The 282,572-nt window shown below is 52.2% G+C and overlaps 7 protein-coding genes across 21 annotated transcripts; 3 read left to right on the top strand and 4 right to left on the bottom strand.

The window, feature by feature from the left end:
* Positions 1 to 61,931: 61,931 nt before the first annotated feature.
* PCGF3 (polycomb group ring finger 3) lies at positions 61,932 to 118,554 on the bottom strand. Of its 3 annotated transcripts, none has more exons than XM_047094193.1 (11): positions 118,408 to 118,552; positions 102,624 to 102,664; positions 102,150 to 102,299; positions 97,706 to 97,823; positions 96,096 to 96,192; positions 92,645 to 92,700; positions 83,437 to 83,547; positions 82,410 to 82,498; positions 72,479 to 72,616; positions 66,410 to 66,490; positions 61,932 to 65,956 (listed from the first exon to the last, which is right to left on the bottom strand). In XM_047094193.1, exons 4-11 carry the CDS (start codon positions 97,812 to 97,814, stop codon positions 65,909 to 65,911), a joined length of 729 nt encoding a protein of 242 aa, XP_046950149.1. In that variant the 5' UTR covers positions 97,815 to 97,823; positions 102,150 to 102,299; positions 102,624 to 102,664; positions 118,408 to 118,552; the 3' UTR covers positions 61,932 to 65,908. The 3 variants fall into 3 exon arrangements, with proteins under 3 accessions (XP_046950149.1, XP_046950148.1, XP_046950150.1); XM_047094192.1 differs by having other exon boundaries at positions 102,150 to 102,302; XM_047094194.1 differs by lacking the exons at positions 61,932 to 65,956; positions 66,410 to 66,490 and adding an exon at positions 69,231 to 71,382 and having other exon boundaries at positions 102,150 to 102,302; positions 118,408 to 118,554.
* Positions 118,555 to 129,219: 10,665 nt separating this feature from the next.
* SLC49A3 (solute carrier family 49 member 3) lies at positions 129,220 to 139,047 on the top strand. Of its 5 annotated transcripts, none has more exons than XM_047094228.1 (10): positions 129,220 to 129,273; positions 133,414 to 133,572; positions 133,757 to 133,970; positions 134,132 to 134,208; positions 135,195 to 135,332; positions 135,470 to 135,586; positions 136,330 to 136,482; positions 136,724 to 136,881; positions 137,108 to 137,217; positions 137,770 to 139,047. In XM_047094228.1, exons 2-10 carry the CDS (start codon positions 133,444 to 133,446, stop codon positions 137,940 to 137,942), a joined length of 1,269 nt encoding a protein of 422 aa, XP_046950184.1. In that variant the 5' UTR covers positions 129,220 to 129,273; positions 133,414 to 133,443; the 3' UTR covers positions 137,943 to 139,047. The 5 variants fall into 5 exon arrangements, with proteins under 5 accessions (XP_046950184.1, XP_046950182.1, XP_046950185.1 ...); XM_047094226.1 differs by lacking the exon at positions 129,220 to 129,273 and adding an exon at positions 130,182 to 130,367 and having other exon boundaries at positions 137,810 to 139,047; XM_047094225.1 differs by lacking the exon at positions 129,220 to 129,273 and adding an exon at positions 130,184 to 130,367.
* MYL5 (myosin light chain 5) lies at positions 138,847 to 142,826 on the bottom strand. The gene is made up of 8 exons (XM_047094160.1): positions 142,699 to 142,826; positions 141,894 to 141,948; positions 141,612 to 141,719; positions 141,348 to 141,423; positions 140,458 to 140,562; positions 139,909 to 139,987; positions 139,241 to 139,289; positions 138,847 to 138,953 (listed from the first exon to the last, which is right to left on the bottom strand). Exons 1-8 carry the CDS (start codon positions 142,824 to 142,826, stop codon positions 138,852 to 138,854), a joined length of 702 nt encoding a protein of 233 aa, XP_046950116.1. The 3' UTR covers positions 138,847 to 138,851.
* Positions 142,827 to 145,759: 2,933 nt separating this feature from the next.
* ATP5ME (ATP synthase membrane subunit e) lies at positions 145,760 to 147,368 on the top strand. Of its 2 annotated transcripts, none has more exons than XM_047094262.1 (4): positions 145,760 to 145,871; positions 146,092 to 146,146; positions 146,717 to 146,815; positions 147,132 to 147,368. In XM_047094262.1, exons 1-4 carry the CDS (start codon positions 145,836 to 145,838, stop codon positions 147,209 to 147,211), a joined length of 270 nt encoding a protein of 89 aa, XP_046950218.1. In that variant the 5' UTR covers positions 145,760 to 145,835; the 3' UTR covers positions 147,212 to 147,368. The 2 variants fall into 2 exon arrangements, with proteins under 2 accessions (XP_046950218.1, XP_046950219.1); XM_047094263.1 differs by having other exon boundaries at positions 145,764 to 145,871; positions 147,296 to 147,368.
* A 1,709-nt stretch (positions 147,369 to 149,077) lies between these two features.
* On the bottom strand, positions 149,078 to 183,244 carry PDE6B (phosphodiesterase 6B). Its single transcript, XM_047094239.1, has 22 exons — positions 182,762 to 183,244; positions 178,393 to 178,545; positions 177,999 to 178,088; positions 161,224 to 161,364; positions 161,059 to 161,133; positions 160,055 to 160,119; positions 159,124 to 159,190; positions 158,898 to 158,945; positions 158,047 to 158,196; positions 157,610 to 157,753; positions 157,090 to 157,155; positions 156,544 to 156,690; positions 155,161 to 155,268; positions 154,701 to 154,810; positions 154,429 to 154,516; positions 153,982 to 154,082; positions 153,732 to 153,839; positions 153,086 to 153,149; positions 152,692 to 152,766; positions 151,469 to 151,552; positions 150,051 to 150,207; positions 149,078 to 149,139 (listed from the first exon to the last, which is right to left on the bottom strand). The coding sequence occupies exons 1-22, from the start codon at positions 183,227 to 183,229 to the stop codon at positions 149,078 to 149,080; spliced, it is 2,571 nt and encodes an 856-aa protein (XP_046950195.1). The 5' UTR covers positions 183,230 to 183,244.
* Positions 183,245 to 207,807: 24,563 nt separating this feature from the next.
* TMEM271 (transmembrane protein 271) lies at positions 207,808 to 208,944 on the top strand. Its single transcript, XM_047094199.1, has one exon. The coding sequence runs from the start codon at positions 207,808 to 207,810 to the stop codon at positions 208,942 to 208,944; it is 1,137 nt and encodes a 378-aa protein (XP_046950155.1).
* An 18,290-nt stretch (positions 208,945 to 227,234) lies between these two features.
* PIGG (phosphatidylinositol glycan anchor biosynthesis class G) lies at positions 227,235 to 270,875 on the bottom strand. Of its 8 annotated transcripts, XM_047094179.1 has the most exons (14): positions 270,656 to 270,740; positions 269,916 to 270,089; positions 269,604 to 269,809; positions 260,643 to 260,852; positions 258,681 to 258,869; positions 257,701 to 257,842; positions 247,842 to 248,054; positions 244,190 to 244,407; positions 243,562 to 243,843; positions 241,736 to 242,193; positions 239,296 to 239,487; positions 236,007 to 236,316; positions 232,043 to 232,206; positions 227,235 to 227,709 (listed from the first exon to the last, which is right to left on the bottom strand). In XM_047094179.1, the coding sequence occupies exons 3-14, from the start codon at positions 269,751 to 269,753 to the stop codon at positions 227,496 to 227,498; spliced, it is 2,742 nt and encodes a 913-aa protein (XP_046950135.1). In that variant the 5' UTR covers positions 269,754 to 269,809; positions 269,916 to 270,089; positions 270,656 to 270,740; the 3' UTR covers positions 227,235 to 227,495. The 8 variants fall into 8 exon arrangements, with proteins under 8 accessions (XP_046950135.1, XP_046950134.1, XP_046950136.1 ...); XM_047094178.1 differs by lacking the exon at positions 269,916 to 270,089 and having other exon boundaries at positions 270,656 to 270,875; XM_047094180.1 differs by lacking the exons at positions 260,643 to 260,852; positions 269,916 to 270,089 and having other exon boundaries at positions 270,656 to 270,875.
* Positions 270,876 to 282,572: the final 11,697 nt, after the last annotated feature.

The raw sequence follows: 282,572 nt of genomic DNA on the forward strand, positions 1-282,572 counted from the left end.
ACTGCACAGGCCGGGTCGCCGTGGCGTGCGGTCTTAGGGGGTGGCGCACATCAGCACGAAGCTTTGGTCAGAAGAGACTTTCCAGGCTCCCGGGGTCATCCTGCTCCTGCCGCGGCGCCCCTCCATCCAGGTCGGCACCACAGGCCTCAGAGTTTGTGTGCACCCCCTTCTTTACCTGACGTGAGTTCCGGAGTCCAGTGTGATGCTGGGTAGAATTGAGGACCGTTGCAGGACCTGTCATGGGAGGGGTGTGGACCGGAGAGGGGGCAGCCCCTGTCCCACACCCGTCTCTTGGATGGGACGTGCGAGTTGGTGTGGACTTGGCTCCCTGGTCACAAAGGCCTCCCTGTGAGCCTGTAAACACCACTGGAGGGGCCGCGTTGGGGCTGCTGGGAGCCCAGCCCCGATGTCCTCAGATAGTTGGACGCCCTGACCTGAAGCTCAGAGCCCACCTTCGACTGCCCGTGACCATGTTGTCCTAAACTGGCCACCACTGTTGTCACTGCGGCTGGGAGCCCCTGTGGGCGTGGGCGGAGCGTGGGGCCCAGGGGGCTGGGAGGGCCGGGGCTCTGAGGGTGCAGGGGGGGAGGCTCTGGCCTTCGACCCTGCAGCCAGCAGGACCTCACCAGGAGCTGTGACCCGCCCTGCCCTCTGACCCCCGGGCTCGGCCGCCGTCCGTCTGTGGAGGTGACCGTCTGCCACGGAGCATGGAGCCCTCAGTGCTGATTGACTGCTGCAGGCCTGTGCAGACAGCGTCCCAGTGTTTGGAGAATAAGGAGTCCGCCTTTGTTATGCGTTTGCTGCTATTTTCAGCTTCCGACTCCCTTAAAAAATAACGAGCGCCCTAAATAGCTTTAGAGATTTCACATCAGAGTTGCTTTGGATCCAGAGCCCCCCGCTCCCCCACCCCTCGGCCTCTGGGCTGACGCCCCCTCTGCCTTTGGCACCGGCCCTAATTTACTGTCTTGGGGTGACATGCCAGAGGTTCCCACGTGGCCTGGCCACAAAGCTCTGACCCTACAGGCCGTGGGCCCGGTGTGGGGCCTGCTCCAGTGACCCGGCGTGTCCGCTGACTGTGGGGCCACAGTGATGAGTATAGTCGGGAGCCAGACCTCTGTGGGCCCCGGGGGCGGGGCGGGGGAGCCATTCTGGCCGGTGCCGCAGGGTTCCCAGGCTGCCCCCACCTGCAAACCCAGGACCCCATCGCACTCTCCAGGGTCTACAGAGGATGCCTCCACACCCAGCATGCCTATGATGGCCTCAGTGACCAGCGTCCTCGGGGGTCATGGAGGGACATGACTGCTGGGTATGTGACCCACACAGTACATCCCCACGCTGGCCCCAGCCGCCTCGCCCCTCCCTGCCTGCTCCCTGACACCAGGCATTGCCCGTCTCTGGGGTCCTGGCCAGTGTGGCAGGTGCAGCGTCTTGAGAAAGTAGTTTCATTTCTGTGCCTCGTGACACGTCCTTGTTCCTGCCAGCACCTGCTGTATCTCTTTTGCGGTTGGTGTCTCTGCGGTTCCCAGTAGTACAGGTGGCCACGGGGCCCTTTCCAAGGCTGGGCACACCCTCTGGCAGCGTGGCCTATGTTCTTGGCCCCCAACAGCCTTAAATCCTGCCCCAGCCTGATTCCTGGCAAATGCCTATTTGTGGGAAATAAATACTCCTTTGTTCAGCGAATACTCACTGAGAGCCCACCGCTGTGTGGCCGAGTTGGGGGCCTTAACGAGGGGGGCGTCTAGCTCAGCCGCGTGCCGCCTCCAGCTTTCCCACCTGCCCTGGCCTCTCTGCCTGGGGCCCCTGAAACAAAGGCCCAGTCCAAGCCTTGTGGGGGTCGTAGGGTAGATCCCACGGGGCTTATAGGGCCCTCGAGTGACAAGGGGTCCCTGCTTTGCTGTGGATCCCCAAGGCTCAGCCTCACCTTCCTGGCCCGGCTGCCACGAGGCCAAGTCCACTCATTCTAGGGTCTCCCTCAAAGACCTTCTGAGATGCCACCCTGTCCCTGCAGCCCACAGGGTGACCGTCGGAGCCTCAGGCCTGTGTCCCTGGGTCTGTGGATGCACCCCCACCCAGGACCGTGGGCTTGAGAACCCCTTCTTGTCCTGTCACTGCTGCCAGCTTGGACCCCAGCAGGGTTGCTCTGCAGCCCCCTAACCCCAGGAACCGCCCAGACCGTGCTGCTGGTCTTGGTGACAGTGGCTGGCTAAGCTGTGACCAGTGGTCAAGTTGTCTTCCCCTGCACAAGGCAGCTTCCGGGGCAGGCAGGCTGGAAGGGGAGTACCTTGGCCACCAGGAGGGCAGAGCAAAGACGTGCACGCACAAGGGCTCTTGTACACGCGTGTCTGGTGTTGGCTCTGTTACCACGTGGTGTCCAGCCAAGCTCTGTGGCCCACGCACTCAGGCCAGGAGCATCTCCTGGGTGGTGAGTAAGGCCTGGACAGGATCCCATCCTGCTGCCTGGCACCCGCCCTGTCCACCCCTGCTGGATGGGGCCCCTTGGGGAGGAAGACTCCCCGACCCCCCCAAGCGGTGGGAGGCCTCTTTCAGCGTGGCTGGGTCAGGTGGCATGGGGACCCCAGGAGGTGGCCTGAGGTGTGGCCACAGCCCAGCTCGACCCAGCTGTGCGGAAACGCTGAGAGCCTCTGACAGCTTGTAGTTGGCGCATCGGGGCTTCTCAGCTCTCACGAGTAACTCCTTTGTTTATTGCGCGGGTCAGGGTGCAACACGGGTTTCTCCAGGTCGGACGTGGTCTTGGAGGTGGACAGACTGGACTCTCTCCGGGAGGAACCAGGTCCAGTTGTCCGGACCGAGCTCACTGGTGACCCCCAGGGCAGGGGTGCACGGCACCACCCCTCAGTGCAGGAGAAGGGGTCTTCTGGTCAGGAGGACGTCAGGCTGATCCACGTTGTAGGAGTATCAGGACTTGGCTCCTTTTTAGGGCTGATGATTCCGTTGTTTGGGCAAACACCTTTATTCATCATCAAGGGGAGTCGGGCTGCTTGGCTCTGTGGCTGTTGTGATGCCGTTGCCCCGGATGTGGGCACACGTTCACGTTTGGACACGTTTTTCAGTCTTTGGATATGTCCCTGGGAGCAGGGTTCTGGGCCCCCTGGAGTCACCCCCCCGAGGAGTCGCCAGCCTCTCTGTGGCCCGTGTACCCTGTTGGTTTGAACACGGGCTCCTTGCCAGGGTGCAGGTGGGCTCACACGTGTTCACGTGCCATCCGCCCACCCAACACGTTCTGCTGGGCACCCGCATGAGAGCGGGACAGAGGCCTTTCCTTGGGGATTGGGGCTCCTGAGGGCGCGCTCAGAGCATCTGGTGCCACTGCTCCTTGGACGGCAGGAGGGCTCTGGTGCTGAGTCCCCAGGCTCTGCCGCGCCCTTCACACATGCAGACCTTCGGGGGCACCATCGGAGCAGAGAGCTGGTCCACACGCGGACCCTCCTCCTGCTCAGGCTTGGCCCAGACACCAGCCTCGGAAACAGAGGGACTGCCCCTGCCTGCCATGGTCCCAAGGACTTTCTTCAGAAGCCCCGCCTTCCCCACCCCCCACCCCCCACCCTGCCACCCAGCTCTGGGCAAGCTGTCCTGGGCCCCAGGCTGGTGGGGAGGGGTTGTCCAGCCATGGCCAGCACAGCACTTCTGACGGCCCCACCAGCCTCTCTTGGCCTCCTTCCCTCTGGGTGGCCCGTCCACACCTTCGGCTTCAGCTGGGCTGCCTCCCTGGGGCCTCTGTCTGCTTCCCAGGCTCCACAAGCAGGGTCCCTTGGCTCTGTTGTCCCCCAGCCCTGAGCTGCACCATCAGCCCTGGTTCTGCCTGGCCCATAGCCAGGGCACAGCGCCACACCCACGTCCAGGTGGGGCTGACCCTAGTGGACACTGGTCCAGCCACGGCCCCTGTGCCGCCTGGCCTGGGGAATCGGTGAGGGCTGGCAAGGGGCCTCTAGGGTGTCGAGGGCACAGGGTCAGGACGGGGGGCCAAGTGGATGGCTGCCCATCAGCTGCCCACAAGGGCAGAGATCAGCGTCAGAGTCTGGCCCTCCATTCAGTCCTCTGCCCCGACTGCACTACGGGCTCCCTGCCCACCACACCCTGTGTGAGCCACACGCCTCCACTCCGGGCTCCCCTGCAGGGGGTTCGGGGCCAGCGCCGGCCAGGGGCCGACAGTCAGTGCAAAGTAGACGCCTGTCCTGAAGGGCAGTGGCTCTGCTGTACGAGGTTGTCACCGGCTGGAGGCTGAGCCAGGCCACCGCTCACACATTTGGCCACTTTGGTCTCAGGCCGGAAATCCAAACGGATGTCTGTGTGAAGTCTCCATCGGCTGTTCTCTGAAGAGCAAACTCCCAACTGACAGTCCCCAAGCCAGCAGGCACCTGGCCGCCCCAAGGAGATGGGGTGGGGGTTAGCCCCTTCCACAACAAGCTCACCAACACTGCAGCAAGGTGAGGCCACACACGTCCCCACCCACACCCGCCTCCTGGCCAGCGCTGGCCAGGCCTCTCTGTGCAAGCAGGCGGACCACACGTGCCTCTTGGGCACCGCTCACCCCTTCCCAGCAGCTGGAGAAGGCCTAGGGTCTGCCAGGGTGGGGAGAAGGGAGATGGGGGCAAAGACACGAGGAAGGAGCTGTTTGGGGACACAGACATGTCCACTGTTTGACCTGCTCCGGCCGACAGAGACCCAAGGGTTTCGTTAGCGGATGTCTAAGCCAGACCTCGGGGGGTATGTGGGCTTCAGGCTGAATTGATCCAGTGTCATCCTGACAGGTGCTGGGTGGGGGGCTGCATTCCCAGCAGAATGGAAATACTCCCGAGTCCAGCGTGGGGGAGGGCTGGGCGCACCAGCACACGTCCCCGCGTCCCCATACCACCCATCAGGTGCCCGGTGAGCATCTGGAAGCTGTGACTCCCTCCCTGTGCTCCAGGTGAGCGTGGTGTGGCCCAGAGAGGGAGACCCCCACACACAACCTCACAGCCCTGGCCCTAAACCTAGGGCTTCTAAGCAGACGGGCCCTGGGCAGGTCAGGATCGTGCACACTTAGGTCTACCCGTAGGCGGGAGACCCAGGGACCCGGACACCCCCTCTCCAGAAGGAGGAGGAGACTGGCAAAGCCCTGATTTCAGACCTGGGGAGGGAAGCAGTTCCAGAAATCACATCATAATTGCAGCATTGTATGCAGGAAAGAAAATGGCAGTAAAATCTGAAGGCGTCCTGAACCAAGGGGAGCAGGCTCCGCCTCCAGAGAGGAACCTGAATCAAGTAAACCATCACCCTCAGCCGCCCAGGGGCTGGTGCCTTCCCAGACCAGCGGGCAGGCCACATGGTGGGGGGGGGGGAGGGCGTATCCACTGGGACCCCGTGGAAGAGCCAACCAAGGGGTCTGCCCTGGTCCAGGTGGCACCTGGTCCAGGTGGACAGTGCCTTGCCTTAGGTGATGGGATGGCCTGGAAACCTTCGTGCCGTCCCTGCTGCTGGCGGGGGGGGGGGGGGGGGGCTCAGAACCACCGCCCTGGGCCTGGCTGAGGATCTGGAACCATCTACTCCTCCTACCATCCGGGAAGATGAGCCTACACAGGCCCTGCCCCAACCCCAAGTGGCCAGCAGACGCGAGCGTAGGTCAGGGCCTGGGGCCGGGGCAGGTGGCCCCCATAAACAGGATTCTCATCCAGTGGCCCCTTAGCTGCCCAGTGTGCCCCACCCTGTCCAAACTCTGGCTCCCCACCAGGTCATAGCCTCCCCCAGGTGAGGCTCCTACAGGCCCCCAGCCTGAGTCCTCCCCAAATCTCCTGACCTCAGCACACGGGCCCGCCCCACACTCACCCACTAGTAACGTGGCCACTGTGTGCGTCATGCTGCCCGACGGGTGCGCTGGTGCGCCCGGCCCTCCCCCACGCTGGACTCGGGAGTATTTCCATTCTGCTGGGAATGCGGCCCCCCACCCAGCTTTCCCAGCACTCGTCAGGATGACACGGGGTCAATTCAGCCCGAAGCCCACATACCCCCGGAGGCCTGGCTTAGACATCCGCTAACGAAACCCTTGGGTCTCTGTCACTTGTCTGTGTGCTGGTCTCCGCACAGCACTTGCTGCCATCTGCTGTCTCCTGGGCATCGGCTCCCTCCTGGAGCAGAAGCTGGGTGAGCACGCAGCCTTGCCTCCTTCCTCTCAGCACCTGTCGTGACGCCCAGAACCGAGGCCGGAAACAACTTCAGCTAGCGCGTGGGTGCGCAGGCAGGGCTGGCCTGCCTGGGGCTGGTCCCGTGGCTGGACGGCGGGGCAGAGGATGGCTTGGCCTCTGCCGCCGAGGGGCGGTCCTCGTCCTCATCCCCTCGCTGGCGGGTCCAAGGTTCCTGCAGGCCGTGGATATGACCCAGGCTGTCCTCTGCAAGAGCCTCTGTGTTCACTCCCAGCCCAAGCGGGAGCCCTTGGAAGCAGCGGTGAGCTGACAGGGGAGGAAAACAACAAAGGAAAGAAAGCCTGGTTTTGGCGCTCGCTGTGGTGGATGTGCTCCCAACTCAGGCTGGTTGCCAGCCGCCGACGTGAAGTTACGGAATGCCGAACCCCCGTCTTCCGTGGGGTGCACCCGCTGTGCACAGGCCTGGCTGCAGAGACCTCTGGGTGCCCTGGGGCAGGCCTCCAACCCTGGCTAAGAAGGAGCTGCCCCTGCACCCCACCCCCCAGGGCCTTGGGCCACACCCTAGAGCGGGGCCCACAGGGGCCCTGCCGGGACTGAATTAGCCACCCGACCTTCCCACCTCCTGGACCAAAGCACAGCCAGAAGGTCAAGGCCCAGGAGGCAAGGAGGACCCAGGTAAGACCTGTACCTCTCCCCAAGTGAGCCAGGAAGTGTGTCCTCGGCACGAAGCATCCCAGCAGTACCCACACAGGCCTCACCTTACTCTGGGTGTTACTGGGAAGAGGGGGACCCACTCCTGGGTGGTGACCACAGCATCTGGGCCCCTCAGTCCCTGGGCAGCCCCGCCAGTGACACAGAGCTTCCCTCTGGCACCTGAATCTCCACCCTGAAGCCCTCCTCCAAGGGTCAGCAGTGTTGTTGGCTGACTGAGTCATGGCTGGATCAGGGCCACTGTCTGAAGGGATCCAGGCCTCTCGAGCTGCCCCACCAAGACTCCAGGGGGCCCTGGGAACACCCCCGGGCCCTCTCAGCACCCCCGCGTTGTGGCTCACTCCTATGCCTGCACAGCCTGGCGTCCTGTGTCCAGGTGCTGAATCTGGCCTCAGGGCAGGGCTGGGAATGCAGTGAGGCAGAAGGTTCTGTTAAAGGGACCCGCTGGGGGGGCGCCTCGGTGGCTCAGTCAGCTAAGTACCCAACTCTTGACTTCGGCTCAGGTCATGATGTCACAATTCGTGACACAGTCCGGCTCTGCACTGACAGCGTGGAGTCTGCTTGGGATTCTCTCTTTCCCTCTCTCTCTGCTCCTCCCTAACTCTCACTGTCAAAAATAACTATTAAAAAAAGGGGGGACCCAGTGAGCTTGGTCCCCAAGGCAAGTGCAGTGGCTTCTTGGAAGGTGGAGGAGGCCACTGGGGTGGAACAGAGTGACTGAGGTGGGGAGGGGGTGGGCAGGAGCACCTGGCTGGCGGGGCGGGCGGGGGGGGGGGGGACATTCCCAGAGCAAGGATGTCTGGTCTGCAGCTCAGGGTCACATGACAGGCTCTGGGGAGTGACCATGCGCCAGAGAGAAAGTCGGGCTCCGAGCGCCGGGTGGGCACTCGCGTGGATGTTACACTACACTGCAGTGGATGTGGCCAGATGTCCCCCAAGACATAGAGATGCCCCAGGGCATTCGCCCAGCCTGGACATTCCTTTCGTTTCAGGGTCCATCTTGCTCATGACTGTGGAAGAGACCCCGGTGTGACAGGCACAGACATGCCTAACCCAGGGCCACCCGAGAGTGCCTGGGCCCAGCCCACAGGGGCCCTGCTGGAGGCCTGGGTGTCCAGAGGATAGAGCAAACCCACCCCTGCCTCATCTTCCCCCATGCCTCCCGTCCCTCACACCTGCCTGCACCCCCTCGGGGCTGTCCCAGCACCTCCGTGCCGCCGCTGCACCACAGCAGCCAGTGAGAGGCTGAAACCCCATCTCCAAGCCCGTGTATTTTTACACTGGAGCACAGAGGGGCTGCTCAAGGCAAGGAGCGGGGTGGGGGGTGCCTCACAGCCGCTGCTGACCCCTCCTTGCTTTCCCTCCGCCCCTGCACTGCCCACTTCTCTGAGCATCTCTGAAAGGCGTGCCTTCCCCTCTCTGACACGATACCCTGCAGGTGACTCAAAGTCCCCCCCACCCCAATCTGCCGGACCCCTGTGCCGGGGCTGTTGGAGTAATGGCAGGAGCCTGGAAGGGAAGGTGCTGGTCAAGGCCACATGGGCACGGAGCTGGGGAGGGAGGCAACCCCGGGCGGGGGTTGGGGCCCTGTCGGGGAAGGCGGACAGCATCAGGGGGCTGGGGTGTGAAGCGGAGCAGGGTGTAGGCAGATGGGGCAGGAGCCATCACGGTGCTCCGAGCCCAGACCCTGGGCCGACTCCTCAGGAAAGTGGGTCCCCGGTGTTCCTGGCAGGGGTCCCCCTTGTCTCTGGAACTTGAGGAGCAGCCTCTGTGGGGGTGGGGGTGGGGGTGGTGGCAGGGCCTCTGTGGAGACAGATGGTCGGGAAGAAAATGCAGTTCATCACACGACCCCGACCAGGCAAGAGTGACCAGCACGCGGGACGGAACACTGGTCTGAGGAAGAAGCGGGCACCCCGGGCTGGGCCGTACCTCAGGTTCACTCCCTGGAGCCTCCACAGGTGAGCCCGCAGCAGGCTGGGCCCTGGGGGCTGGAGTCTTCTTGCCCACGGTCACGAGGGAAGGGGTCGTGGCATTGGGGGGGCACATAAGGGTCCCCTGCGCTCACAGCCACCATGGTCCTGCCCCAGCGCTGATGGAAGACAGCCGAGAGTTTCCTTCTCACTTTGTTTCTGCTCTCCCATGCTGTCGGGGCTGGAGCAGGGCGCTGCCCTGGGGTGCCAGAGGCCCTCCGTGGGACAGATGGGATCGGCAGGTGCCAGGCCTCCCCGGAGGGAGCGAAGGGGCACCCAGTAGGGGTTTCCTGGGAGGGCCAGAGCAGGGCGGCTGTCTCCTCTGTCTGCCATCTGGAGCGACTCTGCGGGGCCACAAAGGGGACTCTGCATGGCAGGGAGTCTCAAACCCAGCATCATGTGGTCTTTGGCACAACCCTGCTTTGGATCAGGGCTTCCTGGCCTCGAGGGGCCAGTTTCTGGAGGGCACGCAGAGAGCTGAGCTAGGGGCCATACACCTGTTCTGCCAGCTGGCCCGGGTGCCACAGCCAAACACACATGTCCCGAATGCCGACCTCTCGCTGAGACGCCTCTCCCCTCATTCTGACTCCCTGGAATGCACCCCCACCACCAGTACCACCGCCATTCATTCACCTCCTCTGTGCCCTGGCCCCATCCTGGACAGCGGCCACGTCCAGGTGCCTTCTGAACTCCCTCCTGGATCTTTCTCAGCTGTGCGGAAGTTTCCTGCCAAGCTCTTGCCTCTCTGTGGCCGGCTGCAGTTCTGGGAACTGGGAGCTAGTCACCGGTACCCAGGTCCTCTTCTGGGCACTCACAGGGCCACACATCCCAGCAAGGGCAGCATTGCCCCCTCACCACGGGAGCAGAACTGGCAGGTGGGCGGTTTCCAGCTGGTTCACCTCATGGCCTCACTACCTGCCCGGAGCACTGCTCTCCCTGCCGTCCTTCTCAGGCTCCAGAGTGGGCCGGCCTCCCCCTGCCAGGATGGGACACCAGTCACTCTGATCCGGAACTGTCACCAACCTTGCCTGTTTCCCCTGGGAGAGTCTGAGTCCTGGCCGGGCCACCGATCCCCAGCTTAGGGGCTGGGCAACTGTCAGGACTGAGGGGGTCACAGCATGGTGGTGAGTGTAGGAGGGTAACAAGCAGAGAGACAGATGGAGACCCACAGAGAGGGACAGGGAGGGCAAGAGAAAGACGGAGAGAGGCTTGGAGGGTCAGGCAGCATCCTTGGACCCCTGGCTCAGGGCTGTGTGTGGAGCTCAGCCAGGCCCAGATCATGGAGTTGGTGGGGCTGTGCAGTCCCCATCCAGTTGAAGACCCTCCACCGTCCTGATGAGCTTGCAAGGCTCTGGTGCCACAAAGGCAGCGCTCTGCCCAACCTGGCTGCCCTGAGTCAATGCAGTGTCTCCCTGTAGGGGGCTCTTGAGGTTACCCAGGGTCATTGGTTGTGGGGCCTGCTCTGGACTTGGCTGAGGTCACCTATGGGATCCTGCATGGGGTTGACACAGATCGGCTGTGATTCACCCTTCAGGCCCATCTGGTGGCAGCAGAGGTGGAGGGAAGAGCCTCTCTTTCCTGGACCAGACCTCTGCCTCCAGCATCTACACCCGGGTACTGAGGACACGGGAAGGGCCAGGCTGAGCAGGACCTGAGCTGGGGCTCAAGTCAGACCCTCAAGACCTTCACGTACTGGGCTACAGGCGACCACAGAGTACACATCCCTAGAGCCGCTGAAGGCCTGGGTCTAGAATCCATTCCTGGGGGTCAGCCAGGGCACACTAGCTCAAGGGGCTCCTTGCAGCCTGGGCTTGAGTCCCATGTCCTGCCCCCAGGCTCACCCTTTGGGCAGCACACCCCCCTCCCCTTCACCTCCTGGCCCAAACCCAGCTGACAGGACCTGTTAGCAGGAGAAAGTGAGAATGTTGAGGCCAGCTCCCCAGGGCCCTGGCATCCAGAGAGGCTGCAGCCGGGTGTTTCCTGAGAAGTATGTTTTGGGACCTGTGCCTCCTCCGGGGTCACTGGCCACTGAGTAGACAGTGACCCCAGCTCCCAGGGAGTAGCGCTGGATTTCTCCACAGCCTCCCCTTGGGGCCCTACCCGGCCACTGCCCTGCACAGTATGGGCTGGAGACGGTCAGAGAGGGGTGGAAGCTGGGAGCGGAGGCGGCAAACAGATCGGGAGGACGTAAGCGTTGTGGGTCTGCACATCTTCCCGAGTTCATCTCAGCCTCACGGCTGCGGGCGGAGGAGCAGAGAGGGGCAGGTCTCCCCGGAGTGGGGCTCCAGGATCCGTCCCTTCCACCCCAGGCCCGGCACGTCCCGATGACTCTGTCGGGAAGGGACCCCGACAAGTTAATGCAGTGGCCACCAGGGTTGTCCGCCCACCAAGCAGGAGGTCAGCCCTGCGCCGGTGGCCCGAGAAACATTTTCAGCCCGGCCGCTCTTCGGGACCCTGGCCGGGGCTGAGCCGCAGCCGCTGCCCGCAGCACCGCCCACAAGGTCGGCCGGCGGGGCGGGGTCTCCCGACCCCCGGGAGGGGCGGCAGGACTGGAGGCCCAGCCTCCGACCTTGCCGCGACCCCGCTCTCCCCGCAGTGCGGCTTCTGCCGCGGGGGCAGTCCCGGAGGCCCGGGGAGGGGGCGGCCGGTGGGGGCGGGGCCGCGAGGGCAGTCGGGGCGGAGCGGCCGTCGTCTGCAGTGACCTTCACGCGTCCGCGCCCCGCAAGGGGCCGCCCGCCCTGCGCCACCGGCGCCAGCCGCGCTCTTTCCGCGTGTCCTCCCTCCCTCCCTCGCCCTCCCCTCCCCTCCCCCGCCGCCGCGCCGGCCGTACGAGGGGCGGGGGTCTCTCGCCTCTGTCCCCCTAGATTGAAACTCGGAGACGCGGTTACCCTGAAAAACAGGGCCCGGCCGCTCTGCGATTCTGTCTCCGCCAGGGTGGGTGTCCAGAGTCTGGGGTCTCCCTTTCCTGCCCGGGGCTGCGAGGGGGCCCAAGACCGGCGGAGTCGGGGTCACGGGGCAGCACTCAGGGTCACTCGTCCGGGGCGGGATCGCTGTTGCTGCCCGCGACGGAACCCCTGCCCCTGCGCGCCCCGGCGGCGTGGAATGGGGAGGGGAGCCGCGCGACCCCAACCCCCAAGGCCTCTCCACCCCCGCCTGAAAAGAAAGCTTTTGCCACTGGGGGTTCCGCAGGCGCTCACGAGGTACCCCGCACGGGCGGGGGCGTGGGGATGCGCGACCCTGTCTGTGAAGAGGGCGACCCCCGCCCGGGTCCACACCGAGGAGGTCGGATGGTGGTCGGGGGTGGGGGGCAGTGTCTGGGACTCTAAGCCGCCGTGCGGGCCGGGGTCGCAGGCGGTGGCTCGGAGATGCCCCCCCCCCCCCGAAAGCGGCGCGAGGGCAGGGCTTGCGAGAGGAGAGGGGGGCGCGTCTCCCCGCCCCCGCCCCCGCCCCCCGCGGGCGCCCGCCCAGCCGCTGCGGCCCCGCCCTCGTCGTCACGCTCGGACGCGGGCGGGGGGCGGGGAGCGCCTCCATGTGACGCGCCCTCCTCGCCGTGCCCTTCAGCCGCCGCCGCAGTTCCCGGGGCGCCACATGGAGCCGGCCCGCCGCTGACCGCCCGCCCGCCCGCCCGCCCGCTCGCCCGCAGCCCGGCCCCGGGAAGGTAACCGACGCGCCCGCGCGCAGCCTGCCCCAGGCCGCCCGCTCCCCGCCCGCTGCTCCCGGCCCCGGGCGGGCGCTGTCCGCCGGCGCGGTGCTGAAGCGGGCCCCGCCGTCCCGCCGCGCGCCCTCCCTGTCTGGCTCCTTCTCCGAGTCCCCGGCCTCCCGAGTCGCCCCTTCCCCTCCCTGGTGCCCTGGCTCTTTCTTTCCCGGCGCGCTCCCGCCTGAGGGCCGCTCAGCGGAGCCGGGCAACTCGCCCGCCCGCAAAGCCAAGGGGTGCGGCGGCAGCGGGAGCCCCGGCCCGCGCGGGGCGGCACTGGGAGCCCTGGGAGAGGCTCCAGCAGCATCCCGAGTGTCCCTGTGGCTGGACCCTGAGCTCCCCATCCCCCTCAGGAACCAGGGGAGAAGTTTGGAAGAGAATCTGCTTTGCGGCAAGGGCGCCCCTGCGCGCCAGCGCTCTGCGGGGAGGCGGGGGCACTCCCACCCAGCCAGCCCTCCCCAGGCCGCACAAACGCGGGTCTCCGTCTGCAGAGGAAAACACCGTAAAACACTGGGTCTCCAGAGGCCTGGGCTTCCCCGCCAGGAAGAGACCCCGCAGGTGGGGAGGGAGGGGGATCGCAGCCGCGGATTTTACAGGGGGCATCTCCCCACCGGAGTTCAGCTGAGCTGGACCCCGGAGCGCCCCCCCACCCCCCACGCTAATGCAGGTGGAGGGGTGGTCTGCGCTCCCCACCCCATCCCCCATTTGCATTTGTTCCCTGAAGGTTGGATTCCCTGCAGTTTCTCCCTTCCGCTCCCTCCCTCGCTGTAGTGGTGGGCACTGGAGTGTCGCCTGGATGGAGCCTGGTCTCCTGAGACCCCTCTGTCAGAAGCCAAGGGGGCCTCTCACAAGGGGCATCCACTCAGGCCCCACCCCACCCTAACCACTGGGGTGCCTGTTCCTTCCACAGACCCCAGCCCCCGTGTGGCCCAGAAGAGCCAGTCACCTTCAAACACCCCTTGGGCCCTGCCCCCACCGGGCCTGGCTCCTCTGGGCTGTGCTGCCCCAAGTCGTGAGCGCCCTGCTCCGTCCCTGCAATGGCCACCAAAAACTAATTTCAGAAACCTAGGGGCCAGGTGAGACCACTTTGCAGGTCCCGCTGGGGGCCTGGGATCTACCTGCCTTGGTCAGGGCATGTGGTAGGAACCCTCCTCCCCAGAGACCGCCCCCCCCCAGGTGTCCCTGTCAGTGTTGGGGTCCCGCCATAAGGTGTGGGGGGATTGTCAAATGATGCTCTGTCAGACCCCAGACCCACGCTCACACGACGTCAGGTGGGGATGAGGAGAAAGCTCTTCCCCGGGCCTGATCAGGGTGACCTGTGACCACTTCCTCTCCCGCAGGCAGAGAACTCCTGGCCACACCTGCATGTGAGTTCCAATCCTCGGGAGGAGCCGCTGAGGAATCAAAGCCATCGTCATGGAGTTCGTGATGAAACAAGCCCTGGGAGGTAGGAAGTAGGGGAGTGGGGGCAGGATCCGCCCAGCTGGTCGCCGGCTGGAAGCCGCTGTGGCATGCAGACATGCGGGGGCATATGGTCACCCTCAGACTTCACACATTCCTTCACTGCACATCCCCCAAAACGCACCTGCCCACTCCCTCCCTTGGGAAAGAGCCAGGGACCAAGGCGGGGGGAGGAAATACGCTGGCGTGCTGTGGTCAGGGCAGAGCCCACAAGACAGTGCTGAGAATGGGGTCAAGGGTTAAACAGCAGCACCCTCCCTGGGCCTTGGGGGGAAGGCCCGGCCCAGTGTGGATTTCACGGGCACCAACAGCCAGTCCTAACTGTCAGGGTCTGGTGGCCCCCACAGGCCCTTTGTTCTTGGTGGGCAAAGCCATGGGACGCTGCAGGGTGACTGCAGCAGGTGGGGGGGATCCCGAGCTGGATGTGCACCCTTTGGGTCTCACCCAGGGTGGGGGCAGCAGCATGTGCAGGGAGCCTGGGCCGCTGAGCTCAGGGACAAGAGAAGAGGCCAGGATCGCTGGTAGGGCCCTGGCCCCGTTCCCCGGAGGCAGTGCAGCTGTGTGTGTGTGTGTGTGTGTGTGTGTGTGTGTGTGTGTGTGTGTTGGGGGAGGGGACTGCCCTTCTACCACTGCTGACTCTTATCCGGAGGGAATCCTGTGCCCACCGGGCTCCAAAGACCATCTTTGTGGCCAGACTCCCTGGCCTAGGAGGTGGGCAGGGCAGTGAAGTCCACAATGGCACAGGTGCTTCCTGGTAGAGCAGTCTGGTTCAGCGGGGCCTGAGGGGCCCAGCTGTCCTGGTGCAGCACCAGCTCCCCAGAGCTCTCTGGGATGGGAGCCTGTGCCATTTCCGGATGTCTTCCTCTGGTGGCCTCCGTGGGCCACACCCTGACCCGGTGCCATTCACAGCCTGGCGTTGAGTCAGGTGGCGCATCTGCAGTGGTGGGAGGGATGAGGACCGTGTTTCTGGAGGAGGGGAGCCAGCGGGCTATTGTGGCAGCACTGAGGTGCGGGACGGCACAGTGCCGTGAAGCCCAGGGCAGGGCCCGTGGGTGGGCTGCCTTTCTGCTCACCACAAGTGGGCCTGGCCCGGGGCCACACTTTTTAGGATTTTGTGGTCAAGGAGAGGCTGCAGGTTGAGTCTAATTATAATGATTACATCACCGGGACACGATTCAGGGACAAGCCAGCACCCTGGCACCAGGAGCAATCCATGTTCCACCCAGCCGGTCCCAGACTGCTACAGATAATTAATTAGGTGGCTAATTCAGGCCCTGAGGTGGGTTTGTAAGAACACTGGAATATCTGATCTGGCTGTCTACATGGCTGAAATTAGCTGTGTAATTGCCAGCCTGGATTCCCTTTGTTCCGTGTCAGCCCAGAGTTTTTCCTGCAGCGGCGACGGGGCAGGCTTCTCAGGGCCAAGCGGGTGCTTGGCAGCGGGGGGCGGGGGGGGGCAGGCAGCGGAGGTGCCTCGGGGCACCCTCTTGGTGGCCACGGACAGGGTGTCCCAGCCCAGTGCTGGCTCGGTGTTCACCTTCCCTGCGGTACTGAGGTTGAGCGCCGCCTGACGTCCAGGGCGAGACCTTGTGTTCTGTTTCTGCGCTTTCTCTCCCCCGGGCAGGCATCATTTTGGTCTCTCGGGACGAGCACATTCAGACAGAGGGACAGAGACAGACGCCAGAAGTGTTCCAAGAGAGACAGACCCAGTGGGATACACCCAGGAAACCATTCAGAAAGAGGCAGACCCCAGAAATGGAGCAGGCTGGAGGGAGATGAAGGCAAGAGAGAGACAGAGGGGCACAGGCTGGAGTTCAGGCACAGCAGCCTCTTGGGGGGATGGAGAATTGGAACAGAACAGCCAAGGGGAAAAGACAGGGCACACTGAGATGAACACTGAGGAGCCCAGGGAACCGGGACGAGAGACGGGAGCGCGGGGTGCGTGGTGGAGAGAGACACAGGGACAGAGACGTGTCAGAAGCCAACTAAGGAATCGAGTCAGGGCTAGAAGCGCAGAGGCCACATCACCTGCACGTGCAGAGAGAGCCCTAGCAGGAGGGAGGAAGGAGATGAGGGTCTGGAGGGAGCCCTGTGGTGGCAGGCCACCCTCAGCCGCACTGGCTGGAGGACTGCACGAAGCCCAGTTAAGTTGTGGTCACCTGAGGCTGTCTGCAGCCTGGGCTGCTGCGTCTTCCTGACCAGGCATCTCTTGGATGGGGACAGAGGCTTCGAGGTGACTGCCTGGGAGGAATGGCAACCACAGGACTCCGGAATCTAGCGTCAGACAGACAGAGCAGCAGGGAGTTGACAGCAAGTGCACGGCTGTTTCTGTAGGGCCTTGTCCACGCTGGGGCTCAGGGTCTGATGAACTGAGTGACAGTCCAGAGTTCAGGGGCTGCTGGTCCCAAAGGACCTCGGATGCCGTTTGGACGGTGGCGAAAGCCCAGGCGACCCCGGCCTTTCCTGTAAGCCCCTGTTGACGTCTGATGCTGCCCGGTCCCTGCGGCCCAGCCCCTGTTGACGCCGAGCCCAGCCAGTGGGCTTCTGGTTCTGCTACTACAGTTGCTATGTGACCCTTGCTGGGGGCGTTCTCCTCCACTGACTGCCTGGGGCCCACGGGGCCACCTGGGAGCAGGGCACAGACCCCTGGGCACAGACCACCTGCCACAGGAAGGAAGAGAAGGGGGAGGAAGGTGGCTAGGAGTTGCTAGGGGCTGCCCTGGGCAGTGAGGGGGAGGGGGCCCGGCGGGTGGGAGTGGGGCTGTCCTTAGAACCACCGTGGGTGAGCACAAGTGTCCTGTCCTGTCGCGTCCCAGCAAAGCCATCAGCACTGACCAATGACCTCACAGACGCCTGGTGCCCAGCTCCTTCTCTGCGGGCAGGTAGACAGGTATGGACCACGGAGGAGGGGACAGTGGCTCCCAGGGCTCTAGGTTACTTCAAACTCAGACGTGGTCCCCCTGGACACTGTTCTGCTGGGGTCCACGCTGAGGCAGAGGGCTGTAGGCGCCATGGGCACGCAGGGCTGGCTGAGGAGAAGTCCCTTGGGGCCAAATTGGTGAAGAAAGTGTCCAGCTGTTGGCAAATTTGTTCTAAGAAAATATCCTGGAGGCTTTTATGTTCTTGGGCTGCCCCAAGATCCATCAAGACACCCCCCGGATTTAATGCAAAGTCTGGGGCAGCATCTCAAGTGGTGGACTGGAGATGGTGGCAAAGTGGCCTGGAACTGGGGCCAGGTGCTTGGGCCACACGTCCTCGGACCTGGCGCTCAGGACCCTCAAGGGCGTCGTTTGCAAAAACGGTTTCTCCCAAGGCCAGGAAGTGGCAAATGGCCCCGCAGCTACATTTACACGGTGGCCGAGAGCGCGGGCAGCTGTCAGTGTGGTGTGGTTGGTTGTAGACCCTCATCAGGCTAAATCAGGTACAGCATGACTATTTTGGCCCTGACAACTGGTTTTCAACGCTGGCTATCCTGTTGATCTGCCTTAGTGTGGCATATTTTGTGTCCAGAGGGTGCTCAGGTCCTTGGGGATGGTGCGGGGACAGGGGAGGGCTTCACGGAGGAGAGGACATCTGAGGTGGGATTTAAGGATGTGCAGGTGAGATGGGGACACAGCACGTGCAAAGGCCCAGGGCTGTAGGGGTTAGAACAGGTGTGGAAGACAGCAGGAGATTGGAAGGAGAATGTTACAGGACAAGAGCGACCAAGCCCCAAGGGGCGGGGTCTTCTCACCAAGCACAGCTCTGCCCTGAGCTCTCCAGTGGCCCACGGCTGCAGGGGCCTGGGGCCTGGGGCCATCCTGTGGGGGGAGAGCCCGGCCTGGGCTTGGCTGAGAGGCTGTCCAGTCTTGGTGAGTAGGAGGGCGGAGGGCCTGTGGTCTGGTGTATTGAGGAGGGTGAGGGCGAGGGAATGAACACATGTCCGAGCGCATGTCTCTCCGTCGGGCAAGACTGCGGGCGTATGGGAGGAGGATGAACCTCGGTCACCCAGCCCTCCGTGGACAGAACAGCCTCTCACAGACACATACCCCAGGGAGAACCTCGAGGGCCTCCGCACCCCGTGGGTGGTGGGCTCTTTGCTCCCTGTTGGGGCGCCCTCTTGGGGGTCTCGTGGGGATCAGTCCCCGGATCTGTCAAGCCTGCCAGGGTCAGACGCTAGAGAAAACAGGGCAGCGCCCACCTGCCTCATCGACGGCACAAGACGGGGTGGGGCTGCGGTGGGGTGAGTCTCCCTCTGGGAGCTGGGAGCCCCTCCCTCAGTGCTGGTGCCTTCCCCCGCCTCCAGGGGCGCTTTGGGGGGTCTCCTCCCTTGTTTGGCCCCTGCTTCTGTCAACCGGCCCGAGCTCCCATCTTCCACTGCTAGCTCCGTGACTCCCAGCTGAGGCCTGTGTGTGCCTGCAGCTGCTTCGGGGACACGGCGTCAGGGGGCCTGAGGTCTTTGCAGGTCAGAAATAGCTCTTTCCCAGACTCTCCTTCACCTTGCCTCCTAGGACCTCGGGTCAGAGCTGCAGAGACAGCCCTGAGATCCCAGGTGGTCCTGTCCGGACCCCCAGCACCCCCACGGGGCCCTACACTGACGGAGAGGCCAGGTATCCCCATCCTGTCCCAAACCCGGGTCCTGAGGGTAGGGCCGGTCCCATCGGCTCGCCCACCGGTCTGTCTGGTTTGGAGTTAACCCTGTCTATCGGGGGCCTCTCCCGGGCCTGGGACTGCGCTGCTGGAAGGCTACCGGGGGCGGCCAGGGCCTCCGGGAGGCTGGCGGAGCCACAGGCCAAGCGGGGCTGCAGGGGAGGAGCAGGCTGGGAGGGAAGTGCTACCTCGTTGGGGAAGACGCTTTTGACTCACAGTAGAGAAGCAGAGAGGGGCTGGCGACGACGTTTGTTTCCCTCACACAGAGAGGTGTCAGGCGGTGGCTCAGCTGCTCCGTGGTGCCATCTGGGCCCGGCTTCGGCTCCCCCTGTGCCGCTGTCAGCGGCGAGCTGCCCTGGGCTTTCGTGCTTAGCCTGCTTCTCAGGGCGCCAAGTGGCTGCCGGTGCTCCGGGTCACAGCGACGGGACGGGGCAGGAAGCAGCGGGGGGCCCAGGGAGCAAGCCCGGGTTCTGCTTGGCAGGTGTGTTTATGGGATCTGGCAGAGGGTTTGCATTTGTGCGGCACGGGCAAGAAGGGTCTGCGAAGGTGAGGCCGAGCCGGGCGCATCCCCTCCGAACAAGGCGGACGGCGCCGGGCAGGCAGCTCACGGTACCTGGCTCACATCCCCTTGGGAAGTCTTGATTTTCAGATGTAAGGCCCCCAGAGCATCGGCCCTCCGAGGGCGGGGGCGCCTCCTCCTCCGCCTCTCAGGCGGGAGCCGGGGTCTCCGCAAGCAGCCAGCAGGGGCTCAAAGATAAAATGCCAGCATCATTCACAACGGGCCTCCCAGATGCCCTGTTGAATCAAGTTACCTCCCTGTACTCGGGAGAGACACCATTCACCCCACATGTGTCAGAGGCTGGAAGGCACATCAGAGAAACGGCCTTTTCTCCCTAAAACAATGAAGGACAGTCTTTCCCTCAGGAGAATATGGTCCTGGTTGATTGAGCTACAGCTCAGTTATAAAGCTTTTGCCCCGGTGTGGGAATAAAATGGATATAAATGCACTTCAACTGGTAAAGTCATTTATTTTTTGCCTGTTGGTTGGCGAGAAATTCTGGTTGGGATTAAAGCATTTGTTTTAATAGCTCCCGTGTGACAGGGCTCACGGTGATCTTGCACTGACACCAGGGACTGCTCGGCTGGCTCCGGAACACTGCACATGTCATGCTGGGGCGTCAACCCAGCAGAAGGAGCATTAAGGCCAGGCAGACCCTAAGGCCACCCGATTTCAGAGACTCTGGCGTGGTAGACCCAAGCCCGCGTCGTAATGGATCAGGCGGGGCGGCGGGGGGGACGGGGCCATCCTGAGACTCCTGCTCTCGGCCAGCGGCCGCCCAGAGCACCCCTGCCCCATCTAGGGGGTGGTGGGGCCACTGGCTGGGGTCCGCACGCACACTCCTTCCTCCTGGCCTGTGTGTGCTTAGGCGTCGTACACATCTCTCTTTTCTGGGGTTGCTCGCACTTTTCTCACCCCCTGGACGGGGCGGTGGGGGGGACGTGGTTCTTCCCACCCTTGCAGAAATCAGTCAGGACCTCTGGCTTCCTTTTCTTAGGGACAGCCTGACAGGGTTGAGGGAGAGTCCCCATTCCACTCTTTAGGTCCCCTTTGGTCCCATGGGCCAGACTGTGAACTGTGACCTCCAGACTAAGGAGGTGGGCTGAGGTCAGGTGGCCACTTGGGGCCCAGCAGAGGGCTTGGGGTGCCAGTTCTGAGTGCTGGGTGCCATGTATTGTGTCAGGTGCTAAGTGCTATGTGCCGAGTTCTGAGGGTGCTAGGTGTTGTGTGCTCGGTGCTGAGAGTACCGAGTGCTGGGTCTGGGTGCAGAGGGTGCCGTCTGGTGGGTGCTGGGTGCTCGGTGCCGAGTGCTGGGTCTGGGTGCAGAGGGTGCCGTCTGGTGGGTGCTGGGTGCTCGGTGCCGAGTGCTGGGTCTGGGTGCAGAGGGTGCCGTCTGGTGGGTGCTGGGTGCTCGGTGCCGAGTCCCTTGCAGACTGGGACTCAGGGGGTTGAGACTCGGTCCGGCAGCCATGGGAGGGGCTCTGACAGAGCCTGCAGGCAGAGCAGTGCTCACACCTGTGCCTTCTGGCCCCGCTGGCAGCTCCTGAGATTTCCTCAGGACACGGCGGCCTCGTCCAGGCAGAAATGACGGACCCCGTGCTGAGCCTTGTTTCCTGGGCTGGGTGGTGGGCTTCTCGAGGGCAGGGTGCTGCCCACCGCATGCACCCCAAGCCGTGCTGGCCCCAGGCCTCTGCCTCCACGGTTTGGCCCCCAGTGGTTTAAAAGCAAGGACCACAGACCCAGGGAAACCCCGGGAGAGGTGGGGGGAGGGGGGAGGTGGGGGGAGGGAGGTGCAGGGGTGAGTATAGGAGGAGGGGTGGGCCTGGGGAAGCCTTAGCAGAGCTGCTGGTCTCAGGGCCACGGGACCATCCTGCACTTAGCTTCCCTTCAGAAGGAAGGTTCCAGAAACGTGGACTACCACTCCAGGCTCTGTACCTGGTCCATGGCCGTGAGAGAGAACAAGTTGCCCAGACCCAGGCTGGAGTCAGCCTCCCCCAGCGGGACCCGCCCTTCCCAGGCTGGGAGCATCGTGGGAGGTCCCTGAGACTCAAGGCCAGGAGGAGAGGGGGCCTGGGAGGCCTCCCATCCCTGGTCCTCGTCCCCTTCAGCAGATGAGGGGCCAAGGGCGGCGACCCCAGGGCCGTGGCCACAGCGTCCTGCCTCCTTGTCAGCACTGGTGAAGGGGCAGCCTTGTGAGTGGCAGAGTGGCTGAATGGAGGGGCAGATACGTGGAGATTACAACCAGCCCCGAGCCGCGGCCGTGCCATCTGTCCCGGCGCTTGGCTCTGTTTGGGCTCACTAATTGGCGTTTTCATCTCGCTTCTGTCTCTGTTTGTCCTCTCCAGAAAGCCAAGGCCGGCCTGGCGCCTGGCTCCACCGGCCCGGGGCCCCTCCCCAGGGGGCGGGAGCATCTGATGGTCCCCGAGGGGAGGGGGACTTTGCAAACAGCAGGAGGAAAATCCTCAGACCACTAATAAAGGTTTGCAAAGCCTTTGACGAAAGGAGTTGACAGGCAGAGGAGAGGTGTCTGGGGCACAAGAAGAAGAGGGGCGTCTCAGAAATTCAGGGAAGTGCGTTCTGTACAGCAGCACCGGTGACTTGGCTGGGGCAGGGCTCCGGCCTGCTTGGGGGTCTCTAGGTCACCCTCCACCCAGCACCTCACAGTGCCTGAGGCAAGGCCACCCAGCCCAGGGCGGCCGGGTGAGACAGGGCCCCCCCCCCCCCGCCCCGGGCCTTGTGCCCGGCCTCCCACCAAGGGCTTGGAGGGGTGGGGACCCCGTGCCAGCAAGGACAGTGCAGAAGCCAACTTTCTTTCACCCGGTTCATCCTTGCTTGTTATTCTGACCTTGACCAGGGGCTGAGGTGGGAGCTGGCTTTAGTTCTCCTTTGTTCCTTCACCGGGACGGCCCCTCCCCTCAGGGGGCTCTGCAGGGCTGCGTGCCCCACGGGGCGGGGCAGTGGGGGCAGGCAGCCCATGACCAGGACTTGGCTGTGGCAGGAACGTCCCTCGTTTCGTGTGCCTTGTTACAGTTGACGTGACTGACGTGGCCTCTCATCTTCACTTTCTCCTTTTTAAAGGGCTTCCTGCTGTTTTACTTATTTTAATATACGGACTTACGTTTCTTTTTAAAAACCTTCTGCGGGTTTTGGAACCTACATGCCCTTTTAGAACATTATTTCAGCTCTAATTGTCACCGTCAGGAACCACACTGTGCATTCTGAGCCCTTGCCAGTGCTGTCCGGGAGTCCTGTGGCCCAGCCTCCGTCCACACCCACCTCCCGTCCGATTTGGACCTGGGCAGTTGGTATCGCCGAATGTCCTCTTAACATATAAGAAATATTTTGATCTTTGCGTTCAACTTAAAATTCTTTTCATTGTTTTCATTTTTGAGGCGGGGGGGGGGAGGGGCAGAGAGAGAGGGAGTCACAGAATCCCAAGCAGGCTCCAGGCTCTGAGCTGTCAGCACTGAGCCCCACTGAGGGCTCGAGCTCATGAACTGTGAGATCATGACCTGAGCTGAAGTCGGACGCTTAACCGACTGAGCCACCCAGGTGCCCCGATGTTTATTTATTTTTGAGAGAGAGAGAGAGAGAGAGAGAGAGAGCAAGCAGGGGAGGGGCAGGGGCAGAGAGGGAGACACAGAATCCGAAGCAGGCTCCAGGCTCCGAGCCCCGTCGGGCTGTCAGCACAGAGCCCGACGCAGGGCTCGGACTCACAAACCGTGAGATCATGACCTGAGCCACCCAGGCGCCCCACGTTCAACTTTACAAAAGATATGTGTACATATTTCTCTAACAGGAAACTGGATGCTTATGGTAGGGAATTGAAATAATACAGAAAAATATAAAGAAGTGATACGGATAATCGAGATACGATGTTACTTTAAAATTCTGTTAGAATGTCTAATTACTTAATTTAAAAATATTTTTTCAAGGAGGGATGCCTTCAGTTCTATTTCTAATTTTAAAAGGCTCTGCAAAGTGCTCTACGCGGTGGGTTTCTTAGAACTAGTCCGGGAGGGTCAGCGGGTTAGCACCAAAGGCTGAGAGGAGAGAGCCTCTCAGGATGACTGTGGTTTAAAATAGGTTTCAGCAGGAAACACTGTAACTGTCGTTTCCTTACAACAGGCTTCGAAGCTGGACGTTTCAGGGAAGTCTGGTTCATTCGCAGACGGATTTAGACAGCAACCCGCCCTTGGCGTGATGGGCTCAGAATCAGAACAGACTTCCCTCCAAGTTCAAGGAGCTGTTTGTCAACATTTGCCAGACTTCCCCCCACCATCCTGGCAGGGGTGTGGGGGAAGATGTGATTCTGATCCACACTGAATAAGAGTTTTTCCTTGAGTCCCCCGCCCCCACCGCCCACGGGGGTCCTTGTGTGTTTCTCGGTCCTGTGCTCATTCTGACCAGCTCAGACGTTCCGGGATGGGGGGCACTGAGCTCTCGCCAGACCCCCTGCCCCACGCTCCTTACGTGGCGGTATCAGCCACTGGGGCTGGTGTCACGATGATGATGTAAGTAGTGCCCCCCGACGAGCCAAGCAGGGCAGTACAAACACTTCTTTCTTGTGATAAAGCCCTTGGCTTGCCCTGCAGCCAACATGTGTCTCGGTTTCCATTTGCCCAAGTTTCTGCGGACTGTCTCTCACGCTTCCCACGTCGGCCAGCAGCTCTTTACCGCGACCCTTCCGTGCGGTCAAAGGTTCCAGATGGAGGGTTGGCTGTTCCTCTCCTCTGGTGCAGCTGCCCCAGGACTCTGGTACGTCCCGCTCCTGTCAGCACTGGTTCTTGCCCAGGTCTTCTCTTACGGCTGGGTCCTCGGGAACGTTCTGTGGCAGGGTGCGTAGGGAGGAAGTCTCTGTGTTGCGCCTTCACACGTGACTGGCAGTTGGTTTTTAAATTGTCTCTTTAGTTTTTTGAGAGAGTGCATGTATGTGTGCACGCATGAGCAGGGGAGGAGCAGCGAGAGAGAGGGAGAGAGCGAATCGTGGGCAGGCTCCATGCCCCGTGCGGAGTCCAACTCGGGGCTCGACCCCGTGACCCTGGGATCATGGCCGAAATCAAGAGTCAGACGCGGTTCGTGGGTTCGAGCCCCGGGTCGGGCTCACTGTGGTCAGTGCAGAGCCTGCTTCAGGTCCTGTCTCCCTCTCTCTCTGCCCCTCCCCGGCTTGCTCTCTTTCTCTCTCAAAAATAATAAAGTTTAAAAAAATTGTGAGGTTATTTTTTTGTTGTCTTCCAGATTCTAAAGTTGCTGTTGAATCATCAGATGCTATTCTTATTTCCAGGGCTCTTTACATGACCTGCTTTTTATCTCCTCTCTCTCTAGAGGTTTTACTAGCATTCTGAAGTTTCAGGATTTTGTTGATTATTTATTTATTCCTTTTGAGAGAGAGAAAGAAAGAGCTCGGGAGGGGAGAGGGAGACAGGATCCCAAGCAGGCTCCGAGCTGTCGGCACAGAGCCTGATTCACGGCCTCACACACTGTGAGATCAGGACCTGAGCCAAAACCGAGAGTCGGAGGCTCACCCGACAGAGCACCCCCCAGATGCCCTTGAACTGCATTTTTAATTTCTACATTTATATTTAGCTTCCAAGAGCTCTTTTGTGTGTTCTAAACTACCCCCCCCTTTTTAAAGAGTTTCCCTGTTGGGGCGCCTGGGGGGCTCCGTCGGTTGAGCATTCGACACTTGGTCTCACAGTCCGTGGGTCTGAGGCCCGTATTGGGTTCTGCGCTGACGGTACAGAGCCTGCTCGGGATTTTCTGTCTCTCCCTCTCCCTGCCCCTACTCTTCTCCCTCTCTCTCTCTCAAGGTAAATAAATAGACTTAAACAAACAACCAAACAAACAAAAAATATATATACATATATATATAATACAAATAAAAATGAGAGTCGCCCCGCCCTCTGTACTGTCCGTGTTCTCCGGGCCCCTCTTGCCTGTGATTCGGGAGCTGTCTTCACGGCGGAGGCATTCCTGGGCTGCGCATTCAGAGTGAGGTAAGAGAGCCTGATGGGGAACTTTGCCGGGTGGGACTTTGGGCTTGCCTGTGGAATAAACACGCGGTGAACTATCTTTAGGTCTTGTTTGGGGCTGTGGTCCCACTTCTCCGAAAACGGACCCTGCGTGGCTGGATGGCAGGGTCTGCAAACAGGGCAGGGGGCGGGGGCTTGGGGAGGGGTCTTCCGTGCCCACCTAAGCCCCGTCTGCAGCTGGACTGTCGCCTCTGCCCCCAGTGCCCGAGTCTGCGGGGCTCTGGTTCGATTTCCCCAGGGAGATGACCGGCTGGGGCAGAACCTGTGCAAGGAACACGGTGCCCCTCGTGCGGCCCTCAGCCCGCCCAGCCCGTGCCCCCACATCCCCGAGGCCGGCCCCTCCGCTCCTGCTGCCGAATCCGTGTCCTGGCGGGCCTCCTCCGCTCAGTTCCGCCCCGCGACTGCCTTCCGTCTTCCCCAGACCTGACGTCTCCACTACCTGTTCTCTCCTCGCCTGTTCTGCGCGGCCTCGTGTGGTGATACTCTTACATTTCTTTCCTCCCGTCTGGAAAGGCCGTCGACAGGCACGTGTGTTCGACCCATCAGTGCGAGGGCACGTGGCTTACGGACGGTCAGAGTTCTCCTGCCCAGTGTCCGGACGCCCGGTGTGAGCTTGCACGGGTTCACCGCCATCGACCTACCCGACACAAGTGTTGTGCGTCACGGGCCCGGGGCTTTGCTCTCGTGAACCGCGATGCGTGGACATCCCCGCGCTTTCACCCCGTCGTGTCGTCGCTATTTACCGTGTTCTTGCCGTGAGCCAGACGCGGAGACGGTGTCTGTGTTGATGAAACATCTGTTCGGTGTGGGAAACGGAGGAGCACAAAGTGGGTGAAACACCGCGCCCGGCAGTGGTAGGCGCCACGCGAGAGGTGACTCGTGTGTCATCGGAGGCGCTGGCGCCACGGCTGCGGGAGGAGGGGTTTCTGGGGGAGCCGCTCGTCCCTGCCGGCACCAGCATGAGGTGGGAGGAGCAGGTGCACGGCCACACCTGTTCTGACACGCGTCCCCCCCCCCCGAGAGATCACACAAACCCTCGTCCCCGACAGCGCTCCGTGATGGACGTCACACACGCGCTCCCCACACGGGATTCTGTGAAGCTGCTTGAATGGATAGAATGCTCTCACTTCCAATTGGTCTTCGTTCAACGTCTTTCACTTACTGAACACAGCGTTCAACACGTGACTTGTAGTTGCCGTGTTCACGAATCACACGCTTTAGGTAATTTTCTCTCACTTACTAATGCTTTTCTATGCTTGTTATGTGCCACTTAACTCTGTGCTGCTCGGGATTTCTCATCATATGTGTTTACGTGGTTGGCACGTCGGGGTTTGGGGTGGTGTCTCTGTCACGAGCTGCCCTGCCCCACTTGCTGGCCTGTCTGCTGATTGTTCTCTGGGTGCCAGACCTTCTGAGTTTCACCCTGTTACATGCTAGATGTTTTTGTTTTCCTAAATGTGTTCACGAGCTTTGCTCCAGATGCGCTCAAGTTGCGGAGACACTTTGATTCTCTCTTGTCTTATTCTGGGGCTTCGTTAGGCAGGACCAGAGGAACACATAAGTCGGCGGGTAATTTTGCCCACAACCAAGGCCGTCCCTTCTCCCTGCTCTGACAGATGCGGTGGGGTTCATGGCCTTTTCTGCTGTGGCTATTGGAGCACTCTCATTAAAAGGCAGAGGTTGTCAGGGCGCCTGGGTGGCTCAGTGGGTTGTGCGTCTGACTCCGGCTCAGGTCACGATCTCACGGTCCGTGGGTTCGAGCCCCGTGTCCGGCTCTGTGCTGACAATGCGGAGTCTGCTTGGGATTCTCTCTCTCCCTCTGTTTCTCAAAATAAATAAATAAACTTAAAAAAAAAAAAAGAAAATCAAGACCCAACTTATGCTACCTAGAAGAAACTCATTTAAGATTTTTAAAAAATGTTTATTTATTTTTGACAGAGAGAGAGAGCATGAGTGGGGCAGGGGCAGAGAGAGAGGGAGACACAGAGTCAGAAGCAGGCTCCAGGCTCTGAGCCGTCAGCACAGAGCCCGACGCGGGGCTCGAACTCACAGACTTCGAGATGGTGACCTGAGCCGAAGTCGGACGCTCAACCAAACGAGCTACCCAGGCGCCCCTAGAAGAAACTCACTTTAAATATAAAAACATAATATGGTAAAAGTAAAAACATGGAAAAGATAAAGCGTGCTGATACTGATCAAAAGAAAGCTGGACTGGCCACAAAGTAGATTGCAGAGCAGAGGACGTTACCAGGGATGATGGAAACCCTCTCTTGGTGACAAAGATGCTGACAGGTTGAAAGGAGGAGATCGTCTCACCTGCTTCCACAACTCGTACGGGCTCCGAAACACATACGTGAAAACGGGCGGATAGACAGCGAAAAGGACGAACAGACCCACGAGTCGGAGTGGAGACGCCCAGCAGCTGATGGAACAGGCAGGAGAACAGCGGGGTCCACGAGACTCCCCACGTTGTCAGCGAACCTGAGCTTTCACATCTGGAGAGCACTCCCGACGATACAGGACACGGTCTTCCCAAATACACACGGGACACATACAAAGCTAGAACGTATTCTGGGCCATAAAACAAGTCTTGATGAATGTGAAAGATTCCGTTCTCTGACCATGGTGGCCACGGTGGCGTGGGACGAGAAGTAAAGGACATCTGGAAAATCCCCCCAAGTATTTGGAAACTAAACAACACACTCTGAAGTAGCCCGTGGGTCTAAAGAGAATCTAGAAGGTGTTGTGAACAGAATGGAAATGAAAAAAAAATCCATCAAAATTTGTGGGATTCACTAACGTGGTGCTTAGAGGGAAACATGTCCCTAAACACCCCTATTCAAAAAGAAGAAATGTCTCCCATGTTAGCCTCAGCTTCTGACGTCAGAACCCAGGAAAAGAACAGCAAATGAAACCCAGAGTAAGCAGAAGAAAGGAAGCAATGAAGTTCAGAGCAGAAATGAATGAAAAAGGGAAAAAGAAAACCAAAGCTAGCTCTTTAAGATCGAGAAAATTGGACTTGTATCCAAAATCCATAAAGAACTCCCGCCATTCGGTAACACCAGCAGAAGCAAGACCGGGGACCCTAATGCTCACTTCGTAAGCGGGCTGGGCCGCACTGTCGAGGTCACATCACCGTGATGGCACATGTTGGTAGCAGGTGCCCTGCAGGTGATGTGCTGAGGACACTCCCCCTCCGGGGTCTTCCTTCCCAAACCCATAACCTCAGTCCGGCCATGAGAACGAACAGCAGACAAACCCTAATTGTGAGACAGAAAATTCCTGAAAAGTCCTCAAAGCTGTCAAGGTCATTAAAAACAAAGCAAGCCTGGGAAACCGTCAGCCAAGAGAAGCCAAAGGAGACGCGACAGCTGAATGTCACATGGTGTCCCGGACACCCTGGATGCGGTGCTGGGACAGAAGGGACATCAGGCGAAAACTAAGGACGTCTGAACACAGCGTGGACCTCAGTTAATAGTATCATCACCAGCGTGGCTTGTTAATTGTGATAAATGTATCACATTAATGTAACGTGTTAACAGGGGACACTGGGTGCGGGTATGTGAGAACTCTCTGTGCTGTCTTCCTCCAACGTTTCTCTGTAAATCTAACATAAGTTTGTTTTTGAAAGTGTGCAAAGAATCTGAATAGGTATTCCACCAAAGAAGATATAAAAATAGCTATTAGGCACATAAAAATCTGCTGAACACCGTTAGCCATGAGCTGATAGCCCTCGACGGCCACCTGGACGGCTGGAATCTCAATGGACAACAGCAGACGTGGACAAGGGCACAGAGAAACGCAGGCCCTTGCTCGGCGCTGCTGGACTTTACTGTGGTGCAAGCACTTTGGAAAAGAGTTTGGCGTTTCTTCAGAAATGAACCCTAAATGTACCATACAATCGGCAGTCCCTGCTAGGATCTGCCCGAGAGAGCTGAAGGCCCACATCCACGCCCATTCAGAGCAACTTATTCACCAAAGACCCAAACTGGAAACACCCCGGATGTGCACGGGGCACGGGCAGGCGAGTGCAGAGACTGATCACGTGCATCTGTGTCACGGGCCAATTCGAGGAGCTGTTGATACGCACGGTGGCGTGAAAGTGTTAGGCGCAGTGGATGGAAACGGACCCGCCTCCCCGGTTCCGGCCTGTGGTATGACTGCACTTATCCGGAGTTCTAGGGAACACGCCCTAGTCTCTGAGGACGGAGAGGAGGTCAGCGGTCGTCTGGGCCGGTTTCGTGGGAGGAGTTGCACAGGGCCGCCTGGAACCTTGGGGGAACCGACGTGTCCGTCACCTCGGTCATGGTGATGGTTCCAGGGACGTGCACAGCTGTCAAACTGCATGACTTCTGCAATGCCGACTGGCTCCACGACTGTTTTAAAAACAGGTTGTGATACGAGGACACGTGTCTGCAGCGGTCGTGCTCGCGGACCAGAACCTAGGTCTCGGTTGGAACCGGGACGGCGGGGGGGGGGGGGGGGCAGGTGGCAGCGGACAGGCGGGGCAGGCGTCTCAGCAGCCGCGGGGACCTCCGGCTGGAGGAGAGCGAGAGGGGCAGCGCACCTGGCCCCTGGCTGCGGGGGAGGAGGGGCATGGTGGCTCCGGGCCTCCTGTAGGAGAGGAGGCAGGCCATTGCCGGAGCCTCGGAGCCCTGCTCGCTACGGCCTGTGCACGGTGGCAGCAGGGTATTCTCGCAACGTGGAACCGTCTTCGCTTCCCCAAGATGGCCCCCCTGCGAACAAATTCCGTAAGAAACGCCAGCTTCCCTTCCTGTCTCTGGTTTAGCATTTCACACTGTCACGTAGGAGCTGGCCCACCGCTCGCTCTCTGTGCCAGATTTTGGCATCGTTCTTATGCAGATTTCACAAAAATAACCTGGGGAATTTCCTTCTTTTTTCTCCTTTCCAAGAACATTTTAAATATCATCGGGATTATCTGTTTCTTGAATGTTTGAAAGACTCCATCTGTGAATTCTTAGACATAGTTCTCAGTTTTTGACAACATTCTTCAGAAAATCTGCCTCATTCACGTTTACAGACGTATTAGAATACGGTGCGCAAAATATCATTTGATCGTTTTCGTGTCCTTTCGATCTGCGGCGCCATTTCTCCCTCGTTTTCCCTAATTTTGTCATCTTTGTGCTTTCTTTCTATCTTCTCGCCCCGAGCGGCCCTACCTACCGTATGTCAAGGTCGGCCCCTGAGCCGCCAGCCTGACCCGTGTCGTCTTCCTCACGCACTCTCCTTGCTGCTGGCTGTGCCCACCCCGGCCTTCTGCTTTCCCCGGTTCTTCCTCCGGAGACGCGAAGCGGCCGTGCGATTCTCTGTGTGTGTTCTGGCCGATGCAGGCGCGGTCCGGGGTCTGCAGCACCGGCTGCCCCTGGGGTCGGGGTGCGCTCGGGCCTCCTAGCTCCAGGTCCCAGACACGCACAGTCGTGGTTTTACCCAGAGCTTCTAGCGCATTTGTCATTAGGTTTCGCGTGCACAGCGGCCCGGGGGGGGGGGTGGGGCGCGTGTTCCTGGTGCCACTGTTTATCAGGCTGTCCACTTCCAGGAGGCTGTCAGAGACATGGCCTTACTCCTGCTTTGCTGTTGCAGTGAGGTTGTCTCCGCAGCTTGACGGCTGTTTTCTCAGACGTAAGATTACACTTGTTTTAAATTTGTACTCCTCGGGCGCCTGGGTGGCTCAGTCAGTTGAGCATCTGACTCTTGGTTTCGGTTCAGGTCACGATCCCAGGGTCATGGGACCGAGCCCCACGTCGGGCTCTGTGCTGGCAGCATGGAGTCTGCTTGGGATTCTCTTTGTCTCTCCTCTCTCTCTCTCCCCTTCCCTGCTCTCTCTGCCCCTCCCCTGCTCTCTCTGCCCTTCCCCTGCTCTCTCTCTGCCCCTCCCCTGCTCTCTCTCTGCCCCTCCCCTGCTCTGTCTCTCTGTCTCTGCCCCACCCTTTTGCACTCTCTCTCTCAGAATAAATAAATAACTAAACTTCAATTGTATGCTTCTCTTTTTTTGTGATGAATATCAATAGTGTAACGTGTGCCATTTTGCCCATGTTTTGCTGGGGGCTCAGTGGCATTGAGGACAGTCACAGTGTCACGGCACCACCGCCCCTTCCATCTCGTCGTCCCAAACTGACACTCTGTCGTCATTGCTCAGTGACTCCCCACCCCCCCCTCCGGCTCTGGCCCTCACCATCCACCTTCTGTCTCTATGACTTTGCCATTTGGAGGATCTCATATAAGTGGAACCCTGCTGTATTGGTTCTTCTTTGGGGTATTTCACCCAGTGTGACATTTTGAGGGGTCATCTGTGTGGTGGCAGGTGTCAGAATTTCATTCTTGTTTCAGACTGAGTAATATTCCATTGTGTGGATGGACCACATTGTTTGTCCAGCCATCTGCTGGGGGACATTTGGGCTGTTTCCACCTGTCGGTTATTGTGAATACTGCGGTCTCCAGTCCTTTGGGGCATTTACCTAGGGGAACCCTTCCTGGGTCACAGGGGGACGCTCTGATTTTTTCACGCAGTGGCTGTACTGTTTTACGTTCCCACGGACAGCACGCAGGCTCCCGGTTTCCCCACACCCTCGCCAAGGCTTGCTTTCTGTTTTTCGTCTTTTTAAACTATTATTATTTTGTAATAGTCACGGCTGTAAAGTGGGGTCTCATCGTGATGTAGAGCAACATTTGATACATTTTGCCAACATTCCATGAGTTTGAAAAGGACTCATGCTATTTTGTTCAGGGTTTAGGTTTGTAACCTACTGATCCTTTCTTCTGTCTTTCGATAATCGGAAAACATGGGTATGTTCATACAGAGGGCTTTTGTCTGCGGGCTTTCCAAACAAGGCGTCTGTGATACTCTTGTCTGCACCTGGCTGAGCGTTTGTTTTAATGGGACTGTTGTGGAGGGATAGGGTGCGGGGTTGAAAGTCGGGGGGACTCGAGAGGAAACGTGCTGGAGAGTGTCAGGTCGCCCACACTGCTGTGACCACCCCCCCCCCCGCCCGGAGGCTGTGACAGGGCACAGCCCGGCATCCCCCCCCCCCGCCCCCACAGTGGCCATTGTCACGTTTAAAACCGCTCCGACCTGATGACCTTTGCACTGTCTGAAGCTCCCCAGACGTTTCTGGGACTCACGGCGAGGGTGCGTTTTTCCCTCTGGCCCGTGGGGCAGCTCTTCCCTGACGGTTGTACTACAACCTTGTGAATCCTGATTGGTCCAAACCCCAACGAAAGAAAGAAGAAAGAATTGTTGCAGTTTCCGTCGGAAGGACCATCCACATCACGCACGGTTATGTATCGGCGATTGATGTGTATCTGTAAGTATCTCATGTAGCCGTTCGACCACATTTTCCCTGGATGTCACGAGTCCTTTAGGTGTGTGGCCACGTCACCAGCAGAACTTGGTATGTGTATTTTCTCATGAAATTCAGCAGAACTCCTTGCAGGGAGCCCCCTGCCCCACCTGTCACTGCGGCCTGCAGGGCGGGGCGCAGCGGGACCTGGGGCAGCTCCGTCTTGGATGCTGATGAAGCCCGGTTACTCTTCTAAGGTTCAAGTCTCACTTATGTGAGAACTTCGTGGAAGTCAGGCTCACAGAGGTTGTTCTCTTATGTTTACTTCCGGTAGTTCTAGAATTTTAGCTTTTACAGTTGGGTCTGTGATTGAGCTTTGTATAGGAGTGAGGCGAGGGAAGAAACTGGCGCATTTGTTGGCCTGGGGATCCTAATGGTTTCAGTGCCGCTTGGCAGAGGGCTGTCCTTCCCTCTTGAGTTGTCCTGGCAGCTTTGTTATGGAGCAGTATTTCATCACGGACTATGACATTAGCCGAAGGGTTTGTTAAGACTTTATTTGTGGCTGAGTGCATGATACATATTTAAACAATTTTTTTAAGTTCATTATTTGCCAGGTATTTGTCGACCACCTACTATGTGCCAGATGCCGTTCTAGGTGGTGGGGGCACAGCCGCGAGTGGTCAGTCCCTGCTCTCATAGAGCTCACTTTCTATCGGCCGAGACTGACAAGAAAAAAGCTAATAAATTATCATTTCAGATAGTGGTACCTGGCTGAGGAGGGTGTCTTCTCTTTCCCGTTTTCATTTTGGGTTCATGTTCAGATCTATAATCGACAAGAATCTGTGCTGTCACACAGGAGTCCAGTGTCCTGCTTCCCCACCAAAATCTCAGTTATCCCAGCCCCATTTAGGGAAATCTGGTTCTTTCTCCAGGGTTCTGAGGCCCTTCCTCTGTCACCGCTGTCCCAGTCCCGTGTCTGTGTGTTTGTGGGTCTGCGGATGGGCTCTCCCCTCCGATCCCTTTTTTTCTGCGTTCCTCCCCTGTACCACAACCAGGCTGCTGTCTGCTGGGTCCTGTCTTCTTCCTGGCTCTTCCCTCAGCTTTCTGTCCTGACCATTAGGGGACTTTTAGCTCTTTGTATGCAAAACTCTTAGCTTGTCAAACTTCACAGAATTTCCGGTCTAACCCTTGGGGGTGTGATCGAGATCGCACCCATCCGTAACTCACTTTGGGGAGAACTGAGTGCTGAGTTACGGAGTCTCCCCAGCCATGAATGTGACAAGTGTCTTTATTTGTTTAGATATTTTTTAGTTTTTCATTAAATTTTGTAATTTTTCCTATAGAGTTACTTCAAGTTAAAAAACACTTTTCTCAGGGGCGCCTGGGTGGCGCAGTCGGTTAAGCGTCCGACTTCAGCCAGGTCACGATCTCGCGGTCCGTGAGTTCGAGCCCCGCGTCAGGCTCTGGGCTGATGGCTCGGGGCCTGGAGCCTGTTTCCGATTCTGTGTCTCCCTCTCTCTGCTCCTCCCCCGTTCATGCTCTGTCTCTCTCTGTCCCAAAAATAAATAAACTTTAAAAAAAACAAAAAAAAACAAAAAAAAAACACTTTTCTCTTTTTAAAAACTGACTTCCATCCAAATACAACACGGAATCCTGGATTGGATCCTGGAACCGGAAAGGGACAGTAGTGGAAAAAGTGGTGACATTCAAACAAAGTCTGTGGTCCACCTCACAGTGTCGTACCTGTGTCGTTATAATGGTTTTGATGAAGGTGTTATGGTTGACATTAGAAGGATCTGGTCAGGTATGTGCAGGAACCCTTTGTAGCACCTGCATGACTTCTGTAAATCGGAAACTATTTCAAAATGAAGTTTCAAAAATCAACATATGTTGATTGGCTTATGTATTATTTAAATATGCATACTTTCAATTACGTATAAGGTACCATAAATGAACCCACCATGGTAGTGAACACTGAGCAGGGTTCTGACTACAGGGGTGACTAGTGTATGCGAGGAGCCCCGGGAAAGGCTGTCTGGGAAGATACTGGGTCAGGAGTAGTGGACAAAGTTCTGGAAAACGAGCTCAAGGAAGGGCAGCAAGTGCAAAGGCCCTGAGGCAGGAACGTCAGAGCCTGTAACCCCGCCCCTGCCTCCCCAGGCCTGCAGAGAAAACTTCTGAGAGTTGAGGGGAGTGCTATTATGTTGGCAGGGGCATCGAGGGAGGAGGATCTGGCGGGTGGGGCTGTGGGCAGAGGGAATGGGCAGAACTGGGGCAGGTAGGGGCCCGGGCAGGGCCTGGCAGCTCCCACCGGCTGGGTGGGCATGCAGACCCCCTGCTCATGCTTTCTCATCACTGGCGTTCTGTGAACCTCAGTGAGTGGCCCTCTCTGGCTGTTGTTGGATTTCTGCATGCCACCCCCCCCACCGCCGCCAAGTACAGGACCCACTCCTGAGTGGAAAGATGCCCCACCTCGTCCTGAGCTGGGTCTGCGTCCCCCAACCCCAGGCACTGGTTTCTCACTTCTCACCTGGGAAACTCGGGCTCAGAGAAGAGTGACGGAAAAGATGGGGTAGACTCCACCCCCTGTCCCATGCTGATGCCCCTGGGGGCCAGCGTGGGACCCTGGCTGCGGGACCCCCAGCCTCAGATACCACCCACCTTCCACAGTCAGAGACTTTGGACCCTGAGCGTGGGGTGGAAGTGCCCCGTGCCGGTCTCCTCATCTGTAAACGTGGCTGGTGGCTCTGGAGCAGGGACCCCCTAGGCGTCACCGCCGGCAGCCCCGCCCTGGCCGAGCTAGCCTGGCCGCCCCGGCTTCTGCGCCAGGACAGCAAATGGCATGTTGGGTTTCTGTGCCAGGAACAAGCTTCCCACGGTTTCTGCCGTGGCGCCGGCTGCCCTTCGAATTCCCAGCCAGGTGGGGCTTCCGGAAGTGTGTTTGCGCAGCAGTGGAGGCCATGCAGGGGAGGGGGGGGGGCAGTGGTCCTTGCCACATGGCACCGTGGATGCTCCAAAGGGTGGTCCCATTCAGACAGTGAGTGGCTTCGCAGCCGGCCGGTGTGGCACGAATCCACACCGCTGCAGTGACCTCTGGTCCCCTTACCCTGGTCTAGGAGAGGCCATCCAGCCTCCCAGGGCCACCCTTCCGACTGAGGGACTAGCTCCTCCTTTGGCTTTCCCTAACCCTCTGGCCAAATGGACCCACCCAGAGCTCAACTAGAGGCAAGACAAGAACGCCAGGGACCCTGGGGAGCCCATGAAACTCAGAGCCAGAAGGGTCCTAGGCAAGCCTCCCCTCCCAGGCCCACACCTGGTGTAGCAGAGCTCAGCACACAGCTGGTGCCCAATAAATGCATATTTGATCACTAGGCCTATAGCCCATGTGATGCGTTGGAGAAGCGGGTTTAGAGGCCGCCAAGTAAGGGCGCCCCCGCAGCCCTCACCCCTCCCAGGAGAGGTTTACCAGTTCTGCTTTAAGACATCAGTCCTTCCTAGGAGGGAGGAAAAGCAGCTGGTCACTCTCACTTTAGTGTGAATTAGCTTGTTCAAGGGGGGAGATGTACACTGATGCCCTGGTTGGCCAACAGGCCAAAGAGGTGGGGGAAGTTGCAGCTGCTCCCTGGATTGTGGGAGTTTGTTCCTGTCCCCCACCCCCCCCCCCCGCCCCCGCCAGAGGTAGCAGCAGCGCCAGGAGGCACAGAGAATCTGCTTCGTCATCTGGGCAACTATTGGAAGAGTCAGTGACTAGACTCTATGACCTGCTTTCCCTTGAAACACTGGCTTCAAATATGCTTTACAGAATTCTGCAGATGTGCCTGAAAACTGACCCTGAGGTTTTAGTTTTCTGTTAGTCTGGGTCCGTGTCAAAATGCCTGGTACAGGAGGGCTCCCTGTCCTCACAGTGACATGGTGGCAAGTGGCCCTTAGCCTCTCCATCCCCCGAGACCCTGTGGTAGTTTCCAGCAGCTAAGAAGGCCCACGGTGTAGGTGTGGCCCAGCCTGACAAACATCTAGTTTTCGGCCCAGAACACTCAATCAAAGAGTTGTCCTATTGCCACCAATAGCTGGTGGCCTTCCAAACTTCTTCCTCTGCTCACCGGGTGGGGCGGGGGCGGGGGGGGTATCACTCCCGAGTAACAGGCAAAAGCAGCATATGGCACAGATATCTGCAGGGAGGGGACTCTCTCCAGGTTCAGCGCTACACGGACCTGTGCGGTATCACGTGAGTGCGGTAGTACAAGGACATGGAAGGAGAGGATCAGAACATGGAGTCGCTGCATGTGGAGAGAAGGGGGCAGTACGGAGCTGGGCCTCAATGCCAGTGTGGGGATGGGGGCCCTTCTGGAGAGGGGCAGTCGTGTCAGCGCCCACCTTCACAAACTTACCTGAGGGGTTCTTGTGTGTCTCCACCTCGCTGTCCACCTCACTGTTCGTGCCCAAGGCGTGGACTCGGCTAGCCCTGGGCCATGCTTGTGAGGGCTCATCACGGGACCAGAGGACAGAGGCAAGACCCTCAGGGGCCGGTGCCGGCGAGGCCGACGGAAGGGTGGGAGTGGGGCTGGGCAGTCACTGGCCCTCGCTCAGGGTCACAGGGGGTGGATGGCAGGCACAGGGGAGCCCTGGGGTAGGTGGACCCGTTATGGATGCCGCCAGTTCCCAGGAAGCCTGCAGGGGTGACGGAACGGCTGCCTCCCTCCCACTGGCCATGCGGGGGCGCCCCCACGGGCTGACCGCCCCGGGCTGAGATCGGCGCCCACCAGCCCCACCGACGGTGCCTGTGAGGGGGGGGGCCGCTCCGCTCCCAGCAGCCACCGGGGGCCAGGGCCCACTGCGGTGCCAGCCGAGCTCTGAGGCTGTAATTACGCGTCTCTGTCCTATGGGCCGAGTCACGGAGGGCGTCCGGGAAGGTGTTTTGTTGTCGCCTGTGAATCAGGAGCTCATGAGAAAAGTGGTGGCTGGTGCCGCAGAGAAATTAGGGCCTTGGTGCTACGGCACACGGCCCCCAGCCGCTCTGCCCGCCGCCCTCAGCCCCTGCTGGGAGCCTCTGCAGACACCGAACCCCCGAGCCCCCGTGCACGTGCATTCAGCCACTCCTTCCAGCACCTTCGGAAGGCTGAGCTTGTTGGACACGAGAGCCAGAGGGGATACACGCCAGGGGCTCCCGGGCCCACGCGGGCACGCGCACACGCCATACATACACATCCTCAGCTGCAAGCACACACACGCACGCACGCGTGCGTGCGTGCACACACACACACAAGTACACACACACATCCGCAGCTGCAAGGACACGCGCGCACGCACACACTTCTGCAGCTGCAAGCACACACACACACCCGCGTGCGTGCACACACACAAGCACACACACATCCGCAGCCTCAACCACACACGCTCACACATCCTCAGCTGCAACCACACGTGTGTACACGCACACACCCGCGCGCGCGGGTCCCGCCCACACACATCCTCAGCTGTAAGCGCACGCGCACACACACGCACACACATCCGCAGCTGTAAGCGCACACGCACACACCCCCGCGCGCGTGCGCGCACACGCGCGCACACACACACACGCATCCGCGGCTGCAAGCGCACGCGCACACACACGCCAGCGCCGCGGGCGCACGTCCACGCTTCCTGCCAGCGCTGACCTCCGCCCGACACTCACGCAGGCCAGGCTGCCCCTGACGGCGGGGAGCGCTCCGGAACCAGCGGAGGGGGGTGGGGCGGGCCTGGACCCTCGCTGGCCGGACTCACCGGCTTTCTGTCCCCAGGGGCCACAAAGGACATGGGGAAGATGCTCGGGGGTGACGAGGAGAAGGACCCCGATGCGGCCAAGAAGGAGGAGGAGCGCCAGGAAGCCCTGCGGCAGGAGGAGGAGGAGCGCAAAGCCAAGTACGCCAAGATGGAGGCGGAACGCGAGGCCATGCGGCAGGGCATCCGAGACAAGGTGGGCGCGGGGCCTGGGGGGCTGCCCCGCACCCTCTCCTTCGCCTGGCTCCGTGGAGCACATCTCTGGATTGCACACGCTGGAGCCCACATCAGCTACCCAGGCTCGCCAGGATGAGGGTTCACCTGTGGGCCCGCGTCTTTGCTGCTCTTACCAGTGGGGCTGTAAGGAGGGGGGCGCCCTGCTCCAACGGTGGGGCTGGCCCTGGTGTCACCTGCCCGGCCGGATCGCTTTTGCAGCTATTGCGGGATCAGGCAGGAGCAGTGAGTCAGGACCTGCCTCCAGAGGACCCACCAGCAGCCAAGAGAGGGGTGTGTTGGGGAGCAGACACCTGCTGGGGTCTGCCTGATCACCCCAAGCTGAGTGTGCCAGGTGGGGGCCTTGCCTCTGTGGCTGCAGAGCTAACTGAGACAGTGGTCGCCTGGCCAGGCATCGGTGGGGGAGCGGCGCGGGGCGGATGGGGACGATGGTGAGCCCCTCCACCCATGGGTCAGAGGCAGCTCCGGAGGGGTTCCGACGCGTTCTGTCGCTGGAGCCCCAGGCCTTCCCGGCCGCACCCCTCTAACCTCCGGAATTTGGCCCCCTCCCTCCTATGAGCCTTCAGCCCGGGAAAAATACCCACCTGCCCCAGGGTCCCCCAGAAATGGAAGAATGGGGGGTGGGGGTGGCTGTGGCTGGGGGAGATCTGGCCCCCTTGCCAGCAGCTGTACTGAGTGGTGAGGGCAGCGTGCCCACTTGGGTGTGGGGAGCACCCGGTCCCCTCTGCACCCAGCACCATTGAGTGACCCAGCCCCCGGGTCCTGCCTCTAAGAGAATCTGCCTGACTCATGTGCGCTGAGCCCTCTTCCACCTGTCCAGGTAACCCTCCCCACTTCCCTCCTGCGCCTGCCCTTCAGATGGGGCTCCCCCAGATTATTCTCGCCGGGTCCCGCCCACAGACCTTCACCCCGGCACACAAATGTGCCCGCCTTGTGCGTAGACACCCTGTGGCTTTAGGAGTCTGTTGGACTCTGTGCCCTTGGCTGGAGGGAAGCTCTCTTTGGTCTGACCTAGTTTCCGGAAGTGTTTCTCTCCCCCGCCCACGCTCCACCCCACAGGGCTCCAAGCCACATGTCCCTCCTTTCCTTTCCAAGCCCAAGGGCCACTGCCGTCCGCCGTAAGGTTGTCCCAGAATGGTGACCCAGGAAGAGGGCCTGTGCTTCTTGGGCGAGGGAGTGCCTGGTGTCCGGGCAGCTTGTGACACGCCGTGCCTTTGGCTGGCCTGGTATCAGTGCTCAGTAGGGAGGGCCCTCTGGTCAGTGTGCCCGCTGCCAAAGAGTTCTCGGGGTGCCCTCGTCGGGTCCTCATCGAGACCCTCGTAGCACTCCTGGCAGTTGTTCAGGGTACGTAGGGGCATGTGGGCTGCTCAGGGCTCCTGCTGAAGAAACCTAGATAAAGCCTTCATTCCTCTTTCCTTGATGTCTGGCAGTTGCCCAAGGGGGCCCCAGCTCTGGTCACGGCTGGGCAGAGAGCGAGGCTCCCCCCCTCTCTGATCGCTGCTGAAGGTGGCCCTTGCCTCCCCCGTGCCTGAAGCCATCTGCAGCCTCAGAGAGGAGAAGGTGCAGAGGTTTCCTTCAGTACCTTTAGCGAGCTGCGGGGGGGGGGGGGGGACATAGCAGCCCCCCCGACATCTGGAAGCAGAAGGAAGGCCCTTCTTGGAGAGCGAGGGCGTCCCCCCCTCCGCCCAAGCACCAGAAGCAGAACCCACCACTTCTGGTGGGGCTGGCGAGGACAGAGGAGTGTACAGTGGGGTGAGTCCTCCGCCTGGGCGGAAGCGTGTCCTCCCCGGGGCCCGTGATCCTGTGCTCGTGTGTCCCCCAGCAGGAATCGGAGCTTGTGGCTACTTGCCGACACCCACACGCTGCCCCAGTTTCCCCTCTTCATCCTTGTTAATGCTTCTGCTCCCGTGCATTCCCTAATGTGTGATCCGGAAGCTCAGACCCGGCCAACGGGCGCCCCTCTTTCCAGCCTGAGTGGGTCCTGAGCTCGGCCCGTCAGACAGACCACCAGCCCCCAGAAGCATGAGTCCAGCTTGCCCCCACCCGCTTCTCACCAGCCCTGAGACAGGAGGCCTCACGCTGAGCACGAGCTCCCTCCCTGTCTGAGGAGCTGGTGATGGCCTGGGGGTAAGGGGCACACATTAGTCCCTTGGAAACGAATTCTTGCAGTTCCGGAGCCCGGAAGTCCCGAGTCAGCATGTGGGCAGGACTGCCCTCCCTCTGGAACCTGCAGGAGAGAAGCCTTCCTTGCCTCTTACAGTTCTGTTGCGGTGGCTCTGGCAGTCCTTGGCGTCCTTGGCGTCCTTGGCGTCCTTGGCTCGTGTCCACTCCAGTCTTTCTCCATTTTCATATGCCTCTCTCTGTCCTTTTCTTTTCTCTTACAAGGAAACTCTTACTGGATTTAGGGCCCAGGGCGATCTCGTCTCCTTATCTTAGTTACATCTGCAGAGACCCTATTTCCAAATAAGGTCACATTTTGAGGTTCCAGGTGACAAGAGTTTTGGGGGGGCACCATTCAACCCACTAGAGACGGGAGACCTGGGTAGGAGCTGAGGGCAGAGACACACACAGGAGACCGGAAATGGAGGGCTCAGGGGTGGCCAGGAGTATGGGCTGAGGGCACGCCTAGGGGGGCTCCACTTAGGGCTGCCATTGGGCACTCGCCTCCGCTGGCTGTCCACGAGGGGCGGGCGTTGTAGCCACGTCTAGGGGGACTTGGCCAGGCATGACGGTCTGACCTCACGTCACCCGACCAGGGATCTGGGGCTGTGTGGGCCGGCCAGCCCCAGAGCAATGGGTGATCCGCCACTGCGTGCACATGTCCTGCCCGCCCCTCCCACCGCTCCTAGACCACAGCTCAGGCCGGCGGAGGACACGGCCAGCCTCCTGGGAAGGCGAGGTGGGTGGGTAGGGTGGAGAGGCCAGGGGTGGGGCGGGGTCACTGGTACCCCATAGGGACCGACCTCCCCTCCCCCCGCTTCCCCCCTCAATGCGGCCCCCCAAGCCCTGAGCCCTGGCTTCTGCTGTCGCTCCGGCATTCTCCGTGAGGGTTCCCCCCCCCCCCGCCACGGCCCCCCGGCACCAGGCACCCTCCTGGGTGGGATTTTGCCATCAGGGGTCTTGGTGGTGGTCTGTGGGGCCAGGGGCTCCCGACAGCCTTTGTCAGCCGCAGGCAATGTTCTGTCCGCCAATCCCGCGGTTGCGGGAGGGGTCCAGCCCTCCCAGTGCCGTGTGGCCCGGGCTCCAGCCTGGGGCCTGGAGACCGCTTGCCGGTCTGACCCCCGCCCCTCCCCCGCAGTACGGCATCAAGAAGAAGGAAGAGCGTGAGGCTGAGGCCCAGGCCGCCATGGAGGCCAATTCGGAGGGCAGCCTGACGCGGCCGAAGAAAGCCATCCCGCCCGGCTGTGGGGACGAGCCGGAGGAGGAGGACGAGAGCATCCTGGACACCGTCATCAAGTACCTGCCCGGGCCGCTACAGGACATGTTCAAGAAGTAACGCCCCGGCGCCGGACACAGCCCGCCTGAGCCCGGACCCCCACCCCCGCCGCCCCCCTTGCCTACCTACCCCCTGTACATGCCCTCCTCGGAGGCCCCTGAAGGGATGTCGGGAGCAGAGTGCAGTCCCCCAATGCCAATATAAGCCATAGTCCTAGACCTACCCGCCCCATGCCCCCTCGCGCCTCGGAAGCCTGCGCTCACCTCTCGCCACCAGCCCACTCCCCTCACTGCCATTGCCACCGCCTGGGGGGGAGGGGTGCCCGCCCCTCCCCAGGGCCCCCCCCCCCCCGTGGACCGGCCCACGTGCTCCTCTGGGTTGGACCCTCCTCCCCCAGAGCCTGGGACGTCCCTTACTGCTCCCGCCCTTCACACCCACCCAGCAGTGCCCGAGGCCAGGGCCACCGAAGGGCCAGCATCCCGACCAGCCGTCGGTGCGCCGTCCCTGCGTTGTTGGGCGCTTGTCCCGTCCCAAACTCAGGAGCACAGCCATAGTGGGGGGAAGGCGGGCGTGCGGGCTGGGAGGGGAGCTGCGGCAGGGGTGGGGAGCCTCCCCCACCCCCGCAGTGACACCTGGGCTGCAGGGTCTGGACCCTGCAGTCTGCAGGTTGCCCACCTCCACCTGCACCCCTCACATTGTCCATCTGTCTCAACCTGTCCTCCACCCCCCCTTCTCGGCCCACTCCTCTGGAAGGCTTTGCTTCGGACAAATACCAGGACCCGGTTCTCTTCCAAACTAAGGGAAACCAAGCAATAGGCCTGGGGGAGCTCCGACACGGCCCCCCCCGCCGCCCGGCGCAGCGTGGAACAGTGCAGCCCCTCCCGCGCCCTGCGACTCCCCGCCCCTCTGCGTCCGTCGGCCCAGCCCTCTCCCCTCCCTGGTTGGCACCTCCTATCTTCTTAGCGGAGGCCGCTCTGGGGTCGCGGGCTCCCCTGCCCTCACCCTCTGTGCGCCTGCAGCTTCCGCAAGAGCGGGGAGGAGGCTCAGGCCCTCGGATGAGCGTGGCACCTGGAGACGGTCCCTGAGGCCCTCCTCTGCCAGCCAGGTGCGGGCCCCTCGAGGTGGGGACCTGCCAGGTGGCCCCACCTCGGCGCAGGCGGAGTCTGTGGGGCGCCACCGCGGGCCTCCCTGACCCTCTGTCTCTTCATCCTTGTTTTCCTTTGCATCACGATATGTTGAATCTCAGGTAAATGAGGTCTTACGTGTTTGGGGAGTTCTATCGGGACAGAAGGCCCGTCGCCTCGGTGTCCGGGGGCCCCTTTCTGTCCGTGTCACACATTCATCGCGTCCACGTGTTGTGGGCCAGGGGCGCGGCCCCACGTAGCTCTTTAGAGAAGCCATAATAGACTGCAATACTACCTTCGGACGCCCTGCGCCCTCCGACTCCTCCCGGTCCCGTGTCTTTTTTAAATGCCTGTTTTCACACGTCCACAAGCCCGCTCCGAGCAGACAGGGCCTTGTCTCGTAGAAACCCCGCATCCCGTTCCCAGCGCATGGGGCGCCCGGAGCCGCCAAGCTTAGCGTAGACCGTGGATGTCGTCCGTCCTTCTGTCCTTGCGCCTGCCTCCTCCTGCATGTGGGGGGCTGCCGCGTGTGTTCTCTCTGGATGGAATCACAGCCAATAAACACCATAGTGAGTTCACACCGCGTGGCCCTTCTCTCCGGAGTCCTGAGGCCCTCGCGGGCGGCCGACGTGGGCAGACTGGGAGGAGGGCCCGGACCCTGTCGGATGAGCCTCGCTTGGTCCGACGTGCTGCCACATAGGAAGTCCCTTCCCCTCTTGCTGGGACGACTGCAGGGTCTCCCCACTGCCCTGACCCAGATTCACCCGTTGCCCCTAAGGCAGCCCCAGAGTAATCATCTAAAAGGCAGACCAGCGCCTCTGGGGCTCCCTGCCCCCTCCCCTTTGGGGCTCCCTGCCTCCCTCTTCCTCCCCCCTCCTTCCATGAGCCTGCCGCTTGCCCAGACCCCTTGACAGGCCTTGTCCTCCCCACAGCTATGCCAGGCCGTTGGGGGCTCAGGTCCCCACTGTGCCAGCCATACTTTAGGCATCTCCCCCCCCCCCCCCCCCCCCCACTGCACAGCCCTGCGGGTCCTGCCTCTAGTCTGTCCTTTGGTGACCGTCTCTCCTCCCCGTGTCCTCAGGGAGGCCTCTGTGCCCTGCTGGAGCTCTGGGTTCCACCCTCACCCCCTAGGGGAGCCTGCCCATCTGGGCTGGTGCTTGTGGAACTGCCAACTCTCTGGCCTGGTCGTGGGCCCCCACCGCGTCCTTCCTACGCCCAAAGCCCACCCAAGGTGCCATGATTACTTGTATCTTCAGAGAGGACTGTTTGACCTCCACTCTGAGGGCCTCACGATTTTCCTTATACTGCTGGCCAGGAGTGCTTTTGGCCCAGTCTTGGCTCCTCCCCCACTCTTGCCCCCTGCACCCTCCCCACTGGGCTGTGCCCCCAAGGCTGCTCACTCTAGAGCCACCGCTCCTCTGCCTCGGCTTCAGAGGCTGGGTGGGGTGGTGGGGGGGTCTGGGAGGACCTGCCTCTGGGGAACGTCTGGCCTTCAGCCCCAAGTACCACCCAGGGTGCCTTGTGCTTCTTGAGGCTCCTGAGGGAGCCACTGCCCACCCTCCCTCCTTGGACCCAAAACACTGACAGGTTTTGCAGCCCACTGTGTCTTTGGGCTCTGCATGCCATCCCCCGCGTGGCCAGTCTTAGAAGGGCACCCAGGGGCACCTGGGGGGCTCAGTCGGTTAGGTGTCCAACTCTTGATTTCGGCTCAGGTTCGATCTCGAGGTTCAGGAGTTTGAACCCGGGTTCGGGCTCTGTGCTGACAGTGCGGAGCCTGCTTGGGATTCTCTCTCTCTTTCTCTCAATACATAAATAGACATTAAAAAAAAAAAAAGAAAAGGAGGGTCACCGGAAACGGCATCAACCATTCAGCCTCCACTCCCCTCCCCACCTCTCCAGCCTGTCATGGGCTAGGTTCAGTCCTGAGCAGCAACGTGGATTTGCCAGGTGACCCGGCACGCCTTCCCTCTGAACGCTGGCCAGCCCTTCCGCAGTGACTGGTGGGTCAGACCCCTCAGGTGAGAGTGTCTGAGGACTCCAGGTAAAGGTATTTGTCCGCTTGATTTTTACTGAGTCCTGCGATGTGCCGAGCGGGGTGTTACGCACCAGGGATAACTGAGGTCCCTCCTCCTGGAACTCATTTTTCCAGTGGCAGGAGAGAGATGATAAAAAAGTAAATCAAGCGATTTCTTCTGCGGAGGAAACTGAGTGGGATAAGGGGGCAGGCAGGATGGTGAGGATCAATATTTCACCTCTGGGGAGGTGCAGAGAGACCCCAAGGAGAGGAAGAGGGAGCCCTGGGGGACTTCCATGGGAGAGCACTCCAGACAGAGGAACAGCCATGCCCAGGACCCTGAGGCAGGAGCTGCCCCGGGCCCTTCCGGCCGTGACTGTGACTCGGCTGACCATGGCCTTGCTCAGGATGCTTGTTTTAGGTCCACACTGACTTCAGCAGAATCCCCCCTTTCTGCATGTTAAGTCTTTAGACGAAGCAGAGCACACGGTGATACCTGGCGCCCTCCAGAGCCGCCCTCCCACTCTGCAGGCAGGCAGGCCCTGCCAGGTCCTGGCCTGGTGACCTCCTGCCCCTGGTCCCTACCGGCAGCCAGCCCCAGGCGGGTTGGGTTTCCTGTCTCCTGTCCTCTCGAGTCCTGCACTATAGGAGCTATTGACACCCACTTAAGTACACGGCGGTCAGGACAAAAGTGTAGAGGTCTGGCAGTAAGGACGCTTTGGTCCAGCCGCGCTAATCCGCAGCTAGACAAGCCCTGCTGTCCAGTCACAGCCGGCGCGGCTCAGGGAGCCCGGTCCCGGCCACCTGTCCACACAATGTGGAACCGTCTCCACCTGTCTCAGCAGGTTCCCTCAGGCCTGAAGGGCGGGGTCCTGACGCGGTGGAGCGGGGGTCCCAGGGGCGGGTGGGGGATCGGCGCTGGGCTAGGGGCGGGATTGCACTGGGGGCTGGGGGCCGAGCTGGCGCCGCCCAGGACCCCGGCCGAGGGCCACTCGAGGCCGCGCCAAGACGACGCATCTGGGAGCCACAGCCCGGCCGGTGCAGCGTAGCCTCCGCCGCCCGCAGTCCCCTCCGGTCTCTGTTCCCGCCCACCTGACCGGCCTGAGCCAATAAACGTGTGCTAGGTAGTCCGCCACTATTGGCTCCTAGAGTGTCACGTGGCGGGATACCGGCCAATCAGAGCCGGGGAGGCGCCAGTGTGCGGCTCCCGGCGATCGGGGGACGGCCTGGCGCCGGGTCCCCCCACTCTTCTCCCGAGGCCCGTGCGACCCTTCCCCCAGTGTTCCCCGAGTCCTCCGCAGGCCGCAAGGGGCGCACGGCTGGGAGGCGGCCGCGGATCCTGGGCGGGAGCAGCCGCCGGGAGGCCGGCACCGGAGAGGGGACACGTCCGGGCTGCCACGTGTGGCTCATCCTCGGACGCGACAGCACAGTCTCTGCCCTTCGCCCAGGGGCCGAAGCCAGCCCGGGTGGGGTCGTCCTTCCTGCTGCCCCCAGACCAGGGGCCAAGGCCGCCGCCTGTTGGGGGGCGAGGAGGCCCGGGAGGCCCTAGCTGGCCAAGCAGAGGTCCGTGCGGGTCTGAGGGCAGGGCCTGGGGCAAGGGGTGCAGGTGGCAGTGACCGAGGCTGGCCGCCGGGTCCACGCTGCAGCCCGAGGCGCAGCAGGTCGTTAGCGGGCACACAGGGTCCTGCGCGGTTCACACTGGAAGCGTCCTCCTGCTGGTCCCGCGTCCTGCTGGTCCCGCGTCCCCGCTTCGGGGCCCTGCCCAGGGCTGAGCCCCAGCCCCCAGGTGCCAGTGGTGCCCAAGGTGATTTCTCTCAGCCCGAGGACAAGGCGTGCGAGTTGAGGGTTAGTTGATTTTTGCAAAACAAAACCCTTATTTCTTGCACCCTTGAGTCCATGGGATTTATCCTGCATAGGGACAGAAAAGGACTTTGTGGGGAGGGAGGTGAGTGGTGTGGCCTGGTAGGGAAAGGCCTGGACGGTGGGTGTCTCCCTCTCTGTCTGCTCCTCCCCTGTTCATGCTCTGTCTCTCTCTCCTTCAAAAATAAATAACCATTTTAAAAAGTAAAAAAAAAAAAAAAAAAAAAAAAAAGAAGAAACCTTTGGTGCAGTGGCAAAGAGAGGAGGGCCTTGTGCTCTGTGTCCACTTGGCCAAAAATCTGAATTCTCTCCAAGGAGGCTTAGACTCCAGGGTCCATCAGTCAGAACTCAGCCTATGGTCACATGTTTCCACTAGGCCCTGACCTTGGGGCTCAAGCAGAGGGGGACACCCCATCACACCTAGCCCCCTCTCTCACCCACCCAGGAATGGGCCTGGCTGGAACTTCCCAGCTAAGACGGATGATTGACACTGGGCACGGGTTCTCTCTCCTGTTAATTCTTCCTACACGGAGCAGAAATAAATAGACAATCAAAATTCACCCACCAGGAGACATTCACCTATGACTGGGGCAATAAATATACACGATGGGCCTGGAGGCAGGAAATGCTAAATAAACACAAGGGTGGGACATGTCAAAGGCACAGACACAGCACCAACTGGCCGAGCTCTCGGTGACCAAAGGTGCGACACTGAACAACACAGGCAGTGTTGGGTTAGAACTCAAGTATGGAATAAATACCCATTAGTCCACACTGATACGAATGAATGAATAAACAAAGTGGGGAGAAGAGAGAAATCCGCCATGCATGATTCTAAATAGTTTACGTAGACACGGCCTTCAAGGAGATGGAGTAACCCCCTCACTGTAAGTCCTGCACAGTGACTTCCTTCCAAAGAACACAGTGTGGAAAAGGGGTGAAAAGACTAGCTTATAGGGAGAAACCTGATGAAGTCACCACCTCCAGGAGGTCAAGGTCAACATCACAGTGATAGGTCCTGTTGATAGTGTGTGCCCTTGATAGGATGGGACGAGAAGGGCACTTCAGCTCTGTGGTCTTCCTCTCCCAAACCTGTTACCCTAATCGAACCGTGAGAAAAACAGACTAACCCCAGTTGAGGGATGTTCTACAAAATAACTGACCACCAGCACTCCTTAAAAGTGTCAAGGCCAGATAACACGAGGGATGTGGGCGAAAATACCACAGCCAAGAGGAGCCCATGGAGACACGACACCTAAAAAATGCAATATCCTCAATGAGGTCTTGGAACAGAAAAAGGACACCAAGCAAAACCTAAGGACATCTGAATAAAGAATGGGCTTTACTTAATAAAAATGTGTCAAAGTTGGTTCATTCTCTGTGGCAAATGTACCGTACTTATGGAGGATGTTAATAGGAGGGAAAATGAGGTGCGGGGATATGGGAACACTCTGCATTATCTTCACAGCATTTTTTAAATGTTTTTTTTTTTTTAATTTTTATTTTTGAGACAGAGAGAGACAGAGCATGAGCAGGGGAGGGGCAGAGAGAGAGGGAGACACAGAATCCGAAACAGGCTCCAGGCTCTGGGCCATCAGCCCAGAGCCCGACGCGGGGCTCGAACTCACGGACCGCGAGATCGTGACCTGAGTTGAAGTCGGACGCTTAACTGACTGAGCCACCCAGGCACCCCATTCACAGCATTTTTTTTAAAATCTAAAACTGTTCCAAAAAGTTTACTTAAAAAATTCATCTGGAAAAGGCAGAATTCAATTCAAACACCATTAAAACCAGCAGCTGATGAAAGACCTAGAAGGAAGCGCAGGTTCACCCCCTAACCTCGGCAGCTTCGTTGCAGAGCGGCAAAGCCACATGGGGGATGGACAGTCCTGGGCTTCCTGAATGTTCTCCTGCCTCCTCACAGGCAAGGTGGGAGCCGCCGCAGGGAGGCAGGTTACGTGAAAAGAGAGAAGAGCGGGCAGGTTCCTAACGGGAAGGAGAGGTCCGAAACGGTTTCCTCCTGGGGATGTCGCCAAGTGCCTGCCTTGCTGCCCCAGTCCTGCTTGGTTGGGGTAAACCTGGCCAGGCCTCCTGACACCACCTCAGCTGAGCACGGATAAGGCTGGCTGCCCAGCCCCTGCCAAAGTCTCGGGCCAAGAGGCCTGCAGGGTCGTCAAAAGCCCCATGGCGCTCCAACGCAGAAGAAAAAGCAAGTCATTCTCAGAAATGGTGGGGAGAGTGTAAAACCTCCGCATGCTGTATCTAAGCTGAAAATCGATTCTGGGTAGGACTGTACAAGCAGAAGAAAGTGGAAAGAACCAGCAAGGCAATCAGGCACATCACAGAGAAACAAGCGAACAAGCGAATACTGACTGCCAACATGGACCAAGATCCTAACCTAGCAGGGAAAACCTCAAGAAAGAACATAGCGAGAACATGAACTCAATAAAATTCAGAGTTCTGAGGGAAAGAACCTGTGGCTCGAGATCTGATTTGAGAATAAAGCACTTACCACATCTCTTCAGTAAAGAAGCGGCTGAAAATCAGAAAAAGATACAGAGGATTTCATGCAATTAGCTAAATCTGCACTCAACTGAAAAATGCATATTCTGTTTTTAAAAAAATGTTTATGGGGGGGGGCGGGGACAGAGGATCCGAGGCGGGCTCTGCATTGACAGCGTAGAGCCCAATGCAGGGCTCGAACTCATGAACTGTGAGATCATGATCTGGGCCAAAGTCGGATGCTTAACCAACTGAGCCCCCCAGGCACCCGTGTATATTCTTTTAAAGTTCACATGAATATTTACAAAAATTACTGCTGATTAGGCCATAAGCTTGTCCCAACAAAATTCATGGGGTTGTCACAAGACAGAACATGTGGTCTAGCCTCAGGGCAACTAATCCGAAGAGCAACAACAAAGATAATTAGAAACACCCATAGGCTTGGAAATTAAACTTGTAAATTATTTTAGGCCAGAGAAGACACTGAAATGGACTGTTGTGTGTTTAGTTTGTCATTAGTGACCACTGAGAGAACATGCATGCGGAGCTCACAACCTAGTAGGGGAACAAAGGAGTGGAGAAATTGGTTAATCTAATAGGGGACAGGAATGGAGGGGGGAAAGGAAGCGAGACCAGGACAGTGGAGCACCGAGTGCCCATAAGTCCCCTTATCTAAGATGCCAGGATGGCCGTCTGCGTCCCGGGACCCGGATCGTTGGCTGCCGGTCACCGCCCAGCTGCCGGTGTCTGCTGCTCTTTCCCACAAGGCGGCTCCCCTCGTGACACAGCCAGAGGCCCCAGGGAGCAGGCACCCCGGGTCTGGCGAGAGGGGTGGGCCACCCCGGCTCCTTCCACCCTGGAACAAAGAAGGGGAACGATTCCAAGATGGGCACCGTCACGCACCGCGAGCTCCCCCACGGGAATGAACGTCATGAAGCTCAAGAGACCACGTCTTTTGTGTCTGTTACCTTCTCGCCCAAACCCACTAGAAACACCCTGTAGCGGAACAGGTTGGGCGGTCACTCGTCACACACGATGGGGACGTCTCGGTGAGAAAGGACTTCTGGGATGTGGCACCGGCTGGTGTGCGGGGAGGGCTCGGGGAAGATGCGCCAGGGATCTGGATACATCTCATCTGGGAGGGAGAGGCCTGGAGCCAGGCAAGTCCTGTGATTGGTGAAGTACGGGTGTCACTCCCGCTGGCCAGGACGGGGGTGCTGGGTCGTTTCTGCGGCTCAGACAACGTTTGTATGTTGTCTGTGTTCAGCGGGATTACGAAGTGCTCCTGTTCCTGTCTTTGTCCACCAGTGTGGCCTTGCCTGGCTCTACGGTCCTGCGAAATTGTGTCTGTTCAGTGGGGACCCCAGGGCCTTCCCGGGGGTGGTGGGCCAGCCCCTGGAAGTCACAGCTGCACTTCTCTTTCTCACTCTCTGCCTTCCCTCCCTGACCCGTGTCCTCACTTCCCACCTGCTGGTCCCTGTACCTCTAGGTGAAGGACTGAGACACTTGTCTTTGGGGTGGCTGCTAGGGGGAATACAAACGAAGACAGTCCACACCAAGAGTGGATCAAGGAAGCAGGTCCCCTGGATGGGGTTGGAAACGATTATTTGCTGCCCCTGGTGAGAGGGGACATCACTCCCTGGCATGCTGTAGCACCCAGTTACCACAGCCGCCACTGGCAGTGCACCAGGCTCCAAGGCCGTAACAGCCAGGTGGTGTGTGTGCCCTTGTGCGGCTACACAGTGACGCATGGCACCAGTCCGCCACCATCGGTTGTCCTCTTACTGATGAACCTTGAGTCGTTATCCGGTTCAGTCATGAAAATAAGCCACTACGCGGTCGTTCTACGAACATCTCTCTTAGGTAACGACCTATGGGTGGCACTGCTGGGTCACGAGTAGCTGTATTCCTAACCGGAAGAAATTGTGAAACGGTTTTCCGAAGTGGTTGTGCCAGTAATATTTGGAGAAGAAGCAACGTATTCTCGTCAGGGCGGGCCGCTAATCTCGGTCTCCATCCGTTCAGCCTGCTTGAATCAAAATCCCACGGCCTGGGGCTTAAACAACAAACGTTTCTTTCTCACAGTGCTGGAGGCCGCAAGTCTGAGATCAGGGTGCCGGCAGATTTAGGGTCTGGTGGGAGCCTCTTCCCGGTTCACAGGGGGCATCTTCTCACTACGTCCTCCGTGGCGGAAGAGGTAGGGGAGGTCTCTGGGGTCTCTTTTATAATCTCAGTCATGACCTGATCACCCCAAGCCCCACCTCCTAATGTTATCACCTTTGGGGGTTAGGAGCTCCATGTAGGAGCTTTGGGGGAGACAAACATTTAGTCTGAAACGGTCACCGAAGTTCCAATCACTCTCAGGGGTTTTTCGTGGTGTCTCATCTTGGCTCTAATTTACGTTTCCCTGATGACTAGTGGTGAGCACCTTTTCATGAGCTTGTTGGCCATTGTATGGCTTCCTTGGAGACGTCCATTTAAAAAGTTGTCTTTTTTATTTTTATTTTTTTAGTTTATTTATTTTGAGAGAGAGACAGAGACGGAGACAGAGAGAATCCCAAGCAGGCTCCGCACTTTCAGCTCAGAGCCCAACACGGGGCTCCAGTTCATGAGCTGTGAGATGATGCCCTGAGCCAAAATCAAGAGTCAGACGCTTAACTGACTGAATCACCAGGTGCCTGTAGCTCATTTTAGTGCTAAATAATATTCCACTGTCTGGACGGACCACAGGTTATTACCCATTTGCTTATTGGACATCTTGGTTATTTTCAGGCTTTGGTAATCATGAATAAAGCTGTTATAAACATTTGTGAAAACTTTGTGTGGATGTAAGTTTTCTTCTTTTTCTTCTTGTAGAATACTATTTATTTAAGTAATCTCTACACCTCATGTGGGGTTTGAGCTCACAACCCCGAGATCCACAGTCACACAGTCCTCCAAATGAGCCAGCCAGGTGCCCCTGGATGTAAGTTTTCAACTCATTTGGGTAAATACCGAGGACCGGAGCTGCTGCTTCATACGGGAAGAGTATGTTTATGGTTCTGTAAACCAACAGCCAACTGTCTTCCAAAGTGGCCGCAACAGTTTGCATTCCCACACCAGTGGGGAGCGTTTCTGGGCTCCACACCCATGCCAGCTCTTGAAGTTGTCAGCGTTCCAGGTTTTGGCCATTCTGATAGGTGTTTCCTTATTATTTTAATTTGCAATTCTCTAATTACATAGATCGCGAGCATCTTTTTATATGCTGTTTGTTATCTGCGTATCTTCTTTGATGAGGCGTCCGTTCAGGTCTTTTGCCTGTGTTTTCATTGAGTTGCTTGTTTTCATATGCTTGACTCTTGAGAGAGCGAGCAAGAGAGTGTGTGTGCGAGTGGGGGAGGGGCAGAGAGAAAGAGAGAGGGAGAGAGAATCCCAAGCAGCCTCCACACCTGCTCCAGTGCGGAGCCCGACACTAGGCTTGAGATCGTGACCTGAGCCGAACTCAAGAGTTGGATGCTTAGCCGACTGAGCCCCCAGGAGCCCGTCTTATCTTTGACTTTTAAGTGTATGTGAATTTTGGATAACAAAATTGTCAGATGTGTATTTTGCAAATATTTTATCCCAGCTTGAGGCTTGTTTTCAACGCTCTTAACAGTTTCTTTCACAGAGCACAAGTTTTAAATTTTAATGAAGTCCAACTTACCAATTTTTTCTTTCATGATTTTGGTGTTGTATCTAAGGGGTCACTGCCAAACCCAAGGTCTCCTATGTTATCTTGTATGAAGCTTATAGTTTTGCATTTTTACACTGATGCCTGTGCTCCACTTTAGGTTAATTTCTGTGAAGGGCGTAAGGTCTGTGTCTGGATGCGTTTTTTGCATGTGGACGTCCAGCTGTTCTGGCGCCATTTGTTACAGACTGTCTTTTCTCCGTTGTGTTGTCTTTCTCCTTTGTCAGGATCAGTTGACTGTATTTGTGTGGGTCTAGTTCTGGGCTGGCTGTCCTGCTCCACTGATGTATTTGTCTATTCTCTCACCAACGCCTCACTGTGATTACTGTAACTTTATGGTGAGTCTTGAAGTTGAGTAGTGTACGTTCTCCATCTTTGTTCTTCTTCAATACTGTATTGGCTGTTCTAGCTCTTTTGCCTCTCCAAATAACCGCAGAATGTATTTGTTAATATTCACAAGAAAACTTTCTGGGGGGCGCCTGGGTGGCGCAGTCGGTTAAGCGTCTGACTTCAGCCAGGTCACGATCTCATGGTCCGTGGGTTTGAGCCCCGCGTCGGGCTCTGGGCTGATGGCCCAGAGCCTGGAGCCTGTTTCCGATTCTGTGTCTCCCTCTCTCTCTGCCCCTCCCCCGTTCATGCTCTGTCTTGCTCTGTCCCAAAAAAAAAAAAAAAAAAAAAAAAAAAAAAAAAAAAAAAACGAAAAAAAAAAAAGAGGATCGTGTCATAATGATGAACTGGTACATTCATCAAAAAGACATAATAACCCTATAACAGTTCTGCATCTAATAATAAAACTTTAAAATACATGAAGCAAAACCAGGTTTTTTTTTTTTAACAAAACCCAACTGTAAATTTAAGTTGTAGATTGTAGCTGGCGATTTCAATACCCTTATCTTAATAAATGATAGAACAAGTACCAGAAAATCACCAAGGATATAGTTGAATGATACCATCAGCCAACTTGACCTAATGGACATTTGTAGAACACTTTACACAATACCAGCAAAATATACATTTTCAAGTGTATATGTGAAGAACATTTACCAAGATGGATAATATTCTGGGCTACAAAACAAGTATGTTCTGGGGCACCTGGGTGGCTCAGTCGGTTGAGTGTCCAACTTTGGCTCAGGTCATGATCTCATGGTTTCTGGGTTCAAGCCCCATGTCGGGCTCTGTGCTGACAGCTCAGAGCCTGGAGCCTGCTTTGGATTCTGTGTCTCCCTCTCTCTCTGCCCCGCCTCCCCCCCCCCCACTTCTGCTCTATCACTCTGTCTCTCAAAAATGAATAAATGTAAAAAAAAAAAAAGTTAAAAAAAGCAGACTGACAGACTTAGGCATAAATCTAACCAGATGTGTATAGGATACACGTGCTAAAAACTACAACATGCTGATAAAAAATTTAAAAAGATCTACATAAATAGAGAGATGTAGTATACTCGTGAATGGGAAGACTCAACACAGTGTATCAATCTCCCCCGACATGATCCATACAATTAACGCCATTCCAAGATCACAGCGGGATATTTTTGTAGATGCAGATAAGATGACCCTAAAATTTATATGAAAGGGCAAAGGAACTCAGATAGCTTAAGAAATTTTTGCAAAGAAGAACAAAGGTGGATGAATCACACTACCCGGTTTTAATGCTTTCCCTGAAGCAACAACAATCAAGACAGTGTGGTTTGACAAGGGGACAAGACACAGAGGTGAATGACCAGAACAGAGTTCAGGAACAGACCCAAATACATACGGCCAACTGATCTTTGACAGCAGTGCAAAAGCCACCCAGTGGAGAAAGGACAGTCTTCAACAAACGGTAATGGAAAAATTAGTCGTCCATATGCAAAAAATTGAACCTTGACCTAAACCTTATACCTTACAACCAACTCGAGATGGATCACATATAAATAGGCATAAAACTATAAAATGTTTGCAAGAAAGCAGAAAAATATATTCATGACCTGGCATCTAGCAGAGTCTTAGACATGACACCAAAAGTGTAATCCAGCAAATAACCCATAAAAGAAAAAACTGATAAATTGGGCTTCATCAAAATTAAAAACATTTGCTTTTCCAGTGATAGTGTCAGGAGAATGAAAACCCAAGCTAAAGACTGAGAGCAGTATTTGCAAACCTCAAATCCAGTGTTGGACTTAGGTCCCGAGTATGTAAAGAACTCTCAAAACTCCACAATGAGAAAAAAACCCTCCAAGTGGGTGAAAGATGCACCCAAAGTGCTGTAACGGCAGACCAGCACAAGAGACGTTCGACATTAGCAGCCACCAGGGAAAGGCAGACTCGAACCCCCTTGAGACCCTATGCACGCCTGTGGAGCGGCTAAAATCAGGGAGGACACTGACAACTCACGGGTGTGGCACACCCGGGGCTCTCAGACCTTGCGGTTAGAAATACGAACCAGGGCGGCCACTCTGGCGAGCATTGGCAGCTTCTCATACAGTTAAGTGGACAGTCAGAATGTGACCCAGCAATTCTACTTCTAGAAAAACCGAAGTCTCACATCCCCATCCACACCTGTACATGGATGCTCACAGCTGCTTTCTTCACAGTCATCAAAAAACTGAAAACACGGACGCCTGGGCGGCTCAGCCGGTTAAGCGTCTGACTCCTGATTGCGGCTCAGGTCACGATCTCGCGGTTTGTGAGTTCAAGTCCCCACATCAGGTTCTGTGCTGACAGTGTGGAGCCTACTTGGGATTCTCTCTCCCTCTCTCTCTCTCTCTGCCCCGCCCCTGCTCGCATGCTCGTGCTCTCTCTCTCTCTCTCTCTCTCAAAATAAATAAACATTAAAAAAAAAACCTGAAAACACAGAAGCTTTTCTTTGGGTGATATCCACATAGTAGAAAAAGGGAAATATTGAGCTAGGCAGCAGCTTGGGGTCTGAGGTCGTGTGCTGACAGAATTCTTGAGAAGGCAAGTGTGATACTGAAGGTCAGTGGCTGCCAGGTGTTCTAGGTGAGGAGGGTGTTAGCAATAGAGGGGAGGCACTAGGAAGGAGTTTTTTGGGGTGATGAGCCATTCTGTGTCCTGACTGGAATGGTTAATGAGTCTACAGGTGTTTGAACTTCAAAAATGAAACAAAAATTTTAATTTAAAACTTTTAACTAAAAAATAACATTTATAATTAACACACACTCCTGGGGCGCCTGTGTGGCTCAGTCGGTTAAGCCTCCGACTTCGACTCAGGTCATGATCTCACGGTTCGCGGGTTCGAGCCCCGCGTCGGGCTCTGTGCTGACAGCTCGGAGCCTGGAGCCCGCTTCGGATTCTGTGTCTCCCTCTCTGCCCCTCCCCCGCTTCCACTCTGTCTCTCTCTCAAAAATAAATAAACTTAAAAAAATAATTAGGGGCGCCTCGGTGGCTTGGTCGGTTAAGCGTCCGACTTTGGCTCAGGTCATGATCTCGCGGTTCGTGAGTTCAAGCCCCGCGTCGGGCTCTGTGCTGACAGCTCAGAGCCTGGAGCCTGTTTCAGATTCTGTGTCTCCCTCTCTCTCTGCTCCTCCCCTGTTCGTGCTCTGTCTCTCTCTGTCTCAAAAATAAATAAACGTTAAAAAAAAAAAATAATTAACACATATTCCTTCCTGATTAAAATGTTTAGTAAGCTGTAACAGAAGGCAATTCCTTGACTTAGTACAAGGGATTTATCAAAACCCCCCAACCATTATGCTTAAAAGGAGACATTAAGAATATCCCCATGGGGTGTCTGGGTGGCTCAGTTGGTTAAGCCTGTGTCCCTTGATTTGGGCTAAAGTCATGATTTCAGGGTTCATGAGCTCAAGCCCTGCAACGGGCTCCAAGCTGGTGGTGAGGACTCTGCTTCAGATTCTCTTTGCCCCTCCCCTGCTCTCTCTCTCTCTCTCTCAAAAATAAACGAACAAAAAGAATGTTCTCATCAAAGTCTCAAACCACAGCATGCTTGTCCAGAGGTCCCAGTAGGGAGAGCAAACCACAAAATAGCAAAGTAAGTAATTAAATGCTGGAAACAGGCTCTTCTGTGCGTGTGCGTGTGCATGCGTGCGTGTGACTGCGTCATTTGTGTGGACATCCAAGAAATTCCACCCTGGAACCTTCAGAACGGATTCAGCACAAACAAGCGTTTTCTCAATTCCAAAATAACCAGTTTGCAATGGGCCACGTCTCCCCCACCCCCGTACCTTCCGGAGCAAAAATACATGAAATAAACCAGACAAGGAACGTGTAAGAACTCTATGAAGAAAACGCAGAAACTCCTTTCAAAGACACACAAACATGCCACCACGATGTGGGTGTTGAAAGCCGCCCCAGAAAGTAACGGCCAGGAGGGACTTTCTGTACTAAACAAAGCTTGCGCCCTGCGATTCTGGCCCACCCTGGTGTAGCATTATGTGCCCTCTGGGAGCCGTGAGTGTAAGTGGGTCCCAATGACTAGAGTCCTTGTAGGCGCTAGCTGGTGGCACTGAGGGAGGCAGGTGGATCTGAGACCGGCCATGTTTCCCTCGGCAAGTACTTCAGCCCATCCCACCACATTCTCAGGAGGTGGGCCGAGGCACCTACGGTGACCCCTCCACTGCTCTGGCGTGTGATGTGGGAGACAGCTGAGGGGCAGGAGGAAGTGAGTCAGTGACCTCCCAGGGTAACACCTGTGGATCCAGGAGACCTCCGTCTCCTCGCCATCTCTCCAGAGCCCTGGAATCCTAAGATCCCCCCCACCAGAACCCTGGGGTCCTGGGACCACCCCAAACCCTCAACAGCCTTGGGGTGCTAGGACCACTGCCCCCATCCTTCCACAGCTCTGGGATCCCAGGACCGCCTTCCTGAGCCCTGGGGTCCCACAAAAAACAGAATGGGAAACAGTACAATCACCAGAAGCACCTCCTAGCAGGTGGGGAATGAGCTTAGGAATTCCCCGAGCCTGCACTGATGGGTTCACAAGGCATAAAGAATTAGAAAGCCACAGAACGAACACACCCAAGTTCGGGTAAACAAGATTAGGTAAATGGGGCAAAGGCTCCCAGTGTAGGACAAAAGTATAGGACAATAGCACAAAGCTGCCTTCACAGGAAGGAAGGACCACAAGAGGTAAAGAGGTAAATAGGGCTATAGACAGCTGCAGGGTGAAGTTGCCCAGAGGGGAGCTAATTAGCAAAAGAAAGGTGCCTTGTGGACCCTGAGGTAGCATGCTCTGTCTGTCTCGTCCCCTAGGCCAACCTTCCAGCCAGCACCGGAATCTTGTTGTGTTGACCCAAACTCCTGACACCGCATATCTCCAAAACCCCCTTTCCCTCACACCCGTGAGTTAATGTTGGCAGTTTCATTGTGTCTCTGTGCCTGCCCAGCACGCCTGTAAGCCTCTGATCCTAACAAAAATGGAGCAAGGACCCGTGCTATGGGCTCTTGTCTCCTCCCGGACATGAGCCTCTCTGGCGTTTTTAATCCTGCATCCGCTCTCTTGCTGGACGAGAGAGAACCCCAGACCCAGAGTCTACGACACTAGAACTCTCAGCCAAGCCCATTTTGTGCTCCCCAAGAACTTAAAGAAGTGATTTCCCACCAACAATAGTTCTTAGTCTGAACATTTTTTATACTTGGTCTATTTATGATAGAGGCCAGGTCCCTTTATCATTCACAAACTTTTTGACCAAAAATGTTCTTAGAGCAGCAAATTTGTTTTCATAGTACCCCAATAAATTAAAAAAAAAACCCGTAGGAATAAACGTAGCAGTCAAATAATTTGTTTTCCATACCAAAATCAAGTCCAGCCTCGTAAAAATAGCTGACAAGAGCGCTATTTCAGAGCGCCACTGATTAGCCTGCACATGGTTGGGACAGACTTGCCCCTCTCCTCAGGAGCTGGGAAAGCATCTCACCGTCATGTGAATCAGAGCAGAAGGTACAAATACAACCCACGTGCCAGAGGGGGTCTTCGGTCTTTGACAGAGGGCGCGGACTGCCCCCTGCAGGTGACTTGGAGAAACACCATGTATTTCAGAATAACGGGGGGGGGGGGGCGGGGGGGGGCGTATTTCAGTATAACCGGTGGGGGTTGGGGGGCGTCTTTCAGTATCGCCAGGGGAGGGGGGATTTCAGTGTAAGGGGGGGAGGGGGCGCCCAGTGAAAAGGCGCCGTACGAGGCAGTGAAGGCTGTGGAGCAGGTAGCCCCCTGCACGTCTGGCCACGGCCGCCCCCTATGGGGGTCTGGTTGCACCCACTGGGATTTCCATCCTTAAGAAGCAAAAATCCAAGGAAGACATTTATTCGCGGCCACGCAGAGGCATCTGCAGGCCTCTGGTTGTGCTGCGTGGTGTGCTCCTGAGGTACTAAGGCCAAGGCCTGGCGGGTGGGGTTTCTCTGGCGTCTGACATTTAGGACGCACAATCACTTCCGTCAGTAATAACTCTTTTTTAAAAAAGAGTTTTTTTTTTTTTTTTTTTTGACAGAGAGAGAGAGAAGACCGTGTGAGCCAGGGAGGGGCAGAGAGAGGGAGAGAGATAATCCCAAGCGGGCTCTGCACCGTCAGCGTAGAGCCTGACCTGGGGGTTGATCTCACGAACCGGGAGATCACGGCCTGAGTGGAAATCCAAGAGTCGGACGCCCAACTGACTCAGCCAGCCAGGCATCCCTGTAATTGCTCTTAGAGTTAAACCGGGACTCACATATTTCCACCCACGTGGCTTCACACCGAAGGAGTCAACCGCCAGGAAGATGTGCAGACGAGAGTGGCTGATGGTCGCACGCAACCCTTCGAGGCCTGCAGAGAGGGTCCAATCACCTTTTCGTTCTTCCTGAGTCACCTTTCTGGGGCGTCAACTGGTCTCTGGTGGAGGCAGGAGGCTGTCAGCCCCCGGGTGCCCACCGACCTCACCTGGTGGCAGCGCAGACTTCAGAATCTGCCCACGTGGACGACCAGCCGAGGGGGCCTAACCTTGAAGATGCCCGGTCCTGCCGCGCCCTGCCGCTGACCTCGGCATGCAGGTGAACGTGAACGTCTGTGTGGGGTTTTAGCTGATAACTTCTCATTCCTTAAGATAAAGGACACCATTTACCTAATCAATTAAAATAGGCAGTCAGTTTCTTACACTAAATTTTCTTTCAAGTTTACTGAAACCCATGAGAAAATACCATTTTGGTCATCATGCTCTGTTTTTTCAGCTCCCGTTTTCTCAGAGTTTCACGATTTCTGTGTTACTTAGCCTTTAAAACTTACAGTTTTGGGCATACTGCCCTTTCCCCCCGAAATCGTCTGCCATGGGTAATTGCATGTGTCCGCCTGAATGGGTCCCGGGGTGCCGGGACTGAAATGACTCTGGGAGTGTCTGGATGAGAGGAGCACCTGGTTTGGTGGGTTGAGCCCTCCAAGTGTGGGTGGGTGTCACTCAAGTCCTGGCGGGCCGGAGTAGAGCAGAAGGGTGGAGGAAGAGGGAAGGGATTCTGCTGAGTTGGGACACGGTCCCCTCCTGCCCTCGATGGCACTGCACAGGTCCTCCTGGGTCTCTCAGTCTCCATGATCCTGTGAGTAAACTCCTTATGACCAGTCTCCTTTTACACGTGTGCAGAATGACAGAGTCACTCATGTCAAGCAGTGATGCCACAGCCAAGACCGGGAAATGCATCTCCAGATGCTGACCCTTTCATGTCTGACCATATCAAAGGTAACAGCCACAGCATACTCTGCCCAAGTGATCTCTGGACAGAACAGATCCCCCACTGCCTGGACAGAACACAGATGCCCCACTGCCTGGACAGAACACAGATCCCCCAGTGCCTGGACAGAACAGATTCTCCCACCGCCTGGGCAGAACACAGATCCCCCCCTGTCTGGACAGAACACAGATCCCCCACCGCCTGGACAGAACACAGATCCCCCATTGCCTGGATAGAAGAGACCCTCTACTCCTCGGACAGAACATTTCCTCCAGTACTTGGACCGAATAAGCAGTCTGCATAGACTTGGACCGGAAGAAGTCCTCAACTCAACTCCACACTCAGACTGACTTTGCATTTGGTTTGTTAGCTTATCCCTAGTTGTATCTTGTTTTTTAATGATTTTTTATGTGCTTTGCTTTGTGTGCTGTGTATGAAGCCAAATTAAATGTGTAGTGAAATGTCCCTGAGTTTAGATGTAAACCTGCTTTAACCTTGCTCTATGACTGAACAAAGTTGACACCGTGGGGAAATCAGGACCCCTGTGTGCTCTGTAGCATGCTCGTGAACACACAGGCACACAGATATGTATACGCACGTATTTTCTACTGGTTCTGCTCCTTTGGAGAACGCCCGTTAACATCTTAACAGAGGGAAGCAAACGCTGTCACTCCACCCACAGGGATTAGCAGGTTCTTTTTTTAACGGTATTTTCATCGGCACGTGCAGCTCTAAACCAAAGTGAGTTCTTGCTGCAAGCAAATAGATGAGCAGCATGGACTTTACACACAGGTCCCGCCAAACCTCTGGTCCAAACACTGGACCAATTTCAGTGAAGTTCTGTATCCAAGATACAAGTGCCGCGTGAGTCAGAGTGAGAAGGTAGTTAATCTGTGAGGGCTAGGCATGGGGTGAGGGAGGGCACAGGTGAGGGAGGGCACGGGGCTTGGGGTGGGGGAGGGCTCGGGGCTGGGGGTGGGGGAGGGCTGGGGTGAGGGGCGGGGGAGGGCTGGGGTGAGGGGCTCCGGTGGGGGAGGGCATGGGGGGAGGGGTGTGTGCCAACAGCGCCTGCGGTAATTTTCAGTTCACTGCGGTGCCAACAGATCATCCATGTTACGCTCCTAGAAATATTTTATAAACTTCCAGCCCGAAAAAACTTTAGGTATGTTTTTCTTTTGCTTTTATTACAAGCATATAATATTAATTGGCAAAACACTGAGTACAAGCTTCACTATCATAAAATCAAAACGTTTAAGCAATATTCCAAAAAAGATTTTAGACAAAAACTAGCCACCAATAGTACAAAAATTACACACCAACACAAAGCATAAAAAATGTAAACTTTCAAATTAAACAGTCAAAAATATGTATCTGCATTTTCATCTCAACAAACCGCGACAGCGTCCATGTGGCCACGTGTGACGGTCAGGTTAGTGGCGGCTCACACCCCTGAACCCTACATCGTTTGGGGAAAAATGGTTTTCTTATACCCAATTAAGTTGTTGGAACAGACATTTGCACTAACGCTACACACGTTTTAGGGGACACTCAAACCACAGTCCCTCCTTCAGATGCGCTCGTGGACGTGGCGAACCCCACGTGATGCAGGCCAAGCGTGGGCGGGCATTCGCACAGAGCCTCCTTGATGGCCCGGAGGCTACAGCCGTGCCACCCCTGTCCCTGCCTCGCAGGGACAGAATGTGTCAAGATGACGGCTGGTTTGAATCACGGTTTTCTAATCTACTGATCTTAAACCACTAGTTGGTTTAAATCCCAAGGCAGAGAGACACTTGGCTTATGGCGCTAAGGTCACACATGATGGAGCGTAAATGATTTCCTGAGGAAACAGAAACAGGATTTGTTCTGAGCTAAGTTTATTTTCAGTGTCTTAAGAGCACATCTAACACTCGCATGTAAAGTAGAAATCAGCTGACTCGTTTCTGGAACATTCAGCCCAATGACACGTTTTAAACTGCTGTAAAATGCCATCCTGTGCATTTTGAGGAAGAAACGAAATGGATTTCTAAAGACTTCGCCACAAGGAGGCATCAGAGGCCACACGCCCTGGAGGGCTCGGGAGCCCCTGTGGAAGTAGCACCCACACATCCGTGGTCTGGTCGGCGTGGGGCAGGGCACCCAAGGGCCGCACACGGGGTCTGAAAATAGGGGACCCAGGGTGGCCGCGAGGCTGGTCCGGGACGGCCACGTGCCGCTCCACGGCGGCCTGCTGGGTCTCGTGCCCTACGATACTGCTGGCAGGTGTTCTTGCACACACACACACACACATACACACACACACACCCACACACCATCCCCCAAAACAGCATTCTCGTAACAACAGTAAAAGGAGAAACCAAATAGCTGAATGTACATATTTTGAAATTCCACCTACATTCCCTTTCAATTGAGCAGAAGAGATGCGGCATTACAATTTAAACAGATGTCTAGTAAATGCATCTTGGGACCTATTGCACAAAAGCATAAACAGTGCTCTGTATCTATATAAAAAAAAGTACAAATTAAAAGCTACTCAAAGTAAAAGAAGAAGCTTGCAAAACATGTCACAATTTCATTTTATATGCCTGTAAATAAAGCTGGACCACGGAAACCAAACAATCGGATGGGAAAATATGATAGAAGGCTTAAAATAGAATAAATAATTTTATAAAGTTAAGTTTTCTTTTTTTTTAACCCCCCAAATCTTAAATTCAATATTTATATATTCTATCTGAATTTTCTATTTTCATGAAAACTGCATTTAGCGAGACCACGTGCTGGGCAGGGAGTCCCGCTGCCGCGGACAGTGACGCGGGAAGGTAACTGAACAGCTCTTGCTTACCAGCATAAACGGTCGTGAAAACTATTCACAGTAACTCCATCTGTTAAAAAAAAAACAAACCTCGTAGGATCCAATCACTAACTGATCCTGGCTTTCATGCTGGAAGAAATTAAATTCAGCCTTTTGATGTGACACGAAAGCGTGACAGCGGGGAAGGGGCCACGGAAGCTGCCCTGGGACGCAGGCTCTGGGCTCCTGTCAGCTGAGGGGCGGGGTCCCCGGGGCCGTCCTGTAGTGAAGACAGTCTGCACGAGGAATCTTAGAAAAATAGGTACTTCTGCTGCTGAGGTTGCGTCAGGTTGACACGATTACAAAAGGGGTCACAGGAGGGCCAGCAGCCTGCCGGCCATGTCAGCACTGGCTCCGACCATCTCCACCTCTCTGTGTATTTAAGTACGTCCACTTAGCACCATAGCAAATTCAAGTGATTTCAAAGATAGCTACAAAGTTACAAATATATATTATGAGAGGATTACGGCGATACTCAGTCTAATCTGAACCGTGAGCCGATTCTGTTTGAATTTGGGTGCTTACACTGTTTCACCCTAACCCCCCCTCCACTACACAGGCAAATCCCCAAGTTCTAACGCTAACCCTAAAACCGCACTGTGGTAATGTATGGTTGTGCAGAGTGCTTCAGCAGTGATGTGTATTTTGAGGTAGACAGGTAATATTTACTCATACACATCTACTCATTAAACCTAGTAGAGCAACTCTAAAACATGATTTGGATGAGTAGCAAGCTTAGGTAACTGAACAATTCGAACAGTACTGGGAGTCCATGGGCTTAAATGAAGACGTGAATTTTGACCAATCCCTAACAATCTGTTGCTATGTTTGTAAAAGGCCTTACGTTAGAATCACTTGGACTGAGTTAATTGGGATGATTTTCTCGTCACCCAGATCAGGTCTCGTTAGTAGCTGCTCCTGACATTTACCTGCACGAAATGGGAAGCAGAAGAAACCCAACCGTAACTTTCGAAGCAAATGGAGAAAAAAATTCCAGTCAGTAAGGTGAAACAGTCCATGAACGAAGGTGGTGGATGGGGGCTGATGGACCCAGGGCCCCCAGCCTGCCTGCAGGGTGAGCGGAGGTGACGGCGGGGGGGGGGTGGGGGGCAGGAACCCAAAGCTCACTGAGGAAGCACGGTGCGGGGGGCAGAGGACAAGGACAGACACAGAACCCAGGACAACACTTTCACTGCCCCGGAAAATGGTTGCTTTCTCCTCCTTGCTTTACGTGTTCCAAGTTACTATTTTCAAGGAACAAATATTTATTCTCTAATTCCACAAAAATATTAACACTTGGGAGGAGAAAGGGGTTGACAAAATGTGTGCTGCCTGTGACCGGCACTTGAGAACATTAAGTCACTGAAAAAGCAGCCAGCAGGCTCCTCCCAGGCTCGGCTGGGAACAGCAACAGAGTGCCAGCTTTGTGCACAAGCAGGGGCGGGGGACAGCTTTCCAAGGGTGGACGTGGTGGGGACCGGAGCCTGCGCCCTGGGGCACCGGCCCTCATCTGACGGGAACGCCCCCCAGAGCCACCACCCCTCCCTTCAGCAAGATGCAGATAGGAAGAATTAAGTGGGGCCCTCAGCCCTCGGAACCCGACGCGCACCAGTGATGTTTGAGAACAAGGGCGGCTCCACCAGGCAGCGTGCGGCGGGCCTAGCCACCCCACCCTGCTGAGTGCGCCGCGTCCGGGGGCATCTGGGGGGCGGTGGGGGCCCTTCCTCGCCTCGGGGCCGCGTGGCCCTCGGAGCCCGGAGCGCCAGGCGAGGCAGAGGCGCCGTCGGCTTTTCCCGTTTCCTAATGTGGAAATTAAATACCGTGGCTAACTCATTAATGGAAACCCCTTTTGGTATGCTTTTAAATTAAACCTTTATATACCTTCTAAGTCTTCAGGAAGCTAAAGGCAACATAAATAGCGTCATTCACCATGAAAAGATATTTTCTCAATAACTTAGGAAGGGTTCAATAAACATACAAGTATTTTCGAGGCTTATCGTGAACCCTAATTCATCAACTAAACTGAAATGACCAGATTTCCAAGGCCTGGAAAGCAAGCGAAGGTCGCGTGGCCACTGTGTTTACCATCCAGTCTGTGAGAGGCGCCTCTGCGGCCACTAAGACTGTGCAGTAAAGTGTTTCGTCGTCTCGTGACCGCGGTGCTGGTAGTGTCTTGGTGAGTGTGAGTTCTCTCATACAAAAGTTATAAATACTCTGTTCAGAAATCTGGTCCCCACGACACCTGCAGGGCGGCCACAGCCCGGGTGCGGCGGGGCCGGCCCAGGGCCGAGCTCAGAGCAAGTCCATCTTGGGTCTGTAGTGCAGCAGGAGAGGCGCCTTCTGCAAGACAAAGTCAGAGCGCGGAGCGTCACCATCGCCAGCCGCGGGGGCAGGGAAGGGGGACTGGACGGGCCCCTTCCCTCCGCACAGCTGCTGCCCCACCTGATCCCGCCCTTCCTCTTGGGGTCCTACTGGCTGTCACCCCCTTCTCCGGGCTGCCCCTCAAGTCGGGGATCCTGCCATCTGCTTCCTGCTTTAGAGAGGTACCCAAAGGCTTGTGGGCGTTCTCTGACCCCCACAGCTGACTGCGGGCAGCCAGCTTGGCCAGGAGGGGCGGTGCTCGCCTGAGGGCCCCGGCCACACCGACTCTGGTGTTGATGATTCCAGAATAATCCTGTGGCTGAGTTGTTATTCCTAAGCTCTTAGTTGAAAATATGCACAGAAAAGCAGTTGTCATTTGTAGCAGATTCTGAAAATCAAATAACCCTATCTTTACAAAGTGACGGGTCTCACCTTGAATCTCCACCTCGTGACAACCACAAATTTGAGCGTGTGGTCCTTGCCCAGGATTTCCTCGTTGCATAAAATGTCCAGCTGGCGGGAGAAGAAGGCTTCAGTCAGGGTGCCTTGGGCACGGCGCTCAGCACACGTGGCCTCCGGTCTGCGCCAGCGATGCCGGTCGGGTCACACAAGTCAGTTGCCTGTGGCCGACGGGCCCCGTTTCCAGGTGGCACAGGTGGGGAGCACTCGGGAGGCCCCCCCCCAACCTATCCCAGGTCCAAGAGCACCTGGGGCTTGGGTCCACACCCACCACACGGCCCCCAGGGGGCGCTCCGCTGTTGTCACCCCAGAGCACCTGTCTCTCTCTCCACCTCAGTCCACCTCTTGGCCAAGCTTGTTCCTCTTACCTCAGTGGAGAAAGGTAATGGGCTCTTCAGATGGTCTTTCTCCTTTCTTTTTAAAAAAAGACTATTTTGAGAGCAGATCTAGGCTCACAGCAAACGTGAGGGAGGCACGGGGATGCCCCACGCCCCCTGCCCCCCCACAGCCTCCCCCGCGACCCACATCCCCGCCAGGTGGTGCACCTGCTGGAGCTGATGCGTCGTCATCGCCCCGAGTCCACGGCAGGGTCACCCTTGGTGGTGCACGTCCCGTGGGTCTGGACGAGCGCGTGATGGCAGGCGCCCACCACCCTGGCGCCACACGGAGCTGCGCCGCTGCCCTAAAAATGCCCCGGGCTCCAGCTGGTCACCCTCCTCCCCCCTCCCCTCCCGCCGTAGCCCCTGTGGTTCCGCCTTCTCCAGAATGTCCCACAGCTGGAAACAGATTGGCTTCTTCCCCTCAGTAACGTGCATTTAAGATCTGCACCCCCCCCCCACCCCGGGTCTTTTCATGGCTTCATAGCTGGCTTCTCTTTAGCATGAGTAAGATTCCGCTGTCTGGGTGGATCCCAGTTTATTATCGTCGCCTACTACGGACATCTTGGTTGTTTCTTAGTTTGGGCAACTATGAACACAGCTGCTACAAACACTGTGGGCAAGGTGCGTGCGTGTGGACGTAAGGTTTCAGTTAATTCGGGCGAACGCCAGGGAGCAGGACTGCTGGATCATGTGGTAAGAGTGTAATTCATTTTGTAGGAAACTGACAACCTGTCTTGCAAACTGGCCGCAGCATTCTGTGTTGCCACCGCCGTGAACAGGGGTCTGTTACTCCACACCCTCTCCAGCGTGTGGTGGTCAGAGGTCTGGACTTTGGTGTTCTGATAGGTGTGGAGTGTAATCTCACTGTTTTAATTTGTTTCCCTGATGACAAATGATGTGGACTCAAGTGGTCTTTTCAACTCCCTCAGGACGAGGGGAAGAAGCCCCCTACACCTGCACGAGGGCTGGGCAGGGGACACATGTGGGGCCACCTGGGGCCAACTCGGAGGAGACTGTCCCAACGCCGAACCCCACCTCCCCCAGGCGTGCCTCTGACCCACACCAACCCTCTCCTCTGGACAACCTCACCATGACCCCGGGGGCCAAATGGCACCACACACCAAGGACCCCAACCTTGACCCGGGGCCCTGACACTCACCTCCCACTTTCCCTCTCCACTGTGTGCAGGCAGTGGCCACAGCGGCCTATCTCGAGAGGCCATCCATCTGGGTGCTCATTCCCGACCCCTTCTTCCCTCTAGTAGCCCCGCCGAAAACACCAGCACATCATTTTGGCTCTCTCAGTATCAGTCTCCTGTGCCTTCCCTGAAACACCACCACTGGGGGGCTTCACACTTAATCTCCTGGACGCCAGGAGGCCACACTCCCCTGGGGTCTCTGGGGCTTTCTATCACCAGTTCATTCCTTTTTACTGTTTTTTTTTTTTTTTAAATGTGATAAAATACACATAAAATTTACCATTTTAACCGTTTTTTACGTGGGCAGCTCCGTGGCATTGGGCACATTCGCAGTGGTGAACATGCCCAGCCTCCACCTCCAGAACTCTCTCATCTTCCCAGGGGACACTCTGCTCCATGAAACACTAGCTCCCCGTCTCCCACCCCCCCCAGCCTCTGACCCCCACCATCCACTGTCTGTCTCTATGATCTGCGTCCCCCACAGGCCTCCTGTAAGTGGAATCATCCGGTGCTTGTCCCCTCGCGACCAGCTTATTTCACGGAGCACAATGTCCTCCAGGTCCATCCGTGTGGTGGCAGGCGGCAGGACTTCCTTCCCGTTCGAGGCCGAGGAACATTCCGCCGTGTGGATGGACCACGTTTTCTTACCCACGCATCTGTCGACGGACACTGGGTTCTGGCACATCTTAGCTGATGTGAACAGTGCTGCTGTGAACGTGGGGTGCACACACCTCTTCAACGTCATTCTTCTGCGTGTGGATGTGTAGTTTCCCCAGCACCATTTGTTGAGAAGACTGTCCTTTCCCCATCGAGTGGTTTTGACACCCTCGCTGGACGTCATTTGACCACATACGTGAGGGTTTATTTCTGGGCTCTTTATTCTACTCCATAGACCTAGATGTCTGTCTTTATGCCAAGATTGTTTTGGCTATTCAGGGTCCCCTGAAATTTCATACAAAATTTAGGATGGGTTTTTTAATTTCTGCAAAAAACATCATTGGGATTTTGATAGGCATTGCTTTGAGTGTAGATTGTTTAGGTAATATTAACATTTTAACAAATTTTTTCAAGTTTGTTTGTTTATTTATTTATTTTGAAAGAGAGAGAGAGTGCATGCACAAGAGGGGAAGGGGCAGAGACAGAGGGACAGAGTCCCTAGCAGGCTCCTCACTGTCAGTGCAGAGTCCAACATGGGGCTCGATCCCACAACTGCGAGATCACAACACGAGCCAAAATCAGGAGTCGGATGCTTAACCAACTGAGCTGCCCAGGTGCCCCACAATCCTTTTGATTTCTCTAGAACTATGACAATGCCTCTACTTTCATTTCAGATCTTAGTAATTTTTTTTTAGTCCGTTAGTTAGAAGTTTGTCAACTTTGTTGATCTTTTCAAAGAACTGCTGACTTTCTCTACTGTTTTTCTGTTCTCTATTCCATTTATCTCTGCTCTGATCTTTATTATTTACTTCCTTCTGCTAGCTTTGGGTTTAGTTCTTTTTCTACTTCTTCAAGTTGTAAATCTAGGTTGTTGATGAGACCTTTCTTGTTCTTAACGTAAGTATTTATAGTTGTAAATTTCCCATTGGCACTGCTTTTGCTTTACCCCAAGGGTTTTGGTAAGTTGTGTTTTCGTTTTCATTTGTCTATAGGTATTTTCCAGTTCCTCTTTGATTCATGACTTCTTTAAAAGTGAGTTGTTTAATTTCCACAATTTTGCAAACTTTCCAGTCTTCCTTCTGTTAGTGATTTCTAATGTCACGCTGCTGTGATCAGAGAAGGTGCTTTGTAAAGTATCTATCTTTTAAAATCTATTGAGGCAATGTGTGCCTGCCCTCCTCTTATAAGGACCTTTGTCACTGAATTTAGGGTCCAGCTAGATGATCTAGGATGATCTCTTCATCTCAAGATTCTTGACACATCGACAAAGGCCTTTTTTCAAATCACGTCATATTCACATGTTCTAGGGGTTAGGAAATGAACACATCTTTTAGTGGAGTCATCATTTCACCTGCGATAGACAGTCTGCCTTCTGGTCCCCGCAAGTCCACATCCATCCCACATGTAAAATATACTCACCCCATCCCAACATTCCCAAGAGTCTCAACCCATTCCAGTAGCAACTCCAAATTCCAAAATCTCCTCGGACACCATTAGCCAACAGTCCCAGACCTTCCCTTCCAAAGCATATGAATCAGGCAGAGGTGAGGCTCTGGGTATCCACCTGGGTTGAAATTCTTCTCTAGCTGTGGGTCCTATGAAACTAAAATCACATTGTCTGCTCCCCACATACAAGGTTGGGAAAAACACAGGATAGTCCTCCTCCAAAGGGTAATATATTAGAAGAATAGAGGGTTCACTGGTCCCAAGCAAGTTTGTAAACCAGGCAGAGAAACAGCACTGTGGGTTGAGTGAGATTCTGCTCTCTGGGCCCACGACGGCCTCGCCACCTGGGCCTAAGGCTCTGCCCTGCACGTCATTTCTTCTTCACGAAGCGCAGCTCTGTCAGCCTATCTCCTGCCTGCAAAACTTTGGAAGTCTGACAGCCTGTTCTTGTTTCTTCCCGTCTCTGTCCCCTTCAGGAAAAGGCGATGGTCATTCTGCTGGCACAACATTCTCAAAAATGTTGTGGGTCTCCCATACGTGTTATGGATCCAGGCCATTAGACAGGATGGTTCTCCACAGATCCATTCCTAGCTTCTGTGAGACAGCTGAGTCACACATCCAATGTCTTCAGCAAAAGGTTGTCCGGCCACACTCTCCACCTTCCCTCCGGAGCATGCTTTCCCAACAGTGAAACCCTAGTATTCCGGACTGTTTGTGGTCGGGACAGGCCTAAGTGCTGGCTCCTTTTTGCTTAGCAGTCCCTTCCCCAACTCACATCTCTCATATTTTACTGACAGCAGCAAGACGCCGGACCACACCTTCACACTTGGCTTGGAGACCTCCTGGGCCAAATACCCAAGTTCATCACCTCCACGTGGTCAGAAGGCGCAGTCCCCCTGTGCTTGCTGCCACTGTGTGATGGTGACTGCTTTTCTTCTGCGTCCTCTCTTCCTTGTCAGAAGCATATTTCATGTTCCTATTTCTACCAACATTGTGCTTGTGGTGACATGTATCCTCCTAGGTGACAGAGTGGTTTCCCTGCGCCCCTCACCTCCTTTGGGGCCACCAGAGTCACCTTAAATGACCTTATTTCCAACAGCAATCCAGCCTTTTTCATCATCTCTCAAAATTCTTCCAGCCTCCACCAGTGATTCAAGTCCAAGGCCATGTCCACATTTCTAGGTATTTGTTACAGCAGCACCCCACTTCCTGGTACCAAAATCTGTTCTGGTTTCCTGTAGCAGCTGTGACAAAGTACCCTAAACCTGGTGGTTTAAAACAACAGGACTTTACTTCCTCACAGATGTGGAGTCCAGAGCCCAAAATCAAGGCCCTGGCAAAGCTGAGCTCACTCTGGAGGCTCTAGGGGAGGATCCTTCCCGTCTCTTCCAGCTTTGGGTGGCTCAGGTGCTCCTGGGCTTGTGGCCACATCACCCCCTGTGACTCTGCCCTCACATCCCCTCCTCCTCTGTGTGTGTGTCTCAGATTCCCTCTGCTCTCTCTTGTAAGGACACTCGTCATTGGATTTAGGGTCCGCTCGGGACATTCACGGGTTATCTCATCTCATGATTCTTATCTTAATTATAGATCCTTACTCAATTTAGAAAAAAATACTTTTCCCCCAAAAGGTCACATTTACAGATTCTGGGGTATGTGGACATATTTGGGGGGCTACTGCTCAACCTACTACTCCCTCTGAAACATTCCTCAAGTTTGTCCAATTCTGCCGTCTGCAGTGCACCACCCTGGTCCGCCTCCCCTGGACTCTTGCCACTGATGCCCCTGCTGGCCTCTCCTGTTTCCGTTTCTGGGCCCCAGTGACCCATTTTCCTCACGGCCTGAGGACTATTTTAAAGCTATACCTCTTGCCGCCTTCTCCTTGCACTTAATTACGCACAACTGACTCCTACTGACGACTCACATCCCAGCGTAAGTGCTCGCCCAGCCCTCCGTCCACCAGCCCCGCGCACACCCGCCGCCCGTCATCCCCACAAGATCTTGACCTGCCCACCTGTTCACTGCCACCCAGCAGGCAGTCAGCCCTCCATTTGTGAAAGAACAGAGTCTCTCTGAGATGAAACCCCCCAGCACGGTCACACTGTCCCCACCGCCCGCCAGCACGCTCTCCCGTTGTAGGGGCTCCCCACACTCCATCTGGCCTTCCCTCCACTCTCGTCATCACCATGTCCCATGTCACGCTGTCTGGGGGTACGCAAAACAAACTGAGAGTTTTGTTTTCTGACTTAAAATCTCTAAACAGAGATGTCAAAACAACAAAAAACCCACAAAGAACCGTAGAAGTATCGCTTTTACAAATGAGAACCGGTTTGTCATAGTTTCTATTTGTGGCCTAACTATTACCTCGTTGAAAGACGAAAGGTTAAGTTTTTTGGCGATGAACTTCTTCAGGTGCAGGACGGTCGCCTGGGCCGAGCAGCGGATCCACTTTCGCTTCAAGCCCCGCAGTTTGCTGCTGTTGCACTCCAGACAGATGCTCACCTGTGGGAGGAGGACACAGCTGGGCAGCCCCGCAGACAGGGGTCCGCGGGCTGCCTCTCGGGGCCCCTGCTCCCGTGCCCACTCGTTCCGTCAGACGCGAGAATGCGGACTTCGTGAAATCAGACATCTGTCTGACCTCAACACTGTGGGAGAGGGTTTCATTTTACTCGTTTTACACACATTCTCTTAAAATCTCTGTTTACCATTTTGTGAAATGTAATCTAACAGTGTCTTGTATTCTGTCTTATAAACATACTACTTGAAAGTCAATCTGAGGGGCACCTGGGTGGCTCAGTCGGTTGAGTGTCTGACTCTTGATTTCAGCTCAGGTCTAGAGCCCAGGGTCGTGGAATCAAGCCCTCGTCAGGCTCCGCACCGAGCACGGAGCCCGCTTGAGGTTCTCTCTCTCCCTGCCCTCCCTTGATCGTGTGTGTTCTCGCTCTTTCAAATAAAAATAAACAAATAAATATTTAAAGTAAATCTGAGAATTATTTATCCGTTGTCCAGATGGCGCTGGTCTCAGAGTTTAGCTGATGCAGACGCAGCCTGTCCTGAGCTTCCCGGCTGGTGGGACACATGTGCGTCTTCCCACAGGCCCCGGGCCGAGTGTTCTGCTGGCATGAGGGGGAAGGACACACGGCCATCTGAAGCGGGTGCCCCTGCCTACGCGAGATGCACCAAAGAAGGCTTCACAAAGGAAGTAAGTGTGAAGCGTGGCCTTGAAGGAGGATGGCAGACTGACTAGAGAAAAAGTACTCTTAGCACAGGAAAAAGCACGAGCGAAGCCACAAAGTTTGAAAGTTCATAGTCCCTCCTGGATGATCAACAGGACAGGGGATCACGGTAGGTCATGTAACAAGGAACCACAAGGTAACGAAATAAAAGGGATTCTAGCCCACGGGATGCCTGGCAGATGCAATACCAAGGACCCCAGGCCACGAAGGCCACAAAGCGTTGCAGAGAAGGTCCGGCCGGACAGCGCTTCCAAAGAGTGAGTCTGCAGTAGCAGCCACAAAACAATGGCACAATCAGGGGCGCCCGGGGGGCTCAGATCACGATCTCACCATTCAGAGTTCGAGTCCCGCATCGGGCTCTGTGCTGACAGCTCGGAGCCCGGAGCCTGGAGCCTGCTTCGGATTCTGTGTCTCCCTCTCTCTCTGCCCCTCCCCCGCTCTCTCTCTCTCAAAAATAAATAAAGATTAAAAAAAATTTAAAAGCTGGCACAGACTCTCGAAAATTCAGATAAAAGAATTAACAAGGAATTAATGGAAATATGTAGGCCTAAAATCACTAGAGATACAAAAGAAGGAATTAAAAACAGAACATACTATGAATAAAGAACAGACAGGTATAAAAGAGAAGCAACTACAACTTCTAAAAATAAAAGCAGAGTCACTTAGACTAAACACTCACAGGTGGCCGAACCACAAATTAGTCTCAGCTGAAGGCAGACTAATTTCCCAGAAGACCAATATGAAGAAATTACGTAAAAGAAGTACAGAGGCCAAGGGGTCAATTAAAATAACAAAACAAAGGAAAAGTAAGAGACAGGGTAATGGACCGAGGTGTCTGACAAACTTGTAACGGGTTCTGGAGGAAGAAGGCAGAAGAAGGGAAAGGCAAAATTTAAGAAATAACGACTAAGGATCTCCCCAAAATAATGGAGGACATAAATTCTCAGATTTAGGAAGCAAAATAATAAGAAAGGAAGAAAGGAAGAAAGGAAGAAAGAAAGAAAGAAAGAAAGAAAGAAAGAAAGAAAGAAAGAAAAGGAACCCTACACCTACGCACGAGTGGGGAAGGCGCCAGGAAGGAGCAGTGGACGGCTCTCCAGATGTGGCCACGGAGCCTGGAAAGCAAGGCGCTGGCAGAAAATGCACAGAGAAATTACCACTCAAGACTTAAAATGAAACAAAGCCATCTGTAAACAAAACAGAGAACGACTAGGAGGGGGTACAGTTGAAGAAAAGAGACCCATGTCCAGGAGGAAGACATGGGAAGCCACAGAAGGGTGAGCCGGGAGGCGGGACAAGAGTCCGCGGCCGGGTTTGGGTCTGGGAAGAGAGAAAGCAGGCGGGAGGGTGGCCCCAGGCAGAGTGAGCAAGGCCCTTGTGTCATTCGGGGAAAGGGAGACTCTCGTTAACTTCAGACCTTTAAAAAATGTAAACATTCATTTTAGAATTTCACAGCCACTAAAAGAATAAAAATAGGACATATAACTTGTCAACTAGTTGCTAAGTAGAGGCAAAAAAGGGATTGAAGAAAACTTACTAATTCAATAGAAGGTAAGAATGGGGGGAACATAAAAAAACATGAATGGACAGCACAAAGAAACTCAGAGTTACTGTTAATCACGGTAAATGGAAAACGTGAAATAACTTGTCAGCTAAAGAAAGTTTCCCATTTGATTTTTAAAAAAAAACCCAGTTCTGTGTTGTGACAGGCGTCACATTTAAGAAAGTTAGGAAAAAAATGGAAATACCAAGCAAATATTAACCAAAGAAAGCTGACACAGCTACATTGATATTAGAAAAAGCAGACTTTAAGAAAGAAAGCGTAATCACAAAAAATTCCCTAAGGATGGGAAACACTTCTAAACTTGAGTGCACCTGGGAACAACCTTAAACTGAATGAAGGTTGAGGGACAGTAAAATCCTTAAGTGTGATGGGGGCCTTCTGTGTGCTTCTCTGTAAGTGCCAGACTGAATTCTGTCCCCAGCAGTGGACACCTGTCAGGACACAGGACACCTGGCCATCTGTTCCCCAAGCCCAGAGCAACAGGCATCATGCAGACCAGGGTGCGGTAAGCAGATGCAAGTTAGAGACCAACAAGAAGCCCTAAGCACCACCGCTGGGCTCTCCGTGTGCACAGGGGAAGGGGGGTAAGAAACTATTTGCTTCACTCAGGTTTGCGTGGATGTGGGGGCAGCAGGGACGGTCGCAGGGGTGCTCAGGTTATATCTTTCATATGATATGAACTCGGAAGTACATGAGTGTGTCACCTGTTTAAACACACTAAAGTATGTTTTTAACGGCCTCATTGGAGTATAATTCATACGTATGTTTTTCGTATACACTTCAATAGTATTTAGTAAACTTACAGACCTGTGCAGCCACCACCAGAATCCAGTTTTACATAATTTTCACCACCCCATAAAGACCCACATCCTGCTTTGTGCTCAACCCTTGCTCCTGCCCAGCCCCAGGCACCCAACTACCTCCTGTTTCTAAGATTGGCCTTTGGGGGACATCGTACACAAATGGAACTGTGCAACATGTAGTCTTCTGCATCTGACTTCTTTGCCTTGTAAAGTCCTTCCGAGTGTCACTGTGGTGTAGCAGGTGCTGGGGTCATTGTTTTTCACTGCTGACCAGAACGTCCCTGTATGCGTGGACCACATTTTGTCTATCTGAAGTTCGCACTGTTCCCCGGCTTGGCTATCATGAGTATGATAGCCCTGCTGTGAACATTCATGTACAAATCCTTGTGTGAATAGGTTTCCATATACACCTAGGAAAATTGCAGGGTTGTATGGTTAGCTTATGTTGAACTCCTTAGGAAACTGCCACACTGTTTTCCCAAGTGGCCACACCATTTTATGTTCCTGCCAGCACGCTACAAGGGCCCCATTCTTCCACATCCTTGCCAACACTTGCCAGTGGCTGTCTTTTTGATGGCGGCCATCCTAGTGGGTATAAAACGGGATTTCATTATAGTTTTAATTTCTATTTCCCTAAGAGGCTCATGACATTGAACGTCCTTTCACGTGATTACTAACCAGTTTTATGTCTTCTTTGGTGAAACATCTACCGAAATCTCTTATCCATTTCTTATCTGGATTATCTTCTTACTGAGTTATAACAGATATATAGTCTAGATATAAGTCCTTTATCAGAAATATGATTTGCAGAGGAGTCAAAATGGTGGAGAAGTAGAGGGATCGCAATTTCCCTCGTCCCTCAAACACAGGAGTATCGACGTCACAACACTTGGAACACCCATGAAATCAGTCTGCGGAGAGACAGAAAAATCTTCACAGGTGGACAGAGACAGCTTGGCAGGACAGAGGTGTGTGTATGCGAATCAGAAAAGATAAAACGGTCAGTGTAAGCATGGAGCGGGGAAACCCTTTAGTGGAGACAAAAGGAAGAGAAAGAGAGGCTGTGGAAGTGTGGCGTTATATTTGGACAAGAGAAAAACCTCTCCGGACCACAGACGGGGGAACGAGAAACACAGAGAGTGCCAGTTTCTACTTTGCAAACAGCCTCAGAAGCTAAAGATGGTAATTATCAGGGGTGTGTGACTTTCTCCAGACCAGAACCGGGTGCGTGGGTCTGGTGGGGAGGGAGCCTGCTTGGGCGTGATAGCGATCTCAGGGGCGCACTGGGAGAGAGCGGTCCCTCCTTTGAGTACTGTGGGAAGAAGGTGTATTGCCCTCCTCAAGGACAAAAGACCTTGCAGGTGCCAGCCAGATGCCCTTTGTCGGCTGGGCAGTGGCCTTATTCCAGAACCAGGACCGTGTAGAATGGGACTCTTTAAGACGTCAGGTTTTGAATCTCAGCTGAGTGCCCGGGAGGCACGGGAGACTGTGGAGCGAGACAAGCTGGCCTCCCACGCTGCTCTGTGAGGACCACCTGAACAGCGTGGTTTGGGACACCCAGTCCAGGGAGGAGAGACTGGGGTGTTGCCATTTTTCTCCCAATCACCAACACAGTGGGGCTTCAGGGAACAGGACAGCGGCCCCCAGTGGAGGCGGGGCCTGCTTACACCAAACCCGCCCCTCCGTGCCTGGTAACTGCGTAGCGACCAGAGTGAGATTGACACTGACCCGACCAGACGGCCCCTCCTCCAGACCAGAGCTGCCACCTGGTCCCAGGCGCCAACACGGAATCGTCCTGTGGTTTGGTACTTTTTAACATTTTAATATTATTATTTTTTTCTCTTCTCTTCTCTCTCTTTTCCCTTCTTTTTCTTTCCACTCTCCTCTTTTTTTCTCCTCCCTTGGGAATCAGCCTCATGGTTTCTGATTTGATTTTTGGTTAATTCTTATTATATATATTTTTTTCTTTTTTTTCTTTCTTTCTCTGTTCTGGTTGTTTGTTTGTTTAATCAGGCATCTTTATTCTTTTTACCTTTTCTGTATCTCTTTCTTCTTTATTTTCCTCTCTCTCTCTCTGGATTAAGCCTTATAGTTTCTTCGATTCTCTGCCTGGTCTTTTTTTTCCACACCTTTCATTTCTCTCTTTGTATGGGATAATGTTTCTCCCCCTCTCCTTTCTCCTTTTTCCAGGGTTACTTCAACAAACAAATCAAAGAACACCTGATGGAAGGCCCAAACCACCACTACAAATAGGGAGATAAAGCAACCAGAGTCACAGTAACAGAGAGCATGCAACACACTCCAAAAACACCTCCTTAAGGGTCAGGCATTGCACTCTGTATGGCTTCTTTTTAATATAGTAGTGCTTGCAGGTGCAGGGCACATAACAAGCTTTTAAAACACATAAGGGACAGAAAACTAGCCAAAATGACGAAACGGAAGAATTCTCAAAAGAAATTCTGGGAAGAAATGACACCCAGAGAATTGTTCAAAACAGATATACACCACATGTCTGAACAAGAATTTAGAATAATAGTCATAAGACATTAGCTTGGAAAAAAAAGCATAGAAGACAGCAGAGAATCTCTTGCTGCAGAGATCAAGGACCTAAGAAATAGTCACGATGAATTAAGAAATGTTGTAAATGAGGGGCAAAATAAACTAGATGTAGTGACATAAAGGATGGAATAAGCAGAGGAGAGAATAAGTGAAAGAGATGATAAAATTATGGAAAATGATGAAGCTGAGAAAAAGAGGAAATTACTAGACCACGAGGGGAGAATTAGAGAACTAAGTGATTCTATGAAACCTAATAATATCTGTATCACAGGAGTTCTAGAAGAAGAGAAAGGGAAAGAAGGTTTATTTGAACAAATTATGGCTGAGAACTTCCCTAGATTGGGGAAGGACACAGACATCCAAGTCCAGGAGCCACAGAGAATTCCCTTCAAAATCAACAAAAACAGGTCAACACCACAACATAGCATAGTGAAACTGGAAAAACACAAGGATAAAGAGAGAATTCTGAAAGCAGCTAGGGACAAATGGTCCTTAACCTACAAGGGTAGACATATAAGGGTAGTAGCAGAGCTGTGCACTGAACCTTGGCAGGCCAGAAGGGAGTGGCAGGAAATACTCAATGTGCTGAACAGGAAAAATATGCAGCCAAGAATCCTTTATCGAGCAAGGCTGTCATTCAGAATAGAAGGAGAGATAAAGCCTTTTCCAGACAAACAAAAATTAAAGGAGTTCATGGCCACTACCAGCCCTGCAGGAGATCCTAAGGGGGACTCTGAGTGGAAAGCAGCAAAGACTACAGAAGACCAGAGACATCACCGCAAGCACAACCTAAATTACTGAAGCCCAATTGTAACGTGACTTTCTCCACAAAGACGCAGCTCTGCAGACTACTGTGGAAAAGAGCGTCTTCTGCCATGTTCATTCTAACATATGTGTTCTTCCTATCCCGACTTTCTTAAGGGTTTTTATAAAGAAACGATGCTGTATTTTGTCAAATGCTTTTTCTGCACCTATTGACAGGATCATATGGTTTCTATCCTTTCTTCTACTAATGTGATATATCACGTTGATTGATCTGCAAATACTGAACCAGCTCTGCACCCCAGGAGTGAATCCCACTTGGTCATGGTGAATAATTCTTTTAATATTAAAAACATCAAAAAAGCCGTATATGAAAGGCCTACAGTTAAAAACTGAGAGCTTTCCCCCTGAGATCAGGAACACAACAGGGACGTCCACTCTCACCACTGTCATTTAACATAGTGTTGGAAGTCCTAGCCAATCAGACAACAAAATGAAATAAAATGCATCCAAATTGGCAGTTCGAAGAAGTCAAACTTTCACTTTTTGCAGATGACATGATACTGTACATGGAAAACCTAAAAGACATCACCAAAAAACTGCTAGACCTGATATGTGAACTCTGCAAAGTCACAGGATATAAAGTCAATGGACAGAAATTGGTATACACCAATAATGAGGCAACAGAAGGAGATACCAAGGAATCAATCCCGTTTAGAATTGCACCAAGAACCACAAAATACCTAGGAATGGGGCCCCTGCATGGCTCAGTCAGTTAAGCAGTCAATTTTGGCTCAGGTCATGGTCTCGTGGTTTGTTGGTTGGCCTCTCTGCTGACAGCTCAGAGCCTGGAGCCTGCCTCGGATTCTGTGTCTCCCTCTCTCTTTGCCTCTCCCTCACTTGTGCTCTGTCTCTCAAGAAGAAATAAATGCTAAAAAAAATTAAAAAAAAAAAACACAACCAAACAACCTAGGAATAAACCTAACCAAGGAGGTAAAACATCTGTATGCTGAAAACTATAGAAAGCTTATGAAGGAAATTGAAGAAGACACAAAGAAATGGAAAAACGTTCCATGCTCATGGGTTGGAAGAACAAATACTGTTAAGATGTCAATACTACCCAAAGCAATCTATCTACACATTCAATGCAATCCCAATCAAAATAGCACCAGCATTCTTCACAGAGCTAGAACAAACAATCCTAAAATGTGTATGGGATCACAAAAGACCCCAAATACCAGATGTTGAAAAAGAAAACCAAAGCTGGAGGCATCACAATCCCAGCCTTGTAGCCTGTACTACAAAGCTGTCGTCATCAAGACAGTATGGTACTGGCACAAGAACAGACACATAGATCAACGGAACAGAATAGAGAACCCAGAAATGGACCCACACACGTATGGCCAACTAATCTTTGACAAAGCAGGAAAGAATATCCAACGGAATCAAGACAGTCTCTTTAGCAAATGGTGCTGGGAAAACTGGACAGCAACATGCAGAAGAATGAACCTGGACCACTTTCTTACACCAGACACAAAAAGAAACTCAAAATGGATGAAAGACATGAATGTGAGATAGGAAACTATCAAAACCCTAGAGAAGAAAACAGGCAACAACCTCTCTGACCTCAGCTGCAGCAACTTCTTACTCGACACATCTCCAAAAGCAAGGGAATTAAAAGCAAAAATGAACTATTGGGACCTCATCAAGATAAAGAGTTTCTGCACAGTGAAGGAAACAATCAACAAAACTAGAAGGCAACTGACCGAATGGGAGAAGATATTTGCAAATGACATATCAGATAAAGGGTTAGTATCCAAAATCTAGAAAAAACTTATCAAACTTAACACCTGAAGAACAAATAATCCAGTGAAGAAAGGGGCCAAAGACATGAACAGACACTTTTCCAAAGAAGACATCCAGATGGCCAACAGACACATGAAAAGATGCTCAACATCACTTATCACCAGGGAAATACAAATCAAAACCACAGTGAGATACCACCTCACATCAGTCAGAGTGGCCAAAATTAACAACTCAGGAAACAACAGATGTTGGTGAAGATGCGGAGAGAGGGGAACCCTCTTGCACTGTTGGTGGGAATGCAAACTGGTGCAGCCACTCTGGAAAACAGTGTGGAGTTTCCTCAAAAAATTAAAAATAGAACTACCCTATGACCCAGCAATAGCACTACTAGGAATTTATCCAAGCAGGAGTGCTGATTCACAGGGGCACATGCACCCCAATGTTTACAGCAGCACTATCAATAATAGCCAAATTATGGCAAGAGCCCAAATGTCCATCAACTGATGAATGGATAAAGAAGATATGGTTTATATATACACCGGAATATTACTTGGTGACGAAAATGAACGAAATCTTGCCATTTGCAACAACGTGGATGGAACTGGAGGGTATTATACTAAGTGAAATAATTCAGTCAGAGAAAGACAGATATCATATGTTTTCATTCATATGTAGAATTTGAGAAACTTAACAGAAGACCATTGGAAAAGGGAACGGAAAAGTAAGTTATAACAGAGAGGGAGGCAAACCATAAAAGACTCCTGAATACAGAGAACAAACTGAGGGTTGATGGTGGGGGTAGAGGGGTGGGCAGGAGGGGAAAACGGGTGACGGCATCGAGGAGGGCACTTAGGATGAGCACTGGGTGTTGTATGTAAGCGATGAATCACGGGAATCTACTCCCGAAGCCAAGAGCACACTGTATACGCTGTATGTTAGCTAACGTGACAATAAATTATAATAGATACACAGATAGAAAAGACAAAAAAAAGACAAAAAATATGATTTGCAAATATTTTCTCCCACTCTGTGGCCTTTTAATTTTCTCACTGGTATAGGATGCTGTATTAAAAGCTGGGTAGGAATGGCTATAGGGCTTGATCAAATGCTCTTAACAGCATCTCTGTGATTGTTTTCTTTTTTAAATTGGTAATGCAGTAAATGACGTCTGCACAGATTTTCCTCAATGTTGCACTTTTTCTTTTCCTTTAATACATGACTGGACCGTACCTTCTTTTATATAATATGGGCACATGCACGGAAAAATGCCCGGCACCAAATTTTCCCACCTGTGGAGTGATGTGTGGAGAATGGACTTTAATGTTTTTATATTTAAGATGTTTTATAGTAAGCATATATTACTGTGGCAATTAAAAAGAAAAAAGAAAGAGAAGGAAAAACTAAGACGTTGGACGTTTTAACATGTCTACTTGGCTGTTTGGCCTTTCCTTCCTAAGTGGAGGGAGCCCCCTGCGGGACAGTCCGCAGCACCTCTCTCGCTGGGACAGGTACGAGGCACCTGCAGGGGGCGGGCGGGGCGGCCATGGAGGCAGAGCGCCACCTACCTGCTCATCGCTCCTGTGGTAGTCGTTGTCCTCCTCCTGCTTCTCCTCCGCGGCCTCTTTGTTCGAACTGTCATCTGCTTTGGTTTCACCTTTCAGCAAAAACAGAAGACACTATATTATGAAATCCAGAATGTTAAACCATTACTTTTTTAACTGTACGGTATACTCAAAATGCTATAAAAATTCACTCAAATAAGACAGTTGCACCTTTAAGAGCATATGCAACTGGGGAGAGCTGGTCTCCAAAGCACCTGCTAAAACTCCGTATTCTGTAAAGTGCAGGGGCCCCAGGAAGCTGAAGTCAGCTGTGCATGGGTCTGTGAGTGTGTGAACAAGGGCACAGCAGGGTGACAGGGACAGTGAAAGGGGCAGAGAAACCCCCCACACCCAATACTATTCAATGCTTAACACACCAACTACCCACGAGTAATGCAGGACTCCCACAATATTTATTGTTCCAACACTACTTTTAAAATGAAGACTCCGTTGTACGTAAGAAGTTGGGACAAGACCCCTGGCTTCCCCAACAGCCCCTAACTGCCTTCCTTCCGTCTCTGCAGGGCTCCACCTTTCCCAGGGGTCCCAGCCAGGACTTCTCCTTTCTTCTAAGATTATGGGAAACACACAGAGTGGTCTAGAAGCTTCTCAGGAATCCCTGTGCTCACTAGAAAAGTACCATGGCATCAAAGATTTGAATAATTTGTTACGGCACGTCGATTTAAAAATACCACTAATTTTTCAGTGAATCCAAATGGCATTTTGCCATTCTACAACAGGACAGTTGAGGGGAAGTCTCAGGAGGCCCGCCTGCACTGCACCCCACCTCCAGGTACTTTCGGGGCCCCCATGCTTCCCTCACTTCGCCTACACAGGACCCCTCTGTCCACAAGCCGTTTCTCAGCTCCGCCCCGCATTCCCATCGGCACCAGGAGTGCCGGAGGACGCTGGAGGGAGGCACAGGGCCACCTGAGAAAGGGGCTCATAATAAAGGCCGGCCTTGGCAGCAGGTGTGCAGAAGCCCACTCACCGTTCCGATGGGGATCTAGGTGCTGTTTCGCAGAACAGGTCTCCCCCTTGATGTCTCCAGGCACTTCCATGCCTAACTTGTGGTAGAATTCCCTCTGTTTTCTCATTTCCGCTATTAAAAATGAATATATACTCTTTAATCTTAAGGAGGCAACGAATTACATTAAAATGCTGTTCACAAACACCACATGAAGAAAACGACGGATCGGGATTGGGAGGTTTCGACGGCTGCCACTAATGAGAAGATAAATCTGGACCGAATCCTCGGGATCTTGGAGCGGCTGCCACCCCGCCCCGTCGATGCATAGACTCCCGGCTGCAGGACGGGGCAGCTGTGTGAAGAGACGACCCCCCCCCCGCCCCCATCCCCCCCCACCCCCAAGACCCAAGACTGCTGTTTTCAACATGTGGCGTCTGGTCAACATTCTGGGACTCCTCAGGGGCACAGCAAACACGACCCGCTGACCTCTAGGCTGCTCAGTAGGAGACTCGGGCCTTCTAGCACCTCACGCCTACGGCCACAGCTTAGAAACCAGCAGTGCCCCTGATTCGCACTGTGCTTTCACAGCTAGATGGCCACCCAGGTGTGCCCGGCGGTGTGTAAACGCTGCCCCCTGGTGTCCGTGGCCAGGCATCACAGCTCGCCGCATCCGGAGGAGGAAGCCAGAGGAAGGTTCCTTGGGGAACAGAGGCCATCCACCACGGGGCCCTGTGATCTCCTCCTCAGAAGCCATGCCAGTCAGCATTCTTGCTCCCCACAGTCAGCACTCCAGTCACTGCTGGCTACGCCGGAGGAGGCTCCCCAAACGGAGCGGGGACCGGGCCGGACAATGAGAGGGCAGGAGCGTAGGACACAAGGCAGCTACGGATGGGCTTTTAGCAACAAGTGACTCTGAAGCGAACACCCGGGGAATGAAGTAAGTAGTCACTGCTCAGGGCCGCACAGCAGCAGCAAAGAAAATTCACACCCAAGTTGCTCCAACTAATAACCTACAAATCACTCTATGAAGAACATTTCTGTGGAGCTCACTTGGTAACTGTTGCACTTTTTACCTGCACGTCTGTCTTCTATACGCCATGAGCTCAACGGAGCCAGGAATACATCTTGGTCACATCTTGGACCCACACAGACGCTTGGCGTGCCCAGTCATGTGGGAGCGCATCGATGCAGGGGGTGGGGCTCTGGCGGAAAGAGGGTGGCCCTCAGAACTGAAGGGACAGCACTGCCGGACTAGAGAGGGATGGGCTGCTGGAACCAAATACGGCAAGTGCCAAACCAAAAGGCTGGTCTGGAAAATTTGGATTAGCTTGAAAAGAAATCAAACAATCCTGTAAGAGCTGGCTCAGGAATAAAGGCGTGAGATGGTGTGGGGCTGTTCCCAGGTTCTCCAAGAAGGGTGACGGAGCCCTGCTGGTCAGTGTGAGAGAGAATTCTCTCCTCACCTGTAGAAATGGGGCAGCTCCCATTACCTTGCTTTAATTCCCATTTAAACATTTTTCACCTGTCAGAATGAAAAAAGATTGAAAATAACAATATTCTCTGCCAGGAATATGCCAGCATAGAAATGTTAACTGGGATGGTTTTCAGCAAGGTAACTTGCTATTTAAGGGGCTCCTGGTGGCTCAGTCGGTTGAGCATCAGGACTCTTGCTTTCTGCTCTGGTCATGACCCCAGGGTCATGGGATCGAGCCCCGGTTCGGGCCCTGTGCCGACAGCGCAGAGCCTGCTTGGGATTCTCTCCCTCTCCCTGTCTCTCTCTCTCTGCCCCGCCCCTGCTGGCGCACACCCTCTCTCCAAATAAATAAACCTTAAAAAGATGATACAGATCATATTTACCGATGTGGAGCCAGCACCACGATATGCTGTCATGCAAACGACAGGTTATGTGATGTCATAGGTAAAAATTCCAAGTCGTAATCCTGGTGTGACTACCATGCTGTGAGAATCCAGGGGAGCGATAACGCAATGTGACCCTGGGCACAAGCCAGTGTCCCTTCCTGACGCTCTCGGCACCTCCTCAATGACGAAGGGCACCTACGGGGCCCCATGGCCGACCTCACACTCGGGTGTGGAAGGTGGACTGCATTCCCACCCCGGCCCCACCCACGTCCACGTCCACGCTCGCCATTCGGACTCAGCGTCACAGTCAGAGCTCAGGCTGACAAACGTCTCTTAGAGGAGGGGATGTGTGAGCTTAGCAGCAAAACTGTGATATGAGGCAGGCACTTGTATAACAGGAAGAAGGGGCACTTTTATTGAAATATACACACGTCCACAAGCATAGTAAGTAATTGAGTACATTCTTGCTCCTTATCACTTTGAATAAATGGTCACCTGTCAGATTTGGAAAAACAAAAGTTCTCACTTTACCTTCACTGCTGCTCCTTCCTGTGGGTCAGAGTTTCCGACCTATACTTCCTCTGAAGAACTTCGTGGACCTGTTCTTGCAAAGCTGGTCTAGAGACAACAAACTCCCTCCATCTCTGTTTGACTGAGTCTTTACTTCTCCACGTCTGGGGAGTAATTCCTCAGGGTGCAGAATTCTTGGTGGATGCCTTCCTCTCTCAACACTAAACATTTCACCCTCCACTCTCCTTGCAGGCACAGTTTTGGAGAAGTCAGGTGAATTCTGATCTTTGTTCCTCTGCACTCTGGCTTGTTTTTGTTTCTCTGTAGCTTGAAAAGAGCATGCACAGGTGTTGTGCTTTTGGTATTTATCCTGCCTGGTGTTCTCGGAGCTTCCTGGATCCATGGTTGGGTGTCTGACATTAATTTGGGGGAAATCTCATCACTATCATTTCACTGCTGTTCCTTCTCACTCTTCTCTTCTGCTTCTCCTGTTCCCATTACACACACAACACACCTCTGGGGCCATCCCACGTCCTCAGAGATTTTGGCTTTGTTTTAGTGTGTGCTCTTTCATTTTCAGCCTCCGAGTCTCTGTTGACAGGTCCTCAACCTCGAGATTCTTCCACATGCAAGTCCTGTTACTAGGAGGCCCACCTGAGGCTTTCTTCGTTTCTGCTCCAGCACTTTTTGCTCCTTCTCAGCATTTCTATCTCTCTGCTTCCACCGTCACCTGTTCTGGCATGCAGTCCGCTTTACCAGTTAGAGCCCTTAGCATATGTATCACAGTTGTTATTTTATTTTATTTATTTTATTTAAAGATTCATTTTGGAGAGACAGACACACACCGAGTGTGAGCAGGGGAGGGTTAGAGAGCGAGAGACACAGGACCCGAAGCAGGCTCCGGGCTCCGAGCTGTCAGCACAGAGCCCGACACGGGGCTCGAACTCACAAACTGAACCACGAGATCATGACCTGAGCTGAAGCTGCCCAGGCACCCCTATCCCGGTTGTTTTAAATTCCAGTCTGACGACACCAGCATCCCTGCCATGTCTGGTTCTGATGCTTCCTCTGTCTCTAGAAACTGTGTTTTTGTCTTTTAGTGTGCCCTGTGATTTTTTCCTTGTGAGCCAGATGTGATGTGCCAGGGAAGAGAGCTGGTGTGCCCAGGCCCGCGGTGATGTGGGGCAGGGTGGGCGGGGGAAGGGCTCCGTGGGTGGTGCCTCCACACTGACCGTCACCAGAGCTTCCCAGCTGTGTTCTCTCCCTCGGCGGGGAGGGGTGAGCGGAGCTGACCGGCTCCCCTTGCTCAGGTTGGCTCTGGTTAACTAGTGTCCCCGGGGGCAGGCCTTGTTAGAAATATTTCAGAATGGCTCCTTTTCTACCCCCTGCTGGAAGCATGAGAGATTTCTCTCTGATATTTGCTGAGAGACCTCAGCCGAGCTCCTGGAGGTGACGTTCACGATACCGTGAGGCCCTGGCCATGATGACATCTCCTACAGGTTTTCCAGACTTGTCCACACGGGGCCTCCAGCAGCTCCGCAACCACAGCTCAGGTTTTCAGCCCTGAGCTGGTTCCTGCAGAGGCTTCTGCTCCGGGAAGCCGTGTCCCCAAATCCACTGTCAGTCTCTCTACTCTTGACGCAGAACTTTGCTCTGTGTCCCTCCCTCTTTATGATCCAAGAAAGCTGGCTGATTTCTCAGGCTGTTCAGCTTTTTATTTGTTAGAACAAAGTGGAGACTTCCGAGTTCCTTATATGAGGAAGTAGAAACCAGAAGTCACGAAATTCAAAAAACAGTAATTATAACTGAGTACAATTTTTGTAATATAGGCTACTGACAAGAAGAATGGGCTCCTTTTAGGGGGAATAATATTTAATTGGTGTTAAAAGTTAGTGTTCCTTATCATCAAAACTGACTACACGTGTTCATCTCAATGATATTTCACACATTTCATTTTTGGAAGTGTCTTTTCATACAGAAATGCTGACATCAGTCCACAAGCACGTGACTTTGTGTGGCTCGTGCGTCAGCGTGGGGGCGCTCAGGGAGCTCCGTCAGACTCTCCTCCCGGTGCTGGCCTTCGTGGCGCCAACCACAAGCCAGCACACCCGGCAGAGGGCGGACGAAAGCTCCTCCGTGGCACAGTTAATGGACTCTGAAATATGGAAACTGCCTTCGCATGTGTGTTGAGCTCCTGGGCCTGGAGCCAGAGCTCAGATCAGCCTGTGACAAACCTGAATGGGATCAGAGACCTCGCTCCCCCTCTTCTGAAAGCAGGATGTCTGAAGTCACGTAGCACGGACAGCACTCACTGCTGTTGAGCGACTTCACTCGCAACAGAGGTTTGCATACGAGTAGTCCTGTTGTGCCTTATGATGTTGGGCTGAATTCATCCCAACATAATGTTGGGAAACATTATCAAATCTTTAGCAAAAGCTAATTTCCATAGTCATTCCAGGTTAAAGGAACTTCTTTCCATTCCAAAAAACTTCAATTTGTCCTTAGCTCAAAATGACAACAACACACACACACACACACACACTCACCACTACTAAGCCACTATTAAAGTGCCGTCTGGGGGAGAAAGTCAGGGTGTTTAGGCTCCACTCCTGACAAATTGATCTCCCTGGTGACAGTGACATCTGAAAGAGTGAAGGAAGCCTGCCGCGGACTCCGCTGGTTCGGTGACCTATGAAAGACTCGTCTTCCACAGAGTACCTGCTCTGATGCAGAATACGATGCCCTCTGAACACCTCACACTCTTACCAGCTCGGTTAGTCTGTCCGAGTTAGCATCTTCCTGACCCCCAGACGCTTCTAGTGCCGCTGGACGGAACACGTCTTGGCAGACCCCACTTCAGGCTGCACTGAATTAGTATTTTCTCGACCCCCCGGACGACACTCTTGCCCGCAGCTGCTCTCTGCAGACTGTTCAGAGATGTTATTTCTTCAGTCACTTCGGACTCACCAAATGAACAACTGAGCAGACTGGCGACACCAAGGCCAAGGAAAACCACTCAAAACCGCCTGCCTGGTTTTCTCGTGGACCCCTGATGTTGCCTCCCAGAGGCTCCCTCCCCAAAACAAGCCCGTCTTCTCTGGACGCACTGGCTCAGCGGCTACTATCAAACGAGATCTGATTAACTTACGTTACGAAGCGGCTTTCCTCGTTTGGCTTAACAAAGGAGTCAGTCAGAAACCTACTTCGATTGTAGCCTGATATCCACATTTTATTTCCGCGATGAGGTATTCCGTTTGATATTTTCAGTTCTTTCCAAACGTCGCTTTCCTGTGCGTTGGGAGCGCCGTGTACTCGTCTGGTGATGCCTGCACACGCTCTGCCCCTCCAGCTCGGCACGGCCGCGCCTCATGGCGCAGTCGGCTCACGGGCACAAAACCGTCCACGCTTCACTGTGGCTTAAAAGGGCAACATCTGAAGTCCATACCTCCCTTCTTCCTGTTTCGACATGACGGGTACGAACTGGCAACAAGGAGAGTCGCACCAGTGGCGCACATGGCTCCTGAAACACCGTCGAGTTAGCACTGCGTTTCTGAGCTCTGCAGCGCGAGGAGCGGCCACGGCGCACATCCCGTCGGCCGCCGGTTGCTGCTCTGCGTCGTGACGTGAACACAAACGGTACAGGAGCGAGCGAGCTGTGATTTTCACATCACAAGTATTACTGACTTTTTTCTAACCATTTAAAAGTATAAAAAGCATTCCTGGCTCACAAGCCATGGAAAGAGGGGCATCAAGCCCGATCTGGCCTGCAGTTTGCCCACCCTGTTCCAGCCAGGGCGAAAAGGCAAGAGAAAGAAATAATGCAGAAGCCTTGGCCTAGCGATTGCACTTCCAGAATAAAGCCAAATACATCCACCCACATCCACACAAAATTACGCGAAAGGTGTCACCGCACCCCCTCTTCTGTTAAAGCCAAGGACGAGAACGTCCTGAGTGTCCCTCAGGAGGCATACGGGAGTGAGCAAACCCCACGCAGCCACCCTCACGACAGGGCCCAGCCCGGCGTCCCGGCCATGCCGGCAGAAGAAGCCAGCTGGGCAGTGTGAGGCAAAGAAGGGAGGGGGTGGCTCAACATAAAAAAATAATTTGATAAATTTTATAAAATGTTGCCTCTTTGGGGCACCTGCAGGGGGGCTCAGTCAGTTGAGCGTCTGACTCTTGACCTTGGTTCAGGTCATGATCTCATGGTTGGTGGAATCGAGCCCCGTGTCGGGCTGGGTGCCGACAGTGTGGAGCCTGCTTGGGGTTCTCTCCCTCCCCCTGTCTCTCTCTGTCCCTCCCCTGCTCGCGTGCATGCATGCTCTTTCTCTCAAAGTAAATAAAAACTTAAAATGCTGCCTCTAAAAGACAGGTTTTTAAAAACTATTGAAAAAGGAAACAGACCACTGAACAATGAACTCTCCGGCAGAAAGGCCTCGTCTACAAGGGAACAGAGAAACAGACTTGGTGCGGGGCCAGCAGCGGGGAGCGAACCCCGGGGAGCGGCCACTCGGGAGGCCTGGACGGCGGCACGGGCAGGCGTCCTGCTGCCCCCGGCCCTTGTCAGCTGAAGCTCGTCTGCCAGGAAGGGGCCTCCGTCTGAGAAACCGGGTTTGCGACCGTTGGCACAAGCAGACAGTGTGGAGGAAGCCCTCCCGCCGGGAAGGGTCTCCTTCTACTTAGGGGCAGCAAGCGACCGAGAGCCTGAGCAAGAGAGAAGCTGAGAGCCTGCTGGAAGAGAAACCCTGCCCGAGGGGCAAGAGGGGGCACGTCCCACATGTAGGGTCATCACACACCCGCACCATGTTCTTCACAAACAAACCCTCCACTACAACTCTGTCACCGGGCGACCCCTACTCTGAGGGCACCTGGACTCCGTGGGGAGATGGCCGGCACTGCCCGGGGCAGGAAGTCAACAGGAGGAGCCTGGGACCCGCCCGGTCACCCCAGACTCCCAGGGCAGTATCGGGAGCTGCCAACGGGGGAGGGGGGGAATGGGGGGGGGCGCGAGCTTCAGAAAGGACAAGGACCACGAAGCACTGTGAACACACGTGTACATTTACACGGCCCTGACCGGGGCCGGAGGGGCCAGAACTAAGGCAGCGTGCCGCGCGCAAAGGAAAGACAGGCTCCGATCTGCCGGTCGGTACAAAACGGGCCTCAGGAACCCCGCGGTCCACCTGGCATGCGGGCCGGGCTGGGCGCCAGGACAGGCACGGGTTGGCCACTTCTAACGAATCGTGGACTGATGCTCTGCCGGGGCAGGGCGGCTGGGGTGACACGGGAGCCAGGCCGACTGCACCCGTCCAGGCGGAATAACCCCCGGGGGTGGGCTTCCCAAAAACACGAGCCAGAATCCTGTCAGGCCTGCAGACGCCGGCGGTTCACAGGAATGGGGCCTCCTCAACAAGTCCAGACTTGGTGACAGGAGGGGCTGAGAGGGGGCAGAGCAGTCGGCCTGGGGGCTGACCTGACCTGGACCCTGATTAAAATAAACGACAACAAGGAAACTCAAAACATGTGGTGTTCACGAGGCAGCTAGAAATGCTGACGCTGAGCAGGTACTTGATCCTAAGGGATTACTATTACTTCCCTAGGTTTACGAAGTGTTGTGGTTACTCGTGTTACAAAGAGGGTATCTTCTGGGACAGGAAGACGGCTGGAAGCAGAGGATGAAACGGGCCTCTGCGTGAGCTGCAGGGGCTGGGCAATAAACACATGGGCTTCTACATGTGGTTCTGCTTGCTCTTATGTTTAAAACACCCTGTGATCATTGTTCAAGGTACTGGCATTTTATTTTGACGTATTCTTTGCCTTTTCTGAGGACTCAAAAACTTTTAGGTATCAAAAGATTGTTTCCGTCCGCATTCTACGGGAAACTTGAATTCTTCTTGTATGAGTGAATTGGTGAATGGCACAAAAAAGACCTTACCAATATTATTCTTTAAGTTCTGTACGAGGGGAGCCTGGGTAGCTCGGTCGGTTAAGCCTCCGACTTCGGCTCAGGTCGTTATCTCACGGTTCGTGAGTTTGAGCCCTGCATCGGGCTCTGTGCTGACAGCTCGGAGCCTGGAGCCTGCTTCGGATTCTGTGTCTCCCTCTCTTTCTGCCCCTCCCCCACTCACGCTCTGTCTCTGTCTCTGTCTCTCTCTCAAGGATATATAAACCGGGGGGGGGGGGGGGGAACAGTTCTATAGGAAAAGCCAGGTGTAATATCTTTCTCTTGATCTAAGGTAGTAAGCTGTATTTTAAATTTTAACCCTCTTCCGAAACATTACAATGAGAAGACACAGCCCTTGCAAGTGAATCCCTAACATATCTTATCTTTAAAAGAAAGTGTACCTGAGCTGTATCAGCCAGCACCACCACGCCCGCCCACCATCAGACCCTGAGTGGGATTCTGAGGCCAGTGTCTCCCTCCCCTCCCCCATCACCAGCCCCACAAAGAGGGGGAGCAACAGTCTCTGCGTTCGGAATTGCAGAAAAGGTTGAAAAAGAACAGCCATTTCCACCTTGAGGGTATTCACACTGCATAATGTTTCTTCTTCATTCTCAGTGAGACTTGACTTTAAATACAGTCAAACTTTATCCACACACTTGTTACCGGCTTCACGTCCGTGTGCGTGTGACTGAGGAGGCTGCCCCCGTGCCCTGCTGTGCCCCCACTGCCCCAACAAGGCAGCACGCTCGGCAAGACAGAGACAGTGGGAGAAGCCAGCCACACGGCGCTCACGAGTTCAGAGCAGGGACAAGCGAGATGGTGCTGTTCCCAAAGAGGGTACGGGGCTGGGACCCCCAGGAGCAAAGTGCTCAGGGGCTGAGCCGCAGACTCAGGGGTCCAGGTGGACGTTCTGACACTTACCTTCCTGAAGGCCTGGAACCAGTTTGTAAACAATGTCCTGCATGGTTCTGTCATGACTGGCAAAGAGAACATAACAGGTGAGGTTAGCTAGAAACGCCACTTCCACAATCCGTGCGCATTTTCCATTAACGGTATCAGACTCCACAATCGCGAATTTGAAATTTTGCTTGAGTTTTGCTTCTAGTTTGCACTTAAAAAAATGTTTGTGCTAGCAAAAGTTATAAACAACCTGAATCAATGTATCATTTAATTCAGGTTCTAGAAGTTTCAAGGAATGGCGGCACAGACAAGACCCTCTAGATGATGAGTGCCCTCTGCCTGCTGAACGTGGTCCGGACACCCAGAGATGCGGCCTCCAGGGGCCACACAGGCCCCCACCCCCACCTCTTCCACCGGTGCCTCCTGGGCCTCCACCAGACAGGAAACTTTTCTTTCATGTTCTGAATAATGTAGAGGAAAGGCCCTAAGATCAGGCCCTCCCTGTGGTCTTTAAGATCTACCTATAAAGGTTTTCTGAAAAGGCTTTATATAAGCACAGTATTTCAAATATAGTTTCTACTCCAGTTTGCTATTTTTAAACATAACTTATTAATATGTTTAAGTAACTTTTCAAATCAACGTTAATTTTCAAACATCATGCGTTAAAATGAAAACCTGTAAGTACCCAGACAAGTAGCATGTAAATAACGGACAAACGATGGGGTTCCACAAAACTTCTAGACATTTAGCTGTCAGGGCTAGTCCAGGGCCGGGCACACAGCAGCCACTCAATGGGCTCACGGTTAGGCCACAAACGGCGGGTGACCAGGGCCTGCAGAGACCCTCATTCGCCATTTCCAGGAAGAACTTTTAAGTTCTAATAGACATCAGTCTGACATCTCAGCCTGTGTTGTGGCAGACCAAAGCAGGGTTTCTCAAATTTCCGACCACGATGCACACGTGCCCACAGCGAAGATGATGGACCACAGCCGGCCCGCAGCACGCAGGACACCCCCACGGCTTTGTGGAAAGCTCCCCCCACTGCACGAGGAGAGGACGGTGGAGAGATCCCCGCCACAGAGCTTGACTCTGGGTCCTCCGAATGACCGTGCCAGGCCCTGCCTGCCTGGCCACAGACCCATAGGGCCGAGGGGAGGGGTTGGGGGGGCTCTCCTTGGAAAGGGTGCTGGCGGGCAGGACAGAACAGTACAGCGCGCTTCTCCTGGTGTCAGCCACATCCAGGCTCTTGGAGGGGGCAGCCCCTTGAAATAGGCTTTCGTGTTTACACTCTAGGCCACAGGCCACACACCCTCTCCCAGCCCTTCGCTTGTGCCGAGGTCTCTCCTGGGCCCACGTGACAAGAGCCCTTGGCTTTAAGATGAGGCCTGAAGTGTGGAGCTGCCTCAGGGATCCAACAGGCACCAGGAGCTCAGGCCCAGCACCCGCCTGCGGCCAGCACCACTCGGCATCATCCCACCTCGTAAGGCCTAAGTCACTGCCCGGGGCCCCGCACGGTGCCACCAGGCCCCGCTGCCCTGCCCTAACTGCCCTCTCCCCACACTGCCCCAGCCCCAAGCTGAAAGCCCTTCCCTTGGGGCAGCTGCACAGTGGGGGGTAGCGAATCAGAGCAGGAGGCCGGGCCAGGTGTGGCTGGAGAAGCTGTGTCAGGAACAAGGCTCTGAGCCAAGTGCAGAGTTGGCATCAGGAGGGGAGAACACGAAAACCACCCTGGGCAGAGCACAGGGAGCAAACAGCAAGGGACGGGACTGCCAGGAAAGAGCCACCCTGGAGCCCAGGGCCCACAGCAGGCCTTGGGGCTGCGCATCTTTCCCAGCTCTGCACCTCCGTCTCGCTGGCCCTGGCCCTCTGGACCCAGGCCTGCACACCTGGCCAGCTCTCTTCCCATCGGCCCCCTCCTGTGTGTTAGCAGGCTAGGCTCTGCCTGGAACACTGGGGTCTCAGATTGCTAAAGGGCTTCAGTTCTCCAGACAGCCCTGCCTGCTGTCTCCCCGGAGCACGGGGGTGGGGGTGGGGGCAGGGTCTCCACAGCTTCCCACGAGCACGAAGCCCCCACCACCACCTGCCTTCTACAGTTCATGTCAGGAAAGCAACCCCGTGCTCTGCAAGACTATGCCCCCAACGCAGGTAACGTGCACACACTGCCAACAATTAGTACCCAGAGCATATAAAGCATTTCTTCAAAGCAAACAAGTAAAATAAAGAACCCAAGAGAAAAATGAGATGTGAAGAGACATCTCCCGGCAGCCCGAGTGGCCAGGTGACATCTCAGAAAGGACCGTGCTCACTGGTAATCAGGGCGACAGGCCAAGATACCCTACGGAGCCACCATGTGGCCAGAACGCAGTCCACAGGCACCCACAGGGCACATCAAGACGGTGCACGGCCCAGCAGCCCAGCAGCGCACAGGAAGGCACGGGAGCTCCACAGCTCAGCAGCCTGCGGAGGGCTGACAGAGGGGGGACACCTGCACGGGAATGCCCAGAGCAGCACGGAGGGCCCACAGAGGACACCCTGATGTCCACCTGCACAGACCTCCCCACTAACAGAGACCAGTCTGGAGAACAGGCTGGGTCAAGGGCAAGGGCCACGAAAACACAGCTGGTTCCCCATGTAGCGAGCCGGACCACAGGAGACTAAGCTATGTTGTGTGGGGACAGCGGCCAGGGTGGGGCGGGGGCTTCTGGGCCTGGTGATTTCTACTTCTCCATCTGGGAGTGGTTTCTTGCTGTGCCGCTATAAGCCATTCATGTGTTTTTAAACGCCTTGTGCGCACACGACATACTTCACGACTTGGGAAGTGGAGAGACACACGTCCCTCTCTTCCTTCAAAACATATATTCAGCCCTACCTCTGCTGCTCCCATGTGGTGCAGGCAGCGCTTGGCTTCCTTTAGAGAGCCCCCCGCCCCCCCCCACCCCCCCGGCCAAATCTGAAGTCATTTAAAACTCTGCATAAAAGCCATAAGGCAGCACTTCCTGCCCATCATAGCCTGACCCCCAAGTCTGGTCGTGCCAACTCCCTGGCGCCTCCCTCACAAATGGTGCTGATTCCAAGGGGGTCCGATCTCCCCGAAACCAAAGGAGGTGACTCCTTGCAGCACCAGCTGCAGGGAGCAAGACGCAGGCCACACACAAAGGGCAGCCACGCGGGACCTAGGACCACTTGTCCCATGACAGGAAGGTGGACCAGGGGCTGCTATCCACTTCAGAGTAAACTTCAGCCAATTTATTGCAAGACTAGTGAAATACAGGTGTGTCCTGAGGTTCCTCAAAATACTCAATTTGAGCAAATATTCCTGGAAACTTGTGGGAACAGCCCCAGCGCTCACTGGCCTGACTCGGCTGGATCGGCTGCCGTACGTGGTCACACGTGTCCCGTGCTGGGCGGGTCCCTGACACACCGGGAGATGCCGGAAGCTGTGGCTTTGGGACCGGAACCTGGGCACACTTACCCAATGTACTGCAGCGGGTGGCTCTGGTGAATCACGATCCTACACGTGGGGCAGGTGTTGTTCTCCTCCAAATACTTGACCAGGCAGCTCCGACAGACTGCAAAAGCACACTTGTGTCAGAAAGTAACCGGGGAGGGAGATGCCAGCACCCCCTCGGGCTCGGCACACACGGGGGCTGAGGCGCAGGCCACCTCGCACGTGGCTGCTGTGATGGAGCAGCCACCTCTCAGGTCTCAGCAACGACGGAGAAGCCCCAGGCGCTCAGTCAGCGGCCTCACTCGGCAGATTTGAGGTGCAGGGATAAGAGGGGCGAAGAACCTAAGTGAATAGGTGTTCAGAGGCCAAGAGCTGAGAAATCATCAGAAAGTACTTGTCTCCCCCAAATATCTTCACCATAGGGGCCAATAATTACAGTTTTCATGTGTGTAAAAAAAGATCACAAGATTTTCTTTGTACACCAAAATTCAAGGCAATTCAATGAAAATAATAATCCAAAAACTACAGTTACCTTTAAAATGAAAGTTCTACCTAAGGGGTCAAATATTTTATTTCCTGAAGTGGAAAACACACAGTCAAAAGTCATCTGCATTACACGCACCGGCTGTATTGCAAAGACCCTATCTACACGGCGTGCCTACCACAGCCAGCGGAGACACTCCGGCCTGACTCCTCAACCACCCCAGCGGTGACTGTGCTTCGGGGTAAACAGCAGCATCTCCTGCTGAGCTGGGGCATTAAAACCGCAAGCTCAGCACAGCTAAGAGTCTTCTCAACATCAGAACACGGGCTTATTAGTCGTGAGGAGCCGAACCACATTCTTGTGTTTAAAACGTTTAAGGAATTCATTTGGAAAAATTTAAAAAGTAAGCATTTCTGTCCACTAGAAATGAATATTCTGTCATAACAGTTACTGGTTTTGCTGTTATATAGAAATAATTAAATTTTTCCTGTACTTAGCTTTCCTAAATGGTATCTCTACTGAAATTACCCACAATGTTTTTAATTTGAAGTAATTTTTCGGATTTATTTTTAAGATCTTGGGGCGCCTGGGTGGCGCAGTCGGTTAAGCGTCCGACTTCAGCCAGGTCACGATCTCGCGGTCCGGGAGTTCGAGCCCCGCGTCAGGCTCTGGGCTGATGGCTCAGAGCCTGGAGTCTGTTTCCGATTCTGTGTCTCCCTCTCTCTCTGCCCCTCCCTCGTTCATGCTCTGTCTCTCTCTGTCCCAAAAATAAATAAACGTTGAAAAAAAAAAATTAAAAAAAAAAAAAAAAAAGATCTTTATTCCTGCTTCTGTGTTTTGCTTTGTGCTTGAGCTAAAAGCTTTTGGTGGAGAAAGGAAGGAAGGAAGGAAGGAAGGAAGGAAGGAAGGAAGGAAGGAAGGAAGGAAAAATAAGAAACCACAAGTATTAAGAAAGCATAAGGCTGGAAGTTGTCAAAGGCCACGTTCTAGAACATTCCGCCATACACATATGCAGACAGTCCACACACACCTCCCACAGGTGTCAAAGGGAGGTTCTAGATCATTCCACCATACACACATGCAGATAGTTCACACACACACACACCCCCACAGCTGTCAAAGGCCACGTTCTAGAATATTCTCCACGTACACGTATGCAGACACTCGGTCACCGTGGTCGCGTCGATGAGATATCCACTGCACAGGCGGCAGGTGATGTGGGCATTTATGTCCCAGAGTTTAATCTTTCTGGTCAACATCTTTGGCTTCTAGAAGAGAAAACCAGTATCAATATCTGAAAGACTCCCATGTGTTGTCAAAGGCTCAGGCTAAATGCAAATCAAGTTACGGCACATCCTTCCAGGAGGGCACAGCATCATGTGGACAGAGGCTGCCACCTGCCACGGCAGGTCCAAGCCACAAAGGCTCCGTGGGCCGACTTCCGTCTGGAGAAGGAACTGCCAAAAGTCCTCTCACAGAGGACTGGGACCGTCCCGCCGCACACCTGATGGGCAGCACTCTGCAAACGTTACTATCCCCTTAACCACCTGTGGCACTGCCCCTCTCGGCTCCCCTGACCCCTCCTGCTCAGGACTGAGCTGAGGCCAGCTGGTGAGGCGGCAGGCAAGTGAAGGAGGATCGTGAAGGTGCAGGGAGACAGGCTGGGAGGATGAGCGGGCTGTGCTGAGTCTGGGGCAGGAGGCTGAGGGGTCACTCCTAGAGCTTCTGGCTGTTCTGTAAACCTAGGGCATGAATGACCCCAAGGGGCACCAGCAAGGGCAGCACTGGCCAAACCTGAAGGAGAAGCAAAGTCCTTCGATGAGACCCTGATACGAACAGTCACACCACGTGATTCTGACATCAGAAGGGTCAGGAAAGTCAATGTCCAGTCCCGACAAGGCCCAGGGAAGCAGGCAGCAAGAGGGGCCCAGATGTGTCCAGATGGAACAGGAGCCATCCCATTTCTAGACATTTATCGTAATAACTGGACAAGTTCAACAGATGTTTGCCGCAGGGGCACCTGGGTGGCTCAGTCGGTTAAGCATCTGACTGTGGCTCAGGTCATGATCTCACAGTTCATGAGTTTGAGTCCCACGTCGGGCTCTGTGCTGACAGCTCGGAACCTGGAGCCTGCTTCGGATTCTGTGTCTCCCTCTCTCTCTGCCCCTCCCCTGCTTGCACTCTGTCTCTCTCTGTCTCTCAAAAATGAGTAAACGTTAAAAGAAGAAAAAGGAAAAAAAAAAGATGTTCGCTGCAATTGTTTCAAATGGCAAATCACAGAAAACCGCCACCGAGGACTGGCTCGGAAAGCGATTTCATTTAGCCGGCATGAGCTCCAGACCCTCCCCCCCTTCCCTCTGCCCTGTCCAGGGAAAGCCCGACCAGCCCTCCAGGACCCCTCCCCGGGGCTCAGGAGCCTCTTGGCTCAGGAAAGCCCAGGCCCAGAAGCAGGGGGGCACACAGAAGCCCCCGCCTTGGGCCGCCTGCTGATCGCTGTCACTGTCACACAGAACGTCAGCACTGCATACAACATGGCGTCATCAAAGTCCAATCATCTGTGCACCAAAGTGCCGACATGTTGTCTCTATCTCGGGGCCCCTTCCTGCTCTGCTCCAGCTTTCTCCGTCTCCCTGGCTAGACCACAGGCTCCGCGAGGTTGGGTTCTGTCACCGCATCTCCGGAGCTGTGTCAGGAGGTGTAACTACTGTCCTACTACATGTCCTACTCCAAAATCTGCGTGTCACCTCACAAGGCAAAAAGTCCTTGAGCTGGGAGATGGTCCCAGATGACCCCACAGACCCCCTGTCATCACAGGGCCCTTAAAAGGGAGATGGGAGGGTCCGAGTCAGAGAGACTGGGAGTGGTAGGCTGCTGGCCATGAACCAAGGGTGGGGTGCCTGGAAGAGACAAAGATCCATTTTCCCCGAAGCCAGAAGGAGCCAGCCCCGCGGGCACCTTCACTATAGCCCAGTTGAGACCCTTTTGGACCCCTGACGTTTAGAACCGTCAGGTGACACATCTGTGCTGCTGTAGCCACCGAGCCTGTGGCCCTTCATTGCAGCAGCAGCAGGAAACCCACACAAAACGCTGCTCCAGAAAATACTGACAGAACGGATGTCTTCCCGGTAAGATGACTAACAGAAACAGATGCTCCGAGACATCAGAGTCAAAGGCATCACTGAGGGTGGCTGGCCGCGCCCAGTGGCCATCGCGCACACGGCTCCCAGGCCGCCAGCGAGGACATTCACTGCTCAATGCCATTTAAGGAAAATGAAAAAGAAAGCAAACCACTTGGAGGACTTCAGACCCACTTCCATTCACGTGAAGTCCGAGGGCAAATGCCCGCCACGCCCGCCACCGTGCAGCGCGGCACGGAGGCCCGGCCAGGGCTTTTGGCTGGAAGAGGCGGTGAGGGACCCGGAGGGAGCAAGGATCTGTAGGCACACTGTCACCCATCCTGAGACCCAGCGGCACCCACAAACTATCAGAGCAAACGAATGCAATCAGCAAGACCGCCCCACTAACGTCGCTGATGGAACGCGGCGGGTCTCTCGACCACAATACCGCTTTGGGCTTTCCACGGAGAGTGAGGTGGAAGCTGACACTCCTGGGCGTTCGCCCACATCTCTCCTCCCTGCACATCAGGCTGCAGCAGACACACGGTCTCCACTGGAGATGACCCTTCCTAACTCCCTGCAGCGAGGTGTGTCTGTGGGTCAGGGTTCACGGACGTGACTGGGAATCTAGTAAAGCCTGTCCTCAGCGAGTGTGCGCACTGAGGCCAGCCAGGTGACTGACCTGGGAACCCAGCACCACCGTGTGGAGCCAGGAAAAAGAAAGAAAAAAAAAAGACAGAGAACAACCCAAGAGAAGGGAAACCCAGGAATCATCCCAAGCAAAGCAGAGCAGGAAACGGGGCCCTGCCGACATGAAGGACTCTGGCGTGAGGCCCCGCGCTGGCCCCAGGGAGTGCTGCCCTCATGTCCACAGCCCTCTATAGGAGCTGTTTCCAAGCCAGCCACTGAGGATGTGACCACACGCAAATATTCCCGTCAGACAGGAATGTGCTCAGCGACAAAGTGTCTTCCCAACCCCCAGGTAACTGAACCACGAAACGAAAGCCACAACAGTGCTCGCTTCAGTAGCACACACGCTGAAATCAGAACGACGTGGAGAAGACTGGCGTGGCCCTGCATGAGGGTGACAAGCAGATTCATAAGGACAAAACAGAGGCCGCGGTCACGCCGGCACTGACAGGGCCTTTGGCCCCTTTGAGGGACCAGGGTCAGTGTGAGCTCATGCTTATGAGCAGGTGGGTAAAGAGATAAAGACGTGTGGGTGCATGTGGCTGTGGACTCCACACCCCCTCTCCAGCTCTATCCACTGAGAGGGCCTGGGAGTAAGCGCTCCTTGGCAGCCTAGGTCCCAGCTTACAGCACTACCCACCACGAGGAACCAGGGTGCGTGAGTAGGTGACTGACCCAAGGCTGGGCCCGGAAGGTAACACAACTGGAGCAGGGGGACCTGGCCCCAGCTCAAAGGGGCCCCACTAGACACCCCGGGGCAACTAGAACTTCAAGATAAGCAGTAACTATCGTTAGGTGAACAGAATGAATCAGATTATAATCGACAGAATAACCCAGAAGCTCACGAGTCCACAGGGAGACAGATGAGTAAGAAAGGAACACGTCTTTCCAGAAGAAGGTGAGCTGATCGTGTGGAGTAGGAGTCACCACCACCTTAGTAATTGCGGTGACAATTTATTCGGGAGTCACCAGTGGAGGCTTTGTTGAGGAAGAGAAGATTCAGTCTCAAAGACCCCCTACCACTTTTCAGGCAGAGTGAGAGCAGAGCCTCAGTGTGGAGACGCTGCGTAGACGTCACTTACTGAGTGACCAGGTGACAGCAGGTGGGCACCAGATGGGCGGCAGGAGAGCCTTCAAGCTGCGAAAGACACAGCATCCCTCGGAGACTCCCGCTACAAGTCTCACCGCCAGGGAACCCAGGATGAGCCCCGAGGGAGGGAGGTCACCGGGGACAAGGGAAGGTGGAGGGGCGGGCCACCCAAGCACAGCGCCTGGCTGAGGGGACGGCCCTGACAGCCCGGAAGAGGAACCCTCTGCCTGCTGACCACCGCATTCGGAGACGAGAGCGGACTTGAGGGACCCCTGCCGCCGAGTGCCCGCTCGGCCCACGCTGGGCCCCATGGCCAGCCACTGTCCTGCCCCCAGGCCCACAAGGAGTTGCACTCAGGAGGGAAATGTCCACTGTCACCGTCCCTGCACCTCCCATGCTCGGCGGCCCCTGCTCAGCACCGGACACTGGACACCAGGTGGGGGTGCAAATAGCAAAAGGGGTGCAAACCTTTCAGTCCCGCACCCTCCACAAGCTGCACCTGCCGGCAAACCCTGAGACGCCTCGCCTGGCCCGTCTCCGACCTCCCTGCAGGAGGGACACTAGGGGAGGTCGGCAGCGAATGTGAGCACACGGCCCTGTCTCAACGGTGGGCTTCTCACGGCTGTGGACTCCTCCCCACCCGACACCAGTGGCTGTGGGAACGGAGGGTTGGGGACCCTGGGGACACCGTGCCTCACCTCCTCTAGACGTCTTCGGCCCCCTCCTCCTGCCCTCGCATTGGGCGCTCAGGCCGCTGCTCTGACACTGGGGCACCTCGCCAGCGGCCGCACTCTGCCCTGCGGGTCTTCGCTTCCGTGCCTCCCCTCTGTCCCTTGCTCTCTGTCCATCTTCTGGCACAGAAACGCACGTGTTATTTCACGTCTTTTATGTCTGATGCACACAGTCCTGCCATTAAGTTCTTTCTAGAATTTTTAGGTGAGTCCCATGTAGCAAACAACACGACAGAGTCAAGCAGAAGTGTTAATGAAGAGAAAACTTGAATATATGTAAAGTAGCTGTGCCCTAATCTCCTCCAGAGCTGTCAGAGATTACGTGTGAAAGGAGTCAGAAGGAACTGACTTCTTCTATGGCTACCATAATCTCACAAAGTACAATCCAAGGTACATTTAAGCAATTCGCGTGCACTGAAAGAAAATTCAGACCGCACTTACCTGTACACGGCAGCCCGGAGCCCTCTGCTACATCTTGAAGCCTGTGGAGACACACAACCCAGGAGCGTCATCCCACACGTGCTGACCACACAGAGCCCGTGTTCCCCCCACGTCCCCAGACCAGCAGCTTTGGCTTTGCCCAGTTACACCGGTCTGTTCATTTGCTTGCTTAAAACAACCCAGAGAAAAATAAGAATTGAGACAGTGAAGAACCAGGATCGACCAAAGACACACGGGCAGATCTCAGTGGCAGTCTGGTGTCACTGAGGCCCGGGGGCTGGTGGGCTGGAAGGGCGTGGGAGACAGGGGAGTGCACGGGGAGCATGTGGGAGTTGTGGGGGCAGGCAGGGGACATCCCATGTTATGAAGCCCAAGGAGACAGGATGAAGGTCTGTGAAGCCCTACCATCTCGAGGGCAGTCCTACCAAGCATTCAAGGAGCCAAAGCAAACCTACTCAAACAAACCCACTTGGAGAATCAATAAGACAGTATTTTCCAACTCTTTTTATGAAACTAACATCCACACACACCAGACCAGAACTGGAAGGAAAATCAGACTGACCTCACTGGTGGACATTAGTGTCAGAGTCACAGCACGTGGAGTCACCTGAACCAGCAGTGTCTGAGAAGGAGGTTCGTGCCTCACAAGGTAGGTTTACCCCAGACTACAAGGGGGCTTAATATGAGAAAAAGAAGCAATTTCACAAAAGACGAAAAAGGAGAAAAACGACAAGATCTTCCCAAAGATGCAGAGAAATCATTTGATAAAATTCATTATCCATTCATGACTTTAAAAAAACTCTTAGATGCCTGGGTGGCTTGGTCGGTTGAGCGTCCAACTTTGGCTCAGGTCATGATCTCATGGTTCGTGGGTTCGAGCCCCACGTCAGGCTCTGTGCTGACAGCTCGGAGCCTGGAGCTGTTTGGATTTGTCCCCCACTCTCTCTGCCCCTCCCCTGCTTGCGGTGTCTCTCTTTCTCTCTCTCTCTCTCTCTCTCTCTCTCTCTCTCTCTCTCAAAAATAAACATTAAAAAAAAACCCATCAAAAACCTCTTCACCAATTTAGAAGCTAATAAAAATTCTCTAATTTAAAAGAGACACAAACACGAATACGCACTCAAAGGCTTATGCCTGAATGTTCAAAGCAGCTTTATTCATAACAGCCCGCACTGGAAACAGCTACAGTGCCCATCAACGGGTGGTGGGAGTCGGAAAGTGCCCCATCCACACAGCTGGTACTTCTCAGCAACCAAAATGAACAAGGGGCGAGATCTGTGCTGCAGGAAAGAAGCCAGACACGAGGACCACACAGTGCGTGTCCCAGCGCACACACGATTCTAGAAAAGGCAGATTTGGGTGCCTGTGGACCGGCCGGCGGCAGGGACCGGTGGCTGGAAGGCTGAGGGGATGAACAGTCGGGGTCGGGACTGGGGTGCGGTCACAGATGCACCAAGGGACACCAGCCACACCGAAGACTGTGGTGAGCTTCAGGCTGTGTAGACGACACCTCCACAAAAAGTGCATTTTACAATGAAGAAAACTGCCATCAACGCCATCCCCAGTCATGAAACAGGAAAACCGAAACGAAAACCAACTCTTACTACCTCGTAACAGGGATCTCCCCTACCTCACCCCCAAACGATCAACTCCAGGTGGATGAAGCCCACGTGTGAAAGCACAATTCAAAACGTGAGAAGATCCCGGGGAGGACATCATCTTGACCTCCGGGAGAAAAGGTTACCAAACAATCAGAAGGCGCTAACCACAGATGGACCGCCCTAGGAAGAGCAACTTTCTTAAAGAGAAGGGCAGCAGATAATCGAAAACCACAAGAGTGGAAGAGGCCACGGTGGACGAAAACACCCCCGTGGGTAAGACTACAGTCCAGACGGGGCTCGGCAAGGCTGGCCTGGAAACAAAGCGAGACGGGGCCTGCCGCGCCCCCTCACCTGTGTCCCGTCTGTGACCGCTTTGGGACTGAGGACTCTCGACACCAGATGACCCAAAAAGCTAAGGTGTTTGCTGCCCGGTTCTTTACACAAGACATCTGCCAACATCGGCTCCGGACCGTACAAGGAACCACGGGCACTTCACAAAAGGGGAAATCCAAACAAGCATATTTTCAAATGTTCAGCTTCACTAGTAACCCACAAAATGCAAGCTAAACTCAGTGAGGGTGTTACAGGCCCCCCACACCAGCGCACTCTTTTCCCTGGCATCTGCCACCCCCCGACTCCAGCAAACTGCTCTTGACAAGATTCCAGTGACGAGGACGCTACCAACATAACCTGTATCCAAGATCACTGGTCACTGCCCCGACCGTGGTCTGGCCAACCCCTCCAGTCTGAGACCCGAGCCTCTCCCATGTGGCTCCCTGCCGTGGTGCACGGAGGCTGGCTGCACTGGTGCCGGAGCATTCCAGAAGGGCGTGGGTGGTGTGTCAGGCACACCGCGGACCCAGAGGCAGCCATGCTTGTGTGAAGAGGTCCTGCCTCCCTGTCCACTCACCTCGACCCGCCCCTCCAACCAGCCTCCTCCACCACGGACAGTCCTTCCTGTTAGGCCAGTGCCTCCGTCCCGGCCGCTCTGCTGCACACGGCTGCGCGATCCGGAGCACGCCCTCCCTCCGAGCCCCTGGGCACTGCTCAGTGGATACTTCCCCACCCCGCCCTCCCCGTATCACACCCACATCCTGCATTACTGTCCTTTAGGTGAGTACATTGGGTTTCTTTTGCAATATGAAAGCAATACGCACATTTACTGAACGTGATTTGGAAAGTAAAGAATAATATTAAGGAAAAAAAGAACCCTACAACCCTAATCACCAAAAAGGAGCTGTCGTCCTTAGCGTGATGGTGTATTTCCCTCTGTGGGTTCACCCTTAAATACTTTTCACACGTATACACAGATCTCCATCTTTACTAAAAAGCCAACCTCGGACTACAATATGATGCGTTACAATGTGGTTTTTATAACTAGTCAACCACGGGGGGTACCTTCCCGTGCCAGCACACACAGCAAGTGGGCTCCAGAGCTCAGGCCCTCGGGCCTCAGCCGCAGCTGAGTGAGGACAGCGTCATGTGGTGTGCCCTGCCCACAGATGCGAGGCACGATGGCGGCTCCGTGACCGTGGGGTCCCCGACGGAAGCACCCCCTCCGGCTGGTCCCAACTTCCCGTGCGGCTCGAACCCTCCTTAGGCCCACCTGCCCCGGGGACCCTTCAGGAGAAGGGACCTGCATCCACCCCCTTGTGCAAACACCCAGGGGTCATCCCTTCCTTTCGTTAACCACATCTTACAAGAATCTTAAAGTTTTCCAATTATTTTTTTAAAGTATATTTATTTATTTTGCACTAGAGTGAGAACACACAAGCAGGGGAGGGCAGAGAGAGTGAGAGAGAGAATCCCAAGCAGGCTCCGAGATGTCAGCACAGGGCCGACGTGGGGCTCGATCCCACGAACCATGAGATCAGGACTTGAGCTGAAATCAAGAGTCAGATGCTCAACTGACTGAGCCCCCTAGGCGTCCCATCCACTTGCTTTTTCATTAGCTTTGCTAAGTTGTATTTTTCTAGATTATTCATCTATCTACCCCATAACCTTTATTAAACAGCTTTTAAGGAGAAATATTTGACAAAACAAACTGCACGTATTTTAAAGAGACAACTTGGTAAGTTTTGACGTTTGCCTGAAAACCACCACCACGACGGAGATGAGGACCCTCGCCCCAGAGACCCCCGGTCTGCCCAACAACTGCACCGAGGGGGCGTGTTCTGGGCACTGTGTTTGTGGGTCACACAGCACAATTGTCTCCCTCATCCTGTTTCCAGGCTCGCTCACGTTGTCACATCAACAGCTCGTTCTCCTCCTGAGCAGCGTCCACTGAAATTTTGTTGGCCCACTCACCAGCAAATGGATATTTGGGTTGTTTCCTGTGGGGCTGTGAGGACTAAGGCTGCTGTGAACACTCACGGCCACACCTCTGGGTGGACAGACACTCTGGAGTAAATGCCCACCACGGGGAGCCACACACGGCTATCTGACAACTTTCTAAGAAATCGCCAACCTGCTCCCCCCCGCCCCCCACCTCCAAGCTCCAGCTGCCCTGTGGGGGTCCTTCTGTCTTCTCTCCTTCCTCCCCACACCATCCTCTCCCCAGTGCTGCCCCTTCCTCCCTGAATGCCACGCCCTCTGAGCCCACGGCCATTCCCTGGACACTCCATGGCTCCCATCTGGATGGCAGACCCATCCAGAACAGGCCTTCCTACACCCAGTCTCATGGACAAGTTTAAGCAACATGTAGAAAAGCCAATCAGACATGTCCTTCCTGCACGAAACCCCTGAAAGGGTCCAGACTCCTGATGAGCCACGCCAGCCCCATGTACATCAGGGCTCCCATCCACACTGGCCCCGTCCACATCAGGCTCTGTCCACATCAGGGCCATCCATTATCACTGTCTGTCCAGGTCAGGCTCCATCCACGCTGGCCCCGTCCACGTCAGGCTCTGTCCACACCGGCCCCGTCCATTAACAACGTCTGTCCAGGTCAGTCTCCATCCACGGGCAGAGCCCGTCCGTGTCAGAGCGCTCGTCCGTGCCAGTGCCACCGGTGTGCACCATTCCTGCCAGCCCGGCCCTCCAACCTCAGGGCAGCAGGCTGTCAGTGAGACCCTGAGCCTCCCGGAAAGGCCCCCCAACCCCAGGTCTAAAGCCAGCTGTTGTTCTTTTTTTTCAACGTTTATTTATTTTTGGGACAGAGAGAGACAGAGCATGAACAGGGGAGGGGCAGAGAGAGAGGGAGACACAGAATCGGAAACAGGCTCCAGGCTCTGAGCCATCAGCCCAGAGCCCGACGCGGGGCTCGAACTCACGGACCGCGAGATCGTGACCTGGCTGAAGTCGGACGCTTAACCGACTGCGCCACCCAGGTGCCCCATGCCAGCTGTTGTTCTAACTCCCACGCCGTCAGCATCTTCAGAGCCGTGCCCAGGCCGCTTCCCATGGCACTGTGAACTCCCAGGCAGGCTGAGGCTGCAGCTCCCTGGGGGACGTCGTGTCCGGCAGAGTGCCCGCCCCAGAGCTGCTGCTCAGGAAGTCAACACTGAGCAACCAACGAGAGAGATTTCTATCTTCACCTAAGCACTCTAGAAGTCCTGTTTGTACTTACTTCTACACAAAAATCACCAAACTGCTGAACCTGCCCCACGTCCAACACCCTCGCCTCACAAACCAGTCTGCTACGGTCTGGGATGTTTACGTGTAAGGCCGAGGGAAGCTGCCTCCGCACGCCGTGCCCCATCTGATGGGCCTCTCTCTCCCACCGGCCAGAGGGCCCGAGTCAGCACGCAGCAGGTGCTTAAGAAAGAACCCTACTTTTTGCCACCTGGTCCACTGCAGCCTCTTGCCTGGGGCCTACCTCCCAGACCCCCGGCTCCTCACTGCTCTCCCTCCGACACCCAGCTAACTCACTCGCACACTGCTGCCCGCTCGCGGTGCAGTCCTGCTCACCAGTGGGGCCGTGGCACTGACAGCTGCCGAGCCAGCGCGCCCCGTGAGGGCGTCACCAGGTCCTCCAGCCGGGCCTGGAGGAGCCGCCAGCAGGGCTCTGCACGGGGGCCAAACACCCAGGATTTATCGCAACCTCCAGATAAACGGAACCAGATCACGAATGTTCCTCCCTGGGTCACTGAAATCAGGTCAAGATTACGAGAAAAAGGGAAACTTTAAATGTATTTCTACATGGCTACATACCACCATCAAAGCTTTTAAAAAAAGTAATGAAATAACAAAAGTGCTTTGAATTTAGACTCTCAAAAGGGTTTGTGACTCAAAGGACAGTGAAATCCCTGCTCCACCTTCTCCCCTAACTTGGACCCGACGCCCCACCTCCACCCCTGCCATCCCGTCACCCCCAGGTCACCATGGTCTCAGCCCTGCAGAAAGCTGCACGGGGCTCCCTCCCCAGGCCTCGTCCTCACTTCCCCACTCAGGGACACCGTGCCCCCCCCCCCCGGCTACTCCTCCTGCATCACTGGGTGCTCGGAGGATCACACAGTACCCCACTAACATGCGTTCGATGAATACCTGCTCAACGATACGGCAGACTGATGGTCATTTCTACTGGTGAGTTTACTCCCAATTTTTACTTCTCAAATTAAGAGTTTGTACAAGTATCTGGGTGTAACTTAGTGACCTGACATACAGTCCAGGGTGGGATCCCAGGCACATGTCTTGAGCAACACCAAGGCCCGCCCCATCAGTGACATCCACCGCAAGCGGACCGAGCTGCTCCCGGGCACCAGTCCCTGTGGCCGAGCCCACGCCAACCCTCACTTCCAGTCACGTCCCACTGGCCCCCCACCTCCGTGTTTGTGCCTCCTGTTCCTCCAGCTCGACACTCCCGGACCCCAAATTCAGACGTCAACTCCCTATGCTCCACTGGGAAGGCCGGGCATTTCCACGCGGGTGCCAGCATCTCCAAGTTTCCTCTGCGTGTCCGCCATCCCTCCTGCACCTTCTGCCCACCGCACACCCGTGTGCAAGAGACAGGGGCAGCTGTACCCCTCACACTTACCCCATTTGGCCCCGCTGTCCAGGCATACCATGCCACACTTGCCCACACGCAGCTCCCAGGGATCCCATGAAAACGCACCTGAGCAGGTGGCTGTGGCACAGACTCTCCAAAGTGTTCCAGTGGCTCCAGTGGCCAGCGATGCCCAAGCTGCCTCGCAGTCCACAGTGGCCACGGTGGACCCTGCTAGGTCTAGAACATTCTGGGTGTGCTCCTTCTTCGTGGCCCTTGCACTTACTGTAGCTGCAACATTCTCTGTCATATGGCCACACGGGGCCCCTCATCTCTGTCAAGCCTCTCCTCAGATGTTACCCCCAGCAACACTGTTAGAGACCATCTTACTTAAAACTACATGCTATGTGGGTACACACCACAAATCTAAGACACTACCCTCGAATTTATAATTTACTTATTTTGTTACTACCCATCTCCCTATACTACGATGCCAGCCACGTGACTGGCAGTATTAAAAATTCAATGGAAGGGTTATATGATAAAGCTGAGAAACTTTCTCCAAGAGCAGATAAAGACAGGAAATAGAAAAGAGCCAACATCCAAGCAACAGGTGTTTTAGAAAAAACAAAAAACCGAGATACGGAGCTTCCAAATATACTTTAATATTTTATTATTTCATGATTTGGAAAAAATTATCCAAGTATTCCCCCCGCTGGAAGAACCATGAGGCTGCAAAGGCCTGAGTGCCAGGCACAGAGAATGAAAATGACCCATGTCTAACCAAGTCCTAGAATCTCGAGACATCAAGGGTACAAGAGAGGGCCCTGAAGGTTCTGGGAGGAGAGGAGGTCCCTCCCCACGACGGACTGGGAATCAGATAGCATTTTCATCAGCAACAGTGAACCCTACCAGTAAGAAAGCGATTCTTTCAGAGCACTGAGGAAAGTGCTCAAATGCTCAGCCGAAGCATGCGTACTGAGCCAACCAGGGTGCTCACACCTTATCACAGGCCTGGTGCTCATGGAGCTCCCGTTCCAGCTGGTGACGAGACGTGACAAACTCATCAGCAAAGAGAGATGAGCACCACTGAGAAAGTAGGTCAAGGCAGCGAAGCAGAGAACAGGTGGAGGGGCTGCTTTAGAAAGTGACCAGAGGAGAGCCGGTGCAGAGGGACATCTAACCTTGGGCCTGGAGGCAGGGGCCAGAGCAGCAGACACCCCACTGACGGGGCAAGGGATCCCCCAAAGCGTACTATGACCACTTTGAAGCCGGCTGGCCCGGAGGATGAGGCATCCAGACAGGGCAGGGGGACGAGGACAGAGGAGCAAGGAGGACAAGGGCTCAGACGCAACCCTTGAGAATCTGGAACAGGAGACAGTAACGTCAGGCAATGTAAGGAAAAAGGAAGGGAGATTAGAAGTCAGCTGTGTAACAGATCATGATACAATCACATCCATTTTAACTGCCAGATCCAACCCCTGGAGAAGACAAAAAACATGCCGTGAAAGGGGCTGTGGGGCCCCAGGTTTTCTACCAACAGAGGCCGCTCAGCTACGGACACACATCCCCCTCACGAGGAAGGCTGACTCAGGGCAGAAACGGGAGCCCAGGGAGCGAAGCAGGGAGCCAGGGGGGTCACCCCGAGCTCCTGACTGGGGATCCCCCGCTGGGTTTCAGAACCGTGTTGGGCCCAGGACTTCCTGTTGTGTCCAGTTCCCACTTCTGAACTGGCCAATCTACACCTGTGGTCCCACAACCTGTCCGCTGCGTGGGGGTCGCTGGGAAGGCTAACTGTGTTGCTTGGTCCGCAAGTGCCCGGAAGCGGTACCCAGCGGGTGACCCGGGGGATGAGACTCTGGAGTTCTGGGACTCAGGCAAGGTTTGGGACTCTGAGCCGGTGCTGCAGTGGGAGGAGACCCCGGGGAACCTCAGAAGAAGGGTAGGTGTGTTTGGCATTTGGGGGGATATCAATTTGGGAGGGCCGGGACTATAGCAGGCGGAATTCCAAGGTAGCCTCGAGAAGGCCCTGGCATACACATACCTCTTGCCTTACTAGCCCAGGCACTGCTGCAAAGGGATTTTTAAGGAGCATATTAAGGTCCCAAATGAGCTGACCTTGAAACAGAGCAAGTATCTGCTGGCCAAGTAGCATGGCCTTTCAAAGCGATGTTCTTCCCAGCTGGTGGCAGAAGAGGAGGCCAGAGGGACGAGTCCTACTTGCCTGGCACAGGGCAACTGGACCCGTCAAGCACTCATGGCCCTGGGGCGAGGAGCCGTGGGCCTCCAGGAGCTGAGGGCAGTCCCCAGCCGACATCGAGCAGAACAGCAGGACCCCAGTGCCACAACCACAGGACGTGGGTTCTCCAACAGCAGGCGGGCTCAGAAGACGACCTGAGTCCCAGATGAGAGCTGCAGCCCAGCCTCCGCATTGATTTCGGCCTCTGAGGCCCTGAGCGGGGCGGGGCGGGGGGGGGGGGGTCGGGCAGCCACACTGCACGACACTTCCAACCCATGGAACTGTGACTAATGAGTTGGTGTCCTTTTAAGCCACTAATTCTGTGGCAATTTGCGATGCAGAATTACAAAATTAACGTAACGGTATTAAAAGAAACGGAATTAATAGCAGAAGACAGGGTCAGTTTCCCCAGCATGTAAAATACAGAGTGGCCACCAACCCCGGAAACATTTTCATTAGGCAACTATTCTCCCAACTGGAGCGACAAGGAACAGGTTAACAAACCAGCAGAAGAAGCTAGAGCCCCTTGGTGGGGACTGGATTGTGCCTACCCAAAATTCATGTGCTGAAACCCTAAGCCCCCATCTCCAAATACGGAGCCCATGGGGCGATTCGGGTTAGATTCCCAAGGGTGGGCCCGTGATGAGATTAGTGTCCTTACAAGAGACAGAAGAGGGCTCGCCGCCTCTCAGTCTCCACCGTGTGAGCACCCCACCCCATCTACGACGTTCTGTTGCAGCGGCTGAGCTGACTGAGCCCCTTCCTGGTTTCTGATGTCTGTCTTCTTCACCAGGCTGCCTTCAATAAAAGGCCGGGGGAAAAAAACTGCCTCTAGCCAGCCATGTCTCTACAGCAAGAAAGGCACTTGCTTTATGCAAGGGAAATGTTATTTGTCAGCAGAAGTCCTATTTCCACGAACAATTTCAAACACTTTCCACCCACTAAACCTTTTATGAAGTCTGCTAAAAAGTATGGAAGCCGACAAGTAGGACTTGCCCCTGTGTGCCTGTGAGGAAGGGTTAACAGGGCCAAGGGCACCTCCCCATCAGAGATGGATGAGGTGGCCCGGAAGGACATGCCCTATCGCAAGACAGTGGGACTCTCTGGGGCGCCTGGGTGGCTCAGTTGGTTAAGCGTGCGACTTTGGCTCAGGTCATGATCTCATAGTTCCTGAGTTCAAGTCCCGCATCGGGTTCTGTGCTGACGGCTCAGAGCCTGGAGCCTGCTTCGGATTCTGTATCTCCCTCTCTCTCTGCCCTTCCCCCACTCTCTCTCTCTCTCTCTCAAAAATAAATAAAACATTGGGGCGCCTGGGTGGCTCAGTCGGTTGAGCGGCCGACTTCGGCTCAGGTCATGATCTCACGGTCCGTGAGTTCAAGCCCCGTGTCGGGCTCTGTGCTGACAGCTCGGAGTCTGGAGCCTGTTTCAGATTCTGTGTCTCCCTCTCTCTCTGCCCCTCCCCTGCTCATGCTCTGTCTCTCTCTGTCTCAAAAATAAACGTTAAAAAAAAAAAAAAAAAAAACATTAAAAAAAATTTTTGTTTGAAGACAGCGGGACTCTCCCCTGGGTTCCTGTGCTGGGGCTCCACATCTCTCCTGGCACTGGGGACTGGGGCGCCAGAAGTATGGCCTGCAGCACGGACCCGAGTAACCACCACTTGAACACATGTCCCCAAAGTCGCGTGAAGCACTCACTCACTGCTCCTATGAAGTGATCTCCCAAATCTCGAGCCTGACTCGGCCTCTCCCTCGTTCCCTTTAGTTTACAGAGTACACAGGGACAACAGACAAAAGTGGAGGACACAAATAGTGAAGACTCAGAAAAATCCAGATGTAACAGGTGGCCTAGAAAAGTCAACCCTGTGGAGGGCAAGTGGGGAACCTGAAAAGACACCAAGGGACGTGCCACACGGGGAACCTGCCTCTGTCTGGTTCCGAAAAGGCATGACCTCCAGTGCCATGCAGGGAAGCTACCTGTCTGTTTCAGGAGGGGCATGACCTCAGTGTCACTCAGGGCACCTGCCTGTGTCTGGTTTAGGAAGGACATGACCCCCAGTGCCACTCTGGGAACCCAGTTATGTCTGGTTCAGGAGGCACGTGACCCGCTGTGCCACACCAGGAACCTGCCTGGGTCTGGTTAAGGGAAACACATGGAAGACATTCTTGAGACAAGGGGGGAGACTTGAAAATGAACAGGAAATTAGCTAGTATGTGAAGTAAGAGCCCACTTCTCGGGTGTGATAATGATGTCGTGGTTGTCCTGTGACCTGTGTGCTCTAAACTACTTAAGGAACACGGTGGGCTGTCTGTGGCTACTACTTTCAGATGATTCAATGACGATAAATATGTATTTAGAAAAAAGAGATGAGGCAAATATGGCAAAGCATGAATAACTGTTGGGTCGGAGCAGGGGTGTAAGACTGCTCAGTGCAGAATTCTTTCTGTTCTTCTCCACTGTGTTTTCTCTGAAATTAAAACTTGGGGGGGGGGGGGAAGTAAAATGAAATCACTTGAAACTTTAAAAAAAGGAAAGGCTACCCTTTCTCTGCTCCTGACTTCCTAGCTGTGACCGTGCCCTGTGCCTGCATGTTCATCAGGCAAATGGGGGGCGGGCGGGGGGATCAAACGCAGTCCTAGGATGGCTCTGAGAACTAAACAGGTTCGCACACACCGTGCCTCCGGGACGGGACCACACACACCAGCCAGGGCTCGGCTGACATTCACCACAACACCCAGTGCCTCCATGAAGCCCACAGTCAGTCAGCAGGGGCTTCAAAGAAGTATGCAGACAGCTTCCCACAGTTTGCATATTTCTTGCTAAACATCTGGAACTTGCTGTTCATGTAGCAAAGTCCAGCAAATATTGATTCATTTGCAAAATAATCCAATTAACCTCCACTCTCCAAATTCACCTAAATATTAGAAGTTCTCTTCAAAAAAACAGTCAACCCAACAGTTTTTAAGGACGGTATTTTCAAGTGAGTTTTAGTTCCTCTCAACAGACGCCGTTGCTTAATTCAACAGACAATTCTGAAAATGTGTCTAAGCAAGGCTCACACCCTAACTAACTCTCTCGTCATGTGTTAAGTGTTTCATTATAGCTCTTTGTCATTTTGGCCTTCAGATAATTCAGTTCTGTAGCGAGGAACATGCCACATCAGAAATGACAGTCCCATTATTTTTAAAGGTCTTCTTACAATTGAATTGATACACTATCACTTGTACAACAGTATCCTGTGGTTCCATTTTCTGAAGGACAAGGGATTGTGAAGCATTTTTGGACTATTAACAGCAAATACCAGAAGGGTAATAAGAAACTGTCCCCAAACCTCAACATATTTCAACAGTAAAAGAAAAATACGTTTTCAACTTCAAATTTGATTCTCACCACTAAGCAAATAGCTCCAAATGAATTAATAAATCCTGCCATTTAATAGATTAAAGAGTAACAGTATAGACCCAAACAACCCAAATAAGTCATTCCAGTCACTGGCCCAGGGCCCCGCCTTACACTGGCTGGGTGGGGCCTTGGCAGATCTAGAGAGCTGGGCACAGGTGACAGTTCCGTCCACGTAGGGCTCCTGGGACAAGTCCTGCATGGAGGCCTCCCATACGGGCCCCGGATGGTGTCCTTTCCAGCCCCATGCTACAGCCCAGCCCAGAGTGCCAGACAGAGGTACCCCAGAGCCACAGGTCCTAAGCACCGAGGACCTTGCATACAGGCTCCTGGAGCATGACTTCCTTCCAAAGGTCAAATATCCAAAACATCTCAGGATCTGACTTCTTAAAAACTTCTTACAAAGGTCAGTTTACAATTTCTGGAGCAAAATCATTGCTAGGAATAAAATGACTCTTGGGAAACATTGAAATCATTGCACTTGAAGCTATCAATGAATTCCACACCACTTCACTTAATTTGAGCGCGGGGGTGGGGGGGGAGGGGGCGGGTCACGGTTTGCTACAGGTGTGTTACATTAGAAGTTAATTCCCAACAATCTTCCCTATTTATAATTTATCTTCCCTCATGTGTAAGTTCCAGTGGTTTCAGTCATTATGGCGACAACAGAGGAACCGATACAATTAAAGAGACAGCCGGGCTGCTGCAACCTTGTACTTCAACGTGCTACCCTCTACACAAGTGTTAATTTACTTGGGTATTTCTCAGGTGCAGGCCCTAGATCAGCGGAACCCTGATGGCCACAGCGTGTGTCACCCCGCCACCCAGTACACACGTGTTTCCTCTTGAGTGAGGGCTGGGCCTAGTGACTAGGCCCTAACAAAGAGAATGTGGCCAAACGGATGGGATGTCCCCGCCAAGATTAGGTCATCAAGATTGTGGCCTCCTTGCTCGCTCTCTTCCATCACTGGCTCCCTCTGAGTTGTCCTGTGGAGAGCCCCATGTGAAAAGGAACCGACATCTTCAGCCAACAGCTGAGTGAGCAAGCCTGGAAGCAGATCCCACAGTCAAACCTTCAGATGAAACCACGGTTCCAGCCAGCGCCCTAAGTTCAGCCTTGTGAGACCCAGAGCCACAGGACTCAGCTAAGCTGCGCCCAGATTCCTGAACCACAGAAACTGTAAGATAATAGCTGATGTTGTTTAAAGGCACTATGTTTGGGGGTAATTTGTTGGACAGCAATATATAAATAATACAACCACACAGCACTATCGTACCTTTAAAAATCCCAAAATAGGAAAACAGAGCCTAACCAAACTTGAATGCCCAGTTTTGCAAGTCTTTTCCAAAACTTCACAAAACAAATTAAGTTTTTAAAAAAGTAAAGTGTGTATTAAAAAAAAAAAAAAAATCAGAAGTGTTGGGTAGGAAGGTCCCAAGTATGGATACATTTGGCAAATAAAAGTTCCTAAGCTAGACCATTCAGGGACTCCATTTGGTTAAGATTCGGTCTTATGAAATGTCAATCTGAAAATCTCAACTGCAGATCTTAGGTTTTCTCCTAAGTAACCAAGCGGCAACGTTGTGGCACAAAATGAGACGCTGAAGTGACCGATTCAGGTGCCTCCCCTAGGAGTCCACACAGCTCAGAGTTCTAGACTTGTACCTCATCCTACTGTCCAACCTGTGGATAAGTTTGCAAACTTAACACAAGTTCTAAAAGTACTCCTGCCTTTCATCCATTCATTCACGCACTCACTTCATTCAACAGTCGTGCACTGCCGGCCAGGGACTTCAGGCCAGGGAACCAGTTCTGGCAGCTGAGCTGGACGAGGCCCTTGCCCTCCTGGCTCTTCATTCTCTTAAACTCCTCCAGCACTACCTTACTGGACACGCTCTGGAGTCATTACCCAATCAAAGAGCAGCACACAGAATACCCTTCTTTTTCATCAACACTTCCAAATTAAAGGAACACACGGGCAAATTTTAGACGAAAGTCTCACCCAAAGGTTTCAAAGAAGCAAAGACCCCCATTGCTAGGTCCTTTAATATTTTCCTTTCCTGGAGTGGAGAAGGTGCCTGACCCACTCACCTGACATGTATGCTCACCTACTCCAACCTTCTTACCCTGGGCCCAGTGCCCCCCAAATATTTCCTTAAGCTTCCAACACTCCTTAAGGAACCCCACTCCTCCTGGAACTTCCTGGACACTAAAAACACACCTGGATGGAGGATACACCCACCCAACCACTTGACCTCCGGCAACGGAGGGCGGGGAAGCCAGGAGTGGTTGAAGGTGATGGACACTGACCACAAGGAAAGAAGAGCAGCCCTGCAGTAGGGGCTGGAAGAACAGGGTAGGAGACAGCTTCTTGGATCTGGGGAGTGGGCACTGGGGCATGGAGCCAGTGTGGACTAGGAGCTCCACTTGAACCCCTAGAAGGAAGAGGACGGACCCTAACCCTGCCTCACACCTGCCCCTGGGGCCCAGCCAGGCAGCATCTGCTGAAGGTCAGAAGGTCTGTGGGGCTGGCCCAGGTGCTCCTAATATCGGGGGCCTCAGGGAGGTTTGCACTTGTGGGGCTCAGGTGAGCAGGGTCCCTGATGCCCCCAAGCCTTCACAGCCGTGGGTCCAGTTGAGTAGAATGGGCACATTAAAGGCACCTCTGGATCTTGCCCCAGGGGTCCAAACCCCTGGAGGGCTGGCTTAGGGTCCCAGCCTTCCTTTCTGCTCCTGGGATCTGGGTGCATCCCACTGACTTGCTCAGGAGTTCTGGCAGGGACCGGTCTCCAAGTTCCAGCTCTTATCAGTGTCCTGGCCCTCCCTGAGAGCCTCGCTTCTTCATGGTCCCGCTCCAGCATCCAGATACCCCTAAATGACCTAGCTGGGGCCTGGTCATCCCCGGAGCCTGTCACATGGGATGAGCCCTCCTCATGGCAGATCCCAGGGTCCTGGCCTCCCACTCAGAAGGGGCTGTCTCAGGGTCTCAGAAGTGCTCACAGGACTGTTCCAGCATGCCAGCCCTCTTTGGGACCAGCCTCCGTGTCCTGGCCCTCCTTAGTGACCCAGCCTCGTGTCCCAGCCCTCCCTAGGTCCTGCCAGATCCTGGGGGCTGGCCCCCCTCAGTGACCTGTCTCAGAGTCCAGCCATCTCTGGTTCCTGTCGGGTCTCAGGGTCACAATCCCCCTTAGTGACCCGAGCTGGCGTTGGACCCTCTTGGATGACCCATCCCAGGGTTTGACTCTCCTCAGTGACCTATCTCAGGGTCTAGCACTTCCTGGTCCCTGTATGGTGGGTCTGAGGTCTGGCCCTCTTCGGTGAGCCGTTCTGGGGTCTGGCCTTCCCCGCTGACCCGTCCCGGGATCCGGTCCTCCCTGGTCCCTCCCCGATGACCCGTCCTGGGGTCCGGCCACCTTCCCCGTGACCCGCCCGGGGTCCCGACCCCGTGGGTCGCGCCCGCACCCGGGGCCTGCCCAGCGGTGTCGGGGCTCCCGCGGGCCGGGCCAACCAGGGGCGCAGGGGCGCGGGCCGGGGTTCCGAGCCTCAGGGGCCCGCACACGGGCCGAGGCCGCGGCCTGAGGAGCGGGCGCCCCGGGCCAGGCCAGGCGGGGTGCGGACTCACTGACCTGCCGTCTCGGCTGCGGGCGAGCGGGGCGCACGCGGGGGCAGCGCCGGGAGCGGGGGGGGGGCGCCGCTCCCTCCGGGTCCCCCCCAAGAGCAGGAGAAAAAAACCCGTCCGGAGTTTAAAACAAAGAGGCGGAAATGCCCGAGCGGAGCCGAGCGGCGAGTCGGGGGCGCCGCACATGGAGCATGCGCGTTGCCCTCCCGGCTCCCACCCCGCAGCCGGGAGGGGGGCGGGATCTGGAGGGGCGGAGCCCGAGGGCGGGGCCGGGGCGTGGTCATAAGACGCAGGCGCGTTCCGGCAGGGCTAGGCCGAGGGATCTGGAGAGGGGAGGGTGTCGGGGGCGGGGCCCCCGGCGGAGGCGGGGGCTCGTGAGGGCGTGGCCCGAGGGGGCGTGGACCAAGGGGGTGAGGTCTGCGGCATGAGTCTTGCTGTACACTGGACTCAGCAGGCAGCTGACGCCGACTCCGACTCCGGGACCTGACCGGGGCTTTCCTCTGGCGGAATCCGTCTCGTTCTTGCAATTCAGTCCTTCCTGGGACGTAGCAGCGAGAGCTCTCCGTGCACCAGGCAGGAGCCGGGGGCCGCACACGGACAGGGCCCTGCTTTCCGGGCCCCGGTCCAGTGGGCAGCAGGGCCGACCCTGAAACTCTGTGTGTCCACCCTTGCGCAGGCCCTGCCCTGGAGCGTGACGTCCACCCCTTCGTGCGGTCCACACCTTAGCGGGAGGGGGACAATAACAAGAAAAAGTAAATCTGATATAATGTGGGAGCCAGATAAACTGGTTGGGGGAGGCCGTGGATGTCTGGAGTGTTAGTTACAATAGGGTGGGTGGGCATGGAAGGGACAGAGGGGAAGGCGCCATAGAAGCACAGAGTAGGAACATAGAGGTAACGGCCTTGCGAGTATCGGCAGGTGGGGTTCACAGGCAAGTTGTCCTGCCAGCACCAAGCTGCACAGTGGGGAGATTGAAGAGAGCCAGCATGGAAGCCAGAGGGAATGGGGCACGAGGAGGCAGGAGATGAGGTCGGAGGGAGAGGTCCCTGGGTGTTATGAGCAGAGGGGTGACGGCATGGTGCTGGCATTGTAAGCCTCCCTCTGGCTGTGCTGTGTCTGTCTGGCAGGAGCAGAGCAGGAGGCAAGTGGTGCCCTGGAGGGGAGGAAGTGTGAACTGCTGGGGGATCAGCCTGAGAAGAGGCAGGGATGGGTGGGGAACAGCTGGAAGGGTGGGCGGCTGCTGACAGTCCGGGCAGCATGATGGAGTGCACAAGGGTGGAGTCAAGAGTGTAGTTGTAAGGTCCGTTGGCCCCCCAGTGGAGCCGCTGTGTAGTACGCGTAGGATGAGTTTGCAGTGTGTGGAGATGGGTGAGCTGGTCAAAAGAGTGAGTGAGGGTTGGGGGGCTGAGCCCCCTGCCCACGTGGAAAAATCAGCAAGTCCAGGTGAACCCAGTAAGAAAGACTGAGACTGAGCCAGCTGGAGAGAAGGAGTGATGTCTGGTCAGCTGCTGAAAGGGGCAAGGGGAGTGAGACCCTTCTGGGGCCTTGGCCTACGTACAGGTTACGTAGGGGTAAAAACTGGATTGTGGTGGGCTCAAGAGAGGAGGGTAAATACAGGCAACTTTTCCAGGTGGTTTGCTGTGGAGGAGCTTCTGGGACTAGAGGGCTGCTTCACATTTGGGCTGCAGCCTCAGTGGTACTGGTGCAGTGCAGGGGGAGGCTGGCCACGCTGGAGAGAGGGAAGGCTGCCTGAGCCCAAGTCCTCACCTGGGGCCAGGGACCAGATCTGGAGATGGGGCTGTGGCGGCCCTCACGCTGCAGGAGGCAGCCCCAATGCAGGAGGTGGGGGGTCTGTGCACCCTCTCATCCAGCTGCCTCTGTTTTCCAGTGACACGGCAGCTAAGTTGGCCCAGACGGGAGTAGAGGCCGGGATGTCAAAAATGGGGACGACAGGCCGGGATCAGCTCTGGGTGGAGGGCACAGTGACCCTAGGAAGTCATTTGAGGGCCCTCTGACACCGTAGCCATCTGTCTGCAAAGGGGGGAGAGCCAGGAGCGTGTGCATGACGCATGGCCACTGGTCTCTCTCAAAAGATGCAGACCAGACATCTGGCCTGCTTGCTCTCTCCCGAGACCTTGTCAGCAACAACATCCCAGACCTTGACCCTGAACCCTGGGCTCTTGTATTCAACTGGCTGGCCACATCTCTACTGAGATATCTTTAGGGAGCTCAGGTTCTGATATCAGAGTATCAACTCCTGATCTTCCCCCAACCTTGCTACCCACCCCAGCCCCCATTGCAGAGGAGAAGCCAAGACAGTGGGGTCTTTTCTTCCAGCCCCAAAACTGCTGTCAGCAGACCCCTCAGAATCTGGCTATGGCTCTCCGTCCCTACCCTGGCCCAAGCCCACTGATTCCTCCTGGATTAGTGCATGGCTTCCAGACTAGTCTTTCTGCTTCTTTCCTTGCCCCCCGCCCAACCTATTCTCAACACAGAATAGTAACTGCCATAACACATTAGTCAAGGTATGTCTCTCCTCTGCTCAAAAGGGGTGTCACTCAGAACAAAAGCCCAAGAGCGGGTAGATTACAGGGGACCCAAGGAAACCTGGGAAGATGGAAATGTGTGCTGTGTTGATGGTGGTGATGAGTTCATGGGTGTATCCGTGGGTCAAAACTCATCGAAGTGTACAGGTTACGTATGTGTGGTTATACCCCGATAGAGCAATAAAGAAAGAAGAAGCCAGAGACCATGGTACAAGCAGTGAGAGGAGGCTGCCCCCCAGCCCACTGCTCCCTCCTCCCTGGAAGGTGAGCTGTCCTCACTCCTATGCCACCCAGCCATCCCTGGGCACTGGCCTGTTCTGCTCACCCACCCAGCTGTCCCTCCTCACCCCCCCTCCCCCACAGGCCATCCTCTCTGTTGGGTCACTCCATTTGCTAACAAACTCAGAGTGAGGCTGTCTCCTGATGGTGTACTTCTCTGCTTATGTTCACAGCACGACTTCTCCGAAGAGCTGTCTACACTCAGCCTCTCCATTTTCCCTTTCCACGTTCTCTCTTAAACCCTCAGACTTCTGTCCTGCCCCCACTCCAACAAAATGCTCTGTCCAGACACCCAAGACTTTGTGCAGCTGTGCCAAGGGCCATTGTCATCTCCATCTCCAAGGGTCATCTCCGCGACCCCTGCGCTGCTCTCTCCTGAAACACTTTCCCTTTGCCTGGCTCTCCATTCATGCTCTGCCCCCTGACTAGCACCTTCTTGGCCCCTCTGCCATCCTCTTGTCCTCCCGGGCTCTTCCTGTCAGGCCTCCTCTCCTCTCCCTGAGGCTCCTCTCCTGGCTGGTGATCGCTCTGCCCCTGTTGGTTTTATTTTTTTTATTTTTTTTATTTTTTTTAATGTTTACCTATTTTTGAGAGAGAGACAGACAGACAGAGTGTGAGCAGGGGAGGGGCAGAGAGAGAGGGAGACACAGACTCTGAAGCAGGCTCCAGGCTCTGAGCTGTCGGCACAGAGCCCAACACGGGGCTCGAACTCGTGAACTGTGAGATCATGACCTGAGCTGAAGTCGCATGCTTAACCGACTGAGCCACCAGGCGCCCCACTCCATCCATGGTTTTAAGCTCAGTCCAGATGCTGGCTGCCCTCCAGTGTTTATGCACTATGTGTCCCTCCAGTGAACAGCAGACATCATTCCCACCAGGTTCAGGACACAACTCTGGGCCTTCCCGGGTGACCCGCTTCCCTCCATTTTCCTCTCTCATAGCCACTCTACCTTTTCTGTTACTGGGGCACAAACATTTGGACTCATTCCTGATGACTCTCTTTCTCTGTTTTCCCACATCCAATTCCTGGGGAAGTCCTGTTGGCTCTGTCTTCAAATATGCCTTCATCCAGCCATGGCTTCCACAGCTGCCGCCACGGCCTGAACCCACCTATCCTGTCTGGGTTGGTTCCACAGCCTCTGTGCCCGCCCCCAGTCTGTGCTGAACAGAGCAGCCAATAAGCTGATCCTTCAATGCCTAAGTCAGAGGGTGCCAGGCCTCTGCTTAGCAGCCCAGTGGATGCTCTGAGCCTCCAAGGTCTTGCCTTGGGCCCAAGCCCTGCCTTGACTCTGGCCCGGCCCTGGCTGCTCTCCCCAACTCACTTCTTCCAACCACATGGCTCTCCTGGACACGCTAGGCCCTCCCATCTCAAGGCCTGGCAGAGCCGTTCCTAGACCTGGATGGCCCATCCTTGGTGCCCGTGGGGCTCCTTCCTCCCTCAGGCCTATGGTCAGATATCACCTGAGGCCTCTCCTGACCAGTCTGGTGACAAAGCCTCACCATTTGATAACTCACCTTATTAAACGGTGCCAATATATAATAGCAAGACCCTCATACGTTGCTATTGGAAACCGTGGGGAGATTGACGATAACCTGCAAAACTAGGTGGGCATCTATCCTTTGGCCCAGCAATCCCCAAGTAGGAATTTATCCCAAAGATAAATTGGGAAAACTGGTAAAACACTGGCAAAAATGCAAAAAAAAAATTTTTTTTTGAAGCATGAACAAGGCTACTAATTGAGGCATAATTTGTAATAGAAAAAACGAGCCAGTCCACATGGTACCACATGTGATAATTAATAAACAATCGAGTCTGCACCCCGTGGGTCCCGGCGGCTGCAAACAGAGAGGCAGATACCCATCTATGTTGTCACGGGGTTGCCACGAGCGACGAGAGCCAGACCGCATTGTTGAGATAAGCAGTGTGGACAGAGGGTGTGCAGAGTGCTGCCACTTGCCCAGTAAATGGGGATTATTGCTTGTTTCCTATGTGCTTGCCCGTGTTAAAATCCTTGTGGGTTGCCGCCGGCTGGTGGCAGTAGCAGGACTTCTGCGTCTCTCTGAATCCCCTCATAAAACAGAGAGGGATAAAACCACAAAAGAAACGGGGCGTCTTGGTAGCTCAGTTGGCTCAACGCCCGACTTGAGCTCAGGTCATGATCTCATGGTTCGTGAGTTCGAGCCCTGTGGGTCCTGTGCTGACAGCTCGGAGCCTGGAGCTGCTTCGGATTCTGTGTCTCCTCTCTCTGCCCCATCCTCCACTCATGCTCTATCTCTGCCTCTCAAAAATGAATAAGCATTAACATTTTTTTAAAAAAACCCCAACAAAACAACAATCAGGTGGGCTGCAATGACCTCAAAGCACACACACAAATAAAGACATCACTCTACACAAACAGATACCCATTCATTTCCAATGTACATGAAAAATTTCCTAAGTATATCATACTTACACAAAATGTCATACCACATAATACACAGAAAACTGAGATACTAATTTCAACCATACAGAGAGAAAGGTTAGACACCCATCTCACAAATAAACACTCATGTCTCCCCCTTTTCTCCACCCCCCCAATACTTTCCACCTCAGAACACCGTGTTAAAAGATTCATCATGCCATATCCTCAAACAAAAAATTAGGTCCTCGTAGAGGTGTTTTTGAAGGGTAGATCCTATTGGGAGGCAGTTCTCCATGAATATCTCATGTTTCTGTTTCTGCATGGTCCAGGTCGTCAGAGCAAAGTCATTTAGAGCCTAATTAGGAATGTTTGTCTCAGAGACATTCCAATATAGCCAGGAAAAATACCCATCCTTCCCCTCCCTGGAGAAGATTTGCTCATATTCCAGTGCGAAGAGAAGGTCTCTCTCTGGAACGCAGGGTGGGGAGGGTCACAGTAGTCCTGTCTAAGATAAGAGTTTCCTATTTCAGGGTTCCTCTGAAACGTACCCCACTGCAGTGCATGCCACCTGTCTGCCCATGGAGATAAGACCCGAGGAGCCAACACAAGGCATTGCCCTTCACCTCTGACCTGGGTCCCGTGCTTCCTGCATACACACATACGTGACCTGCGGTAGGCTACCTTGTTAGCTTACAAGTAGAGCAAAATCTCAGACCCAGCACAATTTCTGATTTAACACATGCTCATTTTATGCCACACACACACACCCTTCACATAATACACACCAAAGAATTAGATGCCTGTTTTTCCCACCCATTCAGACAGAAAAAAACAGATAAGCATTTCACACCATTACGCATACGTGCGAGAGACCCATCTTGCACCGCACGTACCAAAAACCATACAGTCTTACATAACGCACCACGAACACACACTATCATACCATCCCGTACCAGACACACAAAACAGGTGCACGTCAGGCCATGCGCAACATTAGATCCTTATTTCTCTCGTATACATACTAGACGCCACTTCACACCATGCACATACAGAACAACTGGCCACCTCACAGTGTGTGCATATGCACCTGTGAGAACTCTGATCCCCCCTCTTCTTTAGCTGGCTGAACAGGTCTGAGCAGCACGAAAAAAATGGACCCCAGAGTCCTCCTTGGGAGGGGCTGGCCAGCTGGGGCGGAGGATACTTGTCATGACTTTAAGATGTAACGAGCCTCCCAGGCTGACTTCCCTGGACTGTGGCAGAGACACAGAGGGCAGATTAGGGGAGGCAACCCCAAGGGCTTTGCTGGTGAGAGCCAACTGGAGTGCAGACCACGGCGACCACGGGTGTTGTTCATTTAACTAAACAGGTACACATTCCAGTGCAGATTTGTGAACTGTTTTCAGATCGACTCCCCGATTGGCCTCCCATAAGGATAAGGACTAGGGCACGCCGTCCTTTTTGAGGCAGCCTGCGAATCCAGATTCTGATTTGCTTGCTTGCTCAGTTCCCTGCTGTGGGGCAGTGTTGGTGTGTGTGGGCTTTCAGCAGCCTTGAACTCAGGGAAAGCAGCACGGAGTGGACGAAGGTGTGGGTGCTGGGAAGGGAGGGTGTGCTTCTGGAATCAGACAGGCCAGAGGCTGTTGTCCAGGATGTGCGTTGCAGGGTGGGGTCAGGGGAGTGGGCCACCCTGTGGAGAACCTGCTAGACAGGCCAGAAGGTCACCCACCCCACACACTTCTATTTTCTCCCGCAGCTGTGTGCTGGCTGTATCCTGTTCCAGGGATTTGGGCGTGGACATACCAGCTCCTGCCCTCAAATAGTTGACATTCTCTTGAGAGGAGCAGATAAAAGACAAGTAAAGACCAAACAAACAGGATGGGCTGTGGCCATCTCGTCAGATAAGGTGAGATTTCTTCCCAGATACTGTCAGTGAAGAAGGCGTTGCCTCTACTCTATTCTTGGCAAAGGGACTGCTCTCAATCGCTTAATTGTGAACAAGACACTATTCAGGGAAGACACGGGTAGCCTGAAGAAGTCTTGACTAGTGCTAGTCTGGGTTGCTGATGGGAGTCTGTATTTGGTTAAGAAAAAAGGAGATAAAAAACTGAAACACATTTAGTCATAATTGTGTGTTGAGTGTTATTTTAAACAAGTCTTTAAAGGTCATGTCAAAAGGAAGACGCCAGGTGGAGATCACTAAAGGGCCTCTTCAAGATGCGGGGGTCCCAAAGGTGTGCGGATGTGTTCTGGGCTCAGGAAGACACTTCTGTGGATGGTGCTATACCTGGATTCAAAATCTGAAAAGCTTAGATGCTATGTTGAAGATAGTTGTCCATAATTTCAATAAAATGTGAGAGTGGAAAGAGTTGTTTCCAAACAAATGTGCTTTCCACCCTATGTGAGTTTTTATTTTATTTTATTTTTCATGTTATTTATTTGAGAGAGAGTTTGCGCGTGTGTGAGCAAGGGAGGGGCAGAGAGAGAGGGAGACAGAGGATCCGAAGCAGGCTCCGAGCTGACAGCAGAGAGCCCTATTCAGGGCTTGAACTCACAAACCGTGAAATAATGACCTGAGCCAAAGTTGGACGCTTAACCACCTGAGCCACCCAGGTGCCCTATGTGAGTTTTTAAAATTAAACCTATTTTGAGATAATTATAGATTTAAATGCAGTTGTAGGATATAATAAAGAGATTCCTTGTACCCTTTGCCCAGTTTCTCCAAAGATAACATCTTCAAAACACAACTGTATGATATCACAACCCTGATACCAACATTGATGAATCACAATCTTAGATTTCTCCAGTTCTGCTTACACTCATATGTGTGTACTTCGCTTCACGTGCTTGTTTCACACATATTGGTTCCTGTATCCACTGCCACAGCCAAGGTAGAGATTCCATCACCAGGAGGACCCTATCTCCCACTTGCCCCCTCATGCCTAAAACCACTAATCTTCTCTCCACTTCTAAAATGTTATCTTTTCAAAAATGTTAACAAATGGAATTGTGAAAATTAATAAAGGGAAAGTTCACTAAAATGGAATAGGGAGTTTCCACAAGTGAAGCTCTTAATTGCAAATCAACAGGAGGGGAGGGACCTCCTAGGTTAGTGCTAGATTGCCACTGCTTTGTTATCCCACCAGGAGGAAGGTTTCCTTCTCCCCCAGCAACAGCCCAGCCAATGAGAGATTGCCACAGCCCAGCCAATGAGAAGCCACTACACTTCCAGCTCCTAGCTGGACTTTCTGCCCTCCTGACTCTCTCTTTCCTCTCGGAAAGAGCCTCCTCTGCTTTGTCCTCCAAACTAGCCTATGGTTTTTCAGTAGGTTGCTTGCCCTGGACTGCAATTCTCTGCTGTTTCCAAATAAACACATTTTTGCTGGTAAAATAAGTGGCGGTTTTATTTTTAAAGTTAATAGATCATAAAGGATATAACCTTCTGAGTTTGGATTCTGCGCCCCTCCCCCCCAGCGTAATTGCCCTGAGATTCACCCAGACTGCTTCCTGTATGAACAGTCCATTCCCAGTGAGCCCACTCCACCGTCTGGATGCATTGCAGTTGGCTCAAACATTTCCTCACTAAAAGCCATCTGAGTCATTTCCAGTTTTTAGGTATCACAAATAAGGCTGTTGTGAACATTTGGGTACAGATTTTTGTGGAAAATAAGTTTTTATTTTCCTGGGATAAACTCTGAGAGTACAGCTGCTAGGTCATAAGATAACTGCTTATTGGTTTTATAAGACACTGCCAACCTGTTTTCCACAGTGGCTGTACCGTTTACATTCTTATCAGCAATGGATGAGTAACCGAGTTACCCACAACCTCACCAGCATTTGATGTCATTGTTTTTTATTTTAGCCATTCTGAGAAGTGTGTAGTGGTATCTCATCGTGGTTTTAAGAATTTTTTTAATATTTATTTATTTTTGAGAGAGAGAGAGAGAGAGCGCACCCCCCCCCACACACACACACACACGAGTGGGGGAAGGGCAGAGAGAGAGGGAGACACAGAATCTGAGGCACGCTCCAGGCTCTGAGCGGTCAGCACAGAACCTGACTTCGGGGCTCAAACTCATGAACCACGAGATCATGACCTGGGCCGAAAGTCGGACGCTTAACCGATTGAGCCACCCAGCCGTCCCCATTGTGTTTTTTTAATTGTGGTTTTAATTTGCATTTTCCTAATGACTAATGATGTTAGCCATTCATAATTATTTGCCATTTGTATTTCCTCTTCAGTGAAATGTCTCTTCATGTCTTTTGCTAATTGAACTTTCGCTTTGCTTTTTTACTGTTGGGTTTTGAGGGTTCTTTATATAGTCTAGATACCAGTCCTTTGTTGGATATGTGGTTTACAAATATTTTCTCCCACTCTATGTCTAAAAAACGCTTTGTTTGATTGTTTATTTATTTACTTTTCAGAGAGAGAGAGAGAGAGAGAGCGAGAGCATGCGAGAGCAAATGTGTGTGCTTGTGTGCAGGGGAGGGGCAGAGAGAAAGGGAGAGAAAGAGAATCCTAAGCAGGCTCTGCCCTTCCAGGAGCTGGAACTCATGAACTCAGGAGATCATGACCTGAGCCAAAATCAAGAAGATTCCAACGCTTACCCAACTGAATCACCCAGTTGCCCCTACAAAACTCTTTTGATAGGAATTGTATTAATCTTACGGATCAATCTGGGGAGAACTGACATTTTTACTATGTTGAGACTTCTGATCCATGAACATGGTACATCTCTCCCTTTTTTATAGGTCTTCACTGATTTCTTTCATTTGTGTTGCATAATTTTTAGCATACAAGTTCTGTGTACAGTTTGCTAAATTTATACCTTTTGACCTTAAAAATATAAGTCAATTATTTTACCAGCAAAAAAATGAGTTTACTTGAGAATAGCAAAGAATTGCAATTTGGGACAAGCAAGCTACGGCCAAAATCACAGGCTAGTCCAACAAACAAAGGAGAGGAATGTTATTTTAAAGGGAAGGAGGAAGTTGGGAGGGGTTGTTTTGAATTAAAGTCCACTGGAAAAAGACAAGAGTGTACAGTCATGACAGTTTCTCACTGGCTGAGTTGCAGGGGTGGTTAATTCCTTGCAAGAGATGCATCATGCGTATCTTTTCCTGTTGGGGCCTGTAACTGATGATTCTTTCCTGTTGACAATTCTTCTGTTAGGGTCTGTACTGGCAATTTCTGATATTGAATGGTACTGCATGAGAGCTCCCCCTTCTGGACTCCTGACTCCATTAAATTTTTTTTTTTTTTTTTGAGAGACAGTGGAGGGGCAGAGAGAGAGAGAGAGAGAGAGAGACATAGAATCTGAAGCAGGCTTCAGGATCTGTGAGCTGCCCGCACAGAGCCCCACATGGGGCTTGAACCCATGAACCAGGAGATCATAACCTGAACTGCAGTCGGATGCTTAACCAACTGAGCCACCCAGGCACCCCACTGACTCCATTTTTATTGAGGTTTCCTTTTATTAATTTTTACTGACCCGGGGGGGAGGGTCTGTAAAATTTTTTAAAGATAAAAATTTTTAATTGTCCAAAGTAATTTTAAATGGTATTGTGTCTTTAATTTTAGTTTCCACATGTCCATCGTTGGTATGAAAAAATACGACTGCGACCTTACTGAGCTGCCTACTCCACGTAAGAGCCCTAAGGATGGGAGGAGGGGCCCTCTCAAGCTGAGCAGGAGGGTCACAGAGGTGGACAGGAATAGCATCTCGTCCATTTATGTCAGCCCCACAGAGATCACGGGCGACCTTAGGAAGAGTAGTATTTGGAGAGTAGAAGGGAAGATTTCCGAGGTGGACTTCTGGGTGAGGAGGAAGCTGGAGAGGAGGCCGGCCCACCACAAGCGTGTTCTGTGGGAGAGACAGCAGACATCCCCTCCTCTCTGCCTTGCAGCTCACGGTTCTCGCCCCACTCTGCCCCAGCTGTTTCCTCAGTTGCAAACTGCAGACAATAACCGGATGCGGGAGGCTGAGTGCCCCCAGGTCCCCAGGCCCTTTCCCTGGGCAGGCCAGGCTAGCCTTGGACCCTGCCTTCCTCCTGAGCAGCACCAACTCTGCCCAGTCCCCTGCTTCCTGCTCCCAACAAGGGCCCAATCTAATGCCCCGACTGGATTCGAGGATCTTGGCAAACTGACCCCAGCCTCCTCTTCCACTGGCCTCCTGCCGCTCCCTGTAACTTGTTTGGACAGCAGCAATTGGGGTGGGGGGAAGTGTAGGGGACCCTTCCACAACCCCTTTCAGGAAATGCGGACCTCGTGCCGGGCAGAGTTACTTCATGGGTGCCCTCTCCTGTACCCACCCGCGTGGGCGTGTCCGCCTTGCGACCGCACAGAGGCCGTGACCTCCTTCGCCCCGGCGAGGGGACTTTGTCCCTGTTTTTGTGGCAGAGACTTCCATCCTGGCCGACGGAGCTGGGTCCAACTTCATGACTGGTATCTTTCCCCCTGGGCGGAGCATCGACCGCCGTCCCTCGGGGCGGGGACTGACCCCGAGCGCCCGTCCCGCCCCGCCCCGCGCGCCTGGCACCACCTTCCGGGGCGGTCCTGGCCCGGGCGCCGCGTTCCTCAACCCGCGCGGCGGGAGCGGCGGGCGATGGTCCTGCCCGCGGGGGGCCGGCCGGGGGCCGACGTGACCCAGGCCCTGGGCGCGCTGTGGGACTACCGCGTCTACGCGCGTCGCTGGGTCTTTCTGCTGGTGCTCAGCCTTCTCAGCTTCTCCAACGCCACGGTAGGGGGTCTGGGGCCGCCTCCGTCTCCAATGCCCCGGTGCGGGGGTCTGGGGTCGCCTCCGTCTCCAATGTCCCGGTGCGGGGGTCTGGGGTCGCCTCCGTCTCCAATGCCCCGGTATGGGGGCCTGGGGTCGCCTCCGGGCGGGGGCGGGCGGCCCGAGCTGGGACCCCGCCTGAGTCGGCGCGCTTCGCACCTTCCAGTGTCCCGCTGCACCCAGGGCGGGGTCGGTGTGCACTATGGGACCGCTGGGAGTGGGGGCGCCGGCGACCTCAGCGCGCGGCCGTGGGACCAGAGGCCCTTCTCCCCGCTGTGGCTGCACAGGCAGTAAAGCTGGCATCTGTCCTCCAGGCGGCCCAGCCTGGGCCCTGTGACCTGTGGTGGTTTCGAAAGAGTCCCTCCATTCCTCAGGAGGAGGTGGGGGTCACTGTCATAGCTGGAGAGGGGTCTTCCTCCGGAACACCCAACGTCTGGCTACAGGCCTTCATGATCTGGCTCTTGCCCTCCCTCTCCAAACTCCCCACCCCAGTCTGCAAGGCAGGCAGGGCTCAGCCGCCTTGCTTACCTGTGCCCTGGAGCCTTCACTGGGTTTCTGAGTCAGTATGCGGGACCCTCACAGGGGGCCTTCCTTACCTGTGTGCACAGCCTCTCCACAGTTCCCCAGCTGGGGTCCCCAGTGACCCGTTACCTGTTCTAGAATGGTTCCCACTGCTGGCAGTGACCCTGCCCTGGAAACCCACACAGAGCAGAGACCGGAGACCGGTTGAGCAGTGAGAACAGGGTTTACCACTTACAGGGGCTCAGCTCCCCAACCTGCTTCTCTCCAGCTCACCCCTGAGCCCTCAGCTGTTCTGTGCAGAGGTTTGGGCCCCTCTTTCCCTAGCCCGTCACGTACAGCGGGCTCAGTGGGGGTGAACTGAGTGTGGGCAGACACCTCAGGGAGGTGTCCAACCACTCTTGGATGTTATTCCAAACTGATCAGGGCCTTTTGCCTCTTTTCCTTGCTGACTGCGTGTGGAGAGCCAGCCCTGTGCTGGGACCAGGTGGCATCCATGGCCTGGGCTGAAGTCTGCTGTGACTCTGGAAACCTCTTTTCTCTACGGGACTCTGCACAGTGGCTTGTCGGCCAGGTGCTTCTAGCTGCTAGGAAGCCGGAGCTGGCTTTGGGCCCAGCGGTCTGAGGACACAGCCCCTAGAACTGCTCTGATGACTCTGAGAGGGGACGGGTATCATGAGTGGCCTTGAGAAGTCCCTTGGACACTGAGGCAGTATCCTGCTGCACGCTCCTTTGGTCCACAAATCGTTACGGAGCAAGCAGGACTCTCATCGGGAATTACGGTCCCTGCTCTGGTCACCACGATAAACACCGACCATGAGGCTAACCCCAGCCATGTCCCCTCGTGGACTTGTCTGCAGCCAGGTGACCACAGCTCCATGGTTCTGAGAGGGCAGTGTCAGAGGCAGGTGGAACAGTGTCTGGAGTGAGGTCTGGGTGGCCTCAGAGTGACCCAAGGAGATAGCCTCGTGGTCTGGGCAAGAGCCAGCACGTGGGGCATCTGTCAGCACACTCAAGGGATACAAGGAGGCACCCGGCAGGGCTGGAGTGGCCTGAAGGGAATTCTTGTATGCAGTGGAGATAAACTGTTGTCCCCATGTTGCCTTGCACAGTTTAGACCTGTCTCTGCCCTGCCAGCCACAAGCTTTGGGGAGGAGCAAGGAATGGGCTCGGCTCAGCAGGGCGGGTTTGGAGCACAGACCCCTCGGTTTGTCTTTGCTGGATCAGTTGGGCAGGAACAGGTCTTTTTCTGAACCTGGAAGATCTGTCCTCTGTTTTGTCCTAAAAAAGGGGGTGGAAAAGGAAGAAAAGGCAGCTGTTGCCCAAGTTCTCTGTCATGTGAGACTTTGTGGTCAATGTCTGTTTGGGTCAGCAAGCCTGGATCTCACTGGCCTCACCACGGAGGGTGTGGTCTGGGGCCAGCCCCTGCATTTCTGGGTCTCTCAGATTTGCAGTGATTGTGCACTTTGAATTGTGCTGCCCTTGTCTTTGGTCCATCCCTGGCCCATCTCCCCTCTCCCACCTGCAGTAATCCTTGGAGAGCCCCTCCTCCCCTCTTGCCTCACCCGTGCAGGGGTCTCAGCTCTGCCAGGAAGGTCAGTGGTCTTCCCCACTGACCCAGTCGAGCTTAAGGTCTTGCCTTAGGTCTGCTGGCCGAGGGTCTGTGGAGTTGAGTCCCAGCACTCGACAGCACCTACAGCTGGGAAATGTCACCTGTCAGGGAGGGCCTCGCGTCCCAAACACCTGGGTCTCCTGTAGGACAGGTGGGGCTGGCTTTGGGCAGGGCCAGCGCATAATCCAGGTGTTTCCACCTGGGACTCAATCACTGAGTTTGCAGACAAGCTAGAGATACCTTTTGGGCCCCTTTCTGCCCCCCCCCCCGCCCTCCCGTGGAAACATCCCTTCAATGGCTGCAGGCCCACCCAGCCTCCTACCCTTATCCATCTGGGTGTTCACCGCAGGCACCGAGTGTCGCCCCAGATGCGCTCCTCTGCCCAGCCAGTCTGGGCCATCTATACATCTGTGCGACTGGGATGCCAGGATCCAGACCCCCTCTTCTACCCTGCCAGGCTCCAGTGCTGTCCAGTACCTGGTCTAGGCCTCCTCATGCCCATGCACTGTGTAGAGCTCCCCTTCCCCCTTCAGACATCGGCCTCTCACTGGCAGCCCTCTGGGCTTTCTCCTTAGAGGGTCAGTCTTGGTAGGGCTTACGGTCCCACAGGCTCTGGCCGGATCTTCAGCCTCTGTCTCCCCCCCCCCCCCCCGCCGGACCGTGCCTGCAGGATGGTGCTGTTCTGCATCCCGGGCACACTGTCTGACCACCCCCCCAACCTGGTGCACTCCCTTGGAGGTGACTGGATGAAGACACTGGCCCTCACGGGATCGCCAGGCACTTTCTCTCCCTCAGACTGGCTGGCTGAGCCTGGGACAGTGGGTGGCTATGGTGTCCGTGGCACCTGCCCCATGGGCTGACGCCAGCGTGTGTCCACAGCTGTGGCTCAGCTTCGCACCCGTGGCCGACATGATTGCCCACCACTTCCTCCTCTCCACCGAGCAGATCAACTGGCTTTCGCGAGTCTACCTCGTGGCGTCCATCCCGTCCGGCGTGGTGGCCATCTGGGTTCTGGATTCTGTTGGGCTCCGCTGGGCAGTGAGTCAGACCCCACGTGAGGGTCAGCTCTTGAATGGGGCAGGGTCCTCGAGTGAGGGCTCGAGAGCCATTGCTTCCTCTCTGGGGATCTCCAGGCAGAGCCACTGGGGTGGCAGGGCGGAGGGCAGGGTGCTGGGCCGGGAGTCCGGGCTGGCCAGGCAGCGCTCCAACCCCATCCCTGCAGACCATCGTGTGCGCATGGCTGAACTTTGCCGGGAGTGTGTTCCGAACCTTGCCCTTCATGGTCGGCGGGATCCAGGACCCATTTGCCTTCCTCATGGGTGGGCAGAGCCTCTGTGCCCTGGCCCAGAGCCTGGTCGTCTTCTCTCCGGCCAAGCTGGCTGCCTTGTGGTTCCCCGAGCACCAGCGAGCCACGGCCAACATGATTGGCACCATGTGTGAGTGGCGGGGGGTGAGGCTGATGGTCTCCCGCGGCTTAGTGAGAGGGTCCTGCCACCTCTGTGCTCCCAGCTCTCAGAGAGCAAAGGGCTCTGCCTGTGGGCTGGGGACCAGGCCTGGCCACGGCTGAGCTGACATGTGTCTCCATCTGTCCATCCAGCAAACCCCCTGGGCATCCTGGTGGCCAACCTGCTGTCACCTGCCCTGGTGAAGAAGGAGGAGGACATCCCCATGATGGTGAGGGAGCTCATGAGGTACAGGCACACGCGTGTGCCTTTGTGTGCGGTGTGTGTGTGTGGGCATGATGGGCTCGCGTGTGCACACACGTGTGTACGTGAGTGTTTGTGTGGAATGTGTGCACGAGCCAGTGTGAGTATGCACCTGCCCCTCCCTGTGGCCACACCAGCAAGTGGCCCCGGTGCACGCGGGATTTCTCCACATGTGCGAGTCCTAGGCACCTTGTCAGACACAGCTCTAGGGACCAGGATGTTGGTTTCCTTGGTGGGGAGAGGCCTTTGGTGAGCTGAGGGGCTGACTGGAGCAGGAGGCAGTGTTTATGGGGCGGGCTGGAGAGGGAGACGAGGGACCAACAAAGGCCCTGAGGTGGATGTGAGGTTGAGGGGTAGGGGTTGCAGCCAGAGGCCAGCGTGTCTGCCGTGGAGGGAAGGGTCAGCCAGGTGGTAGGTGGTTGCCGTTGATGTGATGGAAACCCCGGGGGTGTCTAGGGGGAGAGCGATTCAACCTGGCCCAAAGACTCGGGGAGCCAAAGACGCGGTTGCAGCGTCCAGGCGGGGCGCTGGGACTTCGGTTGGGTGGGGCGGGGGGGGGGGTAGCTCAGGCCAGGTTGGGAGAGGCGAGGGGCTTCCAGCTGTGCAGCCAGGTAAGTGTTGGGGTCATTCACAAAGGCAGGAAGGAAGGTTCGGTTGGCAGGCGGATGGGTGAGTCTGGGGCTAAGGTTGTCATCTCTGTGTGACATTTCGAAAGCCAGGGCTCCGGATGAAGCAAAGCCGAGCAGACCCCCAGGCTTGCCTTTGTCTGCCTAGGGATGGCCGGTGGGGGTGGCTAGCAAGGGGGGCCGTGTGCCACCTGGTGCCCAGAGCGGCGGACGTGAAGCCCTCGTGTGCATGTGCACGTGTTTGCGAGGGCCTGCGCACACACACATACTCGTGTGCTCGCAGACACACTTGCACACGCACGCACACTCACGTGCACCCTCTCCCCAGCTGGGCATCTATATCATCCCTGCCGGCATCACCTGCCTGCTGGCCACCGCCTGCCTCTTGGAGAGCGTGCCCCCCACCCCACCCTCCGCCAGGGCCATCCACTCCACCTCAGAGAAGTTCCTGGATGGGCTGAAGCTGGTCGGTGCCGTGGGATCCCGGGCTGGGGTCATCGGGGTGGGGAGGAGCTGAGGAGGGAAGGGGGTCAGGACAGGCCCTGTCGGAGCCTCTGCATGTCCTGCGGGAGCTCCTGTGCTGAGCGGCGCCTTCTCCCCCAGCTCTTGTGTAACAGAGCCTATGTCGTCCTGGCCGTGTGTTTCGGGGGCGGCATCGGCATCTTCTCCAGCTTCTCGGCCCTCCTGGAGCAGGTCCTTTGTGTGAGGGGCTACTCCAACGTGAGTGCTGCCCCACCCTGACCCTTTCTCCTGCTCAAGGGTGGGGCTTGGGGGCCATTACTGTCACCCTGAAGGCCGTCTGCCTCTGCCTCCGTCAGGTGGCCCAGGACCTCCCCCAGTGCTGCATTTCCACACCTAGACAGGGTAACCTCCTGTTGTGGGTGGTATTGAGATGCCGTGTGTGAAAAGTTGTGTCAGGTGCCAAATACAGTCTGAGGATGAGTGGTGGCCCTGAGGAGGGGATGGTGGCGGTGCCCAAGTGGCCTGGGATTTTGTGTGTGCTTTCCGCTATCTTTCCCAGTGTCCCACCCAGGATGGCTTCAACCCTGAAGGGCCGAAGGGTCCTCTTCTGATATTTGGAGACTGGAAAGGCCTTGCTCTGCTCATAGCATCTCTGGCCATGCCCTCCCCCGTCTGGCATCAGCCCTGGGTGTGGGATTCAGGCCTGGCATGTTCCCAACTCATGAGGGGCCCGTGGGCACTGAAGGGTGGCCACAGCAACCAGGCCCTTGCCTTTAGCAACTGTTGAGTTCCCGGGGCATGGCGACACAGGAAAGCAGCGCCTCCAGTGGAGGACATGCTACCCCTCGCTCATAGCTGATCCTACAGCTGAGCCTTCCCTCTCACCCTGCCATGGGCCTCTTGGTGATGGTGTGTGTCTGGAAGGTGAGTGCCTCCTCCTGGGGCCCCGGTGTCACTGTGCCCCAATGATGGGGTGCCCCCCACCCCCTCTTCCCCTCCAGGAATTCATAGGCCTTTGTGGGGCTCTCTTCATTGTGTTTGGGGTCCTGGGGGCCCTGGTTCTCAGCCTGTATGTGGACCGGACCAAGCTCTTCACCGAAGCTGTCAAGATTGGCTTCTGTCTGACCTCCGTGGTCTGTGTGGCCTTTGCTCTGGTGAGAGTCCCCTCGAACCAAGACTACCCTACAGTGGTGGGAGTGGGGTGCTCTGGGGCAGGGCAGCTGGCAACTGGGTCAAAGCAGAAATTTCGACCTTCTGCCCACTGGAGTGGTCCCTGGGTGGGATGGGCTCCCCGGTCCCCTGACCCTGTCTCCCGCTCAGCTCAGACAGGGTGCTGGTACAGGGCCTGGCTGGGTCTGGGTGTCCCATCCCTCTGTGTGGCTCACTGCCCCCTAGGTGTCTCAGCTGCAGGGACAGACCCTCGCGCTGGCTGCCATCTGCTCACTGCTTGGCCTCTTTGGTTTCGCGGTGGCACCCATTGCCATGGAGCTGGCCGTTGAGTGCTCCTTCCCTGTGGGTGAGGGTGCGGCTGCGGGCCTGATCTTCGTGCTGGGGTGAGTGTCGGTCCCTCTGCCACTTCCCTGGGACCCCAGAGACCCTCCCCTCACCCCACTCCAGGCTACACAGTGGGTCACCTGCACGTTCTGAGCTGCGTGCAGTCCTAGGCTGGCTGCTGGGGTCCACGCTGACCGGAACAGCACGCTGCCCTCAGAATGACCGACGGCACTGAGAGCAGTGAGCGGTGCCTGGGGCAGGGCTGAAGGCCTCGTGGCTGTCTAGGCAGGCCGAGGGCGTGCTCATCATGGTCCTGCTGACTGCCCTGACCGTGCGCCGTGCGGAGCCGTCTGTCTCCACCTGCCAGGATGGCCAGGGCCCACTGGACTGGCAGGGTGAGTGCCCCGGCCTGCATGGGACCTCAGGGCCTAGCCCCCCCACCTCCGGCCCTGGAAACTCCCTTCCACGGGCCCCTTCCTCTCGGCACCTTTTGCTCTCCTTGGCACGTGCAGGGCACGCACAGGGCTAGGGCGGGGTAGAGTTGGAGGGCAACAAGGCCGACCTTTCCCCACCAAGGCTTAGGATGGTGGGAGCAGCCCTGAGGCCCTGATGAAAGCTCAACTTTTAAGCCCACGTGAGTTGTTTAAAAATGAGATCAGGGAAAGAGAGAGCGAGGCAAAGAGAGGAAAGAGAGAGAGAGACAGGGGTGAGGATGGCCACGTCCAGGGACCCCATGCCGTTGACCTTGGATCTCACCACACCTGGGTCTGTGAACGTGCCCTCAGGGCCCGTTGGATGCTGGGCAAGATCTGTTTCCAGGTCACTCTCTGGTCGTGGCCAGTGGGGCCCGCGGGGGCTCTGCCAGCCGTGTGGCTACTCTGGGTCCTGTGTGGGGAGCTTGGCTGCTTGGGCGAGCCTCAGAACACAGCTGGGTTGTGTCTCCCCAGTGTCCATGCTGCTGATGGCTGGCCTCTGCACCCTCTTCAGCTGCTTCCTGGTTCTCTTCTTCCACACACCATACCGGCGCCTCCAGGCTGAGGCCAGTCCGAGCTGCTCCATCCAGGAGGACATGTCCCCTGCGACCGTGGACCGCGAACCCCACCCGGCAGCCACCCCCTGAGGCATCCACACGACCTCCGGCACTGGCGCCCTAGGAAGCTCGGGGCCACTCGTCCCTAGAGCTGTTCTCCTGGCCCCGCCTTCTTGTTCCTGGGAGCCCTGAGCCCCTGGAACCCTCAGGACTTGCAGAGATGTCACAAGGGTCCCTGACGAGATCTGGAAGCTAAGAGAGCAGTTAGTGATCAAGAAGTGGTTCTGGGGACATGAAGGCGAGGCCAGGAGAGACAGGCTTTGGTCACAGGGTGACAGCTTCATGCAGGTGCCGGGGGGACTTGGGGCAAGGCAGGGTGGCCCAGAGAGGACCCTGTGGCTGTGGCAAGAACTGCTGGTGCCGTGCGACAAGCAGACACCCCAGTGGCCAGGCCAGACCCAGGGTGGCTGGTGCTGGAGCAGCGTATGGGAGTGGACCTAGCAAGAGAGACAAGAGCCGAGGGGGACGTGGAGGGATTGGGGGCCCTGGGGGCCCCTAGCATGACCGAGTCTGGAGTCGACCGTTGTGAGAAAGGCCGTGTTTGGGGGATCCCAACCCGTAGCTTTACTCAACCTCTGCTGACCACTGAGTGGCCTAACGCCCTGGGATGAGTGCTAGCACATCGTGGGGGTGGGGGGCAGGCTGGGTGGGGAGGGGAAGCAGAGGGAGGACCCCACAGGCAGATGCTCTCACCCCCGCAGGCCGTTCCCCTCCAGACTCTCCTCGTTCCAAGCAAACACTCCCACCCACAGTGGACCCTCCCCACACTCTCCCTGCCAAGGCAGACACTTCCCCCGCCCAGGCGGAAGTTCCCCACCTGCAGACTGTCCCACCCCCAGGTGGCGCGTCCTCCTCTCCCTCTGCAGACACTGGCAGGCAGGTTTGTGGGTTCATGTTTATTGAACTGGCTGCAGCCCAGCTGGGGACGGGGCCATGCCCTCACTCCTCCTTCTCCTCCCCGTGGGTGAGCACGTAGCTCAGTGCCTTGTAGTCCAGGTTGCCTGCAGCATCGATGGTGGCAAACTGGAACATCTGGTCGACCTGCAAGCCCGGGTGGCGTGGGGGCGGGTCAGGCCCAGGGAGGAGGCGAAGGAGCAAAATGGTCCGCTGAATTACAGGCAACTCACTCCAGCCAGCTCGCAGTGTTGTTTTTGCTTGTGGGGAGCCAGGGGTGGGACCAGGGCCCAGCCACTGGGTGTCCTGCCCACCCTGGTGGTGCAGCTTCTGGAGGCCCAGGGAGTATCCCCCCTGGAGCCCAGAGGGCCACACTGGAGCTGCACGGAGGGCCACGGGGGAGGGGGTGGGGTGGGGGCAGAGTGGACCGTTACCTCTTCAGCGGTCATCTTGTCTGCCTGAGACATCAACAGCCGCTTGATGCTGAGGACAAGGAGGGAGAAGCCAAATTAGGCTGCTCCGAAGAAAGGGACCATCACCAGAAGAACCGGAGGGGTGGCCCCAGGGGAGCCGCGTGACTTGGCTCTTCTGTGTGGGATGCCTCAAGGGGGGGACGCTCACCCCCTAGTCCCACCCACTCACAGTGCAGGTGTCTTTTGGAAGCCTGGCTCTAGGGGGAGTCCTAGGCACCGGGGAGTGGTCACTGGGAGTCCTTCCTGACACTCAGGGGTCACTACCCCTTGTGGGGGGCTCCACCTGCAGGGAGGAGACTGAGGAGGGATTAGAGGCGAGTGCCTGGCACACCAAATGTGCCCACTCCCAGTGCTTGGCTGATGTAGCCCTCAAAGGGGGTTGAAGACCCAGTGATCGTACAAGTGGCATGACCAGCTGGGTTACTGGGTGCCCCGGCCTTGGTGTGGGTAGGACTGGTTTTGCCCTCAGTTACCCTGAGGGACTTGGGACCTTGGGGCAGGCAGCCCAACACCTGGACCCTGGGGCGGGGTGGGGGGGGGCTTGGCGCCCCTCAGGAGAGATGCCCAGGTTGGGGGGGGGGCTTGGTGCCCCTCAGGGGAGACACCCAGGCGTTTGTGACCAAACTCACTAGTCCTTGTTGATGCTGCCTTTGCCTTCAGGATCCAGCATCTTGAAGGCATTCAGGATGGTCTCTTCGGCATCCGTACCTGCCCACAAAAGGCCTTGAACCAGGGGCTTTTAGGGCTCCAGTCCTGCTCTGGGCCATCCCAGAGCCTTCCCACCTCCAGCTCCTGAGCGCCTGGGAGACTCTGCAGCTCCCACCCTGAGGGGACTGTTCTGGGGTCCCTGGAGTTCTACCCACCCTGAGGGGACTGTTCTGGGGGTCCCTAGAGTTCTACCCAGGCCCAGAGGTGGAGCGAGTGCTCAGCGAGTGAGGGACAGAGGCTGTCGCCAGTAGGCAGATGGGAGGTAGGCTGGGCGTGTGGCCCACAGATGTGGGTACCAGAATGCTAGGCTTTTCATCAAATTGGAAAATTTGGATTTTTATGTGAAATGCCTGGGTTTGTAAGTGTTAGGAGCTAACGAAATACAGATGGCTTTGGCAGACTGGCCTGAAGGCTGCCCCTGGCCAGGGAGAAGCCTGGCTCCATGGTGCTCCCCACCCCATGGTTCTCACCCGTCAGCTTCGCCCCAAACATATTCAGGAACATGGTGAAGTTGATGGGTCCCGAGGCCTCCTTGAGCATGGCATCCAACTCATCATCCTTGACGTTGGTTTTGCCTGTCGCCAATACAAGACCGGGGACGCTGGGTAGGAATGTCACGCTCACCCTGGCTGTTCTTGTTGTTGATGTGTCTGCTGTCCCCACTGGCCTCCCAACTCCATCATTCTCCAGGTGACCCCAGAATCAAGTTGGGAGACCAGAAGGAGGGCAGTGAGCAGATGGGGGGGACACTTGGCCCAAGTGTGGTGGGGTACAGGTTCTGCACGTCGGCATAACCCCAAAACCTGAGCCCCGGGGAGATGGACTGCTGAGGAGGAGGAAGAGGCCACGCATGGGGTCCAGGGAGACTGTGATCTTACCTGGGTGTAAGGGGGCCCAGAGGAAAGAAACCTACCTGTCCTCCCCTGGGACTGCCTCAGGCTGAGAACATGGCCCCAGATGGGAAGTTGAGGGGGAAAGGGCCAGTCTTTGGCTCTTCAGAGGAGCATAAGTTGGCTCTACATTCTCTCCCGGGTCTGTTTCTGGGCTTCCTTAGCATGCCTGGGGGCAGGAGGGCAAGCCTCCCCATGCAGTGGTGTCTCTCTGGGAGGTTAGCCCTTCCCTGGAGCTTTGGTCCCAACCCCCCCCCCCATCCATGATGCCTGTGCTTGGGCATCTAGTGATGCCCTGGCCAAACCAGAGAGGGATTTCTCCCCCAGGGGAGACCCGGCCCACCTCCTCATGGCCCATGGGACGTGGGATGTCAGGTCAGGCTGTAGGGCCCAAGTGTAGAGCAAGGCTCTCCAGGGCTGGAGGACATTCTGAGGTGGGGTGTGGCGGGGTTCTGCCCCACGGCACATACCCAGGGAGGCATAGGTGTCCTTCAGATCCTCCTTGTCAATAAAGCCATCTCGGTTCTGATCCATCAGCGTGAATGCCTGAAACCAGAGCCAGGGTCGCTAGGTTGCCAGGCCAGCCACACCATGTCAGGACAGGCATCTACTCTCATTGGCTCTGGAGCGAGGCTCACATAGGGTCTTTGGGTCACCTGCCTTATGATTCCCAGGGGGCCCCTGAGTCAGGAGCTTCTGGGTGGAGGGGACCTGGGACAAGAGCAAAGCCTCACCTCCTTGAACTCCTGGATCTGGGTCTGCTCAAAGTTGGAAAAGACGTTGGATGATGCTCTCTGGGCCCGAAGGCCCCCCCCTTCCTTCTTCTTGGTCTTCCTGCTGGCCTAATGTGAGAACAGCAAGGCTGAGGGCCCTCCAGGCTGGCATTTTGGAAGGCAAGGCAGAGGACGCAGGGACTATAGCACCAGGGGCTCCGGGGGAACCCCAAGCCCGGGTCCCTGGGCTGGGATGGCTGTAGGCGCCCGGTGTGGGTGTGAGGAGCCCTGACAGCACAGCACCTGCAGCTCATCTCGAGCTTTGCCCTGCCATCCAGCCAGGAGGAACCAGCTGGGCCTGAATACCCAAGGAGCGGATGGGTTGTGCCGGTGGCCAGCAAGTGGGTGGGGCTGTTCTCGGGACCCTGCCAGGGTGAAGGCCAGGGCCCTCGTCTCTCAGCCCCAGACCTGCATGGAGACGGCCACGGAGCATAGATTTCCTCCCCACTGCACACACCCTCACACACGTAAACAGACTCAACTTGTGTGCACACACACACACACACCACATGCTTGTGCAGGTGACGCAAGTGTACATAGTCACAATCGCACACTGTGCATAAACACACACACACTCACACTCGCTCCTGCCCCAGTGGCCTGCGGGCCACACTCACCATGCCTAGGTCTGCCTGATGCGATGGTCTGTGCCCTCCCTGCCTAGGTCGCCTGTCTTAAGCTCCTACCCAGTCCCCCAGGACACTTCGGGCTCCGGCTGCCGCTCCCTACAAGGGCAGGCGCAGGGCTACCCTGGGGACTGGACAACTGCAGAGTGAGCTTTGGCAGCTGGCGGGTGACTCAGATGCCCATCCTGGCCTGCCCAGCAGGGCCCCCAGGTTTCCAGGCACCTCCCCACTGCTCCTCACCCAGAAGCTTTTGTTCTCCTGTTTTCTGTACATCTCCAGGGCCACCTACATGTGGACCAAAGACCCGGGAGCTATGGGAACTAGAGGAAGGAGCACCTTTCCCAGATTTGCACAAAGTTACTGTGAGTGGCCTTGGGGGCTGGTCACCATGCACTCCTCGAGCATGTTGTGTGCACCCTCACCTATCTGCCTCGGTGGCAGATAAGTCCCAGGGCCCCGTCCCCATGGCAGGGAACTCCTTGCCTGGAACACAGTGGGGATAGCATTTCTGGGATGAAGGGCCATCCACATGGGCTGGGCCCTGGGCCATTACTCGGGCAAGTTTCCCCCCTACATCGGGGCCCAGCAGGCAGAAGCTGGGGAGGGCACGCAGGTGCCTGTGAATGGTGCCAGGTACCAAGGTCACCGCAGAATCAGGGGCTGGATGTCCTGGTCCTGGGTTGAGGGGAGTGAAGGTCAGGGGTGGGAAAGGACGGGGGTGGGGTCTGTAGGCTGAACAGGAGGAGGGCGCTTGGTGGCCGAATGAAGTGGGCAGGCAGGATTCTGCAGCTCCACACCTGGGGAACAAGCCCTCCGAGCCCCTGTGCCTGCACCTGGTAGGGAAGCATCAGCTGCAGCCAGTCTGCAGGTGCGTCTGGGAACCACATCACATGTGAGTGCCACTGTAGCAGGGGTCGTGCCCCTTGGGGCACACACCTTCCATCACGTGACACCCCTGAGGCGATCCCAGGGGCAGCTCACTGTTGGTCTCCACTAAGTATGAGACAACAGACACTGCGCAGAACCTAGGGAGGCGTGACATGCCTGGGGGGACTTGGGGGCTTCCTGGGGTTCTGCCTGGAGGACTCCCAGAGGGACAACCTGTCACTAATGCGGGAGACCCAGGCAGGGCTGCACTCTCAGCTGGGCAGGGTCTGACCGTGATGCCTGGGGAGACCCTAGCAGGGCTGCGGAAGTGGGGACCACTGCAACGAGAAGGGAAGGCATGTAGGATCTGTGCTCAGAAGGCCCCTGATGTGAGGAAGGCCAGAAGACACTGGCAGGGACCCTGGGGAGGTTTCCTGGGCTGGTGGCACTAAAGATAGCCGTGGAGTCTGGCTCCTGGGAGAATATCGGGATTCAACATGGACAGCTGGCCCTGACAGGTGCAGGGGCATCAGCAGGCGGTCCCAGTGTTCTGAGCCAGGTGGGAGCCCCCTCAGCCTTCAGGAAGGGCCCTGGGCCAAAGGAAGTCTCCCTCAGCTTTAGGGGTCTTCCCTGGGCAGCCATGTACATAGGGCACGTGTGCCTGTGTGTGCCCTGCACTGGTCCCCTCCCCGTCTCCCCCGCCCCACTGGAAGCTACTGGTATGTGCTCCCTACCAGCACTCTGGCCTCATCTTCAGCCCAAGAGACATTTATTTTTGATTCTGGAAGCAGGAGTTGCTGAGGAGTCCTGTTTATTTTAAAATCCAGGGAAGGGAAAACACACTCATCACCCGAGGTCATCCGCCTAGCTGCTCAAGGGGGTAGGGGTGTGCACTCTGGATTGCCGCATGGCATGTTGGTGAAAGAGGGTTATTTTGTGCCTTGTGGGGTCAACATGTGCGTACAGTCTCCTCAGGGAGCAATGAGGGGGCTTGGGAAGGCCCTCCCCCCACCCCAGGCCGGGCAGAAGCACCAGTGGAGGCATCAGGCAGAGGTCTCAGAGTCCTTAGAGAAGAGCCTGGTGACCCTGTAGGATGGGCCTCCTTATTCCCACCGCCATCCCAGGAAACAGCGCAGGTGATTTTCCAATTTCTCGGCTGGAGTCCCAGAGCCAGGACTCCAGAGCAAGCTGCCGAGCCAGAAGGGCCTCCCTCCATGCAGATTTACTGAGCACCTGCTTTGTGCCCTGGAGTTTTAGCCTCTGCATTCCATTCTCTTTAGATTTATAGTTAAGCTGTCTTTGGAAACAGAAGGGTATGGAAGAGTAGGGAAAAGTGGGCTCCCTCCGTCGTATTGGGGGCCCTAGTGAGCCCCAAACTCTGGTTCTCAGGGAGCTTCTGCCTGGATCCGTGCAGGGCCCAAGGGGGTGAGTGGTCCTCCTGTCAGCCCGCCCCCACCTGATTGCCTTGGGAACCACGTATCCGCACAGCCAGCGCTGTTGGGAGGCCGGCTGGCTGGTCACCACTGCCCCATCTTTGGGCAGTCTCTGCACAGCTGCAGCTGACCTGTCACGTCTTCACCAGGACTAACCACAGAAGTGGGGGAAACCGGCTACTCTGAGGGGGACAGAGTAACTGGCAGGTTTACCCCCTACCCGTCCCACTTCAGCAGCAGAAGTGGGAGAATGAGGGCCCATCTGGGGGCTCTGTGGACCCAGGGGCCCTGATTGAGGTGGACCTTGGAGCTTCGAACTGCAGGGTCTGGAGGGCAGCAGTCAGGGAGCAGGTCTGCTAGCTCCCAGGAAGACCCCAGCCCCCTGTGCCGGAGAAGCTCCTGCTCTGCTCTGCTCTGCCAGGGGACTGGGGACTGAGACTGGGGGCGGGGGGTGGCTGGAAGGGGCTCCCAAGGCAGTGCCGTCCCAGCAGGGGGTTCTGAGGCCACCATAATCGGCGAGGCCTGAGTGCAGAGGGTCTGGCCACAGCCCCCGCCCTCCCCCCCCCCCCAAATGCGCGAGGAGCCTGGGGACCAGGGGGCCAGCGCTCAGGTCACACTTAGTAGTACCTAGACCCGGTATTCCCTGTCCAAAACCTCAAACCCCTTTCCCGGCCAAGGCCCCCTCCCAGTCGGTCCTTGAGGCTGACCTGGGACGGCCAGGGACCTGGACAGGCCTGGGCGGGGCCGCAGGCCGCACTCCAGCCGCCCGGCGTGGGTGGCGGTGGGCTCCTTCCCCGACTTTCCAGGCCCTGACGGGAGAGCCCTGGCAAAGCAGGAGGATACGGTGCAATCTATTTTACACTTTGTGACTTCGACTTGTAGTTTTCAAATATTTGGACATCTAATGGGCGGGCTCGATTGCTGCTCAACCCGGCCTGACAGCGTCCGGGGCTGCAGGAGACGTGGCGGGAGGCCAGCGCCTCACACCCGGGACAAAATCACCCGCGCCGCCCAGCCAGAACCCGCTTGCTCGGCAGTCGCGCACGCGCAGCTGGTCGCGAACAGCGCGCCTGGTGACTTCCCCGCCCCGAGCGGGCGCACGCCGTTCCACCTCCGCCCACCGGGGGGCGCAGCGGTGCCCTTGCTCGTCGCCAACGGCGCATGCGCTCGCCCTGGTACGCTTTGACGTCTCCGCGGCTCTCCGAGCCCTTGCGGCGTCCTCCTCGGATTGTGCTTCCGGCGTGAAGGTTACCGACAAGATGGTGCCGCCGGTGCAGGTCTCTCCGCTCATCAAGGTGACTAGGCTTTGCGGCCGTCGCCGCGTGCTCGGCTCCGTGTGGGCTCCGCGTGCGCGACCTCAGGGAACCCTGGACCCGCGCCCCCGCGGGTGCGACCTGCCCTCCCCCCTCCCCCCTTCCCGCGCTCCCCGGATCCCCGCCCTGCGCTTCCGACCCCGCAGCGGGCTGGGACCCCCACCGGACCCTGACCCCGCCTCTGACCGCCCTTTCCCCGCAGCTCGGCCGCTACTCCGCCCTGTTCCTCGGCGTGGCCTACGGAGCCAAGCGCTACAGTGAGTGACCGCGGGCGGCCGCGCCGCTGTCTCGGCCGACGGCAGAGGGGGCGCTGGGGCTTCTCAAAGCCTGTTGGGGCTCCCCAGGGCCGTCTGCTAAACCCCAGCGAAGGGCGAGAAGGGGGGCAGAGTGGGAGGCGCCAGAAACCCGAGCGGACGCGGCAGGTGTGTGGGTTGATTTGGGACTGGCTCAGGCGGTCAGGACCCCAAGTGCATCCTGATGCAGGGCAGCCCCCGGGGAACAGAAAAACGGTGAGTTGCAGTTGGCACGTGGTGCCAGGTGGGTGTGGGAGGAGTGCTGCGGTCTGACGCGGGGCGGCCTCTGGCGACCTAAAGGACTGGGCGAAGTACGAGCCGGGTGGCAGCGGGGACCCTGCAGCTGCCCTCTGGGTTGGGCTCTCTGCGGAGCGGGAGCGGCGGCGGCAGCGGCAGGCCTTCTACATCGAAGTAAAGGCTGGGAAGCCGGGGCATCGGCATTCCCAGTGCACCTGAAGAGACTGAAGCCCCGCTAGGCAGCGTTTCAGTGAGGAAGTTCAAGTGTCTCCCCACCTTCCCGTTTGCCTGAACCAGGCTACCTGAAACCCCGGGCGGAAGAGGAAAGGAGGATCGCCGCTGAGGAGAAGAAGCAGCAGGATGAACGGAAACGGATTGAGAGAGAGCTGGCAGAAGGTACTCGAATTACTGCATCGTACAGATTTGCCCTCCGCCGGATTTTAGACACACAGTGCTGCTTCGCGGGGCCCCACTGCGGAGGGAGAAGCCCCCTGCCTTCATCCAGCACCGGCCCTGTGGGTCCTGGGGGTGTGTGGGGGGGAGGTGGAGCAGAGGCGTGGGTGCGGGGACATGATGACGCCTTGCCTTTGGTGAGGCTCAGGCCCCTGGGCCTTAGAGGTTAGTTGTCTGGGAATGTGGCCTGGTGGTGCCACCTGAGAGGGGCCCACGGGACCGGAACCAGGCACACCCATCCCACTGACTGCTCTGGCAGGTTCCAGTGAGAACGTGCGGCACAAGGAAGACCAAGGACAAGGCTTTAAGCAGAGCGTAGTCGGGCTGCGCCGTAACTAGAGACCAGATGATGTTGAGCTGAGATGGTCTGTTGGGATCGCCTGAGGCTGTAATAACACGGATGTTTTCTTTTGAACCTTTCAGCCCAAGATGACAGCATACTAAAATGAGCCTGCCTCCCTGGAAGTGCGGATGAATAAAATTTTCTTTCTTGTTATGTGATGCTCTCCTGGACTGTCCCCGCTTGTCTCATTTCTGGACTTGGGCTTGGTTTATGTGCAGTGGGAGTGGGGAGGGGGAGGGGGAATTCAGAAGAACTGACTAGCCATCACAGACTCAGGATGCAGTGCACAAATGAGCCTGTGAAACTCCTCCACTTCTCTTGGGCATCTGGGGGGGGGGGTGGCCCAAAGGGAGCAGTTTATAGTAGCGACACAGCCAGCTTGGGTGCTGTGAGTGCTGCTTGGTCTTTGCTAAGCCCTAGGCCACCCGTTGGGTGGGCCGTGCAAGTGTCGGGATGGGACCTGGATCTCTATCCCCCTGTTGTGATCCTCTCCTCGACCCACAGGAAGGCATGTGGCCGCCCGGGGACCCGACTGGGGTGCTGCACAAGCTCGTTATCGGACTCAGGCTCTTGCCGAGCTGATAGCCGGGTCCTGCCCCTCCTGGCTGTGCCCCTTCCAACCTCTGAGGCCAGGTATTGGAATGTTACTATTTCCCAGTCACAGGACTTGAGCAGATTTCCCTAGGCTTTGAGCCCAAATTTCATTGGTAAGACGAATTCATTTGCAAATGTGAGGAGAAAATGAGAAGCAAGCATATAAACACTTTAAAGCCTTGGTTTTAGTTTTGGTGAGGTTTGAGTGAGGCCACCTCAGCTCCTCCTGAATTTGGTGGGATCTGTTCCAGTGTGGCCAGCTGGTGCTGAGTCCCTCTGGAGGAGCACCTGGCCCTAATCACAGGCGGTCACCAGGTGTCACTGCTGAGATGGAAACTACCTCCATCTGTGACTGGATGGCTTGGTGGGGGGTGCTCCCCATTCTCTCTCCCCACCTACCCCATGAGCTCTGGAGCTCTAGGAGAGGGCTTGGGTGGCATCTGAATTGGCCTTACAGCGACCAGTCTCAACCTGCAGCTGAGAGGAGGGGTTAAGTGTCTAGTGTCTGGGGAACAAATGCTTTGGAGTTCACATTATAAGGACTTCAAGTTAAAAGCCCTTAATTTCTACCAGATAATCAGTACCTGTTTCAAATGGGAGTAGTGTTCTGTTTGGGTGTGGCTATGCCAATTCATAAACATTAAGGGAATCCTCACTCGTACAGGAGTTGGGCAGACCCTAGGCATGGCAGTGTGCCCCCTGATCTCAGGGTCTGTCAGTGCACCTCTGTGCACAGGGCTGTTAAACGTATTTATGCACAGGTCACTTGTGTCTGATCACTGCCTCACTCATGGCCTTGAGCTTTCTGGCAGAATTTTCCAACAGGTCATATGTGATGTGCCTGTAATTTCTGCCGAATTAAAACAAGGGTGATGTATTTTGTTTTTTTTTTCTGAATTTCTGGTCCTATTTTCCCTTAAACCAGATAGGCAATGGTACCTATGTATCTTACTTGCCCATACACACATAAATGTGCAGTCGTGAATGTTCTCACCCGATGCTTTCAGACACAGTTCGCAGACCCTTTCCGAAGATCTCTGTGGTATTGCTATGTACCCAAAAGATGGATGAGCGTAAGGTAGGCTAAAGTGTTTAAATTATTCATCGTTGACTTTCATTTATAAAAACGCAAGCCTTAAAAAAAAATTCAAAATATTCAAAATTGTCTTCAGTCACTTCGTTGGGCTTCCTAACCTGTAGCAAAGGGTTAGAGGTGGAGTCCCAGGAGGTGTACGGGATGAAAGAGCGGTCCGAACCCCCGGAGCAGCTCACAGGATGCAGCAGGTTGAAGACTTGGGGGCGGGGCCGCCATTGCAAATCTCTGTGCCCCCTGCAAGAGAAAACAAGACGCTGAGTGAGAACCGTGTGCACTGGCCTTGCTCCTTCCCTTCCGCCCCGTGTCCTCTACCAGCCCTGCAGGATGAAGGGCAGAGTGTGGGACCTGCGGGGAGCCTAAGCCGATTAGTCTAGCCAGGGCTCAGCCTTTCTTATCTTAGCTCTGGTGACACTTTCAGTTCTGCCGCCCCCGCCCCCCCCCAACCCTGAAACAGTCTTGTTTACATTGGTTCCCTCCCCATAGCAGGAAATCGCAACAGAAGTCCCAGAGCTGAGGTGGCCAAGCACAGGCAACAACTTCGGGGATTCCATCTTGGGGGTGTGCTGACTCATTGCGACGAAGCCACATTCCCACAGCAAGGGGAGGGGCGGACAGGTAAAGAAACCTTCTGAGTCGGCACAGGGAAGGGTGTCATGCACACTTGGCTCTTTTAGCTCACTTTTTTTCTTTTAATTTTCTTTGTTCTTTTTTAAATAGCTCGCTTATTTTTTAAGGTCTTCTGTTTTGTTTCTGAGGGTAGCGTGGGAGTAGAGGTAGATTTTCTGAGTTAATTAGGAGGGAACTGCAGCCTGATGGTGGAAGAAAGACCTGTTGAGAGTTCACGACGTTTGGCTGGGATTTCCTCCCCTTTACAAGGGAAGTGACATTCAGTTACTTCATTAGGGAAAATGAGAGTTCCTGGCTAGAGACACAAGGAGACCTTCCAGTCTGGGAGTGTTGGGTGCTCTGCCTGAGCAGGGCCGATCCTGAGGGATGGCCGCCCCTGCGGTGAGGAACCAGAGCACGCCAGCCACAGTGCTGTCTGGCACCTGCCTTTTCTTGAGACTTGACTCTGGTCTTTAACTCCATCTCTTCATACACTTCAACGTGGGGACTAACCAAGTGCCCGCCCCCACAGCCCAGACCTTTCTTGACTGTTGTCCTCTCCTCCTGTTGCTGCTTCTCCTCCTCCAGGGCCTTCACTTTGGCCTCGTACTCATCAGCCAGAGCCTTCCACTCCTTCCTGTTGTTCTGTAGTCGGTCGAACATGGGCAGGATCTCCTCGTGGAAACGGGAAAACTCCTGGACAGGGAATGAAGAAGTTGCCCACACCGCCTGACTGTTCCTGGGCCGCTGGGGCAGGTGGTCTCCCCACGTCTTGGCCCTTGCTGGCACCAGCCTGTCCCCCCACCACCTTGCCCCACTCCCCCAAGAGGAGAACCTGGGAGGGGGTCTGCCTGCCACTGAGACGTCACTTTCCCAGCAAAGCCTTGGAAATGGAGAAGATAGGATGGGGAGATGTGGGGTATGAATGCTTATGGCACAGATGAGGCCCCCAAGAATAAAATAGAAAATAACAATGGCAGAAGGGGAGTCCCTTGGCAGAGGGAGTGGGAACACGGGGGCAGACAAGCAAGTCCCGAGGCTCCTTCTCTGGTCTCTTATGCACACATCACCCATGTACACATGTGTGCACACACAAACACACATACAATCTATGGAGCATGTGGATGGACTTGGGGAAGGCAGTGGGAGGGGAGCAGTGTAGTGGGGCTGTGACCTGTGACCTTCAGGACTGGGATGTACATCCTGGTCCTGCCTTCCTTCCCAGGACTTATAGCCCCAATGAGGGGGTAGCAAAGGGAGATGGTGTTTCAGTAAAGGGGAGCACAGGAGCTGTGGGGGGTCAAAGGGGGGGTGGGACTGGTCCAGTCAGGGGTGACTTTACTCAGAACCAGACAACCTCCTCCTCAGAGCGTGGGACCCTGCAGCCCCCAGGACCAGATGGAGTGGAGTCCATGGGCATGTGGGCATCACTTGCGGGGGGGGGGGGCTCTGACTGCAGAGCCCTCCCCACCCCCGCCAACATACTCCCTGGCCAGTGACGTCACAGCACATGTCTTCAGCACAGTGTCCCACTGTCACTTGTGCAACATGTGTTTGCTGGGCAAGGAATTCCCAGCTGTGACAGGTGGACCCATCCCTGTCCTCCTGGGTTCACAGGCACTGAACAAATGCACCCACAGATAAACTGCAGTTAGTGCCCTGAAAATAACACGCAGGCCACAGGTGGGGGTGCCTTAGGGTCTTGGGAAAGCACATTTGAGGTGAGACCTGATGGAGAGCAGGAGGACCCTCCAGAGGGAGGAAGCCAGTGGGTAAGCATGAAGTGCTTCTGAGGGGCTGGCTAGGTGAAGGTGGGAAGGTTCTCCTTGGGGTGACGCTGAGGATTTCAGATTTTAAGTGCAAGTCTGAGGAGATAGGGGCTATGGCAAGTCAGGCCATTGGGTGAACCCACACCAGTCCCCTCCTCCTCCTGTGAACCCAGTCAGGCCCTGCTCACCTTGTACACGAATGTGCACACAAAGTCGATGAAGCCAACTTGTAGTTTGGGGAGCTCGGCTGCCTTGTTCCGGTCCATCATTGGCTTGGTTGGGGGGGGGGGAGCAGAGACACTTTCTCTGAGCCCACAGGACTCACTCAGCCCCACCCAGCTTGGATGAACATGTCCACAGAAACACAGATTAAGCAGTGTCCATGGGATGAAGGTGAAGCCTCTGGCCTTGGGGCCTGGCCTGCCTTGATAGATGCTGGCCCTTGAAAGGAGACAGCTAGGACACCCCTGTCCCCTCTGAGCCATCTAGTAGTTCCAGGGCTAGGTCCACCATGGTGCTCCCAGTTCCCTGTCCCCTGAGCCCCTTTCTCCCAGTCCCCTGGGAGCTATCCATGGTGCTGACTCAAGACCTGACCAGAGACCCCTGGGGGGCAAAACTCAGATGCCTCTGGAGGGGCTGTCCATACTGTCTACACACTCCAGACTGCCTGAGTTGGCCCTTGCTAGTCTGTTCTTCATAGCTACCCACTGTCTGAAGCTCCATGTGGCAAGGGTGAGTCATGCAGGACCTAGAGGCCTGGCCCCCAAGGGACTTGGCTGGTTGGTCAGGATACCCTTACCTGCAGTCTGTACCTGGCCCCAAAGCCTTCTCAACCCCATAGGGTTGAGACAGCTACTCATTGACTGGAGTTGACTTTCCATTTCTTCCACATGCCTTTTGGACAACACTATGCTTTCCTCATACCCTTGGTTCCTATGCAGGTGCCATTGTAGTCTAGCAGCATATTCCTGGCCCCACATTGCTGACCCGAAGATCTCAGCATTGCCCATCTGCCATGGTGTGGGCCCCTGGGCTGCAGCCACTGGCTCCCTCTGGCACCGTACTCTTCCCAGTTGAAGGCCTTTCTGGAGCAGCTCACAGCTTGGCTGAGGTTCTGTAGAGCTTCCTAGGCCATGGAGGCTCTGGGTTACGGGCCACAGCCTGCTTCTACCAGCTTTGATAATGGCTTTCCATCTCTGCGTGGGCACCACAGCTTTATCCAAACCCTATTATTTCTATAACTTTACCCATTTCCTGAGTCACCTAATTTCACACTCATCTCATGTCACATGACCCCACAAAGTGAGACTGAGGTCCCAGGACCCCCAAATCCCTGGGAGTCCCCTGTTTCCACTAAGTGAGGCCTGAGTTTCCCAGGGACCACAATGGGGATTCTGGAATTAACACTCACAATGGGCTGCTGATCCAGAACTGTCCTTTCCAAGTCACCTTGTTCCCAGAACTCAGCCGCCACCAACAGAGCTACCTGGGAGGTATGTAAAAGGCAGTCATCCTGTGGAGCTTAGTGCTTGGTCAGAGAATGACCAAGGAGGCTCTTGCCTGGAGCCTCTGTGTCCTCAGTCTTCTCTGCCCCAGACCCTCTGGGATCCCCATTCTTCAGACTGGGCCTAATACACAGCACATTGGCACTTTCCAATATGGTGGCTGCTGGCCCATCCCCAGAGCAAAGGGGCAGCCCTCAGTGCTACTTGCAAATGAAGGCTCTGTCCGCCTATGTCAGGCTTCCCCTAGATGCAATCCCAAGAGGCACTGACAAGAGGTGGGGGCCCTGCATGACTTCTGACCTTGCTCTGGACTTCCCAGGGCTTGGTGATGGCAGACAGGTCACACGCCGTCATCATCATGGCCCTGCAGGGAGATGGAGCTCCAGGCATGCCCAGGCTGGCCTCCCTCCCTCCCCTCCACCTCCACCTCTGGGCACAGGTCCAAGCTCCAGAGTCCTTCTAGTAGTAGGCATCTTACTGTACACACACACTTCAGCCCACCCCCCTCATACTCCACCTCTCCCTCCTTCTTGCAGCTACAAACTAAAATCAACAAATATTTATCAGGCAGCCTCTAAGTGCCCGTGATTTACAGTTTGCTTTGGTGGATCTCTGGGATAGGCCTGGGGGAGGACTGTAGTTCTGAATCTCCATTTTGTACATGCATCTGTGGAGGTTCATAAAATAAGTAAAATACTGCCAAATCCACAAACTAAGGAAATGGACTGTCTGACCCCAAATCCTGTATGGTCTTCCCAGAAAAGGAGGAGCAGGTTAGATGGAGCATTTATTTTGACTTGTCAAAGTCATTTAGAGATCAGCTGTTCTTGTTGCGGGTCATGGGGGTGCGGGGTGGGGTGGGGTGGGGTGGGGTTTCCTATCTTTGTCCCGGGAGGTTTGAGGATTAAACAGGGCAGAGATGGCCCCTGTCTCCCCCGCTGCTCACATGACTATCTCCTTCCGCGTAGTCTCCAGGGACAGGTACTCCACCCAGCTCTTCCTGTCCTCGTAGTTCTTAGACTCATCCACAATCTTCTGGAACATCGTCCTCTTCCTGAACCCCAAGAACAAAGAGAGAGAGAGAATCGACCCCCAGCCCCTCACCCCACCCCTGAGCCAGGACCACCTCCTAGGGGTCCCTTGGGTCTTCCCAGAGCCCCTGACCGACGCCTCCCTGCAGGGAGGGCGGCACGCACTTGAAGTAGAGCGCCAGGTCCGTGGCGATGATGGCGATGTCCATCAGGTGGATCACGTGCTCGTGCTGCCGCCGGTTCAGGTTCTGGTAGATGTTCAGGGTCTGCGGGAAGGGGCTCAGGTGGTAGAAGCGGCCTGCCTGTCCCCTCCCCCTCCCAGGATCCGTCCGTCTGTCCCTCGCACGTTGCTGGCCTGCTCCTCTCCCTGGGTCGTGGGCACCGGACCCCGGTGGCCTGGCTCGCTGACCCCTAGCCGTGGCCCTCCCCACCTTGGCCTGAGGGCTGAGCTCACCCCGCCCTGCGGTGGGTGCTTCACCAATGACCCTCCTCCAGCCCCCCCCCCCCCGCCCCCGCGGGATACCGAGGTGGGAGGGGCCAGGGGTGCAGGCGACGGTCAGTCGGTCAGTGGGTGGAGAAACGCCCTGGGTGAGTAACTAACTGGACACGAACCTCCTCTGAGAGCAGGAACTTCCCGAACTCCAGGTGATGCCGTTCCAAAATCGAGGAGCCATGGAGCTTGGCTAAGGGATTCTGGGATCTGTTACAGAGGTTTTACTAAAATGAAACTTTGGTCAAAAGCCCCCAGAGTGGCTGGTTGCGGCTTCTAGGCTTCCTGTCCTTCCCCTCCCTGCCCCTCAGCCAGCCGTAGGCAGGCGCCTCCCGTGGGACCCCGCGACAGATTCTCCTGCTCAGCCCCCAAGGCGCCCAGGCGAGCCACCTACTTCATCTGGTACAGGTTGTTGGTGCCACGGTGGTCGATGTCGTGGCACAGGCCAGCGGTCACCATGGCGAAGGCCTCCAGGTCTGTGTAGTAGCTCTTGAGTTTCCCGGTCTGAGGAGACACGCACCTACAGTTCTGCAGCTCAGCTCTGTCAGCCCCCTCGCCCACCCTCCCTTCCCTGGGCCGGGGGCGGCGGGGGGGGGCAAGCAGGATGGGGGGGGAGCTGGGCCCTCCCCAGACTTGGTGTTCTGTACCTATTTCCGGGGCTGGGGGTGCACACCGGTGGGAGGGGCTTCCACTTCCTCTCCCCTCTGCCCTTGAAGGCCTCCACCCCCCACGCAGAGGAATCCCCACCTCCAAGCACCTGGGGCACGGCCCATGGAACCAGGAGAGGCCTTAGGACCCTGGCCAGATGGGAGGGATGACAGGGAGGCATGTCTGGCCCCTGACGGTACACGCACCATGAGTAGAGTGAACATGGTCTGGGCCACATTGAAACCATGGCGCCAGTTGTGGTAGGTGATTCTCCGGTACCCTTTGCTCACGGAAAACAGAAACCGCACCAGGACCTGCGGGAAGCCAAGAGAAACACGGGCTCTGGACACTGAACGTCAGTCCCGCCAAAGCATTCACAGACTGACAGCTTGGTGTGAAAACCCTGCTCACTCCTGTACCCGAGGCCTCCATGACCCTTTCTGTCCCAACGATTCACACTACTGGCCCCTGACGACTTTCCTGGGTGGGAGGGGCTTGCTTGTCACTGCAGGGTGCATGAGGGGTGGCAGGCAGCCTCTGGGGCACAGAGTCGAAGCTAGGAATAGCTCCAGCATTCCTGGGGCTGCCCGGGCCTCCACCTGACTTCCCAGCCCCAAATTGGGAAGAGGACCCCAGGCAAGGGCTACAGGGTGTTTTAGAAGAAAAGGTCTGTTTTGGGCATGCGTGTTTGAATGGGGCAGTATCTGTGGGTACTTGGCAAGGGTGATGCAGAAATAAAACGTGACACATTTTCTGCCGGGCGGTTATCTCTGGACAACAGAATGTGGGCCAAGGGAGCCCCTGCTGCTTCCACTGTGATTTTTAGTGTCAGAAAATGATTCTGAAGTTTAGAAATTCAGTTAATGATTTCTACACCTTTTTCCTTTGTGTTTTCTTTTAGTGTTCAGTAAAATTTCTTTTGACAATGCCAGCCTGTTGCACCTATTCTCGGGGGGTGGGGGGGCGGGCACACGAGGTGGAAGTGTGGTGGCAGAAAACTCAGGACAGCAGCAGAGCTCAGGGCAGAGCTGGGAGGGCCACCCCTCCTCCCTGGGGTGACTTCTGGGGGTCTCTGTGTTTAGGCTGAGCGGTCTGTGCTTTCTGCACAGCTGATGGGCTCCTTCTGTTTCCTCCTCTCCACCCCACGCCAAAGCCCTGCTGTTGCCCAACAAGGCACTTGATCAAATTGCCAGGAACAAGTATTTATCAGACATTCCATCCGTGTATCTATCCGTGGATACATTCATCCGGTGATGTGTTCTAGGCATACCTGCTGTGTGTATTCTGTAATGAGCATGTGGCCAAACTTCCTATAGGACCTAGGACTCCTGACCACATCTCTCCCACCTCTTGTGGGGTTTGGGGCTCCCAACCATTTCCAAATTCTACCTCCCACTCGATCTGGAACCCTTCACCACAACCCCAACCTCATAGTGGATCTGGGACCCCTGACCAGGACCCCCTACCTCACAGTGGATCTGGGACCCCCTCACCAGGACCCCCTACCTCACAGTGGATCTGGGACCCCCTCACCAGGACCCCCCACCTCATAGTGGATCTGGGACCCCCTCACCACGACTCCACCCCACCTCCTGAGGGATCTGGAACTTTCGGACCACGCCCAGCTCGTAGTACATCTGGATGCCGCATTTGACCAGCTCCAGCTCTGTGCACTCCAGATCAGAGAAGTGGAACTCATAGATGTCGAACTTGTTGGGCCCCGGAAGCACTTCCTTCTGTGGGAAGAATTGTGGGGCTGAGGGAGGCAGGCTTTTCTCTTCCTTCCCAGGACCCTCTGTCCAGCCTCAGATGCCCCAGTTGTGTGGTGACATCCCCCCTCGCGGTTGCTTTGGCCTGTGGCTGGGACACTCACATGCCCTGCGCTTCAGCCCCCACCCAAGGCCCCACAACAAGTACAGGGGTGTTGTCAGGAAAACAGATGCAAAAACACACACGTAAAGAGATCCAGGCACACACGTGATGCACAGACACACACACGGACCCAGGCACAGGGATATGCAGACAGCAGCAGACATCAGGAAGTGACATGCTCTGGTCTCCTAGGAATGAGGAAGTCTCTCCCGACCCTCAGGCCCCTCCAGTCTCCACCTGAGGGGTGGGAGTCAGGTTCTGACCAAGATTGTCCCCAGCTCATCCTCCTCACAGTCAGCAGGCTCCTTCCCCAGGCGTTCCCTCGTTGGCTAGGAGAGAAAACAAAGGCGCTGAGACAGAGAAAGTGCCAGCTATGCCCCTCACGAGCATGGGACGAGGTGACAGCACTACACCCCTCATGACTGTGAGACAAGGTGACGTCTGGCACAAGACAACAATTGCCTTGGGAAGCCACAGCTGGAGCCTCTAGCTTCAGAGGTAAGTGACAGTGCCTATGGGGTACCTCACATTTCCTGCGTGTCCCCCCCACCCCCAGCACTATTCTGTGCTGTCCACATGGACAACTGATGGAGCCCTTGCACAGCACAACCAGGAGGGCCCTGGACGCTGCTCACAGCTGAGGACACAGGGCAGGGACTGCCCCTGGCCACGCAGAGCATGTGGGACTCCAGGACCGGCTGGGCCCTCTGAGCACAGGACGTGCCCTAACTACTGGGATGTGCTGCCTGTGGAGGGGGGGCCAGGCTGTGACAGGAGCGGTACCAGGACCAGCTGGATCTCGTCCTTGTCGCATCTCACGTGGTAGAGAACCATGTCCTGCGCGATGTCCTTGCGGTTCTCCAGCTTGTTCATCTTGTCGTAGGTGTCAGTGTTCAGCACTGACCAGCCCAGGAACTGAGTGAGGGACTGCAGACAGAGAAGCAGCGTCACCACCCGCCGTGTGCCCGCTGGGTGCCAGGCCCTGTGTCCTGGCGTGTGGAGTGTCACTCTGGGGCAGTGAGTGCTTCTAATGGGGTCTCCGGGGTGAAAGGGGGTTCCAGGATGGGGCCTCAAGCTCCCCCTTGTCCCCACTCTCCTTGGGCCTCACGCTGGGTCCAAATGCTAAAGTAGGTGACGGGGGGGCGGGACTCCCCATGGCTGTGTCCCATGCCATCACACAGGTGTTACCTCTGAGAGCCGCACCTGGGACCGGTGTTTACCTCCATGAGGACTTCATCCTGTTCGTCAAAGGGCTTCCCGTCTTTCCTGTTGTAGAAGGTTGCGACCCCCACAATCTCCTCCTTTTTGTTGACGATGGGCATGGAGAGGACATTCTTGATGGCCCACCCTGAGTCGTCCAGAGGCCCTTCCTGCAGGGAGAGGCGTCCAGAGACACCTGCCACTCTGGGCCTGGCCCTGGCCCAGGCTTGTCACCCAGAGAGCGTGAACCTCTTTTCTGCTGCCCTCAAACTGCGGTGACTGGGCTGTTGTTCCTGTGTGTTCACTCCCCCCATGCACGAGCACCTCACGTCTATGGGTTTGTGTTGTGCCTTCTCCCACCAGCTAAGGATGACGCTCTTTGCCCGCCAGGGCGGCTTCGTGGTGTGAGTTCTGTGGTCACGCAGGATCCTTCTCTTGGAAGGCTCCCACGCTCATTTGAATCTCTGCTGCCATGCTCTTAAAGTTTTTCATGGCTGTCGAGCACGGGGCCTTGCATCCCACTCTGTTGGGCCCCACGAATCGTCTCACCGTCCATTGGTCATAGCCAGTGATATATGAGCAGTGGCCAGCTCCTGGGAGAGGCCTTGGAGACAAAGGCCGGTTGCACTGGCCCACTTGACTCTTGGCCCCCTCCAGAAAAGAGCGTGTTTGGGCCTTGTGTCCCCAGAGGAGGACCCAAGGGGCAGGAAACCTCACTGTGGCCTGGCCCTGCCCCACCAACCCGAGACCTGAGCACGGGAAGTACGTGTTTGCTGCTGTTAGCGCCTGAGATTTTCTTGAGGAGCGAAAACTAATACAGTCCATCATTTCCCTAAGTACGGCATACTTTCTCTAATGAATGGATAGATACCTGAAATTTGAACATTTCGTCGGCGGGGGCATTCATAATGTTACAGATCTGAAAGAGGATCAGGAAAACAATTTCACCTGAAGCAGCCAAATGTACCATATGATTCTAAACCAGACTATCCAGCCTGATGGATTCTAAGCAGGTGAAGCAGGGCAGCTGGGAGAGGTGCACGTGCTGGTGGGAAGGGCTGGGGCACCAGTTGAGGACAGAGCCTCAGCAGACTCACAAAGCCACTTTCTGCCACGTAGGTTGGAAGGCCACTGGCCAGGGCCCAGTGATCGGCTGGGGGTGTGCTGGGGGAGAGAACAGAGGGGCAGATGGTGGATGGGTTGTCCGATGTGTGCGTGTAGATTTGGCACAGTGTGTGTGTTAACGTTCATTCCCTTTTCTGAGCTCTGGGCGGGGCGGGAAGGCTAGCAGGTTGTGCCTCAGGGAGATCAGGAGGAGGCCAGGGGTTAAGTTTGGGGATGACTGTGCTGTTTTATCTCTCTTCTGCCTATGCTGAGGCCCCTTACCCTGTAGCAGCCCCCTTCACCACTGGGGGCCCCACGCTTCAACCCAGCCCCAGGGCTCAGTGTCAGTCACCTATCCTGTGGCCTCGCACCTGGATCCCAGACCCTTCGTGGGACCTGCAGGGTGGGGTCCTGACAGGCTTATGGGGTTGTAGGGTCACATGGTCATGCAGCTATAGAGCTGGCAATGGCCAACACCTCTCCCCAGTCTGTCTAGTTTGGAGCCCCTCCCTGCCCTCTGCCTAGCTGTGCCTCCACTGGGACAGACATCCCCCCTATCTTGCCCCACTGGGTGTGCCTTCTGGGGACCCCACCTGTGTGGGTGGCTGGGTGAACCAGGAATGGACTTGAGGCCTCAAAGGTCAGTTGCTGCTGCCAGGGCTACCTTTGAGCCTTTGAAAGTGCGCCCTGGACATGCTCTGTGCCTCCCTCCCCACATCCTCACTCATTTCCTCCCATATTGGTGAGTCACCCTCCCTTCCCACCCCATTTCTGCCTTGCCCTACAGCATAGGGAGCACCATGGTCTGTGCGAGGGGCCAAAGGCTGCTGAATCCATTGTGATAAATCCCTAAAGCCAACCCAGCATGGGTCTGAGGGTGCTCCCACCCTCAGGTGGTGCTTCCTTCAAAGCCCTGGCACTTACGGGATGACCTTGATGTCTTCCTTGCCATGGAGGATATAGTCGATGACTTTGTAGAAGACGATTTCCTGTGAAATGGACCACAGCAGTCGTGAGGTGCTCCCCGGGCCAGCTTCCCAGCGGGAGCCTCCCTGAGGGGTGAGAGGAGCCACCCAGGTGCCCCACCCAGACACACACATGCATGTGCATACACAGCACGTTCCACACCCAGAGTTATACACAACCCTCACGTGCACACACACGTGCAGACCATCAATGACACTTGTGCAACACACATTACACACTTATCTTCATTCTGTCTGTGTCCTACTCAAGCCCACACACAAACTGGGTCCCATACCCTTTCATACATGTGCATACAGCCACCCAGGCCTGCGTGCGTGCGCGCACACACACACACACACACAAACTGTGGCAGGTCATGGTCACAGCCCAGCCTTGTGCAGGAACTCGTCTATACACTTGACACACAACCCTGTGAGGAGGGCACAGTTAGCAGGTGGGGAGACTGAAGCATGGCCAGGCTGGGTGGTGTGTACCAGGTTGGATGCACACACGATAAGGGGCACAGGTATCTGCCCATGTTCCCATGCACTTTTCATATTGCCTCTGTCATGCACATGCACACGCGTGTGCACACACATACACATGGCCCCATTAGGGAGAAGCTACAGTGGTTTCAAGGGGCAGCGGAAGGACCACCCAATCAGGACGGATGCTGGTTATTCCAACCAGGCTGATGACACTTATTGGGAGACCAGCACCTGCCCCACCTGGCCCAAGAGCATGGGGTGGAGTCAGGCGGGACAGCAGACAAGCACTCAGAGCAGTCAGGCAGCCAGCCGGCCCCAGTGGTCTGTTCCCACCTCCCCACACCCTTCCTAAAACCCTCCCTCTCCCACCCTGGGTCAAGCTGGGACAGACCCCTTCCTGCCCTGGAACTTGAGTTGGAGTCAGGGAAACCACAGTGTGCCAAGTGGACCTGTCCCCCCTCCACCATGACTCACGCGGCCATCGGGCGTGCGTGGGCCTGAGTACGGCTGAGCTTCTCCCATCAGCACAGGCCACACATCAAAGAATTCCTGAGCCAGGAAGAGAGGGGAGAGAGTTAGTGAGTCAGTCTGGAGCAGGTCAAGCCTGGCCAGGAGGCTGGTGGGACAGCGGGGCCTCACCTTCTCCTTGGTCATGTCCAGGAGGCCCACTGAGTACCGGTCACAGTTTAGATAGGCCCGCACAGTGTAGAAGGCCTTGTGGAACTGCCTCTCGATGTCTGTCAGCTCCTCAAACACCTTGTTAGCTGACCACAGCAGCACCTGGTGGGGGGGCACACTGGTGAGCCTGTGGTGCCATGCACACACACACACACACACACACACACACACACACCTGTGTGACCACAGCAGCACCTGGGTGTGAACTGTCACACCAAACATACACAGGCACACATGCAGCTGACCACAGAGCCCCAGAGGGACACTGGTTGATGGTGCCTCTCCCAGCAGCATCTCCACAGAGTGCCATCACCCAGGATTTCATCCAAGCACAAGGCTATCTGCTCCTTGACCCAGGTGCCCTGAAACCTACTGGAAGGTAAGCCCTCCAAGCTTCGGCCACGTCGCGGACCCTCACTGTCTCGTGCTGGCCTTGGGCTGGGTCAGTGAGTGAAAGAGTGAATGCATTAGAATTGAAAGGTAAAGCTTTGACCAGCCTTCCCTTATCAGCCTTGAGAAGCTGGGTTTTGAGAACATGGGGTCATTGTGTTCTGCGTGTCACAAAGCAAGTTGAGAGCAACAGGTCACTGACATGCTCCACGAGGCCCTGGCCAGACCCTCCCCGGGACGTCGACACCCCAACTGAACCCTGGCTGCTGTCCAGGGTCACTGACCAGGCTCAGATGAACCCTGTGGGGCTCTCCCCTCTCCTGCCCAGGCGGAATTTCTCTATTTCCTCAGCCAGGGCCCAAAGGCAGGTGACTCCAGCCTGTGCCACCCACCACCGCACATGTCTTCTGGCCTGTAAGGAGTGTTGCTTGGGGCAAGCCCTTCCTGCCGCCATGCTGCTTCCCCTCCTGCCAGCCCCTCTCAGGCTTTCTGCAGCTCCCACCCTTTACTGTGATGGCAGAATGGGCTTTGGCGGCCCCACTTGCCCTGGAGCCTCTCACCAGGAGGCGCTTAACCCTAACCCTATCCCTGACATTCTCCACTGGTGCACAAGGCTCCTGGAGATCTGGTCCCACCCACCACTCTCCATTGGTGGATGAGGCTTACCTGGTGGCCTGGCCCCACCCCCTCTCTGCCCATCCCTCTCCAAGGCATTACCAAGTGCCCTCAGCACTCACTGTGACTGACCAGAGGGTCTTTGCACAAGCTCTATCCTCTGCTTTTACAGCACTCATTCCAGGGCTTCCTCATCTTTGGGTCTCAGCCTAAAGTTATCTTTGGGAGGCATGTCTGAGCACCCACCAAACCTGACCCCTCCCAACACTCCATTTTGTTCTGACCTCATGCAGGTGCAGTTTCATTGTCTCCCTACTCCACCACAAGCTCCATGAGGCCAGAAGGCATAGCTTCTTCATGGCTACACAGTACTTCACGCCTGAGTGCCTTGAAACCTGTGTGTTTCTTGATTGCACAGAAGGCTGTGAGCTTTGAAGCTCTAAGGCAGACTGTCTGAATTCCAGGTCCTGTAGCCAGCTGCTACCTGGACGACTGCACATGCATGGCAGGGGAGGGCAGGACTCTGTGGTCACCCACACCCACCATACTGTGTCTCCTTCACCTCTGAGCCGCTGGCTTAGCAACCTGGTCCTCCACGGCTAATGGCTTGGACACAGAAGCCTTCATCCTTTTCCCCCACACATGGTGGATAAGGGTGCTGATCTGCTTCCCCTCAGCTCTATGACCTCAGGAAGGTTGGCTAACTTCCAGACCTCAGCCTCCCCACCTGTAAAATGGGGATAACGATGCTGGGAAGAGGAATGATGGAGCAGGAGTCGGGCTCCGAGAAGAGTGCTTGGCTTTCGGGAGCCCATGTCTATGAGTGTGCACATGAGTGTGTTAGTCACCTGGGTGTGCATTCCACAGATACTCACCAAGCTTCCCCTGGGTACAAAGCCCTGACTAGGACCAGAACACACACCAGAGATATAAGAATTGGGGGAGTCAGGCTGGGGGAAGGCTGGGTGCTCAGAGACGTCAGGGTCAGCTGTCCCCAGTCCTGCTGGAGCACAGGGAGGGGTGTATGCCTGAGCTGCACATCCAAGTTTTGAGTCACCTGAGTACTTTGGTCCCCAAAGCCTGTCCCCCCGGAGGAGGACAGCGAGCAGAAGGACTTGTGCCTCACAGTAGAGCATCTGAGGGACACCCTCCGCGACCCCGCACCCCGTCCCATCCTGCCCTCCTTGCAGAGCGCCTCCTGTCACGCCCCGCCCCTCGGCCGCTCCAGTCAGACCAGGGGCCCGTTGCCACTTGCTGGACTCTGCTCTGAAGCAGGTTCTCCACGGCCTTGAGGAAATAGGGGCTTAGCAGGTTAGGCAACACATCCAAGTGTTCTGAAGCCAGGCGTCCTGGCTCACTGAGGGCCTCTGCATTCCCCTCTCTCCCTGTTTCCTTTTTTAACTTTCTGAGTTGAGTCTGGCACATTCAGTAGGCGAGTGCGGTGGAACACAGCTGGGTGGATTTTTATGTTGGCACACACCTGTGCAGTCAGAATTTAGAGCATTTTAGTCCCTGGTCGACATAGCACCCTCTCTGTCTCGGCAACGGTTCTTGTGACCTCCGGCCCCGGAGTGCTCTGGAACTTCAGCGAGGTGTCGCATGCGGTCCCTGTTCTGTGTCACTCTGGGGTGCTGTTCCTGAATCCCCAGTGGCTTGGGCCTCCCGGGTGCCCTCTCTGCCACCGCCTTGATTCCAACCTGGGACCATCTGAGGCTGCTCCTGCTCATCCAGTTCCCACATAGCCTCCCCCTCCCCTGACTTCAGACCAAGGAGAGTTCTGACACCCGTTGGCCGACAACGTCTATGTTGCCTGCTGGAGACCAGCAGGCCAGGACCCTCAGGGAGTAAACATAGGGTCCGTAAATGGGCCTCAGACTTTCAAGAGAAGTTAGAAACCCAGATCCTTAAGTGAAATCCAGCCTTTAAAACGTAGGAAAACTTGTGGAATCAGACTGGGGCCTTGTGTGGCTCAGGACATGTCCCACCGTTCGGGGTGCAGCTCACTTCTCGTCTTCTGGACCTCAGCTCCTTTCCAGGGAGTGGCCACCACATGTTGACCTCAAGCCTGTGGCTGCTGTCATCAGCACACCAGTGCCGCCACATGTTATGTGAACCCAGCACCAGGTGATTGAGGGACCGGGAGCCAGGATCAGCCAGGGGCTGCAGTGTTGCCCCTCATAGATTCGTGCTCCAAAATGAGAAATATGGGGGTGATGGTGAGGAGCCCAATTGGGCCCTGGCGCCCAATTGCATGTGGGGACGCACAACACAGAGGCCTGTACAGCCTCCTGGAATGGAGAGGCTGGTCTTGTGAGGCCCAACCTGGCACTCATACTCCAGGAGGGAGAGGTCAGGATGTGTGGAGGGGGGGGGGCAGACAAGAAAGGTGAGCCAGTGAGCTCTGGTCAGCCTTGGCTCCCAGGGCTCTTAGTGAGTTGTAAGCTTTTGAGAACTGGTTGCTCAGTCTTCAGAGATTGTGATGCCCAGTGGTTAGACATGGCCATTATTAAAATGAAATGATGTAAACTTCAAAAATAAGAAAAGTATATTAAAACAAATGTACCAGTGTGCAACCTTATTGCTTCCTCGTTATCCCACTGCAGTTCGCTATCACCTGTGCTCCTGAGGCTACTTATGGTGGAAGATGATCTGGAATAGGGCACATCTCCTCCCAACTGTCTGTGTGGTTTTCTGAAATTGTCTAGTCCTGGCAGGGGTCGTGCATCCTGTGGTCTTCTCAGCCAGCCAGCAGGCCATGGCACACAGGCATCCTAGAAGGTGGAGAGGCCAGAGTCCTCACCGACGAGGCAACAAGGACTGCTGGGGAGTGGGGATCACTCAGCGAAAGCGGGCCAGTCAGCTTGATGTGGTAGATCAGAGAGAGTTCCACCGTCTCTGGCCAAACCTAATGTGCACCCTGTTGGTTCTGTCACCTCTGACTAAAGAGGCCTCGGTGTTTTCAGGAAGGGACTGGCAGGGGGCCCTGGGTGGAGTCTGCAGGGAGCATAGTCAGGGTTGAGTAGTTCTTGACTGGGGGATGGAGGGCAGGTCTGAGGACCCTGAGAGCTGCTAAGGTTTGAGGAGGTGGGGGGGGGACACCCTCTTCGTGAGAACTGCTTTAATTCCCAAGTAGCTGCTCTCCTACAGCACAAGGGGGAAAGAAAGCAAGGAGCAGGTGCCAGGCTTAACTGCAAACCGTGTTGGTGCCAGTCTTCACTTACTTTAGAGTTTCTGCTCCAAAAGGGATTGTGAGGTAGAGCCCTGTGCTCTGCACAAATTAATTAGGGTTCTTAAAAACGTTGTTCATGGTATGAGGTGTCAGAAACAGCTTTTTACTAGGACTAGGTGATGTCTGAGTGGAAAATCAAAGCACCCAAATGAAACATGAATCCATTGTTGAAGCCCACAGTAGAGCTCTGACTTAAAGCATGTCTGTACACGCGTGTGGTCTGAGGAGCTGGAAACAATGCATTTCCTAAGCGTTGGCAATTCATTTGCCAGAATGATACTTACTGCTGGTTTAGGTCTAGCGTAACTGGACAACAGGACAGACCAAAATCCCTGAGTCTCAGAATCCACTTCTAAGTGGGGACAGGGGGTGCTAGAACATGAACAGAATAAACAGCCTTATGGCTTGTTGCAAGTAGATGAGTAGACAGAGGGGATACAGGAGGCAGGGTTGGGTAGGGAATGCGGGGCTCAAGTGGGGGTGCTCAGGGCAGGGGAGAGCTCTCTGCAGACGAGCCACAGGGTGTGTGGAAACAGTGTTCCTGGCAGAGGGACCTGCAGGTGTAAAGGCCCCTTTGAGGGACAATGGCTGGGGTGGAGCAAGGGTGGGGAGAGCCAGAAGGAGGGAAAGGGCAGTGCAGGGGAGCCCCTGAGGTCATCCAGTGACATGACCTAAGTTTTCAAAATATGGCTCTGACTGCTGAGTGGGAGTGGGCTGACAAGATGCAGAGGGAGAAGGACCCTGTGATGTGTCCATGACAGCGGCAGACAAGGCCCTGATTTGTGTTTATAAAGGGGAGCACTCTAGCAGGGGTAGCTGGAGAGGGAGGTAAGGGCTCAGGATATGACAGGCAGCGAACTGAAAACCTGGCTTTTCCTGTGATGCAACTTTCCTGGAGGGAACTGTGTCCCCTGCCTCTGAGGAATACCCAGTGGGGGGAAGTGTGCATGGTGGGATAGGGCCAAGAGAATGCTCCCAGACTTGCCTCTCTGAGGCACATACCTGGGAAGATGGGGTTGGATTTGAATGTTAGCCTGAGGTCACTGCTTGGGAGCAGCTGATGGTAAGAAATGGGGAAATGTCCTCACAGCAATTAAGTTAAGGGGCCTGACCAAGAGAAAGCTGCATTAACTACTCCTGGGAGAAGAGGGGACCACAGAGCAAGGGCAGAATGAGAGCCACTCAAGACACTAGCTGTGAGGGAGGTGGGCTAGACCCTACCAAGGCAGAAGGACACACAGAAATAGTGAAGAAATAATGGCTGGAAACCATCTAAGTTGGATGAAACACATGGATATTAATATCCAAGAAGCTCAACAAACTCTAAGTAAAATGAATTAAAAATATCCACACCAAGACACATTATAATCAAATTTTTGAAAGCCAAGACAAAGAGAGTCTTGAGAATGGTGAGAGAAAAGGGACTTGTCACACACAAGGGATCCTCAGTAAGGTTGTCTGCAGATTTCTTATCAGCAATTTTGGAGGTCTGAAGACAATGGGTTGGTATATTCAAAGTGCTAAAAGAAAAAAAAAAAAAACTCTGTCAACCAAGAATCCTATATCTGGCAAAACTGTCCTTAAAAATTGCGAGAGAAATTAAGACATTTCCAGGTAAACAGAAGTTGAGGACATTTATTACCACTAGATCTGCCCTGAAAGAAATATTAAAGGGAGCCCTGTAGGTGAAATGAAAGGACACAAGACAGGTACTCAGAGCTTCATGAATAAATAAAGATTTCAATAAAGGCAAATACATGGATAATTATAAAATGTAGCATTATTGTAACAATGAAAGCTAGAAAACATAGCTGAAGTAAATTAAAGAAGACATAAATAAAGAGAAAGAACTGCCTTAGTCATGAATTGGAAGAGTTAATATTGTTACAATACCAATACCTCCCAAAGTGACCTACAGATTCAATGTAATCTCTATCAAAATCTGAATAAATTCTTTTGTGGAAATTAGAAAAAATCCTAAAGTTTGTATCTCAAGGAATCTCAAGGGATCCTGAATAGCCAATCTTGAAAAAGAAGAACAAAGAGGACTCATACTTCTTGCACTTAAAACTTACTACAAAGCTTCCTTAATGCTGGCATAAAGACAGGCATATAGATCAATGGAATAGAATAGAGAGTCCAAGAATTAAGCTGGGTCTTTACCTCACATCATTTGCAAAAATTAACTAAGAATGGATCAAGGCCCTAAGCATAAGACCTAAAACTACACAACTCTTAAAAGAAAACATAGGGAAAAAGCTTCATGACATTGGATTTGGCAATGATTTCTTGGATAGGGCAGCAAAGGGCATAGTCAACAAAAGAAAAAAAACAGGCAAATTGGACTTTCTGATAATTAAAAACTTTTGTGCATCAAAGGACACTATCAACAGGTTAAAAAGGCAACCTTTAAATTGGGATAAAATATTTGTAAATCACGTATCTCATAAGGAGTAAATATGTAGAATATGTAGAGAACCCCTAAAACTCAACAACAAAAGAAAAAAAACATATTCAAAAGTGGGCAAAAGACTTGAACAGACATTCCAAAGAAGATACACAAATGGCCAATATACATGTGAAACGGTGATCAATAACTACTAATCATTAGGGGAGTGCAAACCAGAACTACAATGAAGTACCTCTTCATGCCCATTAGTATGGCTACTATGAAAAACACACAGAAAACAACAAGTATTGGTGAGGATGTGGAGAAATTTGAACCTTGTGCATTGTTGGTGGGAAAATGGAAAATGGTGTAGCCGCTGTGGAAAACAGTATGGCAATTCCCCCCAAAATTAAAAATAGAATTACCATATGAACCAGCAATTCCACTTCTGGGTATGTAATCAAAAGAATTGAAAGCAAGTTCTCAAAGAGATGTTTGTGCACCCATACCTATAACAGTATTATTCACAATAAAGTGTGGAAGCAACCCAAGTGTCCATTGATGGACAAAAGGATAGCAAAATGTGGTCTATCCAGACAATGAATATTATTCAGCCTAAAAAAGAAAGAAATTTGGATACTTCCTACAACATGGATGAACCTTGAAGACTCTATGTTAAATGAAACAAGCCAGTCACAAAAAGACAAACGCGGTGTGATCTCACTTATATAATGTACTTAGAGTAGTCAGAATCATGGAGATAGAAAGTAGAGTGATGGGTGCCAGGTGCTGGGGACAAGGGGCCTGGGGGGGGGGTGAGTATTTAGTGAGCATAGAGTTTCAATTTGGAAATGTGTAAAGAGTTCTGGATATGGATGGTGATAATGGTTACACAATATAAATGTAATTAATACCACTGAACTGTAGACTTAAAAATGGTTAAGATACCAAGTTTTATAGTGTTTCTTTTAGCACAAGAAAGATAATTAGAAAAGTAAGTAAAGAGAGGGAGAAATATATACTATGCTAACACTAATCAAAAGAAGGCTGGAGTAGCCATGTCAGTTATAGACAAAGCAGACTTCAGGAGAAGGAAAATTATCAGGTGTAAAAAGGGACATTACATTATGGTACAGGGGTCATTTCTCCAGGAAGATAACATCCTTAATGCGTATGCATCTAACAACAGAGCAGCAAATCGCAAGAAGCAAAAACCGATGGGACTTGAGAGAGCAACAGGTCGGCAACTTCAGTGCTCTTCTTTCAGTAATCGATATATCTGGCAGACAGAACATCAGTAAGAGCTGTCAAAAGAGCACCGGAGACAGCGGACACCAACACACACTCCACGCAACAATGGCAGAAAATATGTACTTCCAAGGTCACATGGAGCAGTCACCAACATCGGCCATATTCTGGGCCATAAAACCCTTCTTAACAAATGTGAAAGAATAAAAACCACAAGGAGTAATGTATTATCATACTACAGTGGAATTAAACTAAGGATCCGAAATTAAACAGAAAGTAGCTGGAAAATTACAAAATATATGAGACAAAAAACTCTTCTAAATAATACATGGGTCAAAGAAGAAGTCTCTAGAGAAATTTATAAAGCGTTTGAACTAAATAAAAACGAAAATACAGCTTATTAAAATTTGTGGGATGCAGTGAAAGTGGTGCTTAGAGGGATGCTTATGATATTAAATGCACATATTAGAAGAGAAGCAAGATCCAAAATCAATAATCTAGAAAAAGAACTAGAAAATAAACTATAAAAAGAAAACCAATTTAAGCATAAAGCAAGCAGGAAAAAAAAATACATAAATAGTAAACATTAAGAACAACACTATGCCCCAAAATGTGACAACGTAGGTAAAATGATTTTTTTAATGCCTTGAAAGACACAAACTGCCAACACCCACATAAGGTGAAATAGAATACTCTGAATAGAACTGTATGCATTTAACATTTTTTAAAGTTTATTTGTTAATTTTGAGAAAGAGAGAGAAAGTGAGAGAGAGAGTGAACAAATAGGGGAGGGGCAAAGAGGGAGGGAGAGAGAAAATACCAAACAAGCACTGAGCTGTCTGCACAGAACCCAATGTGGGGCTCAAACTCACGAACTGTGAGATCATGACCTGAGCTGAAACCAAGAGTTGGATGCTTAACTGACTGAGCCACCCAGGCATCCCCAGAACTGTACATATTAAAGACATTAGAACAATAATTCATAATCTTCCAAAAAGAAAGCACCAGTCCTTGATGAATTCATTGATGAATTCTACCAAACACAGGGAAGAAATTATGTCAAACCATGAGATCATGACCTGACACAAAATCAAGACTCAGTTGCTTAATGGACTGAGCCACCCAGTTCCCCTAGATGCAAAAATTCATAATAAAATATTAGCAAAATCAATCCAGTAATGTATAAAAATAATTATGCTCCACAACTAAGTGGTATTTTTCCCAGGGATACAAGGCTGTTTCAACATTTGAAAATCAATTAATATAATCTACCACATTAACAGGCTGAAGAAGAAAAAAACACAATCATATCAATTGATGGAGAAAAAGTATTTGACATAAATCCAACACTCATTCAGAATAAAAACTCTATGCAAAATAGAAACAGAGGGGGAGCTTCCTTAGCTAGATGAAAATTCTACAAAAACCTTTAGTGAGCATCAAACTTAATGGTGAGACAGTGGATGTTTTCTGCTAATATTGGGAGTAAAGCAAGGATGTCCCCTCTCACCACTCATATTCAACATTGTACTGGAAGTCCTAGGAAGTGCAATAAGACAAGAAAAAGAAATGCAATGCATATAGATTGGGAAGGAAGGAATAAAACTGTCTTTGTTTGCAGATGATATGATTGTTTATGTGAAAATACCAAGGAGTCAATTTAAAAAACCTTCCTGGAACTAATAAGAGATTGTTTTAAGGTCACAGGATATAAGGTTAATATGCAAAAGTCAGTTACTTTTCTTCATATCAACAATAAATAATTGGAATTTGAAATTAAGAACACAATATCACTTATATTAGCATAAAAATGGAATACTTAGGTGCAAATTAACAAAATATATGTGGAATCTATATGCAAGAACTACAAAATTCTGAAGAAACCAAAGAAAATCTAAAGAAATGGAGAAAGATTGTCTGTTCATCAACTGGAAGACCCATTATTGTTGCCAATTCTTCCCAACTTGATGTACAGATTAAACGAGGTCCCAATTAAAATACCAGCAAGGTACTTTGTGGATATAGACAAACTGATTTTAAAGTTAAAAAAATTTTTTTAAAGTTTATTTATTTTTGAGACAGAGAGAGATACAGCATGAACGGGGGAGGGTCAGAGAGAGAGGGAGACATAGAATCCGAAGCAAGCAGTGGACTCTGAGCTGTCAGCACAGAGCCCAACGCGGGGCTCGAACTCATGGACTGTGAGATCATGACCTGAGCCGAAGTCAGACACTTAACTGACTGAGCCGCCCAGGAGCCCCTGATTTTAAAGTTTAATTGGAAAGGCCCCTCCCCCCACCCATGGAATAGCCAGCATAATACTACAGAAAAAACAAGTTGGAGAATTGATGTTTCTGATTTCAAGGCTATAAAACTATAATGATAAAGACACTATGGTATTGGTGAAAAAATAGACACATAGATGAATAAGACAGAATAGAGAACCCAGAAATAGACTCAGACAACTGCAGTTAGATGAAGGAACAAAGGCAATTCAATGGAGAAAGGTTCATCTTTGCACAATTTGACATCCATATGCAAACAAGTGTGTTTAGACCCAGACCTGACACTTTTCACAAGGATTAACTCATAGACCTAACTATAAAACACAAAATTATAGGGGTGCCTGGGTGGCTCAGTCAGTTAAGCTTCTGACTTTGTTTCAGGTCATGATCTCAGTTTGTGGGTTCAAGCCCTGCCTGGAGCCTGATTCTGATTCTGTGCTCTCTGTCTCTTCCCCTCCCACTCATGCTATGTTCTCTCTCTCTCTCAAAAAATGAATAAACATTGAAAGAAATTAAAACACAAAACTATAAAACTCCTAAAAGATGATATAGAAGAAAATATGGATGACCTTGAGTTTGGTGATGAGGTGTTTTTTTTTAAGTTTTTATTTTAATTCCAGTTAGTTAACATATAGTGCTATGTTAAATCAGGTATGCAATATAGTGATTCAACAGTACCAGACATCACCCGGTGCTCATCACCACGAGTGCCCTCTGTAGTCCCCATCACCTACTTCCTCCATCCCTCCACCCACTTCCTCTATGCTAACCTTCAGTGTGTTCTCTGTAGTTAGAAGTCTGTTTCTTGGTTTGCCTTTCTCTCTCTCTCTCTTTTCCCCTTTGCTTGTTTGTTTGGTTTCTTAAATTCCACATACAAGTGAAACCATATGGTATGATTTGTCTTTCTCTGACTGACTTATTTAGCTTAGCATGATATATTCTAGCTCCATCCATATTGTTACAAATGCCAAGATTGCATTCTCTTTTATGGCTGAGTAATATTCCACTATATATATATATATATATATATATATATATATATATATATGCCTTGTCTTCTTTATCCATTCATGTATCAATTGACATGGTGATGAGTTTTGAGATACAACATCTAACTATAATTCATGAAGGAAAAATTGATAAGTTGGACTTTATTAAAATTTAAAACTTCTGTTTTTCCAAACACACTGTTAAGAGAATGAGGAGGCAAGCTATACCCTTGGAGAAAATATTTGCAAAACAGAAATCTGATAAAGGACTTGCATCCAAAATTTATAAAAACTTTAAAAATGAAAGCAGAAAACTAATTTAAAAATGGGCAAATATCTGAACAGACACTTCACCAAAGAATAAGATATAAAGATGTCAGATAGTATATGAAAAGATGCTCTGGCACAAGAACAGACATTCAAATCAATGGAATAGAATAGAGAACCCAGAAATGGACCTACAAATGTATGGCCAACTAATCTTTGACAAAGCAGGAAAGAATATCTAATGGAATAAAGACAGTCTCTTCAGCAAGTGGTGCTGGGAAAACTGGATAGCGACATGCAGAAGAATGAACCTGGACCACTTTCTTACACCAGACACAAAAAGAAACTCAAAATGGATGAAACACCTCAATGTAAGACAGGAAGCCATCAAAATCCTTGAGGAGAAAGCAGGCAAAAGCCTCTTTGATCTTGCCCACAGCAACTTCTTACTCAACACGTCTCTGGAGGCAAGGGAAACAAAAGTAAAAATGAACTACTGGGACCTCATCAAAATAAAAAGCTTCTGCACAGCGAAGGAAACAATCAGCAAAACTAAAAGGCAACTGACAGAATGGGAGAAGATATTTGCAAATGACATATCAGATAGAGGGTTAGTATCCAAAATCTACAAAGAACTTATCAAACTCAACACCCAAAAAACAAATAATCCAGTGAAGAAATGGGCAAAAGACATGAATAGACACTTCTCCAAAGAAGACATCCAGATGGCCAACCGACATATGAAAAAATGCTCATCATCACTCATCATCAGGGAAATACAAATCAAAACCACAATGAGATACCACCTTACACCTGTCAGAATGGCTAACATTAACAACTCAGGCAACAACAGATGTTGGTGAGGATGCAGAGAAAGAGGATCTCTTTTGCATTGTTGGTGGAAATGCAAGCTGGTGCAGCCACTCTGGAAAACAGTATGGAGGTTCCTCAAGAAACTAAAAATAGAACTACCCTATGACCCAGCAATTGCACTACTAGGCATTTATCCAGGGGATACAGGTGTGCCATTTTCGAATGGACACATGCACCCCCACGTTTATAGCAGCACTATCAATAATAGCCAAATTATGGAAAGAACCCACATGTCCATCGATGGATGAATGGATAAAGAAAATATGGTATACACACACACACACACACACACACACACACACACACACTGGAGTATTACTTGGCAATCAAAAAGAATGAAATCTTGCCGTTTGCAACTACGTGGATGGAACTGGAGGGTATTATGCTAGTGAAATTAGTCAGAGAAAGACAAAAATCATATGACTTCACTCACATGAGGACTTTAAGAGACAAAACAGATGAACATAAGGGAAGGGGAACAAAAATAATATAAAAACAGGGAGGGGGACAAAACAGAAGAGACTCATAAATATGGAGAACAAACAGGGTTGCTGGAGGGGTTGTGGGAGGGGGGATGGGATAAACGGGTAAGGGACACTGAGGAATCTACTCCTGGAATCATTGTTACACTATATGCTAACTAATTTGGATGTAAATTTAAAAAAATAAAAAATAAAGTTAAAAAGAAGAAAAAAGAAAAATCCAGAAAGAAAAGGAAAGAAAAGATGCTCAATAGCATTCATCATTAGGGATTGTAAATCAAAACAAAAATGAGATACACCTATTAGGATGACTAAAATCCAAGTAACTGACAATACTGAAAACTGATGATAGGAATTCTCATTCATTGTTGATAGGAATGCAAAATAGCACAGTTGCTTTTTGGCAGTTTCTCACAAAGTTAAGTACAATTAGGGGCACCTGGGAGGCTCAGCTGGTTGAACAGCTGACTTCAGCTCAGGTCATGATCTCACAGTTCGTGAGTTCCAGCCCCGCGTCGGGCTCTGTGCTGACAGCTTGGAGCCTGGAGCCTGCTTCAGATTCTGTGTCTCTCTCTCTGTCTCTCCCCAGCTCACACACACTCTCTCTCTGTCTCTCTCTCAAAAAAAAAAATTTTTTTTGAAAAAAAAATTTTAAAGAGTTAAATGTAATTATACCATGTTATTCAGCAGTTCCACTCCTCGTATATACTCAGCTGAATTGAAAACTTACATCCACACAAAAACCTGCACACAAATGTTTTTAACAATTTTGTTCACAATTGCTCCAAACTGGGAACAATCAAGATGTCTTTCCATAGGTGAATGTGGTCCATCCAGACAATGGAATGTTATTTAGCACTAAAAAGAAATGAGCTATCAAGCCATAAAAAGACTTGGAAGGATCTTAGAGTAAAAAAAAAATTAATGTTTATTTATTTTTGAGAGAGAGAGAAAGAGAGAGAGAGAGAGTGAGAGAACAAGCAGGGCAGGAGCAGAGAGAAGGGGACAGAAGATCCAAATCGGGCTCTGCGCTGACAGCAGTGAGTCCGATGTGAGGCTTGAACTCGTGAACTGAACTGCAAGATCATGACCTGAGCCAAAGTTGGATGCTCAACTGACTGACCCACCCAGGTGCCCTTAAATTTTTTTTAATGCTTATTCATTTTTTTGAGGGGGGGGGACGGGCAGAGAGAAAGGGAGACCCAGAATCTGAAGCAGGCTCCAGGCTCTGGGCTGGGAGCATAGAGCCCCACATAGGGCTCAAACTCACAAACCGTGAGATCATGACCTGAGCCTAAGTCAGACGCTTAACCAACTAAGCCCCCCAGACGGCCCAAGACGTGGAGGAATCTTAAATGCCTTTTACTAAGGGAAAGAAGCCAATCTGGAAAGCTACACACCGCATGGTTCTAACTATATGACATTCTGGAAGAGGTAAAACTGTGGAGACAGTAAAAAGATCAGTGGTTGCCAGTGGTTCAGTGGAGATGGGGAGAGAGAGGTGAACGGTGGAACACAGGGGATTTTCAGGGCAGTGAAATTATTCTTTATGATACTGTGAGAGTTTATAACTATCATGATGCATTTGTTAAGACCGGTAGAAATTTACAGCACAAAGAATGAACCTTAATGTGTGCCAATAGCACAGTCATTTAGCAGATGGGGGGGGGGGGATGAAAGAATGCAGACTCTGACAAGAAAATCAAACTGTAACACTTGAAATTACCTCACTGAAGGAGGCAGAGAAAAGGTGCTGATGGAAGTATTTTTGGAAATGAGCAGAGACTTGTAAGACTAAACACTGTCCTCTGCTTAGTAAAGTTGTATCCCATGGGTTAACAATTCTGTTCTTGCTGCGCACATGCACTAGAATTGAACAATTAAGTAAATGAGTGGTGGATGACAGAAGCCAGGTATCTCACTGTCAGAGTGGAAACTTGCTTACCAGAAAGAGGAGGAGGCCAGAACATCCTTGTGGTGTCAGGTTACATTGTGGACACCAGCAAGAACTCAAGTTTAACTTAATATGGGTTCATGGCTACATGTAGAAATATTTGTAGATGTGTCTATGCACACGCTAGTATGCACACATAGACTTCCTTACTCTGTCAGCTGACCAGACCTTGAAGCTGACACCCCAGTAGCAAGGAGCACACCCAGTGCCCAGATCTTTGTTTCTAAGACATTCCCCGATACAAGGAACCAGGGCTCCTTGAGGAATTGCTGATTTCAGGACTGGACAGGAAATATACAAATGACCCTGGAGCATCAGAAAGTAAGTGACATTCTCTCTGCTCCTCCCCCACTTGTGCTCTGTCTCTCTCTGTCTCTCAAAAATAAATAAATGTAAAAAAAAAAATTAAAAGAGAAAGAAAGTGATGTGCAAACCCTCCCCCCGCCAAACCAAGAAACCTACCCATCCACCAACCCAACAAACAAAAACACCCCAGAATAATGGGGTCAATGGGTTATGTGAGATGGCACAGGAGCTCACTGAGAGGCTCCCAGTGGCTATAGTCAGAACAGATTGAACAACAAAATCAATAAAGTTGACTAGGGTTGTAATCGAAATACTCAGGACTCCGAACTGATGAAAATAAATTATTGCATAAATTAATAAATGGGCGAGGGGAGACATATCTCCAGTGCAAACCCCTGTTCCCACAGTGTGGGGCTCACAGCGATTTCCCTCCAAAGGGCACCATCAACCTGGTGGCCTTTCTAGATGCCAGTGTCATGCCGACCTCACAGCCCTTTAAGCTGTTCCCCCGCCGGCTCTGTGCCCTGCCTGACCAGCCCCCAACTGAGCAATCATGTCCTTTAAGGCCTCAGGCCATGTTTTTCTTTCTGCCCAGGGCACCCTCTTGTCCTCACCAGAGGATCCTCCCATCACCCCCTCTGCACAGACATGCTGGAGCACCAGGATGGCCAGCCTTGTCCCCCTGGGCTTTGGCCCTAGCCCCATGTGGCCATAGCCTGTGGGAGGTCTCTCTCAGAGGCTTTTTTCTTCTCTATCAATAGGGCTGGCCTCTGGCCAAAAGATCCTCAGGGGATCCCAGACCACCTGCCTAGGCTGCTCCTTCTGTAGCTCGTGGGTCGGGAGGGGGCTCCCAGACAACCTTTCTGAGAGAAGCACAGGAACCTCTCATCATTTTAAGCAAGTTTACAGCAGGTGCCCAGGATGCACCCAGCGTTTGCAGACGGAACAGACAGTGGGGATGGCCTAGAGTGACCAGTTCATCCTCAGCATCTTCTGAGGCTCAGCCTGAAGGCCACGTCTCGTACAGCTTTCCCAGCCCAAGGCCCGGAGTGACAGGAGCTGCCTTTCTGTCCTCTTGCCAGGCCTACTCACTGTCTCCCAGGGCTCCATTGGCCCCGGGCCCAAGGCAGGAGGACACAGAGGGAACCTACCTCATGCGCCCGTGAGCTCTGCACCTCTTCCCGAAACACAAGGCCCCACCTTGCTTGCATCAGGCCCCACACCCTCCTCGCTGGGGGGAAGCAGATTCCAGCCCTGGAAGCAATTGCTATCCTGTGTAGCAAGGGCTGAACCCACCAGGAGACTCAGGCAATGAGTGGCTGTTGTCCATTCTTCTCCCGCCCCAGCTCCTGCCACAGAGGGTTTGAGGGAGCTTCTAAGGAGTGCCTGCAGCATTCACAGGCACCCATACCCACCCGGGCTGGGGGAGAGTCAGGGTGGGCAGACGGGACGAGAGACCCAACCTCTCTGGGGTCCCAGTCGCATGACGGCTTCCCAACACTGCCTCGCTGTAGCCGGCCCACTCACAGCATCACACCGCAACCACAAAAGCCATGGGAAACTCCCTGGAGCTCTCTGGAACTGGCCCAGCTTGGACACGCACTGTCTCTGTCCAGAGAGACTGACACGGGGACCTGGACACACTTGGACATCTTGGAGGGCTGGGAGGCTGGGGCGGGATGGCCCTGGCCGGGCGCACGCGCGGGTACCTGGCCTCGGCGTGTCTCACAGTTGTGCAGGTAGCTCAGGTGGTAGATCTTCAGGTTCAACGTGCCAAAATTCAGGTACTTCAGGAAAACCTGAGACGGGGATTATAACAGCACGAGTTCAAAACCCCAGTTTTCAGAAGGCGTTCAGGTGTGCAAGGGTGCAGAGACGCCCGGCTGCCCAGAGCAGGGCCCGTACGCGGCACTGATCTCAGCGCACGCAGGCCCAAGGCGTGTAGGAGACACACATGCGCGAGCTCTCAGAGCTAAGAGGAGGGGAGGTCTACACCCAGACACCAAGAGAACACACGCGCGCCCCGCCAGCACAGGACAGACCTGGGGACGGGGTGGCCTACACACGGAGGCACCCATGCCCGCAAGGGCCCCCAACACTCACGTCTTCATCTTCGCTTGTGAAGCACGGGCCGTCAAGCTTGTTCACGGCCATGATGACGGCCACGACGTCTTTGCCATTCATGATGGGTGTGGCCAGGATGTTCTTTGTCACATAATCGGTCAACTCATCAGCAAAGGAGCTGAAGTGGGGACACTGGGCAGCAAGAGGGGAGAAAAGAGAGGCAGTCAGTCTGTGGACCTGGCCCACCCTGACCCCGGGGAGGCCGGGCCTAAGCTGCACAGAGTCCACTGCCCAGGCCAGTGCTAAGACCCAGGTGCTGGCGTCGGGAGCCCAGGCAGCACAGGAAGACGTAGCCCGTGGCCTGTCCTTGTGGCTCTAGCCTGGCGCAGTCCCTATCCCTCGATTTGGAGCCAACTACCCCAGCTCTCCATCATAGACTCTGCTGAGCCCTCACAAGCCTGGATGTGGCAGGCCTGGGTCCCTCCGCACCTGCTGTCATCCGGTTAAGCAGGTCTGTTGGATACCTGTCCCAAAGCCCCTCCTAGATCAGGCCTCCCTCTCCTACCTTCACCTCCCTCTGGGCCAGCCCCCACATGCTCCTTCCCAAAAAGTGTGTGGCTGAATAAAGGGTGAGTGTGAGTCGGGGTGGAGGGTCCCCTGGGAGTCTCCTGGGGTCATGCTCCAGCCAGCAGGTGCTCCGTGGGGTCCGTTGCCCCTATGATAAGGCATGTGTCCGCGTCTGGCCCCCAGGGCAAGTCCCGCTAGCTTTAGGGTTGCTCCTCCGGGTCGCTCCTTGATTGGGAGCTGATTGACGGACTTCCCACAGGGAACAAGGGATGGAGTGTCACCAGGATGAGGTCCCCCAGGTGACTGGGGCTGTCCTTCAGAGTGGATGTGACTCCAGCTCTACCCTCATACTTCCTGGTGCTCATATTTATTTACATGAGGCCCAAGTGACCAGACACAGAGCTGCAGTGGATGGCTCAGGGTTGGGCTGCTTGGGTCAGGGCCTGGGCTTGCCACCGTGTCACCTCCAGCAAGGGTGGGACAGCCCTGGGCTGCTCTCTTCACCCGTCAGCTTGGGTTGAGCGAGGCAATCTCCGTAAACGCTCCCTACATTTGGTTATTATTACTTGTTAAAAGAGCTCTTTGGGGTTTACTCAAGGACTGTTGGTCCTGTGGCAGACAGAGGAGTCACTGACCCCATGTGACTTCCCGCGCCTTCTCTGTGGCTCCGCCCTCATGTGGCCCAAGGACGCTGCGTCCGCTGCCCAGACTCCCTTGCATGGGCAGCAGGGCCACAGTTCAGGCCAATGGGAGGTCAGAGGAAGCCTGCTGGGGACGAGGACATCCCATGTTCTCACGAAGAGGTGCATGCGTCTGGCACCAATCTTCTCAGTTCCTCTCCTGCCTGATGATTGGAGAGGTAGCTGTCACCTGCAGCCACAAAGGGAAATCAGTACTGAGCCCCGGAGGTGGCAGCAGCGTGGGGAGTGGCACCAGTGTTCCGTGACACAAAAGGGGGTGTTCCACCCCACCCCAGGCCGAGCACAGGCACGAGCTCAGGGCCCTTTTCATGCTCCCATCCTCGGTGTTTGTGAGCTCTCCAGTTACCTTCCTGGCCACACGGCTGGGTCTCTTGGCAGGCCCTCGACTCTGCCCCAGACTTTCCTTCCTGCCCTTCAGCTGTGTTCCTCTCTTCCCACCTGGGGTCCCACCAGCACCCCTGCTCCCAGGTGCCCCCCGCCATAGCAGCACCCCCACTCCCAGGTGCCCCCCTCCGTACCAACACCCCCTCTTGTTCCTGCCACACTGGGACCCTAACTCTGACGCCCGTGGCTGTAGCCTCTCCTTGTCCCTGCAGGTAGCTCGTCAGCTCCCACAACACCCTAGGTACAAGGTGAAGGGAGCCTCAGGAAGGTTCTGGCCCAGAGCTGTGCGGTCTGAGCAGAGTCACCCCAGGGCTGGAGTCACCTGCGTGCCACACCCTCGTACCCTGTGCCCAATCAGGCTCCCTGCCTGCGTCTTCTTCTCCACTGTGTCCATTCAACGCTCCCACCCCGGCTTCTCTGCTGAAGCAGACCCCACCTCACTCAGAGCCCCTACCACACTGTGGGCAGGGGGCTATGCTCAGGCTCCCAGAAGCCCTGGAACCAGAGCTTCCTGTAGCAGAGTGTGAGAGTAGGAGCAGCCCCAGCCCCACGGCATCCTAAACCTCATTCCCGAAACGTCTGCCCTCTCGTGCTCCCAGTCCAGGGGTTGGAAGCCACCCACCACCCCATGGAGGGGAACTTGGTGTCTCCTTGGCACCTCCCTCCCCCTCGGCCTCAGTGGGTCTAGGGGTCCCGTGACTGCTCGAAAGTGCCCCTAACCCTGTCCCTACTGCCCAGACCCTCTTCATTGCTCTCCTGCAGCATCTATCCATGTTCTGCACTGCCGGCCTGGTGCTGTCGCCCTCCTCCCTCTTCAGAGTTGGCCTGGCTCCTAGACCTTCCCCACAAAGCCGTGCCCCTAATGCCAGTCTAGCCTCCTTCGACCCCCCAACGGCTGGCTGCCCCAACTGGGGTCTGGATGCCTTGGCAATACGCGGGACCCTTGTGATGGACTGTTTCTGGGCCCACAGCTCTTTGGAGGGGAGTCAGAGACTGTCCCAGAACCATGTCCCTTCTGCCTGGCTGCTTGCCATGAACGCTTGGGGGTCTCAGGAGCTGCAAAGTAGTGGTGGGGTGATGTTGCAGCCCTGCGGTGTCCTCCTGCCACCACACGCTGGCTGTCCCGGCTGCCTGCAAGGGTTCCCTGCCCCGCTGGCACACACTACCCTCCGAAAACAGCTTCCATGCTTTTCTCATCCCGTGAGTAGGGTGCTGGAGCCTCGGACGGAGCAAGGCTCTGTCTCAGTATCCCCTTTGCCGACAACCTGGGTCTGGGAGCCTGACATCGGCAACGCTTAGAGCTTTGTGACACACTTAATGGAAGTGTGCTTTTTGGCTGATGTGGGCTCTGTTCTCAGTGCTACCGCGTCTGAGATAAACAAGAGCCAGCACAGCCCTGAAGACTGAGGCCAGTGCTATGCCCCTGGCCCACCGGGGGACAGATTAGGGCAGGCTGTCCTCATGGAGGCGGAAGGGTCTGAGGAAGCCGAGGGCCCAGGGATAGAGGAGGCACAGGACCCAGGATGGCCACGCCACCTGACCCAGACCCTCACCCAGCACAGGCTTGGGAGGCCAGTCGGAGGACAGGCCCCTGGGGGCTGAGGGGTCTGCCTCAGACTCAAGAAGGGAGGGGTCAAGATGTAGAGAGAGAAGGAGCAGGGGAAGCCACTCAGTGCAAGCCCCCCGCACCTTTCCCCACTGCCGAATTCCTTATTTTCCTGTTAATTCAGGCTCCTGATATTCTGATGCATGGGTGACCCATTTCTTAAACGGGAGTGGAGATGAAGCTAATCCCAGAGATTACTATATTCAGGTCGCTGGACCTGGGGTTGTTTAGAGCAGATAAGTTTAAGAGGATTGCCACCACTTCCTTCCCAAGGGACCTGGGGGGACGTGCACGTGTCTGTTCGCCTCCAGGAACTAGGGGACAGAAGCTGTTTTGAGAGAAGCCCACCCTGGTGGGCAACCCGCTCTAGATTCCTTCACTGAAAGTGGAAGAGGCTGGTCCAGCTCAGGGCTCCTGCTTGCCCCTCTCAGAGGCGAGAAAGGAGAAGAGGGGAGAAGGCAGTGGCTCCCATTCTGCCCCAGCGGCCTCTTCCTGCTCCTTCTAGGAGCTCCTCAACCCCATGCCCACATTGGAGGCCCTTGCCCCTCACACATGTCCAACAGGCACCTCCTTCCCTCAAGTGCCACCCGCCCTGGCCTCCACCCCAGGGCCCCTGTCCTCCTGCTGTGCTAGCCCCACACTCGCCCTCCTTCCCACCCAACAAGAGCCTGTCCTGTTTCTCAGCAACACGAATTCCTGCCTACCCTTCCTGCGCCGCCTGGACCAGCCCTGGTCTCCCTGCTGCTTCTCCCGAACCCCCAAACTTGCCTGTGCGAGCAAGCAGCATGGTCTCCTATGGGGTTGTGAGTTCCAGGCTCCAGGGTCAACTGGCCCTTCCTTTCTGGGCCTTTGCACAGCCCCCTGCTCTGACCCCTTCCCCCCCCCTCCCCCCCCCCCCCCCAAGCTCCTGTGCAGCAGGGGCCTATGCGTCAGGGAGGCAGCAGGGCCTGTCCGGGCCACCCTCCCAGCCACCTCAAGGCTGGCTTCCTTCCTTTCTGTGAGCTCTGGACCAAGCCACCCCACTCACCCCACTCACCCCACTGCCCCAGGCTGCCTTCCTAAAAGAAGAGGTCCCCACATGGCCCGCAGGCTGGCCGTGGGACGGGTAGGGACCTCTCGCCGACCGCACCAGTCGTGGCCCGGAACCCACCTCCGTCACGTCCTTGATGTTCACCATCTTCTTGGTCTGAGCCACGTGGCCCACCACCCCAATGTCCAGTGGGAAGACGATCTCAGAGTCGGGGGGCACCAGGCAGTCCTCTAGGACGCTGCCGGGCTGCACGCTGAAGAGGCGCGTGGCGAGCTCAGCCACGCCGTTGCGCTGGCGGTACATGAAGAGGCTGCAGCGGTCGGCATGCAGGATGGTGCAGAGGCGTCGCAGGATCTTGAAGACCACCCGCTCCATGTTCACACTCTCCTGCATGTCCTGCACCAGCTCGAAGAGGGCCGTGCTCTCCTCCACCTGGCACAGCTCGCGGAAGCTGGCACAGTCCACCGGCTGTCCGTCCTCGTGGGCGCCAGCCACATTCTCGGGGCTCAGCTTCTTCCCAAAGTACTGGTCCGCGAAACTGGGGTTCTGGTCAAGGAACTGCTGCACCTGCTCCCCGCTGAGGCTCATGGTGTCCCACTGCCCGTCCAGGAGTCGTGGCCGGTCCCCAGGCACACACAGACTCCCAGCAAACACTGTCATCAGCAAAGCCTTTCTTAGTGACGATTACTGAGGACTGGGAGGACGCCAGCTGACTCACCCACGCTTGCCCCCCTTGCCTTAGATCTTGGACTTGGTCTGATTTTCCCAGGGGTGGGTGATGATGGGAGCTCAGGGGCTTCTGCCTGTGGCAGGGGTCCTGGGAAGCTGGGGGTAGGGAGTTGGCTTCCACCGGAGCAGCCCCTCGCACCTAATCCTCCAGAGGGGTAATCCCACAAACACCGTGACCCTTTCTGCCTGGGGGATTGCCTGATAATTCTGGATGGCCCAACAGGCATCCCCACATCTCCTGGCCCTCATACCTGGGCTCAGGTGTGCTCGAGAGGTGGGGCACCAGCTCTCCCCCTCGGGGAACTGCAGCCCAGCCCCAGGCAGGGAGAGGGGGACCCTCCTATGGTGCCAGAGGTCAACAAATGCAGCTCCACGGCTCTGTCCTCATGGAAGGAAGTGAGGAGAAGGGAGGAAGATGGTCCGGCATCCAGTGTGGAGGTCGGGCCACAAGATGGGGGTTTGCAGAGACCTTCCTTTCTCTCTGATGGTGAGGAGGTGGCCTGGGCATTTGGTCTTGCAGGTGAGGGGTTTGCATGTGAGAATAGGTCACCTGGGTGCACAACAGAGCTTCTCTGTTAAGAGCTAGTGCCCTTAGAAGTCTCAGTGAACCCCCACCACACATCTTTTTCCCTGGCCCCATTCCTACTTACCGGGCAGCCTTCATTCAAACTGCCAGACCCCCTCCTCACAGAGTCCACAACCACACTGCAGGTACCGCCATGTTCTATAGACGAGATTGTTCCTGGTTGTGCCTCAAACAGTGACCAGCATGCCTGGACAGCAGGCAGAGCCTCTCTCCTTATCCACCTGCCTGGGTGCCATACAGGGATTAGCTTCTTCGTGGGCCATGACGTGACAAAAAGGTTGGATTCAAACCGGTGGCTTGTTCTGTGTCTGTCTGACTCTCCAGCCGCTGGCGTGCAATGTGTGTGCATACGCATGAGTGTGTGTGTTCACGCTGGGTGTGCACGTACAGGTGTGTTGGGCGTGCATGTGCCTGCGTGTGCATGTGGGCTGGGTGTGCACGTGCATGAGTGTGCATGCGTGTGCATGCCCAGGGACTGCTGGAAGGTTGGGGGTCGGAGCTACGTCCGCAGTGTGAACCGGCTGTGCACATCACCCAGCAGAATGTCTGTGAGGTACATCCATGAGGCATGCCAGGTGGGCACCTGGCATTCTGGACTCATCTTCTGAGGCAGCAGCCACGTTTCTGTCCGCAGAGGCAGAGGCAGAGGCAGAGGCAGAACAGTTTTGTTGGAAGAACTTTAGGCCTCTCCAAGCCAAGGACCAGGAATCACGAACCAGGGGCCTTGCCTGAGGAAAAGGCCTAAGGTTCCCTCATGTTACCTTTTAACCAGGATGCGGGATTTGTGTGTGCTTCTGCATTTCACTGCATTCAGCTGGCAAAAATGTGTTTGTGCGTGTAGGAGCATGCATATATGCACACACGTGTGAGTGTGCATGCATGTGTGATTGTGGGGCCAGGGAACTTCTTGGGCTCAGACACGTTTTCTCAGCACAAGCCTTGGTTCCGGGGGACCTTCCGCGTGGGCTCTGGGCTGGCGCCTGGCAGCTGGGCTGGCCACAATGGGCCCAGCTGGCCGAGCGCCGGCGCAGGCCCTTGTGCTATGACATTCCTGCCTGTGCTCAGTCATGCAGCAGACTCCTTTCAGGGATCTGCTCTGAGCATCCCACTTTTCCTAAAAATAGTGAGTTCTGCCTGGGGACTGGGGGAGAGCAGGGAGGCAGGTGCTGTGGATGGGGTGCTGTGGTGCTCGGATTTGGGGCCAGGGTTGGGGGTCACCTTGCCCTGAATTCAGTCCCCAGACAGCTTCCAGAGCCTTCCAGCATATTGTCTCCAGACACTCAGAGCTGCAGTCCAAATTACGCCTGATGTGAGGGCCATGCCAATGAGGCAGCCATCTGGCCGAGAGGCCCAGGGCAGCAGAGTCTTTGTGGGGGACGCTTCCCAAATCCTTGGCTCGCCCCATCCAGAGGCTCACTCAGGGCTGCACAACCCTCCCTGCCTCTGCACCCCGCTCCTTCCAGCTGGCTCCTTCCTTGCAGGGCTGAGGAAATGGGGTGTAGATGTGCAGCTTACCTGCCTGGGGCAGGGGAGGCCCTTCGGTGAGGGATGCATCTATGTCTGGCAACTGCAGGGCTGGGTCGCAGCAGTGGGAATGGCATGGCCACGGGCTCAGAGGCACGATGTACTCAGTGTTGGTGGAGCAGAGGGGGCTCCTGGCAGAACGGGTGGGGAGCAGAGGAGGGGCTGGCTGAGGAGCTCAGGGTGCTAGCCGGAAACCTGGGGTGGTGGGTTGGAGCAGAAGAGAGCCCAGAGCATAGGTGAGCCCTGCTCCAACCCTCCGTTACACAGTGTGCCCACCACACCTTCCCTGTGGTACCTGTGTCACTTCACCTGTGGGTTTCCTTGCCCCTGAGCCTGCAGTATTCGCAGGTGTGAGAGCCCAGAGACACCAGAAGTTAACGCCCCTGGAGAAGCCCTTGACCTGTGACTCACGGGGTTGTGTGTAAATACCCCAGCTGCCCACCTTGGGGGCCCCAGGACAACTGCTCAGCAACACATTCTGGGTTGGCTCCTGCCCTCCCTCGTCTCACTTTCTGACACACCCACTGATGTTACCTGGGGCCCCTGCACAGCCCTGAAAGGGTGGGCTCTTGTTTCGGTTGGAGACAGACTCACGAGACAAGCCTATGAAATGCACCTGTGAGCTCACCTGGGAGGGGCGCTTGTGCCTGAGGTACACCTGTGGGCTGTGCCAGTGAGCACACCTTCGAGATGCTCTTGCGATGAATGTCTGCGAGGTGCATCTGCGAGGTATGCCTGAAGGTGAGCCTGAGAGGTAGCCGTCAGTGACGCCTGTGACGCAACCCTGCAGAGCACACCTGAGAGGCGCACCGGTGAGGTATACCCGCGAGGCGGGCCTGTGGATACCCCTGTGATGTACACCCGTGTGCAAGGGCCCATCCGACACAACGGGTAAGCTCTCCACAAATGGACGTGGGAGATGTTCGAAGACAAACGGGCTCTCTAGGTTCCTGTTAATTTGACTTCATCATAATGTGGAATCTCAGAATTACCAAGTACACCCCGGGAGCCATTTATAACAAGGAATATGTCTTAAATAGCTATTCCATGAAGAGAACTCCAGTGTCTTGTCCCAAACCGTGGGGAGGATGCAATTTCATAAGGAGCATTATGCTCTGAGATTAAAATTAACCAGTCAAGAGGGATGGCAGGGATGTGAAAATCAGAGTTCACACTCAGAAATCTCATTACATTTCCAGTGCAGAAGTGTAATGCAGTGCAGAAATGGACATATCCACGAGGCACCTGAGTGTCCACAGGATGAGTTTTGCCGGAGGGACGACGGGAGATGTGTTACCTGGCTGGGTCGCCACTGGGAAAGGACAGATGGCAAAGTGGGGGGTGGGCTGAGCAGGGAGATGCCTCAGACTCTGACCCCAGGGTGGGGCCTGGGGCATCGTGTGAGCTGAAGGTGGGCTTGCACCCCAACCCTGGCTCTATCCTCTGCTCTCACCTGTTGCCTTACCTCAGGGCAGTGTCTCAGCTTCTCTGGGCTCCTATTTGGCTCCTGGCCAACAGGATCTTGCCATGTTTTTTGGGGGGGGGTGAGAAAGGGTGATGTAAAGCATGTGGTATGGGCATTAGCACATCCTGTTGACAGCAGGCTGCAGAGTACCCCATCCCCGCATGAGCAGGGGGAGAAGGGTGGGATGGGGTGTGGGAGATGACGGAGGCCTAAGTGGAGGGGGTACAGAGGGAGACGTGCAAAGCTGGAGGCAGTGGGAGGAGGGGCTGTTGAAGCCACCTGTCTGGGGTACGTGCTGGCCTGGGGTGGGGGGCAAACCTTGGGTAAGAACCGTGTTGGACCATCGTGAGTGAATCTTTTAATGTACTGTTAATTCAATTTGCTAGTGTCTTGTTGAGAATTTTTGCATCCAGATTCATCAGGGATATTGGCCTATAATTCTCCTTTTTACTGGTCTTTGTCTGGTTTTGGAATCAAGGTAATGCTGGCTGTTTGGAAGCTTTTCTTCCATTTCTACTTTTTGGAACAGTTTGAGAGGAATAGGTATTATCTCTGCTTTAAATGTCTGGTAGAACTCCCCTAGGAAGCCATCTGGCCCTGGACTCTTGTTTGTTGGGAGATGTTTGATAATTGATTCAATTTCTTTGCAGGTTACAGGTCTGTTCAAGTTTTCTGTTTCTTCTCGTTTAAGTTTCGGTAGTGTGTGAATTTCTAGAAATTTGTCCATTTCTTCCAGATTGCCCAGTTCGTTGGCATGTAATTTTTCATAGTATTCTCTTATAATTGCTTGAATTTCTGTGGTGTCAGTTGTGATCTCTCCTCTTTCATTCGTGATTTTGTCTACTTGGGTCCTCTCTCTTTTCTTTTTGATAAGTCTGGCTAGGGGGTTATCAATTTTGTTTATTCTTTCAAAAAACCAGCTTTTAATTTCATTGATCTGTTTACTGTTTTTTTTGTTGTTGTTTCTATATCATTTATTTCTGCTTTAATCTTTATTATTCCTCTTCTGCTGGCTTTAGACTTTATTTGCTGCTCATTTTCTAGCTTCTTCATGTGTAAGGTTAGGATGGTTGTGTATTTGGGACCTTTCTTGCTTCTTGAGATAGGCCTGAATTGCAATGTATTTTCCTCTTAGGACAGCCTTTGCTTCATCCCGAAGGGTTTGGGCCATCGTGTTTTCATTTTCATTGGCTTCCATGTATTTTATTTCTCCCTTAATCTCTTGGTTAACCTGTTCATTGTTTAGTAGGATGTTCTTTAACCTCCATATATTTGAGGACTTTCTAAATTTTTTCTTGTGGTTGACTTCAAGCTTCATAGCACTGGATCTGAAAATACTCATGGTGTGATCTTAATCTTTTTGTATGTGCTAAGGGTTGCTTTGCGAACCAGTGTGTGATTTATTCTGAAGAATGCTTCATATGCACTTGAGAAGAATGTGTATTCTGCTACTTTAACATGAAATGTTCTGAATATATCTGCTAAGTCCATCTGGTTCAGTGTGTCTTTCACAGTTGTTTCCTTGCTGATTTTCTGTTTAGATTATCTGTCCATTGTTGTAAGTGGGGTATTAAAGTCTCCTATTACTATGGTATTATTATCAATGAGTTTTTTTTATGTTTGTTATTAATTGATTTGTATATTTGGGTGCTTTCACATTTGGAGCATAAATGTTTACAATTGTTAGGCCTTCTTGATGGATAGACTCCTTAATTATGATGTAATGCTCTTCTTCATCTCTTGTTACAGTCTTTATTTTAAAATCTAGTTTGTCTGGGGTGCCTGGGTGGCTTAGTCAGTTAAGCATGCAACTCTTGGTTCTGGCTCAGGTCATGATCTCATGGTTCGTGGGACTGAACCCCGCAATGGGCTCTGTGCTGACAGTGTGGAACCTGCTTGGGATCCTCTCCCTCTGCCCCTCCCTCGCTCATGCTCTCTCTCTCTCTCTCTCTCTCTCAAAATAAATAAATTAAAAAAAATCTAGTTTGTCTGACATGGGGCTCCTGGGTGGCTCAATTGGTTAAGTGTCTGACTCTGGCTCAGGTCACGATCTCATGGCTTGTGAGTTCAAGCCCTGTATTGAGCTCTCTGCTGATGGCTCAGAGCCTGGAGCCTGTTTTGGATTCTGTGTCTTCCTCTCTCTCTGTCTCTCCCCTGCACTATCTCTCTCTCTCTCTCTCAAAAATAAGTGTTGATTTTTTTTTAAATCTAGTTTGTCTGGGGTGCCTGGGTGGCTCAGTCGGTTAAGCACGCAACTCTTGATTTCAGCTCAGCGGTTCATGGGATTAAGCCCCTCATTGGGCTCTGTGCTGACAGAGTAGAAATTGCTTGGGATCCTCTCTCTATGCCCCTCTCCCACTCACTCTCTCTCTTTCCCTTTCAAAACAAATAAACTTAAAAAGCAAAATAAAATCTAGTTTGTCTGATATAAGTATGGCTACTCTGGCTTTCTTTTGACCTCCACTAGCATGATAGATGGTTCTCCAACCCCTCACTTTCAATCTGCAAATGTGTTTAGATCTAAAATGAGTCTCTTGGGTTTCTATTCTATTCTATTCTATTCTATTCCATTGGTCTATGTGTCTGCTTTTGTGCCAATACCATGCTGTCTTGATGATTACAGCTTTGTAGTAGAGGCTAAAGTCTGGGATTGTGATGCCTCCTGCTTTGGTCTTCTTCTTCAAAATTACTTTGGCTATTCGGGGCCTTTTGTGCTTCCATACAAATTTTAGGATTCCTTGTTCTAGCTTCGAGAAGCATGCTGGTGCAATTTTGATTGGGATTGCATTGAATGTATAGATAGCTTTGGGTAGTATTGACATTTTAACAATATTTATTCTTCCAATCCATGAGCACGGAATGTTTTTCCATTTCTTTATATCTTCTTCAAGTATGGCCAACTAATCTTTGACTAAGCAGGAAAGAATATCCAATGGAAAAAAGACAGTGTCTTTAACAAATGGTGCTGGGAGAACTGGACAGCAACATGCAGAAGGATGAAACTAGACCACTTTCTTACACCATTCACAAAAACAAACTCAAAATGGATAAAGGACCTAAATGTGAGACAGGAAACCATCAAAACCCTAGAGGAGAAAGCAGGGAAAAACCTCTCTGACCTCAGCCACAGCAATTTCTTACTTGACACAGCCCCAAAGGCAAGGGAATTAAAAGCAAAAATGAACTATTGGGACCTCATGAAGATAAAAAGCTTCTGCACAGCAAAGGAAGCAATCAACAAAACTAAAATGCAACCAATGGAATGGGAAAAGATATTTGCAAATGACATATTGGACAAAGGGCTAGTATCCAAAATCTATAAAGAGCTCACCAAACTCCACACCCAAAAAACAAATAATCCAGTGAAGAAATGGGCAGAAAACATGAATAGACACTTCTCTAAAGAAGACATCCAGATGGCCAACAGGCACATGAAAAGATGCTCAATGTCGCTCCTCATCAGGGAAATACAAATCAAAACCACACTCAGATATCACCTCACACTGTCAGAGTGGCTAAAATGAACAAAACAGGAGACTATAGATGCTGGAGAAGATGTGGAGAAATGGGAACCCTCTTGCACTGTTGGTGGGAATGCAAACTGGTGCAGTCACTCTGGAAAACAGTGTGGAGTTTCCTCAAAAAATTAAAAATAGACCTACCCTATGACCCAGCAGTAGCACTGCTAGGAATTTACCCAAGGGATACAGGGTACTTGTACCCAGGCACTTGTACCCCAATGTTTATAGCAGCACTCTCAACAATAGCTAAATTATGGAAAGAGCCTAAATGTCCATCAACTGATGAATGGCTAAAGAAATTGTGGTTTATACACACAATGTAAAACTACGTGGCAATGAGAAAGAATGAAATATGGCCTTTTGTGCAACATGGACGGAACTGGAGAGTGTTATGCTAAGTGAAATAAGTCATAGAGAGAAGGACAGATTCCATATGTTTTCACTCCTATGTGGATCCTGAGAAACTTAACAGAAGACCATGGGGGAGGGGAAGAAAAAAATGGTTGGAGAGGGAGGGAGCCAAAACATAAGAGACTCCTAAAAACTGAGAACAAACTGAGGGTTTATGGGGGGGTGGGAGGGAGGGGTGGGTGGTTGATGGGTATTGAGGGCACTTTTGGGATGAGCACTGGGTGTTGTATAGAAACCAGTTTGACAATAAATTTCATAATAAAAAAAGAGTCTCTTGTAGGCAGCATAGATGGATCTTGTTTTTTTATCCGTTCTGATATCCTGTCTCTTTCGATTGGAGCATTCACCATGATCTAGCGGGATTTATTCCTGGACTGCCAGGCTGGCTCAATATTTGCAAATCAATGAATGTGATATGCGAAATTAATAAAAAAAAGGTTAAGAACCATATGATCCTTTTGATAGATGCAAAAAAAGCATTTGACAAAATGCAGCATCCTTTCTTGATAAAAACTCTCAAGAAAGTAGGGATAGAAGGAACATAACTCAAATCATAAAGGCCATATATGAAAGGCCCACAGTTAACATCATCCTCAATGGGGAAAAACTGAGAGCTTTCCCCCTAAGGTCGGGAACACGACAGGGATGGCCACTCTCATCACTGTTGCACAACACAGTGTTGGAAGTCTTAGCCTCAGCAACTAGACAACAAAAAGAAATAAAAGGCATACAAATTGGCAAAGGTAAGTCAAAGATAAATCGGGAGACATCGCTGCCTGTTTTCTCCTCTAGGATTTTAATAGTTTCCTGTCTCACATTTAGGTTTCTCATGCCATTTGAGTTTATTTTTGTGTATGGTGTAAGAAAGTGGTCTAGTTTCATTCTTCTGCATATCACACTCTTCGCAGACGACATGATACTCTACCTGGAAACCTGAAAGACTCCACCAAAAAACTGCTAGAACTGATATGTGAATTCACTAAAGTTGCAGGATATAAAATCAATGTACAGAAATCAGTTGCATTTCTATACAGCAATAATGAAACAGCAGAAAGAGAAATCAAGGAATTGATCCCATTTACAATTGCGCTAGAAACCATAAGATGTCTAGGAATAAACCTAACCAAAGAGGTAAAAGATCTGTATGCTAAAAACTATAGAAAGTTTATGAAAGAAGTTGAAGAAGACACAAAGAAATGGAAAAACATTCCATGCTCATGGATTGGAAGAATAAATAGTGTTAAAATGTCAATTAAAAGCATGGGGCGCCTGGGTGGCTCAGTCAGTTGAGCGTCCGACTTAGGCTTAGGTCATGATCTCACAGTCTGTGAGTTCAAGCCCTGCGCCGGGCTCTGTGCTGACAGCTCAGAGCCTGGAGGCTGCTTTGGATTCTGTGTCTCCCTCTCTTTCTGCCCCTCCCCTGCTCATGCTCTGTCTCTCTCTGTCTCAAAAATAAAATAAAAACATAAAAAAAATTAAAAGCAATCTACACATTCAGTGCAATCCCAATCAGAATTGCACCAGCATTCTTCTCAAAGCTAGAATAAACAGTCTTAAAATGTGTATGGAACCACAAAAGACCCAGAATAGCCAAAGTAATATTGAAGAAGAAAACCAAAGTGGGAGGCATCACAATCCCAGACTTTAGCCTTTACTACAAAGCTGTGATCATCAAGACAGTATGGTTCTGGCACAAAAACAGATGCGTAGACCAATGGAATAGAATAGAGAACCCAGAATTGGACCCACAAGTGTATGGCCAACTAATCTTTGACAAAGCAGGAAAGAGTATCCAGTGGAAAAAAGTCTCTTTAGCTAACCCTAACCCTAACCCTGATTCAAAGGGGTTCATGCACCCAATGTTTGTAGCAGCACTATCAACAATAGCCAAAGTATGGAAAGACCCCAAATGTCCACCAACTGATGAATGGATAAAGAAGAGGTGGTGTATATACACAATGGAACACTATTTGGGGATCAAAAACAATAAAATCTTGAAATTTGCAACAACATGGATGGAACAGAGTGGATTATGCTAAGCAAAGTAAGTCAGAGGAAGACAATATATGATTTCACTCATATGCGGAATTTAAGAAACAAAACAGATGAACATAAGGAAGGGAAGGAAAAATAAGATACAAACAGAGAGGGAGGCAAACCATAAGAGGCTCTTAAATACAGAGAACACACTGAGGGCAGATGTGGGGGCAGAAGGTGGAACACACATCCCTCTGATGATCTGGGCGTCCCTTGCCTCATTCCAGCAGGATCTGGAGTGCTTCAGAGAGCAACTTGGGGGCTTTGTGACTGGTTGCCCCTGGTGAGCCCACCCCCAGGGGCAGCAGGTCAGGGAGGGGAAGGGTAGAAGCTGTGGCAGCAGCTGAGGTCTCCTAGTCCAACCAGCCACGGGCTGCCTTCACCTTCCAGACTTATGAGAAAGGTCATCTTAGGCCGACTGCCCATTGACCAGACTACAATGTGACCTCTGGCAAGACTGGCAGAAAAACTGCCCAACTGAGCCCAACCCAAATGAGTGACCCACAGAACCATGAACAAATGAAATTATTTAAACCACTAAGTTTTGGGGCATACAGAAAATATAATACTCCTGGATTCTCTAGAAAATAGAGCCTGGGGCATGGATAAAGTGTGAATGCTTAAAATTAAAAAAAAAAATTTTAACGTTTATTCATTTTTGAGAGACCAAGAGAGACAGAGCACGAGCGGCGAAGGGGCAGAGAGAGAGGGAGACACAGAATCCGAAGCAGGCTCCAGGCTCTGACCTCTCAGTACAGAGCCCGACGCGGGGCTCGAACTCACAAACTGTGAGATCGTGACCTGAGCCGAAGTCAGACGCTCAACCGACAGCCACCCAGGCACCCCTAAAATTTTTTTTAATGTTTATTTAGTTTTGAAGGAGAGAGAGACACAGTGTGATCAGGGGAGAGGGAGAGAGAGAGAGAGAGAGAATCTGAAGCAAGCTGCAGGCTCTGAGTTGTCAGCACAGAGCCTGATGTGAGGCTCGAAGCCACAAACCATGAGTTCATGAGCTGAGCCGAAGTGGATGCTTAACTGACTGAACCCCCTAGGTGTCACAGTGTGAATACTTTGTAAGGGTGATTCAATCCAAGGTAGCAATGGGGGTGGGTACAAAGTGAGTTGGGGAGGATTGGGGCAAATCCACACTAGCACCCTGAGCCCTGGCTCTCGAGGACCCTAGGAGCTCAGCAGGCTTGCAGAGAAACCACACCTCAGAATAGCTGCAGAAGGAGGGGAATTTTTCTCTACTCTGTCCAGTCTCCTGCTTGGCACTGGTCAGTTTACCCATGGGGAAGGAGCTCTCCACACCTGCAGGGGGTACTCCCACCCCCTTGGGCAGCCATCCAGAAAACGAGAGGGTGGTGTTTCATCCCAGCCAGAAGCAGCAGAAGCCTGCTAAGGGGGGGAAGGTGGCCTCCCTGGGCAAGAGATTGGTCAGCACCAGGTGGGCCCAGTGGACCAGTCGGAGGTGGCTGAGGTGGACCAGAGGCGAGGGCCTGGGTGAGTCTGACACAATGTGCCCAGCATATCACCACCAAATAGGACGCAATTTTTCCTTCGAAATAGAACACGTAGAAGCCACATAGGAAAGCATGAGTCGTTGGAGAGCTAGAGATGCAGAGACAGAATCATGCCTCCACCTGCTGCGAAGAGGTCAAGGGTCTGTGGTAGGAGATGCACACCTCACTCACCAATGCCATTTCCACCCCAAGAGCTTCACGCATATTGATGGTGTCACATCTCTCCAGACTGCCCCTTCTTTGCATGCATGTCGATGTGAATCGTTCTGTGATGAAACCACAGGACACATGACGTTTCGTAGCCTGCCCATCACGAGTTTCAGTGACTGCACAGAATTCTATTATGTAGTTTCCATAGCTTATTTAATCTCCTTTCCACGGACATTTAGGATGTTTCTGTTTGTGATCTGAAGAAGAATAAGTGATGCCCTGTTCTCTGCCCCATTCTGGAACAGGCGGGAGAGTGGATGGAGGAGCCCTGAGTTCCCCCCTTGTTGCCTATGGCACTCCATGAGAACAGAGGCCTCGTGTGCTGGCCGGGTGGCCAGAGCACTTGCTCGGGCTATTACCAGATTCGCATCCAGGGGAAGAGGGCAGAAGAGGTGGAGTTTCTCAAGCCTACAGAACTTCAGTGGTTTCACTTCACCCAACCAATAGCTGTGACTGCCAGCGGCGGCCTCCTGGGATAGGTGCTCAGAGAGGAGAGGGCAGTGGGAGAGGGCGACACCTCCCTAACACAGGGGTTTGCCTTGTCTTTCCTTTTCAAAACTATAACAAAGATGGGGCACCTGGGTGGCTCAGTCGGTTGAGCGTCCGACTTCGGCTCAGGTCATGATCTCACAGCTCGTGGGTTCGAGTCCCGCATCGGGCTCTGTGCTGACAGCTCAGAGCCTGGAGCCTTCTTCGGATTCTGTGTCTCCCTCTCTCTCTCTCTCTGTCCCTCCCCCACTGGTGCTCTCTCTCTCTCTCTCTCTCTCTCTCAAAAATAAATAAAATATTAAAAAAACTACAGCAAAGGCGGCTGTGGTGAATTAACTTGTGCCTTTTGCTTTTTAACTTGGAATTTGTGAATGTGATCTTACCTGGAAATGAGGTCTTTGCAGATGTAACCAATTGAAAACAAGGCCACACTGGATTAGAGTGGGCCCCAGATCCAACCACTGGTGTCTTTATAAGAAGAGGCGTAGAGGAAAAGGCCATTTGAGGGTGGAAGCAGAGATTGGAGGGGTGGTCTAAAAGCCAAGAGACACCGGGGATTGCCTGAACCACCATAGAGGCTGGAGAGAGGCCTGGAGTGGATTCCCCTCATAGCCCCCAGTGGGAACCTGCTCTTGATCTTGGACTTCTGGTCTTGATTCAGAACTGAGAGACAACAAATGTCTGTTGTTGTAAGCTTCCACTTTGTGTACTTGGTTAAGGCAGTCCTAGATGACTCCCATAAGTGGTGGGCCAGGTTGGGCCCAAGGGCCACTGTTTGCCTGGTCTGAGCCTCAGCCTTCTGGCCAGACTGGTTGGGGACCAGCTCTGAGCCATGATGAATGTTTCCCAGCAACTGCTACAGGTGCAGAAGGGAGCTCCTGGCCCATGTTGCGGAATCACGGTTCTTTCCTTCTTCTGGACCTACCCCAACTGCAGCTGTTTTGGGGAAGGAAATTCTGAGGGTGGAGCCAAGACCAGAGGAGGGAAGAGCCTAAGAACTTGGGGGGGGGTTGGAGCTGGAACCTTCCCTCTCTTAACAATTTGTCATTCCAGCCATTTGAGCAGCTTTTCTGTAACTGCAAAGGAAAGCATTGCGAGAGATTTATTTATGTGTGCGTCAGAGTTCCGTTACTGTACTAGTCAGGGACCCCCAGAGAAACATAACCAATAGGATATGTTAGGGAGCAAGAAGGAGATTTATCTTAAGGAATTGGCTCAGGTAGTTATGGAGGCTAGGAAGTCCTACAATCTGCTGTCCACAAGTTGGAGACCCAGGGATGCAGTACAGGAGTCTGATGCCCCAGCTCAGCAGTCAGGCAGAGGAGTGAATTCTCCCTTCCTCCAGTGTTTGTCTTGTGCATGCCCTCAGTGGGTTGGACAAGGCCCACCCACATTGGAAAGGGCCATCTGCTTTACCGGGCCTACTGATTCAAATGCTAATCTGTCACAGACTCACCTAGAAATCACATTTAGCTAAATATCTACATACCCTGTGGCCCAGACAAGGTGACACATAAAATTCACCACTGCAGCTGCTTAAAGATCAGCTCTTGTGCCCTACAAAGCTGGGTTGATAACCAGTGGGACTTGGCCCTCCGAGGCCACAGTCTCCCAGCCCTACCGGATACCCCAAGCCCATGCTTGCCCCTGAAGATGGCTGCTGGGGCCGAGCCAGCCCTGATCTTAGACGTGCATTATTGTCCCTTCTGCTTCTGTCTCATGAGCTTCTGCTCATCTTCCACATGGAGGCCTCCCAGTTCCATCCAAGCACTGAGACAAGGCTTTCCCGCCCAGAGACCATTGCCAGCACCGCACATATGGGATGTGAATGCTACATGGTGCGGCCTCAGAGATGAGGCTAGAGCTGCCCTGGGGTGGGCATGGCGACCTGGGACCCAGCCATCCGGGTGCTCAATGCTGCCGTGAGGTCCTGCTCAGAGCAGCCAGGACAGTAGCGGAAACCTGCTCGAACTGCCTTAAACAGTGAGGAAATGTGCATCTCACACAACCTAAGCTCAGGAAGGTGGGTAACCAGGGGTCCCTGCAGCTCAAGTGCTGGCTTTTCTCCTCCTGCCAGCTCTGCACCCCTCAGCATCGACTGGGGGATCCCCAGCTGGTGGCGGTGGCAGTCAGGGCTACAAGTGCCCACACTGGCCAGCAAACCCCATGTGCTGACTGGCTTAGCTTGGGCCCCAACAAGTCAGAGTCTGTCAGATCCTACCTCAGAGAGGGGAGGGACCCCTGAGGGGCATGTGCTCCAGGGAGAGGTGGCTCACAACGGGCTTCACACAATAGGCTACTTGTGGGTTAGCCCATGCAACAGAGACCATGTGGCTTGCAAAGCCTAAAATGTTTACCATCTGGTTCTTTTTATTTTAATTATATATATATATTTAAGTTTTTATTTATTTTTGAAAGAGAGAGTGAGTGGGGAGGGGGTAGAGAGAGAGGGGGACAGAGGATCTGAAGTGGCTTTTGCTCTGACAGCAGAAAGCCCTATGAGGGGCTCAAACTCACAAACAGTGAGATCATGACCTGAGCCAAAGTCGGACACTTAACCTACTGAGCCACCCCAGGCACCCCTACCACCTGGCTCTTGACAGAAAATGTTTGCTATCTTCTGGCTTAGTTTGATCATAGCTCCCCGCCCCGCCCAGAGCTGATAGAGGTGTCGGAGGGGGTGATTGAGAGGACGTGACTGCTGGTTCACCCATGAGTTGGACCTGGGTAATTGGAGGCTGCTCACTCCCTCGCCTGTCCTTGGAATGTTCATTCTGCTTCACTTCTCCATTCCCAGAAGCTGTTCAAAGAACAGTCTTGAGAAAGTAATGTGTTGAGATCATCTAGATGGCATATGTGACCGAATCCTGTTAAGACCTCTATGTAAACATTTAAGATTCCGGAAGGCGGATGTGAAGATCTATTTGTCTTGTGCCCACCCAAAACAACCCTCATATGTAAGTTCCCTTGCTTCTTAAACCTGCCACTTGTCAACCTGAAGTAGATTGCCTCTTTCTTTGGTCTCTCCCTGCCCTCCATATATGGAGACCTGTTTCCGATTTCACCTGGGAAGCTCCCAAGGAGGTTGCAAACTAACAGGAGGGTCATTGTCCCTGGGCTACTTGGAAGAAGATGAATGTTTGAACAAAAATCGGGTCCCATAAACATCCAATGGCACCTGCTGGGGCAGGCTTTGGTTGAAGCACTGTTGGCACCATTGAGGACTGGAGTTTACCATAGGTTTCGTTGCCCTCCTCATCCCCTTTTCTCAGCCGGGCAAGGAGATTGGCATGTCTCAAGCCTGGAATCTCAGAGTAGGACTCACCATGAGAAGTGAGACTGAAGAGATAGATGGAGTGCATTAGAAAATAAGTACTAAGGGACAAGTTCCTCAATTCAGAGAAGATGTGTGATTACAGAGGACTGGGAGAGAGAAACTCAAGTGATGATCACAGACCCAAGGACCAAGAGGGAGACCTAAAAGCCCCTTGATGGAATAGTGTGGCTCGAAGGATCAGTTTGCCCAGAACAAACTATAGCTGCAAGCAAGGTGGCTTCAGGACTTGGAGCCAGGATAAGACACTACTGCCCAGCTGGGACCCTAAAGCAGTGGCCAACACTCCGGTAACAGGATTGAGATCCACCCCCTCCATCCTTGCAATTGACCTCAGGCAACTGACTTGTGGCACTGGCTAATGTGGGAGGAAGTGAGAAAGTCACTTCTAAATGCCCATGGGCTTATCATCTTGTGGGGGAATATCTTTCCTTGTTTTAGATTCAGTGTGTGCTCCATTGTTCTGCACAAGTGTATGTGCCATGTGGTACCTGACCCAGTCCACTGCTATATCTGTCCATGGAGCGAGGGCTGGAGTTTTCCTGCTGCAGCATAAGAAGGGTGCACGCAGGTCCTTGGCCATACATCAGCCACTGGGAGGGACTCACTGGCCGTGGAGGATTGACCCTCACCACTGAAGCTGACCTTGGTCTGTGACTTCTATTATGAGTGAACCTGTTCCATTCAGTACTTGACTGTGTTGTGGGTTTTTTTTTCTTTTTTGTGACTCCAAAGCCAAGATGTAGTGAGCAGAAGTATTTGTACTTCTCCTCCTGATAATAGGCAACAGATGCTACTTGCTTGACAATGACCAAATGGGATTTATCTGAGGAATGCAAGGTTGGTTTATTTTTTTATTTAAAAAAATTTTTTTTAATGTTTTATTTATTTTTGAGACAGAGAGAGACAGAGCATGAGCAGGGGAGGGGCAGAGAGAGAGGGAGACACAGAATCCGAAGCAGGCTCCAGGTTCTGAGCTGTCAGCACAGAGCCCGACGCGGGGCTCAAACTCACAAACTGTGAGATCATGACCCGAGCCGAAGTCGGCCGCCCAACCGACTGAGCCACCCAGGCATCCCAATGCAAGGTTGGTTTAATATTGAAACTTGACAAATGTCATTTACCAACTTAACAGACTGAAAAAGAAAGACCATACAATAATCTCAACAGATACAACAATATATAAGGGAATATTGTGGACAACTTTATGCCAACAAATCTAAAAATGTAAATATAATGGACAAATTCTTCGAAAGACACAAACTATTAGCATTCATCTAAAAAATTAACCTGAATATCCCTAAAATTGTTTTTAGAAATTTTTTGAATTTATTTGCATTTATAGTTAAAATCATCCCAGAACGAAAACTTTAACCCCAGATGGCTTCACAAGTGAATTCTACCAAACACTTAAGGAAGTGTTTTCTTAAGTATTTCTTAATGAAGAAATAATACCAATTTTATACTAACCTTTACAGAAAAGAGAAAATGAGGGAGAATGTCCCAATTCCTTTAATGAAGTTAACATCACTCTGACACTAAAACAAGACAAAAACATTACAAGAATGAAAACCATAAATAATACCCCTTATTAACACAGACTCAAAAACATTCAACAAAATAATATGCAAAAAGGATATGTGTATCCAACTATGTGTAAAAAGGATAATAGATTATGACAACAGAAAAAGCATTTGACAAAATTCATCACCTATTCATGATAAAAACTCTCAGCAAACAAGAGATTTCAACCAGGTAAAAGTTCTCTACAAAAGCCTACAGCTTCCGTCAGACTGAAGGATGAAGGACCAAATGATCTCCCTTGAGATCCGGAGGAAGGCAAGGATGTTACTCTCACCACCTCTGCTCTGCATGAGGGCCAAGCAGGTGCACCCCAGCAAGAAGAGATAAAAGGCATGTAGGTGGGAAGGGAAGCAGTAAAGCTCTTTCTACTTACTCATGATAAGATTATGCTAGAAAATCTTAAGGAACCTACAAAAATAGCTGTTAGAACTAATAAGTGGATTTAGCAAGCTTGTAGGATAAAAAGGCAATTTTAAAAAGTCAGTTGTATTTCCACATACTAGTAACAAACAGTCGGACAATGTAACATTATTTAAGGTAACATTCACAAAAGCATTAAACATATGAAATACTTATAGATAAATTTAGCAAAATGTGTGCAGGGCCTGTATACTGAAAACTGTAAGACATTGAGAGAAATTAATAAAGGCATAAATAAATACAGAGGCCACTCATGTGCGTGGGTCAGAAAATTTAACGTTGCTAACAAATCAGTTATGCCCCAACTTAAAATTTATCTGGAAATTCAAAGGGTCTAGAATGGTCAAAATGATTTTGAAAAAGAACAAAGTTGGAGGACTTGCACCACCTGATCTCCAGATTTAGTAGGAAGCAACAATAATAAACACAGTAGGGTATCGGTGTGGGACAGACGTATAGGTCACTGGGACAGAACTGGGAACATGGAGATGGACCCACAGTGTTACAGACAAATGACTTTCAGTACAAGTGCCAAGGTAGTCCAGTGGGAAAGGTGAGTATTCTCAGCAATGGTGCTGGAGCAACAAGAATAAAAGCCTCTACTATCACCCAGGCCACACATAAAAATTAGCTCAAAGTGGACCATTCCATGTATGGAAAACATGTATGTTTTAAAACTATGAAGCAGTTGAAAGACATAAAATATTTGTGACATTGGTTTTGGCAAACATTCCTAGATAAAACTCATAAAAGAAAAAGGTAATAAGTTAGACTCCATCAAATGGAAAGGTTTTGCTTTTTACAAGATACTGACGAGCAGATTAAAAGCCGAGTCCACGACAGGGAGGATATTTGCACAAGTATCTGGTAAAGAACTTGTGTCTGGAATACGCAAAGAGCTCTTACATCGCAACTAAAGGAAAACAGACCAATTTTTAAAAGCTGGCAAAAGAATCAGAAAGATATTTTAGTAAAGAAGATAAACGAAATGCCATAAGTTATTAACTTCTTAGGAGCTCATGGGAGCAGACACCTCACCAAAGAAGAAATATTAGAGGCTCAGCATCATTGGTCATCAGGATAATGCAAATTACAGCTCCAGTGAGGTACCACTGCAGACCCAGCAGCGTGGCCACCATTGTTAAGAAGACAGTGACAACATCAGGATCTGGTGAGGGTATGGAACTCTCATACACGGCCGTGGGGAATGTCAAATGTCACAGCCGCTCCGGAAAAGTCTGTCAGTTTCTTATGAAGTTAAATACAAACTCACTATACAACCTAGCAGTCCCACTCCTAGGTGTGTATGCAACAGAAATGAAAACACACGCTCACAAAAGACTTGTACGTGAATGTTAGTAGCAGCTTTACTCATAACAGCTCCAGATGGAAAAAGAACTGTAATGTCCTCCATTTTGTGAATGGGTAAACAAATTTTGGCGGAATTCTGCTCAGCAATATGAATAAATGGATAAAGACAAAGCATTATACCAGAGGCAAGAATCCAGGCACAAAAGAATATGTCTTTTATGACTCCAGGTATATGAAATTTTACCCTAAAACTATAGCACAGAACGCAGATGTGCAGGTGCACGGGAGCTAGAGTGACAGGAGGTGCTTCAGGGGGAGCTGGACTGTCCCCACATCGTGACTGTGGTGGCGACTTACACACTGTGTGCAGTTGTCTAAATTCACGGAATTGTACACTTAAAATTATTGATTGCTACTGTATGTAAATTGTATCTCAGTAAAAAAGGGCACAAAAATCTGAACATATATATGACTCATGTTCCAACAAAATGCACACCAAAGTGCATCAGTGCACACACATAAGAAAGTTCACAGCAGCTTTATTCACACTATCCCCAAGCTATAGACAATCAAATGTTCATCAGCAGTAAAATAGATAAATAAATTGTGGCATCTTCTTATAATGGCGTAGTATCTAGCAACAAAAGGGAATGAACTACAGACACATAAAACAACAGGGATAAATTTCACAGACATCAAGCTGGATGAAAGAAGACAGATATATACCAATTATGTTCTATAATTCCATTATATGAAGCTCAAAAGACACACAATGCCAGACTAAAGTGTTTAGGGTTGCATGCTAGGCGCTAAAAGAATAAATAAAGGCAAGGAAACGGTTTCAAATGAAGCGAGCAGGACCTTTCTGGGGGGAAGGCAGTGACTGGGGAGAGGCATGCTACGTACTCGAGTCCTGAAACACTGTTCCTGGACTCGGTGGCAAGTATATGGATGCTCATTTAGAAGTCACTAAGCTGCTACGTGCTATTTTATGGATTTCTCTGTGGATCTATTATACTTCACAGGATCAAAGCATTTAAATAACACTGAAGTGCATCCCTGTGTCTCCCACGACTCCCTGGCTCTGGCTTTGTGACAGTGGGCTCTTTAGATGAACCATCACCTATGCAGAGTGGGCACATGACTGCACACAACGCACCCATAAGTGAAGACCAGTATTCATTGTTCCTGGAAAAAAGGGGGCTGAGAATTAATAATAAAAGAAAAATCTGAGTGTTTAGCCAGTTAAGAAGATACAGGGTAAAACTACTGAAAACTTAGGGGTGCCTGGGTGGCTCAGTTAAACATCCAACTTCCGCTCAGGTCACGATCTCGCGGTCCGTGAGTTCGAGCCCCGCGTCGGGCTCTGTGCTGACAGCTCGGAGCCTGCAGCCTGCTTCAGATTCTGTGTCTCCCTCTCTCTCTGCCCCTCCCCTGCTTGTGCTCTGTCTCTCTCTGTTTCTCAGAAATAAATAAACATTAAAGTTTTTTTAAAAAAATACTGAAAACTTAAATGATAAACAAATTAGAAAGAAGTCATTGGAATCAGCCAAATTAACTGAAGTCGATACTCGAGGAGACTGGATTTCAAATGCTAATAAATACATAAACACTAGAATGAATTTAAAGGTGATCAAGAAAATACTCTTCACCTGATACATGATTACTGTTGTAATCAGAAAAACACACAAGGCAGTTGGAGTCATCATCTCTGGGCTCTGCTTCCCCGTCTTTAGAATCAGGCAGTGATGTGTCCCACATGGAGATGCTACACCAGTCTGTGGAAGTATGCGGCCCATGGTGGGCTCTGTGACGATTAAAGTCACTCTTCCTTCCCCAACAACCTGTCTAAAGTCATTGTTCACTGGGGCGGTGCTTCTTTCCAGAGTGGACCCCCTGCCCGACCTCTGAGCCTCCCAAATCACCCCACTGTGGACCATGGCTGCTCCCTCGAGCGGGCCCCTCTGGCTATGCTACGTGGCTGGGAGGGAAGGGGCTTTACAGGTGATTCTGGCAAGGGAACGAGGAAAGGATTCCACCAGAAAGCAACAGAATCAGCTTTCGAAATGTGCATGGGTCACTTGGTCAAGCGTCCAACTTCCGTTCAAGTCATGATCTCACGGTTCTTGAGCCCAATCCCCACATCGGGCTCTGTGCTGTCAGCACAGAGCCGGCTTTGGATCCTCTGTCCCTCCCACCCCCCACCTCCGTCCTTCCTCCACTTGCTCTCTGTCTCTCAAAAATAAATAAGCAGACAACAAAAAAAGAACATTCAAAATATGCATGGGTCATTTCAATTCATGCTCCTGGTTACAGGTGTCAGAAACCACGTCAGGTGCAGAGGCCCTCCCTGTGAGAGAGGGACTGGTACTGGGTCACCCTAAAAGGTACCTCCGTATAACAGGGACCTCAGACTGCTGTCCCTCCTCCCTGTAGACAGACGGGAAGACAGGTGACTATATGCTGAGTGCCAAACAGCAAATCGGGAAGATTGCAGTACATGTGATGGGCACCATGATGGGAGCTGGACCCTTCCGCCTGCACCCCAAGCACTCCCACCACCCCTGCATGCCTTCATCTCCTCAGCCCAGTCTGCGCCTGGAAGGGTTCCTTCCAAAACACACACCAAAGCATCCTCCTGCCCTTCTAGGGTCTCCCCACCCTCAGGATGAGTCCCAAACTGGCACAGCTCAGTACCCTTCCTGACAGGTCACCTGCTCTCTGCCCCCAACTTCTCTGGAAGTTCCAGGAGTTCCAAGAGTTCCAAGCTCCCTCCTCAGGTCTCCGCCTTTCCTCCTGCTGCCAGCTCCCTCCTCCCTTCTGGCTCCCTCCTAGAGAGCCTTCCCCTACCTGAACACATAGGTGGGCACCTCTTCTGCCTGTTGGCCTGGACGGGTCTCCTAGTGAGCAGAACCAAGCAGACGTTTAGATTTTGTCACAAGACAGAGCAACCCAAGGTTAGCAGCTGACGACCCACCCACCCATTCACTTACTCACTTACTCTCTCATTCCCCACAACCAGGGCAGGACTGAGCCCTGATGGGGAGGAGCTGGGGACAAGCTGAACATGAGCCCTGCCTGCACTGAGTTCCTAATCTGATGGGGAAGGCAGACATTTAGACCACCAGGAGATCCTACCCGTCATGGGGGACCCTCTGCCAGGGGCTGGAGGCAGGGAGGTGGGGAGGGGTCACCAGAAGAAGGGGAGGCAGGGAGAGGAGTAATGAAGGGGGAGGACAGGGAGTCAGTGGGGGGCAGGGTGGTGGGGGCAGAGAGGCAGTGGGGAGGACAGAGGTGAAGGTGTAGGGAGGTGGTGCACAGAGCCTGGGCGAACCCTGGCTCCAGAAGTCACTGACGTACTCATGGAAAGCCTCTGCGAGAATGACAGGGCTGCCTGCCTCAGGGTTTGTTGCAAGGACTGAATAAGAAAACCCAAACACTCTCGTGTTTGGAGGACAGCAGGCACCCAACAAAAGTTAGTGAGGTGAAGCTAAGATGTAAGAAATGAGAAGGCAGAAGCCAGGTGAGGATGTGGCAAGGGGAACATACAACAGAAAGACCGAGCATCATATGCAAAGGCCCTGTGGCAGGAAGAGGCAGGATGAGTGTAAGGAACAGGAAGGTGGTCGGGGGGATGGAAGTGTCTAGTGAAGGGCTGATGGCGGGGCCGGGGCGTGAAGGGGAACTGGAGGAGATGGAAGGCTAGATCTCAAAACAAATCCTAAGCCTCTGACCCAGTGGTAGCTGCCACACACAGCGCCTTCCAGCAAGGCCCCTCCCCGCTCCCCGCTGGGCCTAGGCTGACTGGGGCCTCCTTCCCAGGATGAGGGAGAGCTGAGGACCAGCCAACATCAGTTCACTTTTGCCCCCAGAGCCTCATCAGTCTGGCCACAGCGGCGTGCAAGGGGAATGCAGGGGCTGCTCCATGCTTCTCCACGGAGGTGGCTGCAAACCTCGTCTCCCTGGAAACCGGAATAATCATTGGAAGTGAGCTCATGGCAACTCCGCTCACGCGCGTGGGTGCCACGATTATTATACAAGCTGATTTACACACTGTCCTTTTCAAACCTATACGCCATGAATGTGAAAGAAGGTTCACTATCCCCACTTTTCTGGCAAGGCACCCAGCCAGAGGAGAGGACGGAACGAGGAGGTTCAGCTGATGTTCTAAAATCTGCACTCCCTGCTAAAAATACAGCGAAACGCGCTCCTCTCCTCGCAGCTACTGCGGTTCGAGTCAGTCCCACGCAGATGTCCAGAGAGCCGCAGGAAGGGGGGTTCATATCACAGTTACTGGGCAGATGGTGTCCGTGAGGTGTGGGCGAGGGACCCCTGCGAATGTGGGTGCGGCCTTCCGCAGACGCAAGGAGCCGCTGGGGTCTTGTGCTCACCAGGCACCGATGGACAGGCACTCTGTGCAGGAAGGGGTACGAAGCTGGGAGCTCGGGGGGGGGGGTGTCTCCGCAGGCCAGAACTTGCTGAGTAGGTGGCAGGAACAGAGGTGTGTTCCAGAGCACCCCTGCCTTCCCCGCCCCCTCCCCCAGCTCTTCCCCTAGCTGCGGCCACGCCTGCTTCTGGATGCAACGCGAAGTTATTTAACGCTGCAATTAGCCGGCAGAGTGAGTCATCTGCTCCCCCGGCCTCGCTGCTGCAGCAGCGGAGACGGTGTGGAAGGAACCACGGGCGCAGGCCCAGCCGCTCGGCCCGGTGGGACCTCAGAGGGCCTTCCAGAGACGTCCCATCCCAGATCGCCTTTCAGCAAGAGGATGCAGGGCCCGGAGAGGCCTGGGGGAAGGCCATCCCCCTCGCCCCGCACACCCCACGCCTTCCTTTCACCCACCTTGAGGTCCGGTGGTCAGAAAGAGGCGGTTTACCGCCCCCTCCCCCCAACCGTGGCACTCAGGCCGTGAACCGCCTTCTGATGAAATTAACTCACACTCACCCGAGCCCTGGTGAAATTCCTGCATGATCCCGGAGCAGGGCTTTTTTAGACTAACGTCCAAGGCTTCACCTCCAGTGGGGCAGCGTCCCTACCACCTCCTCGCCTCTCCCCACCCCCACCCCCACGCACAGCAGCGGGCGATTTCCAGGGTGCGCTGGAGCGTCCCAGCAGCGCCTGATCTCCTTCGCCCACCCTTTCCTGGCATCCAGACTCCCCGCACCCATCCCCCCCGCCCACCCCCACCCCCAGCACCCAGGCTCACCCCTTCCCTGGGCTCCCTTCTCCCCTCTCCTCCCCACCTGGACTCTCTCCCTTCCTCTGTCCTCCTCCCTCCCCTGTCCCGCAGACTGGCCCCCCTCCCCTTCTGCACCCAGGCTCTCCCTCCTACCCCACCAGCACCCGGGCTCCCTTCTTCCCCCTCTCCCTGCACCCCAAGCCAACTTCCTCAGGCTTCCAGGCCGCTGGTAGGCCGGTGGTGGGCGTGGAGCCTGGTCGCGGGAGAAGCGCAGCCTTAGGGGCCCGAGAGGTGGGAGGTACTGGGGAGTGGGCCCCGAGAGGAGTCCGGGGTAGAAAGACCTGGGGTGGGGGTGGGGGGCCGTGTTCCCAGAGCGGCCGGGAGAGTGGGAGGCAGGCGGAGAGGCGCGAGGGAGGAGGGGGGTCACTTCTCCTCGGGGAGGCGGCAGAGGGGAGTCCTAGGGGCTGCGGGGGTTGAGGGTGGAGAGGGGGGCGGGGGAAGGCGGCGCCTGGGCCGGGCGCACGGGGCGGCGGGTGGGGTGGGGGGAGTGGAGCGTCCAGGGAGGGGCGCCGCGGGCTGGGGAGGGGGCGCGCGCGCCCTGCGGTCCTCCGCGCCGCATCGGTTCCCGGCGCGGGGCCGCGGCGGCGGCGGCGGCGGCGGCGGCGGGAGGCGGAGGATGCGGACTCCGGCGCCGGCGGCGCGGGCCCGGGAGGACGCGGGAGGATGAGGAGGAGGCCGGCGGTCCGGCCGCGCGGCGCCGGGAGGAGGCGCAGGCGGCGGGGGCGGCGGCGGGCGGCGGCGGCGGCGGCGGGCGCGCGGGGTGCGGGCCGGCTCGGGCGCGGAGGATGAAGTGGAGCGTCCGCGGGGCCTGCGCCGCGCTCTCCTCCTGCCTCCTGCTCGCCTGCGCGCTCAGCGCCGCCGCCGTCGGCCTCAAGTGCTTCTCGCTGGGCTCGGAGCTGCGCGGGGAGCCGTTCCGGCTGGGGGCGGCCGCCGGCGCCTTCTACTCGGGGCTGCTGCTGGCCGCCGGCCTTTCGCTTCTCGGCGCCGCCCTGCTCTGCTGCGGGCCCCGGGACGCGCCGCTCGCGGGGTCGGGCCCGGGCCCGGGGCTCGGGGTCCCCGCGGCCGCGGCGGGGGCTCCCGAGGCCGCGCCGGGAGAGCCGGGGGCCGCGGCCGGGCCCTCGGGGCCGGGGAGCAGCCAGAACCTGCTGCTGCTCGGCGTCCTCGTCTTCATGCTCGGGGTCCTCAGCGCCTTCGCGGGCGCCGTGATCGACGGCGACACCGTGTCCCTCGTGGAGCGCAAGTACTCCCACTACTGCCTGCCCCCGCGCGCGCCGGCCCCCGGCCCCGCCGCCGCCGCCGCCGCCGCCGCCGCAGCCGCCGCCCCCGGCCCGGCCCCCGGCGCGCCGCGCGCCCGCAGCACCCTGGACAGCGCCACGTCGGCCAAGTGCCGCCAGCTCAAGGACTACCAGCGCGGCCTGGTGCTCTCCACCGTCTTCAACTCGCTCGAGTGCCTGCTGGGCCTGCTCAGCCTCCTGCTCGTCAAGAACTACCGCGCGTCGCAGGCGCGGCGCGGCCGGCGCGGCCGGCGGAGGGCGGCCCGGGCCCTGGCGCGGCCCCGCGGCGGCCCCGGGCTCCGCGCGCAGCCGCCAGCCTCCCGGGCGCGGCGGGGCCGGCGGGGCCGGCGCGGTCGGCGGCTGCAGCCGCGGCCGAGCGACGCTTCCATCCTGTCCCCGGAGGACTCGGACGTGGCCGCCCCGGGGGACTGCGCTGGCTTCGGGGCGCACCACGCAGTCTCCTACATCAACGTGGGCGTCTTCCACGCGCTCGACGAGGCGGGTGTGGAGGTGTGCTGCGGGGGGCACCCGTCGGTGGAGCTGCCGGGGTACGCGCCCTCGGACCCCGACCTCAACGCCTCCTACCCCTACTGCTGCCGGCAGCCCTGCGAGGCCGCGCGCCCCTGGGAGCCGAGCCGGGCCTGCTGAGCCCCGGGGCCCTCCCCGGAAGGACGGACGGACGGACGGACGGCGCGCCAGCCGGCGCGGGCCTCCCCGGCCGACCACCGCCCGCCGCCCGCGAGCGAGGACCAGGCCTGCCGTGGACATGCCGCGGAGATGCACCTTCAGGGGTGGACTGGCCTCGCGTCGCTGAGGGCCCCTCGCCGAGAGACTGGGCCTCCAGTATTACCATTTCTGTGTCTGGGAGGTTTCTCTTCTTTTCTGTGTCTGTTCGTATCCGGATTCCGTTTTAAAGTTTACAATAAATGTTTCGGGGCTGCCTCGCCCCCATCGCACTTCTCTTTGGCAAAGTCCGGTCCAGGGTGAGAGCTCAGAAAGAGAGGGTGATTTCGCGGGAGGAAGAACCCTCGCCGAGAGGACAGAAGGAGCAGAATGGCAGAAGTGAAAACGCACCCAACAAGCGACACTTTGTACACGGATGTGCCTGCTTTTGTTGATACTTTCTTACTGTAAAGCTCTCCATAAACAGTGAAAATGTTTGGTAAATTTATTGCAATTTAAAATTGGTTAGTTCCTTTATTAAATTAATTGCTATGTTATTGGAGATATTCATCAAATTGGAGTTAGAGGGTGTCGACACACAACCCGCTTTGGGGCCAGTGGTTGGACCTGGTCAGACAAACGCGGAGTTGGAGTTTTCTGCTGGGCGGTTGCCTCCATCCAACCTCTTCCTGCAGTTCACTTCCCTGTGTGTGTACCAGGTCCCAAACGTTTCTTTTTTTGGAAATTGGCGGTGGGGTTTCTACTGCAAAGCTGAGCTTATTTTTGGTTAGTATATATGAACAATCCAATCCTATTTTGGAAAATCACAGTCATAGTTTTTTTCTGGCAAAGATTATTTTCCTGTTGATTAATTCAGTGATCTGGTAATTTTTGCATATTATAGCATTTCATTTAAAATACACCCCTTAAATAGCCTTAACTGATGTGAAGGTCATACTTTTAAATCCTTAGGATGCTTACCCGCACAATATGAAATGTATTCTCGGTGACGGCAAAATACGTTTCCATCCAGTCTGGTGGCCTGGCTGGGAGCCAAGCAGGCTCAGAGTCTCGGGCAAAAGGTAGCACAACCCCACGTGCTGGGATTGTGGCGCCAGGGAGGTGTGCCGATGATTCTTAAGGTGCTTGGAGCAGAATAGTGTAGCGGAAGAGCGGAATGGCCCCACCCTGACCTGAATAGCGTGTGCCTCGAGCCAAAGGAGGTAGGGACACACCCAGTGCTCTGCCAGGGGTGAGCACCACACTTTAGGTGATAATAAACAAATAATGTGTAATGTCTTTGCAGCGTAAAGGGGTTCACTTCTGATTGTGGGAAAGTAGCCGGATTTAGGGATGGAGGTGGAGTTTCCAGGTGCCAGCTCTGGGATAAGACCTCTCCTCAGCTCCACGTTCCTTGCCCAAAGCCACAGTCTCCTGTACTTAGACAATCAAGGCCCCCACCCCAGCTTGGACCTGGCGGGGCTGCCCAGCTGCAGTGGAGGCTGCTGGAGAGAGGAGGCCCGGCTTCCATGCAGAGGCGTGGAGGGGACCTGTCGCCGGTCAGCACCTGATCCTTGCTGTGGAACATGGCGATCTCCTTGTTATGCTGACGCTGCCTGAGGAAAGAGGACGATTCACAGCCAAGTTAGTAGGTTCTGAACCACAGGCCTCTTCAGATACTGGTCCATATTCAGCCTCGGGATTCAGCCAGGCTGAGGGCATGGCTCAACTAGTCCCACCGCTGGTCCTCGCAGCCCGGCCCAGCACCTGCCCTGGTACCACCGGCCCGATGGTCATCGACCTAAGCAGGAAATGTGATAAGTGGCAGCAAAAGTGGCTTTTAAGATACTTTTCCCCACCTACCTAAGTCAAATCAAGAAGGAATTGCCAGGTGTTTCCTGCTTCCTGAGCAGGGCTGCTCTCCACTCCCGGAGCAGAGACCTCATAGGCAGCTGCAGGGCTGACCACCCAGAGCTCACCCAGTGGAGGTGGCTAGGCCACTGTGTGCTGGATAGACGGGCACACGGTGGGTTCCTGCAGAAGGCCGCCAGGCAAGGACCACCCCAGCAGAGCAAACACGTGGGCAGCATGGACACAAGACGTCAGACCTCCCAGTACCTTTCTTGTTTTCTGAAGTGTTTCATCTTCCATGGTTTGTACAGCTTAAAATGTCATATGCCTTATGAATCTTTCAAATTTGCAATCCAAATCAGTGACCTCTCTCAACTTTCAGACATTTCTTGAGATGGAACAGAAGGCAGAAGGGGGTGAGGTGGGTGGGGCCGGCACAGGAGCCCGACAGGAGCATCATGCCATCTGGGTGGTCATCTGGCCAGGGCAGCAGGGAGCATCTGGGGTGTGCAGGCAGCTGCTTTTCCCCTGGCAAACTTCTACATGCCCAACGGACTAGATGAGATTTTTAAAGATGCAAGTGTGTCTAACTCCACGGATATTGTCAACTCCACTTTATTGAGGCTGATATAATGATGTGGGATACCAGGGTTTTATTTTTTAGAGTTTATGAGAGGAAATAAAATCAAGTCTCCCCAAACTCACATTGTTCCAAAGATCAGTACTCAGGGAAATGAGTGGAGAATTAGGAAGCTACTGAACCTCCTTCCAGTTAGGAGTGACTTCCTCGGGACCACTCCTGCCCCTGCGGGGCTCCGCCTCACGGCCCTCACTTCTTATTCACGTCCATTCTACTTCCCGTAAGTTTTAGTTGTTTAAAATGGATTCTTTGTGCTCTAGAAAATAGTGCCAGTTCCTGGAACTTTCCTAAAATGGGTCTTACTCTGCCTCTCAGAATAATAAGTAACGAACGCCTGGCCTGGTGGAGGCCAGATCAAGAGTTTATGATTATGACAAAGTACCGGAATTAAACTAAACACATTTTAGCATTGTTACATGACTTAATGCTGAGTTTGTAAGTTATTATTTTAAACATAAAGATTGTTTACTTTTAAGGGAATAATTTAACTAAGATAACACAGGGGGTAGCCACCAAACAAGGCATGTTTTCTTAGATTGCTAAACAGGCCCTCCCAGGGTTTCAGGCATCTGGGTTTACAGGACTTTCTTTGGTCAGAGGGGGTGTTCTGCCCTTGGCAACACAAATCTGAACCATGCAACTGAAGTTTTGACTGAAAGTCAATTAATCATTTAATTTTAAAAACCAGTCAGATAGTGTTTGTGATGAAGATCAAACTGCTGGTGATAAAGATTTTACTCCTGGCTGGTGTCAGGACACAGTTCAGGCAGAAGCCTTGAACATGCACACACACACACACACACACACACACGTGCGGGTGCGTGAATGCACACAAAAGTACAGGCACACATGAGTGAACATACGTGCACACAAGGACAAATGCACATGCATGCATGTGTAGGAATAAGTGCCCACACGTTCCACGTGTATATGTCTGCACATGCACACACACACTGTGTGGGGCATACACACACGCACGCAAGCACACACACATACAGTGCCTCATGAGAAGTGTCTGAGGGCCAGGCCAGCAGCCCTGCCTGGGGTGTCCGGGTAGAATCTGTCTGAGTTGGAGAGGCCCGACTGTAGACTGGCGCGTCCCCTTGCAGCGTGGAGGGTAGGCACGCGGTGCAGAGATTCACGCAGGCCTGCACACTCTGTCACGTGCCGGGGAAGATAGCGGGGTGACCCCTTACCTGGATGCCTGCACAGCACAGCAAGCCACATCAGAGGTGCTCTGGCATCCGTGCGAGTGCTGTGGGGCAGGCTGACCTCCTAGGTGCCTGGATGGGTCCCTGTTTTGCAGACACTGCCACGGCTTGGTTGGTGCTGACCTCTTTGGGTCACCTTGAGGTCTACTCCCCCGCTGAGCAAGGGCTGCTACATGCCACGCTGTCCCATGGGGCCCTCAAGGTTATTATTACCCTCAAATCACTGCTTTCTCATCAAGAAAGAACATTAATAAATGATAGAGACCATAAGAAAAATGAATTCTGGCATAAAGATATGTGCGAACTTTATATATCTGTGTACCTGTTTTTTATATGAGACAGAGGCCACAGCCTAATGTCAACTGGTTTGCTTTCCAGATGATCCAATATCTGCTTAATTTGCCACTCTTTAACACAGTAACAAAACACCAACAAAATGGGAAAAAATTAACCTAGGAAAATAGTATTCATATATTGTCATGTCCCCAATCTGGGTTCTCCAAGGACTTCTTGGGGTGGCAGGAGAAAGCCTGGTGGTTCCTACCACAGAGCCGTGTTTCTAATAGTTTTCTTAAAATCTCCATGTTTTGAGGGGAATCGATTTACACATGAGAATTTCACCTAGAGAAGCCCTGATCTCTGATTTGCCTTTTCATCTGCCATCTATCCTCAACAGAATGCCAATAATATGTCTTGCCGCTTTAGGGTCAATAAAATCTGTGTGAAAGCACAACACACTCCTTTAAACGTGCCAACAATCCTTTATGCCTTGTCTCTGCATGGCTCTTGTCCTGGCCCTGAAGACTGTGCCTGAGTGTGGCCAGGTCTACCAGGAATGTGCAGAACAGGTAAGTGGGTGGACAGAGGCTGCCCCGGCTGCTGGAGGGGTGCCCCACCTCACCTGCCCCTCTCCCCAACACTCAGGCCCCAGCTTTGACCTTGTGCACCTGCTGTGGTCCTTACCCTATTCCTAAACCACCAGCCTGATTTCTTTCTTCGCCTCTACTCCTGATGCAACATTTCCCTAAAACACGGGACAGACTGTGCTGTCCTACTAAGAAACTGGCCTTCAAGAACTGCCCTGTTCCTGAAGGGAAGCAAAATCTCGTGGACCCAGCCCAGCCTGACCCCGCAGCCTTCTCTGTGAGCCATCAGGGCCTGGGGACAGTCTGACGAGGTGCTCCTATCTGGCAGGGCCCTTTGAATGAATAGTGTGGCAAACATCAGATCCTGGGTGTGCAGTGGAACAGCAGAACCAGCTGTGGTGCTGACTGGCTGAGGAAGGAGGGTGTGTCTCTGGAGCCAAGTGTGGGGCTGGTAGTGGGGGCCTGGACCACCTCAGGTACCTGGGGCTCAAATTCGTTTCCTGTGGCTTTCGTCACAAAGTACCACAAATTGGGTGGCTTCAAACAGCAAATATTTATTCTCTCATAGTCTGAGATCAAGGTGTTGGAAGGGTTGCTTCCTCCTGGATGCTCTGAGGACTAATCGATTCCAGATCTTTCTCCCGGCCTCTGGCGGATGCTGGTGTTCCTTGGTGCTCCTGGGCTTAGAGACTCATCATTCCAATCTCTGCTTCTGCCTTCCTGCAGCCCTCTCCTCTGTCTCTGGGTGCCCTTCTGTGTGTCTTACAAAGACATTCTCATTGGCTTTAGGGCCCACTCTAATCCAGCGTGACCTGCAAATAAGGCCACGCTCTGTGTGGACCAGCATTTTGGGGGACAAACCTTGAACTCAGTGCAGAGCTCATTTCAGGTTTGTGGTTTGCTCATTCTTTTCTGCAGGAAGCCTTCAAGCCTTTCTGTGCGGGTCTAGCTGCTCAGGACCTCAGAGGACAGGCACTCCCTCCCTGGGACGTGCTGCTGGGGAATAAAGCCGTTGGAGCCCTCATCAGACCATGGGTATTTACGGAGCTGAATAGATCTTCCAGATGAATATTCTAAAAAAAGCCGAAACATTAAAATTAATTGCCCAAGGGGAAATGCTTTCTGAAAATAAGTTATATTTGGTTTATTTGCAAATATTTTGAGGTAACAGCCACAGTAACTGAATTATTTTGCAAATCCAGACTGGCACATGTCATTCTCTTCTCCGTGTAGGGTTGGGGCAGGAGTGGCTTCAGTGCCTGGGAGGTGGGGAGGGGCTGCCAGTCCTTCTGGGAAACAAAGGCCTCAGGATCCCAGGCTATTCTGAAGGTGACCTTCTCCCTCTGGCAGGAATCCCTGTAGGCCCCTCTACCCCAGGGCCTTTGCAGGACATTGGGTCAGCCTCCATCTTGCTCATCTTAGGAGCTTTCTTTCTGCCTGCTCTCTCCCCTCCCAGCCTCTGTAAGAGTGCCCGTCCCCTGTCCCCCAACCCTGTGTCCTCTGGTCCTGGCTCAGCTGGGACATCACCTTTGCTGAGACCTCCCTTGATTCCCCTGCAGGACAGCGTCTGCTCTCTATTCCCCCTTCTTGTCCCCGGGGGCGTGCCCCTGAGGGTCCCTGTTGCCTATTTGGTGTAACTCAGGTTATTTTTCCCTAAGTGCGTGACTTTGGTTCTCCACCGTGGAGCCACTCCCAGCATGAGCTCTGCCCGCCACTTGCCGCCTCCCTCTCCTCTTCCGACCCCGTCCAGCCTGAGGCTGGGGGAAAGACGGCCCCGCCAGCTGCCGGAGGTCTTGTCCTCACTTGCCCAACCAACAAGCATTTATAAAGACTGCAGGCCAGCCCCCGGGATTCCAAGGGTCCGTCCATGCACACTATACAGTATTGTTTTTGGATATTTTCAAACTTCACCTGGGCACACACCATCATCTTTTCAAACTTCACCTGGGCACCACCTGATCAATGGCTAATTTGTATGGAGTGCTTGGCATGGGCCAGGCACTTTGCTTTCACTGCCTCCTTTAATCTTGAAAACGATGGTTTTACAGGTGGGAAAGCTGAGACTTGGGGAACTGGGTTCTGTGCCCAGGTTAGAGCCGGCGTGAGAACTGCCATCTGAACTCAGTCCAGCCGCAAGGCAGGACCAATTCTCTGTTTCTAAGCAGCATTTGTGGGAGTTTTATAAACCCAGGCACAGGGTGGGTAGTGTGACAATCTCCACGTCCCTTCTGACCCCTGGGTGCTTATAACCAGCCACCTGCTCACGTCCCTCTTCCAGGTCCCTGAGGACCCTGAACTCAGCTTTTGCCACAAATTTCACAGCTTCCCCTTCTTGGCTGAGTGACTCCCATCACCCACCCCCGGAATCCTGTCCTACGTGCCCTGTACACACCCACCTCTGAGCTCTTCAACTCAGCACTCTGCTAACTCACCTCATTCGGTGTTTCATTCAACAACTGTCAGCTGGGCCAGATGCTGGGGGTTCCAGAGGGTGCCCCACACTCCCTAACCTGCCACTCACCCTGATTCGAGTGCCTGTGCTTGCTCTTGGGGGAACTGGAGGGCAAAGAGATTTTACATTCTTTTTTTTTCCACGCTAAGTGCAGAAATCTGGTTGTATTTTATACATAGAGCACATCTCAGTTTGGACCAGCTGCATTTCAAATGCCCAGTAGCTGCGTGTGGAGAGTCTTAGAGCAGCCTCTCGCATGCTTCTTTTATTTTGGTTGAGGAAAATGTTAGACACAGAGCTTTGCATATAACGAACACGCACGTATCAGCATTGAGATTCAGTGTGCGCTGCTATCAAACGTCAAACTAAAACCCCAAATTTTAAGATTTTAAAGTGTTGTTTCCCATGTTCGGTCCACATTTCTCTTTTACTCTTAAATATATACAGGTAACATCTATTAACTGTAATGTATTACGGGAGCAGCCAGAGCCTCCGCCTCGTCTTTCTGGCCACACTTCACTCAAGCTGGTTACGGACCATTGCCATATTTTTGTCCTTCTACCGCAAAAGTGTGTGTCCATGCACAGGATACAGTATTGTTTTTGCATGTTTTTAAACTGTACATGATGGTATCATACTGTATTTGATCTTCCCGTAGTATGCTTTCTTGCACTCAGCATTATGTGTCTGAGATTGATCTGTGGTGCTCCTTGTGCCTGTGGCATATTTCCTCTGACACATTGTGTCCCACTGATTCCACTGTGCGGACAAATGGCAGTAAGTCACTCCTGGATCATGTCCTCTCTCACTTTCATAGTCCACAGGGCAAGGAAAATGCTTTACCTGTCTTCCTGTTTCTGTAGGTCCCACACCCATGTGTGATTGTACCGTGTGGTGTGGAGATGGGGGTTCAGAGAGTTATAGCCCCCAGCAGCACATGGCCCCAGGTCCCCATCTCAGCACCCCTTCGCTTTGTCTTCTCCTTTTTTGTTGGGAAATGGTGTCTCCGTGTCCTCACTTGCATTTCCACCCTTTACTAGAGAGGTGTCTGTACTGATTGTTCAGTGCCTTCTTCTGCGTTGTTCTTGGCCCTTTCTACATGCATATTAGATGAGACTGTCGCTTGGCATGCAGAGCCTTGCCGGGGTGCGGAACGAAACCACACTGGATTTTCATGTTAATCTGGGTGAATGCCACCCCAACAATTGAGCCCGTTCATCCATCCTTGAGTAAGTCTCTCTCTTCACTTGTTTGGGTCTTCCTATATGTTTGTCAATAAATCTCCATATTTTTGTCTGTAAATACCTTGCATGACTTGTGTCAGATTTTCCCTGAGATGCATTTCAAGTTTTGTGGTTATTGTCAATGCTGTCTTTTTGAAAACTACATTATCTACTTGTTTGGTTTAAAGACTATTACTGATCTTGTATACAGATTTTGTACCCAGCAACATTGCAAACATTTCTTTTCAGTTCTAATAACCAATTTCCAATATCATCTGTGATTATTGATGGTTTTGTTTCTTGGTCTCCAAACCCTCTGCCATGTTTTCTGGCCCGAGTGTCCCCTCTCCTCTCCCCTCCCTCTCCCTCCCTCCTCTTCCCCCCACCTCTCTCTCTCTCTTTTCTTTCTTTCTTTCTTTCTTTCTTTTCTTTTCTCTTCTTTTTTTAGAAAGAAGCTTTTTGTTGTTTATTGGGGGAGGGGTGGAGAGAGAGAAAGAAAGAGAGAGCGACAGAGAGAGAGAGACAGAGAGAATCCCAAGCAGGCTCCATGCTGTCAGCACAGAGCCTGATGTAGGGTTCAATCTCATGACTGTGAAAACATGACCTGAGCCAAAATCAAGAGCCCGATGCTTAACCACCTGAGCCTCCCAGGCGCCCCCCACCACCCAAGTGTTCTTTCTAAGATCTCCAACACAAACTTGAATAGAGGTGGGGATGACAGGACTGAAGTCATTAAGTATGGGGCTTGCCTGGGCTCTTGGTAGATATCTTTTCATATTTTAAGCATGTTTTCTTCTATTTTTAGTTTAGTTTTGTATAAATTGGTATTGAATTCCATCAGTGCTTTTCTCTCATCATCATAGTCATTTATTTTCTCGATTAATCTGTTACTGTGGTAAATTACACTCATCTATATTTCAATGTTAAATCAAACTAATAATGCATCATTTCAGTCAGTTTTACTATCGTTTTGCCCTACTACTCTGTATTTCCACCCCCATAAGCAGCCCTTTCTTTGGTAATATGCTTCTGTATTTATGGGAAACAATGAGTACACTGCTATTCTGATTATTCCCATTTTGGGTGTGATTACTGACTTCTTATTACTGAACTTTGGGATAGACTCCTGGCACTCCCAACTCAACACACGACCTTTTCTCTTCACAATGCCAATAGTTCTGGATTTTTTTTTTCCAAAACCAGTATTCTACTTTATTAAGATCATAAACATCATCCACTGGTGAAGTATACAGTGTTCCATGACCTCATTATCTTTCTTGTTTTCCTTGAAATTAACAACTGAATGACGTTTTCCATGAACCTGTGGCCAACTCATCCCCAGCTTTTGACAAAAATGAAAACATGATGTTCATGTGTCCAAACATGCCAAGTAATCCAGGATTTCTTTTCATATAGGCCTCCCTTCCCGGGTCCTCACCCTCTCCTGACATGGGCTCTGTGGGTCTCTGCACAACCAATATTAGGGATCTCACCCTGCTCCTCTAAGTTCCCTGCATGTAGCTGCACACTGTGTCCCAAGATCTTCATGGCAGGAAGTGGAGCTGAATTCTCGCTAAGTGACACTGGCCAGTTACAGATGTTTATAGCAGCTTTATTCATAATTGCCAAAACTTGGAAGCAACCAAGAGTGCTTTCAGTAGGCGAATGGATAAAGAAACTGGTGCCTCCAGACAATGGAGTATTATTCAGCACTAAAAAGAAATGAGCTAAACCATGAGAAGATATGGAGAAACTTTAAATGCATATTGCTAAGTGAAAGAAGCCAGTCTGTAAAGGCTACATACTGTATTATTCCAATTGTGTGACATTCTGGAAAAGGAAAAACTATGGAGACAGTAAAAAGATCAGTGGTTTCCAGGGTTTTGGGGAGGGAGGGATGAATGTGTGGAGCACAGTGGATTTTTAGGGCAGTAAAATTATTCTATATAATGATAAATGATATAATGGTGGATTCATGTCATTACACATTTCTCAGAACTAATAAAATATTCAAGACAAAGAGTGAACCCTAATGTAAACTGTAGACTTTAGCTAATAATAATGTATCAACACTGGCTCACCAATTATAATAAGTGTACCTCACTACTGGAAGATGTTAATAGAGGAAACTATGTGTGGGGGAGTGTAATATGAGAACTCCCTGCACTTTCCAATGAATTTTTCTGTACACTCAGAACTATTCTAAAAGATAGTGCCAGTCATTTTTTAAAAAATAAAAGACAATGGTGAAGATAAAATGTACTACTAAAAACTATGAAATTAATTCAAAGGCAAGAAAGAAATAGAATAACAGTGACAAAAAGGAAAACAAATAGAGAACTTACAGCTCTAAATCCAACCTACAAATAATTACATTCAATGTAAATGGCCTAAATATTCCAAATTAAAAGGCAGAGATTGTTAGACTGGATAGAAGAGCAGGACCTAAGTTTTGCATTTATAAGAGCCTTCAATACATTTTTAATACAGACACAGTAGATTGAAATCAAAATGGTGGAGAAGTTATATGCAAACACTAATCAAAAGAAAGTTGGCGTGGCAGTATTAATATCAGATAAAATAAACTTTAAGACAGAGTATTACCAGAGATAAAGAGGTATATTTCATAACGACATAAAGTAAATATATCAGGAAGATATAACAAATATCAATGTATACATGTCTAATAACAGGTTTAAAGTCATTTAAAATTTTTAGGGGTGCCTGTGTGGCTCAGTTGGTTAAGCCTCCGACTTCGACTCAGGTCATGATCTCACGGTTGGTGGGTTTGAGCCCCGTGTCAGGCTCTGTGCTGACAGCTCAGAGCCTGGACCCTGCTTCAGATTCTGTGTCTCCCTCTCTCTCTGTCCCTCCCCTGCTTGTTCTCTGTCAAAAGTAAATAAACATTTTAAAAATTTATTAAAAAGATAAAAGTTATTTAAAAATTTTTCTTATTGAAGTATAGCTGACATACGTTACATTAGTTTTACATGTACAAGATAGTGATTCAACAATTAATAATTATGTAATGTTCACAACAGTAAGTATCACCATCTGTCACTGGATGTTATTATATTGACTATATTCCCTATGCTGTACTTTTAATCCCCTTGACCTATTTATTTTATAACTGGGAGTTTGTACTCTTAGTCTCCTTCACTTGTTTGACACACCCCTACACCAACCCCTCCCCCACCCTGACAGCCTCCAGTTTGTTCTCTGTATTTATGAGTCTGTTTCTGTTTTTGTTGTTGTTTTGTTTTTTAGATTCTGCATATGAAGTCATATGGTATTTGTCTTCCTTTGTCTAGCTTATTTCACTTAGTAACCTGTAGGCCATAAATAACAGAATTTCATTCTTTTTATGTCTGAGTAATATTTCATTGTGTATATATACCACATCTTTTTTTTATTAATATGAAATTTATTGTCAAATTGGTTTCCATACAACACCCAGTGCTCATCCCAACAGGTGCCCTCCTCAATGCCAATCACCCACTTTCCCCTCTCCCCTACCCCCCCGTCAACCCTCAGTTTGTTCTCAGTTTTTAAGAGTCTCTTATGGTTTGCCTCCCTAACTTTTTTTTTCCTCCCCCTCCCCCATGGTCTTCTGTTAAGTTTCTCAGGATCCACATAAGAGTGAAAACATATGGAATCTGTCTTTCTCTGTATGACTTACTTCACTTAGCATAACACTCTCCAGTTCCACCCACGTTGCTACAGAAGGCCGTATTTCATTCTTTCTCATTGCCAAGTAGTATTCCATTGTGTATATAAACCACGATTTCTTTATCCATTCGTCAGTTCATGGACATTTAGGCTCTTTCCATAATTTAGATATTGTTGAGAGTGCTGCTATAAACATTGGGGTACAAGTGCCCCTAGGCATCAGCACTCCTGTATCCCTTGAGTAAATTCCTAGCAGAGCTATTGTCGGGTCACAGGGTAGATCTATTTTTAATTTTTTGAGGAACTTCCACACTGTTTTCCAGAGTGGCTGCACCAGTTTGCATTCCCACCAATAGTGCAAGAGGGTTCCCGTTTCTCCACATCCTCTCCAGCATCTATAGTCTCCTGTTTTGTTCATTTTAGCCACTCCGACTAGCATGAGGTGTATACCACATCTTCTTTATCCATTCATCTATCAACGGACATTTAGGTTGCTTCCATATCTGGGCTATTGCAAATAAACTGCAATAAACATAGGGGTGCATATATCTTTTTGAATTAGTTTTTTGTCTTTGTTGTGTAATACCCTGTAGTGGAATTACTGGATCGTACAGTATTTGCTTTTAATTTTTTGAGGAAACCCCATATTTTCCACAGTGGTTGCATCAATTATCAATCCCACCACTAGTGCATGAGAACTCCCTTTTCTCCACATCCTTGCCAACACTTGTTATTTCTTGTATTTTTGATTTTAGCCATTGTGACTGGTGTGAGGCAATATCTCACTGTGGTTTTGATTTGCATTTCCCTGATGATTAGCGATGTTGAACATCTTCTCACGTGTCTGTTGGCCATCTGTATTTGTGTTTTGCAAAAACATCTGTTCAAGCCCACTGCTCATTTTAAAACCTTTTTTTTCTTTTTTTTGGATTGAGTTGTATGATTCTTTATATCTTTTGGATGTTGATCCCTTATCAGATATATCATTTGTAAATATCTTTTCCCATTCAGTAGCTTGCCTTTTTGTTTGTTGATGGTTTACTTCGCTATGCAAAATGTTTTAGTTGGTGTAGTCCCTATAATTTATTTTTGCTTTTGTTTCTTTTGACTGAGAAGACATAACCAGAGAAAACGTTGCTACAGTTGATAAATTACTGTCAATGTTTTCATCTGGGAATTTTACGGTTTTAGGTCTCACAATCAGGTTTTAAATCCATTTTGGGTTTATTTTTGTGTATGGTGTATGGAAGTGGTCCCGTGTCATTCTTTTTTTTTTTTTTTAATTTTTTTTTCAACGTTTATTTATTTTTGGGACAGAGAGAGACAGAGAGACAGGGGCAGAGAGGGAGACACAGAATCAGAAACAGGCTCCAGGCTCTGAGCCATCAGCCCAGAGCGTGACGCGGGGCTCGAACTCACGGACCGCGAGATCGTGACCTGGCTGAAGTCGGACGCTTAACCAACTGCGCCACCCAGGCGCCCCTCCCGTGTCATTCTTTTGCATGTAGCTGTCCGGTTTTCCCAATTCCATCTATTAAGAGACTGTCTTTTCCCCATTGTATATTCTTGCCTCATTTGTGATAGATTGACCATATAAGCTTGAGTTTATTTCTGGGTTCTCTAGCCTGTTCCATTGATCTATGTGTCTGTTTCTGTGCCAGTACCATACTCTTTTGATTATTATAAATTTGTAATGTATCTGGCAATCTGGGATTGTGGTATGTCAGCTTTGGTCTTTCTTAAAATGCTTTGGCTGTTTGAGGTCCTTTGTGGTTCTTTTTTTTTTTTTAATTTTTTTAAACGTTTTTATTTATTTTTGAGAGAGAGAGAGAGACAGAGCATGAACAGGGGAGGGTCACAGAGAGAGGGAGACACAGAATCTGAAACAGGCTCCAGGCTCTGAGCTGTCAGCACAGAGCCCGACGCGGGGCTCGAACTCACGGACTGCGAGATCATGACCTTAGCCGAAGTCGGATGCTTAACGGACCAAGCCACCCAGGTGCCCCATGGTCCTTTGTGGTTCTATACACATGTGAGGATTATTCTAGTATTGTGAAAAATGCAATTGATATTTTGATAGGAATTGCATTAAATATGTAGATTTTTGGGGACAGGTAATATGAACATTTTGACAGTATTATTTTGATCCATGAGCATGGTATATCTTTTCATTTGTGTTTTTACTTTCTTTTATCAATGTCTTACAATTCTTAGAGTACAGGTCTTTCACCTCCCTTGCTGAATTTACTTGTAGGTGTTTAACTTTAAAAAAAAAATTTTTTTTTAACGTTTATTTATTTTTGAGACAGAGAGAGACAGAGCATGAACAGGGGAGGGGCAGAGAGAGGGGGAGACACAGAATCTGAAACAGGCTCCAGGCTCTGAGCTGTCAGCACAGAGCCCGACGCGGGGCTCGAACTCACGGACCATGAGATCATGACCTGAGCCGAAGTCGGACGCTTAACCGGCCAAGCCACCCAGGCGCCCCGGTGTGTAATTTTTTTTGTGTGCAGTTGGAAATGGAACTGTTTTCTTAATGTATCTTTTTTGCTACCTCATTATTATTGCATAGAAACGCAAAATACATGAAGCAAAAACTAACAGATCTAAGAGAGAAACACATAGATCCACAATCATAGTTAGAAATTGTAGCTATATGGGGCGCCTGGGTGGCGCAGTCGGTTAAGCGTCCGACTTCAGCCAGGTCACGATCTCGCGGTCCGTGAGTTTGAGCCCTGCGTCGGGCTCTGGGCTGATGGCTCAGAGCCTGGAGCCTGTTTCCGATTCTGTGTCTCCCTCTCTCTCTGCCCCTCCCCCGTTCATGCTCTGTCTCTCTCTGTCCCAAAAATAAATAAACCTTGAAAAAAAAAAAATTAAAAAAAAAAAAAAAAGAAATTGTAGCTATCCTCTCAGTAATTGAAAGAATAAGTAGACAAATCAGTAAGGATGCAGAAGGTCTGGCTGACAACTACTTCGACCTAATCAACAGGTATAAGATATCACACTAAATGATTGCTGAAACTACAGTTTTTCTTCTTTTCCTATTGTACATGGAATGTTCATCAAGATGGACCAACTACTAGGCCAAAAAGTGAAGCAGGAAATATTTCAAACTGGATGATAATAAAAATGCAGCATATGAAATTTTGTAAATACAGTGAAAATAAACCTTACAGAGAAATTTATAGCTTTAAATGTTTATTTTGGAGAGGTAAAAAGGCTTAAAATGATTTTAAGTTTTTATTTTTAAAATCTAGGAGAAAAGACACAGAGCAACTGTTGTTCGTAACCATATTAACTATTTGATGGCCAGGAACCAATTTTAAGCATCTTGTATCTTAACATGATAGCAAATGTAGACACTTTGCTATATGTAGCTACATTTTAGGAAACTGATTGGGGGCTTGAGTATGATATGAATTGCATCCTCATGGTTTTCTATTTAAAATAATGGAAAATAGATCCCCAGTTACTGTTTTAGCATGAAACAATGGATTTTCAGAATGGATTATTAAGTGGGAAATGACCTGTAACTAGAAAAAAAAATTTTAGAAAGTGATAAAAAAAATCTTAAAATATTTGTAAATTAAATATTAAGTATCTGTACATTAAGAAACACTCTCCCATCAAAAAGACAAGAAATAGGGGCACCTGGGTGGCTCAGTCAGTTAAGCAACTGACTTCAGTTCAGGTCATGATCCCTCTGTTCGTGGGTTTGAGCCCCACGTTGGGCTCTGTGCTGACAGCTCTGAGCCTGGAGCCTGCTTCGGATTCTGTGTCTCCCTCGCTCTCTGCCCCTCTCCTGCTCATGCTGTCTCTCTTCCTCTCTCTCAAAAAAATAAACATTAAAAAATTATTTAAAAGGACAAGAAATAACAAAGGCGTTCATGAGGATGTGGAGAAAAGTAGCCCTTGTGCATTGTTGGTGGGAATGTAAATTGGTGTGGCCACTATGGAAACAATATGGAGGTTCCTCAAAAAACTAAAAATAGAACAACCATATAATCCATCAATTGCACTTCTGAGTATTTATCTGAGGGAAATAAAAACACTAACTCAAAAAGATACCTGTATCTTCAGATTCATAGCAGCATTATTTACAACAGCCAAGATATGAAGACAAACTAAGTGCCCATTGATGGATGAATGGATAAAGAAAACATGGCATATATTTGTACACACACACACACACACGACAATATTGCCATATGCGACAACATAGATGGATCTTGAGGGCATTATGCTAAGTGAAATAAGTCAGAGAAAGAAAAATCCTGTGTGATCTCTCTTATATATGGGATCCCAAACAAAAAAAAAAAAACCCAAAGCTCATAGATACAGAAAGCGAATTGGGGGTTGCTAGAGGCGGGGAATGGGGGTGGATGAAGGGGGTCAAGAGGTATAAACTTTCAGTTATAAAATAAATCCTGGGGATATAACGTGCAGCGTGATGACTATAGTTTAAGATATATTTAATTTTTTAAAATGTTTATTTATTTTTGAGAGAGAGATAGAGCGTGAGCAGGGGAGGGGCAGAGAGAGAGGGAGATCAGAATCCAAAGCAGGCTCCGGGTTCTGAGCTGTCAGCACAGAGCCTGATGTGGGGCTTGAACCCACGAACTGCGAGATTGTGACCTGAGCTGAAGTCGGACACTTGACTGAGCCACCCAGGCGCCCCTAGATATTATATATTTTAAAGTTGCTATGGGAGTAGATCTTAAGAGCTCTTATCACAAGAAAAAAATTGTAACTCTGTGTGGTGATGGATGTTAACTAGATTGGTTGACCATTTTGGAATATATACAAATATCAAATCATTATGTAAGTTAAAATGCATGAGTTGGAAAACTTGTATCTGCCATTGTGAGCTTTCACTGTGTAAAGAGGTCTCTCTCTCTCTCTTTTTTTTTTAACATTTATTTATATTAGAGAGAGAGACAGAGTGTGAGTGGGGGAGGGGCACAGAAAGAGGGAGACAGAATCTGAAGCAGGTTCCAGGCTCCGAGCTGTCAGCACAGAGCCCGATGCGGGGCTCAAACCCACAAACAGTGAGATCATGACCTGAGCCAAAGTCGGTCGCTCAACCGACTGCGCCACCCAGGTGCCCCAAAGATGTTTCTTTAAAAACATTTTTTCTTTAATGTTCACTTATTTTTGAGAGTGTGCGAGAGAGACAGAGACAGAGCATGAGTGGGGAGGGGCAGAGAGAGAAAGGGAGACACAGAATCTGAAGCAGGTTCCAGGCTCTGAGCTGTCAGCACAGAGCCCGACGTGGGGAGACTCAAACTCACAAACCGTGAGATCATGACCTGAGCCAAAGTCAGATGCTTAAACAACTGAGCCACCCAGGTGCCCCTGATCAGTGAATTTTAATAAACTGGAGCAGAGAATTTCACTGACACAGTTGCAGATTCCACATTGCAACTAATCTTTAATTTTTGTAAGTTTATTTATTTTGAGAGACAGAGACAGTGCAAGTGGGGGAGGGGCGGAGAGAGAGGGAGACAGAGAGTCCCAAGCAGGTTCTGCACTGTAAGCATGGAGCCTGATGCGGGGCTTGAATTCACAAAACCATGAGATCACGAATGACCTGAGCCGAAACCGAGAATTGGACGCTTAACTGACTGAGCCACCCAGGCACTGCAATCTTTTCTTTTATAAAATAACTTTTATTTTAAAATAGTCTAAATCTCACAAGAAGTTGCAAAAATAGTACAGAAAGCTCCGCATACAGTTCACCCAGCTCCCCCAACTATCTCGTACACAGACCCAGAACTTCTCAACCAGGTAATTGCTAACTCAGGTGCAGACCTTAATAGGGCTTCACCTGTTTTACATGCACTTGCTTTTTCTCCAGTTAACCTTTAAGAAACCATTGTTTGTCGAGTTTTAATGGAGTCTGAAAAAGAACATCCACAAGGGTTAGAAAAAGAACACTCCTCCCCCCTTTCCCAACCATGTATTTGTGTGACTACTTCAACCAAACACACATATCACAACAGAATGATTGCAAAATCTAGCCACCAGACGCTACAGAGATTTGCAAAAACGTGAACCAATGCCACTCTCCTCAGTACGTATTTTTCTTTTGGAAAAAAATAGTCACTTTTCTTAAAAATACGCTATGTTAACATGGACTGAATTTACATCTTTACTTTCAATGACTAGGTTTTGAAATGTCTTCATGTTGATAGATGAAACCCACCCATGATAACCGAAGCTCCCCGAGACCTCCAGTGTCTTCTAGGGTAGTGAAGGGTCTGAGCTCTGTGAGGTAAACACCGGCAGGGGGTAAGCCTCCTCCCACAGACTTCCCGGGCTCTCTTAAGTCCACACGACGCCGCAATAACACATACATTTGAGTCAGAGGAAATTAGAAGTTCAGAAGTTTATGGAGTTACTGTCAACAAGGGAACATGATTCATATTCAAACTACTTTAAAGTGACCTTTCAAATCACTATTTGATCTAAATTCAAGTATAGCAGTGAAAGAAACTGAAGCTATTCATCAACTCTGTAGAATTCACAATACTTTTAAGAATGTTCTCGCATTTAAACAGATTTTTTTCACTACTCAAATGCATGAAGTGAATGGACTTTAGAAATATATTGTTCTCCCAGTGCCTATGACTTTGTGTTGGTTTGGTCCATGGCTGTGAAGAACACACAGATGGCAGCTGTGATGAGGATGTGCATTCCCTCATAAAGAAGTTTTGGAGAAAACACACTCCATATAAATAAATGGTAACGCAGGGATGTCACCAAAATGATATACGCAGAAACTGGAAAAGAACAGATCAGTGCGTAGCAGAAGCAAGCATGACTCAGTGCAGAACCACTGTTAATAAAAAGGGAAATATGGATTAGTACCTGCCACTTCTGCCTCATATAAGGCATGAACACAAAAGCAAACAGTATTTTTACTTTGAAAATGACCGTGGTAATTCTTGTTCCTGGCCCTCCACCCCCACCCCGCCCTCCTAGTCTGGATCTGGTCTGATGGGTAGGAACTTGCCTGAGGGGACATCAGCTGCAGGTGGCTAACCTGTCCCTCTCCAGTGTCACAATCTGCAAGAATAGTTTTGAAAAGTGCCCTCCAGCTTTTGCAGTTATGTTTAAAAATTATGTGCATGGACTACTATACAGCACAAATATTATGAAACACAATGAAAAGAAAATCCCACTGGATGAGATACAAGTTTTGAGCTCTGCTTTGTGCTGCCCAGTGAAGCATCTGGTTGGTGTGGTCTGGGGACACTGGCCTGCGAGTGTTTGCTAAGCAAATGAACCGCGAAGAACATGCCCAAACATGAAACAGCCCTCAAAGCACATGCTCAGGTGGTGATCTCACGGTCTGTGAGCTCGAGCCCCACGTTGGGCTCTGGGCTGACAGTGTGGAGCCTTCCTTGGGATTCTCTGTCTCCACCTCTCTCTCCCCCTCCCCCACTGTCTTAAAAATAAATAAACATTAAAAAAAAGAAGACAAGTTTTAGTTCTGACACCTCCCCTCAAACACTGCAATGAGCGTAAGTGGCTTTTCTGTGGTCGGTCTATGCCACACATCACCACTGCCCACTCTTCCTGAAGTGCGGCCTTCACCACACACACAGCTATCTTCACTGGGCGGGACTCACATCAGCAGTGCTTCGTATGGGGATATGGACACGGGCCTGGGATTACTGGACTTCCAGGTGGGGAGCGAGCACACCCACCAGAGCAGATGCTCTGTGTGCTGAGGGGAGTCTTGGGGTGCCATGCTCATACTGGGAAGGGTCTGGACATGAAAGGTGAGCAATGAGTTCTGTGCAAAGGCTGGGAGGCAGAGGAGTGAGTGTGTGCACATACGTGCTCCACAAAGGGGCTCCCTGGGCCTGTCGACCAGGCACAACTATCTGGCGCCATCTAAGATTCCCCCCAGTGTGCTCACTGTCCAGTGAGAGGAGCCGAACAGTCACTCAAGGGCCACAGGATGCCTGGCCCCTCATGCTCACAGTTCTTGTCCCCTTCTGTGCCCTCACCTTGCCCTTAACTGGTTCTCCGTCTTGGGCCTTGGTGCCCATCCTTCCTTCCTGCCACATTCTCCAGCTGCCCCATCATCCCCGGCAGGCAACATCCTCTCTCTGCTTCCACTTGCATGCCATCCTGTGGCCTCGTCCCTTTACGCGTGCTCCTCTCCAGCTCCCTTGACTGATCGTGACCACTTCCACCCACGTGCCCTTCTTTGGGCAGCTGTCCTGACCAACACCAGCAGACTCAGGGGCTCAGCCATTCTGGGCTCATCTCTGTGATGTGCTCAGCAAGTAACGGACCCGCCTCTCTGCTACTGCCACCAGCCCATGAGCTCCTGCACCTCGGGTCCCACTGAAGATCCAGTCCATTAGGCCGAGGACCTCCAGGGAGCTGGGCCCTGAGGCATTATCTCATTACGTCCCTCAAGGGCCACTGCACCAATACCGGTGAAACTCTTGGGAACAGCTTCCTGGATGAATACTTGTGGCCCATGGCTCTGCTACCCCTCTCCTGGGGAGTGCCATGGAGTCCGTGCTTAGCTAAGAGCCTGCGGACCTTGCTCCCTTCTTGAGCAGACAGCACGGAAGCTGGAGCTTGCCACAATTTCACACATAGTAAACATGACCTAGGTAGAAAACTCTGGCTTCTTCCTTCCATAGCAACATCCAGGGGGTCACCATTCCCACAACCTCAGCTAAGATGACGTGCACTGTAGGGAGTGAATGAAGGCCTCACAGCCTAGCTCAGCATGGCTGCCCATGCCACCAGGCTCTAGACCTGAAGCCAGCCCCTGTAGCCGAGGGTCATGAACACCCAGGGCCCAGTTTCTGAGCCACTAGCAATATTTTCTTTTTCTACTATTTTAATATAGCTCTAGTTTTCTTACTTGACTGAAACAAAACAACTCCAAAAACCAATGAGTAGAACTTGATGTAAAAGTAAAAGCTTTTAAAAAAGAAAAAGCAAAACCTTTTCTAAAATAAAAGAGAAACATTTCTTAATTAGGGAAAACGTCATGTAATACTCTCTAGTTGATTAAAATGCTTTCAGCTTACTTAAAAAAAATGCTTTGTTTTTTTTTTCTCCCCAATACAGATAGATGAAAAGTGTCAGGAAAATCAAACTGCGATCCCAGCACCAGAGAAGCTGCCCTTCACAGAAGCCTAGGCTCTCACTGTCTGGCCCTCATCCTCCCTGGCCCACCTGTTCAGCTGGTCTGCACACCAGACACGGTGTGCTTAGCAGAGCCATGTGCACTAAGGCAGTCAAGCTCTCCAAGGCAGAGGCAAGCACGTCTTGCCAACTCAAGGCCCTCTGGGTCCCCAACACATGACGGCACTGACGAGGACCGAGGCCTCCCAACCCAACCTAACCCTGGTCACAGAGACATCTAGGAGCCTGCTAGGGAGAGAACCAACAGGTCAGTAGTGGTCTCGTGGCCCACGTGGGTTCACAGGCAGCACGAGAGCCTGAAGGTTATCGCGGGCAGTGCAGCGGCCCCCACATGCCTCTGCTCCAGCCAGCAGTGCCTTGGCTTGCAGGCGCTGACCATCAGACGAGCAGTGACTATCCACAGACGGTCCCCAAGTGTGCATCTGAGGAAAACACACTGACTTGTAGGCATCTCTCCTCAGGAAACCTAGAGCGAGCTGGAGAAATGAGACTCCCACATTTGGGAAGCCAAACATCAACCGTGGCAATTCAGAGGGGCGGCCAGAAGGTCCCCGGAGCAGGAAGCCTGGTCTCCACAGGTGAAGCCTTTACTTGCTTTCTTGCTCTAAACTTTGACTTGAGGGTATCACCTCACTCACTCCTACACTCCCCTCCACCCCTTACGTGACTGTGGAATGGGAGAAGATGGTGGCCCGTGGACATGAACTTGGGGGCAGAAGTCGAGGGTCCCTGAGGCCTGAGTCTCAGGAGCTGGTCTGGGGTGAGGACGAGAGGCTTCCCATGAAGTATGTGCTGTCCTGAGAGGTGGGACCTGAGCATGTCCCGGGAAGTTCAGACATGGGTCAGCAGTCACCATAGCAGGGGCTGCACTCTAATGGGGGGGCAGAGGAGTGGGGGTCTAGAGGGGTAACAGGGACAGGAGGCCTCAACCTCCCCCAAGCGACATCCCCCTGTAGGACTGGGGACACAGCGGGACATTTGGCAGGAATATTGTCCTTCTGGGGCCTGCCCCGCATGTTCCACAGCCCACTCAGCATGTGGGGGCTGGTCTAGCAACTCAGCCAGACGTTGGCTTTCAGAGGGGAGACCACGCCTGTGGGGTGTTACTGAGTAGCTTAAGAAAGGCAACGGTGCTTTTGGGACTGGGGCACTGAGAGAGCCCCGACACACGTTGCACGGCTGCTCACACCACCTCCAGCACCCGTGGGACTCCTCACATAGGCCCCACCCCCCAGGAGGTGATACCATCACACCGTTTTACAGAAGGGAGAGTCTGGGCCTATTTGGAAAGTGCAGAATCAGGCAGGCCACATGCCCCTCAGGCTGCACTCTGCCAGGCCGGACCCAGGCGCTGAGGTTACCGTGGTACACAGACTGGGAAGCCCCTGCCTTATGAAGCCTTCTTTCTGGGAGGGCCAATGCATAAACAAATGAGGAAGCAGGGAGGAGCATGGTGGGCAGGAGGATGGGGTAGGCTGCCCCATGGGCTGGCCAGAGGGGCGGGCCACCAGGTGGAGCCCCATGGGGCCTCTCAGTGGCAGGGCAGCGCACGGCCCCAGAGTATGCACCCACTGACGGCATCCCCTCAGGCCTGTGCAGGCTCCTCTGTAGCAGGGGTCCTGGAGGTGAGAGCCAGCATGTCTTGTCTTTGTGCCCGAAGGGTGGCCAATAAGGCCACCAGCAAGCAAAGAAACCGAGAAGGGTCCCTGGAAACCATACCCTGGTATAGGCTGGAAGAGAGCAGCAGAAGCTGGCTGCCCCTGTGGCCTCCCCATCATCCCGACACAGGGCCCGGGTGGCCACAGACCTGACCTGCACCCGCCTCTGGCTCACATGCTGTGGACTGTTCATTCTTATTTGCGGAAAGGAGAATGCATGAAGACTTTTAGTCCCTTGGGGTCTGGAACCCTGTATCTGGAATAAGGTACTCTCTTTAAACGGCCGACCTGCCATCAGAGTTTGTGCTAAGAGACAAAGAACAGCTTCACCTGCTGGTTTCTGAGCTCAGGAAGCTCACTAAGTGGCTGGCCCACAGCACGGGTCCTGCGAATGTTGCAAATGCGGTCAGGAACACAGCTGGGACCTCCACGTAGGTGTCCAGGCCCACGAAGCCCGCTGAGATGTCCACCGTGGCTATGTTGTTGGAGTTTCCCTGGAACACAGGTAGAAGCAGCACTGACACAGCCACCAGCAACCGAAGAAAGCTGCATGTGGTCACAGTGACACGGACACCCAGGAGCCCCAGATGCCCGCCCACTCCTTTCCCACCTCGCCGCCAGGTGGGGAGGAACAAATAAACGTCTGCCGATGAACTACGGAAAATTCCAAACCTTCCTCAGATCTATCTACTTAAGACAGACACGCCGACCTCCCTACAACAGAGACCCTGTCTGAGGGCTGCACCTGGTCTTGGGAGGCAAGGTGGCCAAGGAGAGGCTGAAGGTGGTGTTGCCACATGGCTCTTTCAATGGGTGAATGCTGCTGCTAGGAAGAAGAGGGCACGCTGGCCACTGGGGGGTGGGGGTGGCTTGGCCTCCAGCTTACGTGTTGGATCTGAGACCCTGGTGGGTAACGAATGCATGGCTCATCTTGCACAAAAGGGTAGGGTCTACATCCAAGGGAAGGGTCTCCTAAGATTCAGTCCCTCTCTCTACTTGTAGTCTTCGTCACTGCTGGTGACCTTTTCCTTAGCTACTCAGGACATTTATAAGTTTGATCGCACAAATGTCTGTCCCAGCCCAGCAAAGATCCCTCCTGGAAACACTTATTGATGGCTGAGGACACAACTCCAGCCAGGTGTTCATGGCTTCACAGACTTGCCAGGGGAACCCCAGTGCCTCCTCCTTGGCTGCGTCATTCCAGATGGTCACCGGGTCATGTTGGCAGACCTCCCAGATACCTCAGAGACGCCCTCTTACAGCGGGCCCCTCCCCGGACAGCAACCTCTCCTGTGCAGCTTCCCCTTTGCCCACTTTGCCAGTGGCCGCCTGAGCCTTTGCGATGATGTAATTCCCATTCAGAAGCCCCTTGCGACAGACCAGGGAGACCCTGGAGCTGCTGAGCAGAGGGAGGAAGAGTCCCAAGTGCTGTGGCGAGGGAGGCATGATGAAGGACAAGTGGATCTGACTGGGAAGCTGCCGGAGATCCCACCGAGGCCGACTCACTCGTATCCAGAGAGGGTTGACTGCAATACTGTTATTGCAGCCAAGGCACAGACGGCCTGCTCTGGGGCTTTACTTCCATCGACTCATTCAGTCCTCAACAGTCCTGATGTGGTGCCATTGTGACCCTCAGTGAACAGGTGGGAACCCAGGAGGCCAGCTGGGTACCAGGAATCACGGAGCTGAGGGCAAGAAGGAGGGGCAGCAAGCCTGTAGGTCTTGTCCCGGGAAAGCTGACCATGAGGGAAGGGCTGTGGGCAGGGGAGAGGCGAGGGAGACCCACACTGCTGCTGCTCAGGATCCGACGTGCCGCAGGACTTGCTGCACAGGGTCTGTGCTGAGTTTGCGTGCGGACAGGCCCCCCAGCACACACCACAGTCTGCTGTGGGTTCCACTGCCCAAGGCAGCACCGGACGAGAACCAGTACCACGTGCGATCACCAATGCTCCTTCCTCACCACCCGGGGAAAGTGGCCGCATGCCACAGAGGAGCACACTGAACGTGAGGCCGTCTCCTTGCTCGGGGCGTGACCGTGGCTCCTCAGTCTTCCTGACACCGAGGCCTCAGTGCAGGACACTGTGCCAAGCCAGCAGCCACTTTCTCCATCTCGGCTCAGAGGGAGCCCGAGTGAGTCTCCCCACCCGTGCCGGCAGTGTCTACCGTGTGGCTAGTTCACGAGCACCATGACGTATCTGTGGATATGCCGAAATCGCTCCCGTGTGGAGTCCTGGCGGTCCACGTGCCCTTGGGGTAGGAACGTCTGGTGCCCATCAGACACGCTCACTGTGTAGCATGGCACCTGGGAGCCTGGAGAAGGGAGAGGGGCGGGCGATTTTCCGTGGCGATGGTATTCCCATTCCCCACCAGGGCACTCGCGGTCAGAGACGCAGAGACTGTCAACAGTGGAACTCCCGGACGGAGGTCACCACCAGGAACAGGCCTGTGCATGGCTTTCAGACAGAGGACCATGAGACTGACGGGCCACCTAGACATTTCTGGAATGCCCAGAAAAATGTAAAGTCCTTCTACAGCAACACATCAGTCACACTGAATGGCCAAGAGTGAAAGAGCCCTAACACAGGCGTGTCGCTGCCAACAAAGCAGAGCAAGTGCCATCCAGAGGCCGACGCCGACCCGCGCCTCTCTCTTCTGCGGCTCATGGTGCCTCAGCTGCTTGCTTCGTCCTTTCCCCCTTTCCGGCTGGTGTTCTGGAATTCCTGGGCTAACTGTATTCCCTCACTTCCACAGGGCTGTTTCTACATTTCTACCGGTAGCTAAGAAAGGCTGTGGACTTTGAAATGTGGCTGCTTGACACCACGGAGACACACACACGACGGAAAGACTGTGAGGCCCAGCCTGTGAGGGGTGGAGCTGACTGACGGGCAGCGTGGTCCTCAGCCACCAGCACCTTGTGGGATGGGCAGCGACTCCAGGGAAGTGCGGTCACTCTCCAGGTCCTACGGACTCCAATCATGCCTTCTCTGTGGGTCCTGAGGGACACGGGCAGGCAGTGAGAGCTACTATATAGGGTGCCTCCCGTTCTTCACTACTTTAACCCTTGCAGCAGCCAAGGATGAGATGAGGTGTTAGTTACTCCATTTTACAGATGAGACCAGGGCGCAGCAGGTGCCTGCCAGACGCCAAGTGGCTTAAAAGTACTGGACACCAGTGTCAGGGCTGCAGCTACCCACATTTCTGCTGGGGACAGCCACTCTGGAAGCCACCCAAGGGCTGGACTGGAGACAGAAGTATGGAGTCCCCCAGGGGAGATGGATGGCAAGGGGGGGGGGTTCTGAGGGTCAGGTCACATCCTCTAGGACTTATGGATTTCTAGAACTTCTCCCACCCCCTTGTGGCCTTCAGGGAACAGATGGAAAGCCATGATGGGGGGCTGCTCTTTGGGGGATGCCATGAGCACCAGGAAACCAGGAGAGAAATAGCAAGGTCAGGGAAGAAGCCCAGGCCCACCTATCGGGACACACAGACCACACAAGTCCCCAGGGTCTGGAAGAGGAGGGAGGAGCTGGTGCTCACAGAGGAAGTACGGATCCTCACTGTAAAGATGGGAAAACACAGCTGAGACACTCAGGGGTTTGCGCACAGTTCTTCCACCAGAGGGCACAGGGCCGACAGGGGAGGCTGGGGAGCTGTGCCCACCCTCCAGGGTCCTAGAGGCAGCAACTAGGTTGAGGGTGGGGCCCTTCGAACTGGGCAGAGAGATGTGGGAAGGCTGGGATGGAACTAAGTCCCTTTATGGCCAGGAGCTGGGCCCTCTGTCCACCTGCCCAGGCGCCGCTCCAAGCACACAGGCAGATACTGAGGTCCATCCTGGAGGCAGCTTGGACTTGCTTCTGATGGGCCCTTTAACACTGGAGAGAAGACGTGACGACCACGGGGCCCCGGGGGATTCATAACCACGTGAAGACACCCAACAGCATGGCCAGGGGAAAGGGAATAGAAACTTCAGTTATCACTTCATCAGATAAAGCAATGGAACAGTGAAGTGCCTCCCTAACCAGTCACGGTAAATAGACCTAGTGCACAACCACACACTGTCTTAAGCACTCACGGATCCACACTGAGGGGGTCGGTCTTAAGTAAGTCACTGAATTTTATCCTATCAAATACACATGAAATTTAAGCATCATTCCCCCACACCATACTGAAAGTCCCTTCACTGAACAGCCTTTTTAACTTCCCAACTTATGGTAACCTTTCTCAGAGAAAAACTAAAAGAGAAATGACATAAAAAGTTAATAGGCTTCTATTCACAATAGCAATGAAAACCTACCTGGAAATAGAAGAATGCTTGACCAAACCAATAATGCATTACAGTGATCTCAGCTGCATCATGCCTCAGGGGCTTCCAGATGAATTTAGTCATTATAGTCTGAATCAAGAGGCTAAATACTAAAACTGGAAGATTATGTGGTCTAAAAAGCAAAGCAGCCAGAAGAACTAATCCACTATATATCTCCCATAAACCCACAGTCTTGATTGTGAAGTCTGCAGCAATGACTTGAGATTTAAGCAAGTCTTTGGTGCCCGTGAACAGAATGCCCAGGACAAAGACATGAACAAAACGAGCTTCAATAAGACCCCTAAAAAAAAAAAAAAAAAAAAGCAAAAGAGTTTGATTCATTAGCACCAGCTTGAAAGACTCAAAACATATTTTTCCATGAAAACCAAGAGTCCACTTAGCTGACCAAAGAAGCCATAGTGCCCGCCCACTTGGGTGACACCATGGAAGTGGGGGTGTCTGCTTCTGCATCTCAGCCTGCAGGACTCCCCTTGCTCAGAGGCTGGCAGGCCTGTCCTCTCTCTGTGCACATCTCTGATGGAACTGACTCATGGGAATTCTGGGGAGTCCTATTCATCTGGCCCAAGGATGGCCTGGCACAAGGCCAGAGCCATCACTCGTAGGGTACCGGAAAAACTGCCCACCTGCTTCACACGGTTAACTTGAAAGACCCTTGCAACGGGATAAGGTCAAGCTCTAGCAGAAACTTCCGTTAAGTTCATAATGCTAAGATACAACTGGACGTGCTCGCAACCATAAGTACTTGCGCATGCACACGCATGCACACGTACACAATGGTGCAGAGAACACTGTGGGGCCTGCAGAAGGGCAGGGCCAGGTTCATCTGGGCTCTGCCACTTACTGGCTCTGTTGCTGGGGGAAGTTACTTAAGGCTTCTGACGCTCACTTCATTATCCCTAAAATGAAGAGAAACAGTACCTACACCTCACAAGCTCTCCTGGGAGTTAACCAAAGAACAGAGGTAAAGTGTTTGGCACGTAATAAATGTTAAGGATTATTAAGAATTATTTTAGCACTTCACTTACAATTATTTGTAAAGGATATAATTTATGACACCATACCAAAAAATTTCATCTAATGAAACACATATATCCCTAAAACATATTTTAAATAAATTCTATACATCAAGTATTTTATAAATACTAGAAAAGCTGATCACTTAAAGTAACGCTAAATAAACAAAATTTTAAGTGAAATCATTATCATAATAACGTTATGTGTTTTGAAAAACTGAATGTTCCTATCTCAGATTTTCTTCGGAAGGTTTGTGCACCTAAAAAAAAATTCCTTTTTAAAACCACAGTTAGTTTAATTTGACCGATCCAAGCACTGTCTGCTGTGTGCCTCTAGTGTGTAGACACCAGCCACAGGGCCATGCGGCAGCCAAAGAGCTAGGGTTAGGTGCAACCCCATGGCCAAGGTGTGCTAAGCAGAGAGCTGATGACAGACCCAGTAGGGTTAAAGAAGGAGAAATCAGCCAAGGTCCGAGTCATCAGAGGGGGCAGAATGCATTCTGGGTGGTGAATACGAAAGAGAACACCAGTGGGTGCCTTCAAGGGGTTCACCTCCTTGCCCCAAACCATTCAATGCTATCTAGGACAATGTCCACCTGACCTTCCACTCCAGCAAGCCTGGGCATCACAGCGGAGAAGAGGCAGGAGCTAAATGTAAGGGAGTATTTTAGAATATCTATGGACAGCAGCAGACTGAATGCAGAGAAGCAGCTGTTAGGGAAATCTAGAACCTGCACGGCTCAAGACCTGGAGTAGATCTCTTAGTGAGAGGGACCTAGAGCCAGGATAGATGGGGGTGGGGAATGGAGGCATTTCACAGGCAGAACACCAAGCAGTGAAGGGTAGTGAAAGGGTGCATTGAACTATGCGTTGAACACCAAGAAGGTACATGCTGTAGTGTCCATGAAAGGTAAGTGATCCAAGTCTTGAGATGAGTGAGGAGGAAATTAGGTGCACCGATCTGAGAGGAAGCGAGGAATGTATTCACGTATCACGCTTTGAGATTTAGACAGCCCTGTGGACATCCTCAAGTGTGACATCTAGCCTTGACATCTGCCCAGAGTCTCGGACTCCAAAATGAACAGCCTTGAGATGTCTCTACACCATCCTCCCCCTACCTGACCTCCCTGCTTCGGGTGAAGGCCTGCCACCCTGCCGTCACCTCAGCCAGGCTCTCTCTGGGTATCACTTCAACTGCCCGTACTGTTGGCAGGTCCTATTTTCAGGTGGGCCTCATGCCTCCTGGCCACTCACACAGCCTGGCCACAGCCCTCAGCTTACACCCTGACATTTTCTGAGAAGATAACATTTGCTTTCCTTTCTCTGATTAGAAAAGCAATAAAAAAAATGAAAATGCATGGAAAGGAAGATCACGAGCCACCTGTGAGTCTGTGTCCTAAATCTAATCACAACCAATTACATATTTGAGTCTTTCATACAAACATGAAAAAATACGCATCTACTTCATAAACTGGGGCCATATGATAGTTTTATAGCCTCCTGGTCCACATCTTCTCATCGTCTATGAAAACACAATACCCAGCACAGAGCTTTAACATCACTCAGAGGTTCATCCCACTACCGTCGGCCAATTATCTTGATTTGTACTCTGTGTACCTGTAAATAATTTTTCAGAGAGCGTGCCTGTGTCCTGGTTCCAGGCCTCATCTCTGGTTCTGTTCTTGAGATAAATTTCATAAGAGGGTGCCCAGGTCACAGGGTTGGATACACTCAAAGTTATTACCACGTTTTACAGCCTCCAGAACAGCCTCTGCTCACCCCACCCCACACTGCCTTTAAAAAAAGAAAAGCTGCCAGTTTTTGACACATAAAATGTGGCATTTATGCCTCAGTCAGCATGGGGGGGCCCCTCCCCACCCCAGGAATTCACCGTCAAATTACGGGAAAGTTGACTTTTCTGGTGTGCTTTGTTTCCCAACTGATAGGAAGCGACCCCTCTTTGTGATTCCTGTTACTACTTCTTGACCGAGCAAAGCCGAATCCTTTCCGTTTCTTATTTTTAGAGAACCCTTTACTGTAAAAATAACCCTCAGTGACCTAACTCCGTTATCTGTCTTTCTCCTGCCAAAGGGAAGAGACTAAAAGAATCAGTTTATTGAGGATTCCTTGTCCAGGCTCTAGTAACTGCTGAGATCACGATTCACAGAAACCGATTCCAAAGTTCTAAAGACCGCGTGGCACGTTTCAGTGTATAAAACATTAAACAGATTTGCCAGTACGCTTACTTGGAAATGTCTTTGCTGTCTCGTTGCCATGGGAACAGGACATTTCCAATGGCTGCCCGGTAGCAGTAGACACCCAGGAGGCCAAGTGCCATGGCTACTTTTGACGTCAGGGAGCACCTCCTCTGCACCAGCGCAAAAATCATGATGAGTGAGAGGGCGGCCAGAACGGAGAGCTCAGCTTTATGATCAGAACTGAAATGAAACGGAAAATCCCCAAATCGCTAGTAAGTATAGCGATCGATGTTACGGATCTACACCGAGTGGCTTTCTAGGAACTGCATTAAAAATAGCTGGTTTTTCTGAAAAGCAAAAAAGAAAAGGAAATCGTTGGTGCTTTAAATTCAAAGGTTCTTAAAATGCGACAAACGAGTTAACCTGAGCTCTCATTTCTCATCCACAAATGGTCCCTGCCACCAGGTCTGCACTGGCCAGCGCAGTGACCTGTATAGAACGCCCTCCACTGGCTCCCCTGGCAACTCCGTGTTCCCCCAACCACCGGTGAAGACATTCTGGGCAAACTGTGTATTTGCCAGCATACGTCCTGCTCACGGGAGACCAGCACGTCCTGGCGCAATCCTCTCTCATTCCCTCATTAACACAGATTGACTCACTTGAGAGTGTCTGCTCGTTCCCAGGCGAGGAGACTTTGCAGTCAGGCTCGGGGCACAAAGCTGTCATGGCAAAGCTGCGCCCCCGTCTCCGTCCGGCCCCCGCCCACCATCCTGCCACCTCAGTGAGTGCTGCGCTGGAAGGCAGGATTCTTTTGTTTCATTCATCACAGCATACGCTCATGAAGGCCAGACACTCAATAGTTGTTAAGTGGATGAGTGACTAACCCTGCCAAGGTAAACACACAGCAGTGGAAAAACTACTTGGAAAAGACTCAGAGGAAAGATATGGCCAGCGTCAGGACATGGGCCCAGGGATGGCGGGAGGTGATGGGTGTCGTGCTGGGGCCTGGCCCTGCCCTGGTGCTTGGTCTGGGAGGTGGTCACCTGGGTGTCCATTCGCTGTCGCTCTTTAAACTAGATGTTTTATGCACTCTCCTGGATTATTCATTGTAACAACTGAAAAACAGCAATAAAGAAGGTGAGTTCCGATGCCTCTCAAGAAGCCCTCCTCTGAAGGAGAAATGGGGCCACGTTGCAGCTTCTTCACGAACTGACAGGACTAATTCAGCAGCACGGGGAAAGCTGTGATGCAGGAAGGGGCACCCTCTGAGGGGAAGAGGTTGGGCCTGATGTGCCGGAGGAGGGTCCAGACTGAGGAGTGGGCACAGTGGCCCCTGGAGAGGGGGGCGGGGCATCAGGGGTGGGATCAGCACATTCTCCTGCAGTGGCTCAACTCTCCAGAAAGGTAAGTGAGGCTCCTGGGCTGTCCCAGAGCTGCCCCAACCTCACATGCTCAGGCAGAGGTCTCGAGTTGCTTCTGCTTCCTCACCTGAGGTGGGACAGGCCAGCGATCTCTCTCCAGGCCTGCTACAAAAACAAAACGAGCAGGCACGTGGCAGGACCCGGAAGAAGCTGCCTGTGGTTCCTGTGGTTGCCAGAGGTTTGCCAACAGAGATAGCACTTGGGAGAAATTTCCCACAAGAATTATTTGACCAGAGGGATGATTTTTATAGCCTGTGATGGATCTTTCCAGGTATCTTGGAGCCACGGCAGGGTGCAGTCAGGGGTCCTCTGCTGCTCGCCGGGACTGCGTTCTATCACTTCCTTTTGTGTGTCTGCTGTGAGTAAAATCACACCTCGTTGTTTGACCCTACGCTCCCTGATCACTAGGACGGTGGGCATGTCCCTCGTCTTTCTGTTGGCATTCCCTCCTTTGGGAATGTGTCTGTCACTGTCCTGAGCCCCCTTCCTGCTGGCGACTTTCATACAAGTCCTTCACAGCGACAGGAAATAAATTTTTATTCTGTTCTCTTCCTTCTCCTTTAGTTTTCTAACTCTTCACTGACAGGCAATTAGAATATATAATACAGCCAGTATTTTCTGTCCCAGTTTCCTCTCTCTACTGTGATCCTCCCCATCCACTACACTTTCGACTAGGTTGTCCAGCCATCAGCCTCAGGGTTGGGAGAGAGGGGAGGAAGGACAGAGGGAGCATGGCCCTGTCCCAGACCTGCCTTGTCGGCGAGGAGGCAGCAAGTAACAAAACTATATCCTCGCTGCAGTTGTCATTTTAAAACTCAAAGGTTTTCAAATATAAAGTTATGGTGACTCAGCAATAAAAAAACCCCAAACATGTTAGGGTAGCCTCAAATAAATCCATCTTTCAATATTAATTCCTGGCTTACGGTCTATTTTTCCATTTCTTCAGTTCTCAAATACCACTTCCGTCCTGAGTATAAAAAACAGGCCTGAATTTGGAAAAAGAACACTCTGTGGCCAGTCAGCCGTGCAAGGTCCGGCCTAAGGCTACAGCTCATACTCTCTCTCACCTGGTGAGCCAGTGCCCCAGGTCAGGCCGGTGGGCCCACTGCACACCCGTCTGGTTTAGTGACCGCAGCAGCCGGCAGCAGGTAAGTATCACCCAGGGGCTTGCCATCGCCATCCACTTCTCCCAGCCTCTGAGCGTGTTAAGGGAAGTGGGGCTCTTAGACGCTCTGTGGGGCTCTAGCTCGTCATGGCCGATGCTCCCGTCCTGTAACGCTGGTGCAGTGTTGACAAACCCCCGCTCCCCGTGCGAGCATCGCCGGGGCTCACAGTCGTCGCCCAGAAAGCAGTTTCTGTAGATTTCGTGACACAGAGCCAGACACAGGGTGTTAACGAGGAAGTACCAGGTCTGGTGCTCTTCCTCGATGAAGCTGCTTGCGCCCAGACTCAGCACGTGGCCCATGGTCCCCAACAAGATAACAACATCCAACTCTGACCATCGTGAGTTTGGATGGGCCGGATTCTGTAAAAGGAAAATGCATTCCGTGAGGGAAACACACGAAAATTACACAAATCCCACCCCAGGCACTTAAAGTTCTTGCTCACAGAGCATAACCTGCTGTGACAGGCACTTGCGGCTCCTCACGCCCCCACCCACCCCCTGCTCTGCTCTGGAGGGACTGTCACCCTGGACTGCAAGTCCTAAGCTGAGTGACAAAGAGAACAAAGATACTTGGCCGCACACCGTCTGGGCAGTGCTGCAGCTCCGAGAGCTCCCCTACTGGCTCCTGGACCCAGCCCTCCTTGTATCCTCATCCTTTCCCTCAGGGCCTAGGCCTCCAGGGGTCACAGGCAGTTCCTGCTGCTTGAAACCAAAGAACCCCCAGGATATATGCAACCAAACCAGACATTTAATTTCTCCATGAATTTTCCAGAAATCCAGAAAGCTTTAATTAAAATGGTCAATTCCCTCGAAACAACAAAGTTGGCGTCATGGCACCAACCCTTCCATATGCCGAACGCGTTGAAGATTAAAGATCAGGACTCCGTGACTGTCATTTGACAACTTCTTAATGTTTCCTCTATTGGTCGTGCACAGCTTGTGTAAGACAGAAAGAGAGATACCAGGAACCCTAATTTAGGGCCTAGAGAACGAACGAAATGGCTTGAGGGAACGCTATGTTCTAATGGGGGAACAGAAGCGTGCTATGAACGACAACACGTCAGCTCCTCAGACACAGGCACACGGGGAAGGGCCTCTGATCACTCTGGGGGCCTGGAGTGACTTCCCTGGGTCCCTTAGGCTCCGGGCACCATGGACCAACCGTGGCTGCCCACCTCTGCTTCACCACACTGCTACCGTGATCACGAATATAGGTGTCAGAGGCCAAAGACCCTAAGAAATCTACAGGAAAACATCAGTCTTGAAAAGAAAACTGCACTTTACGAGGCAGGATGGACTCCTGAGGAGGGCAGGGTGAGGACAGGGTCCCAGCCTCCTGCTGACCTTTCTGGAAGGTCTAATGAGTTGACTCCTTCCTCTCTGAAATGTTCTTCCCTTGGCTGAGCTCAAACACTTTCTGAGAGATGTCTGATTCACACTGCACCACCAGTCAACTGCCCATTCATCTGTGACCAGCAGCCCATGTTTAGAGTCACAGGAACCCTGTGTTTACAACGAAGAAATGAGGCCTGTGACCTGGCAACACAGGTCTGAGGGTCTGAAGTCAGGATACTCAGACGTTGGCCCTCCTGAAGTGTGGGCTCCTCAACTCTGTCTGGTTACACACCAAGGGGTTTAACCAGTGTCTGATGAATGAAAGATCAGCTGAGATAAGAGAAAAAGGCCGATCCAGGAAGACAGCGTCCCCTGCGCGGGAGCCAGCCTTACCTTGCTCAGGAGCTTTCCGCTGGCAAACATCTTGGCAAGAGCAGACACAACCGCACAGAGCAGTGCGGAGATCAACACCATCACTCCACCTGCCATCAGCCATGAGAGGCCACAGAAATAGCAGGAACTCTCAGCTGAGGTGCACACAATGACGTGAAGAGCAGAAAGAACCAGAAACATCAGATAAAACAGCAGAGAAAACACAGGCGACCACAGAGGAACTTCCAATTCAGCCTTGCTGCTCAGTGCTTGCGGGATGCTGAGCAGGAGCAGGGTTAGAACCTGGCAGAGAAAAACAGCAGCAGTGTCCATGACTGATGGGCTCGGAGAGAACCGCTCAGAAAAAGCCTGCCTCCTGACCTTGTGCCAGCTGCTCAAACGTTGGAAACAGAAGAAGAAAGCCCAATAAGCACGGTTTGTAAAGAGCTGCCAAGAACGCACGCATACTCGACGCCTGGCAGTACTCTGGGCACGAGGGCACACCACGAGGGAGTTCAACGAGTAAAGAAACTGGTATTTTTCCACATTTAGGAACAAAAGTGTTTTATGCACTTGAAACTACAAAATTCTGGCTGAGTTATCAAATCAGTTTAACAGCCGAGCCGTGACTCCACACAAGCAGCCGTACCTCCAGAACCATGACGGTCCCCACCAGCATCGAGTAGATGTCGTACTGAGCCACCTGTCTGCTCAGGGATAGGCTCAGAGTCCTCAGGGCATCCAAGTACTGCCTGCGAACCTTGGTTCCCAGGTTGAACAGGACTTCCGAGGTATTTTCCTCCAAGTACAGTCTGATCCAGTTCCCATGCAACCTCTCTGCCATTTTAAACTGCTCAAACCCAGGCTCTACCAAGAAGAGGACAAGGTTACATTACAAATCACAGACAAGAGGATGCACCTGTCATTTCAAAGTATTCCATTATTCACACGCATACAGTGCGAGCATAAATTCTGAGACCTAATGGAGGTGAATTATTCCTTGGGGGGTGGCCAGCAACGCCTTCAGTAAAACTAACAGCTGATGATGCTCACGAATCCTCTGACATCCTGCCAGCCCGCCACAGCCCTAGGCACAAAGCAGCACCCAATAGGGACAGAAGCATGTGCCCCCCTGTCTCTACCTTTTACACCTGGTTTTGCCTCCTCCTCTTCCTCCCCCTTCTCTCCCGATCTCTCTCCACCCTTTTCTTCTTCTTTAATGTGCAATATAAAAACAACCCAGAAATGCGTTACATTATTAGGTCCTCGGTGTTAAAAATCTTTCCAGTGCTCACACACTGTGACGACCCATCTCTGACCTGTTTCCCTCTTTGCAAGTCCTCTCTGGAAAGGGACAGCAGTCCTGACCCCTCCTGCCACGATGCCGGGCTAGATGATCCTCCCCGACGCCAAGCTAGGCCGGCAGAACAGCTGCTCGGTGAAGCCCAGCCCCCACTGCTGCTGGCTCCCCCTCTGGGATGGCAGCAGCAGGCAGCTCAGCGTCAGGAAGTTGCCTTGCTCCCTTCTGGAGTTGGACCAGACCTACCGGTGACTCAACTCATCTGCAAAAGCAAGAACTTCCTTTCTGAGACTCCGTGGTATTTAACGTGCTCCTCCGACTTCCAGCAGAGCCATTCTAAGGTGGTCTAAACCATGCCTTTCAGGATTAGGGTTAAGGCTGCTATATGACCCTGAGCACAGCCCCGCCGCTGCTGCAGGCACCAGGTGACCAAGTGCTGATGGCAGGCATGACCCTAACCCTCAGATAGGGATGACTGCCATGCCCACTGCAGAGGGGAGGCACTCGGACACCAGCCCACAGGCTGGCAGGTGTGACGGCTGGGATCTAAACTCAATTAGTCTGGGTCCAGGATGGAAACCTTAATTGTTATACCCCCCTCCCCCGCACCTTGAAGTCACAGAGATGTGGGGGCACCGGTGTCTATACCCAGAATCACAGAGGCATGGGGCATGGGGCTATGCCTGCCTGGGGCTATGATCCAGCTGGGTTCTCACACGTGCATGGAAGTGCACATTGTGAAAAATGCTATGGAGGAAAGCGGGGGAACATGGGAGACTTTTGGTAACACTGAGGAAACTGAATGAAATCTGGGGTTGAGGGTGGGGAACAGTAAGGCCTGGTATTGAAGCTGAAGTGGAAGGTGGCCCAGGAATCCACCAGGTGATCAGTGGGGAAAAGCATCCATTCTGTGAGAGTAGCACATGCACACGTCTTGAGACGAGAAAAGCCTGGCCCACTGGAGTGAAAGGGGAGCGACCGGCAAGCTGTATCAGACTGGGCTGGATGTTAGGGGAGGCCTTGAAATCAATTCTGGCATCAGATACATACCCAGTTTTGTCTCAGGAAACACTGCTGACGTAGACAAAGGGCATCCCAGGGGCGTAAGGCCCAAGAATGCTTTCCCATTCCAGGGACTGGCCTAAGTCCATCTCACGGGCCTGCTTCCCGCCACGCCCACTGCAGTGCCTAATTCTCCCTACTTGCTACTCCTGAAATAAGCAAACAACCAGCGCTGTGGTTTTGTTTGGGGTTTTGCTGGTTGTTAGTGTAGGAAAAAGGACACACATTATCAATAACAAATTTGCAAAAGCTACCAAACCAGTTATTTTTGAAAACAAAGTAACCGCTGTCTCTAGTCGGGAATGAAATGTGCACAGAGCCGGCTTCACTTTCACCCAGATTTTCACACAGTTGCTCACTGGGGGCCTCTTCACTGACAGGGGCTGGCTCTCCAGCCATTCAGGACATCTGGCTCCCCACTAGTCCCTGCAGGGCTTGTCGTCCACCAGCAGCTCAAGGCCAGTCTACGTCTCAGCGCAAACTCATCAGCATCACCATACTTCCTAGTACTCCACTATCTCAAGTAGGAAAAGCTGCCAACATCACACTGAATGTCACCTCAAACTAGGAGTTGACTTCCTCTAAGTTCCCAAACCAGCCCCAGTCCCGGCACCAAACACGCTGTCCTTAATATACCTTGATGGCCAGATAAATCATACGAAAAGATGGTCGTGGGGTGATCTGGATCATTCCCACCAGAGTATCAATACCCCTTAGTTTTTCCCAGCTTAAAACTAGAAACAATATACCCTGTGTCGGCCTCCACCCACCTCAGACAACAGCCATTTCCACGCCCCAGGTCCTTCCCTGTCCCCACTCCAGCCTGGTTTTCTCCCAGTTCTCCATACGCACTGCTCCTGACAAAGCCACCGACAACCTCACCTGCTAGATGAACGGTCCAGTCTCAGTTCCTCACTTTAGCTTGCCTTAAGTAGCGCTCAACATAGCTGCTCACTCCTCCCTTCCTGAGTTTCTTAATTTACGTGACTTCCTCAACACCAACCCCCTCACCTGGCAAGCACCCTGCTTTGCAAACTTGCTCCTCCCACACCCTTCCCCGTTTCAGTAACGGTCACTCCATTCTTCCACTGTTCTAATGAAAACCCCAAGCTGTTCCTTATGCCTCTGGTTCATCTGCACCTTATATCCAGCGCATCACCAAATCCTGCTTGCACTACCTTCAAAATATATCCAGGATACAGCCATTTGTTCTGGATTGCACTGCCACTGCCTGGGCCCTCACACCACCTCTCACTGGGGCACTGAAGCAGCCTTCGGACTCTCCTACCACACAAGGCAGAGCCTTCCACCCGGGCACCTGAGAGAGCCTTTGAGAGCCTTTGAAAATGCAGCTTGAAGATTTCAGACTCTGCACGAACGGCTGCATGGGCCCCCCATCTAGCTCATCAAGAGCTTCTCCAGGGCCTAGAAGGCCTTCCTATCCCTCTGACCTCATCTCTTTCTGCCTTGCCCCAGTTCGCCCTGCTCCAGCCACTCCGTCCCCCTGGTCCTCCCTTGAAGGTGCAGGCAGGTCCCCACTGCAGAACCCTGCATCTGCCACACATTCTCTCCCGGTGTCAAAGGCCAGGCCTGCCCCGACAGCCCTCATCCACCTGCATTCTCCATCCCTTCCCCCATACAGCCTTTTCCTAAGGCACTCCTCACCATCCTACTGCTACTTCTCCTCTGGAAGGTAAGCTCCATGAGGGCAGAGCCCTTGTGACTCCAGTGCTTGTAATAGTCCCCAGCCAAACAGGAACTTAGTGAAAAAATTCCATATTTGTTGAATGCAAGAACTTGATATAGATAACTGTATCTGTGGGTGTTGCTAATGGTGCTCATCAGGGTTCTAATAAAACAGAAGCACAAAGACTGATGACCTACACACAACAGAGGAAACACCAGGTGTAGTGGAAACATTGTCTATTAACTGAGTTACCTTTTTTGTATGATGGCACGTTCTCTTGCAACAATTTGCTGAGCTGCACTGCATTTAAATGTAAAAACCTCAACTGTTCTCTCACTGGTCTCCCTTCTATGGAGGGGAACAGGAGACTACCAACGCTGTTCTCTGGAATCGGCAGACCAAGGCCTATTGCTAAGGTTGCAGCCAAGTCAGTCTGTTGAACATGCTTTGGATGTCTGATGTCACCTAGAGAAAAGAAAACGGTTTGAGTGATGGCCTCTCAGATGTATGAGATAGTAGTCATTCCCTAAACCTTTTTTTTTTTAATTTATTTTAGAGAGAGTGAGCACATGCAGTCTTGTGTGCATCGGAGAGGGGCAGAGGGAGAGAGAGGGAGAGGGAGGGAGGGAGGGAGGAAGGGAGAGAGGGAGAGAGAGAGAGAGAGAGAGAGAGAGAGAGAGAGAATCTTAAGCAGGCTCCACACCCAGTGCGGAGCCTGACATGGGGCTCGATCTCAGAACTGAGAGATCATGACCTGAGCTGAAATCAAGAGTTGGGACACTTACCTGACTGAGCCACCCAGGCACCCCCATTCCCTTGACCTTCTACAACCGATTATCCATCTCTTTGAGCCATTCTATGCAGATTCATACAGAAAGCACTTTCCTGGTTCTTATGTCAATAAATTACTAAATACTCATCCCGTGTGGGCATGGTGCCTTCCCCAAAGTAGCGTATGATATGTAGGAGGGATACCAACACAAGAAACAGTACCGCCTGAGTTTTAGAGCCCGGGATACGCACGGAGACAGCAGGTAGCTCTGTACATGCTGAGGGATGGTCACTTTGGTGAGGTCAACAGTCAACCTCCAGAACAAGGGTGACAGCAGGATGTATGGCAGCCCTACCCTGTGGATTCAGAGAGGCCCACACAGCACTGAGATATGGACAGACTTTTCAGCAGCTCCTGAGCAGTAGAAGGCACCTGTGCTGGGGAGCTCGGAGCAAGGGTGGATTGAGCTAGGCCTAGTTCTCTAACCAGCTCCAACAAGCAAGACGTCTGCCTACTGGTGGCCTGAGCAATTGAAGAGCTTCAGGCCCCGGTAACAGCCTGCCTTGCTACTAACTTTGCAGAGGAAATGGGTGTGACATCGGGACACTGGGCTCAGGCTCCTGCTTTGCCACTATCCAGCCGACGCCTTGGGTGAGAAGTCAACACAGTCAGACTGTTCTCATCTGTAAAGAGAATACCCAGCCCCCACCCCCCAGAAACCACAATGAAGGTCTGAGGCGGACTGAGGGGGCGACCAGGGAAGTCCACCCAGGAGAGGTAGGTGGTGCTTGGTGGGAGTACCTCAGACACTGTAGTGTGGGTTTGCAGAGGTTTTACTCTCATTGTGGTACTTTTGGTTGTATAGAATTTTTCTTTTTGATTTGGTCAAATATATTAATCTTTTCTTTTTTTTTTTTTAATTTTTTTTTTCAACGTTTATTCATTTTTGGGACAGAGAGAGACAGAGCATGAACGGGGGAGGGGCAGAGAGAGAGGGAGACACAGAATCGGAAACAGGCTCCAGGCTCTGAGCCATCAGCCCAGAGCCTGACGCGGGGCTCGAACTCACGGACCGCGAGATCGTGACCTGGCTGAAGTAGGACGCTTAACCGACTGCGCCACCCAGGCGCCCCTATATTAATCTTTTCTTGACCAACCCTCCACTGATGGCTTCTGGGTTATACTTAGAAAGAACTAACTACGCCAATTTTTTCATTTGTTTTTCTTCTAGTATTTTCTTATATTAAGTGCTTTGATCTGAAGCAAAACAAAACCCAAAAGAAAAATCCCACCTTAAATTGATTTTGGTGCTGATATTGGTGGTGGTGCCAGTGCTATTCTGAGATTACTCTGGGTCATTATGTGATACTCATCTCCAGGGTCGTTGACAACCAGGATTCTAAGCTTAGGAGGAAAACAGAAAAGACGTAGGGCCTAATACTTTCATTTTACAGTAATGAATGTGAATTGCAAGTATCAATACAAACTCAAGATCATTTTTATCTTAAAAAGATTTCCTTGCTTTGTCCAGAAATGAAAAATAAGCCAGTATCCAGACAGTGGTCCTCAAAGATCCCTGTCCACTGAACAGAACTAGGGAATCCTGGAAAAGCAGCCGATTGATTCCAGGTCCAGGGAAGGAACTGTGCAATGGGAGGCTGGAACCCTTTTCAGACTGGAGAGCAACAGAACTCTCAGAGAGACTAAGGTGTTTGAGACCTCAAGGCTGGAAGGACTCAGGAGCTAATCTGAATCAGAGGCTCCTACTGGCCAAAGATGGCACAATTTGAGTATTAAAAAGAATATTACTTATAGGGAATTGAAACAAAATATGCTTAGATCCATGGGTTCACAATGCTACTAAACAACAACAACAACAACACAAAACCCTAACTGGTCACAGATGAAGTGTGCTAGTGAATCATAGTGAACTAAATCGTTGGTCTGAAACTGGTAAATAAGTGGGAAGAATAACTCATCATTAATCCCATCTCTGTTATATAAATGGTACCGGTAGGTAAGCAAAAGTAGACTGGGGAAGATTCTCCTTACAGAATGATTCAGGCTAGTTAATGAAGAATTACACAATTGAGATATCACTGTTTGCCACCTCCAGTGAATTACTGGCCCTAGTTGGTCATCAGTGGCTACTGGCTTCACAATACAGCGAACAGTCAGACGCTGTGTGCTTCCTGCTGGAAACAGCCTTATGAAAACCAGCCAACGGGATCTGAAGCTGCCTCCTGGTCAGACAGGGTTCACAGAGGATATGCTAGCAGACAGTGCAGAGAGAGACTTCCCAGGACAAATAGCCACACTTCTTCAACAAATAAACTGTGGGAAAATAAAAGAGGATGGAGCGGGGACCTATAGATGGAAGAGAGTGTAAAGGGTTACATCAACCAATCTCAGTGCGTGGATCTTACTGGTATCTCAGCTCAAACAACCAAAGAGGGAGACCGACGTTGGAGATTTGAACACTGACCATTTGATGAATTAAGGACTTAATGCTGTATTTTAAACGTGCTACATTAAGAAAGTAAGAGCACACATCTTCTAGAGACCTACTTCCAAGCAAGAAAGGAGAGGAAAGTGAGCGAGGAGGACGGAAGATGTAAGATTGGCTGTAACGGCCCGTGAACACTGAAACTGGGTGGCGGGCTTTACCTACTTTTGCAGGTCTGAAAACTCACATAATAAAGAGTGTTTCAAAAAAAGATTGAAATGTTTTGATCTGGGATTTACACAGGTTTAAAGAATGAGGTAGATTCCTAGCATAATTTTTTTTTTTTCTAGAAGGTCATGACATCACTTCTGGAATGCCTTGTCTTTTCTCCACTGCTGTGAAATGCCACTTTTGTCACTGAATGCAATGCTACTGGGGTCTACTTTTCATCTCTTGATTTTGCTCCATTGATTAGTGTGACTAGCTCTTGCCAGCAATATTTTGATAACTGCAATTCTGTAATACTAACACAAGGCGGATCACATTACAGAGTGGGTTTTATCTCATGGAAGAAGGAAACACATTTCAGAAAATCATTCTCCCCCTCCAGCAGCCAGGCCTTCTCCCACCTGCCTCATGTCCACTGGCCCCAGCAACATGCTCTGTACAGCTAAGCCACCTTGCACACATTCAGTCAGCAAATACTGACAGCCACGATGTGCCAGTATTCCAGGCTGGAGGGACAGAATATGAAAGAGCAGGCAAAGTCCCTCCCTGTCTTCATGGAGTTTACACCCTGGTAGCAGGAGGGAGACAAAACATACCTGCTCTGCCCTACATGGAAGTGAAGCACAAGCATGATCTCCTTCTGGGACCCCCTGACCCTGGATGGACCCAGATCTGTGCTTCTCTTTATTGGGAGGTTGGAACTCTGGGGGTGGACAGTAGCAGGCTGGGGGTGTATGAAATCACATGGCACACAATCCCAAAGTGCTTATCTTTCAGATCAATAAACGCCTTAAGATTTTTTTTTTTACCTTTTTTTAACGTTTATTTATTTTTAAGAGACAGAGAGAGACAGTGTGAGCAGGGGAGGGGCAGAGAAAGAGGGAGTGACAGAATCTGAAGCAGGCTCCAGGCTCCGAGCTGTCAGCACAGAGCCTGACGCGGGGCTCGAACTCACGAACCATGAGGAAGATTTTTTTTTTTTTTTTATTATTAAAACAAGCAACAAAAGTGTACATGAATTTGTAGGCTAAAAATAAGCCTGCAAAGACCTATGAGGAATGGTGGCATGGGGAGTTCTGTGGGTCAGCTTGCCAGGAGAACAAGCATAACTGGTAAAGAGCATAAAAACCACCAGCAGCACAATGACTTACAGCCTCCGGAAACCATCTGGGGGCATACGGCAAATACAGAAACCTTTGTTCAAGAAAATCTAAAGCTTGGTAAGAACGGGAGAGTGTGAGGCCCTTGAGGAACCATGACCCACTCTCTCCCTGCCCCCCCACCTGCAGCTCCGCGGGACACAGACTACTCTGAGAGGGTGCACTGAAGAACACAGGGCTCCCTCTCCCCCCGGGGCCCTGTGGAGCGCTCTGTGCTCTCCCTGCAAGGAACAGGCTGCCGGCATTACTCATCCTCCTCAGCCGTGTAGTGCACACCCTCAACAGCAGTTGAGCGGCTGGGAGCTACCTTTTCCTGCCCAGCCTCACCCAGAATTTCTATGCAAGACATAAAAGGCCAACAGCACTGGGGCCCACTCACCCTTACACCAGTCTTGCCGGGTGGAGGCTGCCCCCAGAAGAGGCTAGCAGAAAGAGCAGAGGCTACTACACAGAGCCCCCAAGAGAAGGGGACTGTCGTTACCACCCGTAACTAGCAACCGTGGCTCAGAGAAACTGCCCAGGGCAGGCCACAAAACAGAGCAAAACTCCCCACAAAAGAACTGACTTTGTTTGGAACAGAAGGTGGTGAATTCACACCTAGGAATGCTCTTTAAAACAATGGAGACTTTGGAGGTGGGCAGCTGAGAGGAGACTGGCAGCTTCGTGACCGCCACAGGCCAGCTGAGTGCTCAGAGAGAGGAGGGCCTGGGGAGAAGACAGCAAGAAGGCTCAGAACCGCCTCAGAGAATGGCCTCAGAAACAACCCTTCAAAGGGGCTCAAATGGGCGATCGGATTGTGAAGCACATTTCTCACAAACTGTTGAAAATACGGCAGTCAGCTGGCAGTGAGTGGAGCCTGACAGCTGGGTGTGACAGCAACAGAGCGCCACTGAGTCTGCGGTCACCCCAGCGCTGCTGTCCCCGCACAGGAGCAACAGCAGACTTCACGCTGTGGGAGATGACCTCACTGAAGCGGTCAAGCCACGGCACTCAGTAAATAAGCCAGGAAACGATGATGAAGACAGGCCTGGGCTGGGGGTGGGCAGGCCTGCAGCATCCAGAGGTGCCACAATATATTATTTGAGATGTTCAGTTTCATTGAAAACTGTGAGGAATTATGCAAAGAAACAGGAAAGTAAAACCCAGAAGGAAAAGCAACAGAACCTCCCAGGGAAGGGCCCAGATGCTGGAGGTAACCGACTGTCTTTTAAGTAGCCACAATAAATATGCACAAAGAGCTCCAGGAAACTACGCATAAACAAGTAAAGGAAGGTCTGACGACGATGTTGTCATCAAATAGTGATTATCAACGAAGAAACAGAAATTATACAGAAAAGAACCAAATGGAAAGTGTGAAAATGAAAAATATAGTAACTGAAACGAAAAATTCACCATAGTTGAATAGCAGATTTTGAACTGGCAGAAGAATCACCAAATTTAAAGTCAAATTGATAAAAAAATATACAATCTGAAAAACAGAAAAATTCCCAAATTTGATGAGAACTATTCATCTACACATCCAAGAGCCCCAATGAACTCCAAGTTGCATAAACACAAAACATGCATAGCATAATAAGAGTGTGGGAGGCGCTGGGTGGCTCAGTCGGTTAAGCGTTCGACTTAAGCTCAGGTCACAATCTCATGGTCTGTGAGTTCGAACCCCACATTGGGCTCTTTGCTGTCAGCATGGAGCCTGCTTTGGATCCTCTGTCTCCCTCTCTCTCTGCCCCTCCCCTGCTCGCTCTCTCTCTCTCTCTCTCCCTCCCTGCCTCAAAAATAGCTAAGCATTAAAAAAAATTAAAAAAAAAAATTCTGAAAGACGAGAAGGGAAGCCCAGGTAGACTGGGATGATGTGTCATCCAAAACTGTGGAGGCCAGAAGGCAGTGGGATAGCATATCCAAAGTACTGGAAGAGAAAAGAATGGTCAGCTAAGAGTCTTACATCCAGCAAAACTATCTTTCAAAAATGAAGGCAACATAAAGACACCCAGGGTAAAAACAACAACAACAACAACAACAACAAAAACAAAATAAAAAAGAAACTATTAATTGCTAGCAAACCTGGATTATAAGAAATACTAAAGGAAGTTCTTTAGGCTGAAAGCAAGTGACTCCATGGTTAATTTTGATCCATAAAAGAAGCAAAGAGCATCAGTAAAAGTAATTATACAATTATAGAACACATAAAAACGTATTTACCTTCTTACTAAATTAAAAAACTATTATATAAAATACATATACAGTTATGTCTTCAGTTTGTAACGTGTAAAAATATAACATATTTGACAATAACAGCACAGAGGAGGGACATAGGGGCAAAGCTGTATTGGCAAAAGAAAACAACACCATATGAAAACATCTGTGCACACAACTACTTTCCAAATGTTTACAGTAACATTATTTCTAACAGCTGAGAAGTGGAAACAACCCATGTATCTATCAGCTAATGCACGGATACACAATGTGGTCTATCCGCACAACAATGTAGCCAAACAGAGGAGTGAAGTCCTGACACCCGATACAACTGTGGAAGAACCTTGAAAACATCATGCTCAGTAATCAACAGCCACTCACACAGGGCCCGGTACTACAGGGTCCATGTACATGAATGTCCAGAAGAGGCAAATCTATACAGGTGGAAAAAAGATCAGCGGCCGTGTAAGGGCAGTGCTGGGGGCAGGGGGGCTGGACATGCACTGTCCTAAAATTAATACTGACTCTGAGCGAACTAGATACAGCGCAGTCCTGGCTCATAAAATCAGCATAATGAGACTACATTCCGGAAACAAATGTACAGATAACAAAAAGCTTGCAACCCACCCACCGCTGGCGCTGCGGTCAGTTATCAGGCATCCTGCGCATGCAGCTGCCCTGGCTGCTCCTGGCTCTGAAGACGCAGCCAGGCCTCCCAAGGAGATTCTTAAATGCCCACCTTGAAGACGAAACTTCAACGCTGTAGTTCAACAATAACCTAACAACGCACAATACAAACCACCCACTTGGTTGTCTCTCTTCCTCCCCACACTACGAGGCCCCTGAGGGTGAAGGCTGCCCACAGTGTCCGGCGCAGTGCCTGGCCCACCACAGGTACTCAGCGTACCTCCACTGGATGGATGAGTGGAAAGACTGTTTCTGGCATGGGCTCTCACTCAGGTATAGGGGAGCCACACAGGACCCTGCTTTGGGTACACAGTGTGGGAAAGTCAGGTGTAGGAAGTTGGTGCTCTGGTGAGTAGAGCCTTCACTGGAAGGCAGGCAAGACACCTAGAATGGAAAGGCCCAGGTCACAAGAGCCAAGGACTTATATTTTAGGGGTCAGATGTCCGAGGGGAGAAAGCACTATTAAAAGACAGAAGGAAGTCAGTGGAGTTCTGCTCCAACCAATCCTCAAGCAAGTGGAAGATTCATTCATTCAACAATTCTTTTTGGCACTGATCATATACCAGGCAATGTTTAGGCCCAAGGCAGGCATGTACCAATGAACAAAATAGACTAGGTCATGCCCGACTATAGCTGAAGTGCAGAGAGGAGGCAGATATTACACGCGTCACATCTAAGTCTTTAATTACAATCTAAGCAAAGAATGATGGAAGGATGCACAGAATGCTGTGAAAAATGAACAGAGGGAAGGCAATTTAGTCTCGTGGATGAGCAACTGATGTCAGATGAAACCAAGGATGACTGGATCTGATGTGGCGACAGAGTCGGGGGCATGTGGGGAAGAGCTTGTCACTTGGAGGACCCATGGGAAGGGCAGAGGCCAGGACATAGTGAATAGTGATGAATATGGCTCAGGATGAAGCTGTGAGGTAGGAAAGAAACCTCACGTAGGACTTACTTGACCCAAAGTTTAGCTACTGAAAGGTTTTATGTACGGGAGATCGGGGATGGTCTGGAATGTGGGGAGCAAGGCAGAAGGAGGGTGAAGAGAGACACCTAGGTTTCCGATTGGAAGAATCACACGAGGGTGCCATTTGCTGGCAGAGCAACATGAGAGGGCAGATTAGGATGTGAAGCTGTCGTATTTGCTCTACCTGTGGGAGACCCAAGTGGAGGTGTCAGACAGGCAGCTGAGTAGACAGTCTGGAGGCTGGAGATCAGAGAAGAAAGACAGCTGACTAGACACCAACGTGAGAGTTAGGAGGAAAACCAGACAAATGGGAGGTCCCAGAACTAGGGGTCAGAAGTGCCAAATGGTATGGAAGGATTGCGTGCAAGGAAGCCAGAGTGTTCAACTCAGAAATACCTGGTGGGCGAAGGTGAGCGTGCGGTAAAGCGAGGAGGCAGAGGCCAGCCTCAAGTGCAGGGTGAGGGAGGGCAGATGGCTGTGAAGCAGGCCGGCCCGCACGGGTCAGAGCTGCCCGTGTGTGTTTGGGGTGGAGAGTTGGGTGTCTCAATGCTGAAAGATGGGCCCTCAGGTAGTCCCGCTCTGACCCTTAATAGTTTCCAAAGATGGATAGTTTATAAAAATTTTAATTACTGGGGCGCCTGGGTGGCGCAGTCGGTTAAGCGTCCGACTTCAGCCAGGTCACGATCTCGCGGTCCGTGAGTTTGAGCCCCGCGTCGGGCTCTGGGCTGATGGCTCGGAGCCTGGAGCCTGCTTCTGATTCTGTGTCTCCCTCTCTCTCTGACCCTCCCCCTATTCATGCTCTGTCTCTCTCTGTCTCAAAAAAAATAAACGTTAAAAAAAAAAAATTGGGGGCGCCTGGGTGGCGCAGTCGGTTAAGCGTCCGACTTCAGCCAGGTCACGATCTCGCGGTCCATGAGTTCGAGCCCCGCGTCGGGCTCTGGGCTGATGGCTCAGAGCCTGGAGCCTGTTTCCGATTCTGTGTCTCCCTCTCTCTCTGCCCCTCCCCCGTTCATGCTCTGTTTCTCTCTGTCCCAAAAATAAAATAAAAAACGTTGAAAAAAATAAATAAATAAATAAATTTTAATTACTAAAGTCTCTTTCTTTTAGTTCATATATGTGTTCAGATGTCTCCAAGCTGGTGGTAATTTTTATTAACACCTCCAGATATTCAGGCAGTGACATTCATACAACAAAATTTCCACAAGAAATGTCTGCATTATAAGAATTGGGGTAAGAAATGTAAACTCCAAACCCTGGCTGCACCCTGTCCCACTACTTCTCATCTTCACATTGCTCAGGGTATTTCAAACACACCCAGCTTCCAAAAATTGATTTTTAAATTTAAAATCAGACTATAGAAAGAAGTTACGTAAAATACGGTTTTAAAACAGTAAACATTCCGGGGCGCCTGGGTGGCTCAGTCGGTTAAGTGTCCAACTTCAGCTCAGGTCATGATCTCATGGTTCATGAGTTCAAGCCCCGCACTGGGCTCTCTGCTGTCAGCATGGAGCCTGCTTGGATCTTCTGTCCTCCCCTCTCTCTACCCACCCTCCCCCGCCCCGCCTCCTCCCTCCTGCCATGCACACGTGTTCACTCTCTTAAAAATAGACATTAAAAAAAAAAAAGGAAAATAGTAAACATTCCTAAATCCTCACCAGGCTTTCTTTCAAATGCAGAACTTATTAAGATCAGGGGGGTGTTAACTTCCTCCATGGAAGAGGCCCCGTGACTTCCTGTTTCCGACATTCCATGATCACCACAAAGAACCAGCAAATTGGGTGAAAGATTCTCTCTTTCCTACAATACAAAGGAAAAATATTTCAGTTGCATTCAGACTGAGGAGAACGCATGCTCTTGTTAAGGAAAAACTTTAGATTTTAGCTGTACTTTATAAATAGTAGCTCTTTCTAAACATGTTAGACTTTTTTTTAACCTATGAGCTTACAAGATCAAAGGGTTAAAGTCAACGAGTACCATAAATAAAACAAACAGAATCACTTGGAGGTCACAGAGCCCAGGAAGGTTACATTTAGGGCCTCCGAAGGCAGAGGATTTGAGCTTGGTTTCTGTCTTTGCCATTGCCGAGCTGCGAGAGCCAAGGTGCCCTCCTTGTCAGGCCTGTCTCCTGTGTGTCAAACGGGGTTGCCCCTTAGCCCCAGCGTTCCAGCAAAGGACCTTTGCTGTTCTTGGATTTGCCCAGCAGGCTCTGCCTTACCGCTGCTGCCTCTTCACCTGGAACGCACCTTCACAGATGGCGTATCTGCCCCTCTCCCTTCAAGGCTCCGCTCACATCTCACACGTCCTGAAGGACAGCTGCTTTCATCTCACCGTTTAAAATCACAACTTCTCTCTCAGATGCTGTTCCCACCTCTTGCCCTATGCTCTCCTCTGGCACTAATCACTTTCCAGTATACTTATGTATTCATTTATTATGCCCCTTGTTTGTCCTTCCTGGCAAGAGCATAAGCTCCACAGATGCCCAGACAGGAACAATGATATAAAAGGCATTCTGGAACTAGTAGCTGCTTAAATGGCATTCACGTAGGTCCCAAGTCCACTTCAGGAACTTGGTTTCTCCTAGGAGACGCTGGCACAGTGACTCTAGCACTCCACGGCGCTCCACAGTGAGCCTCACCTCGGACAGCAGCGAGGTGTGAATCTTCATCAGGATGTTGTCCATCTCGCTGAGTTTGTGCCCGATCAGGGGGCTGCTGGGCCCGGAAATGTGGCCGATGTGGTCCAGCCCAAGGTAGTGGAGGATTAACACATCCCAATCCCCTCTTTTTAATACTTTATCCAAATGCCTTGTAACATTATCATCCACCTGTAAAGGGGGAAAAGTACGTACGAATAACTCCTCGTTTCCCTTGATCTTCACTCTCCAAGAGAAAGTGATACAGTCCTTTTAAAACCTAAGCATTTATTTTAGGTAACAGGACTAAGAGTCTGAAAAGAGCAAAAAACCCTAATAAACAAACAGAAAAAGCTGTCATTAAAAAAATAAACAAGGGGTGCCTGGGTGGCTCAGTCGGTTGAGCGTCCGACTTCGGCTCAGGTCATGATCTCACAGTTTGTGAGTTCGAGCCCCGCGTCAGGCTCTGTGCTGACAGCTCGGGGCCTGGAGCCTGCTTCGGATTCTGTGTCTCCCTCTCTCTCTGCCCCTAACCCACTCACATTCTGTCTCTGTCTCTCTCAAAAATAAATAAACATTAAAAAAATAAAAAAAATAAATATTAGCGTTAGATTAAGCTTTTACTAATACTGTTTCACATTTCTAAGTTACAGATAGAACACGTTATACAGATAATTTCAATGAGAAGTATTATTCTAAAAAAAACATTCTGCAGGATCCATGCTGGGAGTTAAGTAACACTAAGCAGATAACCAGGTCACACAGTGCCAGAGTTCAGGTGACCTCTGGGGTGAAGCTGAGTGTCCTATGAGAAGGCTGTTCTGGGAGGAAAGATACAGCTTTCGGCAACTAGTAGAGCAGCCACCGACAGAGCCGTGAGCCTGGTCAGCCCTGACCACTAAGCTGGCCCACCTCCCTCCCACTGAAAAGTCACTACAAAGGGAAGGGTCTCTAATTGATGAGACAGAAGACAAGAAAACTCAGTAACTGCTTCATCTACAGACGTCAACTTCAGGAAAGGATATCAACCTAAGCAAGACCGCAGATGCTCTACGAGGCCCAGCAAATTGAGCTGCTGTGGGTGTGCCTCTACTCTATGGGGACTCCCTCTGGAGTTGACCAGGGTCAACTGTCTTTAAATTTATTTATTTATTTATTTATTTATTTATTTATTTATTTATTTATTTATTTATTTATTTTAGAGAGAGAGAGAGAGAGAGAGCACACGAGTGGGCAGAAAGGGGCAGAGGGAGAAAGGGAGGGTGGGAGAATCTCAAGTAGGTTCCACACTCAGCACAGAGCCTGATGCGGGCTCAATCCCACCATCCTGGGACCATGACCTGAGCTGAAATAAAGAGTGAGATGCTCAACTGATTGAGACATCCAGGGTCTCAGCCAGGGTCAGCTTTCTAACTGTGGGACTAATCATGCCCTCTTTCTTGTTGGAGACTGCACTCCCAGCACAGGGAAATGCCCCTCAGGACCAGGCTCCGCCCAGTTCACCATCTGTCCTCCCACCTCCCCACAGGGGATGCCACCACACTAACAGGAGAACATCCTCAAAGATCCCAGAGAGGCGACGGAGTCCTCAGGCTCTGCCTTGTACAGATGCTGTGCCCGCCATTCTGTCCACTTGGGAAGTCCCCACTCACTTCTCAAAACTCAGCTTAAATGGCTCCTTGCTGGCCCTGATCCTCTGTACCCCCATCAACAGGCGCTTGGCTGTTCCAAGAGAATTTTGATCACAACTGCATCAGGGTTCATGTCCCTGGGCCGTAACTGATTATGTGAATGAATGGACAATTTTTACAACCTCTCCATACTACTCCCAATATACTAATAAAAGCCACATACAAAACAATGTTGCCTCTAAGAGGGTAAAAGTCACATACAAAATGATGTTGCCTCTAAGAGTATATCAGACTCCATCTATCATGACAAAATTTTCTTATTTGAAAACCTGACCTCTGTATAATCTGACACAAAAAATGAGGTTGTTCCATCATATTCCACAAAATGCTGTGGGAATAATTTCACCCATGTTTCATCTCCATAAAAGATCATTCTTTTCCCAGCTGCTTTTGCCTGTGTGATCACATTGTCTTCCAGCAGTGCAGGGGAATTGAGGTTCCTGACAACATCGATGAAGCCAGGGAGGCTCCCTGTCATCAGTGCCTGCAGGAGGAAACATTCGAGAACTTAGACCATGGAATCCAAAGCACAGCGAGGGAAGGGGTGCCAAAAATCATTTTATGGATGAAAGAGGAAAGCATAAAACTAGGGCATCCTCAACACCGGAGGGTCGGTCAGTGTTAAGACAAACGGGAAAGCTGCACATACGTTCTGGCAAAGCTAGCAAACTTGATCACAAAGACTTTGTTGTATTTCAGCCAATGGGAGGATGGAGGCGGCTGCGGGCAGCTGGATGACAGTGGTGGACAGGAAAGCCGTGAGTTACAGCAACTGAAGCAGATGGCAAAGTGTGTTATGCATCGAAAACACAAATCTGTGTACTCAACCACCTGTCAGGTCCTCACCTAAGCTTCAAATCTGCTCTGTGTGATGAGCAAACTCCATGTACTGATCTTACAACACAGCAATTCTAATGTCCACCTTGAGTGGATGAACAGCTTCTCACACACACCTGGGAGGAAAGCAGTCTCTAAGCAAAAACTCTCAGGAATTCCCATCGTTAACTGGCCCAGGTTGCTGGTGGGACACCCCTGCTCCACACACACACACACACACACACACACACACACACACACCCTACTGAAATTTCTGGGAAGAAAGGGTAGGCGAGACATATTGCCAATACCTTTCTGATGTAGAGTTATGTCAACAACCTCCCTCATTTTAGCATAGAGTCTAAGAGGCCATTGTAACAGGTCATGTGTCTCCTACGATCTGGAGTTATCCAACAACCCATGATACTGGCACCCAGGGACCTATGTACTGAAATAAACAGAAATCTGGACAGTGCCAACAGGCATACTAAGTTTTCCAGGACTTCTTTAACAGCCAAAAATGCAAATATGGATTAACCTGACTTCTGGAATGCTAGAGGAGCTTGGCATATCTCCTCCCATAAGAGCAATGATAAATGGGACCAAACTGCCAAAAGCAACCATTTCCAGACTTTGAAAGCTCATCAAGGATATAAAACAAATTGAGAAGTTCTTATCTAAGACAAACTACTGAATCTCAGGAAGAGCTGTGAGTCCCTGTGCTGTTTAACATAGCCTGCTCCCCTTCTCCTACCCCTGCGATATAGCAGTCATGGGGATCCGTCTGACCTGGAGCTGCTCAGAGAAGTCCCATGCCAGGGATATGTTGGAAGCAAGGAAGGCCAACCTTACAGCTGCCTGAGGGGTCAGGGCTGTTTCTGGTAAGAGAAAGGCCTAACATTTAAAAGTGACATCTGGGTCACAATGCTATGAAACTTGAAGTCAACCACAGGAAAAAGTTTGGAAAACCTCCAAATGCATAGAGGTTAAAGAACATCCTACTAAAGAACGAATGGGTCGGCCAGGCAATTAGAGAAGAAATTAAAAAATATACGGAAACAAATGAAAACGAACACATGACAATCCAAACCCTTTGGGATGCAGCAAAGGCAGTCCTACGAGGAAAATACATGGTAATCCAGGCCTATCTCAAGAAACAAGAAAAAATCCCCCAAACAAAATCTAATAGCACACCTAAAGGAAATAGAAGCAGAACAGCAAAGAAATCCCAAACCCAGCAGAAGAGAAATAATGAAGACCAGAGCAGAAATAAACAATATAGAATCTAAAAACAAAAACAAAAACAAAAAAACAGTAGAGTGGATCAATGAAACTAAGAGTTGTTTTTTTTGAAAAAGTAAACAAAATTGATAAACCTCTAGCCAGGCTTCTGAAAAAGAAAAAAGGACCCAAATAGATAAAATCACAAATGAAAATGGATTTATTACAACCAATCCCTCTGTAATATAAGCAATTATCAGGGCCTACTATGAAAAATTATATGCCAACAAACTGGACAACCTGGGAGAAATGGACAAATTCCTAGACACCCACACTCTTCCAAAACTCAAACGGGAAGAAATAGAAAATTTGAACAGATCCACAAGTAGTGAAGAAATTGAATCAGTTATCAAAAATCTCCCAACAAATAAGAGTCCAGGACCAGGTGGCTTCCCTGGGGAATTCAACCAGACATTTAAAGCAGAGATAATACCTATCCTTCTCAAGCTGTTCTAAAAAATAGAAAGGGAAGGAAAACTTCCGGACTCATTCTATGAAGCCAGCATTACTTTGATTCACAAACCAGACAGAGACCCAGCAAAAAAAGAGAACTACAGGCCAATATCCCTGATGAATATGGATGCAAAAATTCCCAACAAGATACTAGCAAATTGAATTCAACAGCATATAAAAAGAATTATTCACCATGATCAAGTGGGATTCATTCCTGGGCTGCAGGGCTGGTTCAACATTCACAAATCAATCAATGTGATACATCACATTGATAAAAGAAAAGATAAGAACCATATGATCCTGTCAATAGATGGAGAGAAAGCATTTGACAAAATACAGCATCTCTTCTTAGTAAAAACCCTAGAGAAAGTTGGGATAGAAGGAACATACTTAAACATCATAAAAGCCATTTATGAAAAGCCCACAGCTAATATCATCCTCAATGGGGAAAAACTGAGAGCTTTCTCCCTGAGATCAGGAACATGACAGGGATGTCCACTCTCATCACTGTTGTTTAACATAGTGTCGGCAGTTCTAGCATCAGCAACCAGACAACAAAATGAAATAAAAGGCATCAAAATTGACAAAGAAGTCCAACTTTCACTTTTCGCAGATGACATGGATACTCTACATGGAAAACCCGACAGACTCCACCAAAAGTCTGCTAGAACTGATACATGAATTCAGCAAAGTCGCAGGATACAAAATTAAGTACAGAAATCAGTTGCATTTTTGTACACCAATAATGAAGCAACAGAAAGACAAATAAAGAAACTGATCCCATTCACAATTGCACCAAGAATCATAAAATACCTAGGAATAAACCTAACCAAAGATGTAAAATCTGTATGCTGAAAACTATAGAAAGCTTATGAAGGAAACTGAAGAAGTCACAAAGAAATGGAAAAACATTCCATGCTCATGGATTGGAAGAATAAATACTGTTAAAATGTCAATACTACCCAAAGCAATCTACACATTCAATGTAATCCCAATCAAAATTGCACTGGCATTCTGCTCAAAGCTAGAACAAACAACCCTAAAATTTGTATGGAACCACAAAAGACCCCGAATAGCCAAAGTAATATTGAAGAAGAAAACCAAAGTGGGAAGCATCACAATCCCAGATTTTAGCGTCTCCTACAAAGCTGTAATCATCAAGACAGTATGGTCCTGGCACAAAAACAGACACATAGACCAATGGAATAGAATAGAGAACCCAGAATTGGACCCACAAATGTATGGCCAACTAACCTTTGACAAAGCAGGAAAGAGTATCCAATGGAAAAAAGACAGTCTCTTTAGCAAATGGTGCTGGAAGAACTGCACAGCAACATGCGGAAGAATGAAACTAGACCACTTTTTTACACCATACACAAAAATAAACCCCAAACGGATGAAAGACCTGAATGTGAGACAGGAAACCATCAAAACCCTAGAGGAGAAAACAGGCAACAACCTCTTTGACCTCAGCTGCAGTGATTTCTTACTCGACACATCTCCAAAAGCAAGGGGATTAAAAGCAAAAATGAACTATTGGGACCTCGAGATAAAAAGCTTCGGCACTGCAAAGGAAACAATCAACAAAAGGCAACTGAGGGAATGGGAAAAAATATTTGCAAATAACATATCAGGCTAGTATCCAAAATGTATAAAGGACTCACCCAACTCCCGAAAAATAATCCAGTGAAGAAATGGGCAGAAAACATGAATAGACACTTTTCCAAAGAAGACATCCAGGTGGCCAACAGACACATGAAACAATGCTCAACATCACTCATCAGGGAAATACAAATCAAAGCCACACTGAGATACCACCTCACACTGGTCAGAGTGGCTAAAATGAACAAATCAGGAGACTATAGATGCTGGCGAGGATGTGGAGAAATGAGACCCCTCTTGTACTCTCAGTGGGAATGCAAGCCAGTATAGCCGCTCTGGAAAACTGTGTGGAGGTTCTTCAAAAAATTAAAAATAGATCTACCCTATCACCCAGCAATAGCACCACTAGGAAGGGATACAGGAGTGCTGAGGCATAGGGGCACATGTACCCCAATGTTTATAGCAGTGCTTTCAACAATAGCCAAATTATGGAAAGAGCCTAAATGTCCATCAAGCAATGAATGGATAAAGACGATGTGGTTTATATATACAACGGAATACTACTTGGCAATGAGAAAGCATGAAATCCTGCCATTTGCAGCAACGTGGATGGAACTGGAGGGTACTGTGTTAAGTGAAAGAAGTCAGGCAGAGAAAGACAGATACCATGTTTTCACTCATATGTGGATCCCGAGAAACTTAACAGAAGACCAAGGGCCAGTGGAAGGGGGGTGGGGAGTTACAGAGAGGGAAGGAGGCAAACCATAAGAGACTCTTAAATACTGAGGACAAACTGAGGGTTGATGGGGAGTGGGGGAGAGGGGAAAGTGGGTGATGGGCATTGAGGAGGGCACCTGTTGGGATGAGCACTGGGTGTTGTATGGAAACCAATTTGACAAAAAATTATATATCATAGATATAATTATATATAAAAGACAGCTATAGCATATTTCTGTAAGCTCCCACATATTCCTGAAATCTGGATGCACACACGGGGCTGAGTGTGCACTCAGGAGAGATCAGACAGTGCCTAGTTACCGGTTCCTTCCAGCTGAGCAAAAGGCAGTGCTCACACAGAAAGTGAGAAGGCAGGCTTACTAGGTGCCTGAACAGTGAGAACAAACCATACACAGAGCCCTGGAAAGGGTGGAAGGCCCACTGCATAATGTATTTAAGCACAACCTCTGACCAATCATTGGCTAACCACTAACTATGCTCACCAAGGGGTAACCTTTCAGAAGACCAGCTTAAAAATAAAAAACAAGAATTTAAAACAAAAATGAGCATACCCGTTACTGTGCACTCCAGAGGAGACAGACTCTACAGGAAGAGTTTAGGCAAGTGATTACACTAACAAACCAACAAAATGACAGCAACAACCACCACTCCTGGGGTAGCGGATCAAAGTCCAGAGTGTGGTGGTGGTTGCATGGCTATACCACATTTGTTAAATCTCACCAAACTGTGCACATAAAAATGTATGCGTTGCACCGTATGAAAATTCTATCTCAATGAAATTATTTTTTAAAATGTGAGCCTCTCCCCCTCCCTGAAATCCTACTGCTTGTAGGTAACCAGTTACTCTTGGGGAGTATCATACCGTACCTTTCCCTGTATGTGTACAATCACAAAGGTACATATTTTTCTTTACCAAAATGGTAACAAACTATGTAAATAATTCCACAACTTGCTTTTGTTTTTCAAACGCTAACATATCATGAACTTCTTTCCCCAGAAAACACACAGCTGCTGCTGCTGCTTCTTTCTTAGCACCTACAAAGTAATCCAGTATTGGGACCAAGACCATTTTAGTGGACATTTATTTTTAAAAGCTTCCAATGGAAGTGCCATCTGAGATCTGAAGGCTGACATGTTGTCTAGGGGAGGGGAAGGGAGGTGAGGTGGGGCTTTCCAAGGGGGAGCACCGCAATCTGTGAAGGCCCCAAGGTTGAAGGAGGGCAGCACACTTGGGGTACGGAGAGCTATGGGGATCCTTGTGGATGAATGACACAGGAAGAGGGAAGGCAGCTCAGATGAGGGTGGACAGGTAAACAGGGACAGGACCATGTAGCCTCAAGGCCTGGGTTAGCACCAGCGCACCACGAGCTGCTTTGTTTGGACAGGCAGTGCAGGGGTTGGCTCAGTGTTGAGAGTACCTGTCCACCTCATTTCGTGTGAGGAAGAGGTCATCACCAATCTTTAAGTTTTTACAACGTGATAGACAAAAACTGGGTTTACAGATTGATTTAGTTTGCTTTGCCCTGATTACTAGTAAAGACATCTTTTCCTATGTTTACTCGCCATTTCAATGCCTTCCTTTGTGGGGTTCTTTATATCCTTTGCCACTGGATTGTTTTCCGTCAGATTCTCTTTACACATCACGGGCTTAACATCTTGCCTGTGATCTCAGCTGTAAATGATTTTTCCAAGTTTATCATTTGTCAGTTGACTTAGTTTATAGTGTCTTCCACCACATAAAGGTTTTCTGTTTCCACGTGGTCTAATCTGTCCATCTTTTTCCCAGGGGCTTTTATAAGGCACTTGCCTCCTTCTCATACTAGGCTGGGTTTCCACTGACATTTTCAAGGAGGGCAGGGACTATTTAGTACCCTTCACCCTCCTGCATGCCAGCAGGAGGCATGCAGGCAGCTGAGAGCCCTGGGAAGTCTAAGTGAGAGCCCAAGCCTGACATCACCTTGGAGGTCTTTCTGTGGTTGCTGTGGCCTTGGGAATAGTAGTTTCTTGCCTTCTGAGACTGAAGGAGGGCTCTGCAGAGACTACTGGAAGAGGATGTGGCCTGGTCACTCTATTGGGCAGCACTGCTGTGTAAACTCACTGTGACCAACAGAGGCTCTGGAGCCACACACACATAGGCTTAGGCTTGGTTTCTGATGTCACCTGTGTGGTTTTACCACTTCAAGCCTGTTTCCTCATCTGGAAAATGGAGAAGATGGCAGTACCTGCCTCCCGAAGCCTAACATGGGGCTGTTGTGACAGCACATGAGAAAATGCCTGTGCTCTGTGCTCACTGCAGTCAGTTGTTCAGTATCTGTTCCTTATTGTGACTATAAATTCCCTGAAGAAAGGAAAAGCAGTCACATATTAGTTAACACGACCAAATGCTATGAGGGGCATTAGTCTGGAGTCATTTAGGTCAGCATTTTGTGACAACTGCATCAACACTTTGAGATTACTGAAGTCCCTTCCCTAACTGAAGGCAGGGTAGGGGACACACTCCTTAGCCAACACTACCCAATCCTACCAAATTCTAGAGCTGTGTAACCCTAACTCCAGTATGGACTTCCTGTTCTAGCTCCTCCTTGATGAGGAACGAGGACCAAGAACCTGTAAAGGACTGAAGACAAAACAGACAAAATGGAACAAAACACCGGTTTCATGAAATGACACAAATGGGCTGGAGACGGGAGGCCCTAAGAACCACAGTGGCCCACATACAGGTCTGCACACCCATTTACACATTTTGTGACACACCTGCTCAGATTCCTAGTAATACTTTTCTTACCAGAACGAAGGAGGAACGGGTTCCTTCCATACTTCTGATAGAACAGATAAAGACAGTGCTCCTGATGGTAAGGAGCCTGAATGCTTTTCTTCCAGCTTTCACAAGACTGGGCTCAACAGGAGGAGTACTCTTAAGAGACCATTCCTGAGCTTCTTGACTAAAGGTGCTCCCCACCTCCCACTCCTCATCACTCCATCATGTTCTCCTCCCTGATTTCTTCCATAGCACTTATCACTTTCTGAAACTTTGATTATTTATTCGTATACTTACATATTTTCTGTCCCCTCAATCAGAAATTAAGCTCCATGAGGATAGGGCACTTGCTGTCTTGTCCCTCTTATCTAAAACTGTGTGGTACACAGAAGATGCTCAATAAGTATTGCTTAATGACGGACACACTACATCCAAAAGTGGCAGAGAGTGGGAAACTCAAGAAAAAGAGCCAATGAAAGATGTGGTTTTAATCCTTACAATCCCAGGCTGTTTTATCCATCCAGTAAACAGTTACTGAGTACCTACTAAATGCTGCCCCAAGCTTTGAATCAAGAAGTGGCTCCGTCTCATCAAATACTGACGTGTCACATGATCAGCCATAGATGTAAGGCTTAGCCAGGACTTTTATACCATGCTAGCAACATAGTCACAAACTTTGAAGCTCCTCTGTCCCTTTCTGCTGCCTCCTCTTTACTCATCCTCAGCTTAACTTGAATGTAATTTCTTCAGATAGGCTTTTCTGACCCTCAATCTAAATTGGGGCTCCTCCTAACCCACCCAGCAATGAGCATCACATCCTATTCTTTCTCATCATGCATTAATCACACTTTAAAAGTGAACTTAATTTGTCTACTCATTTGTGTAATGGCTAGGTCTCTCCTAAGTGACTAAAAGCTCCATGAAGGTAGATACTATTTTCCCCCAAATGCATACCCATTACAATACTGACACATGGTAGTTGCTTAATAAACAGTTCTTGAGCCAATCAATAAAGCTGTACTTTTTTTTTTTTTCAACTCATAGTTCTTGGGTAAAGTACCATGTGCTTTAAAGCCACACTCACTAGGCTGAATACCTGAAACAGGTATTCACTAGAAACACTAGAAACGGCCAGATCATGCAAGTTTGATCACTGTGCATACCCCAATTGTTGACGAGTCATCGAACTTATCTGAGTTTGCTTTCTCATCTATAAAGTCAAAAGAATGAACTGGATTAACCCTAAAGGCTCCTTTCTGGAATGTAGGTGACCCACTGACAATTAGAGACCAGGTTAGCAAGGAGGACACTAGCTCTTGGATCAGGCTGACCTGAATGATCTGGATCTAAATACTTTACGCTTTCCATGAAGTGTGAACTTTGGCTACTTGACAGGGGACATAAATCACAGGTCTCAGTTCTAGCCTACCTTGTGAGGCTTCTTCAGCATTTTATTGTCCCAGTCAGGTTGACAACACCAAACTAACTTCTACTTAGTAAAAATTGGGACTCCAAGTAAAAGAGTACAGCCCCTTCAAACCTCCCAAAGATCAACCCATATACAACAAAGGAAGTCAAACCATTTACCTTGATTCGAGGCATAGTAACTGTAGGTGGCTTTGCTTCAGCCACAAAACTGTGAGATGCTCCTTTTTCCACGAGATAAGTCGTGTAGGGCATAAATTTCACACCCTTTGACCCAAACACAAAATCATCTCTCAAGGCATCTATCAGCATAATAACAACTTTACTGAAGAGGGGTGGTGGGAGCTTGGTCCAGTTGGAACTGGCTCCTAAAAAGGTTTGAAAGAAAAAAGGAAATTGAACTTTAAACCGTACTTAGCATCCAAGCAGCTTGTAATCTACTTTTGCACCATATATATTGTTATATCTACCTACCTCAATCCAAAGAAAAGGACCAGTTACTGGTAGACAATGCGGGGGTGACAAATACACTGAGAGCCCCAGTATGAAGCAGTAAATTGCCCTCTGCATGGTGAATACTGGAAAAGGGGAGTCCCTTCGTGAAGGTCCTGAAAATTGGACCTTTAGGGAGACTGATTCAAAACAGTGCTGCAGGTAGGAGACAGGGAAGCATTTACAAATTGTGTTTACATGGTCAGTGGCTGGTATTGTGTGGCCCTGGTCCAAGCGGGAGAGCCTTTTGTACTGCTGGGTAGGTGAGGGCTACTGGGGAGAATAAAACAAACAAACAAAAACCAACCTCTTAGAAGAATGTCATAGAAGAAAACGCGAGGGGTCAGCAAGTATCTTACCTGTTATGTCTTATTAACCAAAAAAGGCGCCTAGAAAAGGGAGTGACCCAAAGGCCTGTCCAGGGAAGGGGGCGGGGGGTGTTAGCTGCAGGAGCAGACCCGGGGGGAGGCAAGAACCAGGGTGTGGATGGCTTTCTTTGCGGCGACCAGGGAGGAGATTCGAGGCGGGCTAGTAGCGGTGGTTGCCACAAAACGATACAGAAAGAGGCTGGGGCGGTAAAAGGGGGGCTCCTGGGTGTGGAGACCAGAATGAAAGAGACGAGCACCGGTAGCCCGAGAAGTCCAAGAGGCGAGGCTCATAAGGAGGGTTCTCTGGAGAAAGTGGGGCCAGGGGAGCGGAGACGGCCGGGGAGGGGTCCGTACCAGTGGAGGGTTCGGGCGCTGGGGGCTCTGCTTGGTGCTCCGTCCTAGAAGAGGAACGAACCGGAGCCGGGAAGAATCCCCGAAGGAAGAGCGCGACCCCGAGCACCTCGATCACTACGCAGCAGGCGGCAAAGGTCCCGGAGCCCAGCCGCATCGTGCCCACCCGCAGGGCCAGGACCCGTGCTCCCCCACCCCTCACAATTGCGAGCTCCCTCCCGAGTCTCCCTCGGCACCGGCTGCTTCCGGGAGCAGCCCCTGAACAAGCTTGAACTGGCACGCGTAACAGGCGGCGACTCGTGGCGTCATCACGTCCGCCGGCGCGCCAGAAATATGCAAAACAGACGGACGCTTCCGGGTGCCAGTAATCCCAGAGTCCTCTTGCGAGTACTTCCGGCGCGCGCGCTCGCGCCTTCCCTCCCGCCCGCGAGGCCCCGCCCCCGCTTTCCAGAACGAGGTGTCGGGTGTGTCTCCCGCGGGTAGGAAAACCTAACGTGTGCCATTCCTCCTGCCGGGAGCTTTCGCATGTGTCACCTCAGCCTCCTGAGTCTAGTGCCTTCGCTGTCAGAACCCTCACCTTTCTTGCGCAGGTCTGAGCAGCGGGCGCCTTCTCTGAGCTGGGCTTCAAGTTGGGCCGCCGTTACATCGCTAAGTGACCTAGAGAAGGTCAAGCTGACTTCCTGGACTAGGGTGTCCCTGTGCGAATTACACTCCAAGACATTGTTGAGGCGCCGTTCCAGACCCCTTACTGGACGGTGCCTCTGTCCTCGACTTCTGTGTGTGCTGGGGACCGGTAGCTCATAGCCGCCCCCTCCTCTGGGGAATCGCCCTAGGCTACTGGGAGCCGCTGAGCTCCCCATAGGGTACCGCTCCGCACACACCCGGAGCCCGTGCCTGACAGGTTGCAGTGCCAAGGTCCAGCCACTTTGCCTCAGAGGAGGTTAACTCTGGTGCAGTCTGTGCTTGCAGCTCCTGGGGTTGCATCCCTGTTGCCTTCCTCCGCTCTCCTCACACCCTAACACTTCCGAGAACTTTCCCGGATAAGTTGCATGTACCCAAACCCCATTCCCATGCCCCAGGCAGACTTCAGGTTGTGTCTCCAGGCATTACATGCGATGTCTCTAAAACAAGTCTGTCACCTCAAGCTCGGATGACTGTAGGTTTCTACCACCTTCTCACCAGTGCTCATTCACCATGAGTGTTAATAATAACTGCTAAACAACAGCTGGGGTTTATCTGGTTTATCACCTGCCATGCACTAGGTCGAGCCGTTGAAGTTATTTCATTTGATCATCCCAAGAACCCTTTAAAGTAGTTGGTCATTGTTCCTTATTGCAGACAAAGAAATGTTGAAGTAGCATGTCGAAAGTGACAAAGCTAAACAGCCACAGAGTCAAGAATTAGAGCTATCAATCTGACTCAGCCTGTGCTTTGAATCTCTACACTTTGTTGGCTTTTAAGAAAAACCAAAGAAAACAACAACAAAAAACACCTCCTCCCTTACAAGGGTCCTTGTTATGGGTTGAATTGTGTCCTTCCAAAAAATTTATATGTTGACGTCCTAACCCTTAGTACTTCAGAATGTGATTGTAGTTGAAGATAAGGCTTTTAAAGACATCAATCAAAATAAAGTGTTAACTTTAAAACTGCAAAATAGTTATTTTACCAGCCAAAATAGGTTTATTTAGAAATAGCAGAGAATTGCAATGGAAGACCAGCAAGGTAGACCAAAACACTAGAAGAGGCTCTTTTGTAGAGGAAAGGCAGGCGTTGTGAGGGGCTGTTGTAAACAGAAAGTCCATTGGAGTAAACTGGGAGCGGGAAGTGTAGTCGTTTCTCACTGGCTGAGGTGTTGCCAGGTCAGGTTGAAACATTCCTACTGCTCCTTGGGAAAGTAATAGCTAAAGGAGTATTGTAAGGCATGAGAGCTCCTCCTGCTGGCCTCCAACTCCATTCTAAATAAGGTTTCCTTTTTTTTTTTTAATATCAATTTTTTATTTACATTCTAGTTAGTTAACATAGTGTAACATTGGTTTAAGGAGTAGAATTTAGTGATTAGTCACTTACATATAACACCCAGTGTTGATCCCAACAAGTGACCTTCTTAATAACCATCACCCTTAGGGGCGCCTGGGTGGCTCAGTCGGTTGAGCGTCCGACTTCGGCTCAGGTCATGATCTCGCGGTCCGTGAGTTCGAGCCCCGCGTTGGGCTCTGTGCTGACAGCTCGGAGCCTGGAGCCTGTTTCAGATTCTGTGTCTCCTTCTCTCTCTGACCCTCCCCCATTCATGCTCTGTCTCTCTCTGTCCCAAAAATAAATAAACTTAAAAAAAATTAAAATAAATAACCATCACCCATTTAGCCCATCCTTTGCCCACCTCCTCTTCCCTCTCCTCCCCTTCATCAACCCTCAGTTTGTTGTCTATAGTTAAATGAGGTTTATTTTTTATTGATTTTCACACTTCCCCCTTTTGATCAAGATCTTTCTTTGAAAGCATTGCTGATCGGGAGTCAGGGTTTTCCATATTTAGTGGTTGTGTCCCTCAGTTCCAGGAAGGACTTTTTCTGGTTGTCATATTGTACACATCAGAGGGAAAGTGCATAGTAGTTGGAAAACACTTAAGGCCATATTTGAGTAATAAGGAAGGTCAGGAGGGAGAATGCTCAGGCACTTCCCATCTATAGTGCATATTTATCAAGATCATAAGCACTGGAAATCATCTTGAAGCGTAGAGCCAGCCATCACCTTATTTGGTACATTGTTTTTGAGAAGTTTGACAGGGTACAAAATAGAAAACTAAAAATCATTATACAAACAGAACAAGTAACATAATTCCAAATTGTATGGCAGTTCTAGACTAGGACTCTACTCTGAAAGTAGCAAACTGAAATATTTATCGGCACTTATTCTGACTTAGGGGAGAAAGGTTCTCCCTACAAAGGCAAACCCAGAGTCATGCATGCCTCCTGGACATCTCTGCTTAAAGAAGCCATGAAAGCAGAATAGTGAAGCCCGCAAGAACACACTGAAAGAATTATCCAAGTGCATTTGGGAAGATACAGTGCCAGTATAAACATGAAGTAGCTGATGAACTTTTTGCAAAAGAGCAAAACTTAAAAGTCTCATTAACAGTATTGCTATCTCAAAAGAACTGGTTAGGCCTGTTTCCGATTCTGTGTCTCCCTCTCTCTCTGCCCCTCCCCCGTTCATGCTCTGTCTCTCTCTGTCCCAAAAATAAATAAACGTTGAAAAAAAAAAAGAACTGGTTAGGGCTTGGGGTTAGGGTTAGGATTAGGGTTAGGGTCATGGGTTGGGGTCAATGTCAGGCTTGAGGTCAGGTTCAGGATCTAGGTTGGGGTCAGGGTCTGGGTCTGGGTCAGGTTCATGTTCTGCGTCAGGGCCAGGGTCAGGGTCAGGGTTTGGTTTTTGTATAAGTGACCCTCTTCCTCATCTTCTATCTCTCCTCTATCTCTGTGAACCTCTAGGATGGACAGAACTCACCTGTGGTGACATTTGCCTTAGAGTTTGAGCTAGAGCAATTCTTTTCTGCCCGTCAGTGTTAGGCTCTAAAAGAAGAGTGAAATATCTATCTGGCCACTGTATCAAATCCAACTCAACCCCAGTCAAGAGTTGTGGATGGCCTCAGAGCTTGTGTAGGTCCCTTCCACCCACCCTCCTGGGAAGGGTGCTGCTGGCCCCACTCTGCCTGGGCAGCCCCAGGTTCCAGCACAGCTCTGACTGGCAAGGGCCCTCGGTGGACATGTATGGATACACATGTCTGGTTGCAGTGGCCTATCAGCCCCCATGTGCAGCCTTCTTGGGGGTTGGTGGGGATCTCCTGGCACCAGCTGGATCCTTCATCCTATCCCACCGATCAGCAGTAGACAATCAGGTCACAGATAGACAGCCCTTGGCCTCCAATCATCCAGGCAGGCATTCTGTGGTTCTCCGGCTCAGGCCAGTCTGGGTCTCCACAACCTGCATGGCCAATTACTGAGCCGACTGTGCTCCTGGCAATTTTACAGGTCCATGGACAGTGTAGTCAGCCCTTTGAGATATTTCCATTCCCAACATCTGTGTGGTTGAGACAAGTGCCTCCTAGCCTGCCAAGAGAGGTAATGATCCTCCAAACATAGAATGTGGCCCTGGCCACAAGGACCAGCAGACTGGTCCTGCAGTCCTTTGGCCTCCTGGTTGTAATGTAAACCTTTGACATGCATACTCACTAAGAATCAAGGATATAGGAGCGACTGTGTCTCCCAGCAGGCAGTTTCTCACTGAGACTGCATGGTCTCAGAGAGCTGCATGCAAGGCCCAGGGTCTGTGGCCTTGAAAAGCCTGCCAAGTGTGGATTCTGTGCTGTGGAATAACCCTTGAGCTTCTCACTGCTTCACTGAGCAATAATTTACTTACCGTCCTTGCATTTGGTCTCTGCTCTTTGTTTTGTTTTTAATAATTTATTTATTTTTAAATTTACATCCAAGTTAGTTAGCATATAGTGCAACAATAATTCCAGGAGTAGATTTCCTAGTACCCCTTACCCATTTAGCCCATCCCCCTCCCACAACCCCTCCAGCAACCCTTTTTGTTCTCCATATTTAAGATTCTCTTATGTTTTGTCCCCCTCCATGTTTTTATGTTATTTTTGCCTCCCTTCCCTTATGTTTATCTGTTTTTATCCTAAAGTCCTCATATGAGTGAAGTCATATGATATTTGTCTTTCTCTGACTAATTTCGTTTAGCATAGTACCCTCCAGTTCCATCCAGGTAGTTGCAAATAGCAGGATTTCATTCTTTTTGATTGTTGAGTAATACTCCATTGTGTGTGTGTGTGTGTGTGTGTGTGTGTGTGTGTGTATACCACATCTTCTTTATCCATTCATCCATCGATGGACATTTGGGCTCTTTCCATACTTTGGCTATTGTCCATAGTGCTGCTATAAACATTGGGGTGCATGTGCCCCTTTAAAACAGCATACCTGTATCCATTGGATAAATACCTAGTAGTGCAATTCCTGGGTCACAGGATAGTCCTATTTTAAAATTTTTGAGGAACCTCCATACTGTTTTTCAGAGTGGCTGCACCAGTTTGCATTCCCACCAGCAGTGCAAAAGAGATCCTCTCTCTCCACATCCTTGCCAACATCTGTTGTTGCCTGAGTTGTTAATGTTAGCCATTCTGACAGGTGTGAGGTAATATCTCATTGTGGCTTTGATTTGTATTTCCCTGATGATGAGTGATGTTGAGCATTTTTTCATGTGTCAGTTGGCCATCTGGATATCTTCTTTGGAGAATTGTCTATTCATGTCTTTTGCCCATTTCTTCACTGGACTATTTTTGCTTTTGGGTGTTAAGTTTCCTAAGTTCTTTATAGATTTTGGATACTAACCCTTTATCTGGGATGTTGTTTGCAAATATCTTCTCCATTCCATTGGTTGCCTTTTAGTTTTGCTGATTGTTTCCCTCACTGTACAGAAGCTTTTTATTTTGATGAGGTCCCAATAGTTCATTTTTGCTTTTGTTTCCCTTGCCTCCAGAGACGTGTTGAGTAAGAAGTAAGAAGTTGCTGCAGCCAAGGTCAAGGAGGTTGTTGCCTGCTTTCTCCTCGAGGATTTTGAAGGCTTCCTGTTTTAGGTTTAGTTCTTTTGTCCATTTTGAGTTTATTTTTATTTATGATGTAAGAAAGTGGTCCAGGTTCATTCTTCTGCATGTCGCTGTCCAGTTTTCCCAGCACCACTTGCTGAAGAGACTGTCTTGATTCCATTGGATATTCTTTCCTGCTTTGTCAAAGATTAGTTGGCCATCCATTTGTGGGCCCATTTCTGGGTTCTCTATTCTATTCCATTGATCTGAGTGTCTGTTCTTGTGCCAGTACCATACTGTCTTGATGACTACAGCTTTGTAGCACAGGCTACAAGTCCAGGATTGTGATGCCTCCAGCTTTGGTTTTCTTTTTCAACATTACTTTGGCCATTTGGGGTCTTTTGTGATTCCATACACATTTTAGGATTGTTTTTATAGCTCTGTGAAGAATGCTGGTGCTATTTTGATTGGGATTGCATTGAATGTGTAGATAGATTGCTTTGGGAAGTATTGACATTTTAACAGTATTTGTTCTTCCTATCCAGGAGCATGGAATATTTTTCCATTTTTTTTTTGTGTCTTCTTCAATTTCTTTCAGAAGCTTTGTATAGTTTTCAGTGTATAGATTTTTCACTGCTTTGGTTAGATTTATTACTAGGTATTTAATGGTTTTTGGCGCAATTGTAAACGGGATCGATTCCTTGATTTCTCTTTCTGTTGCTTCATTATGGGTGTATAGGAATGCCACTGACATCTGTGCATTGATTTTATATCCTGCGACTTTGCTGAATTCATGGATAAGTTCTAGCAGTTTTTTGGCGGAATCTTTTGGGTTTTCCATATAGAGTATCATGTCATCTGAGAAGAGTGAAAGTTTGACCTCATTCTGGCTGATTTGGATGCCTTTTATTTCTTTGTGTTGTCTGATTGCTGAGGCTAAGACTTCCAATACTATGTTGAATAACAGTGGTGAGAGTGGACATCTCTGTCTTGTTCCTGACCTTAGGGGGAAAGCTGTCAGTTTTTCCCCATCGAGGATGATATTAGTGTTGGGTCGTTCATATATGGCTTTTGTGATCTCAAGGTATGCTCCTTCTATCCCTACTTTCTTGAGGGTTTTTATCAAAAAAGGATGCTGTATTTTGTCAAATGCTTTCTCTGCATCTATTGAGAGGATCATGTGGTTCTTGTCCTTTCTTTTATTGATGTGATGTATCACATTGATTGTTTTGTGGATATTGAACTAGCCCTGCATTCCAGGTATAAATCCCACTTGGTTGTGGTGAATAATTTTTTTTTAATGTATTGTTGGATCCGGTTGGATCCGGTTAGTATCTTGTTGAGGATTTTTGCATCCATGTTCATCAGGGAAATTGGTCTATAGTTCTCCTTTTTAGCGGGGTCTTTGTCTGGTTTTGGAATCAAGGTAATGCTGGCTTCATAGAAAGAGTTTGGAATTTTTCCTTGCATTTCTATTTTTTGGAACATCTTCAGGATAATAGGTGTTAACTATTTTTAAGTGCTTGGTAGAATTTCCCTGGAAAGCCATCTGGCCCTGGACTCTTGTTTTTTGGGAGATTTTTGATTACTAATTTGATTTCTTTACTGGTATGTGTCTGTTCGAATTTTGTCTTTCTTCCTGTTTTAGTTTTGGTAGTTTATATGTTTCTAGGAATTGTCCATTTCTTCCAGGTTGCCCATTTTAGTGGCATATAATTGCTTGTTGGTATTTGTTTGCATTTCTGCTGTATTGGTTGTGATCTCTCCTCTTTCATTCTTGATTTTATTAAATTGGATCCTTTTATTTTTGTTTTTGATTAAACTGGCTAGGGGTTTGTCAATTTTGTTAGTTCTTTCAAAGAACCAGCTTCTGGTTTCATTGATCTGTTCTACTGTTTTTTTTTGGTTTTTTGTTTTTTTTTTTTGGTTTCAATAGCATTGATTTCTGCTCTGATCTTTATTATTTCCTGTCTTCTGCTGGTTTTGGGTTTTCTTTGCTGTTCTTTTTCCAGCTCTTTAAGGTGTAAGGTTATGTTGTGTATCTGAGATCTTTCTTCCTTCTTTAGGAAGGCCTGAATTGCTATATACTCCCCTCTTATGACCACCTTTGCTGCGTTCCAGAGTTTTTCGGCTGTGATGTTATCATTTTCATTGGCTTCCATGTACTTTTTAGTTTCCTCTTTAACTACTTGGTTAGCCCATTTATTCTTTAATAGGATGGTCTTTAGTCTCCAAGTATTTGTTATCTCTCCACATTTTTTCTTGTGGTTGATTTCAAGTTTCATAGCATTGTGGCCTGAAAATATGCAAGGTATGATCTTGATCTTTTTGTACTTGTTGAGGGCTGATTTGTGTCCCAGTATGTGATTTATTCTGGAGAACGTTCCATGTGCACTGGAGAAGAATGTGTATTCAGTTGCTTTAGGATGAAATGTTCTGAATATATCTGTTAAGTCCATCCGTTCCCAAATCTTGGTTGATTTTCTCTTTAGATGATCTGTCCATTGTTGTAAATGGAGTGTTGAAGTCTCCTACTATTATGGTATTATTATCAATGAATTTGTTTATGTTCATGATTAATTGATTTATATATTTCGGTGCTTTCACATTTGGAGCATAAATGTTTACAATTGTTAGGTCTTCTTGGTGTATAGACCCCTTAATTATGATATAATGGCCTTCTTCCTCTTTTGTTACAGTCTTTATTTTAAAGTCGAGATTGACTAAGTATGGCTACTCCAGCTTTCTTTTGTCGACCATTAGCATGATAGATGGTTCTCCATCTCCTTACTTTCAATCTGAATGTGCCTTTAGGTCTAAAGTGGGTCTCTTGTAAACAGCATATAGATGGATCTTTTTTTTAAAAATCCATTCTATTACCCTATGTCTTTTGATTGAAACATTTAGTCCATTGATGTTTAGAGTGAGTACTGAAAGGTATGAATTTATTGACATTATGTTGCCTGAAGAGTTGGAGTTTCTGGTGGTGTTCTCTGCTCCTTTATAGTCTTTGTTGCTTTTGGTATTTTTTTTCCTTTTCTCCACTCAGAGAGTCCCTCTTAAAATTTATTGCAGGGCTGGTTTAGTGGTCATGAACTCTTTTAATTTTTGTTTGTCTGGGAAACTTTTTATATCTCCTTCTATTTTGAGTGACAGCCTTGCTGGATAAAGAATCTTGGCTGCATTATTTTCCAATTCAGCACATTGAATATATCCTGCCACTTCTTTCTGGCCTGCCAAGTTTCTGTGGATAAGTCTGCTGCAAACCTGATCTGTCTTCTCTTGTAGGTTAAGGACTTTACCTTGCTGCTTTCATGATTCTTTCCTTGCCTAGGTATTTTGTGATTTTGACTGTGATACACCTTATTGATGATCAGTTTTTGTTGAATCTAATGGGAGTCCTCTGTGCTTACTGGATTTTGATGTCTGTGTCTTTCCCCAGGTTAGAAAAGTTGTCTGCTGTGATTTGATCACATAACCATTCCATCCCTTTTTCTCTCTCTTCAACTTTTGGGACCCCTATGATTCTGATGTTGTTCCTTCTTAATGAATTGCTGATTTCTCTAATTCTTAAATCATGCTCTTTTGCCTTAGTCTCCTTATTTTTTTCTGCTTCATTATTCTCCATAAGTTTGTCCTCTATATCTAATTCGCCACTCTGTTTCATCCATCCTTGCTGCAGTGGCATCCATTCAAGATTGCAGCTCAGTTATAGCATTTTTAAAAATTTCATCCTGACTAGCTTTTACTTCTTTTATCTCCTCAGAAAGGGGTTCTAATCTATTTCCAACCCCAGCTAGTATTCTTGTTATCATGATTCTAAATTCTGGTTCAGACATCTCGCTTGTATCTGTGTCGATTAAGTCTCTGGCTGTCATTTCTTCCTGTTCTTTCTTTTGGGGTGAATTCCTTTGTTTCATCATTTTGAAGGAGGTAAAGGAATTAATAACGTAAAAAAATTAAATTAAAAAATTAAAAACAACACACACACACACACAAAATCAAATAAATGATGCTAGATCCTAGGTGTGTTTTGGTCTGGTTGTTGAAAGGAGCTTGCTAGATTAGAGAAAAAAGGAAAAGATAAGAAAAGAAAAAAAAGGAAAGCATTTGAAAATTTGAAAAAATGAATACAATGAAATAGAATAAAGGGATATGATGAAAGTAAAATTGAATTTGAAAAATTTATACAAAAGTAAAAATATAGTAGAAAAAATTAAGGAAAAGTATTTTTAATAAAAATTGAGAATAAGAATATTTTTCCCCTTTCTCTTTCTGTATTCAAGAATAGGAAAAGAAAAAGAAAAAAATTGAATAAATGGACGAGTGAAAAGACGGAAATACGATTGAAATTACATTGTTTTCCCCTAGCAGTCAAATTACGAAGCACTTTCTAGTCTGTAAACTAAGCAGGCAGAGAGACTTATGGTGTTTCTGAAGGGAGAGACTTATGGTGCTCCTGAAGGGCGAGGTTGGCCCATTTGGGTGGGACTTAGTGTAAGGGCTCTGTTCTCCACTACATGGCACTGCTTAGCTTACTGGGGTGGATTGTTGTGGCGCTTGTAGGTGTGTATGTGCATGCGCAGGAGGGGTGAAAATGGCATCACTCAGCTACCCAGTCTCTAGTATTGGAACTCTGTTCTCCCTGACCAGCAATCATGCACCCCTTTTGTCTCCACCTTGTGTCCGCTCCCACTTTTACATTGTCCCATGACCAAGCCATCAGGTTGCCAGGAAGCACCTCCCTCCTGAATTTTATCTCAGATGTGGCTGTGATTCCCAACCTCTCACTTCTGAGGGACTGTGGCTTTGACCCATTCTTACCTTCTGGGTGAGGGTCTCCCAGCAATGGCCGGGTGCCCGCCTGCCCCCAGGAACATTCTTGGAACCATGCTGCTGCCAATGCCCAGAGACTGTGGCTGGGTGCCAGTCCGCCCCAGAAAAAGTTCACGTGATCATGTAGCAGCAGTGTTTCAGGGATTATGGAAAATCACAACACACATCTGGCACCAGGCTTCCCACTTAATGTCCTTGTTCCAGCATCTGCAAATGTGGCTGTTCTCCTGGGGCTGCTGGGACCTTTGTCTGTGGGGTGGCCACACAGCCTCTACCAAATGTCCTCCCAGCAGGGGAACCACCTCTCCCTGAGCGGCCCGAGGACCCCTTGGACCTCGCTTTCTGCTCCTGGGGATTCACCCTTCGCACCAGAGCATTTCCAGGTATTGAGCTGTGGAGTTTCAGACTCTGCACTCCCCCTATTTATAGAGTCTTCATGGAATTTAAACCCTCTCCTTTCTCCCTTTTATTGTTCAGTCCCTTGTGTACTCTTTCTTTTCTCTCCAGTTGCTTTCAGGCAGGGAGGGATGCTTTCCCATATTCTCCTCCCATCTCTGTCCTCTCTCTGCAAGGAAAAACAACTCCCTGCCCTCCACAGCTTCTCTCTCCCCTAGTTCATCTCTCCATGCCATGTACCTGCTAAGTTCTGTGGTTCAGGTTATGCAGATTGTTGTGTTAATCCTCAAATCAGTTGTCTAGGTGTGCAGGATGGTTTAGTATTGATCTGGCTGTATTTCAGGGAGGAGACGCAAAAAAACTTCCATGCTGTTCCACCATCTTGGCCCCTCCCTCTGGTCTCTGCTCTTTGTAAAGGAGAGAGAAGAGAGTGGAAAATGAGCCAGTTTGTTCTTTGGAGATGAATGTGGCGGCCAGGTGGGTCTCCTGGGCTCTCTTCTCCCAGGGTCACGAGTGAGGTCTGTGTGGCTTCTAATTTCTGAGATGTGAGGACCCAATGCCCAAAGCAGGAGCCTTGAGTTTCCCACTGACAACAAAGTTGCTATTTCAGCAGTTGGAAGAGCTTTTGCCATCATGGGACAATGGCAAGAATATTGGATGGGTGGTTGTAGCCCTTGACTCTAAGCAAACCCCTTCCTTCCTTGGACTTCAGATTCCACAGCTGTGCAGTCAGCCATCAGTAGTGCAGAATCTGCTGCTTTACCAACCCAGCATCTGTTCTCATGCCCAAGTCCAGCACCTCAGCTTTCCTTTGGGAACTGCATATCACCTGCCTCCCATACAAACAGTTCCAGAAGGCAGTTCCCACGTTCTACCTACCTTGAAGATGAGCATTTGATCCAAATCTAGCTAACCCCATGCCCCATCCTCTGGATGCTCTGATGGCTTCAAGGATGAGAATGTGACATGTGGGGGATAAGATTAGGAATTCCCTGGGCCTACACCAATGGGTTAACAGGGCATAAAGAAACACAAAGTCGAAAAATGCTTACACCCGAGTTCGGGAAAAACAGATTGGCATTCCAAGAATAGGGAGGCACAAAG

This window comes from Lynx rufus, unplaced genomic scaffold, assembly GCF_022079265.1.
Source record: "Lynx rufus isolate CCGP_SWC_20201006 ecotype Redwood Valley unplaced genomic scaffold, mLynRuf1.p SCAF_38, whole genome shotgun sequence".
NCBI lineage: Eukaryota > Metazoa > Chordata > Mammalia > Carnivora > Felidae > Lynx > Lynx rufus.

What these genes read in the sequence shown, in the direction of transcription:
- PCGF3 (XM_047094193.1), bottom strand. Translation starts at nt 97,814, where the DNA reads ATGTTGACCAGAAAGATTAAACTCTGGGACATAAATGCCCACATCACC. An exon ending in GGTTCCAGGCCTTCAGGAAG is followed by an intron (nt 83,548 to 92,644) that starts GTAAGTGTCAGA and finishes CATTTTTAATAG; the next exon opens with CGGAAATGAGAAAACAGAGG. An exon ending in CCTAGATCCCCATCGGAACG is followed by an intron (nt 82,499 to 83,436) that starts GTGAGTGGGCTT and finishes TTTTGCTGAAAG; the next exon opens with GTGAAACCAAAGCAGATGAC.
- SLC49A3 (XM_047094225.1), top strand. Translation starts at nt 130,233, where the DNA reads ATGGTCCTGCCCGCGGGGGGCCGGCCGGGGGCCGACGTGACCCAGGCC. An exon ending in TCAGCTTCTCCAACGCCACG is followed by an intron (nt 130,368 to 133,413) that starts GTAGGGGGTCTG and finishes GTGTGTCCACAG; the next exon opens with CTGTGGCTCAGCTTCGCACC. An exon ending in AGGAGGACATCCCCATGATG is followed by an intron (nt 134,209 to 135,194) that starts GTGAGGGAGCTC and finishes CCCTCTCCCCAG; the next exon opens with CTGGGCATCTATATCATCCC.
- MYL5 (XM_047094160.1), bottom strand. Translation starts at nt 142,826, where the DNA reads ATGGCCCAGGGCCCAGCCCATGTGGATGGCCCTTCATCCCAGAAATGC. An exon ending in AGATCCAGGAGTTCAAGGAG is followed by an intron (nt 141,424 to 141,611) that starts GTGAGGCTTTGC and finishes CTCTGGTTTCAG; the next exon opens with GCATTCACGCTGATGGATCA. An exon ending in GTTTGGGGCGAAGCTGACGG is followed by an intron (nt 139,988 to 140,457) that starts GTGAGAACCATG and finishes TTTTGTGGGCAG; the next exon opens with GTACGGATGCCGAAGAGACC.
- ATP5ME (XM_047094262.1), top strand. Translation starts at nt 145,836, where the DNA reads ATGGTGCCGCCGGTGCAGGTCTCTCCGCTCATCAAG. An exon ending in AGGTCTCTCCGCTCATCAAG is followed by an intron (nt 145,872 to 146,091) that starts GTGACTAGGCTT and finishes CTTTCCCCGCAG; the next exon opens with CTCGGCCGCTACTCCGCCCT. An exon ending in TGAGAGAGAGCTGGCAGAAG is followed by an intron (nt 146,816 to 147,131) that starts GTACTCGAATTA and finishes CTGCTCTGGCAG; the next exon opens with GTTCCAGTGAGAACGTGCGG.
- PDE6B (XM_047094239.1), bottom strand. Translation starts at nt 183,229, where the DNA reads ATGAGCCTCAGCGGGGAGCAGGTGCAGCAGTTCCTTGACCAGAACCCC. An exon ending in GACCTGGCGCTCTACTTCAA is followed by an intron (nt 153,840 to 153,981) that starts GTGCGTGCCGCC and finishes CTTGGGGTTCAG; the next exon opens with GAAGAGGACGATGTTCCAGA. An exon ending in GAGGACAACAGTCAAGAAAG is followed by an intron (nt 149,140 to 150,050) that starts GTCTGGGCTGTG and finishes TTTCTCTTGCAG; the next exon opens with GGGGCACAGAGATTTGCAAT.
- TMEM271 (XM_047094199.1), top strand. Translation starts at nt 207,808, where the DNA reads ATGAAGTGGAGCGTCCGCGGGGCCTGCGCCGCGCTCTCCTCCTGCCTC.
- PIGG (XM_047094178.1), bottom strand. Translation starts at nt 270,809, where the DNA reads ATGCGGCTGGGCTCCGGGACCTTTGCCGCCTGCTGCGTAGTGATCGAG. An exon ending in AGCGCCCGAACCCTCCACTG is followed by an intron (nt 269,810 to 270,655) that starts GTACGGACCCCT and finishes AAACCTTTTTAG; the next exon opens with GAGCCAGTTCCAACTGGACC. An exon ending in GCGGAAAGCTCCTGAGCAAG is followed by an intron (nt 242,194 to 243,561) that starts GTAAGGCTGGCT and finishes TTCCTTTTACAG; the next exon opens with AATCCGGCCCATCCAAACTC.